We start from the raw sequence: 288,358 nt of genomic DNA on the forward strand, positions 1-288,358 counted from the left end.
ACAGGGCACAGACACAATCCACATCTCTGTGACGAGCAGTGCTGAATATTTTGAGTGTCTTCCTTGGGAGGAGAGGGTGCCATTTCAGACAGGCTTATCTGGAAGTGTTGCTCTGTGGAGATTTCAGAAGAGGCCCAAACCCATGAATTGGAATAGTAGGACCCTAATATCTTGCCAGGGAAAGTGTAAACTGTACATCTCTTTTGGAAAGTGAGAAAGTTTTAAGACATAAAAATGTTTATATAATCTGCTTGCTGAATGATACAAAAATCAGTTCTAGGGAAAAATCTTAAACATAGTAGAGCTTTTTAGATAAAGAAACGTAGTATTGTGGTAGGAAAAATTTGAAAGAAGCCTAAACAGCTAACATTGGAAAAATGATCACAAAAGCTGTGGTGTACATCTATCTGTAAGAGAAAGGCTTCTCCTCTTTGGTCCAACTGACTTCTTGTGTTGGATGATTGTTTGCAGTGGGGGCTGTCCTATGCAATATAGAATGTTTAGTGGCATTTCTGGCTTCTGCCCAGTAGATATTATACTATGAGCAACCCCTTCCTCACCCCAGTTGTGATAATAAAAAATGTCCCCTGTAGGACAATCCTCTTCCCATTGAAAACCACTATCCTAGATGGGATATTATCTAATGACAATGATAAGTTTATAAATTAAGTGTAATAAAAATGTCTATGTAACAATATAAAAAATAGAATCAAATGTACTCATTATGCAATAAAACAATGTGTGAATAAATGCCGTAAATGCAATAAAACAATAAAAAAAATTCAGGTAATGGATATAAATGAGTAAGACTGACCTGACTTATTTACCTGACTTCATTTGTTTTCACTTCTGCCATAGCTGATTATTGTCTCAAAGTTAAGGGTCAAGAGATGAGGAATGATTGCTGAATCTGAAAGGAATTGTCTTTGTTACAGGTTTCAGGGTATATTTATTATACTTATCATAAATGTTACTCACATAATCACTTTTTCTAGGAAGAGTTTCTGCAAGGCACATCGCTAATAAATAACCATGAAGGAAAAAAATTTATTCCTTCTTAAAGGTCGTTTATTCCTGGGACAAAGGCTAAGAAAAATAGGCTAATTAAGGTGGCATGTACTTTGGTTCAGATCAGCTATGATTAGACTTTGTGGGTTATGGGGAAACAAAACTGTAAAACAAAAGGAGTAGGACTAGGTTAGAAAACAATCAAGGAATCAAGATTAACCTTGTGGCCTTGGGAGGGAAAGAAACATATATATATTTTGTACCCTGAAGACCAATGCTTAATGGCATTTTGTGGTTCTGATACAGAGATCTGATTAAGATCACTGGGGAGAAGTAGGAGGGGCCGTAGGAGGAGTTTGCTGAGGCAGTGGAAAGCAGTCTAGAATGGGATTGGCTGAGAAGCTGAAAGCCTCTAGAACCAGTGGAAATAAAAAGAGGGCTGGCTCTTTGGTTCATGAGCTTTTCTGGCTCTTGAACTGGCTCTCTCTCAGGCTCTGGCTCTGGCTTTGGCTCTCTGGCTTTGGCTCTCTGGCTTCTGGACTGGTTTGCTCTCGAGGATGCCTGGATGGTGGTGCTGTAGCTGCCTGCATTTCCCAACGGATGGTATTTTGTATGGGAAGGAACTCTCGGCACAGCCTAGGATCGGGCTGGCCTGGCAGAGGGTGGCAGGTTTATTCTTTGGGTGTTCTAGAAGGAGCAAGCTCTGAGGCAGAAGCCTGCCAGTCTTCCAGAATTGTGTAACTTTTGTTTATTCTTTTTAGTTTGTAAACTAACGTCACAGAAACTAACAGGGGAAAGAACCCAGGTGTTAAGAATTTAGCCTTAATTGATAGGCTTAAGTGATTAAAGCTGTGACTTGATGCTTAAGTGACTGCTTTTGAATAAAAGACTCCTTTCCTTTGTTAACAAACCTTTGCCTCTGGAATTTTCTCTAGAGGGTGGTGGCAGGCAGTGGGACACTAATTGCTGTTCAGGAACAATCTGTGACACTTTACTATTTGTCTTTCTATTTCCTATTTCTTCATGACAATTGCTTTAAAAAGTAAGCTTCAAAAAAGGAACTACTTAATTTTGGTTTTATTTTATGGGTTTAGTGAAAATCTCCTGATATATCATTTGAGGTACCTGAAGGCTCCCTGAATTGATGCTGAAGAACAGTGGTTCTTAAACTTGAACATGCATTAGATAGTTTAGTGTCTGATATGGTAGGTCTGGAACAGAAATACAGGATTTGCATTTCTAACAAGTTCTCATATTTTTCTGATGCTATTGGTTTGGGAACCATACTCTGAGAACCACTGGTTTAAACAAATCCTCTCCTGGCCTCCCCCTGTAGCCCCTGAACTGGGCATTGTTGGGGATTACTTCCCTCCTCAGCCAGCAGTGTTATAAAACACTCCTGGCTGAGGCAGGGGAGTTTCCAGTATCAAAGTAGGCTTGTTACCTATGATTCCCTGTTGTCCTGTATGGAGGTTCCACATAGCTCATGGATCCAGACAATTTGCCTTTATACAGGACTTCTTTCTTTTTCTATTTTGGGACTTACGGCCTCCTGGTCCTTATCTATTCACCTGGATTCCATACCAGCTTAGTTCATCCCTGCCTGAAAAATCTAACTCCTAGTTTGGTTCCACCAAAATTTCCCAACACTTCCTGGTACATGGTGCTTTTAGTTTTTCAGTAACATTTTCATAGCTCCACTGAACCAAATGAAATGCATAATGGTTTCATTTATTAAGTAATTAGGTCCAAATAATTTAAAAGTAGTTGTGCAGTGTTAGTACATGTTCTAGTGTTGTCCTCAAAAAATGTAAAATTTTGTGAAATCCCTGTGTGACTCAGTGCAGTGTGGGAATCACAATTCTCTACACTTTCCCATCCTACCAACCTCTATTTCCATCATACCAGTGAGACCCATGCCCACAATTCACCATGTGGCAGCACAACACTCCACAGGCAAATGCAAGTTGATGGCAATATTTATATTTATTTCAACGTCTCGGATAAACCATTTGGACAATGTTGTATAAGGTGTTATTTTCATAAAAACTTCTTCTTTCAAAACAAATGTATTTTTATTTTCCATAAAAATTAAAAGTATATGCTAGAACAGAGTTAGTCACTGAGATAACATGAAACGATATCAGGAGACTTATAGAACAAGACCAGATAATGAACTATATCATTAAACTAAACAATTACACACAACTAGAAAATTGACTCAGTAGTAAAATATAAAAATCTAGAATTATAAATATAAATTTGGTCCATGGAGACACTAGAGCAGTATTTACAGTAAGTGCCAGATTATTTCCTATTTTAGGTGAATACTGCAGTTGTAAAATGATGAATAGCATAGGGAATGACATTTTATTTACAGTCTACTATATTAAAAGTTATATTTCCAGCAAACCTGACCATTGCTACAAATATAGCTAAAAATTTGACACTAAAAACAAACATGTTTTCTGTAGTTGGAAACTTCTAATACCTATAAATTGAAAATTTCTGTTAAAATCAATATAAAAAACCCATAATTCCAATTTTAGAAATACTGTAAAATTCAATCATTTTAGTTTAAACACAGTAAGTGAATTACAAGAAGTTTTGCACAAAGGCACACATTGTTAATGATATAAATTGGGCAGCAGAATCCTATGTCATGAAAGTTACTGCCAGATGATGGGAAAAAAACCAATAACAGAAAAACTGAACTGATTTTCCAGCCTAATTTTAGGAAGAGGAAAATAATGCTCAGGCATAGACTTTCCTCACTCCTGCCCGTGTTAAACCAAAGACTCTAAGCTCTCAGCTCTATTTCCATCAGGCAATGCTGCGCCATTACTCTCCAGAGAGGTGGACGGATTCTCTTCCTGCCTTGTGCTCACAAGGCTGAGGACCGCTTTATAGAGAAACTGATACTGCTCCTAGGAAACAGAGAATGGGAGGTCATAAACAGTAACTCAGTGAAGACATATATTTCTAAACAGGAATATTTTTAGTTACACTTTGGCACTTTGTGGACTGGTGCTGTTATGGCTTCTGTTATACTCAGCAGAGGTGCACAATCGATAATAATATCTCCTTGTGATTAAATTTAAAGTAGCTTTTTAAATTATCCAGCATTGATTGTTTTAGAAAATTGGTCCACCTATACATTTGTTTATGATAAGCTTCTATTCTTATTCATGTACTTCATGGAGTCAGAAGATGATACGACAGGGTTCTGCTACTGATTAATCAACTCGTGTGAAGACCTTTGCCACTAGGCACCTGTAACCCACTCACAAATAAATTACTCATCCGCCTTTCTCCAGTTGTTATGGAAACCATTGGGTTTGTATATTTATGGGAATGTCTCACAAAGGACTGCACATCAGCTGAGGGACCCATGAAGAATGCAGATTCTTTTTTTTAAGATCCACTGTTTATCAAATATTCCTCACACTCTACTTGCCTGTCTGCTGCTATGCGCTGCTTTAAGGAAAGGTGAGCCAGCGTGTGTCCTGCTGTGGTCTCGAGTAGAGATACACTGAGTAATAAAGTAGTTTTTCTCTTACAAATGCCAATTCGGTCAGTGGGGGATGGTGGAAGGATGCTGAGAATGTGACTAACATAGTGGCAAATCATCTGGACCACACATGAACTAGTGCCCCATTGAATGCATTCATGAAATGAGTGAAAGTTCAACCTCTTGAAAGCAATTTCATACAGGACAAGTTTGATACAACTCAGCCAACATAAATGAGATATTTAATAGAGGATCCTCTGAAGTGCAGGTATGCAAGGGTTACCTTGCCCTTTGGCCCATGGGTTTGGGCTAGAGCTTGAAGGATGGCCCTTTTATAAGTCCTTAATACATTCACAGACCAGGGAGTTGAAGGTAAGCCTATACTTCTACATCCACATAAGCTTCTTTCAATGGCCCCTTTGCACTAGGTTTCCTACTATCTTTTCAGATATATTTCTACAATAATAAAAACTTCCAGATTATTTTCAGTGTTGAGATTCATTTCTCCAGGTGTACTATGTCTCTTTTTTGATTGCACAAGTTTCCCTTTCTTTTTAAAAGTACCCTTGAATTAGCCATTTGTTAACTTCAGAAATTAAATTTCATTTAAAAAAGTAAACACTCCAAAAGTTTAAGACTTTGAGGTCTGTCTTCTGATGGTTCTCTGAGCTAAGCAGAACTTGAACTTCAGGAAAATAACTTTTGTTGAATAAGTCACAGTAGTTAGTGCTTCTACTAAGAATATTTTATGGAATTACAATAAGTCTTGTGTAAAGGCATACATGTGACAAAATTTTTATCCATCAATTTTTTTGGAAGATAAAATTAAATGTTTATTACTTATAGTTCCAGTTCCATGAATAGTGGACAGTATAAATTTTAATTCAGCTTTAAAACTACATTTCAATACTTCAGTCAGTGTCATCTTTTTTTTTTTTTTGATATGTGATAAAATGATTTTGGCAGCCTTTAGAAAGTAAGTAGTACTCTAACAGTAAAAAGTTTGGTTCACTGCTTTATTACTTACAATGTCAGCAAAGACTCCTGGCCTCATCAAATTAATCATCTTGGCTACCTGGTAGACATCCACAGAGTTTTCTTTTTCTAGTTGGTGCATAAGGGTTGTCAGAGCACAGAAAGTTCCTGCTGTCACTCCTCCATGCCTTGTAGCAAAGGGAAGGGACAAAAATTTATATATTTGGAAGTCACAGAGTATGTAGCCTTGACAAATTTGCAGTAAGAACCCTGAAATTTCTAATAAATTGCCTTTTTTATTATATATAGAACTATGATTTATGGTTTATAAAACATTCACAAATGTTCATGATATTAGTAATGGGATACATTATAGAAGATTAAGACTTGCTTTTACTTGGAGATGGCAATAAATCAGAATGATCTGACTAAGGTTATAATATATATTATATAACATGTATTACATATAATATGTATATAACATAATTACAGCACAGGTACTTTTTATTAGTTTATAAAAGAAATATGAAAGAACTGTTGCATAAAGATTCCTGTGTCTGGTAAATAAAAAAATATATCAATTTTACTCCTATCCCAAGAAGTCAATGGCTGAGAAATATCTCTGGTTAGCACCTGTAAAAATTCAAATGCTAAAACTGAACCATCACCAAAAGTATTATCAGCTACAATACAAAAGCACATTCTTGTGATCATGCACCCATCTCTTGCCTTATACAGGAGTGCCAAGAGAAGTGAAAAAAATTTCCACATTAGCTTTGTCCATAAGAAGCAGATAATACATGTTTACTGAATCACAATTTGTTCAAAGCATTGGGTGAGTACAAAGGCAATAGAAATATACATACACCCAGAGGATGCTAAGGCATGAAACAATATGAAGCGTGGAACTTACTCATCATGAATGATCATGGGCCCATCCCTGCTGGAAGCTTCTTCTTTGATAATACTTAGAAGTTCAAAAGTTTTACTAATGGGGCTGTCTGGGTTTGGCCATTTGGGACATTGAAAATGTCTCACTTCAAGTACATAATCATCCTATAAGAATAAAGAAAAATTCATGCTTTTAAAAGAACCATATGGCGGTGTGTGTGTGTGTGTGGGGGGGGGGGGGCTGGGCAGAGGAGGGCAAAGGGAGAAATATTGGGACAACTTAATAAAATAATAAAAATTAAAAAGTAAAAAATTATAAAAGAACCATATTAGTTACTGAACAGAATTGACGAAAATCAGGAATTAGAGGAAGGCAAGAAAAGCAAACAGCATGCAAGAGGGAGCAGTGGTAGTGTTAGCCTGCCCTCCACAGAAGGAAAATGTGTTGTGAGGCCACATCCATCATGTATAAATGTATCTCTCTTTATTCTAACAATAAACCTTATTTGTGAGATTATCATGCCAATCAAACCATGAAAGTATGTGCCAAAAGATCTTCAGTGTTAAAATCTATTTTAAAAGTAGCATAGACTTTCTCAAACATCAGCATTATCCAAGTTTGACTAAAGGAAGAAAGAATGAGACTGCAAGACACAGAGGGGAAGATGCTGGCAAGCAGGTGAAACTCTTGGTTCCCATCTGGTCCCAGCTGCAATTCTTGCTTAAGTGACCAAACAGCCTGTGTGATTTTTTAAGTCCCTTAAAAACAAGCAGCAGGACCTAGATTTTATATGGAAGTGCAAAAGTCCAAAATAGCCAAGATACTAATAAAGAAGAAAAGCAACATAGAGATTTATCTCATTAGATATCAAAGATTCTAATATCCTATTAAAATTAATAAGACTATATTTTGGGCAGAGGGGGTGAACAAAGAGACCAATGCAATAAACAGAGACCCAGAAATAAGTCCATACATATACGATAGAAATCTGATTATGACGGAGCTGGTATTGCTGAGCAATAAAGATGCTGAGACAATGGTTATCCACATGGAAAACAATGAAACTGAACCCTTGCCTCACAAGACCTAGTGCAAAATGTCAATTACAGGTGCAGTTATAAAATACCAAGAAGAGAGTAAAAAGAAAAATATTTCAAGGTAAAAAGGGATTTTTAAAAAGACACTAGGTGATTTCCTTATAAAAGTGGGAAAAGAAAAGCTTAATAAATGCACACAGATTGAACATTAGAATGCATATTCACACACACACAAAAAAATTCGCAAAGAAAAAAGTCATACCACAAACTGGAAAGAAAGTAACATTTATAGTTGACAAAGGATTAGTATCCAGACTCTAAAAGGAACTCTAATAAATCACAAAGAATATAGTAAATAACTTAATAGAACAATGGTAAAAAATCATGAACAGAAACTTCACAAAAGGTGATATAAGGATGTCCAACTTCATTTGCAACAGATAAATACAGATTACATCCACCATGAAATTCCATATCATCCCCATCACAACACTGGAGAAGAGGTGGAGATTCCAAATCATGCATGCACTCCTGTTGGGCAGGACTGGCTGAACCTCTCTGGACAATAGTTGGCATTACTTGTTACAGAAAGCTGAAGATGCTCAGCCAGTGACCCAGCATGGTAATTCCCAGGCATCCTTGAGAGAAAATTTTGAATGTGTTGAAAAATATTCATGTCCCTGGCCGGGTAGCTCAGTCAATGCATACATAAGTGGAATAGCAAATTCATGTCTCTCTTTCTCTCTGTCTGTCTCTCTCTCTGTATCACTGTCTCTATCTCTATCTCCCCTCCCTCCCTCCCTCCCCCCTTTCCTTTCCCTCTAAAAATCAATACAAAGAGAAAAAAGAAAAATACTCATAGCAGCATTGTTTGCAAAAGCAAAACAAAATAAGCAAAGACAAACAGGTAATAACCTAACTGTAGAATAAAAAAATAGATTTATAAACTGGAATGCTAAACAGCAGAATTAAGTGAATTGGAACTATACTCAATAACATGGATTATTCTCAGCATCATCATGATGAAGAAAAGTGAAAAACCTCTAAAAATAAAATACACACAATATGATTTATATAAAGTTCAAAAAGATTCAAAACCAAAGAACATGGTGTTAAGGAATACAGAGATAAAAGATAAAATTAGAAAGTAAATCAAGAGATGGATAAACAGGATTCAGGAAGTTGCTGCTTCTCAAGGAAGGAAAGAATGGAATGAGATGGGGTCTCATGAGAGACTTTAGAGGTAAAGGCTGTGTTATTTTCCTTGAACTCATTTACAGTATCATTTTTATACCTTGAACTTATTTTATAAACATTCTTTTTAATGTATTCAATATTTAACAATTTAAAATTGAATATAACTGATAAATAAATAAAAGCCCTCAGCTCTTGATTTCATTAGTTTACTCCAAACCTCTTGAACACTGAAACAAATCCTTGCCTCTATAGTACTGACCCTCAGTCCTCTGTCAACCTCAAAAGCTGTGATTTTCTGGGGGGCGGGGCATGGAGAAGTGCCCACAAATGTCTAAAGTTATGAAAGTGCTCACTTCAATCTTTCCCTCTTCTTTTACCATTATTTTAGAAATACTGCCCATCCCTATGTCTGACTCCTGGGTGATCAAGGAGTTCACAAAAGCTAATATACGTATGAGAGACAAACTGAAGTGCGTCAATCATGAATGTATTTTCTGCATAATACCAGGAGAAAAACTGGTTGATTACCCAAAGTCAATGTAATTATTAGACATGATCAGTAATCAGGATATGACATGATGATGGCTGTCATGACTATTGATCTTTTAATAAACTTGTTTTGTGCATATGATTTTATTTTTTTAATTTTATTTTTATCGTTGACATAATAAACTTTTATGGGAGAAGGACATGAGAGACTACAGATCTGAATGGGTGATTCTGAGGTGTTTAGAGAACAGTTACAGGTGGAAACTAGTGTGGAACGTTAAGAGCTCTCAGAAGTCTTAGGATTCTTCTGGTTTCTGCCCCTCATTGTACAAATAAGGAATGGAAGTCACTCTCACAAGACCACATTGTCCATCAGTGGGACCATAATTAATATGTTCTTTTGTGTGTGTGTGTGTGGGGGTTAATCAAGTAGGATACTCTTCCATTGCAATGTTTACATTATTAATTTACTTGCATTATCAAATTATCAAATTTGCATTATCAAATTTACACATTTCAGTTATTCAGTTATGCTGAAAAATAGTGGATCTTATCATATACCACATATGGTTTATCAGTTTCAGAATTAGGGTATTGTAAAGTAAAGTGATTAAACCATTGAAAATACGATTTCTGATTGAGAAGGTACTCTGAGAAGCTCATGTGCTTTGCTCATCATTCCTAGTATCTTTTAATATTTCAGTATAGCTATGCCATAAATAATGTACTATACTCCAATTATATAAATATTAACCGATAATTTAGATTAAGGTCTACAGACAATTGAAGAGTTTAGTTAAAATAATTCTAGTCCATTGTACTGCGTATTTTCAAAGTACTTCTTGTCAGCTAGTACATTGCTGGAGATCAATGAGTTAGTTCAGTAGGTATTATCTTTTCCATTTTATTTAGGAGAATTCAAGGTAAGCATTTGTCTTAACACATGAGAATTAGGATTGATTAATTTTTTTACTGTGTTTACTTTGAACAAAAATTCTATCAGGAACTATTTGAAGTAAAAGAGAAATCTTTGATATCCAGTGCATCTAGAAGTCAAGAACCCTGTCACTTTGTGATTACTAATTATTTAAAAATTCTATAAGATTTTGAAAATGAAAGTGACAAGTAAATCTATTATTAATCTGTCTTAATTTGTAAGAAATCAGATTCCTTCTTCTTATTGCTGAAAAAGATCCTTAAATGAGCATATATATATAACACGCTTAATATGAAAAATTTGTCATTTAAATTATATCCATACCTGTGTAGCTTCTAAGATAAAATCTTGAATTAAAAGTTTTTCTTCGTTAGACAGACATTTGTGTTCTTCAGCCATAAGAGTGACCTTAAAGCTCTCACAATTTATAGGCTCATCTTTATTTGGCCAATAAACAAATTCATCTTCTGCCTGGAGGATTAAAAACCAAAGAAAATCCTAGATTTTAATAAAATGTCTTATTAAGCAGGCTGTGACATGAAGTCAAGTGGTGCCATAAAAATCTAACTCAAATTTTTCTTTCAATCATAAAATTAGTCTTCAAATGTTGTGTCTTAAACCAGAGTGATCTACAGAATAAAACATAAGAACCCAAACCATTGCTGTGTTTCTTTTGCTTTTTTAGTTTATCAATAACAAAGATTAACTATAATGATAACAGGGTAGAGAAAAGTCAAGTGATTTTAAGAGCTCAGCAATTTGCAGCATCATTTGGAATGGTCAGCATAAGTTTATGGATGAGAAATGAATCTTAAGGTATATTTGCAAAGCCTAAATGAAATATAATTTTGGTTTCATTTTTTGAGTTCTACGAATATACATGAAAAGAAGAATGGGATATTCATGACTTTCTGACACTAAAAACGTCTTTACGATACTAGCTCAGTTTATTCCAGATCAGTCTTTTATTGATATCCTTAAACTGAGGAATCTCCAAATATCTTACTAAGTTTCATTAAAAAAAAATTAGAAGCATATGGACTAATTTCATTCACAATTGTGATCCTATTTTCTTAGGCAGTGCTATAAAATACTTAAATTTAAATTAATTTTAACCTATCCTTATTTAAAACTGCTGTTCAACATATTCAGACCTGGTTGTGTAACCAAACCAGGCCCAATAGTAGTCGAGGTGCAACTCCAATGAGATTAGTTTATTAACTGTAAAACATTATTTGTTTGTTTACTGGACTTCTGCCTGTTGTCACCTGTTATTGCCCCTGAGAGGAAAGTACTAAAAGTGACCTGACTTACCATGTTTTGACTATCAGGAAGCATAACCACCAGCTGGGCATTATGGTCCCAGATCATCCTCCAGAAGTCCTTGATGGTGTGGAGAAGGGGATGCTGGGTGATGATAAACTCATTGCTCTGATAGTAACCCTACAAAATCAAAGAGAAGATAGCTAGAACCCTAACATGAGTTTAAATATTCAGAAAACTTAAGTTTATGGTAATCTTTTTATTTCACACTGTGTTGTAAATAATAAAATGTGATTATTCTAGTAAATGCTTAGGGGCATTTCCTATTTGTCAGTTATAGCACTAAGCATTGTCTTCAACTTACATCAGTTATTGTTCCCAGCAGCACCATGGGATAGGAAATGTGATATCCATTTTATAGGTGATTAAACGGAGGTTTAAGAAGTTAAGTGTTGTGGCCAAGTTTACATGGCTTTCAGCTGTAGGAGCAGACTTATCAAAATGACTTGGGGACCTTGTCTCCTACACTAGATAGGGTGGTAATCTAGAGGAGAGTCCTAGTTCTCACTTTCCATGAGTCCCAATGGCAGAGCACCAAATTTCACACCTCTGGGAACATGGCAATGTTGGTGTTCAGACACCCTCTCTTTGATGGGTGAGTGTCTGTTCAACATTACTGAATGGTGTCTGGTCCTTGCATGTACTTATTTGCAAGTTTCTCCAGTCCCAGCACGCAGAAAAGCAGAGGTGGGCCTGGTGTCATCAGATCGGACTTCTGTTCTCCAGCGCTGCTACCCATGTCCAAAGCAACTGTGTTAGGCAGCTCACCTGGTTTTGGTTCTGGTAATGCAAGCGGGAAGGCCGTCTCCCCAGTCACTTCTCTGACTTACCATAATATAGGAGGCATTGATGTAGTCTGTGCCTTCCCCACTCAGGGACGAAATGCCAACCCTTGACCTTTCCACTGCAACATATAACATAGATGGTAAAGAACCACATTCACAGTGCTATACTTCCTCCCTCCACAGCCAAATTGCAAAACCCAGCTGAGTTTCTCAGGCTGAGTGTCTGTGATCTTTAGGCTAATTTTATTATGTGTTTTGGAGTTTTAGATGGGACTTCAGAGTTTGAGAGTCCTTTTTGAAAGTCACATTACCCAGCATAATTAGAAAAATATGAATATATTGCTGTTTTCCTAAAATGTACAAATATTGTCAAATTACTTACAAGACTTTCATTGTAAAAGAAAGAAAAGTCTTTTTATTTTTTTTCAAGATTCAACATAACCTACCAGGAATGATGGAAGAAGTTCTGTTCTTTTCCCTGTTGCATTGCTTTAAGGCTGTAGAATAGTCACTCTGCTGTATATTTGATTGACTCAGGAGCTGAGGAAGGGAATCAAAGAAAAACACAAATTATTTCATTTAAGTCACTGAAACACATGCACACATATACTCATACTCATATACACACACCACCCAACCAAGGTAAGAGACTGAATATAAATATATCTGGCTTTTTTCCAAGAATTCCTTGAACTAAACCTTGTTTTAGGGAACTCCCTGGCATACCCATCTTTTACACCAGGAAAACTGAAAGAAGCAGAGAACACTAGCTCTCTAGTCTGACTGCCAGCTTTGGGAAGATCTTCCTCAGGACTCCCTCTATGAGTGTGCACTGTCCATTTCTGCTACTTAGATCTCCCACAGGTGGGAGAAAATTGCATGCTGTGTGTAAGTGTACTTACTGGATTTTATTCGTTCTTTCAGTACTCCAGTACATGAGTAATCTACTTTTTATTTACCTATTCCCCAATTACTGAATGTTGAGGTTATTTCCAATGTTTTCCATGTCAATCTTTGTAGCAATGAATATTCCATCTCTATTTCTAAATGTGTACACATGTGATGGTTTCTATAGAGAACTTGGAGTCATCCATGTTTAAGTTTTGACAGTCTGATAGATGGAAAATGCTATATCATGGTTTCGATTTGCACTTCTTTCATTGGCATGAGATGGGGAATTTGAGTGTCATCAGCCATTTACATTTCTTCTTTGAAGACAGCCTTTTCATATTTCTACTGCACTGTCATTTTTTGATTTGTAGGGGGTTTTAGATGTTGAATGTAAACTTACAGTCTTAAAAAGTTGCAATTACTTTGTTCTCTTTAATCACACATTTATATCCAATTTATTAACTTTTACCTTAACATTTTTGTAAATTTTATTTCTATTTAAAAAGTCCTTCTCTGTCGTGAAGACCTTTGGAGGTATTTTCCTACAGTAGTTATAAAACTTTGCTTTCAATTTGAGGTACATAAAATCCATACTGAATAATTTTAGTGTTTGAGGTGTGGTAGGGACCTAATTTTATTCTTTCCACTTGAAATTGCCCCAATATCATTTATTGATCAGTTCATCCTTTTCTTACTAATCTGTAATGTCATATATATCACATAATAATTTCACATTAACATGGTTTCTCTTGATTATTTGTGTGTTTTAAAATATTTATTATTATATCTGCATAATACCTTTCATATGCAGTACAATGAATCTCTGTTCCTTATTTTTCTGTATTGCTTTGGATATTTTGGCTCTTTTTTCTATATTAATTTAAAAATCACTAACAAACACAAAATCCTGGCATTAAATATGTGTCTAATAAGTATTTATTGAATAAATAGACATGTGTTTTATTTCAATGTTTTATGAATAAATTTGATTAAATACCTAATATTTAAGAAAAGGTTCACACACACACACACACACACACTGCACACACATATACACACCGACATTTTCCTAGTTATGATGTTAACAGAAAACAGTTAAACATATTTTACTTGGATTCTGACATCATAATTGATATTGCATTTTGATTCTGAGTTCCCCAATGTAAGCCATATCAATTCTCTGATGTAATTGTTTAGGGGGTAAATCATATTAAATGGGAATTCTGTTGAAGATGGGCAATACACATATCTTTTTTAATTTAGGGTAAAGCATTCCTAAGAACCTAATGTTAATGTTTTATATTTCCTTATTATCTGTTTCTGGAAGCCACATTGTGCTCATTTTCTTTCCTTAAAGTGTTCCTTTCTGACTCACGTAAGCTTGGCTGAGTAAAACATTTATGTTTTCCTAACAGCAGGTTCTAAGTTCAGCATTCTCCTCTGATCTTGCTCTTACTTTTCCAAAAGGCAAAGGATGCTGGCTAGGATGGCAAAATGTCAGAGGAGATTCATAGTGCTAACTAACATCTTCTATGTTGTAGTCTGGGGAAAGAGAGAGAAAAAACTGAAATCTCAAGGTTTGTTAATTAACTCTCCTGGGCTTTTCCAAGTTCTTCCTAATTCTTCCTAGATATTCTCTCTTCAGACATTGGCCCTGTTTCTCTAGGAATCCTGGAAAGTAAGAGGCTAGTACAGGTATAAAATGGAGCAAAATATCAGCCTCTGGAAGCCTTGACTCTGTAAGCGATGCTCCCCAGCTGGCAGGCCTGGTCACATTTGCTCTGAATTCTTTGCTGACTGATTTCTAGAAGTCAGAGAGTTGCATTGCAGAAGGAGTGCTATGGAACAAAACATACTTTCCTCTCTAGTTTACTGCCTCATGCTGGGGTGAGTGAGAGAAACGGGGTTGAAGAAGCTATTGTTGTGATGTGGCCTATTCTAGTTTAGGGGCTTCAAGTGAGGTAGATTTTTTCTAAAGAGCAGTATGAACAGCCTTAGCCACAGCACTCCTGCTTGAGTGGTCTGGGTTTTTCAAAGTTAAAAGAGCACTTGTAGGGTCGGTATTATAAGTTCTGTCTGTTCATTCTGTTAGGCTCTGTGCCCTCCTATCCCAGACCAAGTCTGAATTTACAACGGTTAGTCTAGGGTTTCTGAGAACTTTTCTTCTGGCCTCTCAAAACTAAGGTTGTCCTTGAAATTTTCCATGTGGCTTGGCCCCATTGCCTGTTATAAAGAACAATTCTAGCCACTGTGCCAACAACGCTCTCAACCCATCCACACGGCCTTGTCGACTCAAATGTGAAGATGCAGGCACATTCAATTCTCCAGTGACACCCAAGAGGCTTCCAAGAGGACTCACCTTGAATTGTTTCTCAAGCTTTGTTTTGCCTGTGGGTCCAGGAATGAGGAGCCCATTCACATAGGCATGAATGTGACTGTCTGGCACCTCAGTTTCCTTACTAAGTATGGCCTCAACCAATGCATCATGAATGAAGACATACTGTTCCTGGCAAAACAACCACGGTAAGGATTATTGCTTCAGGTTTTCCTTCTGTGTATCTAGGCATATAATCATTATCTTCCACTGACAGACAAAAAATGTTTTACGAAGAGTAAAGAGAAACCCACAAAAGATTGCTTATCAGGTGGGGGAAAGGAGGAAGTGCAGACAGAACACAGCTCTTCTCTTCCCTCACTTCTTTATTTCTGGTGGATTGACTTTTGTGGGAAGGAGGCAGGAAGATTTTGGGAGGCAAGGCAATGCCTTTCTGCCTGTCCTTCAACCTGAGGCACACTTCCACATTGTACACGAGGATTTCTATCCATCTACACCTCTGAGAGGTCTCTCCCTCTGCCCATTCTAGTTCTCCTTTTAGCCAGTCAGGTAAAAGTTAGCGCAATTATCTATATAGATTTTAATAGTTATTGTCTCTTTTACCTACAGAACTCTTCTCTGGCCTTATGTGACTAGAATGTCATTTCCTATATGGAATGACATTTGGTTTGGTTTCAGTCAGTCATATGTTTCTGACTGCTTTCAAGCTGCATTCATAATTTTCAATTTACATTCATTTTTATTTAGATGTAGGAAAACAATACAGACATGTAGACTTTGTCCTGTGTCATTGATGGGTAAAAGATGTGGGCCAAAAAAGGGGTAGAATTTGAGAATAACTCATACATTTTTAAATATGAAAAGGAATCCATTCATTCACTATGTACAGGAAAATCTTCAGGATTTTGCTGGCAGAAAAAGGTGTTGATTGATTCACTTACCCATTTTCTGAATCTTCTCTGTCACTTGTGTTATATTAAAGATATTCCCCATTTGGTAAAAAATAAAATTTAGCTGGCCCATCCATGATTTATATGTGATTAACTGTTATGGGTTGAATTGTGTCCCCTAGAAGATCTATTGAAGCCCTAACCCCCATTACCTCAGAATGTGACCTTACTAGTAAATAGAGTCATTGCATATATAATTAGTTAGAATGAGGTAGTGACACAGACACAGAGGGAAGACAGCTGTTTGAAGACAGAGGCGGAGACTAAAATTATGCTGCTCCATCCCAGCAATGCAAGGGCACCAGAAGCTTGATAGATAATAAGGGATCTTTCTGTAGAAGTTTCAGAGGCAGGAGAACCCTGCCAAGACCTTGCTTTAGGACTTCTATCCCCCAGAACTATGAGACAATACATACTTGTTTTAAAACACCCAGTTTGTAGTGCTTTATTGTGGTAGCCCTATGAGACTAATTCATCTGGTAATGCAAACTCTTGTTTATCCAGCTTTATTATTTTAATGACTTTTCCAACCCTTAGATAAGTAAAATAATCCCTTTTATCATACCTCCGTTTGCACCAAATAATTTCTTTGTGAACGAATGTGTTTTAAGAAGCCAAATATGTTGACTGTGCTTTCGTGCTGAATTTGCTGCAACATACTGTCTAGAACAATATATGTGCCTGTTCTTCCAACTCCAGCACTAAAGAAAACACAAAGGAAAGACTATTTCATTTTCAAACATAGAATACATTTGAAAATAGGTCACTACTAGCTGTCTCGTAAATTAAAGTGACTTTTTCCTTGAGCAAATGAGCCCCATAACAAATAATTAGTGATTCCAAACTGTAAGTACTTTAGTTGTTAAGCACAATGCTTCAAATAACAAAACCTTTCTTTTTTAAATTTCTTTTTGCTACCTTTCAAACTGCAAAACAATCTGATTATTTCTGTTGGCACTTTTTATTTTCAATAATTATGTTTATTATTCATTTTATAATATACAATAAAATTATGTATCGGAGCATAGCAAATAGACAATAATCTGAGAAAAATCAAAGCACCAGTTGCACAAATTCTGAAAAGAAAAGGTCCTAGGTCTGTATTGCCAGGTAGCTGTGTTTGTAAAGCTTTCTGCATTCACGAGAAAAATAATTTGATAAGGCTTGAAGCGGAAAACATCATTTCAGCGAGATCATGAGGTATAAAGCATAACTTCAGTCACTTCTAAAGGGCCATTATCTACTGACTTCTTCAGAGACTTTACAGAAGGGACAGAATTCATAGACAGGGACTCTTTTCAGAGGCTCTGACAAGTAGAAAGTGCTAGAGTGGAAAATAAGCACCCGTTCTGCACAATACCCTGCTCCTTCTCGATTTGCTCAGAAACAATTCCTGACCTTCAGGACTAGTTTTCTTGCATCTTCCCACTTCCCTCAGCTTATCTTCAGGTTAACAAATAAAAAAAAACTCAAGAGGTCTCTCAAACTTTGTCTGATGATAACTCCTGAGACAGGTAATTAGAATACATCATATAAGCTGTATATCAAAGAAAAATACCTGCTTCAACAAAAACACAGACAATGCTTTACAAAAACACTGCACACAAAAATGAATTTGACTTTTATGGTCATAAATCTTGGCATAGATTCAACACCTAGTAAATGTTTATTGCTACTTTTATTTTAACTGAAAAATATGACCTGAAATCTCTAACATTATTTCTTCTTTCTCTGATCTATCATTATTTCTTATCATCAACCCAGCCTTGGGAATTAAATACTTGGGCAAGAATGAATTGATAACACATTCCATAACTAGAAAGAACTCAGGAAAATAAGATATGGTTTTAGATTCCAAGTTGTTTTTAAACAGTTAAAGGTATTTTGTCAAATTCCTCTCATCTATGTGCTTTGTTTTCTTGAATTTAAATTGGCATAATAACTCTATAATAGACTATTAATCCCAGGAACAGGGGTTGCTTATGAACCATTTTTATTTCATGCCAATATACAGGATGGGAAAAAGTAGGTTCACAGTTGTTCACATGGAAAATAATACAAGAATTAGTAAGTAATATAAGAATAAGCTCTGTGTCTCATGTAATCACAACTGTAAACCTACTTGCTGACCCCTATATTGTAATAAATGTTTAATTACAAAACATTATTCTGCCTGCTTTACATAGGTAATAAGCTGAAACCCAATTTAACAATCAAATAAGATAATAAATATTGTAATTTACCTAATGCTTTGAAATATTCAGCAAATTCTGAGTCTGTCATACTCATTTCCTAGTGATCAGTACTCATTAAAATAGGCATGTAATTTCATTCTCCTCATGAAACCATTTCATGAAATCATTCCCATTTTGGCAAAATCATTCCCTTGTTTTTAGCATAAGTAATTCCATGGGTTAGAAACCTGTCTCTGAGACTCACCTGCAGTGTACAACAACAGGCCCCACTGCATAGCGCTTGGCATGGGCTGCCTTTCTCACGAAGGTCAGCACAGGCAGCGAGTACTCCGGCACACCCATGTCAGGCCACTGCGTATAGTGGTACTGTGTGACCACACGCCCACTGGGTCTTCCTTTTTGGGAGCCCTGAAACAGACCAGATAGCTAGTAATGGAAATATATACACAAACACACGGAGCTCTTAAACAGCAAGTTAGGTTTCAGAGCTTGATGTTCGCAGTCCACAATGAAGCAAAAATGCATAGTCATTTTAACAATAAATTATGTGTCAACTTGGTCAGCCTGTAGTGGCCTGTGATTTGGTCAAACACCAGTCAGACCAAATGTTGCTGTCAAGATATATTTAGATGTGATCGACATAACTCAGTGCACTTTGAGTAAAGCATATTATGCTCCAAAATATGAGTGGGTCTCATCTAATTCGTTTCTGAAGGCCTTAAGAGCAGTGAGGTTTCCCGAAAAGGAAGGAATTCTCAAGTCTTTAACACACAAACTCTGTAGTTATCAAAGGGGCAGGAATTTTTGTTTCAAGGTCACATCCACTTCAACCATGGAACTATGACCAGCCTAGCTCCAAAGTCACAGTAGCATTTAGAGACTTGGAAGAAACCTTTGGAATTGAAATGTGGCTGTGGTATGGATTCTTAATGCCTTTACTTATACATTTTAGCCTATCTTGGTTATATTATCCACTCACTTGAAAAGAAAAACAGATATGTTACTCAAATGACAATGTCCGTTATTTGTGGACTCACCTTTTTTACCTTTGTGTTTCTTAGAGTAAAGTTCCTCACTGTGTAATAGGCAAGGATTTGAACACTCTTCTGAGTGACTAGAAAGTTCCCATACTCCTCACTACCATCAGCAGGCCAGTACTGGTCACATTTTCTCTGCAAAAGGGAAAGTTAAGGTGCTAGTGCCACGTTCAAATGTGTTATATAAGAGTAGTCCCTGAAATTTGTGAAGGTCTGAGACTGCAACAGGAATGGACTCTCTCACTCTTCTAAATACTTCTTTCCTTTCTAAATAATTGCAGATTGGCTGTAGATGACACCAGGAACAGAATCACAGAAGTGAAAGGGACTTGAAATGGTCTGTTCCAAACTTCCCCCTTTCAGCTGAGGAAAGTGTGGTCAGATGTATTGAGTCACTATAGAACCAGCACTGGAAGACAGCTCTTCTGAATTAAAAACGATCTCACTCTACACTGCTTTGCGATGAGCCCTGTTTACTTTTCTCACAGTATGAAGAATGCATTTCAATGGCAGATAACTTGATTTATAGTGAAACTTTTGACCTATAAAGTTAACGCTTTTTCGTTAGCTGCCATACTTACTAGAAAGCAATCATGATGAGCTCTCATAATTTTTGCTGCTTCCTAATGCTGACTCTATTAAAGGCAATCAAAAGCAGTTCTAATCATTACTTTGGGGATTTCATAACAGATTACCCACACACCCTTCCTTTCTCCACGAGGTTTGTTATCATGACGATGACTTCTACATTATGCTCCCATATCATTCTCCAAAAATCTTCAGCTGTGGATTTCAGTGGGCCTTGGGCAGCAATGTAAGCTTTTTGTCTGTTGTAACCCTGAAGAAACAAATGTACAAACATTTCTTACTAACTGATTTGTATGCCATTTTTAACCATCTAAGACTTAAGTTTTTAAAGTCAGCACATATTTTTCTATAAAAGAAAACCATAAAAATAAACTTGCAAAGCTGAAGAGATTTGGTAGTACTAACAAACACAACAATTCTTCTTTAACTATAGGTTTTTGTAAAAAAAAAAAAAGGTGCACAATTCTTTTTGCCTTTAGCCCAAATACATTTAATCTAAGCCTATGTACTATGCTTAATATCTGGTCCCTAACTGTGCTGCTTTGAAACATGTTTCAGGCATTGGGGCTCAATAGTCTACAACAGTTAGGAAACCTCTGGTGTTGTTGCCTTACTCTTTCCTTGCTGGAACTGAGAAGCGCTAATGATTAAGAGCTATCCTTCACTTACATCCATTGCTGGCCAAGATGCTTTATACACATTGACCCTAATCTGTAAGCTATGCAAAATGGAAGCATCATCCTGATTTGGAGATGAGGAAACCGATGCTCAGATGAGTCAGGTGGCTTTCCAAGCTCCCACAGCTGGCCAGTGGCAGAGCTGGGACTCAAAGCCAGTTCTCATTCCTCAGCCCATGTTCTATATGGCATACATATGGCCTCCTTTGGATATATAAAGTGGTTGCCTATAATGAGCCCAATATATACTTCTTTTGGTGCTCACTTCTTTGAAATCAGGATTCCACACAGAATAAAACTGAAGACAGCAAGCCTGAGAGGTCACTGTCAGGAAAATAACTGAGTTCCACTAGCATTCAATTGACCACAGTGAAAAACAAGCAAGTCAGTGGTCTGCAGCCCCTGGAGAGTTCTAAGAAGTTCTAAAAAGCTGGGTATCCCAAGGGATGCCCAAGATCAAAAAGTCTGGTAACTGTTTGAGTAGTAATCACTTTCAGCCAGTGCCACCTTGGAAATTTTTCAATCAGGATTTATTGATCATCTGTTATCTACACAGCATTGTGCCAGGGGCTCTGGGACATTAAAAATAAGCACCATTCCTGTCCCTCATATAGAAGGGGTTATGAACCTCTCTAAATATATCTATATTTATATCTATCTATATATCTATTATCTATCATCTATTTATCACCTATTTCACTTTGAATATACATTCTCTGCCTGAATCCTTCTCTCATCTAGAAGATACACCAAATACATGAGCTTGGCTGTTACTTAATATGATATCCTTTAGACATGGGGTCTCTCACCATTCATTTTAAAATCTCATTATCTACCATATAACATGCATTAAATACTAGTATATGTTTGGCATGGTGGTATAATAAATTCTTAGCCTAATACAATTTCCACAATATTTTAGTTAAATCATGCTTACATCAACATAATTGGCATTGATGTAATCAGTCAGTTTGCCATCTTTTTCAGCAAGTTGTGCAAGCTTAACCCTACTATGATCATCTGTAATAAAAAAGAAAATATTTCATTATAGCACAGATTACTTTTCAGCATAAAGGTACTTTATATATATGTAATAATTTATCAAGTATAATTAAAGTTAATACAAATATAATTTACTTTAATAGGCATTTTGGTGTACAGAGATGACAAGATGAAAATAACAAGAGCTTCTGCCTTCAAGAGGTTTTCTAACACATCAGGTGAGAAGGGACAATACACAGGTGAGAAGGGACATATACATAGAAGGAATGTTCAGGTGTCAGGAGAGAGGTGCAAAGTAGGAGGGGCATGAACGACGAACCTGTATTGGTTTGGGATGATAATAAATGTTTTTGCTGAGATTGAAAGCTGAACTTGGCATCTTAGCTGGGTGTCTACAGGTGGATGCTGGGGCTGTGAATGGGGGAGAGCACTGACAGGAGAGAAGAGCGATGGGGTCTCAGAGAGCTGAGGAGGGGTGGCAGGATACATGCTCTGAAGATGAAGCTGATGGAGCTAATGAAGCAGATGGGACCTAGGACGTTTCTGTGAGTGGCTACAGCAAACAGCTCTTCCAAGGGAAGAACCTCAGAGAGAAACCGCGTCAAGGTGGACATGAGAAAGGTTGCTGAACAACAGACATGGGTCCTGCCCTGTCAATACAGGGGATGAAAACTATGGTGACTTGCACACTGTGTATTGTGCTAAGTAAATATGTTTAAATGAAGAGTTGGGGATTAACTTTAGTTCTACAGAAAAACTATATTTATTTGGATGATCTACAGAACAAAAAGGAAAGTGTTACTAGGAGGACACAGTAGTTTCAAAGGGAAGACTCTCTGTTCTCTTCAAGGATGGAGAAGTGAGTACAGACTTAACAATGAGAAGTTTAAGAGATATGCAGGGATATTAATGCTTCTGTGGCAATAGCAGCTCACAAACATTCAGGGATATATGCAGAAACCATGTACAGCAATGGAACAAGGGGTGTGAGACCAGGTTCACATACTTTTCTATTTTGGTCCTAATATTTTTGATGGCTGTTATCAGGTAAGTTTTCTGAGTTTTTTTCTTCATTTCTAAAATTGGACTATTACTATCTATCTTGCCAGTTTGTTTCATGGATTAAAAAAATAATATCTTTATAGCACCAGGCACATATGATGTGTTTAACAAATGCGCATCTTCATGCTCTTCTTAATTACCTGTGGATATTTTCTATTCAGTTTGTAGAGGGAATAGTTTAATAACAACTTCACCCTCTCCAAGAAGCAGCTGAGTTTTTATGTGCAGCCAGGGCAGTTGCTTCAGTTGAGGAAGACAAACATGAAGCAGACCCTTCTACTAAAAATATAAAAATTGGTGTAAGGCCTGTGGAAAGAAAGGCAGCACCTAAGCAAATATTTAGAAAAATGTGATAATAAAAGGGAGGAGAGTGCAGCTTCATTGGCTTGTAGAAATTAGAATGGAGCCAGAATTTAAATAACCAAGCTCGCAATAATCCCATGATAATATGAATCTAGGGAAGAACACAGAATATAGAAAAAGCAATGCAAATAGAAGTTTCAGGAAGGGGGAACGAAGATAGACTGTAAGAGATGAAGGGGAGGAAATATATACAAAAATGAGAGGGAAGAGATGTAAGTAAGAGGTGTTGCATGTCAATTTGAGTTGTTATGTTGTACACATGCTGCTCGTATAATGTTGTAATGTCAATTATACTTCAATTAAGAAAGATGACAGAAAGATGGTAATTTCATAGGAAAAACAGGTAAACTTGCATTAAGGAAAACAGGCTGATAGCTGCTCATTGAAAATAAAAAGAGAGACACAGCTAAGAAAATTAAGAGAAAGAAGGAATCCAACGAATCCTTTTTAAGACCCCAGGAAGAAAGGCAAGAGAGGGAGAAAATGGTGGACAGAAAAAATAAAGTCTGAAGTAAATATAACTTGGCTAATAAATTCACATAATGGTGAGAAGATCTCAAGTGAAAATAGGACCATGGAATATAAATAATGACAGAAACCATAAGAACAAATCTACAGTCCATGGGACTTGAAGAAAGGAATGGATTAAAATTTAGTTTATTTAAAAGAAACAGGTGACATTAATTGCAGAATGTATTTAAATTGGAGTGATATAGGTGATGTATTATCTAACCCAAATCTTATTCCCTGAAACAAAGGTCCTGAGACAGCTACTGTGAGCCTGCTCTCAGAAGGTTTCAGGACATTGTTTAAAGGCACAGCGATGACAGTGATAACAAAGTCAGGGCTGACTTAAGGACACACTTACAGGCAACGATATTTATGTATCGGTTCTTGTGCTTGTTGTCTGGGTGATTGGAGCTGTCTGCTGTAATACTTAAGTCAACAGTACAGCTCTGCACTTCCTGCAAAGAAATTGTTTGTACAACATTTAACACGTATCCTTTCAAACAAAGTGCCTTAAAATATAATAAGACAAAACAAACAAAATAGTCTATCCGAAATTTTTTTTACATGTTACAACTATTTCTTGGCTAAAAGAAAATGCAGTGAAATAATGCCTTACCTGGTAAAACTCTTTCAGTGTCTAATGAGGGAATGAATGCCAAAAAAGTAAAGAAATCAAATTCCACAGCACACGACAAATGAGAAAAAAAAGCGTTCATATTAGGATTACAATGGAAAACTATGATCATGCAATAAATACATTTGTCAAATACTAACAAAACAGAATGTTTCAAACAGATGCATGCAAATCAAAATTTCAAACAATTTGGAACTTTAAAATTATGTACGAGGAAAATTATCATTTTTTAAAAGGACAGTGAGATAATAATATAAATTTTTAAAAATACAGATGAGAAAAACCATATTTTGATGACATATTTTATCATATTAGTCAAATTTGCTAATATCCAAATGTAATTTGATCACTGTAGCACTATTTGAAACTCTGAATTAGTGATACATATTTTTGTTTATTTGAGTGATTTTAAAGAATAAACCGCTTCCTATTAGGTGGTTTGTAAGAAATTTAAGGCTATCAAAATATTAAAAATTTCCAAAAACTTTTAAATCATAGATTCTAGTTTATTTTGAAATAAAACTTTAGATAGCATTACCTTCTATATATTTAATCAGTAGACCTCTTTTTAATTTTGACTTTAATGGGTATAGAAAAATTACTTTTGGCAATTATCTTTTAATGTGAACTAAAATCCCCTTTAGAGATGTTTTGAGGAATTCACAGTTATTTAACATTAAAATAATAACATGAGAGCCTTATAATTTTTGAGAACATGTATAATCCAAGTATAAATCTGATTCATCAGCAAGTTGCTCAGCCTCTCTCCAAATAAGCTTTTGAGGCTTTTTTTTTTTTTTTTTTTTGCATAAGTCACTCTGATTCTAGATTTAAAAACTATTTAATATATGAACCACTTAAGAGGTGTAGCATTATTAGTTATTAAGATAATTATTAAGTTAATGAAGCAGTTCTTGACTCAGACTGTGAGTTAAAAGCAACAGAATTAAGAAAATACATTTTGAGTTTTATTAATTTCATCATTACAAATAGCTTGATAATATTCAAAATGATTTTATAGTTGTAAAAGCTATAAATCTGCTTTTGCGCAAAGGCTATCAGCAACTTTATTACAAATTGTTTCTTTTTCCTTATGGTTTTTAACATTTGGGAAATTAGACCTGTTCTGGACACATTCTCCCTCTTTCAATTATGATTTTGTTTGATGTGAGCCTGATAGCCTTTATGAGTTAACATCATAACACCCAGTAACCTCTCCTAAGGTAAGAAAAATTAATTTGATGTTTTAAATACATAATTCTTGCTATTATTCTACTCTACTTAGTCATTATCTCACACTGTTTCTTATTCAATGTAGCTATGACTTAGGTTTCTTTTAAGATTAAATGAATTGACTATGCTTAATTTAGTAAAACCATATTACATTTCACTTCTTTTTCTTGTGATTTTTTAAAGCTTTCTAATCTATGGCACCTTCCTTCCCTAAATATATCTTGGTTGATGTGACTCCTGGGGAGAAGTTGCTGGTGCATTGGAAAGGTAGAACCCTCTCTGATCAGGATCAGAGCTCAAAGTGCTTCACAGAAGAGGTCCAAGAGTACTTGGGGGCTTAGGGGGAAGACAGAAAAGCAATGAGATACTTCCTAGAGGGGCGGGGTCAAGGGAGGGGGGCTGAAGAAGCCTAGCTTGCTGGAATGGAAAGAATATGAACTTTAAAATCACAGATCTAGGTTTGAATTCCAGCCCTGCTATTTATTAGTTGTTAATTTACTCTGTGGAAGTTGATTTCATCAGTAATATGAATGAAATAAAAACAAATAACTTCCAGAGTTGGTTGAATGTAGAATCATCTAGTACAATAAATTTCCTTATTTTGAAAAATCTGCTAAACTGATAGCTCAGTGGGCATATTTCTCTGACCTATCTAAAGTATTTTAAGGGATATTACTAGAACAAATTTCACTAATTATAAAGTTTAAATGATTTTTTAGAAATGTATATTTTCTTGAGAAGAAGATGAAATTTTACTTTGTATAATATTTATGACAGCTGTATAATAAACATTTCTGTATTATATGGGTACAATATTTATAATTGAGTTTGTATGTACTTTGACTGAAAAGCATGCAATTTTGTAGTTTAGTGTAAATTATATAATTTAGAAAAATAAAAGGAATCTGTTACTAATGCAGATTATTTTTAAAATGAATGCTGAAGTTCTGTATTTTATGTACCAGTATTAACGATGTTTTAAAATTTTTCCACTAGTACATGACTTTTTAAAATGGAAAACAAATTTTCTAAATAATGTGATAACAATGACACATCTTCTAAATACATAGTGATTATGGAACTAATAATCTCATGAGAAATGAAAATGGTTTTAATGTCATTATGTCAAGAAATAGTCTATTGCTAGATCTTTTAAATTTGCTATTTTCCATATTACTTAAAATAGATATAGTAAAATCATACCTCAAATTCTTCAGTAAACCCACTACTTGCATGTAAGTCTGCAACATGCTTTGGAAAATGCTTTATTGGAATTGCTCCAACATCATCTAAGTGAATAAAAAAATGAGGTTGGAAAGGATAATTCAACTTAAATGAATGTGCCTCTCATTTATAAAGATTTTTAAGATTCCTTCTTCTAAAACATCCTCAAACTTTAAGTATTCTTATAATCCAAATTTCCAATTTTCTCTGTGGTTACTATCAATCAAAATCTGCATTTTTAAATTCTGATTTGATCAGGAATCTCTTTGCTGTTCCTACTTTAAAGAGGAAAGAGTTAATTCTCAATGTTAAATTATAAATACCACCAAAGCTTCACTTCTATCAGGGTAACTTTCTCTAACATGAGTAGAAGTTGCATGAAAATTCTATGGAAAAATAAGGATATAATATGCTATCAATTTTACCATAGACTAAACATGATATGTAGTGCCATTTCAGTTTTATAAAATTGTATAGTTAATGTCTTACAGTTAAATAATCTGGCTTTTCCAGTTTAAAACATTTTCTCCTCACTTTATAAGTAATAGAGAACATTTATATATAGACTATTCATTGAAAATGATGTAAAAAATCTGTGGGACTTTGAATCTTGACTATTTCAAAAATTTTAATTTGAAGATATGCTACATAAACAAAGTCAATGCATCTGTAAATTAATTGTGAAGAGGACAAATTATTTCAACTGGCTCTGTTTTTATTCCTGTAAAAATTTTCTCAGATTAAACATATTACTAGTTCACAGTATGCAATTTCACAAGTGATTTCTCTGACAAGGAAACATCAAACATATTTCACTAGAAACAGTTTTTACATTAACAGATGTTCAGCATCTAGGCCATTTAATATTTTCAAGCTTCAGTTATTAAGAATTTCTTGATTTAAAAAAAATTAGAATCCATCTGTTCTCCCTCTTAGATGTCTGTACCTGAATATTAAAATCGAAGTAGCCAGTTAAGCTTAAGAAACACTGGACAAAGATGTAATTCAATCTTCACATCTACAGAATGATCTTGCCTGAATGTAACTTTCATAAACAGAAAAGAAACCAAAAATAATTTGTCATGTCAAAATCACTGGTTCTTCTAATAGAGGTCCTTCTACCCGAGGTCCTTCTACCCATTGATATTATACTGTATAGGTAACTGCTTTGCACAAGCAAAATAATTACTTTTTATTTACAGTTAGGTTATTTTGGTAATTTCTTTAATAAATCAGTCTGCAAGTGAGTGAGACCAGCATATCTTTTTATTTTCTGATTTGATGTGAAAATGTACATATTTGGGTGATCAGGAGTGCATTTTTAAGAGCTGAAGGCTAAACGAGTACATGCCTTTGATCACTATTCTGAAAAGTAGAACAGGGATTTCGGATTTCCTCAAGAAGGTCCTGATTTTGGATTACTTTATATATTGTTAGTAATAACCTGTGCTGGATAATATTATGGTTAATTTGCACACCAATGCTGATAAGGTATGTATGACAGGTATGTTTGAAAGTGAAGGGAATCAAAATGCAATAGATAACAGAGCTGTCAGTCTCAAAATTCTTAATATGTTAATGAGAAACTGTGCTGTACTAAACTAAATACACAGAAGTTTAATAAAAACTAGAAAAAGAGAAATGACAGTAGCAATTAAAGACATAGGGTTGATGAAAGATAGGAAAGAGCCAAACATTTCTGATTCCTATGCCTATTGAAAATTACAAAGAAAATGTTTCTCTCTTTTTTTCTTCTATTTTTTAAATCATGAAATTTCAGAAGATAATATCAGGTAGAAATTGGGTCTTTAGCAATAACACATATAGCACCAAAAAATTTAAAAAGAGGCTTCTGCAAAATGGTCATGTGGATGAATTTTTCTTTTGTTTTCCCCAATTTGGTGACTCTCCATATCCTTATCTCGTCCTGTATCCATGCTTCTTCCATAGGCCACCCATTTCTAGACAATTCCTTTTTGGTTATCATTTTTATTCTGAGGTGTTACACAATGTTAATTAAATAAGTATCTGTGAATTTAGTGATAGTGTGAACTCTAGGGTCAGTGGGTATCTTAATGAAAATGACACTGGCTAATTCTTGGATATTGTTAACCAGATTAGTTCTGATAAAAAGTAGTTAATGTTTTTTTCTAATATAGTTAAGAAACTTTTTCTCACATAAACTCAAATGATCTGATAAAAACAAAATTTTATCCTGATTTTTGTTGTCTTATCCACCCTACTGCATTGATTTAGTCTGCTTTTGTTTAGCTTTCATTAAAGTAGTTGAAATGACCAAAGCTCAGCATTATTCTTAACTAAGATGTTACTGCTATAAATGTTTATGTTCTTTATCATATGACACCTGAACAGTTATAAATTACTTTTCCACATCACGGGTATGGTTAAGAATGTTCAAAATTTCTGAGATCAAGTTATACACCTGGGTGCCTGATACATGCCGTAATACATATTCTGAGCAACACAAATATTTACTAAAGTATATTATAGCCATTTTCAAAGTACTCCAATAAGGACAAACCTTCCAACATTTTGCTTCTCATTCAACATCTATCAGCTACTCATGGTCACACATTAAGCTATTACCTGAAGTTGGAAAGATAGGGGTTGGAGGTGTGGATATTACTCGAGGGGAAGTACTATCCTCCAAATAAAAGTGTGCTGTCTGGAAGCATTTCCTGGAAAGGCAAGAAAGCAATTTATATTTTCAGCCATCACAGATAATAAGACAAATTGATTTGCTTGAAAATCATAATGGAAATTTTCAGAAACAAACATAAGTTGAAATCTGTATCTATTTTATAAAACGCAAGGTATTAAAGCAATGTATGGTCTCCAAATTTATCTCAGCTTTACCTGTACCAGATGCAGAAGAGCGAGCAGATATCAGATACGCTGAAAGCAGAGATGGCATTTGACGTTGTAGTTGGTGCCAAGCAGTGCTTTGCTGAGACAGAACAACTCAGTGCCCTAGTCACTCTTCCACTGTTGCTGTATACCAGCATCCTGCCCCCTTGGACAGGACCACAGTGGGAAAGAAAGCATGTCCAAAGCTATTTTCATTAAATATTTCCCAGACCAGGTCCCTCTGAGCATATTCAGCTGCTAGGAAAGGCAGCAAGCTATGACCATGTAGCAGTGAAATTTTCGCAGTGGTAACATTTTAGTGAAAATGCAGGCAGCTTTATACTGTATGATAATATATTAATGACAGAACAAAGTGAGGAAATAATGAGCATATAACCAAAACCAGGGGTGATTTTCTTTTCCACCAGATGCAAGCCTTGTTGATGAGGGTTTTGAGAAGTACATTTGGAATCAATGACAAGTATGACCTACAATGTCACCTGAATCTATTTTCATTTCTGATAGTAAGAGTAACATCTGGTAAGAGCACAGTGCTGACTACTGAGAAGAGCAAAGACCCAACTGCAGCTGTACACTAATGCAAACCATACTTAAATAATTTAGATAATTAAAATTTATAATGACACTCTTATGAGTCATTTAATTACTTTGAAGTATTATTCATGAGTAGTTAAGTTTAAATAGAAATATCTGTTTGAGTAAAAACGCCAATCTCATTTCTCATTTAAAAGCTTCAAGGTACAAGATATTTATTCTAATGAACTTTAACATAACATTTCTTTTTATATGACATACCTAAATTGTGATGTTTTTTCAGTTATTAGTTCTCTGCATAAATTCCTCAATGGCTCCCCATTGGAATGAGACTGAGATTTCATTAAAGACTCTAAGACTTTCCATGACCTGGCCCCTGCCTGCTTCAGCAGTCTCATCTCCCACAACTCCTTCCCTCACCTGCTGGGCTCTGGTCCTCATGGCTCCTCTCTTTTTCATTTGAGGAGGGCTGTCAGTACCATCTCAAGGCCTTGGCTCTTGCTGTTCCCTCTGGCCACCTTCCTCCTTCCCATCAGTTTTGCACTGGCTCAAATGCCACTTCCTCTGAGAGTCCTTCTCTGACAGTGCTAGCTAAAAACACCAGCCCAGCCCACCAAGCCACTATTCTTTGCCTTTTTGTTTGCTTTGGGGCATTTATCACTGTATGAAACACCACGCCTTATTTTTGTATTTGTTCATTTGTCATATATGTTTTTAGTTGGTACTTCCTCATCAGAATGTCCCTTGTCTTAATCACTGCAGTGTTAGTCTTCAGTGCTAAGAACAGTGACTGGCATGCTGTAGGTGCCCGCAAATATTGTTCAATGAATTCACTGCTATCAGTAGGAATTATGTAACATTATATAGTTTATTTGTAACCTTCACGTCACTAGAAAAAATTCCAAAAGTAACAATGTTCATAGCAAACCTAGCCTCTGCTGGATGTGATAAGCCTTTGATAATCTAACCTGAGAAGACAAATAATGGAGAGAACACAAGAATGTCTTTAAAAGAGAACAGGTGGTGCAGGAGGAAGGTAAGTGGATGTAGAATCAAGTGTCAAAGGGACAATGAGCTAGGTTTACATCCTGCAAAGTGGAGAGATAACAGAATAATGAGGAATGGAGGGATAAGGGCCACAGGTTTCAAGACAAAGAAACCATCCTATTGAAATTCCACCTTTGAGTGCAACTGAAAGCAGATTGGAGCGGAAACTATAGGGAAAGTTGGGCTTATCTGTGCAATTACAGATGTAGCATATTCTGACACATTGATATGGAAACACTGGGTTTGATACTTGCTTTTTAAGATCACTGAATAAAATCCCAATCCTCTAAAATATGGTTATAGAAGCCAGTAAAAGGGCTTCTATCCATTTTTAATGAATCCTAAATTTATAAAATGCATGGAGAGTTATTGTGATATCACAGCTATACAGATCTCTTCGACATCTTTGACATATAAAGAAGGTACAGCTTCAATATCTTCAGTAACAAGGAGCTCACTTCTTTATGAGTCATTTTTAGTTGCTAGATATTTTTTTCTTATACTAATTCAAAACTCATTCCCTTCTAAGGAACTCCAAAGGGTACCAAAGGGGAGGTCTTCTTGTTCCACTGTTAATACTTCTTATTGTTGAAATCTTTCTTATATATCAAGTCAAAAATCTGTCTCCCTATTACTTTGACACACTGGCTCTGAATATGTACATACAGATTTTTAGCTTATGGTACCCAAGATCTTCCAGTATGTATGCCCTGCCTATCTATGGTCCACACCCTTTTTGACATTTGTACTTCAATAATACTAACAAGTTGTAGAACACTGAACATGCCTTGTTCTGCCCTAACTCAGTATTTCCTCTCCCTGCTTTAAACATTGTTTTCCTTGTGACCAAATGCCTCACTCACCAAAATGCCAGGCAAACACTGTCCTCCCTGAAGACAGCTCGGTGGCATCTTCCCTGTGAATCAGCCTCTCACCTCCTAAGAGACTCTAGCACTTCAGTTTCTGTTTTCACTGCACCCAACACAAACTTACACTCACAATTGCCTTTAGAAAGACTGTTTTGAAAAATATGCTTAACCAATTCAAGTTGACCTTCACTTCACTGGACGTTATTCTCCACTGTTTTATTTTAAATACTCATTAATTAGAGGTTAGGGTAATTATTTTGCAATATATTTGTTTTATTTCTATTACATTTTTTGAAGGAGATGGGACAAGTATTTTGACTTATAAAGAGCCAACAGGGGTATAATAAGCGTTAAATGTCGAATGGTGAGATGGCTTTTCAGGAGCAAGTAAACCCACCAACCGTAAGTTTTTCACAGCTGCATTCTAGACTCTCTTGTCTACCTGAGTTTCAAATGAAATAACTTAAAATCTCAAAATATTTGGGAGGGAGAGGTGGAATATAGACCTAGAGAAAGATGACTGAATGGATGAATGAGTAGATGAGTAAACTGATAGAGGGTGTGTCTAGGAGAATAGGAAGAAGGCAGCATCTGAAAATAGAAAAGGTAAATTAAAGTACATTGATATGTCTAACATGTTTACTACAGTATCTGGGTAAATACCAACTCCACTTATTTCAGCTATGTAATCAGATATTCTTTGGCTTTAAAAAATAAGTCGTCCAATAATGTTACTGGCATTTACTAGTGACAAAAGAACTTAATAAATCATGCCAAAAATCTTGAGAGTGGGAAAGATTGAAACAGTGCAGGACAAATTCTGGATGAAGAGCATCCCTATATTGCTTAGGTATGCTATAGAGGACAGCCTCACCTGGGAAGTGACTTTCTACTTAAAAGGCAGCATGATATTTGCTGGAAGGCTGTTTTTCTGTGCTGGTAACTTCACTCAATAGCCCACAAATTTAAATTTAAGATCAAAAGAGAGTGTTGGAAATGCTTTTTTTTCCTGTCTCCCCACCCTCAGCCAAAACAATGTGTCTACTGACAGTTCTTTTGTATCTGGCTTTTGAGGGAATGTTGTTTTGTCAAAATACCTTTGGTATTTTTTTCAGATTCTAACAACTAAAAATGTTCTAAAAACTTTACCCTTTGCCTTCTTTAAAAATAACTTTTTGAAAATTTTCCTCACTGAAGTAAGTTTATACTTTAGAAACTTACAACTTGGCTCATGTAAATATACCTTAAAACATCTGGAAAATAATTTCAAGGCATATTTCTTAATGGATCAGAAGATTCAATATCTATAGTCCATCTGTTCTGTATAAGCAGTAAATGTCTTCATATCTATGTGCTAAGTGTTGATAACTATGTCTCCTGCTAATTATCACTCAGCCATGAAGAAAAAAGTGATGACTGTTTTAAACTTGTAGACATAGGCCCTATCAATCAATGTTAATCTGATTATTTAATTTACACCTTTTCATCACAGTAAGCATTTAGAATTGAAAGCTAGGAATGTATAATTATTATTCAATTTTTTTAGATATATATACACATATGAAACAATACTCATCATGATGTATTCATGACAAAATCCCTAAAGATGGTCTGACTGAAATCTTTATGATTATCTAGTAATCCTCCTCCAAATGGCCAAAAGAGAAAATTAATTCTTAGATGGATCAGTGACATGCCAAGACCATATAACAAGTGCCAGGCTGAACTGAGAAAGGGACCTAGATTTTATCACCTCTAGTTTGTTCTGTGTTCCTGCTACAATGTACTTCCTCTCAAAGTTTACACAAAACAGTTAGGTAAATCAGACAAAAGAGATAATTTTTCATAACACTCTGAGGTTATAGTTTCTCCAAAAACTAGGTTATAAAAATATTTAAATATATAAACTTGAAAAAACTTATAAGCACCATGTTACCATTAGAACTCTTGTTGGTATGACCTTTAAACCTTTCCACAGGCTGCAGTATCCAGGAAGGCCTAAAATGTTTCTAACTTACTCAGTGAAAGCATTTTGTTTACAATACATTTGCACTGGTATTTGGATAATGTGCACAAACCTTGAAGAATGCACTAACAATTGCATTTGGTGATTTAGCAAATGATATCCCTACTGTATTACTGATATAAAAAGTCACATCTCAATGTTATTTAACTCCAAGTGAATGTGAGTTAGGACAGATATATTAAATTCTGAAATGGCTAAGTAAGAGTGACAGATCTTATCAGAACATTTGATAGTTATATATAAAATATACATGAAAATATCAGAGTGCTAATGTACTCTGTATTCAAGGTACATAAAGTGTTATCTGAGAGGAAAAGATAAACATGTTATTGGTGAAGGTCAAATTATATTGTCAAAACTTGCAATTTTATCTTTTTTCTCTGCATATTACAGATAGAATGACTCATTAATAGAAGATAAAAGAACTCCAAAATTTAATTTTCCATGAAATATCAAATAATATTGAATGAGTCATTTTCAAATTCATATAAAATTAACAAAATATTAAGTAACAGATTAGAAGACTCATTATAATCATTTCAACATTATAACTATAAACCATCTGACATTTTTATTGCAAGCTTATTCTAACACTATTTACTATGAAGTAGAATTTGGTCCTGTTTTCCATCTTATTTTGAGTTTGTTTAACCCCAATTCTCACTAACTTCAAAAATTGATTTGGCAGAGAAAATTAGATTAGATATAAACCAGTCATCTAAATAAACATGGTATCAATGTTAGTAAGAAGGTAGGCTAACAAGTGTAGTGGAAAGAAAAGTAAAATGAAGAGCAAACATGTATGAATTCTGTACAGTGTTACTGGGACTTTGTTGAACACAGAATCTTTTGTGAAAAGAGTCATTGGCAACTATAAAAATTACTGAAGAAAGCATCTTGGTTTGTATCATGTTATGGACAAAATAGACACCTAACTCATGTAGGATAAAAAAAGTATGATCTGCTCTCCATAGTTTGCAGTCTACTCTGTTCTTTAAAGGAAGTCACGTAGGAAATACAGTTGGCCATGGAAGTATTCTACCTTAGCCAACCAATGTACAACCACATGCACTGACACGCTCTAGGCCTCACTACTCAGAAACAGTCAGCTCATCCTGCTTCCTAGTCTTCCCTCCTGTCTGGAATGCACTTCTCCTTTATCTGCACTTTCTGAATTCTACCCAACTCCAGCACTACATTTTACATTTATCTTGCCCGTTCTGGCCTATCAAGATTAGTTGGTCTTTTTTACCTTTATCTCATTATATCTTTTAGAACAAATTTAGCTTTAGAGATTTGACTGCCATGCATATACTTTTGTAATATTTTAGATATTTTCCACTAAAAAATTATTTCTCTTCAATAAGCATAAATTTCTTGACAGAAGTGACTGTCATTCTTTCAATCACTTTTAAATATTTTCCTATAGTAATTAACATAGTCCTTGGTAAATGGAAAGTCAATTTACACAGTAATTGTTTTTGAATAAAATGTGAGAATATATTTTGGGATAACACAGAAAGTGGTGATACATCCTTACAGAAAGATGTTAAGTAAAAAGTAGTTAATTATAGATATTTTGAACAAAATTCTCTTTTAAAACAGAAGTATAAAGTACTAAGCTATGTGCTTTCTTAGTTTATAGATATGATTCCTTATATTACCATAAAGTCCTTGTTTTCCAACAGACCCAGTCTTAACAGTTATACTACTTATGTTGTATCCCTATTAAACTTACTAATTTGCTGTACGTTCATCTTGCTATGGGATGGGAAGCTTGTGAGGGGTACAATTTTCCTTGATTTTTTATTAAAGATTTATGTAGGTAACTGATGAGACTGAAGCTAAATTTCATCCTCAAAGAAAATTAGAATAAATTTTAAAATCCCATGTATCTTAATATAGTCATTAACTTTATTTTCTAATTATATTTATATTTGAATTGCTTGATATTTACTTGTGTTTTTGGGGTACTATTATTATTATTATTATTTTTTTAGTATGCAGGTTATATGCCTTTTGCACAAAATTCTATTATTAAAAAACTATTTTTACTATATCAGTAATTATGTTTTCCTGCCCTGGCCAGCTGGTTCAGTTGTTGGAATGTCATCCTACACACCACATAATGTTGCAGGTTTGATTCTCAGTCAGAGCACAAACCTAGGTTGTGGGTTCAATCCCCAGTAGGGAGCTGTACAGGAGGCAACTGATCAGTTTCTATTTCCCTCCCTTTCTCTCTAAAAATCAATAAACATATCCTCAGATCAGGATTAAAAAAATTGTTTTCCTAAATGGTAACTTTTGAAATTATAACAGTTGGAACGTTGAAGTTGAGAGGCTTAGATTCATATTAAACATGACAAGGTTTGAATGTCAGATTATTCTGAAAGTGGAACTATCAAACCAAAGGTTTTCCATTCTACCTTTAATTGTTTGACTGACATATGAAGAACAATCAAATATTTTATTGTTATGTTTCTGGATTTAAAAATTCACCTATTCATAGTTACCTGGATAAATTAATGGTAGCTCTCAAGTAAAAGAAATTTTGAATATGCTTTGAAGAACTTTCAGGTAAAAACAGGCACAAGTCTGAGCTTTCTGAAATACATTTCCAAAAGAAACACTTGACTTACCTCCAGTAGATGAGAATACCCACAAGAACCACTAGACAGATAAAAGTCAGGGCTGACACAATCACAAGGGGTATAACTGCCTTCTTCTCGGATTCCAGCCCCTCAGCTAGACCAATACGAGACTCATGGCTACTATTACTGGCCTCTGTGTTGGAGAAAATGGAGAGAGTTGCTATTTAAATACAAGTTACAACATTATTCAACCAAATAATTTCAGTCTTCATCTGTGTTCTTACCTTTAAAAGTTTGACTCTATGATGCAAATAAAGTCTATGATTATAAGCCAATTTAAGTAAAACAAAATTTAAAAATCAGAGCTGAGGACCTGTAATATCCTAACAGAGATTGGCACCCAGGTAAAATAAGAAAACTACCCACTGTTTAAATAAAACAATCAGGAAAACAGTTCAACTTATTGAATCACCGTATAAAATCCTGATTTTCCAAACTTAACTTTAAAGGAATTGTTTTTAATCCTGCAATTAGGTAAATAATTAGGAGCAGTTAATAATTTCATTGAAAGAGAATCTTAGAGTAACTCTTCTTACACTAAGATAATCAGCACACTATTTAAAATTTAAATGTAGGAAACATTATGTTAAATGATGTAAGCTAGTCAGAGAAATACAAATACCATATGCTTTCACTCATATGTGGAATCTAATGAACATACTGAATAACAAGCAAAGTAGAGACAGACTCATAGGAGAGCAGGCTGACACCTCTGGGGAGTAGGGGGAGGGGCACTGGTGGGTGGAGAGATTGAACAAAAAAGAAAAAGAACTCATGGACATGGACCACCGTGTGGTGATTGTGGAGGGGAGAGGGTGGGTGTAGGTGGAAGACGGTATAAGGGGGATAAATGGTAATAGATAAAAATGCAATAACAATAAACTATTAAAAATAAAAATAAATGCAGGATGCTTCTAAAATGTTATTTTGAATGTCCTTATCAACTGTTTTTCTCTATCAAAAATATAAATACTATGGCACATGAATTGAAGGACTAGATAGATCTAAGAAATTCTTTTCAAATATGCAAATGTAAATTATGAAAAAGGCAAAATTCTCTCTTTGAGTTCATTTAAAAAGATGACAAATGATTACTTTTTGTGACCAAGCAGGTGTGTTATTGTTCTAGGAACTTTTTTTCCAGGTTGTTAAAGGAGCTTCACAACCACAGGCTGTCAGTGGCTAGACACCACCTGCCCTCATACTCTGAGGTGTGTGCAGTGGGAAATGAAGGGGCCTGAATATTAGAGCTGCTCTGCCACGATGACACTGACACCACTACCTGTCTACCTGGAGACATTTGGAAAAACTACATTTAAATTCTCCATTAGAGTCTACACTGCTTCCTACACAAATGGCACAATTGGTGCTGTTATACACTAAGAACCTTACTATTAGTGATATGACACAAAGGGACTCAATGGAATTTTAAATATTTTGAGAATAATATTAGTTCATAAACAGAGCATTAAAATATGTCTAATGCACAGAACTCAAGAGTTAAAACACTAGCTTCCTTCTGTAACTGGATGATGCAAAAAGGGCCAATAATTTAATCTACTCATACAGATCAAATGCATGTAAATGACACCCAAATGTCTCAAAATGTTTGTTTTTATAATGGGGGCATTAGCTAGAAAGATGTAGAATTCAAAAATGTGTCTAAAAATCATAAAACTGAAAAGTGGAAATAGTCTAAGTCAACTGACACCTGAGCTGTAATTAATATTCTTGTGAGAGAAGCCTAAGTTTACTTTCTATTTTGTTAATCATGTGCTCTGGTAATTACATATTATAAGGAGGCTCATCTAGAAAACTAATTAACCTGATGGTGAATGCATTGAAAATTTCTTTATGAAATTTACAAAAGCACCTTGTTTTATACATAATTGTCTTCACATTTTTTTCTACTGTAACCATTGTTATCTAAATAGAAAGTATGTGGGTAATAAATGAAATCATCCATTTAGCAAAGTTTCCGGTACCTAGTAACTAATATTATTCTCCGTATCAGTCATTCTTGAAGTGCCATCCCCAGAATAGCGGCATTGGCTTCACCTGGAGCTTGTTAAAAATGCAAATTCTGGACCTGTCCCAAGCACCCCAAATATACTGAATCAGAAACTCTGTGAGGCCTTGGCCAGGTAGCTCAGTTGGTTGGAGCACACCCCCATACACCAAAGTTGTGGCCTTGATCCCTGGTCAGGGCACATAAAGATTCAATTAATGAATGCGTAAGTAAAACAACGAGTTGATGTTTCTCTCTCTTCCTTCAATTTTCTCTAAAAATCAATAAAAAGAAAAAGAAACTCTGTGGGTAAGGCTCAGAAATCTGTTTTAGCAAGTCCTCCAGGTGATTCTGGTTCATATTAAAATTTGAGAACAAATGAAGCATATTAATTTATATACCAAGTGAGCTTGTATAATTACACAGGTCTTCAATATTTATAACAATATGTATATAAGTATATATAGATATATTCATAACAGTATGTATAGAAGTAAATACATACATATCTCATTTTTAGATGTGCATACTTATACATGAGATATGTCTGATCATAAGATATAACACAAAATATGTAACAAATTTACAGTAGATAACATACACACTATACATACACATGTACACATATATAGTCTTGTATATAGACTTCCTCTTAACTTTTCTGGCATGTTTAGTTTTAAAATAAACCCTTTAATTGAGGAGACAGAATAAAAAATTTATGGTAATTACATATTATTATGAAGCCTAGGTATTTTATTCAAGGTGGATACTATATGAAAATGCACATAATAAACTGATTGCTTTGTATATTATAATGAAAGTTAGTTGTATTGATTTTTATATCCATTAATTGAGACTAAAATATTTATTTTTATATGTCTCAGTAGTATATGTGAGTTACCTAAATGATAAGACAATAGCTAAGATTAATATTTTAAAGTATGTTTTCAGAATAAAACAGTATAATTCTGATTTTACAAATTGACCATTATATACATATATTAATGTCTACAGTCTTAAATACCTAGTCCTAAGACACAGACACCAATAACACAGGTTTCCAGTCTCAGTTTTGTGTTAACTCCCTAATTGACCTGGATCAAGTAATCTTTGGGTCCTGATTTATGCAGTCATATACTGCATATACTAATAACTGGCTTACCTATATTATTTGGTGAACATGTATGTTTTTCTACATTTTAAAAATAATCATATTATAAGTTTCAAAATAGTCTATATACACTTAATAAAGTGGCATATTCAGTTATTTGATAAGACATACTGTGTATGATATTTTTACAGATTTAAAAACAGGCCATAACTTCCCTAATCTTGTTTTACCATATTTAATTCATAAATTAAATTACTTGATGATGTTGGATGTAATATTCATATTGTTTTCTCTTCATAACTGGGAGAACATACTCTTAATAATTAAATCAAATAAAATTTATTGAAGAGAAATTGCTAAGTTTTAGTCAATAATTCTAGGTTTGGTATTTTCCTATATATATTGTCTCCCCATAAAAGCATAATCTAGCAAGAACATCTCACTAATGTCACTACCCAGTGAGACAGAAAAATAGATGGATTTCTAATCTTTTCCTTTAAAAGACATCTAATAAAACATTTTTTAAAAAGTACTATAATTTACTAATACTGAATATGTTGACCTATGAGTTTATTATTTATTCTCACATAAAGTTACAATTATTAAAATGGAATGCAATGTCAAATATAGTATTGCCCTGGCTGGTGTGGCTCAGTGGGTTGAGTGCTGGCTTGCAAACCAAAGGGTTACTGGTTCTATTCCCAGTCAGGGCACATGCCTGGGTTGCCGGCAAGGTCCCCAGCTGGGGGCATGTGAGAGGCAACCACACATTGATGGCTCTCTCTTTCTCTTTTTCCCTCCCTTCCCCTCTCTCTAAAAATAAATAAATAAAATCTTTTTAAAATATAGTACTAAGTCAGAATACTTAGGAAAATTACTCTATCAAAACTTTTAATTGCTGCTGTACTTAAAGAAAAATCTACAATTAATTAAGGGGAAGGAAATAACAAAAGAGAGAAAATATACTGAGATTAGTGTTTATGTTCTGTATTACAAATGTTCACTTTTATGCAATAAAATAGTGCAAGATGTTACTTTAGCCTATCTTTTAACTTACTGTTATGATTTAAATATTTTCATTTTAATCTTAAAACGCCTTAAAGTTTAATTTTAAAAATTTATAAAATTTTATGATCAATTTGATAAAATTATATAGTATTTAATTTGCTTAATGGTATTGAATTTCCCTTTTTCTCTTTGGTATTTAAAGCAAACATCTGTATTATATATAGTGTCAGTAATGTGCTCTAAGAAACATCTGTCCAATAAACCAATTTGCATAAGATATGTTAATAAATGAAATGCATTTCTACAATGTTCTAGTGTTTTACATCTTGTCATGTAATACCTATACACAAACTGCATATTAATAATGCCCATTATTTAACAGAAAAGTGTGTAACAAGTACAAAGTAGGCTGTGTTTTGTTAGTTTACACTGCCCTCTTTAGGCGGCATCAAGGTAATCAAACAATTTTTAAAAATTAAAACCTGTTAAAAAAAAAATCTTGCCATTAACTCTCAAAACTTAGTAATAGAATTTTCTTTTTAAAGTTTCCTAAGCTAACAGTACCAATTATGTAATTCTTTTTCATGGAGTGGAGTAAAAAGAGAGGTGCTTATATCATATTACTCTCAGAACTTATAATTCATTTGTAATTAAAAAATATTTTTGTTATTTATATTTAGAGAGAGGGGAAGGGAGAGAAGAGGAGAGAAACATCAATGTGTGGTTGCCTCTCATGCTCCCTCAACTGGGGACCTGGCCCGCAACCCAGGGATGTGCCCTGACTGGGAATCAAACTGGTAACCCTTTGGTTCACAGGCTGGCGCTCAATTGACTGAGCCACACCAGCCAGGGCCATTTTATAACTTAATAGAATTAATTTACAATTTATTTTAAAATAAGTAAATACAAAAATTAAAATAATCTAATAAAAGCACACTCCAATATATCATTTAAAAAGCAGTATACTAAAAATGTATTAACCACACATAATCGCTCCCACATTTAACAGGCATCTTGTAGAATATGAAAAATTGACAATAAATAAACATTATCTCTTTTGCAGAGAATTAAAGACCAAAACAAACATAACAGAAAAGACTCATAGATTCAGAGAACAAACTGATGGTTGCCAGAAGGGAAGGAGATGGGAAGATGGGTGAAAAAGGTGAAGGGGAGTAAGAGTAACAACCTTCCAGTTATCAAATCAATAGAGCACAGGGATGTGGTGTACAACACAGGAAATAGTCAAAAATATTATAATAACTTTGCACAGTGATAGACAGTAAATAGACTTGTTATGGTGATGCATTGTAAGGTGTATAAATGTTGAATCACTGTGTTGTACAACTGAAACATAAAATATAGCATGCCAACAATACTCTAATAAGAAACAACAAAAAACACATATTGAGCATTCATTTGAAGTAATGAGTAAAATCATACTTTAAAACTGTAAATTGATATGATGTTTTGATTAAAAAATTCATATGCCATTTTTACCAAATTCCTATCTTTCCATGATTTTTCTGTTTGTTTTTTGTTTGTTTGTTTGTTTGTTTGTTTGAGAAAGAAGACCAGCACACCTCAGCCTACCCCTCTGGTCCATAACTAACCTGCCTCTGAAATGTTGAACACTTCTGAGTGCCTGCTAGTGACAGTTGGTGTTGAGGACTGTGGGGATCCAGGAGTTATTTCTGAGTCACCTGCTTCCAGGACCCCATCAACATCTCTTTCATTAACATCTGGAAAACTGAAATCTGTGGAAGTCTCATTATCATTAAGGCTATCTGAGGTACTTTGCCCTGATCCACTCTCTTCATCACTTGTAAGAACTACCCATGCTTTAGATTCTGGGGTGAAAGCAAGCAGGACATCACCAGTCTGAATGTCATTGTCCTGGTTTCCATCATTGTACTTTGGGGGGAGCACACTGGTTAATGGCGATTTATTAGGACTTCTGTCCATAACAGTCTGACTTTCTGAGGTCACACCTATGACTTTATTTTCTTCTTCAGATTTCTCAGATAGTGAATATGAGATTGGGTTATTCTGATCCAAAAGTCTATTTTCCCAGGGTTCTCTATAGGAGGAGCATGACATACACTTATTTATGGATAAGCCATCTATATCTCTGTCACCTTCATCAGTATAATCATCAGTATCACCATCATTACTACCATCCACTAACTTAGCATCAGATCTGACACCGTGAGTCAGCTCAGAAGTTGTTTTAGGAGGAAACAGCAACGTGGTTGTGGTAACAGAGCCATCTTTGTTGGGAGGAACAGCTGTAATGGAATCATACACATTTCCTGAAGGAATAGAATGATCAGCAGTTACAAGTGTGTCAGAAACAACTGTTGGAACACCAGCCAGTACCTCCTCAGTAATAAAACCCTGGGTGGAAGTGAAAATTTCATCAGAATACACAAGCTCATTTATAGGTGTATTTGGAGGTCCATCCACAGATAAAACAGGAGTAGCAAATACCTGACTTCCTTTTGGGGGAAAGGCATGGTTAACCTCCAAACTGGCAGTTTGGATCAACTTATCATTACTGCGCAGTGAAGGCACCACTTGCTGGGAACTTTTACTTTTAAGCAAAATGGGTTCAAAATATTTTGTACTTGCATAAGAACTGGTTAAACCTTGAAGTGAAGCAGCAGGTATATTAGAAGCAGGTGACACATTAAAAACTGGCACAGATGTAGAGTGCAGCATGATTTCACTTGAAGCAGAATCTGCTGCCATAGGGTGCAATACTGTAGGACTGATTTGATCGACCTTGGGGGTTCCAACCAATATTGGATCACTAGGTACAACCAGAAGAGTAGTTTTAAGCAGTGTGTCAACATCAGAGGTCAGAAAGAAAGGTTGCAGCAATAATAGTTCAGTGTTAAAAGAAGCTGAGGTCTTGTAAAATAAGAGTTGAGTTGAAGGAGACAACATTTCACTAGAAGCACGGTCAGAGGATGCTGGCTCTGAGTTTGCATTAAGCACAGGTGGAAGAGAAATATCACCAGATGATTGAGGTAGAGCATGTGTAAATTGAACTGAAAAGTTATTTTCTAGAACTTCACTAATCTCATGATCAAAAACCTTAGTGGCAATATAAGCAATAGAGCTTGGAGGAATATCCTTTGCCTTAGAAATGGAAACAGGGGATTCTTGTAAAGATGGATTCAACCCATTTACATTATTGTACAGGTCGGACATGGATGTGCTTTCAGAATGGTAACCCATCTCACTGAAAGAAGAAATGTGCAGTTCAGTCTGATTTCCATTTGTTATGTCACTTTGGGAAAGCGGCTTATTATCATCATCCAACACAGATGTGGGACTTGTAAATTCAGTTACAGAAACAGGTGAAGAAATATTAAGGGCTGTCAGACCACCTCTGTCAGGTAAAAGAAAGTCACTATTGGAGGAGGTTTCAGACCACTCCCCATCACCTGAGGGGCCAAGGGCAGGCTGCGGCAATAAGGTAGTTGGGGTTATTAAGGAAGACCGAGGCATCGGTGTGTGGCCAGTGCTGCTAAATAAGGAACCCTGATGAGATACATGGACAGAATCATGCACACGTATTGCAGAACTGTACGAAAGAGTGAAGAGTTGTTGGGAGCCCGCATTATTAGATAATGCATAAGAAGGCTCAGGCCCTGAAGAATGAGCATGCACCATGACATCACTGCTGGATGGCTCAACTTGAGAAAACATAAGCGCTTTATGAAGGACACCAGCTTCGCTACCACCAAATTCCAATGTCTCTGAAGCAGCATGAGTCATGGTCTGATATGACACCATATCAGGATATTGAACAAGGCTGGGCTCTAATTGTAAATCACCCCCAGCCTCTGGCAGAGAAGCATGCAGGAACACCTTATCACTCTCCACAGCAGAAGTAACTTGTGGAAGGATTTGAGAAACTGTATACAGATGGCGAAACAATTCACTACTGAAGGAAGCAGAGGAAAATGGAAGCAGAGGTGCACCATCATAGGAAGACAGGATGGATTCAAATGGCACATCGACACTGGGAAATACAGGCGTAGCATGCAAGGCCGAATCACTACTTGAAGCAGCAGCGGGAGTGTTGAGGACCTGACTGTGAAGCAACAAAGGGGTGACTAGAGGAAAGACTTCACTACTGGAGGAAGCTTGAAGATGTGGCTCACCATTGTATACTGGCTGAGTTGTCTGCGAGTGTACCAAGTTGACAGTGGGGACTGAACTGTGCTGTCCAGAGGATGGAGTAAAAGCATGAGGTGTTACCTCAGTCGGGAAGTAGGCAAAGGAAGAATAAGGTGGCATTTCCATATCTGTGACTGAAGGACCCTGTGACACCTGTGGGCTTGGAGAAGAGGACTCAGTTGTCTTCTCAGATCCATCACTGTGTATCTCAATGAGAGTAGTCTGGAGGAAGTCCTCTCGACCTGATCCAACATCGGGCTGTGTCCTCACATCTGTAGTACTAGGAAACCACACACTTCCACCAATGGACAGATCCTGTAGAGATTCTTCTGAACCTGATGAGGCTGAATCTTCTGAAATATTTCTTGTAGGTTCTCGTTTAAGGACATCATATGAAATTGCCTCTGGGTTTTCTGAAGAAAATACATACCCGTGGGATATGGTCTCAGAGATGAAGGGCACAGTGGTAGTTGTGGGACTGGAGCCTGAAGAATCATCAGATCCCATATTGAGCTTAAAATTGGTCAATAAACTCTCTTCCTCACTGATATCAATAGATACCTCTTGAGATTCTCTCACAGAAACTGTGCTCGAAGATACCATAGTCCCAGACAAATTCATCTGTGGAAATCTGAAAACAGTTTTAGAGGCTGAAGTGCCTTCCAGAGGTGGCAGTTTGGTCACAGTCTGTGAAGTCAAAGAAACATCTGGGGCTAATTCATTGACTCGTTGGGAAGTGGCATCTAAAGATGTGTTGGGAATATCACCCTTTCCAGACAATTCACTTCCTCTTGCTGGGGATCGGTTAGTCTTGGCCTCATTGTATTGGGTCTCTACGTGATTGTAGTTTGTTGTGGTGAAACTCTGGGGTTCCTTTTTCCTTATTTGGTTTGTGGCACTGTCTCTACCAGGATTCACAATAGTGCCTTCTTCAGTATCTTTTCCCTCTTCTTCCTCCTTTGAAAAACAAACAAGATTTAATGGAATGTAAGGAAATAAGAGAAAAACTAAATTTTGATAATATCTTATACTGCATTATACGGTTAATCTTCACTCGTTGGGTCTTGGGAACTTCTTATAAAGCATCACTTCATAGAAGCTATGGCTCTATCCTACAACCTTTATCATCTACCCTCTAAAGAAAGTAATTAGACTTAATAAAAACACCTTATTTATGGCTGTCTTTATTTTAATGCAATGAAATGAAATAATTATATTAATAGATACCACAGCTTTAAAAGAAGACACACTGTAGCTGTATTTATTTTCTAGGAGTGTTATTTAACATAGTATTTATTTTCATGTTTTTATGTTTCTCTCTTTAGTTCATCTGACAACAAGCTAAAAGCTAAATAGCAATTAGCTTATTATAATATGAAATGTCAATGAAACAACTCATTTCAAAGACTGAAGTACTGCATATTCAGGATATTTCATTGTATATATTTAGAATATATACATAATTTTTAAGCCATCTCAAGAGGTTTTTATTTTTTGTTTTTCATTTTGTTTTTAATACTTTCCACTTAAGGCTTAGGCAGTCATTTTAAAGATAACTTGTCAAAATATATTCCAAGTACTATTTATTTTTGTGTTTCCTTTAGAAATACAATTCAGGTGACCCAGGGTTTCATGAACACTTAGTCAATATAATGGCTCAGGAATGATCTGGCGAGAGGTCAACCATGACCCATACTTTTTGGTATTGATTTGCCTTTTTAAAAAAACTGTTCATTTTATAATATATCTAATCATATATTTAGAAAACTAAATTGCCAAAGGTGTCAAGGTATGATATTTTTAATCTATAAGGGACAAAAATTTTACAAAAATTTTATTTATGTATTTATTTTTAGAGAGATGGGAAGGAAGGGAGAGAGGGAGCAAAACATTGATCAGTTGCCTCTTGTGCATGCCCCAATCAGACCAAATCCACAACTCAGGAATGTGCCCAGACCAGGAAAACCAGTGACTTTTCACTTTGTGGAATGATGCCCAACCAACTGAACCTCACTGGTCAGGGCTACATTGGACATAATTTTTTCAGTTTGCCAGCACTGTCATCTATTAGATGTTTTAGGGCCATGTCCCTTAAAATAAGAAAAAAAGTGACTGAATACAAATTAACCAGTAGAACTTTACCAATTATCAATAGATATAATCTAAATCTTAAACCATGTGTGCTCACAGTCATGTGTCTCTTACACATGAAAAGCTGCATTGTATGAAACAATTTTTCAAGCTTAATTATCTAGAGCTTAATTATTTCATTGATTTTGAGTATGTTCTAAGGCATATATGACATCTTTGAGAAGGTATTAGCTTTAATGATCTAGATTGTATTGAAGCTAAAAACAAATATTCTCTTAGCTCCCCTAGACAAATTTCCTCACTAGTGGTCAGTATTTCTTCATGAAAGTTTGCATTCTGTTTGATACCTTGTTCATAAGAACAACACAAGTGATTTCGCCAGTTTTATGAATAAAATACTGAATCTACAAGCCCCAAAACTTCATAAAATAGTAAATAAGAATAGATTGCCTTGACTTGCTTTCAAAAAAAATTTGTTGGTGTCAGATATTTCTTCTTTCCCCAGAATTTCTCAAAAATTTGTCTTATAATCTTATAGAAAATTTTGCGGAGGATCAATGTTAATCTTAGCATTATGGACTTCTGAATTCTTCCTCATTTTTGCAAATTGGGATGTGTGCCTAGTTTTCTGGTATCACTCCATACTTTCACCCTCTATGAAGATGCTTTCAAACTTTTTTCTGTTCTATTCAAACCTCCATTTTTCTCTCCTCTCCCCTCATTCTAAGCAGATGACCTTACTGTTTACAGAGAAAATGGAAGTCACAGACAAAAACACACCTCCTCTTAATATTAAAACATCAAAAACAGGGCACAACCAACTCCATCCTCTCATCTGGTTATGACTGAAGAGTTGTTGTTTACTTCCTTTTTACTTCTTAAATCTGTGCTTTAAACTCAATCTTTATCATGTTCTCAGGAACTGAACACAACTGAGTATTTCCCTCTATTTTGTGTTTTCAATTTTGTTTCTAAAATGGATCATTCTTAGCTTAAATGAAATAAATCTCTGCTATTTAAAAGGAACATAAAGTCTCTAATTCAGCTTCTAGTTATTATTCCTCCACTTTGCAACTGAAGTTCCCAATAGATATCATCTATATTCTCTACATAATCTAGCAATTAGTATCAAATCCCACAACAATATTGCTTCTCTTTCTCTTTGCTTATATTCCCACACAAATAGAGTTTATTATCCTCCTAACATTTATATAAGCTTTTTCTAAAAACATAACACCACACACCTTTTCTTCTGTTAAATGGGAAGAAATTTTATACATACATGAACAAAACAAACCCTCTATTTCTTTCTTTCCTAGCAGAATTTAGACTTTATGAAGTTTAAATACCTCTCAGAATCTGATGAAGGTAATGTATCATTTCTTAATCCTATCCATCAAATCTCTATAAGGTTATATTAACTCTTATCAACATTTCAAGAAGAATATATCACTCATGCTTTATGATTATTCTATAAATATCTGAAACCACAAATAGTTTAATAAATATTTCTTCCTATAATTTCTTATTGAGTTGTGTGAATCTCTCTTCCACTATGGTTTTGATCTTTGTCACACCTATTATTATTATTCACAACTTCCTTTATAAAAAATTATTGTGAAGCCTAAATTATGCTAGATACTTTGTCTTTCAAAGTCATGCAATTCAATTTGAAGAAGATCTAAGGAACATCCCCAAACTATTTACTTCCACATCATGTTTAAACTCATTACAAATACATTCCAGATATTTGCCAACCACTATCATTCATTCCTCCATGAATCAATGAAAGTAAATAGCACTATGAACTGAATGTTGTATACTCCCAAATTCATCTGTTGAAATTCTACCTCCCAGTGTGATGGTATTAGGAGGTGGGGCTCTTTGGGAGGTAACTAAGATTAGATGAGGTCATAAGGGTGGAGTCCTCATGAATGGGATTAGTGCCTTTATAGGAGTCATGAGAGAGCTTGCTGCTTCTACTCTGCTCCCTGCCATGTAAAGACACAAGGAGAAGTCGGCAGTCTGCAACCCAGAAGATGGCCCTCACCAGAACCTGTCTGTGCTGGCACCTTAATCTCAGACTCCCAGACCCAGACCCTAGAACTGTGAGAAATAAATTTGTTGTTTATAAGCTATCCTCTTTAGAGTACTTTGCTATAGCTGTCAGGACTGACTAAGACACAAACTAAAGATTTGAATTTACAGTGTAAAAATAATATTTTTCCTTCCTTTGACTTGATTTTGATGATAACTTATAGGTACATACATATCCATGAGCATGTGCACACAAGCACACAAGAAGAATTCTGTGAACTCTTTTTGAGAGGTGAACTGGTTATCTTGGTAAACTAATCTTTTGTAAGAAAGAGTTGTTATAAGTTATATAAATTATTGAAGTAGTTATATATGTGAAAACAAAACCTAAATGCTATTTATTGCTAGATATTAGCATCAGTTATCACACTTTATGACTTCATATACATATATGTACATAATCACATATTCGAACTACATTAACAATAGTGCTTGGATTTAATCATATAATCTCAGTTTACATGAATAATACATTTGGGTTTAGGATTGAATATAAGATACATCAGTCAATTTGTCTCTATTTTAAAAATTAGGACAATGTTAAAATTCATAAATATTCTTAATTACTCCGGAACATTATGCTAGCAGCAGACACATCATCTGAATAATTCAAAAACAAATATTCAAATTAAATGGGCAAAAATATATTAAATTTTTACTTGGCTCATATTTACCACCAATATATCAATCATTGGTTAAGTTAGTTACAAGTAAACTGTAGCAATACTAAGAACTGGTTAAACATTATTTTAATCTTTTAGAAAAATTTGACTGAAAAATTCCTGATTTATAGCTACAGTTCAAATCTCTAATTATTTTTAAATTCATTTTTTCATTATCGCCAGAACTTTTGTATCTCTCTGTTATTTTTATTATACTAATTAAAGTGTCTTCTAATTTATTCAGATAAGAATTATGTATATTAATTACATGATTAGCTATAAAGCTCAGCAGCTAACCCTACAATGAATAATGCAATCCAAAGTTTTATTAACATAATATCTGAAACTTAACTAATAATTCAAAATAAACTTTAAAATCTTATAATGTTTGAATATAAAATATAGCTATAATACCTTGATTATTTCTCCAGTTTCAACTAATTCAGGAAAAAGGTCAAATTCTACAAAATCAAAAACAAAATTATTAAAATTTATATTCAATTATTTCAGTCTTGTGGGTTTACCTTTGGCTGGAAAGAGGAAAAAGAAAAAAAAAATGACTGTTAGCTTTGAAAACACAAAATCTCTCAAAATAAAAATATTAATAACAGTTTTGAACACTACTGAACACTATATAACACACCACTACATAAACCTGTATAAAACTGCATTCAAGTTTTCATCTCTATCCTCCACTCCAGCTCTGTTCCCAATTCCCACCGCAGTGTGACTGAAGCTGAGAAGGAAAAGGGGGGGCAGTGAGGCTAATATTTTTGAAGTATAAAAAAAATAAAATAATTTTTCATTAGTGCAGATTTGCTTTTAACCTTAGCAGAGCTGATGAAAGTGTAGTTGGGGAAATGTCAGGGGTTTTGAGAAGTGATAGAATTTGCTTATTCAGCTGTTATTCCTTAAGTTTCTCTTCTGACCTGGGGTCAAATAATTCTTTTAATTCTGCAGATTTGGGCTCATAACTATTTGCACACAGGATGCTGCCCCAGGTAAAATGGAGAGTGTTTTCTAGCAGGTCCAGGCTGGGCTGGTGTTCCCTTCTTCGCCCCAGAAAAGCTCAGCTAATGTTGTCTATGCAAAGAATGTTAATGACCAGGACCATTCAAGTATGTGCTCACAACTGACTAGAATCAGTATATTTCTAGTACACGGATATGTAAATCCTAAAATAAGACCTGTCAGTAAATATTAGAAGAGGTTAGCAGCTGGTTCTCCCTCTCCAACAAGGCATATAGCTCCACTGCCAATTTACTGAGGGGGTAGAGGAGGATTTCTGCTCACTGGTCACCTGAGCTGCCTAGGTCATCAGGAAGATGGGAGACAGGCCAACTGTGAGGGCACGAACATTATTACAATGATGTTCTTCTTACTGCTATTATTTTATAGAATCTCACTTCTATCCCAATGCTGTTTATGTTCTCTGTTTTGTGCTTCTGTATATCTTCAAAGGAAATGCATGTTCTATAGAATTTTCAAAAACATAACTGATCTAACAATAAAAATCAAACCCATAAACATCTTGAGTTTATTTTTAGCAGAAAAGTTCTAGGTGTTCAGAAATGTATAACAATAAAATACAGTGATATGTACAAATTCCAAAAGAATTTAGATAAAATTAATACTCTTCACTATTTAGCTATTCAAAGTCACTTACCCTGAACAATCTTCGGTGCTGTAAAAATGAAAATAGTCATTGGAAACAATCATTGTCTTAAATTTTAACTCTCAATTATTATTATTTTCTTGTTTAAAGTGACATGAAGGTTTAGAAACTTTTATTTGGATTATTACTTTTCTTATTTTTCAATTTTTATCTCTATAAAACCTTTTTTACCACCATGTTTTTCATGCTCTTTATTCCTCTGGTTACCAAATTAAAGTGATTTCAACCATCTGAACCAATTGTCTCTATAACCTCCAAGGAAGCTGGAAATACTACATGTAAATTTAAAAATGGGATGCGACTAAAACCGAGAGGAAAATAGTAATCTTCAATGTGACTTTCTAAAAACTACTGTTTGAAAAGGTCATGCATGTAAACATTTTCAAATTCATCACATGAGACAATACATAATTTTACTGACAATGTTTTCAAATGTAATCACTCCTTTTCATGTACTTTCAAAATACTCTAATGTTAATAAGTGCAAATCAATTAAATACTTGTTGGTGATACATAACTATACTGCAGATTTTTCTCTAAGCAGCTAGGGAAAAAGGTCTTAAAGACAATCTATTCTTTTCAACATGCATAAACTTTTATAAATTAGAACAAAAAGGGTCTAATTTCACATAATTCTATACTTGCAATAGGTAAAGGTAATTTTCTTATTGTCGGTTGGGGGAGGGTATAGATAAAAATCAACTTGAGGGCTGATTTCCTTCTCTTTTAGTATTCTCTGTGTTACTTGCGTTTATTTTTATCTTTTTACCAGAGCATAAATTAACTATATGGATGATGGTTCCTAATAAGTTAAAATACATGATTTTACCCAAACATATGTCCTACAGAGTATCAATGAGTTCCACTATAACTGCCTTTGCTGCTTACTGCATTAAGAAGTAAGAAGTTCTCTTTGGGCCCCTTTAGTCCCTAGGGACAGCATGTGTGGACTCAAGCAGATCTTTCATCCTTCTCCAGGGGACTCTCCCAAGTCTGGGCCTTCATACTGGTAAGTATATATCACTTTGAAGGATCTTAATTCTGGTTTCCTTTTAGACTCAGGTCATTTGACATCACTTCAACACACTTTCCCCACCAAATAATCCAGAAAACTTTTGCTGAGTATCCTCAGAATAATTTTGAAGTACAATAATTTTGGAAGATAATTTTTATCATCCTAGAAATTTGGAAGTTACTTCTAGGTCTCAGAACTCATAGCAACCAAAGTCAAATTCTGGTGATTGACACAAGGTCTCATATCCTTTGGCCAGTTGTTTCCTCAAAAATAATAATTAATGTTTCAGTAGCCACTGGTCTGAATCAGGCACTACAATTATATATCACAGTGCCAAACTTATAGCATTTTACAAAATCTTCTAACTTCATGGAAATAGACTCATGAAGGCTATAAAAGTCCAGCTGCCAAGATTGTCAATATTCTTTTTTGAGTGAATTCTTGAAATTCATATTCGTGTGATTACTAAACAAAAGGTCTTGGCTCATTCTGGTTTTGTTTTTGGGCACTTCTAATGCTAGGTTTTCTAAAAGACTATGTTGGTAACACATTAATATTCCATAACACAAAAAAAGCCACACTAATATAGGTTGGCTAACAAGACTTATTTAATTGTTGAAGGTAAGCCAAGTTTCACAGAGAAAAAGGTAAAAGCAATGTGGACTGCAATCTTTTCAAACTGTGATTATGTATATTATATAATAAAACCCATGGCATAGGATGGTACCGGCAGGATAAGGACAGATGTAGAGTGATTTAACAAAGACAATTGTTATACAACTGAAAAGCACACAATAACAGAAAACTGTGCTGATTTAATTCACCATGCATTTAAATTGAACATATAATTATCAAGGCCCTAAAACAAGTACCTAAATAATGTCTCTATAACTGTATAATAATGAGACTTACATTAGAGACAAGAAATGAACACAATGATATCATTTACAATGAAATATATTTATGAATTATGTATTCATAAATATAATTTTCTACAAAGTATTTGAAAAGAATGTACTTTCTGTTCAATGTTAAAAAGGTTTCCTTGACAAATTTTAATTGTTTAGGAATATAAATTTATGCATTCATTTAAAAAGTTTATAATATAATGATATTATATTATATGTATGGTGACATTGTTTTACACAAAAAATATAATTTAAGGCACAAGCAATAACTTAGGCAGATTAGCTGAAGTTAAATGCACAATTTGGAAGATTGAGGTGTCCTTCACAGATATTGATTAGAATATTTGAAATCTATGAATGAAAGAATAAGGGCAATTATAAATGACCTCCTTCAGTTCTTTTTCTAAAAAGCAATAAACAGTACAGTATTTAAAAAACAGTTTATCCAAAATAATAATAGAGTAATTCAATAAGACATATAATAATGTTACTAAGGTAATGAAACAACATGAGAAACAGAATGAAATGGTACCAATAAAAACCATGAAAAAAGCAACAAACTCAAATCTACTTACATCTATAATAGCTTCAGAAATCACAAAATTCACAAACTTATATGTACCATCAAACTAAATCACTAGAAAATACTGCTGTCAAGACTTGTACTGTGTTATGTTTACCATTGAAACGATATTTGACATGATGTAAGTTCAATCATAAATTGAAAATATATGGATTAAAATGCCATTGTAGCCTTTAAGATCAGAAGGAATGTTTTAACAGAACTAATATTTTCTCTATAAAAAAACAGGAAGACCTAACCTTTGGGTAAATCGGTTTTTGATGAAGTAGTTTTTGAAAGAATAATTAAGGAATAATTTACCTAAGTTTTTAACCCTTGGCTTTTCAGAGGACTATCATAGTGAAACATCAAATCAAATACCATCTTTTGCTAAAACATCATTACAGTATAAAATGTTTTAAAGAACTGAGACATTCATGGAGATTTATTTGTGTCCACATTAGGATCTCATTAGTTCAACAGTGTCCCGATCCTTTAAATAAATAAAAAAATATGTTATTATATTTATTATTTTATACAAATTTGAAAGTGCTACAAATGATATAAGAATGTTGTACTTTGTGCCAATACAGATTCAATCTAAAATGATCACTCCAAAATCATTTCTGTAGAAAATAGACATTTGACCTATTTTTTCATATGCAATAAGCTTCTCAAAAAAAAAAAAAAAAGGAAAAAATTTAGAATGTTTAAAATTTTGCTATAGTGGATAGAGTAAGAAAGAGAATAATATAAATAGCTAACAGTAATTACTTTATGTTTTATGTATAGAAATTAGAGTGGTATAATGAAACCTAGATAGTAAAATCAACTGAATGTATTCAATTTAATTGATATCCTAAAATACACAACAGGATTAGAGGAGATTTTTATATGCCATATTTCATCAATTTACATATGATGCTGACCAACATGGTCAGTGTTGTACTGCTAAAGATGTCGTTTTCTGGGTGGATCAATGTGGGGAACTTTGGCGAGTGATCATATTCAGTGGAGGAGCAGAAGATGGTACAGTGGTACCATGGTCAGTTAATTTGATATTCACCTTTTAATACTACTTAGAGCTCAAATTTTATTTAAAAATAACCTGATATTGAAAAACAATGCTAAGTAAAAGCAATAGGAAAGATGGCTATACCCAGACCATGAGGCAGATCATAAGAAATATTAAATAATGATATTGTTATCATGATAGTAGTAATATTATTAGTCATCGTTTTTAACCTGAGAAATATCTTGACAAATTCTGTAGCCTGTGGTTCTAAAAATACATAATGTAACATCTAATGCTGTAACATATATTCTTTAAATGAAAATTTCAACTAGTAAGAACACTATGATGAAGTAACTAACAAACAAGCTCTTAATGGATCAAAGTCTGTGCTGTAGCATATGAACCACAAAGGCAAGCCAATACACATCAGTTGTCCATCCACACATAAAACTGAAACATGCTACTTAATATAATTTTCAGTCATTCATTTCCATTAAAAACTTGTAAAAATTCAACGAGTAGCCTCATGATAGGGATAACCAAAGAAATTTATATCCATGTATGTATAATGTATGTTTAATATATTTATGAATATGCACACGCATGACATTCATGTGTGTGCACACACACATACATATATAATTCCATTCCATTGCTTTAAAACTGTTTTTACTAACAATGAAAGACTTTAACTGTTTAAATGTATAATAGTCAAATTATGACAGCAATTTATTTAATTATTGCATATGCTTTGAGATCAAAAGATTTTCCCAAAATGCTCAGAGAAGATGCATGCAAATAAATACAATTAGAATCAACTTTTTGTTTTGCTTTTATGAAGTAGTACTGGGAAATCAACTAAGAAGAGAGCACTCCTACCCTCCAAATTACAAAATGTGAATAAAAATATTTAAGATAAATTTTTGAGATACTTTGTATAAATATTTCAAAGTACCTCACATGATCCTAGCATCATGTATATACTTACTAAAAAATGCTTTGGGTGCTGAAAAAGGAAATAAACACAAATGAAACTAAATCTTTATTATACAAAGTAAAAGTTTTAATGTTTACATAGCTATTTTCATTAGATGACCATCAAAGGCATTATAAAAGATTTTGCTGTTCTTATTTTACAAATAGAAAATTTCAATATTAGAATAAATGCACTGATTGTCCTGTCTCTGACCTGCTGAATGAAAAAATAATTTCCATGTTCCACAAAATTACCTGTTGCCCAGACTAAAAAGAAAATCATTTTGCCATCTGGTCAAAAGGATATAAACTCATGGAGAAAGCACCAGGGCATCCAGTAACTGAACTAGCGTCATTGATTGAGATAATACAAAGGCATATTAGGTGGGCACTTACCAAGGTCATTGGAAGGCATGTCGACAATCAACTGGTCACTGTATTTTCCATATAAGCCATTAGTGCATATGGCTACAATTTGAAGAACATAACTCATATTGGGTAGTAAGTTACTGAGAATAGCACCCTAAAAGAAAGTTGTTAATTTTACAACTGTGTTATTTTAAGTAGTACTATCATAGCAGACATTTGTCCTTAGAAAAGATTTTCTCATTTGTCAATATGTCAATATTTATATTTTATTAACCAAAGAAAAAGTTTATGTGATATTAAGTTGAAAACCTTCTTAAAAAGTAGGGAGTTTTAGCTTTAAAAAATCTGATTTAATTTTAACATGTTTCATTTTTAACTAGAAGCCTTAAATTTTTTAAATGAGTGTCAAAATGCAAATTAATATTTTAGATAAATGAACATGTAGTATTTACAAGAAGCAAAATATAAAAACACAATGAAAAATCAACTTATTTCTTTATCTTAACACTATATAAGCCAGGTTGTAATAGAATTATTATCTGCATATCATTATGAAAGGAAAAATAGTATATGCCCATTAATTCCACAATGCTCCCAATTCAGTGTCTCGGTTCTAGTTAACAAAATTAAAATTTTTTCTATTTTGTTTATATAATATTCAACACTATAATAAAAGGGATGGGTTTTATTTAAAAGCAGGTTCCTAGGGCATGTGAAACTCTAGCTGCTGTGTGCAGAATTCAGTGTCTGAGTTGCAGTGGGGTCTTCTGGGAGCCACACCCAGATGGGCTTTTCTCAGCTAAACCCCAATTTATGGCCAACACTTCCCTACCAAGGCAAAGTTTACTACTGAGATGCTCAGGTCACAGAAGGAATCTGTACGTTATTTCCTTTAGTTCATGTGCAGGAGCTGGGAGGAAGAGCAGGTGGTACTTTACTGAGATTACCTGCCTCATCTCCTGAAAGTTCTGTCTCAACTGACTTCACATGTCCTAATTGCAAATTTGATGCAAAAAAAAAAAAAAAAAAAAAAAAAAAAAAAGGACTATCAAGACCCCTATTGTATTTGTCTTGTGCTGGTGTAGTATGATGGGGGAAATAATACATGATCATATCAGAGCACTGAGATGTCAGGCCCAATTCTCTCCACAACTGTGAGATCACAGTCCAGGACTGCTCTTTGAGTCCCTTTATTTGTCAAGAGAAGCCACACTGGTGATCTCTAGTTGCTAAGTCCTCCATATGTGTCTACTCTACAATGTTGTTGGCAAAGTCCTTGTCTCCTGTTATTCAAAACATAACTAAGAACCTAGTGTAATTCACCCTAAGTTTTGGCATAGTTTTTTTTTTCTTTTATTTTTTGTTTTTTCAATTACAGTTGTCCCATTTTTCCCCCATTGCTCCCCCCACCCAGCCCACCCCTTCTCCCTCAATCATATCCCTCCCCATTGTCCATGTCCATGAGTCATTTATACACGTTCCTTGACTAGACCCTTCCCTTACTTATCCCCCTTCTCTCCCTCCCGCCTCCCCCCTACTGACTGCTATTCTACTTTGTGTTGCTCTTTAGTTTCCTGTATTAGGTGATATCATATGGTATAGGATAGCCTCTGCTTCACCTCCTCCACACTGGAGAGCCTCATGCAAAGTCTAAAGTAACCATGGGCAACAATATACAATCACGTGTAAGATCTTTCCTTGAAAATTAAACTATGTGGTTCAGGGAACTAGTATAAATGACCCATGGACATGGACAACAGGGAGGGAATTGACTGTGGAAGAGGAGAGAGCAATGGGGGAAAAATGGGACAACTGTAATAGAACAATAAAAAAATAAATTAAAAAAATAAAATTAAACTATGACGTTATCAATACAAGAGACAATTTATCTTATAGTTACCAGGTCTTGATAGCCATCTGTTAAAAACTCATGCTTGGTTTGGTCTTCTCCCTCTAACTGCTGATAAAGAACTGCAAACTTCTCGATCATAGTATCATAAACAACTCGTGGTCTCTCCCATGTAACAAGAAGGCTGGTGTAATTCTCTGGGTCAGCTTGAACATTTTCTGGTTCTGAACTACAAACTGCAGAGAGAAAAAATACAGTTATTGATACAACTGTCCTCCTCTAGGATTTAACTAGCAAAACACATTCTATGAAAACTTCTGCTGTATTTTATTTCAGTAGAATGTAAAAAGTTACACTTGCCAACTGTGGAGCTTTTGTTAATGCCATTTCCTGTACGTGAACTACTTCTTCCTCCCCGCCTATCTATCAGTTCAAGTCCCACCTTTCCATTCAGGAAAGGGCTCTGTCAAATGCTCTCACCTCTGCTGAAGTGATCTGTGTCATCTTCAATGGTCTGTTTTGTTTTACTACTGCTATTGGATTAATTGTATGTTCTCTTATATTATTGTTTTTCAGAATAGATCTTAACAGATTATAAGCATAAGCACCATAGCTTTTTATTTCTAGATTGACAAGAACGCTGTCTTGAATATTTGGCATTAATTTATTTTTAGAAATAAATGAACAAAGGACATCTACAAGTTTCTAGTGCCTTTATTTCTCTTATTAGGTACCTGAAAAATCTGTTTAGCTCAGGATGAGGAGAACTTTAATTCTAAAAGATGGTCTACTGCTGGACCATCTGTTCACAAGAAATCCTTGAAATAATTTAAAATTTCCAACCAGAGAAAACCATAGGGGAACAAGTAAAACTATCATCTCAGTAGTTTTCAGATCTGCTAACCAAAAATCCCACTTTGGCATAACAAATTGATTAAGCAGTCAGGGAATTAGAAAATTTGTTTTGTTTCATATGAAAAAATTTTTAAAAAAATCTTTCAGGGACTTAAAATAGAATTCAAGCCTGTGTTGAGAATGGTGCCAATAACTTAGTCCCAACTGAAAGAGTACTGTGATACTTTCTGAAATATATTCAGAATGTGATAATTTGAACTAACTGTGAAGATAAAATTATAAAATTTTATAATATTGTTCAAATGAAGCAAACTAATAAATATATCTCTTATAATCTGGATAGATTTGAAAAAGAGAGGCAGAGAAAGGTCACTAAGACCAAAGATTAATTAATATGCTCACAGAATCTGCATTTTGTTTAAAGGGGATACCAAAGTTACAAAGCCAGTGAATGAGATCATGCATAGGTCGCCCAACTGTCCCTGCTACAAAAACGATTTCAAGGTCTAATAAAACATGCCTCAACAGCATCAGAATGTCAGCAAAGAGCCTTTATACTAGCCTGTAGTTTATCTCCTGAGCACAGGAGGGCACCCAAAACTAACAATTGGCCTATGAATTGAAACAAGTTTTACATACAGTATTTAGTATTAGTGATTTTAGCAAATGTATGCTATGCTATAAATGGTATATGAATAACAGAGGAATATATATCTATATATAATTAATAAATGCATGTATAACTTTATGAGTTAGGAGACAGGATTGATCACTATAATCTATGATACCTTTTTTTTGTTTGTTTACCAAAGAATTAGGGTGAGACGATCCTTTGAAACTCATAGGACAATTCTTCCATTATAAAAAACATGAATTCAGAATAAGAAAATGTATCTAATTATATCCAGACTACATCATCTTTACTCTATCTAGTGACTCTTCTGTTAGTGTCCACTAGATGGCACAAGACCACCAATTAATCTCAAAGACATGTGAGCTACTCACAGAAACTGTTACTGTGGGAACATGATTCCTCGGTTTTGCTTGTAATTATTCCCAAGTCCATTTTGAAAGGTTAAAAGTGATTCTGGACAATACCACTTATAGATTTTTATCCTCAAAAAATCAATCCCAGGTTTCAGAGTGTGGAAATGATTTAAAGTGAACTATTGCCCCCTGCCAAATGAAACTATCTTAAAATGCATTAAAGTTTTATGCATGCATACAAAACAAACAAAATATTGCTGGAGAAAAACATAAAATTATTAGCTGAAAAATACCCAAAAGTCTACTGCCTAAACAGCACAAACTTCTTTGGTTAGATGTGAATGTTTATCTTGACTTAACAGTAGAAATCATGGATGCTTCATTTTTTAAGAATCAGTGTTAATATAAAGTTGGATTCTAAAAATGAATCTATATTTGTAATCAGGTTTTTACTTCTTTGTTTTCTTACTTCTAAGTCTCTAAGAGCTTATTGGCAATTTTTAAAATAATTTTCACTTTAAATTATAAATATGTTTAAAAAACACTCCCTTTTGTTTATTGATAATCAATAACTTAGAACATGTTATAAAGCTGCAGCTAAATCTTGTATTTTAGATACTGAAATACAGGATTTTGTGTGGAAAATATATACTTTAGAATGCATAAAAAGATAATCTTGCACTTCTGTTTGTGGTTTGTGATCTTGCCAAAGGGTTGCCCTTCTATCAGGTAAGACTGGATCTTTTAAATAACCATCTAGTTAATTCCATATGCACACACTACATGGTATTTAAGTATAAAGCTAGGCAATAATCATTAAATAAGTTATTAATTTGCATTAAATTTTCCAGGTTTTCCTTATTTTCTAATTGAAATTAGTTTATCTTATTAAAAGGACATATACTCTACAAAGCATGTCATCTGGATTTAAAATCAAGAAGGGTTTTCCAGATCAACATATACTCAGGCATCAAACACAAGCTATACAATTCATATAATAAAACAGTAATAAAAGTCTAACTTGCTTGATTATGAAAAGTTCAGATATATGTTGAGATCCCGTTTCCTCTACAGGACCAAACCCACTCTTTGATTCTTTTCCCCCACAAGCTACATATGATCTAGGTCATAGCTAATGATTCTTCAAGGAATTCTGGGCAAGAATGAGAATCTGGGTTCTTCAAATACTTGATTGTGAGCCAGGCTATGACAAACCTGTGGTCCATGTCAAGTCACATAGAGTTCAGGTGAATGCTTTGGTACAGAGGCAAAGAATCCTCACATAGAAAGAATGAACATGTAGTCTCCTTTCTTAGGGTGCAATAAATGTTCTCACTTAAAAACTTGTTTTTAACATTCAATTTTCAACCACTTGGTTGCCAGCATTCTTGACATACAAATTTTTGCCTCTAAGAAGCTTGTTACTATGATAGCCTGTAACCATTATATCTAGTAAGTTGTGGATGTTTTAGTTTCTAAGTCCTGGACTCCATTTATAGAGAAATAAAAATAAACTTGTAAATTGTATACCACTTAGATCAAATTAGGTTGTGCTTTTCAAAACTATATATTTCTCATTAAAAGTTGTAAAAGCCTCACATAAAGTCATTTATCATTTATCTAAATTTATATAAAGGGTTAATACCTCATACATAGGGATGTGCATGATTTGGAAAACTAGTAGGAAAGATTAATAAGTAAAGTGCTGGGTGTCACAAGAAAACAGGAAAAGTAGTGGAAAAAGAAAAGCAAGAGGTAAAGTATAAATGAGGAGAACATGACAACTCTTTGGCTGTGACAAATCTCTCAGCTAATTATGAAAGTTGATGCAGAGGGTGAAGAGGACGTAGGGGTCTCCTGCTTTGCTCTTCCATGTGCCCGCATTGAAGAAGGGCAGTGTGCTCTGAATAAGAAGGTCGAATTTCAGCTCCATGGATTAGGAGTAAAAATGAAAACACAGAATGGTGATTCTTGGGGAATGGCAGAGAAAATGTCACAATTGCCTAAGATGTCACTAGGTTTTACCCATTTGTTTTCTATTGACTTGAAGTTTGGTGCAGTTTAATATAACCCACTACAAAGTACTTTGGGAATGCACACTGATAAATCCCTCACGTCTTGTTTGAGGTTTATGAGCATCATGTAAAAAAATACTGAGACAGGCACTTTGACAACTAATGTTAGAAGAGCTTAAAGATTTACAGACTCAGAAGACAATCAATATTAAGATTGTGATTTCCTCTCTGGGAATAGCAGATCTTAATAAAACTAATGTAAACATTGCCACGACTGTTAAAAATAATAACTGAAAATTATCTGTCACTATTTTACACCTCTAAATGGTTACATCATTCACTTAAGATAAATAGTCAAAAGGAATCTTGCAAAAGAAATCTTTCAAGTTGTATCGAATTCAGCCAATCTGCTCTAGGGGTACGAAGTAACTTTGCGAACAGTTTGATTTTTAATATATAATCTTCTAAGAAGTAAATAATCTTCATGTAACTTTTCTGTATATAGTTAGAGCATAGTGTTAATGTACATGTGATATTAATGAATGCTATTTACAACTACTGACCTTCAGGAAGGTGAGTCTGCTGACATTTTTTGGGAATTTATTTAAAATATTTCATAGCTCAAATACAACATTAAGGGATAAAGACACTCCTTTAATGCTATTCTGCCTTGAAAAGCATTTTATATTTTATTGTTTTTTAAAGTTTGCATTAAATATATTACAATGCTATTAAATGAGAGTTGAAGTGCATTTACAATTCTATTCAACAAACAAAAGCCTTAGATACAGAAACTTGAATAGCACCCCATACTTGCTATGATAGCTTGTCCCTCATAGATAGACATATATATGCATACATACACATATATATGAGTGTGTATATACACACACCTATTACAATAATAGTAGCTATAATTCTGGAGCACATTATGTTCAACAGATTGCTTTGCTTTACAAACTTTGGTTCATTTAAACCCCACAACAATCTACAAGATGGCATTTAACTCTTATTTTATGGAAAGTGAGGCTTTGATAAGTTAAGTAAGTTGACAATCTTTATATAACTAATAAGTATTGGAGTTTCAAACCAAAGCCTAGTGGACTTTAAAGTCTATGCCTTTTTCCACTGTGCTTCATGATGTTCCTGCTTCTCAGTGGGGGTCTTGCTAGTGGACTAGGAGAGCAGTGGGAAAGCATCTGGTGCCTGGAAGACATGGGACAAAGTTGACCTTCACCTACTTTATACTCACTTTCTGTCTGCATGGTTATTCACACTCATGTTTGTCACTATTTAGAAAAGACAGATTTTACTAACTCCTGCAAGCTCCAATGGTTCTACTAAATTCTGTGATTCTCAGAGAAGCCAGTGTTCATTCCATGATGCTGAAAAGGCATGCCTTTCTAATAAATGGCAGCTCTACACAAAAATGCAGAAATTGAGGACTGAAGCTCTGGTAAAAAATTTATGCACAAACACTTACTGAGTTCCTGCTATGACTGCAAAAATGAATAAAGCTTGATTTCTACTCTCAAGGAGTTCACACGCATATATCAACCTCACATGGTTTTTGCAATTACTTGCAATGTAGTTTTGCAAATATATTTTTCTACAATGCATTTACTGAGAGAAGACGATTTTCATGTCAACTCTTACTTCTCTATTGGTCAAAATGAGTATGTTATATATTTATGATGCTAAAATACATAAATGTAGCCTGAATGTTCAAACTGAGAAGCTGGTTAAATAAGTCGTTATGACTATACAATGGAATACTATATAAAGAATTGTGTATTAACAATATATTTATATCACTGAATAAAACAAAATCAACAAACAGATGTATGTAGTGCCATTTAATTTCTCTAAAAGATAATATTTTTAATTTAAAAAAAAGTGATGGAAGGATATTCACCAAAATCTTCCTAGCAGTTATATCTTTGGTTGGTGACATTATAGAAAATTTTTATTTTCTTCTGTGTTTATCTATCTATATTCTGTACTTTTAAAAAATGTTCATGTAATAAAACTTAATTTAAGATTAAATGTAGTAAAAAATAAATATTAAACACAAATGCAAACCTTAATTTTTATTCTCAAATTCAGTTGAAGAAAGTAAGAAAGGAGATAGTGTGTCTATTTAAAAACACCATCAAAGGAATATGCACAGGGCAATAGATAATAAGTGCTTGTTGAATGCCAATAGTCATGATGGAGCAAGCAAAACTTCAGTTGTTACATTTTTTTAAAAAGTTTCATATCTGTAAGGTCATCAGTTTTTATTATAAAATTATATAAGCAGAAATAACATTCCCTTATAAATATAAAGTGTAGGGGAGAGAGCTTTGGAAGTCTTTAAAATTAAGATGACCTGGGTTCAAATACCAACTCAGTACTTTATCGTTTGGTGAACTTGGACATATTTAATATCATACTTTAAACTGTAAAGTGAAGAAAATAAGACCAATACATGGTTGAACTCACTAGTTCACACAATACATGGTAGCTATTACCGTTTTTGTTAAGATTACTTGTGGACTTCGTCACTTAACTGTGAAAGCAACAATGTTCCACATTAAATCAAAACAACATATCGGTAGACACACTGAATGGTGCAATAGAGAGCCATTAGGTATAACTGCCATATTTGTGTTACATGGAAATGGATCCTTTTCATCATTTGGTAAATAAATGTCTAGTGAATGAGAACTGCACTTTAGCTCAGCAATAGAGGTAAAGAGGTGAAAAACTTAGTTACTTCCTTCATGGGTCTCAGAGTCAGGTGGGGAGAGAAATGAGTGAATGGATAATTATCATTCTATGCCAACTGCTCTGGGGTTTGGATGCACATCACACAACTGAGATGTGTATAATTTATCTTGTACTCTATGAGCACAGCACCTCTGTGAGGGCACAATCCTGTGCCCTGGTCAGAACCAGGCTTGATGGGGATGGAGAGAGAGTTCAGAGTGGCTCTCTGGTGCATGCAATGGTCTACTGAGTCTTGAAGAATGAAGAGAATAATAAGTCAAGACAGCAGAGAAGAACATACTGTACACAAAAAAGAGCATGTGGAAGTGCAACCTGGAATATGTGGGCTGCACTCTTCATGGGACCTCACAAAGTTCAGTATGAGAGAAGGAAGCTAGCTGGGGAGGAGAATGCACTGAGACTAGTTGGCACTACGCAGAAAATGTTTTAATAAATATAACAGATAAAAGTACATGACCAGGCCCTGGTCAGATACTTCGGTTGGTTAGAGTCGTCCTGATACACCAAGGCTGTGGGTTCGATCCCCAGTCAGGTCACATATAAAAATCAACCAATGAATGCATAAATAAATGAAACAACAAATTGATGTCTCTCTTTCTCTCTCTCTCTGTCCCCCCTCCCCCTCCTTAATCTCTCTCTCTCTCTCAAATAAAAAAATAATAAATTGTTTTTGGAAAAAGGACATTACAAGAAAGCATACTTATTTAATTTGGTATTTGGTCATATGAATTTTAGAAAAGGATCTGACTAAATCCAGTTTCTTTATTCTAATCAATTGTCTATTATTTACCAGACATGATGTTATAGTATTTAGTGTTGCTAGTAGAAATATAATTAAATTTCCTCACTTTGGGGCAATTTCATTTGAAACTTAACATAACATTAAGTGCAGCTATTCATCACTCCTGTCTTGTGCTCTATTTTATTTTCTTGTGGTTCAAGGGTAAACAATGCTCACAAATATCACATTAAAACATGCCATTTTAATGCCTAATCTTCAAAAGCAAATTATTATTAAATTAATATTATGCATAGCTGAAAATTCATTGCAGGACTGAGATCAAAGAAGACCATGTACTTGGAAAGGTTTTAAATCCCCAAAGCAAAGGCCACTTCAACTATTTTTTTCATGAATCAGTCCATTCAAAGGGTAAAATGAAAAGGACAAATGGGCAGATGAAACTGATTGTGTCCTCAGGCATATTCAAAGGCTTCTTACTGCTGTGTCAGCTTCAAAAGACACAGAAACTGCTGCAGAGATGCTTCCCCTGTGTCCTCTCCATTGCCTGACAAGGACAAAGTCATTTCTCCCTCAAAGAAAGCAATTGGGGAAAAGACTCACTTTGTATTCATTAATAATTAAGTGCATTTGTTTTCCATTCCTACTCGGTGCTAGCTCTTCTCTGAGAGCTGCCAACACAAAGATGAACACTTTAAAACCCAATTTATGGTGACAGAAGATGATCTGACTTTCAGTGGTGGGTACACAATGCAATACACAGATAATATATCACAGAAATGTACACTAAAAACCTGTATAATCTTATTAACCAATGTCACCCCCAATAAATTTAATTATAAAAACTTGTTGAAATAAATACTCCTCTGCCTCAAAAACAAAGAACAAAAACCCAAATCATAACTCAAGGCTCAGCTCAAATGTGGTTCTCTCATTGAGGTGCCTGATTACCCTAACCAGACGTGATCTCCCCAAGGTCTGAACAACTCAGTCCCTTATTCATCTCTCTTTCATAGCTCTTAGCACAGGCAAATGCCAAAAAGTGAATTTGGGGCTGTGTACATGACTTTGCCATTTATTACTCTGTGTTTCAGAAAAATAACTTTTTTACTGAATTTCAGTGTTTCTTGTCTACAAAATGGGATTAGTCATATGGTCAAAAACAGATATTTTAAATTGCCATTTTATGATTGTGGTGACTGAGATTCAGAGATGCTAAACAGTTTGTCTAAAGATACAAAGCTAATAATCAACCTATTTCTAAAAATGTATGTTTTGTATGTTTTCCATTGTACCACAATCATCTCCTACAACACAGACTCTGTGAGTTGTAGAAAAATTATATTTCAATACATACCTGTTTCGTGAATCTCTTCCTTTCCGGTATAAGAGGAAAACACCTGCCTAGAAAACTTGTACTGTTGTTCTCGAAAATTATTTTGTAAGTAGTCCATCAGCATGACGTAACCAGACTGTTGCATTGTAAGAACTTCACAAAAAACAGCCAACTGAAAGAAGATAATTTGATATATAATTTAACATACCTGTTTCAAGGGCATCAGTAAATGCGTTTAAACATATGTTGTAGAAAAGCTTAGGAAATCATTCTTTTTACATTCCTTCAAATTACTTCATTTGTTTGAATTTCCAAGATTACCTGGCTTTCAGAGATGCTAACTGTATCTTTAAAAATAATCCAGTCAACAGTGTCTGTGCAGGGAGGAGAGGTCAATGAGCCATTGTAAGTGTAATACTTCTCAGTTGAGTTTGGCAGAAGGTTCAGCAATATGAATGGCTCTAATGCAGCCTGTTTCCCTACAAAGTAATAACATACATCTCAGCTGGAATCCCAACTCTGGAACTTAACATTCAAAACTTCTATGAAACAGAGACATATGCTTTTCATTATGTATTTAATCAGAAATCAAATTTTACTATGTATTTTGTCAGAAATGAAATTATATGTTATGTATTTAATCTAATGAAAATTTGAGGAGGTTTTAGATATATTTTTTAAAAGGCAATAAAACTGGCATGCTCCTAATTTTCTTAATATATTACTACATAGTGATAGATGCTTCATCTTTACAGCAGCATGATGCCAGAAATATTGTTTTACATATAAAAGATATTCTAAAATTATATGACCATTTCAATAAATATAGAAAAATCATTTCATAAGATTTAGTACACTTTCTGGAAAACAAAAACAAAATCTTATTCTGATGCTTATCTTCAAAAGCCCATAATAAACATTATATTTAATTATAATTTATTGAAAGCTTTTCCCCTAGAAATAAAAAATGAGACAAAGATATCCTGTTATCACCATTTCTTTCTAACATTGAGCTGGAAGACTGGGCCAATGCAATCATGGAAGAACAAAAATTCATATAGACTGGATAGGAATAAACAATAACAATGGACAAAAAACATGATTGTGTGCGTAAAATATTGAAATAAGTACAAACTATTAGAATTAATAAGTGTATTTAGTAAAGTCACTGCATACAAGACCAATTATAAATAAAATTTAAAACAATATAATTAATAACATCAAAATATCAAATACAAGTAAATCTAATGAATGATGTGCATGATATCTATATTTAAAATTATAAAACTTTCTTGAGGGAATTAGATAAAATATATAAAAAATGATAAGTACCATATTTATGGGTAAGATTATAAAGGTGTTGATTTTCTCCAAATTAATTTATGGAATCTTAATTGAAGTCTCAGAACAGTTTGTCTGCTTATGTGTCTGTGTTTGTATGGTGTGAACCTACATGCTGATCTTAAAATTTAATTGGAAGTATGAAGTTAAGTGAAGAGATTAAGAAGTGAACATTGGTATTTATAAGATAGTCATGCAGCTGTAAAGTACAGAATAGGGAATATAGTCAATAATATTGTAATAACTATGTGTGGTGCCAGGTGGGTACTATACTTACCGAGAGGAACACTTCATAAGTTATATGCATGTCTAACCACTTTGATATACATCTGACACTAATATGATATTGAATGTCAACTGTAATTGAAAAATTTAAAATACTCTTGAACCATAACAAAGCCGGTGAACTTTTACTACTAGATAGTAAGACCTACTATATAAAGCTGTAGAAATCATGATAGTAAGATCTTTATGAAAAAAAAGACACAGGGCACATGAAAGATAATGGGGAGTTCAGAGCCCCACATATATTGTCACTTAATTCATGACAAAAAAATTACTCTGTAGTTGGAATGGACTTCATTTTCAGTAAACACTGCTGTATCAATTGAATATCTTTATGGAAAAAAGCAAATATCGATTCCCTACTTCACACCAAATATACTGCACAAATCCATTCTAAATAGATTATAGAAATAAATGTGAAAAGAATAATAAATGTTTTAGATAAAAACAGAGAAAAATATCTCTATAACCTTATGGTAGATTAAGATCTCTGAAATGGCACACAGAAAGCATTATTCATATAGGATAAATGATCAATTTTAATAGGTGATAATCAAGATCTATTTATCAATAGTTATTAAAAAAATAAAAAGGCAAGACAATGAGTGGAAAATATATTGTGGATTATATATATAAATATACACATATAATACAATAATAAATACTGATTTAATCTTGCTAGATATACAAGTCCATATAACTCATATTAAAAACAGAGAATTCCTACAAAAAAACTGGTAGAGCTTTCCTGCGTGTTTCATCTGGCCTTAGAATCTTAAAACAATCTGACTTACCTGACTCCTTAAATAGTCTCATTTTTGTTTTTGTATCTTGCCAACAGAATATTCCAATAGCACTGCTTTGTTCATTTAGTTAACTGTGTGCCAGTCCTCACTCATATAGGCAGCAATCTGGCTTCCCAGTAAGACATGTCCTGTCCCAGCCCTGGCCATGTCCTCTGCTCCAGCTAGTGATTTAGGTCATTAAGAAACAGTCCCCAAAGCCAATTTAATCTAGTCTAAGTGAGGTAGCACAATGTAGAGCATATGAGTCACATTTTATTCATATCATCTAGGAAGCCTTAAAAAATATACCAATTTCCAAGGCCCCACTCTAGACCATTTAAATTCAAATACCTGTGGTGCAGACTGAGCATCTGTATTTTTTTAAAAAATGAGCCAGGTGATTCCAAAATGCAGCCAGAGTTGAAACCCCAAATGGAGTGAAACCTTTGCAAGACTTCAGTCTTTTTAAACCCCACTTTATTCATTATAAAATAAAATGATTGGATTAATGATATTAATAGTCTGTCATAGCTCTAAACTCTATGAAAACTAAGCATATACAGAAAAGAGTAAAACAATATTTTCACTTAAATTACTGAATATTAATTTTTCTGGAATATAGAAATATTTGAAGGAAAGGATGATGTTAATAAAGTTATCATAACTGCTTCAAGTCTGAATTTAAGAGTGAATGTCAGAAATAAAAATCTATTTGACAGAATTGATAGCATTGGCCATGTACAGTCTAAATCTACTTTTAATCCAATAGAAAGTTCTATCTCTGCTTGGTTTATGGATTAATTAGTAATTCCCAGAAGAATGTATTGCTCTTTGCTAATGTCAGGATAATGTTATCAATATTCAGACTTAGATTTAAGTTCTTTGAAACAGAGAAAAATATTTACTCTTAATAAGTGAATATTTTCCATTTTCAGATTTTTATTTTTCAAATGAGAAATTTTTTGTTATTAAATCATTTCCCTTTTAATCATCATTGGACTATATAATTTTTTTCTTTTTCTCTGAAAACAAACTTTATCTTCTTCAAATGTTCTGTGGAAATGTGGATGTGAAGCATACTAAGAAAGGAAGGATCCAGAAATGGACTCACTGCTAAATTAAGTGAGAAATGAAATAACACCAAAGGTAATAGAGGCCGGGGCGGGGGGGGGGGGACAGTAGTTAAGATATGAATCGTCGTCGGCAGCCGTCCGTCTCGAGAGACGATGGTGTAGCTTCTTAAGAGTCCATCTGCACCGCCGAGAATGGCTGTGCAGTCCGACTCGGGAGTGACATGGTATCTGTCTCCTCCCGTGTTGAATCGACATCTTACGATGACGCTGAAGCTACAGAGCCTGGGCAGGGTAATATGGAGGGTCTGCTGTTGCCCATGCAGCAGACCCCCCCTCTCTTCGCAGCTGAAGGGTCCAAGGGAAAGTAGGGATGATATAATAGAGAATTTTCTTAAAAAAGGAAAAGAAATTTGAGAAGAACTATAAGAGAATCAGAAGATAGTTTTGATTTCTCCTACCCACCCTTGCAACATGGAATCTATTCTTCCTCCCTCTGAACTTCAACAGCACTCATTTAGTCTCACTTATGAATGTGTTTACTATTTTGTACCTTTTAAAAACTTTACGTGCATGTCCTAAGTTTCTGTCTTGATTATCACAAGACTTTTCCATTGTGATAGTGCTTTTCAGCAACACCACCATTTTATGGGACAATTAAACTAAGGCGGGGGTTTTTGTGTCTTGTAAAAATATGTGTTTCATCTGAATTACCTCACTATTGTTAACACAAAAGAGAATCACACCTGAGCCAAAGTTGATCTATTTAAGACCAATCATTCATTCACTCAATCAGTACTCCCTTAAATATACATACCGGTGATTAACCAGTCAATCAGACCCCTTTTCCATAGGAAGGAGAGAGATTAGGAGGTTGTGAGGTAGGGAGATAAAAATCACAGCATGGCCAAACACTAGGGAAGAAGGGAAGAACCACTAAATACTTAAAACCAACTCTTATTACTTAGGACAATGAGACTTGAGATGGAGCTACATTAATTAACACTGCCTGTGAGGATTTTTCAGTATAGGCATCCCTAGGCTGAATTTGTGGTTAAGACAGCACCACAAGTCATGCTAATGAGTATTCCCACCTGAGAATTACTAATGATGCTATCTGAAGTGTGTCCCTTCCTTGCAATTTGAAAGAGTTCATTTAACAGTTCTCTTTTGTGGTGGGCTCTGCTTGGAAAATAGTCATGTGCTATCTTAGACAGCAGCCCCATCACCCTCTCTCTCACCACACCAGGGACATGACAATGCCTAACACAGAGTAGGGGTGGTGGAAGGAAGAGAAAGAAAGATGGGTTGAGGTAAGTAAAGAGAAATGGGTTTGTCCCTTGGAGAAAAAAAAAAAAAAAAAAAAAAAAAAAACAGAAAATGAGCAACCAGCCACAGTATAATAGGACAGATTTTATAATCTTCATGATGATTGAAAAATGCTGTGTTTTGGATAACTCACATTATAGGGAGAATATGGAGCAGGATTTGGGAGTTTAGCTGCAGTTCCAGAGTCACCGATGAAAGAGAAGCATTGCCCCTTTAACCCTCCAGGTTCCCAGCAGCAATCACCAGGGGCAAACATAGGGAAGCCTTCAGTTTATTGGGCACTAGGGGATATTCTAGTCTATAAAATGGATTTAACCCAAGAACTCTCAAAATGAAAGCACTTAACTTTAGGAATGCTTAACTTATTCAGTTCAAACAGGTCATATTTAACAACACGTGTTTCCTATGTGTTCTGAAACATATAACTAATAGAAATCTCCACGGTATAGTGGAACAAATTTTGTGGATATCTAGGATCTGAATTCTGGTTTTATCACTTAACAACTGTAAAAATTAGGTGTCCTTGCAGAGTGTATTGAAACAGTAAGTAACTAGTGGGTGAGTTGCTAGGAATGGAGAATTTTATTTTTTGGTAAAAAGGAGGGAGGAAGTTGGTGCTCAAATAGCAGGGTAAAAAGACAGAAGGTAGATGGGGAATGGAGGGCAGTCAGAAAAAAAAAAAATCCATATATATAGGTTCTGCTTCTGAGGTAAGAGCCAGGACACAGAACAATGCTCTTAGGAAATCCCTGTCCTCAGGGAGGGTACTAAGTGGCACCAGCGAATCTGATGGAGCACCTCTCTCAATGGTTTGCAAACAGTAGGTTTTAGAAAGTATATTTTAATCAAGGAACAGGAGCAAATTGGTTGCTACGCTCGTATGATCACACTCTCAGAGTTCCTCTGGAATAACTGAAGAGTCCTCAAAAGAAAGTGGCCTTGGTGGCTGTGAAGGTCAGCCTTTCACCAAATGGCTGTTATCTATTACTTTCCTGTTATCTATCTCAGTGTGCCCCATGTTCGGGCACCACTTGAGGGGTTCCTTTACCAGCAGGACCCATGGTGCAGATGAAAATGACCCAGAAACTGTCAGCCTTTTCTGGAGAGCGAAGGGTGAGCCTCTCTTTGAGGAGAGAAAAGCTCCAGACCCTTTCCTAGAGTCCAGATTTATTTAGTAGCATACATGCAAGGAATCCTGCCAAAATGGGATGCAGCCATTCTGCCAAACGGGATGCTGATAACTTATCTACAAAGCTTTGAACATACTATGTGAAGGTCAGCCTGGCACCAAATGGTCGTTATCTTTCTATTACTTCCCTGTTATCTATCAGAAGAGTGTGACCCTCCGAGACTGTTTTCAGCTGGTTCTGCCTGTTTTCAGGGCATTGTGCGGGGGGATGACAATTTTCTGAACCAATGCCACCCATCCCCCACAAGTGGCCCAGGTACATAGTCAGCACTAAAAACCCAGTGTCAGCATTGCTCTTGTCCCTATAGGCTGGTGCAAAACCTGGGAACATTCAGAATTCATTTTATATACAATTTAAGGAGTAGAAATTCATGCTAGCTGATTTCTTTCAGTCTTGACAGTATCCACTTTATTACTAAGAAAAAAATTAAGTGTGGTTTATGGCACTCAGTTTTGAAGTTTGCAATCTGGATAGAAGGAGTTAACAGCTTCACCTTGTGTTTGATTTCACCTTTCAAAAAATTTTTAAAAAATGAAAGCCATACTGTAGGGGTTCATATATTCCTGACTTCTCAAATATTTGGTCAGTTCAGGTCCTCACATGTAATTGACAAAGATAAATCAATCATAGGCCAGCTCTATTCTCAAGAAACAGGTTTAAATAGATTTTGTGTCTGCTTTCAAATTTTTAGCTTCCCAAAGAGGAACAATAATTTGTTTTATGGATAATTCAGGACAGCATTAATAACCCATGTGTGGGTGCTTAATAAAAATAAAATAAATAATATGTTTGTTCTCTCTTGCCAATGTCAAAAGCATTTGTTGTGACAAATTACAATACTCATATGAGAAAGCAGGGAGAATACGATCAAAGCATATGGCATCTTGCATGTAAGCAATTACCTTCTTCTAAAAATCTTATCATACTGGTAAAGCAACGAACTTATCAAGGAAACCACCATGACCTTAAATCATGATTTTTATAAACTTAACTGATTTTAAATTATGAATTAGAGTCTTTTACAAATGTACAATGAAGCGACATTTTGATTGCATCATGGAATTATTTTCAAAAATAAAATTAGAAAACTTCAACTTCCTACTTTCATCAATGTTTTATGATCTTTATGTGACAAAAATTTAGGGATAAATCGATCTTTAGTGTGGAATGTATAAAGCATCAAGTGTGAAAATTGAGACTTTGCTTCCTTCTTTTGGAACAACTGATTTTTGTAATATTGTAAACATTCATATCCACCCAAATCTAGAAAGAGATTTCACCAAATAGCTTACCAAAACGACTAACATTTTCAACTCCATCAATAATTGCTTTGTAATCCACATTTTCTTCTATTCCAACCTGTTAAAAATGACATTTTAAAAATGGGATAAAATATTTGATTAACTGTTCAGTTAAATGTAAAGATTAGTGATTTCCATTTTAACTATTCAAAAGGAATATCCTCTAAATGCTCACTTTTTTTCCACAGCAAGGTAAAAACAAAACGAAACCTTTTAAATTTTTAATTTTTCTGCCAAGAAAAGTACACTTTAAAATGTCATGATTCATTATGATGCTTTGTGTATACAGATACGCAAATCGGTGTACTCAGAACAATTTGTTCCAACCGGAAGTGAGGTATCCAGTAAATGAATACAAGAGTCCCCTTTCAAATTCCCAACCAAGAGGCTGTTCATTTTGAAAACAGCCAGCAGTTATCACTGACTTGTGAGCTCTTCTATTTGTTCCAAAGTATGTTTTGATATTTCATATCAATACTTCATGTGACTAAAAAGAAATTAAGTTAATGTTAAGTCAATGTATAATCATTACCTCAAATAAAATGGATAAAGCTCTTATCTTTCCTTTTCCTTTAACTGCTTCTTCAAAACTTGAAAACTGGTCTGCATCAAAACAGTAGATTTGCATCTATAAATGTAACAATGATGGTTTAATTATATAACAAAGCTTCACAAGAGTCAGCAAAGAGACAATAAAATAATTTACCAATGTAATTAAATTTTGTGAAAAATTCTATAAACTGTAAAATTCTATATTCTGCATACTTTGAAAATATTTTACTAACTATATGTATACACAACTGCATTAACTATCATTTATCATCCTGAAATGAGGAAGGAAACACAAGTTAGACACACCTAGAACTGAAATGATCACTTTGAGAATGCCCACAGGCCATGTTGAAGTAATAATTTGTTAGAGCTATTATCAAATGTAACAGATGATCAAATATTATTTCAGCTATTTTGCTGGTATTCTTTCAAATATAGTTTTATTGTTTCTTGAATGGACATGCCTTTTTTGATGGTCAGAGTAACTGTTTTTGGACATTGCACTCTACTAATAGTAAAACTCTTAAGGACTTCTACCTAAAAACTACCAAGAGTTTTAAGTTCCTTATTTTAAGTCTCCTCTCTACCTGTGAGGCTACACTTTGTTAATTTCTACTTTAGTCTATATATCTGTTGATAACAGCCTCTAGTCTCACTTATAATTTGGTGCTCCTCATGTTGTGGGCTTGGAAATGAGTAACTCAGCTAGTTTAGAAGTATAATTAAGGAAAGAGCAGAGCACCTCTGAGAAGATTAATGTGCAGTGAGTGCTGTGATCAGGGAAAGAGCAGGTGTGAAGCAGAAAAGAGCAGTGGCTCCTGCCTCGGGTGATCACCAAAGCCTTTCAAAGAGAAAATTTCTAAGCTAAGACCCCAAAATGAGCAATTTAAAAGCTCACAGGTGAAAAGGCAGAAGATGTGAGTGTGTGTTCAAGTCAGAAGTCTGGCTTGTGAAAGGCCAGGAGGCAAGCAAATATGATCAATGTAGAAAATGGGAAGTAATTTGTGTTGTGATTTCAGCTGAGCTTATGTGACAGAGAGGACAGATGAAGCTGGAGAAGTAGGCAGAGGCGACACCAGGAAGGTCTGCGAGGCAGTCCCTGCCTGTGGTTTGGTCTTGAGGGCAAGTCCTGATACACTGCAGGTACGGCAGTGGGAAGAGGACAGGGCTGGGAGAAACAAGGTAACATGAAAGAGATAAAGACTACAGAGAACAAGACCAGGTCAGAAACATTCAATTAGCCAAGTAAGAGACAAAGGTGGTTGGGATTTTTCTCTGACCTCCCACATCATTTAGGGATAGGATGGAGAAGACTTGATTATAGATTGAGGAAGACCAGAAAAAAAGAGTAAGTCAAGGATGCCCCTCAGTTTTCTGCTTGCACAGTGACATGGAGAGAGTTTAAACAAACAAACAACAAATAAACAATGCCACTGAGAGAAGACTTGAGGGCCTTTTTAAATTAAAACAATATATATATATATATGTGTGTGTGTGTGTGTGTGGTATAGTGCACAGATTCTGTACCATTTATTTTGCTACTTCAGGGCTTATGTTGTTGTCAGGGTTTTTCTTCATTTAAAAATATTTATTGAATTTACTGGGGTGACATGGTTAATATTATATAGGCTTCATTTGTACAATTCTATAATACATCATCTGTATACTGATTTTCATCTTTGTTCTAAATAAGTAATATTGTGAGAGACCTAAACTCTCAGAAATAAAAATGTTATCTGCTAAATAAATTTTATTTATTTTACAAACCAAATTTGATAATGTGTTCTCTTTAAAGACATTTAATACATTTAAAAATGGATTATAAGCTCTAAATCTGAATGCATTTACTCACATTAAAATAATTTTTAGTCCTTTAAGACATAATTCACTTTATTCTTGTTTTTATTATCAGTATCAATTTTGGATTATAAACTAATATAATTTCATTATAGGTAATTTAAAATATATAAGGATTTTCAATTAGAAAGGCATGTATGTGCCATTACAAAAAGAAAAACTGTTAATATTTTCTTGATTTCCCTCAATTATTTTATACTAGTAATAATTCATTCTCTCATTCAATCCTCACAATGACTTCATAAGGTAGGAGCAACTACTATTATGTCAATTTTACAAGAAGAACTGGAAGCTTAGGTAAAGTAAATAATTTGTACAATGTCATGTCTTTAACTAATAACAAAATGAAGTCCATATTAAAAGTTAGTCTGTTTATCAACTCTGTATTCTCAGTCACTGGTTTTCATGTTTTATAAAGTTAAAAATAATAATACCATGTTCAATATTTTATAATCTGTTTTAAAAAGCATTAATACTTTTCAAAATAAAAAGCATTAAAATTTTATAATAAGCCATTTTTGTGTATATCATTTAAAAATTAGAAGATAAATAATATTCCATCATAACGTATTTGATCATTCCCTTTTGTTTCAACTTTTTATTACTATTAATGAATCTTTGAACATATTTGAGTATGTCTAATTACTTTTTAGGCTACATTGTTACAAATTGAAATAACGTGTATTGAGGCTGAAATATCTCAAGTTCTTGATAAAAAAAAAAGCAAACCATATCCCAGAAATTCTACCAATTTATATTTTCTCCAAACATGTATGAAAATGTTTATTTCACTCTATACTTATTATTTATTATAATTATATTTCTTTGGAACATTTTAAAGCTGAAAATTTTTTTCACATTTTATATTTCTTTGATTCTTCAGTATATTGTATAAAATCACCCCCTTTTGTTCCTAGGGGTTTATGAAAAAAATTGATTTTATTTACTCATCAACATTTATGATTATCTATCCTGTGGCACTCTGGGTTACTAGGAAGTGAAAAACCAAATTTTGGTATTATTGTGCTTATGCTAGTGAGGAAAACAGATATTAACAAAGTAAATAAAACATAACTATAAATTACAAAATTTGATAACAAAATAATAAAATTATATACTAAATAAAATCTCAATGATTTATAAAATGAAGTCGTAGCCAGCAGAATTAGTGACTTGCCTCAAGTGGAAATTTTTGTCCTTCTAAACTATGTTCTGATCCATCAGATGACATGTTACATTTCCCCCAGTGAAACGTTATCTTGCTGGCTTTGAACATCATTTCCGAAACTCCTCCACTATGATGATAGTCATTGGTGAGATTAATTTCCACTAAAAAAAACACACACATACATACACACAATAAAACTGCATCTAAATTTCTAAAAATCAAAATCACAAGTTTCAACTAAATTTTCTTTTATTATAGAGACATTGAAAATCATTTATTTGATAAATGAAAAAAATTAAGTTGCCATTTTGGAAGCTGAGCTTGTAATTCTGCACAATATATCTAATGTATTTTATTGCCTAAAATATAAACTAAACTGAAGACCTTAAATGCTGTGGAACCCTTACCGCAAAAGTCAGCCAGCCAGTCTACCTGCCGTGTTTGTTCTGTGTCCTGAGCTGGCTGCTTCCCCATAGCTATGCTTCCCTGAGTTATTTGATAGTAGTGAGGGAACAGAATAAAGGGAGAAGGAACAGAAGAGAAGAAGGAAGAAACGTCTTCCTGTGGGAGTGTGCCTAGCCTTCAGCTCATCTGCTCCTAGCAGATGCTGCTTCTGTCCTACCTCGTTATTCCTTCACACATCACCCTAGGCCTCATCAAGCTCCAGAACCTCTGTTTCAGGCTGTGGCAAGAAAGGTGGAAAACCATTTTCAACGAAGGGGTTTTAGCCATCTCTTGTTTGAACCCTGAGTGGCAACTTTCAGAATCTTGAATTCTCCTAATATGAGTTCCAAGGCATATTATCTGAACGTTTAAAGGGTGCCTGGGGATTAGTGATTCTCTTGAAAACCTAATGCAAGATTTTAATGCCTCTCAATCAGACAAATAATTTTTGTCCCATGAGAAAGAAACCACTTTTGGTATTACAGACTGAATCCAACATACTGGCCAGACAACTAGAGATATCAACTTCCATTAATAATATAAATAACAACAGCAACAACATAACAATAATTGTGAACATTTATCACCTACAATGTACCAGGTATTACACTAAGTAATTTACATGTATTAAACGTTTGATACTCACATAACCTAGGAAGGAGACAGCATTATAATCTGTATTTTACAGATAATGAAATTGAGTCACAGAGAGTACTCTGCTCAAAGTTTCACACTATACTTTAAAAGTCAGCATTGAACTCCAAGGAGTGGCTCTAAAGATCAAGGGCTGACTTCACTTAAAAAACACAGTGAAGATGACATGCCTCAATGCTTTATAACAGCCTTCAAAGCCGGTACTAGAAATGTCAAGTTTGGGACAGATGCTATTATGATTCTAATTAATAATATAATATGTAACATTTTAAAAAATTTTTCATTAAATACATACTTATTGAGTACTTATTATAAATTAGGCAAAGACGGAGGACAATTCCTACCCTTATGAGATTTAAACTTTAATTGCTACATTCAAATAATTATATTACCGAACTATGGAAAATATTGAAAAAATTCACTATGATAAACCACATCAACATAGCTATGATTACAACATTGAATATTTTTCTAATATTTTCCTTATGAGCATATTAATTACCTAACTTCCTGATAAATATACAATTTCATTTAAAATATATTGGAAAAGAAAAAGTGTTTATTTTTGAAAAGTATTTTGTTTACTATATTTATTGGAATTTTTATGGTATTATATTTTGCAAGTTAAGAAAAAATATAGTCTCAAGAAAAAAGCACTTATTATTTCCTAAAGATAATACATAATTCTAAACTTTTATAATAAAAGGTCTAGCAATTTCTTCCCTTAAAATTAAATTATAGTCAATTGCTTTTTTCTTATACAATTATTGAATATAGTATGAGGCTGAGCAGATATAACAAACTGTAATGCCTAAGAAAAGAACATGCTGATTAAGTGATAAATAGTAACTAATTATTAAATTACATTAATTATATATTACATTATATTTATCACATCTTCTAGTGGAGGAATCATATTTGTTAGATTATTGGAGAACATGATGGAATAACTGGCCATTTTTTTTATTTCTACACATTTTCAAAATGTTGCCTAAACTTCCAATTTTCTATAATCTATTAGGTTTCTTCTACATATAGTTTCTCTCCAGTTCATAGTATACTATTGAAAGAAAAATCAAGTGATACTAATCTAAATATACTCTAGGTAAAATAAATATGTTAAAGTCACAATCAAAAGATAAGCATTTATAAATACTTGTCAATTATAACTTTAAATGTAAATGGATTAAATGTCCCAAACAAAAGACATAGGGCAGATGAGTGGATATGAAAACACGACCCACATATATGCTGTCTACAAGAGACACACCTCAAAACAAAAGATTTACACAGACTGAAAGTGAAGGAATGGGAAAAAGTATTCCAAGCAAATGGACATGAAAAGAAAGCTGGAGTAGCAATACTTATATCAGACAAAACAGATTTCACAGCAAACACCATACAAAGAGACAAAAAAGGGCATTTTATAATACTTAAGGGAACAATCCATAAAGAAAATATAATCCTGGTAAACATATATGCACCCAACACAGAAGCACCCAAATATATAAGGAAAATATTGGAAGACTACAAGAAGGATATCAACAGCAACACACTCATAGTAGGGAACTTTAACACCCCATTATCAACAATGGACAGATCTTAAAAGCAAAGAAACACCAAGGATATTCAGGCATTGAACCATACTCTAGATCAAATGGAATTAATTGTTATATATAGAACTTTTCACCCCAAAGAAGCAACATATACATTCTTTTCAAGTGCACATAGAACATTTTCAAAGATAAACCACATGGTAGGACACAAAACAAACCTCACTAAATTCAAGAAAATTGAAATTGTATCAAGCATCTTCTCAGATCACAATGCCTTGAAATAAGAAATCAACCTCAAGGAAAAAAACTCAAAGACATTCAAACTCATGGAGAATGAATAACATGATATTAAATAATGAATGGGTTAACGATGACATTGAGGAAGATATCAAGAAGCTTCTGGAAACTAATGATAATAAACACAAAACAGCCCAAAACCTATGAGACACAGCGAAAGCAGTCTTGAGAGGGAAGTTCATAGCAATACAGGTCTACCTGAAAAGGACAGAAGAATCTCAAAAAAAAAGCTAACCCTACAGCTACAAGAACTAGAACAACAACAACAAACAAAGCCCAGAGCGGGTAGAAGGAAGGAAATCATAAAGATCAGAGTAGAATTAAAAGACACAGAGACTAAACAAACAATTCAAAAGATCAACAAAAGTAGGAGCTGGTTCTTTGAAAAGATAAACAAAATCGACAAGCTTTCAGTCAGACTCATCAAGAAAAAAACAGAGGACCCAAATAAACAAAATTAGAAATGAAAGAGGAGAAATCATGACCGATATCACAGAAATACAAAGGATTGTAAGAAATTACTACAAACAACTGTATGACAAGAAACTTGATAACCTAGATGAAATAGCCAAATTTCTAGAAACATATAATCTTCCAAAACTGAATCAAGAAGAAGTGGAGAGTCTGAACAGACTGATAACAAAGAGTGAAATTGAAACAGTAATTAAAAAATTTCTGGCATACAAGAGCCCTGGTCAGGATGGCTTCACAGGTGAATTTCACAAAACATTTAGGGAAGAACTAACACCTACCCTTCTCAAACTATTCTATAAAATCCAAGAAGGGGGAAGACTCCCAAACTCTATGAATCCAGTATTACCCTAATTCCAAAACACAACAAAGAAAGAAAACTACAGGCCAATATTGCTGATGAACATAGATCCTAAAATCCTCAATAAAATATTGGCAAACAGGATCCAGCAATATATCAATAAGATCATACACCATGATCAAGTGAGATTCATCCCAGGGATGCAAGGATAATTTAATATCCGCAAATCAATAAATATAATACATCACTTAAACAAAATGAAAGACAAATACCACATGATCATATCAATCGATGCAGAAAAAACATTTGATAAAGTACAACACCCATTTATGACAAAAATACCCAGCAAAATGGGAATAGAGGGAGTATACCTCAACATAATAAAGGCATATATGAGAAACCTGAAGCCAACATCATACTCAATGGGCAAAAACTGATAGCATTTCTCCTGAGGTCAGGAACAAGACAAGGATATCAACTCTCTCCACGCTTATCCAACATAGTCTTGGAAGCTCTAGCCATAGCAATCAGACAAGAAAAAGAAATAAAAGGAATCCAAATTGGAAAAGAGGAAGTAAAACTGTCATTATTTGCAGATGACATGATAGTGTACATAGAAAACCTTATAAACTCCACGAAAAAACTACTCAACCTAATAAGTGAATTTGGCAAAATAGCAAGGTACAAACTCACTATTCAGAAATCGAAGGCATTTCTGTACACCAACAATAAAGTGGCAGAGATAGAAACTAAAAAAAATAATCCCATTTACTAAATCAACAAGAATAATAAAGTACCCAGTAATAAACTTAACCAAGGAGGTAAAAGACCTATACTCAGAAAACTAAATAACGCTGAAGAAAGAAATTAAGGAAGATACAAATAAATGGAAGGAAATACCATGTTCATGGATGGGAAGAATCAACATTATTAAAATATCCTATTACCCAAAGCAATTTATAGATTCAACGCAATCCCTATTAAAATACCAGTGACATAGTTCACAGACATAGAATGAATACTTCAAAAATTTATATGAAACTAAAAAAGAGTCCGAATAGCCACAGCAATCTTGAGAAAGAAGTACACAGTAGGAGGAATCACAATACCTGACATCAAACTATACTACAAATCCATGGTAATCAAAATAGCATGGTACTGGCATAAGAACAGACATGTAGATCAATGGAACAGAATAGAGAGCCCAGAAATAAACCCTGATCTATATGGCCAACTAATATTCAACCAAGGGGGAAGGAACATATAATAGAGTAAGAAGAGCCTCTTCAACAAATGATGCTGGGAGAATTGGACAGGGACATGCAAAAAAATGAAATTAGACCACCAACTTACACCACACACCAGAATAAACTGAAAGACTTGAATGTAAGACATGACACCATAAAAGTCCTAGAGGAAGACAGAGGCAAGAAAATTTCAAATATCCCACATAACAATATTTTCATCAATATATCTCCTAAGGCAAGGGAAATAAAGGAGAGGATAAACAAATGGAACTACATCAAACTAAAGAGTTTCTGCTCAGCAAAAGAAAATACCAGCAAGATGAAAAGGGAATCAACCATATGGAAAAACATATTTGCCAATGATACCTCAGACAAGGATTGAGCTCCAAAATATATAAAGAACTTACACATCTCAACACCAAGAAGGCAGACAGCCCAATTTAAAAATGGGCCTGAATCAACACTTCTCCAGGGAGGATATACAGAGGGTTCATAGGCATATGAAAGAATACTCAACATCACTAGCCATCAGAGAGGTGCAGATAATAACCACAATGAGAGGACATCTGGCTAAGATGGAGGCCTAGACTGACAAGCTCCATCTTTCTCCACAACTAAGGAGGAATACATCTACTGCAAAACCAGAAATAACCAGAAGTTCCAGAAAATAAAGCTACATGGAAATCCAACATATGAAGTTATAAAGAAGTGGTGCTCATCCAGACGGGTAGGAGGGGCGAAGCTGGGGCAGAGAGGTCAAGCTGTGCTGGCGGCAGCAGCTGTGGCAACGGTGGCAGGATGGCAGTAAGCACAGACACCCCTGCATTTAAAAAGAGGCGAGAAACACCTGGGGAGTACCCCTGGCTGCAGACCAAACCCATCAGCTTGTAATTCCAATGAGAGGGAAGGCAGACCCCCACTGCCTTGGACTGTGAAGGCCAAGTGGAGGGTGGGTCGGAGGAAGAAGCTCCCAGTCTCTGAGCTCAGAGTAAATGGCAAGAATCCATTTTTGACCCCCATCCCCACACAAAACGCCACAGTGTGGTGAGAAGGGTCGCCCGCTGGTGACGAGTGCATGGGGCTCTGCCCCCTATAGTGTAGGAGGTATGACAGCCTCACCTAGGAAGCAAACATAAACACAAAACTGTCAGCATGGCAGAGATCATGATAGAGATCCCAGTAACGCAGCTGACCAGCCAGCAAATATCTGATCTAATGGATCAGCAGATAGGAAATCTTTCTGAGGCACAGTTCAGAACTTTGGTTATAAGAATGCTTACAGATCTGACAGCAGATCTTAAACAAGACAGAGAAGGAATGGAGGCTAGTGCTGCTGAAATGAAGGAAAACACATATGAAACTAGTGGTGAGGGAAAGAAAACCAGGGATCAAATCAACAAATTGGAACATAGGGAAGGAACAAACAGTCAACCGCTGCAGAAAAAGGAAACAAAAAGTGAGGAAAATTAGGAGAGGCTCAGAAAACTATGGGACAGCTATAAGTGGGCCAACATCCAAATCATAGGGTTGCCAGAAGTTGAAGAAGAAGAACTAGAAATTGAAAAATTATGTGAAAAAATAATGAAGCAGAACTTCCCTAACTTGGGGAAAGAAATAGACTTATAGGTCCAGGAAGCACAGAGAGTTCCAAAAAAACTGGACCCAGGAGAACCACACCAAGACACATTATAATCAAAATTTCAAAAATTAAGGATAAAGAGAGAATCTTAAAAGCAGCAAGAGAGAAGAGAGTTATATACAAAGGGGTCCCAATAAGACTCTCAGATTACTTCTCAAAAGAAACTGCAGGCAAGAAGGGACTGGCAAGAAATATTCAAAGTAATGAAAAGCAAAAACATACAACCATGATTACTCTATCCAGCAAACCTGTCATTCAGAATAAAAGGGCAGAGAAAGTGCTTCCAGGACAAAGTAAAAGTGAAGGAGTTCATCAGATCCAAACCACTGTTATGTGAAATTTTAAAGGGACTTGTTTAGGAGAAAGAATATCAAAACTATGAACATTAAAATGAAAACTATATCACAACAGCCAACAACAGAAGCTAGGGAACCGAAACAAAGGCAAACTAAGTAGGCAACGAGAGTGGGAAAAGAATTATAGGTATGGGGAACAACATTATGCGGGGAGGTCAGCAGGGAGGCTGTAGGCAGGAAAGGGAGGGAGATGGTATTGGAATTAAGAAGTATAGTAGGAGGGAGTGGAGTACACAGGAAGATGTTGAGAAGAACTGTATGCACAACCAATGGGCATGGACAAAGGAGGGAGCAACTGGAGGGAGTGGTGTCACTGGGTGGAGGAGAACAAAGGGAAGAGAAATTGGGACAATGGTAACAGCATAATCGATAAAGCATATGTAAAATAAATAAATAAAAATTTAAAAACCCACAATGAGATAACGTTTTACACCAATCAGAATGGTCATCATCAACAAATCAACAAACAACAAATGCTGGGGAGGATGTGGAGAAATGGGAACCCTAGAGCACTGTTGGTGGGAATGCAGACTGGTGCAGCCACTATGGAAAACAGTATGGAATTACCTCAAAAAAGTAAAAATGGAACTGCCTTTTGAACCAGCGATTCCACTGCTAGGATTATACCTGAAGAATCCTGAAACTCCAATTCAAAAGAACCTATGCACCCCTATGTTCATAGTAGTGCTATTTACAACAACCAAGTGCTGGAAACAGCCTGAGTGCCCATCTGTAGATGAGTGGATCAAAAAACTGTGGTACATTTACACAATGGAATACTATGCAGCAGAAAGAAAGAAGAATCTCCTACCATTTGCGACAATTGGATGGAACTAGAGAGAATTATGCTTAGCGAAATAAACCAGATAATGAAAGAAAAATACCATATGATATCACCTGATACAGGAGACTAATGAACAACATAAATGAACAAAATTGAGCAAGGAACATAACAACAATTATTAGGGGGGGAGGGGGGATGGAGGGAGGGGGTAAGTAGGGGAAGGGTTTAGTAAAGGAACTAGTATAAATAATTCATGGACATGGACAACGGTGTGGGGATTGACTGTGGGAGAAGGGGTGGGCTGGGTGGGGAGAGGAGCAATGGGGAAAAAATGGGACAAATGTAATAGAAAAAGAATAAAATTAAAAAAATTTAAAAAGTAAGCATTTTACCTGTTTTCCCATTGTTATGAATGAATGTGTTTTTCAAAGATGATTTATCCCAACCCTGAAATTTCAGTTTCTTCAGATTCACGTTTACTTGTGTAAGATCTTCATCAATGTTGATAGGAGATTGTTTGGGGCTATTACATGTTGAATATTTCTTTCCCCAATTTTTTTGATTCAGTGCTCCTAGGAAAAGGGAAGGGTAAGAAGTCAGTTTCATAAATTAACATGTAAAAGCTAAATTTTATGCTATGAAGTAGCTAATCCATTACATTAAAAAATATACAATAGTAGGAAAAATTGAGACATCTTTGAGTCAATTCACAGAACAACTATGCCTAGATTTAGATAATGGGTTTTAATTTGAGACACTATAAAAAGAGGCCTATAGACCAACCACAACTAGTGCAGGGACCAACATGAATTTCTTTAGCCATCACACTCTTAAATCAACAGAAAGCCTAACTGTTACATAAGGTAGTCAATCCTAGCCCAGGCTTCCACACTGAAAGGTGTTCAGATGATAGTGCTGACTTCCTTAGCACCCTCCATGAGGGTAGCCCCCTTCAGACCCTCTCTCATCCCTCTTAAATGACATGATTTAATTTCCATCTGCTGGGAGCCTTATTTACAAAAACATAATTACCAGCATATCCTTGAAATATCTCCTTCTCTACCCAGTATGCTGCAAGATTTTTAAAACATGCAATACCTGACTAATCAGTCAGGGGCACTGACCTCTTTCCCTAGATTGTCAAATAAAAATATGACAAAGCTAACATAACAATAATTGTCCTGTGTGAATGCCATGTCCTGAACTATAAATGTATATGACATATAATAGAGTTGCATCTTATTGGTCATGCTGCATAATAAGGATGCCTGTGACTGCTTAATTCTTGGTACCAAATATACTTATATATAGGCAGAGGCATCCGATTTTTTAAAGAAGTCCTACAGCTAAAAGGGTAGGTAATTATTACTTTTTGGTTTATAAATTGATCAAAATTATACCTAGTTTTTTGGTCAGATCAGCAAAAAATAGTCTTTTTGGTGTGCCACAAAATTTTAGTAATTAGTTTATGTTTCATCAGATGAAAAGGGTTGAAAGTCACTGTGATAAAACAATCAGTGAGGAAGGACTTCCATGCAAACTCATAATGTGACAAAACTAAATTTGCATAATTTAGCCTAGGAAAGAAATAATAATCAGTTATATCATAAAACTGTCTACATAGCCAGGGAAAATTAGGTAACTCATCTCTCAGTGAGGCATCTACCAAAACTGACAACTGCTAAATATTTTATTTTTAAAAATTGAACTTTATTCCTAGAGAGAGCTGGAGCATCATATGCTTTAAGTATGCACAGTGATACACATGTTTGCTTCTAGGAACAGCTCTAATGATTTGAGTAATGCTATGTTAATTTAACTGTAAAGAATATTGGCATGAGGATAGGAAAGAACTGCTTGTTTTACTAATGACAATACAGAGAAGCAGAGACAGAAACTGCAGCACCAATCAAAAAGACCCTTTATATTACTTAAAATTTTAATACAGTGAAATAAATTCCAAGACACTTAGGAAGAGTCTCATAGCTGTAGTTCACAGAAACATAACAATGTTAAGTGCCTAGTAACAGTGCATATAATTTATAAACCTGATATTTCCCATAGAATTTAGTGATCATCTCTTTTTGGATAATCCAAACTGAACATCTGATATATACCCTGAAATCAGCCTCTCCTACAATCTTTGTCATCTCTTTAACTTAGAAGTTATCCTGATGCCTCTCTTTCCTCCTCACAAGACCTTTGAGTACTTTCAAATCATACACCTAAACAGACCATTTCTCATCTCCACCATTACCACCCTAGCCGAGCCCACTCTCATCATTAGCCTGTGTGTTGCTACTCAGCATTGTCATCACCTAGGTGATTGTTAGGAGAGTCAGGTTGTAGCCTTACTAAGTCAGAATCTAATTTTAACACAATCCCCAGGAGATTCATATACACATTAAATTTTGAGAAGCAATGGCTTAGACATCTGGGATGCCTTCCATCTGGTCTTCAGCTTTATCTTCTGCGCCTTCCACAATTCTGTTCTCTATATAGCAGGCAGGATTCTGAAATGACCCTCAAAACTTCCATACCCTACATGGCTAGGAAACAAGAGTGGCTTCAGGCTGACAATCAGCAAAAACAAATAAACAGTAAGCCTACAACACCCATTTATGATGAAAACTCTCAGCAAAATGCGAATAGAGGGAGCATGCCTCAACATAATAAAGGCCATATATGAGAAACCTGAAGCCAATATCATACTCAAAGAGCAAAAACTGAAAGCATTCTCCCTGAAGTCAGGAACAAGACAAGGATATCCACTATCTCCACTCCTATTCAACATAGTGTTGGAAGTCCTAGCCACAGCAATCAGACAAGAAAGAGAAATAAAAGGTATCCAAATTGGAAAAGAGGAAGTAAAACTGTCATTATTTGCAGATGACATGATAGTGTACACAGAAAATCCTATGGACTCCATGAAAAAACTACTCAACCTAAAAAGTGAATTCGGAAAAATAGCAGGGTACCAAGTCAATATTCAGAAATCAAAGGCATTTCTCTACACCAACAATAAAATTTCAGAGATAGAAACTAAAAGAAAAATCCCATTTATCATAGCAACAAGAAAAATAAAGTACTTAGGAATAACCTTAACCAAGGAGGTAAAAGACCTATACTCAGAAAACTAAATAACGCTGAAGAAAGAAATTAAGGAAGATACAAATAAATGGAAGGAAATACCATGTTCATGGATGGGAAGAATCAACATCATTAAAATGCCCATACTACCCAAAGCAATTTACAGATTCAATGCAATCCCTATTAAAATACCGATGACATATTTCACAGACCTATAACAAATACTTAAAAAAATTATATGGAACCAAAAAAGAGTCCGAATAGCCACAGCAATCTTGAAGAAGAATAACACAGTAGGAGGAATCACAATACCTGATATCAAACTATAATATAAGGCCACGGTAATCAAAACAGCCTGGTACTGGCATAAGAACAGACATATAGATCAGTGGAACAGAACAGAGAACCCAGAAATAAACCCAGGTCAAAAAACAAACAAACAAGAAACAGTAAGCCAATCACAAAAAGGCAAATACTGTATGATTCCACTCATATGTGGTATATAAAATCATCAATCTCAAAGAGACAGAAAGCAGAATGATGGTTATCAGGAGATGGGAGGAGAGAGAAAAGGGAAATAATTTAATGGGTACAGAGTTCGAGATCTGCAAGATGAGAATGTTTAAGATGTTTCACAATGAGTGAGTATTCTTAACACACTGACCTGTACTTAACAAATGGTTAAGATGGTAACATTTATGTTACATTATTTTTTACCAACATAGAAAAAATGATTAGGATGGCTAAAAAAGACAACAAACAAACAAAAAATAAGGACCTGGATCTCAGTGTTGCAACTATAAAGAAGTGAATTCCGCCAACAACCTGCATAAGCTTGAAACAGGACCCTGCACTTCAAATGGCATCTTGATTTGAGACTCACGAGATGCTGAGCAGAGAATCCAGCTAAATGGTCCCTCCCTGACTCTGGACCCATGGAAACTGTGAGGTAATAAATACATGTGTTTTATGCCACAAATCTGCAATTATTTGACGTGAAACATAAAAATATAATAAAATCAGTAGGTAACGTAACTTAAAAAATACGTAACATATCGTGTCACTCCTGGCTCAGTTTCCTCCAATGACTTCTCATTTTTCTCACAGTAAAATGTAAATAAATGCCTTACCATGGCCGATAGTTATCATATGATATCACCACACACATCCTCTCTGATCTCATTTCCTACCGCTCTGCAGTGATCATTCTGCTCTAGTCCCGCTGCCATTTTTTTCTGTTCTTCAAGGACAGGAAGAAGCGTCCGGGCTGGGCTCTTGCTGCCACCTCTTCCTGGAAAACTTCCTGAAACGCACCCCCAGAGATATCTCCTCTCTCTTCTACTCTGGCTTCAATGAGGTCCCTGCTCAAATGCATCTCATTAGAGAAACTCCCCGGACATCCTGTGCAAATGTACTTTCATCCATTGATCATCCTCAATTCCCTCTGCTTACCTTTTGTTCTCCTAAGACGTTAATTCCGTTTGTTTATTTGTTTCCACACCCTAAACATGGAAAAAAGTTCTGGTACATAGCAGATGTTCAGTAAACAGTTGATAACTGACTAAATCAGACAAAAAAGATGATGATGTCTTTTGTTTAATGAGTTTGAGCTCACAGAGACTAACATAAAATGGCAACAACAACAAATAAAAACATTCCTAAGCTTAATTGTAGATCACATTCTACTCTTTGTTATATGACAATTTTGTTGAGTAGTCGCTACTAAACTTTTGAAGGATATCAAGAAAGACATAATGTCTAACCTAAATGTTATCTGACATTTCATAGCACAATGATCCCCCCGCCAAAAAAGAGATAATGTTTGAAGTGAATCAAGTGATTATATTGATTGTGGACCTAGTTTAAAACACCTTCTAGATCATGATGGCAATTACAATACAGGAAGACTCCTTAATCTTTATGATTAAAAGACATAATAAAAGAGACAGAATAGAGAAAATAACTTTTTATGAAAAGGTTATAAAATAGAAACAGTCCCGAAAAATTATTTTTGTAAAAAAAGTATAAAACAACAGAAGTCCACTGAGGGTTTTTTTGCACAGAACTCTAGAAGTGAGGTTGTTTCAAACCATCATTAAGTAGAAAACCAGAGAAAGTAAACTAACAAACTGTTAAAATTGTGCACAAGAATTAAACATAGATCAAAGAAGCATTACGAGGCAGGATCAAGAAAAAACCAGAATTATCTCTTGGAGGGTGGACCCCTTGTGGTCCAGGCTTCCCCCCCACTAAGTGGGTGTTCTGTAAACCCATCTGTACCAGTGTACCAGCTGGTGTGGTTGTCAGAGGCTGCATTCAGCTTCAGTAAATTCTTTTTGAAGACTCTTTCAACGTGTTTACCCATTTCATGATGGGTGATTTAGGAGAGCATCTGCTCATACCACTGAATGTTCAGCAGTTTTTAACCAAAACACATAATGACCCCTATTCCCCACGCTCCCTATTCACCCGATCTTGCCTTGAGTGACTTTTTTTTTTTTTTTTCTTCACTGTATGAAAAAGTCTTCAAAGGGAAACATTTTTCTGATGTGGAAGAAGTGAAACAAAAGATGGCAGAATCACTTAACAGGCACCAAAATCAATGAGTTCAAAAATTGTTTTGAGCAGTGGAAAAAAGTCTTGCTAGCTGCATTGCATCAAATGGAGAGTACTTTGAAGGTGACTGAAGTTTAAACATGTAGGAATAAATACACAATTTTTAATAAATAAATTCTACTTTTCGAGTCCCTTCTCATGAATATATTTTATCTCTCTTTAACAATGAGATATTAATCTTATGCTTAAACATTATTTTTAATATTCTCAAATTAATATTTTTAATGTCACAATTTGAGACCTCAGTCTATGTAGTGGTTAAAGCCAGATGATGTACCTGAGAAATCAGGTGTACTAAACTCACTAGAAATATATTTTATCCACCAGAATATTATTAGTGAATGTAGTGAAGGAAGAAATGAGGACACTTACTTTAGTTGCAACTCAAAATTATGAGGCTGATTTTACCCATGAGAAAGACTGCAGAGTACTAAATGTCAGCTCTAGAAAATTAGAATAAATTATTCACTCACCTAGTCATCCATTCTTTCATCCATTATTGACTCACCTGAATTAGTATCACTCCTTTAAGTTTCCTGTGGTTACTTCTATTGGAGCATGCAATATACTGTTTTTTGTTTGTTAACATATCTATTTCATCTGTATCTTACTGCCAAACTCCAAGTTGGGCACATAGTAGATACAAGTTAAGTTTTTGTGAAACAATAGTTCTTGTACACTGAATAAATGTATTTAATATTTAAATACTGTGCAATTTATATTCCAGGTGGAATTGAAAGCAATTGTAGACTTCATAGGAGATAGACACGAGTTAATGTTTGCTGGCTTGCTTGTTTACTCTTGCATTTTAGGTTTAGGGGCATGTTCAATAAAAAGCAGACAAATGCCTAAAGAAGTAGAGGAGCTGAAGGCAGGTCAACACAGATACCAAAAGCACCCACGAGACCCCTGAGAAATGGATAGAATCTTCAAAGGCAGACAGGGAATCAAGAACATGTCTGGTTGAGTTATGACCCTGAGTAAACTCCCTGTGGCAGAAAAGTGTGGGCAATGCTCAGAGAGAAGTGAGTAGTCTAGCTTGTTCTACTGAGCAATGAGTGGATGCCAAGGAATTCTACAGCTGGAGATGGAAAAGCAAACTGTGATCAAATGTACCTGGATAAGTCAGTGGGAACTGCAAAACTCTGGAAGAGTAAAAGAGCCCGCAGCAGTTTTATCAGAGATTTAGCTGGCAGAAATGCGGGATAGGCAGGAAAATAAGGCAATATAATTAGTGGACATTTTCACAGGCATCATCTATTTGTTTTCATTTAATTTTTACTGAATCCCTGTGCAAAGGACCAAATGTTTGTCTCCTCAAAATTCATATGTTAAAACCTTAATCCCCAATGTGATCGTATTTGAAGGAGGTGTCTTTGAGAGATGATTAGGTCAGGAGTACTGAGCCCTTGTTAATGGTATTAGTGCCCTATGAAAGAGACTGCAGAGAGGTCCCTCACCCCTTCCACCAAGAAAGGATCCCTTGCCCCCTTCACCATGAGTGGTTACAGTGAATAGGTAGCAGCCTAGGAAATGACCTTCTTTAGACATTGAATTTTCCAGCACCTTCCTCTTGGACTTTCAAGCATCCAGAACTGTGAGAAGTAAACTTCTGTTGTTTATAAGCTATCAGCCTATGAAATTTTGTTATAGCAGCCTGAATGGACTAAGACATGTATACATGTTTGAACTACAATATGTCTCTGTTTTATTCATGTTATAATTTCAGCACCTTTCTTAGGACCTTTCACTTAAGAATTAAATAAACATCTTGCAAATCAGTAAATGCTTCAACAAGATATTTACAGTCACCCACCCTTCTTTGTCTTTGTAGTACACATGTTGTCCAATTAGTGTCCTAAAAAAACAACAACATTATAAAAAGCATTCCATGCAGGGAAATATAACTTTACTGGTCTCTAACAAAAAAGTATTACCTGAAGAAAACTAAAGTTTAAAATAAAGAGGAAGTGAGCAAAAAAAAAATTAAAAATGATGAAAGAGAAGGTAAAAATACAGTTCTTTATTCCTATTTTTTGCATGATTCCTATTGAGTCTTCACTTTCAATATAAGAAAAATGGATAAAAAATTATAATATTGTGTAAGAGATTCAGCAGAGAGCCACTGAAGATTCATGAAAATCTGATAAAATTTTCAATATGATTTCTTTTTTAAGTTGCCATAAATTGTTATTAATGAGATTTAATTAACAGCTGACTTAGAACTGATTCTTCAAATACCAAGATATTATTAAGAAAAACACACACAGCTTTTAATCTTAAGAAATTTCTGTTCTAGTACAGAGGTAAGAAAATGTTTGCATTTCTATATGTAAAAGGCAAATATAAATGTAATATTGAGGTAAGGCTGTAGCACTGATTTTAGCATTGATGACTTATTGCCTTGAAATAGTCTTAGGTTCCAAACACTATAAATCACAGCTTTATAAATTACTGTAGACTTGTTTGACATATGTTAACAAAGATACCAAAAGCAAAAATGAATCTCACTTAAGGGATTCCAAGATGACTAAAGAGTAAGTAGAAGGTACACTCATCTGCTGCCAGCCCCAAACAAGAATTCACCTAAATTATAGAGTAATCAATCTAAATAACCAACTGAAGAATAGCTGAACTCAAATATTGTAACCAAAAATTGATAGAAATCACATACAAACTGGTAAGAAGTGATGAAACAGAGAAAGAACTAGCCTTCCCCCTCAGGTGCTGCAGCTGAGAAACAAGAGGAATACTGTGGCTGCAAAACTCCCTCCCCCTAGAAGCTCTCAATGCCATGCAGAGATTCCCAAACCAGAGCAACAGAGACAGGAAGAGGAGTTTGTATAGCATCTGGTAATGAAAATCAGTGGGGATTAAGTCTGTGAAGAGCTCACATAGCATCTGGTGGGCAATCAGTCCACCTCAGAGACCCAGATGCCACCTTACAAAAGATGGGCAGTTGTTATAGCACCAGCCTGAGGAGTACACTCCTTGGTGTCAAACTGCTGGCAAGACCACTTTGCTGTACTCAGGTCCTACAGAGGGGTCTGCTGTTTGCATCCAGCAGTAAATCCGGGGGTCGCTTTTTCTAGGGAGGCTCTTGGGGGAGACTTAGACAGAGACTAAACTGTGTGGCTTTAAAAGGAGGGGCAGTCTCTCCCACCTAGAGCACACAGCTGGCGTCCCTCCATTCCACCTGTTCAATCATTTGGCTAACCAGTACTACTGAGTTTAGCCATGAATGGGGATCACAGTCCCACACAAATCTGGGACTTTTGGACCATGTATCCTGGGGAAGCTTTGGAAGCCAAAAAGGAGGATGGTGGCATGTGTGGCTACATAGTGGAAATGGGCACTCAGTCTGCCTAATGAGCTCAGCAAATACTACCCTAGAAAGGAGAAGAGTGCCTGCCCTACTTTCTATGGATTGCGAGCACCACCTGCAACAGGAGACTGTTTGTCATGGCATTGCCAAGTCCCAATTATGCTGCCTTGCTGGGCACAGTTCCATGGGGTGAGGATGGTGGGGGAGAAGGAAGAGCAGCTCAAGGCTGAAATATTCAAAGTGTGAGTCCGTCAAAGGCTACTGTGTGAAACTGGGATGAAGTGCTGGGCAGTTATCACCCTCCAATGGGAGACTCTTGGTCCGTTCTCCTGAGCTTGGAGCAGCTGACCTTGCTCCTACAGAGGGGATGGCTGGCAGCCCCCAAACTGAACCTGAAATGAGCCCCTCCAGGAATAACTAGAGCTGCAGACTCTGGTAGAGACTGAGTGGTTTGGCTTTGGAGTAGGGGTCACTTTCCCCTCAAGAGCACCTGTGGTCCCCAATTAGGGGATTCACTAGCCCTGTCCTCCCAAAGCTGGTTGCCCTGCCCAACTGAGCTTAAAACCTGTGGAAGGGACTGTTGTTTGTGCCCAGGTAGGGCCCACTCTACAGTCTTTCTAAGGAAAGCTCTGGAGGAAGACCAGGCAGGGGGAGGCAGAGTAGCAGACAGGTAGAGGTAGAACTCAGGGAGCCTCAATCCTTTTACTGATATTCCCAGCTCTAGGCAGGAGTAAGCTGACCTGACCCTTAAACACAGATTAACTCCTCATACACAGACCCAGGTCCAGTAGATGCAGCCACAAACAAAGAACAGTGTGGCAGCACTGGACAAGTAGCCCAAGGCCAATTACATACAACTTCTGACACCAACCTATACCTGAACCCTGCCCACGTAGACCTAGAACAGACATAACCAATGGTAAACTTCAGATCACACAAGAGCTTGACCAAACTAGCCAAAAAAGAGGCATACCCAAAGGGGGGATTCCAGCAAATACTAGATTCTGCTGGCTAAAGCACTGATTTAGGTAGCAACCCCTGCACAGCATCTCATACATGGTGATCAGTTTACCATCACAGTCAGTCAGCCTGAAGAGTGAACTCCACCTAGGAAAGAGCCAACAGCATTCAAGGCTCTACTACAACAGGAGGGTGCACATAACCCACAAGAAACAGTCCTGCAGCATAGAGCTCAGGTGATCAGGAAGACTATGCCACTGAACCCCACAAGACACATTTGTCATAAAGTCATCCTAACAAGTTTTGGAGTCATAGTAGATCTACCTAATACATTAAGATGAAATGGGGAGAAAAAGAAATATACCCCAAATAAAAGAATAAGAGAAATCTCACCCCCAAAAGAATGAAATGAAATGAAATCAATCAAAATACCAAGTGCAAAGTTTAAAACAATGGTTATAAAAGTACAAAATGACCTTAGAAACAGAATGAATTTTCTCAGTGAGAACTTAAACAAAGAAATTGTAAAACAGTAAAACAAAGCAGTAAAAAAGACATAGAAACCATAAAAAAGAACCAGTCAAAAGTGAAGATTACAATATCTGAAATGAAGAATATACTAAAAGGAATCAAGAGCAGGTAAGACAAATCAGAGGATCTAATTAGTAATTTAGAGGACAAGATAACAGTAAGCACCCAAAAAGAGCATCAAAGAAAAATAATAATTTTTAAAAATGGGGAAAATCTAAGAGACCTCTGAGACAAAATCAAGCATAACAACATCTGCACCAAATGGGTACAGGAGAAAAGAGTGAACAAAAGATAGAAAACCTAGCTGAAAAAATAATGGCTGACAACTTCCCTAACCTGGTGAAGAAAAAAGTCACATAAGTTCAGGAAGCACAGAGAGACCCAATCAAGATGAACCCAAAGAGACCCACACCAAGACACATCATAATTAAAATGACAAAAATTAAAGACAAAGAGAAAAATTTAAAAGAAGCAAGAAAGATACAGTTAGTTACCAGTAAGAGAGTTCCCATAAGGATGTCTGCTGATTTCTCAACAGAAACACCTCATGCCAGAAAAGACTGGCATGAAGTATTCAAAGTGATGAAAAGCAAGGACCTATAACCAAGACTACTCTATCCAGTAAGACTATCATTTAAAATTGAAGGCAAAATAAAAAGCTTCCAAAAAAAAAAAAGTCCAGTACTGCAAAAATGTTAAAGGGACTACTTTAAGAAGAAAATGAAACACTGGTTTTCACAGCCACAAGCTATGAGGCTTTATTTTCCCAGCACTGGAACCCTGGGCTGCATGGTCTGGCCTGGGGCTGGGATTGCTCCCCAGGTGTCCCTCCCAGCTTTTATTTGCCACACATGAATGTGAGACCACCTGTTCCGCTGGCTGCTGCAGCTGCCTTACCTCGGCCACACCCATCCTTTCCACCCCAGCTCCCTGTCTCCACCTCTCCTATGGGTCTGAATGAATATTTCTTCTTTAAATCCTTGGTTGTTGGACTTCTATACAGTTCAATTTCCTGGCATTTCTGGTTGTTTTTTGTTTTGAAGTTAGTTTGATCCTTCTTATGGTTGTGCAAAGAGGCAAAGCATGTCTACCTACACCTCCATCTTGGCTGGAAGTCTGAGAATTCTTTTTTAAATCAGATCCCCTTCATGCATGCTACTACTCATATGCAAGGACTAAGAAAGAGGCTGTGGATAAATGCCATAAATCCATTACTTCAGCTTGGAATTTTATATTTTCTTTTATCTCTGGATCCCATCAAAACTTAATCCCAATGAATGCAGCTGTCATTCATTCATTTGTTCACACATTCATCAAATATTTAATGAAGTGCCTAGTGTAAGATAAAATATAAATATGGAGCAAATGATTAAAAGATGATTAAAACAGAATCCATAATCAAAGAACTCATGTTCAATGAGGACCCAAGACAAATCAGCTGTGAATTATAATACAGTCTAATAAGTATAATAGCAGAGTAAAGCACAAAGTATTCCAGGGACATAAATGAGTCATACCTAATCCAGGTGGGATGAGAGATGAAGACTTTTGAAAGATAATATATCTGAGAAAAGTCTTAAATGATGGGCAAGGATTATAAAATTGAAGGTGGGGAAGGAAGTCAGGGCTGAAGGTATCTAGAAGGAGAGAACAGCATGAGAACAGAATGGTTATTTGGGAAAAACAGCAGGAAGTTATTGGGTGGGCCAAAAAGTCCATATAGTTTTTTTCCATAAAGTAAAAGACACATTTTTATTTTCACCAATAACTTTATTGATCTAGATATTTTGAGTATGTTGGCTATCTCCTGCTATTGGCTTATAGTGGGTGCTGCTAAACATCTTCTAATGCATAAGACAGCCCCACAGCAAATGATTATTTAGTCAAAATGTCAACAGTACCAAGAAACTTCGCAAACCACTTTTGATATGTTCCGTGAGTCACAGCACCTTCTCCATACACTACACTTCATTTTATTTGCATTTTTACCTTTCTTGAAATAATAAAGCATAATATGCCAAAAATTTTAAAAATTCATTCTGATATGACAGCTGTCACAATACAATCTAACAAAATTGTTTTGAATCGAGTTAAAGACAGTTAAGCACTGCTAGAGCCACTCTATGGAAAAAACTAACCAAACTTTTGGTTCAACCCAATATATGTGCTGATACACAAAATACAGAGCAGAGAGAGGAGAGAAATGGATAGAGATGAGCAGATTCTGAGGTTTTAAATGCCATTACAGGGGCTTGAACTTCTTCTGGTAGGCTAGTGAATGGATTTAAGTTGCTGATGGATGGTCATATTTAAGTTTTATAGAGGTAACAGTGGTTACAGAGTTGAGGAAAACAAAACTGATGGCCAGTAGATCAGAAGTGTTTAGCAAGTTTATGTTAAGAATAGTAAGTAGGGGTCTAAACTGGAAGGACATGTAAGGTGAGAGAGAGTTTTGAGAAAGAGGAAGAAATTCAGGACTGGGAGTTAATTAGTTGTGAGGATTATGAAGGAGGGTAGTGAACGATCACTTTAAGGACTCTGGTTTGGGTGACTGAAGATGGCAGAGCCACCAGTCAAGAAGCCACAATTCTATTCCTCCAGGGAATTGGTTACAAAGTTATTCTGTCCCATGTCATCCTCCACAGTCACTCTGCAACCATACATTTGTTTTTGGGGGAGGGAGGGACAGATATCATTTTCTATGGTCTACACAAAGCTCTCCTCAGAGAGCCCTGGTAATCCAGAGGAGCAGCATTAAAGTGGCCTAACTGAACTCTTCTTTTGGTCAATTCTCTACCATGGGCATATCCAGAATGTCACCGATGGTTCTCAGGCCCTTTGGGAGCATATTGGCTGGTTTTGGCAGACTAAAATGATATAAGAAATTTAGCCTGATGATTGTGTACATGAGAAAATTGGAAACAAAGAGATAATAAAACACTGCTCTCACTAGTAGCAACACAAAGGATAATTTAATGGCAGCAGATTCCTTAACATGTATATTGCCGAATAACAATAAACATTATGTGACACCATCAATCATTTTTAGTGCTCCTTATAACAGAATAAAACCATAAATGTTTCTTAAAATAACAATAGAAAGGGCTAGAATTAAAAGAAATAAGTCCCCCTAAGAATTAAAGGCCTGCTTGCATTTTGCATAAATCTACATTTTTCTGTGCTTTCTGTTGTTACCATAGTCCTTCCAAACCAAGTGAAAGTTCTATGGACAGACACACATACAGATATTATTTGAACGAAATAATAACATCTTAAAAATTTTTTTTCTTCATGAACAATTTGTTATAAACAGTGCAATGAGAGCTAGCAGAATTTGTGAAATATAAAATAAATGTTGAGAAATTATTACCCAAATTAAAAGTTGAAATGAGCCCTGGCCAGTGAGGCTCAGTTGGTTGAAGCTTCCTTCCATAAACCAAAAGGTAAAGGGTTCAATTTCCAGTCAGGGCACATATGTAGGTTGCGGGGTTTTGGGTTGGGTCCCCAGTCAAGGTGCCTACAAGAGGCAACCAATTACTGTTTCTCTCTCCAATGTTCCCTTCTCCCTGCTCTCCTCCTCCCTGCCCCTCTCTCTAAAATCAATAAGCATATCCTCAGGTGAGGGTAAAATTTTTTTTTTCAGTTGAAATGGGAACTTACAAGTGTTCAAGTACTGTTCAAGTGACAATTAAACCAAACTTTTTGTTGGCCAGGGTAAAACACAGGTATGTATTTTATTTTATGAGTTTTTTTAGATAAACCAACCACAATCATTTTACCAAACATATATCAACACCGGGAGTGTTCCCATCTGTAAAAAGGAGGAAATACCAAGCTTCCCCATTTTTGTAATAAAAGTAACTGCTTCCTGTAACATACATATAAAATGCTTACAACTAAGCCTGGCACATGGTAAGCATTTTAAGTATCACACAAAACTTGAAAAATGAAACCTGTCACAGGAGCTATCATGATGCTTTTCTACAAGAAAACCCTTTGAGACATAATGCCTTCAAGTCCTGGCAGCATGTGTCCTTCTGGATTCCCTTCTCCAGTTGCTTTTAGTAGGGACAGCAGGGAGTGGGAGCACAGGTAACATTTCTGAAATGCCCTTTGGCCTGCACCCTGGCGCCAGGCTGGCAGGGTGCAGGAGCCCATTGGTCATTCACTCTCAATGAAGCTGGCCAGTTCCTGTGTTTGTGGGCTATACCACCACACCCCGTGCAGGAGAATCTTGTGTTTGTGCTAAGATCCCCAGATCCTTCATTTTCATGGGTTCGTGGTCTAGAGAAACTTACCTCCAATAGCTTCTCCACCTCTTTGAAAAAATGTGCAGCTTTCAGCATTGTGAGACTAGAGAATGATCAACAACCACAGAAAATCAACTAAATTAAATCTCTTCTCCTGGCCACTGCTGGCTGTTCCAGCTGTGTTACTATAAAGTTCAGATTCCTTTTTTTGCTATAATTTTATAGTAACCTTTTTTAAAGGATAATAAAACTTTCTCAGCTTTGTTTTTGTGAGTGAAAATTGAATGTGAGTCTGTTGGAAATAGAAGCAGGTGGACTTCAGTCTGTTGTAGGCCACTGTTCCGTGGTTAGAGCAAACAGAGAGTGTACTAGCTAATGTTGACAGCCACACAGTGGAAGCCCAAACTTCTCTTTAAAGATAGCAAACTTATTGCTTGGTTTCTAAAATCTGAAAGTTAACTAAACAATTACAGTTAATTTTTAAAAATGTGGCATTAAACAGCTTCTAAGAACCATGAAGTCAATTGCTGTGTTTCTAGCCTTTCTATTTAACCTCCACCTGTTTTTTAGTCTCAGTCAGAAACCTTCTCAAAACAGAGCAAAAAAAGCCTGAACACTGACCCTTTCATTTTTTCTATCTAAATTATTTGTTAGTGATGATGTTTAAATATGTTTTAATTTAAGTAATTCCAGTACATGACAATTTATAAATCTGATAAAACAAGCCCCCTGGCAATCAATTTACATTGCAAAGAGATTTATTGCAACAGTCCATTAAACTAGCAAGTGCCCTTACTCTTAAATATATACATAAAAAGGCTAAAGGAGCAAGTGGCTTTAAAACTAAAATTGAGTCACTGCCAAGGAACTATCAATCTAAAAACACAGATAAAATATTAAAATTGTTATTCAGGACAACTATATTTGATTTTTAATAAATTGATTCTTTAGGGTTTTATCTATTATGCAAAATAAAAGTACACTTGCATGGATTCAAATATATCTTAACTGTGTCTACCTTGTGCCTAGCCCAGTGGAAGATTTCATAACAGTTTTTTCAGTAACAAGAGATCTAAATAGATTTTCTTTCTGGATGAGCAGGTTCCCTGCCCTGAATGACTGCACAGAGCAGGGACAATGAAAGTGAAGGAGGTACAGACAAGGGGAGCCTTTTGACAAGTTACAGAAATCCTAAAGACCACTTAGGATTTCCACAGGAGGAATTACTTGAGGGTATGAAGAGGCTGGCAGGCTATTGAACCAACATCACCTAGACCTTTGAAAGGTTAGGAGGCTCCAGCTGACTTATTTTAGACATTTTAAACTAACTAATACTGAGGAATGGTCAAAATTAAGAACAAGGTAAAAGTCAACAAGTTCACTTGCAGAAGAGCACATTCTTCTGTCAGCTCTGGTTTAATTACGCAATACCCATTCTTTCATAAATGCCACTATCAAAGAGTAAACACCACATTCTTAAAAGTGTTCAAGACAGTCGCATCAGGAGGATTCTTCAAATAAGTCAGTAATTTTCACTTTCCCCAAATAAAACTTATAAGGGCTATATTAGCAACACCAAAAAGTATTGCAAAAAAAAGTATTTTTTTCCTTTAGTGGTAAGAAGCTACGCTATTTTTTGTTTAATAAGTCTTTCTAAAACTCTGGGAGTTTCAAAGAGGTTGACGCTAAACCATATCTCTATAAAAATTGACAAACTGGCTTAGCAAAAACCATGTATTTTCAACTAATTTACTACGATTTGCTGTGGTAGAACTTTAGCACACCAAATGAAGGAAATCTTCTGAATCTAAAATCTTATCCCATTATAACTCATCATACCTTCTACTAAATAGCTTGGATTTTAAAAATTCTCTAAGTTAAAATGATCTTATATGCATTAGTCTTCTGATACCATGTTCAAAGAGCACTTGTCTAGGACCTTGGTGGGAACTGGAAAGTAAATGCGACCACAAATGTGTTATGTTTCTAAATCCAACTTTGACTTTTTCTGGACCTGTAGGAGACTGCTACTTATTGTCTTAGTTACATTTTTGTTGTTGTTAACATTTTGAGATCTGAAAACACAAATATGAGTTCTCCTTCAGTGAATCTAGGCTCTGAAAGGAGAAGAAATATGAATAAAAAACTAATGTAATGCAGGTTACAGGTATTCTAATAAAGCTACATATATATGTTCAACTCCCTGAAGTGTCAGGATTGGTTCTGAAAAGGAGATGATGTTGAGCACAGATTCACTAAAACAAGGTTACTCCTGCTTTCTAGACTGAGTCAGATCACAGTCCCTCTTGACAACTAAAGAAGGCAATGGGGTTTCAATATTTAATTGCAATCCTCTAGTCTGGGATCATACTTTCCTTCTTCACCTGCATCTGACATTGGGGTTCTGTGCCATTTTGCCAAGTCTAACTCTCCTGGTTTCTGATTGTAGCTTGTCAATTATAGAACCTCAGTGTTGGGAAAAACCACCCTAGTTCACTTATCTAATAAGTGCTTGAATCCTGTACACAGGACTCTTAATTAACAGGGTTTTCTTTTGTTTTGTTTTGCTTTGCTTCAGCTTAAATACCACTGATGTTAGGGTCTCTTTATCTCCCCCAGCATAGTTTATTCCAATTTTAGATTTTTTTGATAAGTTGTTTTAATTGCAACTGACATGACAGCTGTCACAATACAATCTAACAAAATTGTTCCCAATGAAGTAAAGGTAACTGAGCTCTACTAGAGCAATCATACAGAAAAAAGTGAATGAAATTTTTGGCCAACCCAATATATATGTGTTCATATAGGTACATACATACATACATATACAGATATAAAACAATAAACAGTATACCCTACATCTGGATATGGTTTTAACAGTTCATACTTTTTAAGTATATTTTATTGATTATGTTGTTATAGTAGTTCCAATTTTTTCCCCTTTGCTCCCCTCTGCCCAGTAACCCTCTTCCCTCCAGCAATCCCACCCCTCTTAGTTCATGTCCATGGGTCGTACATATAAGTTCTTTGGCTTCACCCTTTCCTACATTATTCTTAACATCCCCCTGTCTATTTTGTACCAGCCAATTATGCTTCTTAATCCCTGCACCGTTTCCCCATTTTCCCCCTTCCCCCTTCCAGCTGATAACCCTCCAAATGATCCCGATATCTATGATTCTGTTCCTATTCTGGTTTGCTTAGTTGGATTTTGTTTTTATTTTTCATATTCAGTTGTTGATACTTGTGAGTTTGTTGTCATTTTAGTGTTCATAGTTTTGATCTTCTTTTTCTTAAGTAAGTCCCTTTGACATTTCATATAATAATGGCTTGGTGATGATGAACTCCTTTAGCTTTACCTTGTCTGGGAAGCACTTCATCTGCCCTTCCATTCTAAATGATAGCTTTGCCGGATAGAGTAATCCTGGTTGCAGGTTGCCTTTCATCACATTGAATACTGCTTGCCAGGGCCTTCCTGCCTGCAAAGTGTCCTCTGAGAAATCAGCTGATAGTCCTACAGGCACCCCCCTGTAGGCAACACTCTGCTGCTCTCTTGCTGCCCCCAGGACTCTCTCTTTACCTTCCACCTTTGGCATTTCAATCATGATGTGTCCTGGTGTAGTCCCCTCTGGGTCCAGCTCACCTGGGAGGGACCCTCTGTGCTTCCCAGACCTGTGTGTCCATCTCCTTCACAAAATTTGTGAAGTTTTCCTCATTTTTTTCAATTCTTGCTTCCTCATTCTGCATTGGTTGAATGTTTTCTTCTTCCTTATGTTCCAAATCATTGATTTGGACCCCGGTTTCCTTCCCTTCACCATTGGTTTTGTGTGGATTTTTCTTTGTTTCACTTAGCACAGCCTTCACTTCTTCCCTTATGCATCTGCCATACTCAAGCATATCTGTCAAGCCTGTGAGTATCTTTATCACCAGTGTTTTAAATTCTGGGTCTGTTAGGTTGGCTATCACCTTGTTGCTTAGTTCTCCCACTGGAACCTTGATCTGCTCCCCCCTTTAAGCCATACCTCTCTGTCTCCTCATTCTGACAGGCTCCTGTGTTTGTTTGCCTCCGTGTCCCAGGTAGAGATGTTGCTCCTGTTATGTTATAAAGGGTCCGCCTTAGGGACTCATCAGTACTGGGTGGCCTGTTTCACCATATCGTGGCACTATATGTGGGGGAGGGGTCTGAGAGGGAACGATGCCACCTGCCCAGCACTCGCCCCTTTACCAGACACTTCTCCCACTTTTGTATGGGACTGGTGCCTCTCTAGCTGTTGCCCTGGCCATCGTTCCCAGAGTGGGTGGGTCTGTGGATGTTCTAGGACTGTGGGGGCCCTTTACATAAGCAGAATCTGCTGAGAGACAGGCAGTTTCTTCCTCCACCCTAAACCCCCACTTGTCGGCAGAGTCAGAAGCAATGAGACTTGATTTTCCCCAGTGCTGGGACTATAAGCTTCAAGGTCCGGTGAGGAGCTGGGAACACTCCCCAGGTGTCCCTTCTGACTTTTTAAAACGTGTGACTGCGCTGCCAGCCTGCCACTGCCTTGGCTCCTGCTGCCACCACACCGCGTCCTCTCTGCCCCGGCTCCACCCCTCCTACCTGTCTGGGTATTTCTTCTTTACATCTTTGTTTGCTGGACTTCCATGCAGTTTGATTTTTTGGAACTTCAGGTTGTTTATAGTTTTGAGGTACACGTATTCCTTCTTAGGCGCACCTGAAGCCAAGCTGTATTGACTCCGTCTTTCCCTTGGATCCTTCAGCTGCGAAGAGAGGGGGGGTCTGCTGCATGGGCAACAGCAGACCCTCCATATCACCCTGCCCAGGCTCTGTAGCTTCAGCTTCACTGGAGAGGACACTCCAGCGTCATCGCAAGATGTCGATTCAACACGGGAGGAGACAGATACCGTGTCACTCCCAAGTCGGACTGCACAGCGATTCTCGGCGGTGCAGATAGACTCTTAAGAAGCTACACCATCGTCTCTCGGGGCTCTGTAGCTTCAGCTTCACTGGAGAGGACACTCCAGCATCATCGCAAGATGTCGATTCAACACGGGAGGAGACAGATACTGTGTCACTCCCGAGTCGGACTGCACAACCATTCTTGGCGGTGCAGATAGACTCTTAAGAAGCTACACCATCGTCTCTCAAGACGGACGGCTGCCGACGATTCCTTCTTAGTTGTGGAGTGAGAAGCAGCATGTCTGTCTACACTTACATCTTGGCTGGAAATCCGCAATTAAACTTCTTAATCCCTGCACCATTTCCCCATTCCTCCCCCTTCCCCCTCCCAGCTGATAACCCTCCGAATGATTCCTATATCTATGATTGTGTTCCTATTGGTTTGCTTAGTTGGATTTTGTTTTTATTTTTTAGATTCAGTTGTTGATAGTTGTGTTTGTCATTTTAGTGTTTATAGTTTTGATCTTCTTTTCCTTAAGTCCCTTTAACATTTCATATAATAATGACTTGGTGATAATGAACTCTTTTAGCTTTACCTTGTCTGGGAAGCACTTGATCTGCCCTTCCATTCCAAATGATAGCTTTTCTGGATAGGGTAATCTTGGTTGTAGGCCCTTGCTTTTCATCACATTGAATACTTCTTGCTACTCTCTTCTTGCCTGCAAAGATTCTTTTGAGAAACCATCTGATAGTCTTATAGGCACCTCTTTGTAGGTAACTCTCTTTTCTCTTGCTGCTTTTAGGATTCTCTTTATCTTTCACCTTTGGCATTTTAATTATGATGTGTCTTGTGTGGTCCTCTTTGGGTCTAGCTTGTTTGGGACTCTCTGTGCTTCCTGGGCTTGTATGTCTATTTCTTTTGCCAAATTTGGGAAGTTTTCCTTCATTCTTTTTTCACATAAGCTTTCAATTTCTTGCTCTTCCTCTTTTCCTTCTGGCACCCCTATGTTGGCATGTTTAAAGTTGTCCCAGAGGTTCCTCGGCCTCTCCTCATTTTTTTTTTCAATTCTTATTTCCTCATTCTATTCTGGTGGACTAATTTTTTCCTTCCTTATATTCCAAATCATTGATTTGAATCCCAGTTTCCTTCCCTTCACCTTTGGTTTTGTGTGGCTTTTCCTTCATTTCACCTGGCACAGTCTTCACTTCTTCCCTTATGTGTTTGCCATACTCAAACATATCGGTCAAGCCCGTGAGCATCTTTATCACCAATTTTTTGAACTCTGGGTCTGTGAGGTTGGCTATCTCCCAGTCTGTTAGATCCTCATCTCTTAATTCTGCCACAGGATCCTTGATCTGATCCCCCTTTTGGGCCATATTTCTCTGTCTCCTCATCTTGACAGGCTCTTGTGTTTGTTCGCCTCTGTGTCTTAGGCAGAGCTGTCACTCCTGTTACATTGTAAGGGGTGGAGCCTTAGGTATTCATCAGTACAAGGCAACCTGTTTCACCATGTTGTGGCGCTGTGTGTGGGGGAGGTGACTGAGAGGGAACAATGCCCCTTGCTCAGCACTCACCCCTTTTCCAGGCACTTCTCCCACTTTTGTATGGGATCGGCACCTCTCTAGCTATTGCCCTGGCAATCATTCCCAGAGTGGATGGGTCTGTGGACATTCTAGGACCATGGGGGCCCTTTAAATAAGTGGACTCTGCTGAGATCCCAGCAGTTTCTTCCTCTGCCTCAACCTCCATGGGTTTGCACAGTCAAAAGCAATAAGGCTTGATTTTACCTGGCACTGGGACCATGAGCTATTCGGTCTGGTTGTGAGCTGGGAAGACTCCCAGATGTCCCTCCTGACTTTTTAAAACGTGTGACTGCGCTTTCCACTGGCCTGCTGCTTCCAGCTCCACACTGTGTCTTCTCCGTCCAGGCTCCGCCCCTCCTACCTTTTTGGATGAATATTTCTTCTTTAAATCTTTGTTTCTCGGACTTCCATGAAGCTTGATTTTCTGAAACTTCTGGTTGTCTCTAGTTTTGAGGTAGTTGTATTCCTTCTTAGTTGTGGAGGGAGACCCAGCATGTCTGTCTAAGCCTCCATCTTGGCAGGAAATCCCCCAATTTAATTTGTTGATGTTAGAAAGTCACTTCTATCAAAGTAAGTTCTTCTACAAAAGCAATTTCTCTCCTAATAGTATCTACTTGGGGCCATTCAGAATGTTTAGTTATTTTTCTACACGATAGCTCTATAAATACATAAATATTGACACTGTAGCCTCCTGAATTTTATCTTTTTCATGATATAATCATGTGTTTTGCATATGTCAAGACTTCACCAACAGGAGGGTTGGGAGGACTTCATCAAATACTCTCCAATTTGTCTAAATTTTTTGAAAGTTTCACATCTGGAGGAGGACACTTTTTTAAATTATGAAATATGAAAATACAGATAAAAGAAATTTTAGCATAATGATAACAACAGCACTTTATATTTGTATGGCACTTTCTTTGGTAAATAGCATGGAATAATATTGAAAGTTCTAAAATCAGATAACTTGGTTGAAAATCCTGTCCCCATCACTTATCAGCTGACTAATCATGGCTAAGTATCTTTATGTACCTGTTCCCCAGTATCTACCGCCTACAAATGGATTATATGAGGACGAACCTTGCAAAATTTCTGTGAGGATTAAATGAGCTGAAACAGGGAAAACTGCCAGTGCTTGACACAAAATAAGGGGATTATGTACTCTCCATTTTACCTCACTCCACCCTTGCTCACTTTCAGTCCCCAACACTCACTATCTCAGTACCCCGCAACCACCATGCCCTGGCCTGAACCATTCAGCTCCTATGCCTCACCTGCTGGCTCCTTCTCTTCCTCATATCTCACTGAAAATATTCCCCTCTTGGAGAGGCCCTCACCACTTCTGCTAAACAATCATATATTACATCATTGTGCTTATTCTTTTCTTATTGAATTTATTGGGGGATAACATTGGTTCACAAAAGCACTCAGGTTCCAAGTGTACAACCCAATAAAACATCATCTTCAGAGGACTTCCCGCCAAGATGGAGGTGTATACAGACATGCTGCATCTCCCTCCACAACTAAGAAGGAGTATAACTACCTCAAAACTAGAAACAACCAGAAGTTCCAGAAAATCAAACTGCATGGAAGTCCAGCAAACAAAGAGATAAAGAGGAAATACTCATCCAGACAGGTAGAAGGGGCAGAGAGGACATGGTGTGGTGGTGGCAGCAGCGGCAGCAGCAGTGGGCCGGCAGAAAGCTGTTACACATTTTAAAAAGTCAGGAGAGACACATGGGGAGTGTTCCCAGCTCCTCACCAGATCACAAAGCTCACGGTCAAGAACCGGGGAAAATCAAGCCTCATTGCTTCTGACTGTGCAGACCAGTGGGGGTTGGGGTGGAGGCAGAAACTGCTGGTATCTCAGCAGGGTCTGCTTGTTTAAAGGGCCCCCACAGTCATAGAATGTCCACAGACCTAGCCACTCTTGGAATGAAGGCCAGGGCAGCAGCTAGAGGGGCGCCAGTCCGGTGTGGAAGTGGGAGAGGTGCTTGGAAAAGGGGCGAGTGTTGGACAGGCGGCATTGTTCCCTCTCGGATCCTTCCCCCACATACAGTGCCACAATGTGGTGAAACAGGTCACCCTGTACTGACGAATCCCTAAGACTCTGCCCCTTACAACATAACAGGAGCAGCAGCTCTACTTGGGACACAGAAGCAAACAAACACAGGAGCCTGTCAGAATTGAGGAGACAGAGAAGTATGGCCAAAAGGGGAAACAGATCAAGGTTCCAGTGGGAGAAATAAGTGACGAGGAGCTAGCCAACCTAACAGATGGGGACATAGCAAACCTAATGGATGCAGAATTCAAAACACTGGTGATAAAGATGCTCACAGGCTTGACAGATATGCTTGAGTATGGCAGATGCATAAGGGAAGAAGTGAGGGCTATGCTAAGTGAAACAAAGGAGAATCCACACAAAACCAATGATGAAGGGAAGGAAACCGGGGTTAAAATCAGTCATTTGGAACATAAGGAAGAAGAAAAAAACAGTCAACCACTGCAGAATGAGGAACCAAGAATTGAAAAAAAATGAGAAAAACTTCACAAATTTTGTGAAGGAGATGGACATATAGGTCTGGGATGCACGGAGGGTCCCAGGTGAGCTGGACCCAGAGGGGACCACACCAGGACACATCATGATTGAAATGCCAAAGGTGAAAGATAAAGAGAGAGTCCTAGGGGCAGCAAGAGAGAGGCAGAGAGTTGCCTACAGGGGGGTGCCTGTAGGACTATCAGCTGATTTCTCAGAGGACACTTTGCAGGCAGGAAGGCACTGGCAAGCAGTATTCAGTATGATGAAAGACAACCTGCAATCAGGACTACTCTATTCAGCAAGGCTATCATTTGGAATGGAAGGGCAGATGAAGTGCTTTCCAAATAAGGTAAAGCTAAAGGAGTTATCATCATCAAGCCATTATTATATGAAACGCCAAAGAGACTTACTTAAGAAAAAGAAGATCAAAACTATGAACACTAAAATGACAACAAACTCACAAGTATCAACAACTGAATATGAAAAATAAAAACAAAATCTAACTAAGCAAACCAGAATAGGAACAGAATCATAGGTACGGGGATCTTTTGGGGGGTTATCAGCGGGGAGGAGGAAAAATGGAGCAATGGTGCAGGGACTAAGAAGCATAATTGGCTGGTACAAAATAGACAGGGGGATGTTAAGAATAATATAGGAGGATGAAGCCAAAGGATTTATATGCAGGACCCACGGACATGAACTAAGAGGGGTGGGATTGCTGGAGGGAAGAGGGTTACTGGGCAGAGGGGAGAAAAGGGGAAAAAAACTGGAACTACTGTAACAACATAATCAATAAAATATACTTAAAAACCCATCATCTTCAAACTTCATCATGTGCCCATCCCCCAAGCAAAGTCTCTTTCTGTCCCCATTCCCCCTCGTTGCCCACCTCCACCTACCCACCAAACTCCTTTCCCTCTATCACCATACTGTTGTCTGTGTCTATGTATTACATATTCTTTTCACAATACTTCTCATGGTCCACGATTTCCTTGTTTATTTATTTGTTCTGTATTTCTCTCACTGATAGAATGTAAGCTTAATCAGAGCAGTTGACTTATCTGTTCTGTGGATTGTTGTATCTGCAGAGATTACTACTGAATGAATAAATTGATGAGTACTACCTATAATTTTAATTGTTATCATATTTACTAGTATTTATCATCTTTTCATTCACACAAGTACTCTAACGAGTATGAAATGCATTTTATACTGTAAAGGGGAACATGCTCTGTAAACTGAAAAATCTATTAAAACTCTTCAAGCATCTCTAAGCAGGTACAGATAATTCAGTTCAGTGGAGCATAAAACTCCATTTCATGTGCCCCAGTCTCATATTAGGATACTTAAGTATGTATATTAAAAGGAAACACTTATTTAGAGCCCCAAAGGATAATGTTACCATGATTAATCTATTTAATTTCGTCTGGATTTGGCCTCACAAACAAAATTCTTCTAATACAGGCTGAATAACAAAATCTTATGAAGAGTTACAAAACCAATTCTCACTGCAACATCCTGCTTTCATTTATCTTAGAATTCCTGGAAGACTTGAATAAAAAGAAGTCCATATTAAATGGTGGATTTCTGAGGTCTCTGTATTGTTTTCTAATCTAAATTATTTCTATAAAGAAAGCATTAAACTCAGCAAAGAATTACTGATTGAAATATCTTTGTTTTTTCAATTAAAACCAGAGGATAATTCAATAACTGAATATAGTGTAATTGAATTTCTGCTTTGTTAGGCACTGTTTGGCTCTGTGATATAATCTTTCCCATTTTTTCCTTCTAAACAATTAAAATTTGCATGTATTCTCAATGTGAAGGAGCAACACATACGAGTGTAGAGTGAAATAATAAAGGCCCCACTATAACTCCTTCACCTAACTTAAAAAGGAAGCCATAATAACTGGTTGTTGTACAACCTTTCTTGTGGAAACAATTTAAACTTACAAAAAAGGTTCAAGTACCAAATAAAGATATTTTTGTTTTCTTGAACCAGTTGGGAGGATGGTGCCTCTGTGGAAATGCCCTCATCTCCATTCTTAGATCTGACACTCATGCAGGGCACCCAGCCTGCCTAATGCTCTCTTCTCACCATGACCTTGCTCTGACAAGCTGCTTTCAGTGTGGACATCCTTTTTACCTCCTGTGGACAAGGAGCCTATAATGAACAGCCACCACCCCAGATGACATCCTCCTCACCCATGTGGCTTCCAATACACCACATCAGGCATCTCTCTGCCGTGGACCTTCTCCTGGCATCACCAGAGCTCTAATTTCCTGTGCCAAGCCATCATGATGAATGGATGCCCTCCTCATCTCACTTAATACCTGACACTGCCCTGGTCAGTCCTCCTCTGTGGGTGCCCTGCTCACCATGCCTGGACTGCAGTGCGTGGCTCTGGGCTACGATTGTTCCATTCCTCTGGCACACACGTTTATTTTGCTTGGCCTCTCTTAATGGCTTTAAGACTAAAATGGCCAGGAAGACAGGAATGAAAGGGAAATGAAGAAAAGAGGAAGAGAGAAAATGCTCCAATCATTTGTCTGTGCATTTACATTTGTACATATTTACGTATACTCAGAATCTTTTTTCCTTATTTTTTTACACAGATGGGATCATGCTACATATGTTGATATGACTTGCCTCTTTTCTATAAACAATGTCTTCAGGACTATTCAATGTTAGCATATGTAATTCTGCCATATTTTTTAAAAATGGCTGCATGGTATTACACAGCATGGATAGACTATAACTTATTACAACTTATGTTATACACTCACACACAGAGTATAGTTAGCCACTCACACTTTCTTGGACATTAAAGCTGATTCCAATTTTTTTTATTATAACCAAAGCTTCAGTTAACATCTTTGTACACCTATATTTTTAATCTCAGTATAGAAATTTCATCATGTTAAAACAGTGACAAATTCTAGAGAAACTTAATCCAATAATAATGTTGACTTATGACTTCTAGAAAGCTGCTAAAGTATGAGATAGCAAGCAGAATGTCCAACCTTGTCTGATGAAAATGAAAGTATTTCTTTATCTAGTATGATTGGAAGAGCACAAAAAGGCTTGCTCACCAAAATTATCTCCCTCACAAACTGACAAAGTTCATGAAATTCTTATAAAGTTATTCTTTTAAGGATTTTACCTATATAGTCTGAACAGTAAACATGCTCACTGAGAGGGCTCTCATTAACTCATTACTTCCTATTACTGTACAGAGTGGAGTACATCAAGTAAATAAAACAATACTTAGAACAAATACTGAGAGAGGAAGTTGTCAAGGACAGAGTTAGCTACACATTAGACTTTAGATAAAAGTTTGATAAATGGAAGAGCAGACATTTGGCAAATTCCTGAGAACAGGGTAAGAAGGCAGTCAGGGGAGTGGCTGGAGTTGTGTCGCCATGACTGAAGGTTGGGGGAGGTTGCTAGGGAAGAATGCTGCCCAAGGAGCAGATTCAGAGGTTCACTTTAAATCACTGTGCACATGTTTCATGATCTCTTAGGGAACAAAGGAAGATGACAAGTTTAAAAACTAAGATGGCACCAAAAGTTTAACTTTGCTTTCATTGGTTAACCACAAATAGTTTATTTTTTAAATAATCTCTTTTATTTGAACAATTTTATTATATAAACATAAGAAATTATGATAGCAAATAAAACAAATACAGTTAATGAACCATGGATAAAATATAATTACATCCAGTACTCTTCAGCAATTTTACTTGAGTGAAAACCTTACAGTATCAGTTTTGCTGGTGCAGTCATTAGTCATTAGTTTTTTAGAAATATTAGGGCTGTGCCAATGTCAATACAACATTTAAGAAATTACGTTGTCATATTTAATGAGTGTTGTGATGTAATTCTGTTGATGTTTGAAGGTAATATAGGATTTTTAATTAAATGAAATTATGCCTTGGCAAGGTAATTTTGGTAATTATAAATATGTTTATAGAAGAAACATCTCCATTGTTTAAAAATAATTTTCCTTAGATTTTATCTCTTCTTTTTGTAAGAAAAATTGTATAGAAAAATATCAAACATTAATTATGTTATTTTGTAAAATCTAACAACACCCTTTGAGAATAAGTTAACCAAGGCAACCAGACTACGACATTTGCAGGAAAAAAATAAAAGGATTGTTTTATTCTGTGTTCCATTAGTTGATTGGTGGGTCTGGTATCAGTAAATAACAAAGTTACCAAGACACAAGCAAGTGAGAGACTAGGAAGAAACTGGCACGTGTGTCAGATTACAGGGACTGAGACAGACACACAAGGAGACTGGGGTGAGCAATGACAGATAACTATAGTATTGAATGAGGTTAAAGCAGGTTAGTCTGGACTCTTCATAAAGCAATATATAGGAATCATGTGTTTGTGGAGACTGGTAACAGACACTTAAAGGACTAAAACTCCTTACCACCCCTTTTCAGTTACCCCAACTTCCCCTCCAACACCACGCTGACTGTCCCAGGAGGGATAAAAACAAGATATATTCAGAGAGCTGGTAAGCGATGAGTCAGGTGTGCACGATGGGCCGGCCTATACTGAGGTTGAAGGTTGAGAATGGAGGCTGATAGTATCCGAACCTTTCCAGAATAATGTTCTCTGTCCCACTAGGCTATCCTAGTCTTTTAAAGGTCTTTTATTTCCCAAAATTAATTTGGGATGAAAGACAGACCTGGTTCTTCTGTTTCTCAGAGGTCTTACATGGGAATTCTAGGGGTTATATATTGGAAGCACTGAGCTATTTATTAAAATTTGGGGACTCTTTCATCTCAAAAAAACCTGAGTTCTACAGACCACTAACTACTCTTCATTAGTCCCCATTTTATTCTGCCGATTGAAAGTCCAAGAGGTCTTTCAGAATGTAGCCACCTGACCAATATCCCTACTTTACCAAAAGGGTACCCTTAAATCTTGGCGACAGCATCATTTCTAAAAGAGGCTCCCTGGAACCTTTTCTCTACCGTGTTATGAGTAGTTTCTTTTCTTAGAAATGAATTAAGAGCCATGGTAACTGATTTTAGGATTAGGGTGGGAGATAAACAGCTCCTACATTCTATAGGTTCCATGAGAGAGGCTTTGAATTCTCTCTCAGACTTATAATTTCCCTAATCATGTCCTTTGGGGTATAGAACTTGAGTTAGAAGAGATTCCCATTAGAACTACTATGTCTGGACCACTACTATGTACAGGAATATCTGGGGGAAGGAAGTAGAGATGAAACCATCCACATTGATGTACACTGACTCTGTATAGTGGGAAGTTCCTTAGGTATTTGTAGGTCCTTTCCTTTCTTTGGTAAGAAGTAACATTCTTGTTTAAAATCCAGGACACTCAATAATGATTTCCCCATTCAAAATCAGATCAGAATATTATCCTCAGGCTCCTCTGTCACTAGCAAGCTCAAGTCCCAACAAGCATACAGATGACGGGTGGGGTGCCGAACTTTTCATGTGTGAAGATGTCACAGTCATGACATGGTGGCTACTGAATTCTACCCTGAAGGCACCACACTATGCTTAATGATAATAATTTGACCAAAATGACAAGCTTCTTTTTTACAAACTTTTGAGAAAAATAATACTGTCACTAAACCTAAGAATCTTCCCAGGGTTCTGAAAAGAAACGGTTTTTAACCTACAAAGACATCTCATGGCTAACAAGAGAGAGAATTTCTTCTCCCTTCACTGGACATGGATTGAGATGTTAGGCTTGGCACACTGCCTGCAGAGGGTAGGTGAAGGAAGATTTAGAAAGCAAAGGGGCAGTGGATATGCTGATTGTAGATATTAGTGAGAACTAGGATGTGTTTGGTAATTTTTCAGGAGTTTCCACACTGACCGAGTCATTATTAGGCATGCCTTCATTGGGACTTTTCATATAACCGGAAAGTATATTATGAATCCTCCAAAGCCAAGGAGCAGAACTGAATCAAAGGAAAATAACTGCAAAACTTTCAATTTTGAAATTCATTAAAAAAAAACTTACTTAAAATACAACAATGGCTTCCTTGCCCTTATAAATTTTGTAACTGTTTAATTACTTGCAGTAATGGCTTCAGTCCCTGTAATTTTTGGAATAGCTCCAGATGAAAACAGGCTAAATTGACTGTATTCAAAATTCATGAATGGGATGGTATCCTCATGCAGTACAGTTCAATAAGTCACCATGAGTCATTTCCTTTACCTATAGATGTATTTTCTGTGCTATTTTAGGATACAGGTTTCATGAGGTGCACTTAGTCTCTTTTTGTTTTCTGCTTCCAGATAGGTAGTATTCAATTAAAATTTGTTGAATAAATAAAGTTATTATCCAACAAATTCAGGTTCTACTAAAAGACTTTCAAACAAGTTCTCTACTAGAATAATGAAATATGACAGATGTTTTTATTCTCAATTTCCATAAAAACTAAAATTTTCAAACATATTCCCCAGGGTTAGAGTCTAAATTTCAATGTAATTTGCATGTGTAGTAGTAATCTGTCCTTTGAAATTGACATTACTGATTTAGAAAGTTACAATTATACAAGTTACTTAATTCTAAACATCTACTGAAGAAAAAGAAGTATAACAACTTTTACTAAACATAAATCAAGAAATATTTCTATTCTATTTTAAAACTTTTGAAGGTAGTAAGCACTAAATTACATTATCAACAGCCAAAATAATTAGGAGGAAATCATTAACAACATCGTTTAGGATGACTAAAACTCTGGAATTTGAAAAAAAAAGTAAAAATGAACCCCACAAAATGAAAATACAACCTAAATACCATCAGGACCCAGGCTGTTTTGGAGCCAGGTCAATAAAAAATGATTTTAAAAAGGTTATGAAAAAGAATACTCATAGGAAATTGCTAAAGATAAATGTGTCTAAGTAATTTAAGGTAAAAACAGTTTGCAGCCAGACTCCCTAGTGAGGGATTCCCACTGGACCCCCACAGGCCAGAGACTTCCCAATACAGGTAACTAAACTTCAGTCTACATGAGCAAATTCCTGTATGAGCTATTGTTGAAAACTTTCATCACTTTATAGATAGAGGCAGAAAGTTTTGGAAATTACATTTAAGATATTATTGTATATTAAATAGAAGCAATGATAATATTCTTTCATATCAATTTAACAATATAGAGAGCTAAAGAACTTTCATATGTATAAATGAATTCAAGCATATTTTTTCTCTTAATTTTTACTTTCATTCATTCATTCCAGAAATTAAGACAATATAAGCAGAGACTGATGTAGATTCTGGATAATGCAATATGAGGTTCCCCAGACTAGCAGCAGGATCACCTGAGTATTTGTTCTTAATTTTGCAGCCTCCATCTAGGATTTACTGAATCAGAAATTCTGGATATCAGCTCTAGCAGTCTCATTTCAGTAATTTCCCAGGTAATTCTGATGCACATTAAAATGTAGGAACAACTGGTCTAAATTGTAAACTATCCATATTTAGTGTCTCCTTTATTCTCTGCCATTGTAATTACTCCTTTGGCACTTCAATTTTCCAAAAAGGACAAAATTTAAAGTTTAAGAACATTCCAATCAAGACAACGGAATTCCTTACTAATCCAGTACTCTATTACTTTTAATGTTAAATATGAATCACTTTAATATAGTCACAAAAAGTTATTTTAGTTGATGTATCTTCACATACTGTGAACAAACACGTACTAAACTATCTGTGATAATTTAGTCTAAGTCCTAACACTATCAAACAGATAAATAAATTTTTTCAGTGATAACCTGTAATACACACTTTTTTTAAGGTATGTGAATTTCAACATTTCTAGGAATCTATTCTAATATAGTTCAAATATGGTGAACAACTTGATATATCTACTTGGAAAAGTTTAATATTTATCTGGCCAACAGCTACTTGTTTAATTGCTTAACATTAGGAAATTGGGAAGTGATGTGATTATATATTTAAAGCCTAATAATAATTAGGTTCAAATAAATATAGTTCCTTAGATCTCCATGGTATCTAATCTATACAAGATTTGCAGTGATAACTCCTTAATGATTCAACAAAGGCCAGATACACTAGAGGAATTTGCATCATATGCTAGAACTTAATTTTCTACTTCAATTTACTTTTTAAAATGTTGATGGTATAAAAACAAGTCAATAAGACTTGGATTTTAAATCAAGCCTTTCTTGTGTTAAACATAAACGAGAAATCATCACAAATGAAAATAGAAGTTATTATAATCCACCAAAACATGTACATTTTGAGGATAAAGAATCATTATTAAAACTCATAGAACCTTCTCTCCAATCTACTCTGAAGCCACATAGACATATTTGAACTGGCTTTCTTCGTTATCTCTGTAGAAATTAAAGATGTAATTATTCTGCTAAAAGGAAACAATAGAGGCTGCTTTCTAAATAGGAACTGTCCTCCTTTCAAAAGAGAATGAACTCTTCCATGTCAACAGAGACTCTCTTGGAAAATGGTGAATTGCAATAAGGAATCCTTTATCTAGAGGTCAGCAACATTGTCGATCAATCTTCAGAAGAATTTGAGCTCCAGGGATGGGTGACTGCTCTGAAGCACATTTTGGGGGCATTTCAAGGCTCTAGGTGACTTGCACAACTGTTTTGATTTCTTAAAAAACTATACTTCCTGGTAAATAATGTAGAAAATGTGACTGAGCTGGTAGTAATTCAATCGACTATGAGAAATAGTTCTCACTGGGCTGGGATAATGATCCAGATGATGAAATGAATGGAGAGTGAGCATCCTGGGCCAAAGCAGAGAAGAAAGTCAGGTTGTGTGATACTTCCAGTGCCCCTGATGAAATGCTGTCTAATGAGTCTGGGTTCAGTGCCAATGTATAATGACATGACCATTTTTGTGAGAGAATACTATTTATTTCTACACTAATTATACATTATCACCAACTCTTTAAGGATATAAATGATTAATATAGTATTTCTGACTTTACTGATTAATAAAAAAGTTCACCTGCTATGGTCAAATAGCAATTTGCCCCAATAGATAAACCATTACTAAGTGAAGAAGTACAAAGAGGCAGAAGACGTTCTGTGATGCAAAACAACTTTTTAACCATCCATAGAATAAAATTAATTTATGTTAATGAGATGTGTAAGACCCCTTTTCCCCAACTTGATTATAAAACAAATACATGTGTAGTGTAGACAAGCTAGAAGGTATGGACAAGCTTTTCAGAAGTGACTGCTCTTAATGCATTCCCTTCAAAAGACATGTGTAAAGCAATAAATAAAAAAATAATAAAATAAAATAAAACACAGTGGCTTTGCAACCAATAGTTTTTACATCTACAAAACAATTCAAAAATATAACAGCTTAATGCCTTATATTATTACCCACATGAATGAAATAAAAAAATCAGAGGTGGCCTTCAGCATTCTCGGAAAACAGTGCTGGGAATGGAAAACATTTAATTGGTCTCTAGAAGCTTCATAAAGAGGATTTAAGTAAATCAGTTAACCTATGATGTTGTTTAGGTGTCAACACAATTCTTTAAGGTATTAAAAATGGCTGTCCTTATTTTAAAAAAAGGAAGGTCAAAACAAAATTTGTATCCAAGTGCTCTCCATTTGTGTCTGTCTGGGTGTGTCTATATATGTATATTATAAATATGAGATAATTTTCTACCTCCAGATGGCATTGTTAAAATTAATTTAATGGCAGTTACTTGCAAGGATTGACTATTTTAAAATTCTCAGAAATATATAAAGTTAAATACTTTTCATGTTCATGTGATCTAAGATTAATATTTACTAAATAAAAGCTAGCTTAACTCATTGTTTTTGTTGAGAGAGAGAGAGAGAGAGAGAGAGAGAGAGAGAGCTTACGCAAAAGCAAAGAACTATGTTTTATTTACACATAGGCCCATCCACAAAAGCCTGGTCATTCTACAGATGCCCTGTCTACACACAATTAACCCATTAAAAGGAAGAGCTCTGTGGCTTCCTCTTAAGAAAATAGGATATACACAGTGGTATCTGTATTGGTAAATAATGAACCTGGTGCTAAAAGTGTTGTCTTCTCTTGACCTCATGAGGCACACCCAGCTGCTTAAAAACCCTGGTCTGGTGGCAAACATACAACACCACACTCCATCAGTCAACGCACATTGGCCCTTGCTGGTCAGAACTGTAAACCTCTTTCTCCCTAGGTCGTCCACATTCTGATTCAAGGTTTAGGGAGAACAGAGGATGCATTTTTCATTTTACTCATACTTGGTGAATATCTAAGTTCTCTTTAAAGATTTATTGTCTGAAGGAAAGCAACCTCTAGGAAGTTAGTTGAAGTTAGCTGTTAAGAAACCAAGCCAGGATGATTTCCATCCTATGATCCTGTCCCTATGTATCAAGTTTTCTACAACAGCTATACACATATTACTTTTTATCCATAGCAAACACTATCTGAACAACAGCATGGTGAATTTTTAAAAGATAGCTTGTGATATTCTTAGCATTTAAAAACAAAAAAGTATAAATATAACCAGCCAAACATGTAGAAATTAAATCATCATGTAAAAATTCTTGGAGAAAAGTTTATCCTGGAAGCTACATTTCCAAACCACTACTAGTGATACCTAAATAAATCTTCTGACACTGGCCCAGGTGTGCAACCAGGTCACTGGCCGAGCGTCTGGGTGCCCCTCGGACACACCACAACAGACATAAGATCAGTGCCCCCACGGGCACAGGGAGGGCCCGCTGGGCATGCAGAAGACCGTGCGTAGACACCCCTGGCCAGCCCCAGTGGCCACCAGGACGGAGCGCAGACCACTCGCGCGGGCTCTGCTCATGCCCACCCAGGCGGGTGTGGGAATGGTGGGCGGCTGCAGCACGGGAACCGTGGGCAGTGGCGACTCACAGACGCTCACTTCCACTGTGCACAGGTGTCTGGGGCCCCGCCCCAAAGGGTGAGAGACAGACTCCCAGGGCTCGGCTTGGCAGGCCTGAGGCTAGTGAGGAGGCCGCCTTGCACAGGTATGTACACGCATGCACAAGTACCCCTGCCGGCTCCAAACAGGTGCCAAACCTGCAAAGATCAGGAACCTCTGGCACACCTCATTAGACCAGCTGTGGATCCAGAAAAAGAAGACGACACACAAAGGCTGAACTGAGTAAAAACTTTCTTTTTGTATATATACACATATATTTTTAAATTTCTATTTTAGTTTTTTTATTTGTATTTTATTTTAATTTTTTTAAATTTCCTATTTTTTATTTTAATTTTAATTTTTACTTTTATTAAAACTTAAAAAAAAACTATTTAATTTGTTTTATACCATCTCTCCTTCTCATCCTTCCTCTTTAATTTTTGTTTGTTTGCTTTGTTTAGTTTCCCTTTCACACTAAATAAATAGAATATAACTACTATATAAATCTAATACTATACAATTCCACTTTCTGACTATATTCTGCATTCTTCCCTCTTTTTATTATTATTAACATACAATGTAAATATTACCTACTGTCTTGCATAGTCTTGACACTATACTAATCTATCATCCCCTCTCTCAAAAATCATATTTTTCCTCTTTAAAAACAACTCTTATCTAGTCATCCTATAGTATAAAAGCCCTAACCTCTCTACATTTATAATAATACTATCTCATTTGATGATTTTTTTTTTAATTTTATTTTTTGGTTTTTCAATTACAGTTCTCCCATTTTTCCCCCATTGCTCCCCTCTCCCAGCCCACCCCTTCTCCCCCAATCATATCCCTCCCCGTTGTCCATGTCCATGAGTCATTCATACACGTTCCTTGACTAGACCCTTCCCTTACTTATCCCCCTTCTCTCCCTCCCCCCTCCCCCCTACTGAGTACTGTTCTAGTCTTTGCCTATTTAGTTCGTTTGTTTGTGTTGCTCTTTAGTTTCCTGTATTAGGTGATATCATATGGTATTTTGCTTTCTTTGCCTGGCTTATTTCACTAAGCATAATTCTGTCTAGTTCCATCCATGTTGTCGCAAATGGCAGGAGTTCCTTCTTTCTTTCTGCTACATAGTATTCCATTGTGTAAACGTACCACAGTTTTTTGATCCACTCATCTACAGATGGGCACTTAGGTTGTTTCCAGCACTTAGCTATTATAAACAGACCTGCTATGAACATAGGGGTGCATAGGTTTTTTTGAATTAGGGTTTTAGGATTTTTCAAGTATAATCCTAGCAGTGGAATCACTGGTTCAAAAGGCAGTTCAATTTTTAGTTTTTTGAGGTAATTCCATACTGTTTTCCATAGTGGCTGCACTAGTCTGCATTCCCACCAACAGTGCAGTAGGGTTCCTATTTCTCCACATCCTCGCCAGCGTTTGTTGTTTGTTGATTTGTTGATAATGGCCATTCTGACTGGTGTAAAGTGGTATCTCATTGTGCTTTTTACTTGCATCTCTCTGATGGCCAATGATGTTGAGCATTTTTTCATATGCCTATGGACCTTCTGTATGTCCTCTTCGGAGAAGTGTTTGTTCAGGTCCTTTGCCCATTTTTTAATTGGGTTGTTTGTTTTCTTGATGTTGAGTCATATAAGCTCTTTATATATTTTGGAGATCAGTCCCCTGTCTGTGATATCATTGGCAAATATGTTTTCCCATATGGTTGGTTTCCTTTTCATCTTTCTGATGTTTTCTTTTGCTTAGCAGAAACTTTTTAGTTTGATGTAGTCCCATTTGTTTATTTTTTCCTTTATTTCTCTTGACTTAGGAGATGTATCCATAAAGATATTGTTATGTGGGATATCTGAAATTTTCCTACCTATGTTTTCCTCTAGGACTTTTATGGTGTCACGGCTTACATTTAAGTCTTTAATTCATCTTGAGTTTATTCTCGTGTGTGGTGTAAGTTGGTGGTCTAGTTTCATTTTTTTGCACGTCCCTGTCCAGTTCTCCCAGCACCATTTATTAAAGAGGCTCTTCTCACTCCATTTTATGTTCCTTCCTCCTTTATCAAATATTAGTTGACCATAGAGGCCTGGGTTTATTTCTGGACTCTCTATTCTGTTCCACTGATCTATATGTCTGTTCTTATGCCAGTACCATACTGTTTTGATTACAGTGGCTTTGTAGTATTGTTTGATGTCTGGTATCGTGATTCCTCCTGCTGTGTTCTTCTGTTTCAAGATTGCTTTTGTTATTTGGGGTCTTTTTTGGTTCCATATGAATTTTTGGAGGATTTGTTCTAGGTCAGTGAAATATGTCATTGGTATTTTAATAGGGATTGCATTGAATCTGTAAATTGCTTTGGGTAGTATGGTCATTTTGATGTTGTTGATTCTTCCCATCCAAGAACATGGTATTTGCTTCCATTTATTTGTATCTTCCTTAAGTTCTTTCTTCAATGTTGCATAATTTTCAGTGTACAAGTCTTTTATCTCTTTGGTTAAGTTTATTCCTAGGTACTTTATTTTTTTTGTTGCTATAGTAAATGGTATTTTCTTTTTTGCCTCTGTCTCTGATATTTTATTGTTGGTGTACAGAAATGCCTTAGATTTCTGTATATTTATTTTGTACCCTGCTATTTTGCCAAATTCACTTATTATATCAAGTAGTATTTTAGTGGAGTTTATAGGGTTTCTTTTATGTATACTATCATGTCATCTGCAACTAGTGATAGTTTTACTTCTTCTTTCCCAATTTGGATACCTTTTATTTCTTTGTCTTGTCTGATTGCTGTGGCTAGAACTTCCAACACTATGTTGAATAGAAGTGGAGAGAGTGGACAGCCTTGTTTAGTTCCTGATTTCAGGGGGAATGCTTTCAGTTTTTGTCCATTGAGGATGATGTTGGCTTCAGGCTTCTCATATATAGCCTTAATTATGTTAAGGTATGCTCCCTCTATTCCCAATTTGTTGAGTGTTTTCATCATAAATGGGTGTTGTATTTTATCAAATGCTTTTTCTGCATCTATAGATATAATCATGTGATTTTTGTCTTTCATTTTGTTTAGGTGATGTATTATATTTATTGATTTGCGAATATTAAACCATTCTCGCATCCCTGGGATGAATCCCACTTGATCATGGTGTATGATCTTTTTGATGTATTGCTGGATCCTGTTTGCCAATATTTTATTGAGGATTTTAGCATCGATGTTCATCAGTGATATTGGCCTGTAATTTTCTTTCTTTGCTGGGTCTTGACCTGGTTTTGGGTTTAGGGTAATACTGGCTTCATAGAAAGAGTTTGGGATTTTTCCCTCTTCTTGGATTTCTTTTTTTTTAAATTTTTTTATTTTGGTTTTTCAATTACAGTTGTCCCCTTTTCCCCCAATTTCTCTCCCCCACCCAACCCACCCCCTCTCCCACAATCATATCCCTCCCCGTTGTCCATGTCCATGAGTCTTTCATACAGGCTCTTTAATTAAACCCTTCCCTTATTTATCCCCCTTCTCTCCCTCTCCCCTCCCCCCTATTGACTGCTATTCTGCTCTTTGTACTATTTAGTTCCTTTGTTTGTGTTGTTCTTTAGTTTCCTGTATTAGGTGATATCATATGGTATTTTTCTTTCTTTGCCTGGCTTATTTCACTAAGCATAATTCTCTCTAGTTCCATCCATGTTGTTGCAAATGGCAGGAGTTCCTTCTTTCTTTCTGCTACATAGTATTCCATTGGGATTTTTTGTAATAGTTTGAGGAGGGTAGGAGTTAGTTCTTCCCTAAATGTTTTGTAAAATTTGCCTGTGAAGCCATCCAGTCCAGAGCTTTTGTGTTCAGGGAGATTTTTGATTACTGTTTCAATTTCCTTCTTTGTTATTGGTCTGTTGAGACTTTGTACTTCTTCTTGATCCAGTTTTGGAAGGTTATATGTTTCTAGAAATCTGTCCATTTGTACTAGGTTGTCAAATTTCTTACCATAGAGTTGTTTGTAGTAATTTCTTATAATTGTTTGTATTTCTGAGGTATCAGTCGTGATTTCTCCTCTTTCATTTCCTGATTTTGTTTATTTGGGTCTTCTCTCTTTTTTTCTTGAGGAGCCTGACTGGAAGCTTGTCGATTTTGTTTATTTTTTCAAAGAACCAGCTCCTAGTTTTGTTGATTTTTTGGATTGTTCATTTAGTTTCTATGTTGTTTAATTCTGCTTTGATCTTGATGATTTCCTTTCTTCTTTTTGCCCTAGGCTTTGTTTGTTGTTGTTGTTCTAGTTCTTGTAGCTTTAGGGTTAAATTTTTCATTAGAGATTCTTCTAGTCTTTTCAGATATGCCTTTATTGCTATGAACTTCCCTCTTAGGACTGCTTTTGCTGTGTCCCATAGGTTTTGGGCTGTTGTGTGTTCATTGTCATTAGTTTCTAGAAATTTCTTGATTTCTTCTTTGATGTCATCGTTAACCCATTCGTTATTTAATAGCGTGTTATTCATTCTCCATGAGTTTGGGTGTCTTTGATTTTTTTCTCTGAGGTTGATTTTTAGTTTCAAGGCATTGTGGTATGAAAAGATGCTTGATATGATTTCAATTTTCTTGAATTTGTTGAGGCTTGTTTTGTGTCCTATTATGTGGTCTATCTTTGAAAATGTCCAATGTGCCTTTGAAAAGAATGTATATTTTGCTTCTTTGGGGTGAAAAGTTCTATATATATATATCAGTTAAGTCCATGTGGTTTAGTGTGTTGTTCAATGCCTGTATATCTTTGGTGTTTCTTTGCTTAGATGATCTGTCTATTGTTGATAATGGAGTGTTAAAGTCCCCTACTATGAGTGTGTTGTTGTTAATATCCTCCTTGTGGTCTTCTAGTATTTGCTTTATTATTTGGGGGTTCCTATGTTGGGTGCATATATGTTTATCAGTATTATATCTTCTTGATGGATTGTTCCTTTAAGTATTATGAAATGTCCTTCTTTGTCTCTTTTTATTGCCCTTGCTTTGAAATCCATTTTGTCTGATATGAGGACTGCTACCCCAGCTTTTTTTTCAGGTCCATTTGCTTGGAATATTTTTTTATATACCTTTACTTTCAGTCTATGTAAATCTTTTGTTTTGAAGTGTGTTTCTTGTAGACAGCAAATATGTGGGTCCTGTTTTCTTATCCATTCCGTTACCCTATGTCTTTTAATTGGAGCATTTAATCCATTTACATTTAAGGTTATTATTGACATGTATTTATTCATTTCTGTTTGTATCTCTGTTCCTCTACTCTTTTTTTGTTTTTTCTCTTCCTTTTTCTTACAATATTCCCTTTAGCATCTCTTGTAATGCTGGTTTGGTGGAAATGTATTCTTTTAGCCTTCCTTTGTCTGAGAAACTCCTTATTTCACCTTCTATTTTGAATGAGAGCCTTGCTGGGTAGAGTATTCTTGGTTGTAGGCCTTTGTTTTTCATTGCTTGAAATATTTTTCACCATTCTCTTCTGGCTTGTAATGTTTCTGTTGAGAAATCGGTCGATAGCCTTATTGGAGCTCCCTTGTAAGTTATTTGCTGTTTTTCTATTGCTGCTTTTAGGATTCTCTCTTTGTCTTGGAATATTGCCATTTTAACTATGATGTGTCTTGGAGTTGGTTTTGGGGGGTTCCTCTTTATTGGAACTCTCAGTGCTTCTTGGACTTGCATAACTTTTTCTTTCATCAGGTTTGGAAAATTTTCTGTTATTATTTCTCCTATCAGTTTTTCAGTTCCATGCTCATTTTCTTCTCCCTCTCTGATTCCGATGATACTGATATTATTTTTTCTAATGATATCCTGTAATTCCCTTACCTCTTGTTCATATTTTTTCAATCTTTTTTTCATTTTGCTGTATTGTTTGAGAATTATTTCCTACATTATCCTCTAACTCACTAATATGATCCTCTGCTTCATTTAGTCTGCTTTTGACTGATTCTACTGTGTTTTTCAGTTCAGAGATTGCATTCTTCATTTCTTCCTGGTTCTTGTTGATAGTTTCTATGTCTTTTTTTATGCTGGTGTAGTTCTCTGCAAGTTCCCTGTAATTTTCTTGGAGCTGCTGGTAACTTCCTTGGAGGTTGTCATAGTTGTTTTTGAGGTTTTTGAGCATATTGAGCTTCTTCACCACTATTGTTTTGAATTCCATGTCTGACATTTGGGCTATGTCTATTCCATCTACCTCTCTTTCTGGGGATTCCTCCTTTCATTGAGATGTTGTTTCTGCGTCTTACCATGTTGGATTCTTCTTGTTTGTTTTTGTTATTTGGATTTGTCTGCTTTGCCTTCCCACCTTTGTGGTATCGGATTCTTTATGGTAGATCTGGGGGTTTCAGTGGTGCAGTCTCTTTGATCTCCTGAGCCTGGTGTTCTTGGGGTACCTTTTATATCATTTGTTTATGCTGTCTGGTTATATTTCAGATGCTTTTTGTTAGGATCTTTGTTCTGTCTAGTTGATTGAGAGCCACTCTATCCACTTTATCTTGAGTTCTTTTGTGGAGATGTCAGCTCAGCCTTTGTGTGTTGTGTTGTTTTTCTGTATCCACAGCTGGTCTAATGAGGTGGGTCAGCGGTTCCTGTTCCTTGCAGCAGTGGGCTCCCCCACTGAGCGTTCCTTCGGTGTCTGTTGGAGCTAGCCAAGGTGTCTTTGCAGGCATGCCTGAGAGTGGGTAAGGCGGCCCGAGAGCCCGCCTCAGACTTGTCGAAAAGCTTTCCCAAGGTGGCCAGGGAGCTAGCCTCAGGTCTGCCGCACTGTGCTCCGGGAGATGGTTTCTCGCCTGCCAGTGCTGGGCCCCATACCCTTGTGTATAGTGGAAGTGAGCAGTTGGTGCCTATTGATGTTGGCAAGGTATTTTGGCACTTGTGCAGCCCTGCTCGCCCAAGGCAGCCGGGAATCTAGCCTCAGCGCAGTGCTCCGAGTGAGTGTCTGTGAGTCGCTGCTGCCTGCTGTTCCTCGCGCGCCCCTGTTCGCCCAGGGCAGCTGGGCAGCTAGCTTCAGTGCAGCACCCCGGGTAAGTGTCTGTGAGTCGCTGCTGCCTGCTGTTCCTTGCGTGCCCCTATTCGCCCATGGCAGCTGGGGATCTAGCCTCAGCGCAGCACTCTGGGTAAGTGTCTGTGAGTCGCTGCAGCCTGCTGTTCCAGCACCACAGCCACCCACCGCTCCCGCACCCGCCTGGGCAAGTATGCCCAGAGCCCGAGAGAATGCTCTGCGTTCTGGCCTGGCACTCGGGCCTGGCTCCCGCTGCAGCTGGCCAGGGGCAACTGCGCACAGTCTTCTGTGTATCCAGAGGTCCCTCCCTGCGCCCGTTTGGGCACTGATCTTATGTCTGTTGGGGTGTGTCCAAGCGGCCCCTGGACTCTCGGCCCTGCGCACCTGGGCCAGTGAATGATGGCACCTCCCTATGCGCGCCCGCGACCCAAGGGGAGGGTTGGGGAGTGAGCGCGTGCACCTCTGTGCCTGCGCTCCTCAAGAATGTACTTTCACCCCCAAACTTCCCCCCCTCTCCGTAGTTCACAAGTGAAAAATATAAAGAAAAAAATTATGATTTCACTTGCTCAGCAGCACGCTGTCTCCTGTCTTTCAGTGCCTATGCCACCTGGTTGAGTCTTGTCTCTGTCAGTCAGCAGAGATCTGCTTTCCTCCAGATTTCCCTCTGGGGAGGCCTGTGGTCGCCAAAAACCCTTTGTGTCCTTTCAGCCGCGGCTCGGGCAGCCACCCCAGTCAGGAATCCCGTTTTGTCCCTTTTTCTTCTTTCACTATCTTCACTAAACAGGTTGTTCCCAGATGGTTTTTCTCTAATATAGCAGTGCCAAGGCTCGACTCCTGCTCAGTGACCAGCTGCTCACTGAGATGTTCTGTCTGAAATTAGTCCAAACTACAGACGGGTCTCGGGAGCCTGAGAGTGCAGCCTCCCCTCACTCCTCCGCCATCTTCCCCCTCTTTCTCATTTGATGATGATAGCGGGATGGAGGGTGGGGGATATTTTTGAGGGTGTGGGTCTCCTGCCTGGGTTGTGTGTTTATGTTTTTAACAGCATCTCCACAAAATAACTCAAGACAAAGTGGACAGAGTGACTCTCAATCAACCAGACAGAGGGAAGGTTCCACCAAAGAGCATCTGAAATATAACCAGCCAACATAAACAAACAACATAAAGGGTAACCCAAGAACATCAGGCTCAGAAGATCAAAGAGACTGCACCACTGAAACCTCCAAATCTCCTATAAAGAATCTCATACCACAAAGGCGGGAAGTCAAAGCAGACAAACCCAAAAAACAAAAACAAACAGGAGGAATCCAACATGGTAAGACACAGAAACAACCTCTCAATGAAAAAAAAAGAGGACATCCCCAGAAAGAGAGGTAGATGGAATAGACATAGCCAAAATGTCAGACATGGAATTCAAAACAATAGTGGTGAAGAAGCTCAATATGCTCAAAAACCTCAAAAACAACTATGACAGCCTCCAAGGAAGTTACCAGCAGCTCCAAGAAAATTACAGGGAACTTACGGAGAACTACACCAGCATAAAAAAGGACAGAAACGATTAACAAGAACCAGGAAGAAATGAAGAATACAATCTCTGAACTGAAAAACACAGTAGAATCAATCAAAAGCAGGCTAAATGAAGCAGAGGATCAGATCAGTGAGTTAGAGGACAATGTAAAAAAAAATTTCCAGACAATACAACAAAATGAAAAAAGACTGAAAAAATATGAAAAAGATGTAAGGGAATTACAGGATAGCATGAGCAAAAATAACATCCGAGTCATCGGAATTAAAGGGGAAGAAGAAGAAGAATGAGGAATAGAATAGCTGATAGGAGAAATAATGACGGAAAATTTTCCCAACCTGATGAGAGAAAAAGTTACGCAAGTTCAGGAAGCACAGAGAATCCCAATGAAGAGGAACCCAAAAAAACCCACTCCAAGGCACATCGTAATTAAAATGGCAACATTCAAAGATAAAGAGAGAATCCTAAAAGCAGCAAGAGAAAAACAGCAAGTAACTTACAAGGGAGCTCGAATAAGGCTATCGACCGATTTCTCAACAGAAACACTACAAGCCAGAAAGGAATGATCAAAAATATTTCAAGCAATGAAAAACAAAGGCCTGCAACCAAGAATATCTACCCAGAAAGGATCTCATTCAAAAAGGAAGGTGAAATAAGGAGTTTCACAGACAAAGGAAGACTAAAAGAATACATCTCCACCAAACCAGCATTACAAGAGATGCTAAAGGGAAATGTTTTAAGAAAAAGAAGAAAAAAAGAGGAGGGAAACACAGATACAAAGGGAAATAAATAAATACATGTCAATAATAACCTTAAATGTAAATGGATTAAATGCTCCAATTAAAAGACAAAGGGTAATGGAATGGATAAGAAAACAGGATCCACATATTTGCTGTCTACAAGAAACACACCTCAAAAAAAAACAAAAACAGATTTACACAGACTGAAAGTAAAAGAATACAGAAAAGTATTAGACATGAAAGGAAAAGCTGGGGTAGCAGTACTTATATCAGACAAAATGGATTTCAAAGCAAGGGCAATAAAAAGAGACAAAGAAGGACATTTCATAATACTTAAGGGAACAATCCATTAAGAATATATAACACTGATAAACATATATGCACCCAACATAGGAGCACCCAAATACCTAAATAAAATACTAGAAGACCACAAGAAGGAAATTAACAGCAACACACTGATAGTAGGGGACTTTAATACTCCATTATCAACAATAGACAGATCTTCGAAGCTAAGAAACACAAAGGATATACAGGCATTGAACAACACACTAAACCACATGGACTTAACTGATATATATGGAACTTTTCATCCCCAAAAAGCAAAATATACATTCTTTTCAAATGCACATTGGACATTTTCAAAGATAGACCACATGATAGGACACAAAACAAGCCTCAACAAATTCAAGAAAATTAAAATCATATCAAGCATCTTTTCATACCACAATGCCTTGAAACTAAAAATCAACCTCAGAGAAAAAAATCAAAGACATCCAAACTCATGGAGAATAAATAACATCCTATTAAATAATAAATGAGTTAACAATGACATCAAGAAGAAATCAATAAATTTCTGGAAACTAATGATAATGAACACACAACAGCCCAAAACCTATGGGACACAGCAAAAGCAGTCCTGAGAGGGAAGTTCATAGCAATAAAGGCATATCTGAAAAGGATAGGAGAATCTCAAATAAAAAATATAACCCTAAAGCTACAAGAACTAGAACAACAACAACAAACAAAGTGGAGGGCAAGAAGAAGGAAGGAAATAATCAAGATCAGAGCAGAATTAAATGACATAGAAACCAAACAAAAAATTCAAAAGATCAATGAAACTAGGAGATGTTCTTCAAAAAAATAAACAAAATCAACAAGCCTTTAGCTAGGCTCATCAAGAAAAAAAAGAGAGAAGACCCAAATAAACAAAATCAGAAATGAAAGACGGGAAATCACGACTGATACTACAGAAATACAAACGATTGTAAGAAATTACTACAAACAAGTGTATGGCAAGAAATTTGACAACCTAGAAGAAATGGACAAATTTCTAGAGACATATAACCTTCCAAAACTGAATCAAGAAGAAGTAGAAAGTCTCAAAAGACCAATAACAAAGAAAGAAATTGAAACAGTATTAAAAAATCTCCCAGCCCACAAAAGGCCTGGACCAGATGGCTTCACAGGTGAATTTCACAGAACATTTAGGGAAGAACTAACTCCTACCCTCCTCAAACTATTACAAAAAATCCAAGAAGAGGGAAAAATCCCAAACTCTTTCTATGAAGCAAGTATTACCGTAATTCCAAAAGGAGGTCAAGACACAACAAAGAAAGAAAACTACAGGCCAATATCACTGATGAACATAGATGCTAAAATCCTCAATAAAATTTTGGCAAACAGGATCCAGCAATACATCAAAAAGATCACACATCACGATCAAGTGGGATTCATCCCAGGGATGCAAGGATGGTTTAATATTTGCAAATCAATAAATATAATACACCACCTAAACAGAATGAAAGACAAAAGTCACATTATCATATCAATAGATGCATAAAAACCACTTGATAAAGTACAACACCTATTTATGATTAAAACTCTCAGGAAAATGGGAATAGAGGGAGCACACCTTAACATAATTAAGGCTATATATGAGAAGCCTGAAGCCAACATCATCCTCAATGGACAAAAGCTGAAAGCATTCCCCTTGAAATCAGGAACAAGACAAGGCTGTCCACTCTCTCCACTCCTATTCAACATAGTGTTGGAAGTCCTAGCCACAGCAATCAGACAAGACAAAGAAATAAAAGGTATCCAAATTGGGAAAGATGAAGTAAAACTATCATTATATGCAGACGACATGATAGTATACTTAGAAAACCCTATAAACTGCACTAAAATACTACTTGATATAAGTGAATTTGGCAAAATAGCAGGGTACAAAATAAATATACAGAAATCTAAGGCATTTCTGTACACCAACAATAAAATATCAGAGACAGAAACAAAAAAGCAAATGCCATTTATTATAGCAACAAGAAAAATAAAGTACGTAGGAATAAATTTAACCAAAGAGATAAAAGACATGTACTCTGAAAATTACATAACATTGAAGAAAGAACTTAAGGAAGATACAAATAAATGGAAGCAAATACCATGTTCCTGGATGGGAAAATCAACATCCTCAGAATGGCCATACTACCCAAAGCAATTTACAGATTCAATGCAATCCCTATTAAAATACCAATGACATATTTCACAAATCTAGAATACTCCAAAAATTCATATGGAACCAAAAAAGACCCCAAATAGCAAAAGCAATCTGAGACAGAAGAACACAGCAGGAGGAATCACAATACCAGACATCAGACAATACTATAAAGCCACTGTGATCAAAACAGTCTGGTACTGGCATACGAGCAGACATATAGATCAGTGGAACAGAATAGAGAGCCCAGAAATAAACCCAGGCCTCTATGGTCAACTAATATTTGATAAAGGAGGAGGGAACATAAAATGGAGTGAGAAGAGCCTCTTCAACAAATGGTGCTGGGACGAGCAAAAAAATAAAACTAGACCACCAACTTACACCACACACGAGAATAAACTCAAGATGGAACAAAGACTTAAATGTAAGCCTTGACATCATAAATGTCTTAGAGGAAAACATAGGCAGGAAAATTTCAGATATCCCACATAACAATATTTTCACGAATACATCTCCTAAGGCCAGAGAAATAAAGAAAAAAATAAACAGATGGGACTACATCAAACTAAAGAGTTTCTGCTCAGCAAAAGAAAACATCAGCAAGATGAAAAGGAAACCTACCATATGTGAAAACATATTTGCCAATGATATCTCAGACAGGGGACTGATCTCCAAAATATATAAAGAGCTTATATGACTCAACATCAAGGAAACAAACCACCCAATTAAAAAGTGGGCAAAGGAACTGAACAAACACTTCTCTGAAGAGGATATACGGAAGGTCCATAGACATAAGAAAAAATCCTCAACGTCACTAGCCATCAGAGAGATGCAAATGAAAACCACAATGAGATACCACTTTACACCAATCAGAATGGCCATCATCAACAAATCAACCAACAACAAGTGCTGGCGAGGATGTGGAGAAAAGGGAACCCTACTGCACTGTTGGTGGTATGCAGACTGGTTCAGCCACTGTGGAAAACAGTATGGAATTACCTCAAAAACCTAAAAATGGAACTGCCTTTTGAACCAGCGATTCCACTGCTAGGATTATACCTGAAAAATCCTAAAACCCTAATTCAAAAGAACTTATCATCCCTATGTTCATAGCAGCACTGTTTACAATAGCTCAGTGCTAGAAACAGCCTAAGTGCCCATCTGTAGATGAGTGGATCAAAAAACTGTGGTACATTTACACAATGGAATACTATGTAGCAGAGATAAAGAAGAAACTCCTACCATTTGCGACAACATGGATGCAGCTAGAGAGAATTATGCTTAGTGAAATAAGCCAGACAAAGAAAGCAAAATACCATATGATATCACCTAATACAGGAAACTAAAGAACAACATAAACAAATGAACTAAATAGGACAAGGAACAGAATAAAAATCAAAAGGGAGGGAAGGGAGAGAATTGGGATAAATAAGGGAAGGGTTTAGCCAAGGAACATGTATAAATGACTCATAGACTTGGACAACAGGGAGGGATATCATTGTGGGAGAAAGGGTGGGCTGGGTGGGGGGAGTAATGGGGGAAAATGGGACAACTGTAATTGAAAAATTAAAAAATAAAATTAAACAAACAAACAAATAAATAAATAAATCTTCTAAAAAGGTGTCCTGTATTAAATAATACCCAAATGGTGACTTCAGTAAATATTTGCCAGGAGAACCAGAGGCTGTTAATTGTGATATCATCTTCTGTGGTTATAAATGCACTCCAAGCATTCAAAGTCTTCCCTAACGTGTTTTCTATAATTACTAGGGGGATAAAAATGAGCTGTAACTTTTATAAAGGACTAGGATTTTTATTTTGAAGGAAAATAAAGATAAAAATGGGTTATTGTTGTAGATATAAAGTTACAAAGCATAAAAAGTTTTAAAAATATAATAATATAATACTTTATTACATTGGTTAATAAATGTACAACCCGGAGCTGTTGTTTACAAATTTCTGCTTTCATTCAGCTCGTTGCCTTTTTCTGTTTTTGGTGGCTTCTTTTGCTGTGCAGAGGCTTTTAATTTGATATAGTCCCATTCATTTCTTTTTGCCTTTGGGGTCGAATTCATAAGATCTTCTCTAGGACCAAGACCCATAAGTTTACTGCCTATGTTTTCTTCTATGTAATTTATTTTTTCAGGTTCTATATTTAGGTCTTCGATCTATTTTGAGTTAATTTTTGTATATAGAGACAATTAGTAATGTAATTTCATTCTTTTGCGTGTGGCTTTCTGATTTTCCCAGAACCATTTATTGAAGAAGTTTTCTTTTCTCTATTGTATGTTTTGGTTCCTTTGTTGAAAATTATTTGCCAATATACATGTGGGTTTATTTCTGAGATCTCTGCTCCAAAAAACGGTTAATATCCAAAATATGTAAAGAACTCATACAACTTAAAAACAGTCCAATCAAAAAGTTAGCAGAGGACCTAAACAGACCCTTGTCTTAAGAAGACATAGAAATTGTCAACAGGTATATGAGAAGATGTTCAACTCACTAGTTATTAGGGAAATGCAAATCAAAACTATCAACATGGCGAGATACCACTTCACACCTGTTAGATGGCTATTATCAACTAGACATGTAGTAACAAGTGCTGGAGAGGTGGTGGAGAAAAAGGAATCCTTAATCACTGCTGGTTGGAATGTAAACTGGTACAGTCACTATGGAAAACAGTATGGAGTTTTCTCAAAAAATTAATAATAGAGTTACCATATGACCCAGCCAACCCTCTTCATATCTACCCCCAAAATTTCAAAACATTTATTCACAAAGATATGTGCATCCCTATGTGTACTGCATTATACATAGTGGACAAGACATGGAAACAACCAAAGTGCCTTTTGACAGATGATTGGATAAAGAAGATATGGTACACAGGTACAATGGAATACTATTCAGCCATAGGGAAAGATGAAATAATGCTATTTGAAACAGCATGAACAGACCCTGAGTATATCATGCTAAGTAAAATAAGATGGAAAAAGTAAAAAAACATATGATTTCACTCATGTGTGGGATATAAAACTGAAAGGAACAAATGAACAAACAAAAACTCACAGACACAGAAAACAGTATCATGGTTACCAGAAAGAAGGTATGTAGGCCGGAGTAAAGGGTAAAGGGGGTCAAATATGTGGTGACAGATAATCTGACTTTGGGTGGTGGGCACACAATGCAACAGTTTACAGATCATGGATCATAGACATGTATACTTAAAACCTATGTAAACTTATTAACCAATCTCATCCAATAAATTTAATTAAAAAAGGAAAAAATAAACTTACAACCCAACTCATAGTATATATAAAAACAGACATGAAAATTTATCTTTTATATCAGTACATATAATACTTTCTATCTAAAACCAGCTTTCTCTATGTAAAAATAAATGTAAGTAACATGTATCTTTAAAAAATATAACGATGCCAAAAAAGTTTTAAGAGAAGCATTTTGGCTTTTCTTTATTATAATCAAATTAATTTTAGAGAAATTTTCTAAATAATTAATTAAAAGTAACAATATTCTTATCATATAATAAGAAATATATTTGAATATGCAAGACTCCCAAATGTTTCAAAAGTGAAAAAACATGTTAGCAGTTATTTCCTACAAAATATTTACCTCTTCTTTTGGATGTATCTTAGTATTTGTTCCTGCATGATAATTATTTTATTGTTAATAATTTTTAGCCTTAACCTTAGCATTATTTTAATAAAGTCAGACTAAGGGAAAATATTTTCTTTTTATGCTTAAATACTTACTTAAAAATCTAATTTTAAATACAATTTAGAGGTACTTAAAAGTCACCTGTATCTATAACTCAAAATAACCTACCTTACAATTTTTGTTTTATGAGTTATATATATAATAGAGAAAAATTGGTCCAGAGCCTAGAATCAAATCCAAAGACACAAATCTATTCAAATAAAATACAGCATGTTCAATTTTAATAAAGTAAAATTGTTTAGGATAAACAAGTAAATCATCAATTTTTTAAATGACATTCATGTCTATCATTTTATTTTCTTTTATTTTTAATATGCTTTATTAATTATGCTGTTACAGTTGTCCCAATTTATTTTCCCTTTGTTCTCCTCCACCCAGTGACACCACTCCCTCCGGTTGTCCCCTGCTTAGTCCATGCCCACTGGTTGTGCATATAGTTCTTCTCAACATATTCCTATCTACTCCACTCCCTCCTACTATGCTTCTTAATTCCAGTACCATCTCCCTTCCTGTCCCCCCTTCCCCTTCCCTGCTGACCTCCCCCCATAATGTTCCCCATACCTATAATTCTTTTCCGACTCTTGTTGCCTACTTAGTTTGCCTTTCTTTTGGTTCCCTAGCTTCTGTTGTCAGTTGTTGTGATACAATTTTCATTTTAATGTTCATAGTTTTGATATTCTTTCTCCTAAACAAGTCCCTTTAAAATTTCACATAACAGTGGTTTGGATCTGATGAACTCCTTCACTTTTACTTTGTCCTGGAAGCACTTTCTCTGCCCTTTTATTCTGAATGACAGGTTCGCTGGATAGAGTAATCATGGTTGTATGTTTTTGCTTTTCATTACTTTGAATATTTCTTGCCAGTCCCTTCTTGCCTGCAGTTTCTTTTGAGAAGTAATCTGAGAGTCTTATTCGGACCCCTTTGTATATAACTCTCTTCTCTCTTGCTGCTTTTAAGATTCTCTCTTTATCCTTAATTTTTGAAATTTTGATTATAATGTGTCTTGGTGTGGTTCTCCCTGGGTCCAATTATTTGGAACTCCTTGTGCTTCCTGGACCTGTAAGTCTATTTCCTTCCCCAAGTTAGGGAAGTTCTGCTTCATTATTTTTTCACATAATTTTTCAATTTCTAGTTCTTCTTCTTCACCTTCTGGCAACCCTATGATTTAGATGTTGGCCCGCTTATAGCTGTCCCATAGTTTTCTGAGCCTCTCCTAATTTTCCTCACTTTTTGTTTCCTTTTTCTGCAGTGGTTGACTGTTTGTTCCTTCCCTATGTTCCGATTTATTGATTTCATTCCTGGTTTTCTTTACTTCACCACTAGTTTCATATGTGTTTTTGTTCATTTCAGCAGGACTAACCTTCATTCCTTCCCCGTCTTGTTTAAGATCTGCTGTTAGGTCTGTAAGCATTTTTATAACCAAAACTCTGAACTGTGCCTCAGAAAGATTTCCTATCTGCTGCTTCGTTAGATTAGACATTTGCTGTCTAATCAGCTGCGTCACCAGGATCTCTATCATGATCTGTGCCATCCTTACAGTTTTGTATTTCCCTTTGCTTCTGGGTGGGGCTGTCATACTTCCTATGCTATAGGGGGTGGACCCCTGTGCACTCATCACAACCGGGTGACCCTTCTCACCATGCTGTGGTATTTTGTGTGGGGGTGGGGGTCCAAGATGGTTTCCTGTCATTCGCTGAGAGACTGAGAACCTCCTTCTCTGTCCCCACACTCTCCAGGCCCCACAAAGGCAGTGAGGATCCGCCCTCCCCAGCATTGGAATCATGAGCCAACAGGTCTGGTCTGCAGCCAGGTGCGCCCTCCAGGTGCCCTATGCCACCCCCAAAAATGGGCATCTGTGCCCACCGCTGTCCTGCTGCCATCGCTGCCACCGCCTCCAGCACAGCTTGACCTCTCCGCCCTGACCTCGCCCCCGCCCCACCCATCCGGATGAGCGCCACTTCTTTACAACCTCATATGTTGGACTTCCATGCAGCTCCATTCTCTGGAACCTGTGGCTATCTCTGGCTTTGCGGTAGTTGTACTCTTTCTAGCCATGGAAGGAGATGGAGCGTTCCAGTCCAGGCCCATCTTGGCCAGAAGTCCTCATGTCTATCATTTTAATTTGCCTCAAGTAGTATTTACTTATATATCTTTTCAAAGCCATAAGACCCTGTTGTTTGGGGTAGTTTAAGAAATTAAGTAATCAGAAAACTATAAATTAAAAATGTGTGTCATTCAAGTTGACCAAATTAAAAAAAAACAGTGTTAGTAAAAATGTGAGAAAATGCAAAATAACAAAATTTTCTGAAATTAATTTGAACACATATATTAATATTATATCATTTAGGCACCTTAATATAATAATCATTTTTGTTAAAGTATTTCTTTTTCTTTTTTTTTTTTTTTAAAGTATATTTTATTGATTATGTTGTTACAGTAGTTCCAATTTTTTCCCCTTTACTCCCCTCCACCCAGTATCTCCCTCCCCCAGCATCCCCCCCCAAGTCCATACCCATGGTTCGTAAAAAATAACTATCCCTCCCTCTCAGATATTAAGACCCTTTGTAATCTTGTAAAGGACAATGGGCGAAGGTCTCAAGCTCCTCTAGCTGCTTCAAGCTGGACATGGTCGTCGTCCTACCTACCCTTGGGTCCAGAAATCCCTAATAACAGTGGGGGTGTGGAGGGGAGGGTGGCCTTCCCACATGGGGAAGGATTGTGCAGACTCCAGGTCAGTTGGCTGTCTCCGGACAATGGCGTGCTTGGTTTAGCGGGCTGGCATCCTTGTTGTGTTCTGGGGGCAACAGATTTGGCAAAAAGGGTTAAAAAAAAAGCATCATTCAATCCATAACTACTAGGTGGCAAAAGGCAGGGATTAATTTTTCAATGTTCCACATTAGGAGAAAAAAAAAAAAAAAAAGGGCTTCTTTGGAGGAAGGTGTGCTAGGCACATCTCTCCTGTCCAAAACCCTTTTGCCCATTTTATTTAGTTTGGGCTGAGGGAAATAGTTTATGTTTCCCCCCTCTCAGACCTCTGGGCCCTTTCTGTCCAAGCCATTAGGATAGAAAAGAGAATTCAGTTTTAAAGTGAAGCCCACAGACCACCCCATTCTTCACCAACTCAGCCATTTAGTTCAGCCAAACTGTTGAGTCTCCGGAGGCAGCGCTGCAGAGAGGATTAAGTGAGGCTTATGCGTACAGACAATCACTCAGGTAATGCGGTCATAGGCTTATGCCCTCTGGTTCAATTTTGCTCATTTGTTTGTGTTGTTCATTAGTTTCCTGTAATAGGTGACAGCATAACGTATTTTTCTTTCGTTGCCTGGCTTATTTCGCTAAGCATAATTCTCTCTAGTTCCATCCATGTTGTTGCAAATGGTAGAAGTTCCTTCTTTCTTTCTGCTACATAGAACTCCATTGTGTAAATGTACCACAGTTTTTTGATCCACTCATCTACAGATGGGCATTTAGGTTGTTTCCAGCACTTGGCTATTGTAAATAGTGCTGCTATGAACATTGGAGTGCATAGGTTCTTTTGAATTTGTGTTTCAGGATTTTTCGGTTATAATCCCAGTAATGGAATTGCTGGTTCAAAAGGCAGTTCCATTTTTAGTTTTTTGAGGAAATTCCAAACTGTTTTCCATAGTGGCTGCACCAGTCTGCATTCCCACCAGCAATGCACCAGGGTTCCCGTTTCTCCGCATCCTCTCCAGCACAAGTTGTTTGTTGATTTGTTGATTATGGCCATTCTGACTGGTGTGAGGTGGTATCTCATTGTGGTTTTTATTTGCATCTCTCTGATGGCTAGTGATGTTGAGCATATTTTCATATGTCTATGGGCCCTCTGTATGTCTTCTTTGGAGAAGTGTTTGTTCAGGTCCTTTGCCCATTTTTTAATTGGGTTGTCTGTCTTCTTGGTGTTGAGTCGTATGAGTTCTTTATATATTTTGGAGATCAATCCCTTGTCTGAGATGTCATTGGCGAATATATTTTCCCATATGGTTGGTTTCCTTTTCATCTTGCTGATGTTTTCTTTAGCTGAGCAGAAACTTTTTAGTTTGATGTAGTCCCATTTGTTTATTCTTTCCTTTATTTCCCTTGCCTTAGGAGATATATCAGTGAAAATGTTGCTACGTGGGATATCTGAAATTTTCCTGCCTATTTTTTCCTCTAGGACTTTTATGGTATCACGGCTTACATTTAAGTCTTTGATCCATTTTGAGTTTATTCTGGTGTATGGTGTAAGTTGGTGGTCTAGTTTCATTTTTTTGCATGTCCCTGTCCAGTTCTCCCAACACCATTTGTTGAAGAGGCTCTTTTCACTCCATTTGATGTTCTTTCCCCCTTTGTCAAATATTAGTTGACCATATGAACCTGGGTTTATTTCTGGGCTCTCTATTCTGTTCCATTGATCTATATGTCTGTTTTTATGCCAGTACCAGACTGTTTTGATTACCGTGGCCTTGTAGTATAGTTTGATATCAGGTATTGTGATTCCTCCTACTGTGTTCTTCTTCCTCAAAATTGCTGTGGCTATTCGGGCTCTTTTTTGGTTCCATATAAATTTTTGAAGTATTTGTTCTAGGTCTGTGAAATATGTTGCTGGTATTTTAATAGGGATTGCATTGAATCTATAAATTGCTTTGGGTAGTATGGACATTTTAATGATGTTGATTCTTCCCATCCATGAGCATGGTATATGCTTCCATTTATTTGTATCTTCTTTAATTTCTTTCTTCAATGTTATGTAGTTTTCTGAGTACAGGTCTTTTACCTCCTTGGTTAAGTTTATTCCTAGGTATTTTATTTTTCTTGTTGCTATGGTAAATTGAATTTTTCTTTCAGTTTCTATCTCTGAGTTTTTATTGTTGGTGTATAAAAATGCCTTTGATTTCTTAATATTGACTTTGTATCCTGCTATTTTGCCGAATTCACTTATTAGGTCGAGTAGTTTTTTTGTGGAGTCTATAGGGTTTTCTATGTACACTATCATGTCATCTGCAAATAATGACAGTTTTACTTCCTCTTTTCCAATTTGGATGCCTTTTATTTCTCTTTCTTGTCTGATTGCGGTGGCTAGAACTTCCAAGACTATGTTGAATAGGAGTGGGGAGAGCGGACATCCTTGTCTTGTTCCTGATCTCAGGGGGAATGCTCTCAGTTTTTGCCCATTGAGTATGATGTTGGCTTCAGGTTTCTCGTATATGGCCTTTATTATGTTGAGGTATGCTCCCTCTATTCCCATTTTGCTGAGAGTTTTTATCATAAATGGGTGTTGTACTTTATCAAATGCTTTTTCTGCATCTATTGATATTATCATGTGGTTTTTGTCTTTCATTTTGTTTATGTGGTGTATTACGTTTATTGATTTACGAATGTTAAACCATCCTTGCATCCCTGGAATGAATCCTACTTGATCGTGGTGTATGATCTTTCTAATGTTTTGCTGGATCCGGTTTGCCAATATTTTGTTGAGGATTTTAGCATCTATGTTCATCAGCGATATTGGCCTGTAGTTTTCTTTCTTTGTTGTGTCTTGACCTGGTTTTGGAATTAGGGTTATACTGGCTTCATAGAATGAGTTTGGCAGTCTTCCCTCTTCTTGTATCTTTTGGAATAGTCTGAGAAGGATAGGAGTTAGTTCTTTCCTAAAGTATTTCTTTTTCTGAAAAAAAATTGCTCATGTCACCACATTTTGAGGTTTATTATACTGGGTATATAATAGCAAAACATTAAAACAATAAACTGCAATTAAGTGATTAAATGTGGTATAGAATTATAGATAATTTTTGCTTTTATATATTAAAAGTAAAAATAAAAAATTTTGATTTCTGGCCAAGATGGAGGCCTAGATAGACATGCTGCATCTCCCTCCACATATATCATGTTTCCCTGAAAATAAGACACTGTCTTACATTGATATTTTTCTCCTAATGATGCGTTAGGGCATATTTTCAGGATATGTCTTATTTTTCCATGAACAAGAATTCACATTTATTGTTGAAGAAAAAAAATCAACATTTATTAATATACTGTAGTCATGTCATCACAAACACAGCATAACCAGCCAAACTCTGAATTCCATCAAGAATTTGGGGGGAGCTGTAGCAATGACTGCTGCTAGGTCTTATTTTCAGAGGAGGCCTCATATTTCTAAGCTTGAAAAAAATTGCACTAGGTCTTATTTTCAGAGAAACAGGGTAAGAAGGAATACAACTACCTCAAAACTGGAAACATTCAGGGGTTCCAGAAAATCAAGCTACATAGAAGTCCAACAAACAAAGATATAAAAAAGAAATACTCATCCACACAGGTAGGAGCGGTGGGACTGGGGCGGAGAGGACACTGTGGTGGCAGCAGGAGCGGTGGAAGCAGCAGGCTGGTGGAAAGTGCAATCACACATTTTTAAAAGTAGGGAGGGACACCAGGGAAGCGCCAGCCCAGCACCAGACCAGACCGAGCAGGTCATGGTCCCAGTGCTGGGGAAAATGAAGCCTCATAGCTTCTGACTGTGCAAACCAGTGTGGGTTGGGGTGGAGGAAGAAACTGCTGTTCTCTGAGCAGAGTCAGCTTGTTTAAAGGGTTTCCATAGTCTTAGAATGTCCTCAGATGCACCCACTCTGGGAATGAAAGCCAGGGCAACAGTTAGAGAAGTGCCAGTCCCATACGAAAGTGGGAGAAGTGCTGGAAAAGGGCGAGTGCTGAGCAAGCGGCATTGTTCCCTCTCAGAGCCCTCCCCCACACATAGCGCCACAACATAGAGAAAAGGGTTGCCCCGTACTGACAAATACCTAAGGCTCCGCCCCTTATAAACATAACAGGAGCGACAACTCTGCCTAAGACACAGAGGCAAACAAACACAGGAGCCTGTCAAGATGAGGAGACAGAGAAGTATGGCCCAAAAGAGGAAATAGATCAAGGTTCCAGTGGGAGAACTAAGCAACGAGGAGATAGGCAACTTAACAGGTGAGGAGATAGCCAATCTAACAAATGAAGAGTTCCAAACACCGGTGATAAAGATGCTGACAGGCTTGACAGATATGCTTAAGTATGGCAAATGCATAAGGGAAGAAGTGAAGGCTATGCTAAATGAAATGAAGGAAAATCCACATAAAACCAGTGGTGAAGGGAAGGAAAGCGGGGTTCAAATCAATGATTTGAAATGTAAGGAAGAAAAAAAGTCAGCCAGTACAGAATGAGGAAACAAGAATTGAAAAAATGAGGAGAGGCTTAGGAACCTCTGGGATAACTTTAAACATGCCATCATCCAAACCACAGGAGTGTGAGAAGGAGAAGAGGAAGAGCAAGAAATTGAAAACTTAAGTGAGAAAATAATGAAAGAAAACTCCCCCAATTTGGCGAAGGAAATAGACATACAAGTCCAGGAAGCACAGAGAATCCCAAGCGAGCTAGACCCAAAAAGGACCACACCAAGGTACATCATAATTAAAATGCCAAAGGTGAAAGATAAAGAGCAAATCTTAAAAGCAGCAAGAGAAAAGGAGAGAGATACCTACAAAGGGGTGCCTATAAGACTGTCAGCTGATTTCTCAAAAAAAACTTTGCAGGCAAGAAGGGACTGGCAAGAAGTATTCAAAGTGATGAAAAGCAAGAACCTACAACCAAGATTACTCTATCCAGCAAAGCTATCATTTAGAATGGAAGGGCAGATAAAGTGCTTTCCAGACAAGGTAAAACTAAAGGAGCTCATCATCACCAAGCTATTATTATATGAAATGTCAAAGGGACTTACTTAAGAAAAAGATCAAGATTATGAACATTAAAATGACAACAAACTCACAACTATCAACAACTGAATCTAAAAAATAAAAATAAAATCCAACTAAGCAAACCAGAATAGGAACAGAATCATAGTATGGGGATCATTTGGAGGGTTATCAGCTAGGATAGGGAAGGGGGAGAAATGGGGAAATAGTGCAGGGATTAAGAAGCATAATTTGTGGGTACAAATAGACAGGGGGAAGTTAAGAGTAATATAGGAAAGGGTGAAGCCAAAGAACTTATATGCACAACCATGGACATGAACTAAGGGGGTGGGATTGCTGGAGGGAAGGGGGGCACTGGGCAGAGGGGAACAAAGAGAAAAAATTGGGGACTACTTGTAATAACATAATCAATAAAATATACTTAAAAAACAGTATTTTTTACCTATACAGTCATAACTGTAAATGGATGAATTAAGAATATTTCCTTCCATATAATACCATACATACCTATCTCGTACCCATCTGCCAGTCATTCACAGTATAGATATGCCTTAATTTTTCATTTTTCTTGCTCTGATTTAATTTATTTCACAGAAGAGGTAATACAAATGGCTAATAGAAATTAAAATCTTGACTTCAGTGGTAATTAAACAAAACAAAGTAAAACAATGTGTCCATTTTAAAGCTTTGAAATTAGTAAGGATTTTTTAAATGACAATTATCAATCCTGGCCTAGCATTTAGTGGGTTAGTCCCTTACTTACACTATATATTAGTATAAACTCTCTGAAAACAATTAGACTGTGTGTATCAAGAAATTTGAAAGCATTTAATTTTTTTTCTATTCAGTAATTGCATATCACTTATTCGCTGAAAAGAAATTAGATTACAAATAAAGGCTTATATCAATTTGTCTATTCATCTATTGTTATTTTTATAGTAGTTTAAATATCCATAAATAATGAATGGTTAAAAATAAGACATAATAATCAACAAGAATCATCACTGAAACGAGGAAATGCTCAAAGTTTATTTCTATAGTAAACTGGATGCATAAGTCTGTATAAAATACACAAATATAATAAAAACTGGCTGGAAAGGAATACATCCATTCTTTTTAGTGAATTTCCCTGGAGGTAGTTAGGAGCAATTTTTATATTCTTTGTGTTTGAACTTATTTTCTAAATTTTCTAAAACAATATTTACTCTTTTAAAGGAAGAATAAAAAACAAAATGTACGCCAATATACAAAACCAATGGCGCTGCCCTTCATCTATAAAATAAAGTTCAAATTGGCTTGACTTATGTTAAAGTCCTTCTAATCTGATTCCATCTTATCAACCTAATCTTATTTCTTTTTAATTTTTCCCTTCTTATTGAATTTATTTGTGTGACATTGGTTAATAAAATAATATAGGTTTCAGGTGTACAATTCTATAATACATCACTTATATATTTGTGTTCACCACCCCAAGTCAAGTCTCCTTCCATCACCATTTATCCCCACTTTACTCTCTCCTACCTCCCCCTACACCCCTTTCCCTCCAGTAATCATCATACTGTTGCCTGTGTCTATGAGATGTTTTTTTCTTTTTTAATCCCTTCACCTTTTTCACCCAGTCCTCCAACTCCCCTCCGCTCCTCTACTGCTCAGCACTGTCTCAGATGGTCGCCAGGCATGTCATGGACCACCTAGATGCTGCCCACGTTCTTCTGATCAAGCCTGGAGCTTCTCCTCTCCTCTAGGGTTTCTGATCATGACTTCTGGTTCTAACCATTTCAAGCCAACTTCAGATATTCATGATGCTCTAAGTCAAGCCTGGCAATTCTACAGAATTATTTTAGACCCTGATTCCAATTAATGCAGCACAGTAATTCAAAAGGAAGACCCCTCTGAGGGCACAAATCCCATCAACATTTGTTAAATGAGTAAAAAAATCACGACTGTGATCATAACAGCAGCCAACATTTCTTGAGAGCTTTGTTTATACGAAGGCACTATGACAATTTCATTTATCTAACTTAATGCTTAGAATAAGCCTCCATTTAAAAGATGAAAAAAATGATCCTCAGATAAGCTTATGCACATTTCCCAGGGAGATAAGAGCCACTGTGGACCTGCGATTCAAATCCAGCTGATACCAGAATCTCTACACTAAAAAATTTGCTTAGGGAAAGTCCACTAGAAATCATTTTGCATATAGCACTTTCATTAATTAATCTAAATGAATATCTATGTAGCTAAATTTAAAAGATGTGTTGAGCTACAAAGTTTCCTCTTACATATAAAAATAGATAAAAACTTGATAAAATTTTCTTCCAAAACTCATTATACAATAGTATGTTTACCTGTATAGGACCAGCCAATCTCTTCAACAAGTTTTCTCTGTTGTCTGTAGTATCCATAAGCCCAATCTATAACCAAGAAAAACAATTGATCAATGTGTAGAAAAACATGCATGTCTAACTTTTTTAAAATGTAAGATTCCCAAATCATCCATACATGAATGGTTCCTGATTACTCCTTTCCACATCACCTTCCCAATGTCTCCCCCCCAACCCCGACCACCACCACTATAGACTCCATTGTGCCTCTTTTCGTAGAGAGTGTACATTTTAGGGGGCACACTTAAAGAAAGCTGAAGTTCAGGCAGGGACAAAGCACATATTCTGGGTAAAGCAGGAGCAACTTAGAGAGACCTTGGGGTCAGAAAGGTCAACTTGCCCTATCTTCACATTTTTCTTATCATTCCCTAAGTCTAATGTTTAAAATCCTATGAATTAGCAATACTTTGGAGTTCATAAAAACCAAAGTTTTATCTGTAAATGCTTCTTGGAGACCAGAGGTTATCATGTTTTTAAAATTTGCTTCTTTTACAATACAAATTAAATTAGATGCCTTGAGGATGTGGGAATATAAATGAGTGTATGTTGGCTGGAGAAAGGTTATGTTAGTAGGTAAATCTGTGCCTTAAATGACTGAGTCCAGTAATACAATGAGAAGCTTAGGGCATTATAAAAGCTTTGCCATGCCTCATGACCAGAGAGAGAGGCTTTAGATTTAGAACACTGGAAGGAGTTAAAGAAAGGAAAGTGGGTGGGAGCCTGTGATATTGTGATTTATATTAAGAAAGACACATTTCATCTTTGTCCCTGTTTCAGTCACAGAGCTCCTAAAACCTTGGAATTTCTTAATCGTAGAAAGCCATAAACATGCATCTTTTGTTATGTTAGTGAGGTGACTTTTGGGGGTCATCATGGTCACCACCTGGTAATTAGAGGGTTCGAAGTTTCAGGTCCCTCTTCCCTCATCCTCTGGTGAGTGAAAAGGACCTGGAGGCTGACCTAACTGCCAATGGTCAGTGATTTAATCAACCATGTCTATATAATGAAATGAAACCTCCATAAAAACTCACAAGAAGGTTTGGAGAACTTCCAGGTTGAGAAATTCCCCACTGGTGAACACATGGAGATTTTGGGCATGTGGCACATCTAGAGAGGTCACAGAAGCTTTGAATCCTTTCCCCATACCTGTCCTCTGCATATCATCCATCTGGCCATCCCTGGGTTATATGCTTTCATAATAAACTGGTGATCTAGTAAGTAAAATGTTTCTCCAAGTTCTGTGAGCCACTCTAGCAAATGAAGTATTTAGTCAGTTGATCAGAAGCATAGGTGAAAACATGGATTTGGCAACTGGTGTGTGAAGGAGTAGGAACAATCTTACAGGACTAAGCTTGTAGGATCTGATGCTGTCCCATGTGGATAGGGTCAGAATTGAGTTAGATAGTGTCAGAATTGAGTGAAATTGTAGGACACCCAGTTGGTATCCAGGATTGGTGGTGTGGGAACCTCTCTGCCCCACAAGTAGAAATTGGTTCCAGAGTGTTTTAAAACCAAAGCCTCACTCTGCATAATTCAAAATTTTGCCTGGAGTTAGGCCCCCACCCAGGGTATAGGAATGTTATGATTTATCATCCTCCTTCTTGTGTCATTGTCCCTTATACCCAGAGAGTCAGTACTAACATTAGTACTCCAGTCAACTACATGGTGGGTGAAATAAATATTTTGGAGCTAGGTTTGGAACCTGATCACTGTTGACAAAACTGTTTCTGTAGAAATGGCTACACATTAACGTATGGACTGTTACTCATAAACTGAGGTTCTGTCAATATAGCCTTCATTGGAATGCAAGGATTGATTTATACTATGCTGTACTACACCACACCACACCATACCATTGTTACAGAAACAGAGGTGTTCCAAAAAACCCCAGAGTTTGCAGCTGGGGGATGGGGAGAAGGAAGCAGCTTTTCAGAATGCCTCCACATGCCTGAGGCCGGTGGCTAGTGCCTTTTTTATGCAAAATGGCTTTAATGCATCCAAAGCCTCAGGTAAATGGGAGGAGTCTTGAACCAGGGGATGGTATGGAGAAAGCACACAGAACCTGCATAAGGTTCTGTGAATGGTCAGAACTGGTTACCGCACCCACTACATCAGAGGATGTAGTCAGGGATTTAAAAAATAAGCGGCAGACATTTTAGGCAGCCTGACTGTGCGGATTTAACTAAGGTTAAGGCGGTCTGTGCGAATTGGACTAAGGCTGAGGCTGACTGTGCGGATTTAACTAAGGTTAAGGCGGACTGTGTGAATTGGACTAAGGCTGAGGCTGACTGTGTGGATTACAAAAGGACTAACTATACAGTTTACAAGGAGGCTGAGAATCCATGAGGTTCTGGATTAAAAGCTGGTGGACCCCATAACACAGACGAGGTCTCCCCAATCAGGATTGAATGATTGGCAGCTACTGGTAAAGCTGAACTGTGTTTGGAAAGTAGGGAAAGGGTTTCTCTGACTTTTCTAAAACTAGCCTGGTTTGGTAGGGGGGAGGCAAGGATATGTGTTTATGGATGTTTTAAAGAACATAAGACTTAACAACAGAAATCTGCAAATAACTAAATCTATATAACTGTTAAATAAACTATTCTTTTCTTTTCACTAAACTCTGGTATTGAGAGTTATAATTTTGGCGGCGGGCAATCGGGCCCCTAACTAAAGAGCCCACGGGTTTGTTTTCAACTGGAGCAGCCCAGGGGTTCTGTAACACCATATCTATATCTATATTGATGTTTCTCATCAGTTAAGTACAGAAACTATTCTTCTAATTCTCAATAAACAGTTGTTTCTCTTTATTGACAGTTCTCATTTTCAGGGAAGCAAATATCTTCTGGACATTTCAAAAATTATTTTCCTTTTTTCCATGTCATATACTCTTTGATTAGTACAACAAAGTAACAAATAACTGCTATAAAAACTGAAAATCAGGCCAGCTACCAGAAATACACATTTTACATCCACAGATTAATCAAAATTATACCTTGGAGAAATAAGGGTTTTGGTTTTGCTTTACAATTTTTATAACCAGAAATATTGGAAAATATTCCATTGGCCATGTAGCACATTTCAACAATATGTTTTGATAACAGCTTTATTAAAATATAATTTACATATCATACAATTCACCAATTAAAATGTACAATTTAATGGCTTTTATTATATTTACAGAGTTGTGCATTCATCACTATAATTTTAAAATATCTTCATTACCCCCCTCTCCCCCCAAAAACCCATATTCTAGTTGCCACTCCAACCCTACCTCCAAAACCCCCAGGTATAGGTAATTACTCATTTACTTTGTCTATATAGATTTGATATTCTAGACATTTCATATAGACAGAATCACAAATAGATGGCCTTCTGTGGCTGGCTTCTTTCATTTAGCATAATTCATGTTTTCAGGGTTCATCCATGTTGTAGCATTTATCAATGCTTCATTCCTTTTCATTGACTAAAAACACTCGTTGCATGGTAACCAAAATGGCCTTCAGGTTCCCCTCAAGCTTGAATAAACTTTGAACTGGCTTCTTTTTGACTCTAGGCCCCTGTCCTACCTTTTCTTAGAGGTTAGAATACTTGTAATTGTAAATTATCTGTGTCCCTTTGATATGTAAATCATTTTCATAGCCACATGGCAGTTTTACAACCAGAAATGTACTCTTGAGGGCATGAGAATAATCTCTTTGAAATGTAATCACAGGAAAGAGCATTCTTACCCTTATCTCCCTGTTTCTGTGATAGTGTAGGAGCTGCAAAAACTACTTCTCGTAAGTTATTCATTTATTTTTTCTTTAGACAATGCCAATTAGAAAACACAAATGGTCTATGATTTTCTCCTTAATGTCCTGCAGTACCTTTCCACTCCAACCTTTAAAAAATCTTATCCCCTCTACTCTAATGGAGTTTAGTTCAGACTTAGTTCTGGCTTCTCTCCCAATTGCAATAACCTTGAGTAAAGTCTTCCTTGCTGTTTAACCTTGTCTGGTACAATTTTGTTTTCATAATGGATATACCACACTTTATTTACCCATTCATCAATTGATGGATACTTAGGTTGGGTTTGTTTTTTTTGGCTATTATATATAACATTATATTAATATTCATGACTATGTATTTTTTTACTTAAAATGAAATATTAGATTACCGTTTTATTTTTAAAATGCAGTTGTCCCATGGTATGGTGGTCATTTATGATTCAATTCTGGGGACAAGTATTTCTTTATGATCAAGGAACATATCCACTTAAGTGTGAGAAAAGACCTTAAAGGTCATCTGACTCAGACCTTAACGGTCTACAAAATAATAATTCCTATTTTAGAGATAAGGCAATTTATTATGCCAAAGAAATACAAGTGGTTTGTATAGTTAGTGACAAAAATGAAACAATAATGTACAGCTCCTTGCCTCTTACTCCACTGAGCCTTCCCAGATATCAAGGATTCCTAACAATCCTGAGCTATTCGTTACTTGAGGTGTGTTGCTCGAGCAGGAATCCCTATAGTATGTATACCTTCAAGAAAAACAAAATAAAACCAAATGATACACCTAGACATTCACCAGAAGGAATTATTTAGATATATAAATTATAAAGAACTGACTGTATATCTCATTTAACCTGGCCATCAGTTGGAATTTTCCTCTAAAATTTTTTGCACTGACCACAGGGAAAAGGTTTTCCATAATCTATTATATGTTCTAAATATAAACACTTTTTTTTTTCTTTTTTGGAAAGGTTTATTTTATTTTACTTGCAAGTGAAATGAGTAGCAGATCTTTACTACACATGTCATTAACTGCCACTAAATTGACACAAATGTTGACAGTTATTACGAGAACTGTTTCAGAGCTAATTATGTTAATTAGAATGTAACATACCAGTAATTACAAGTATTCAAACATCATACCATCACTTTTTGCTAAATAATTTTTAAATGTAAGACTTTTTGTCCTATAAATGCATTTTGATGGTTTCAGATCAAATACAATACAAAACCTACATTTAGCAAGTATTACATTGAAATAAATAAAACAGTAAGTTCTTGTTCTAATGATTCAGCCTAAAAGATGATAGCAAATACCAAAAAAATTTTAGTTTCCCCTGTAGGGCTCTAACATTGAACAATGAGTATTTGTCCTTCATTTTTAATTACTTATATTAAGAAAGCTTTCTTCAATACAAGATTCCCAGGTGTTGGTAGTTTTCTTCAGTTCCTTTCTGTATTGTTCCCTTAATTGTTACTTCAAACAATCTGTTACACATTCATATGCTAATTACATAGTCTGTGGTCATGAAAGAGTACCCCACTTTTAAAATTCTACTTAGACGTCTGATAGATGAGATATGATAGCTCCAATGAAGAAGAAAAGAGAAGCTAGGTTCACTGTTTTCATTGATTATATACTTTTAAAATCAGTAAATGCTATATAAAACAGAATATATCAAAGTACTTAAACATTTTAAAATCAATTATAATAAATTAGCTTTTTTCTCTATGAATTTTGTTTCTTTAATTATTATATTATTTCTTCCCATTTAAAAGTATTTATCAGGTCTCTTTTGGTGTGTTTTGCAGTGCTAAAACAAGAAATAAATTTCAGAAATAACTGTACGACATATGACACACAAGAAAATATACATTAGAAAATATTTTTTAAGGCTACTCTGAAATTTACCCAAAAGTATTCTTCATGAAGTGGTTTTATAACCTGCTACAAAAATTTATAGAGAAATTTGCTTTATTTTATTTTAGGTAACCTTAAAAAGTTTTTTGTTTCAACACATTCCATCCTCTACCTTAAGCACCTAGATATATGCAAATATATATATATGTGTGTATATATATATACACACACATATATACTACCTCATCTTTTCTTTATATTAAAAGTTTTGATAACTACCATATGCATATGAAAGATATAGATAAACAGCATTTTTTTGCTCAACTTTTTCAAACAACAACAAAAATCAGGGTGCTCATTTTCTACTAAAAATATCATTATAAAATTTCAAATTATAAACATGCCTCTGACTTTGCCTTTATCCTAAAGATAGTCTGTTTCATGTTGACTAATATATATTTTACTTATCATCTGTATCCTAGTATATAATCTAGCAGCAGTGCTCTGACAAAATATGTACACACACACACACACACACACACACACAATCACAATGCTATGAAGTGGCCAAATATATGACAAGGAGAAGAAATAGATTGGTCCTCAAAAAAAAGAAATTTTGGTAGGAAATAACCACAGATATAAGTTTGAAGCATAGGATTCCAAAACTAAATTTCTCTAGTGGACTTTGCTAAAGTATTGTACCAAATTTCATAGTTTTTAAAAGAAAATCATTAAGAAACTTCAGAGGAGGGGAAAAGAAAAGTCAGCTGATGCAAGAAATCTAGAAAGGCAGAGAAGAAATAAAATTAGAGACTGAGTGTGGGAGCAGGGGGTGGGCATGGCAGCGGAGAGCAATGGGGGAAAAATTGGGACAACTGTAATTGAACAACAATAAAATAAAATAAATGAAAAAAAAAAAGAGATGGAATATTTACAGCCCTTGAGTGAGACTGATGAGGAGAGACTGGGAGACAGGGGCTGACAAAGGAAGGGCATGAGCACCAAGCAGTAGCAAATGCTGAAACCAAATATTTAAGAGGCCAGTTGGGCCCTCTCATATAGGATCTGCATAGATCACTAGGGACTTTTCTTGGTGACAGCTCACCACAATACAAAAGTCACATCAGTTTTCATACTTTTTGTTTTCATTTTACTCTCACTTCTTATCTGTACTTCTTTTAAAAATGGGAAGGAGACTTCTGAATTTATTGGAAAGTGTAAATATATTTCCTATATTGAGTATATTTTAAAGGGAAATATCAAAGAAAAGTATGTATCAAATATTTCTAATGGAAGTGTAGGAGGTTGGGGGTGGATGGGTGAAGAAATGTAGGTGGCTGGTATTCTCTTGAAGAAGTACTTGGAAGCCTCTGAAAACAGTCTAATGTCATCAGAGCAATTATCATCCAGTAGAAAATTTGGCAGTCAGACATGTCTAAGACTCAAGTGGCAGTGTTAAAAACAGGTTGATCATTACATCAGTCATAAGCAACTATTACTAGGAACAAAATAATAGAATCCTCCTCTCAGAAAAGAAAAAAATTCAGAAATATGAGTTCCTTTAAGAAGAGAATTAGCTTTTGATTAAAGAACACCTGTGAACACATCACCTGACTATGATTGTCCTGTATTTCATCAGTATTCTATTGTAATATCTTTGCTTGATAAGAAAGCTGAGTATATGATCCAAGTGATGTAAATCAAAACCTTGATTAGATAACCAAGGCAAACTTTCCAAGTAAAATTTAATCTGCCTATGAGTACAGTGTAGTGTCTATAATATCATACATGACCGAGTTTCTCTGGATCTTCCTGTCATTCAATGTTGCTGTTAAATCATGTTATCATATAGTCTTTACCAATCTGAATTATATGAACTTTTATCTAGTATATATGCAAAGATATTGCTAATTATGGTAATTCAGATAAAGGATATTGTTACAGTTCAAACATAACTTACTATTCAATATTCAGGTGTAAGGAAACTCCCTTAAAAATACTGCTTTTAAAGATTTTATATGTATATATAATTTCGCCCGTATCATTTGTTTTCTAATTTCAGCTACTTTTCAGCATAAGAAAAATCCCATTGGTTTTCTCTTCTCTGTACATATTTAAAAATAAAGTTATCATTTATTGTCTCAAAACCTAAATTGCAACTTAACGCCAAAGAGGGTACATTAATTCATATTGTTTACAATAGGGGGTTGTAAAAGTAAATCCCTGAAACACGATACTAAAAAATGGTAAAATTATCCAGGGAGATGGAAATATTAAACATAATGGAAAATGTAAAAGCACATCAGGAGCCACTTCTTGTTTTGATAGTCAGCTAATTTTTTTTTCATCTTTCAAATTGAATTTTATTTTTTTCCTAGCCTTCATTTTTTTAATATGATTTCAATTTTTATTTTATTTTTTCCATTACTATTTAGTCCCCTTATACTCCTCTCCATCCCCCATCCCCAAAATCGCCACACTGCAGAGAGCTAATTAAATAGGTATTTCTCATAGGACTAAGGCCAACTTTGGAGGTGAGCACTTAGATTTTATTGTTCCTTAGATGCTGGGTACTGTGCATGCTTCCCAGAAAAGATTTATATGTTGGCAATTTGTCTACCAAACCTATTGAAAACTTTTCAATGAAAACTCAAAATATTCACAGTCTTCTCTTGGAAAAGTAGCCAGTGTGTTCTCTTATACTTAGAAATACGGGTTTAACCTAAAGTTGAGATATTTTTTTGATCTGTACCATAAGTACATAAGGAATAATACATGGCTGCTCCAGAGAAGTTAGAAAAATATGCTGTGAAGGCTTATGCTATGTGTTTTCAATGAAATAAGGAATAGAGCAAGAATGCCTGGGTTGTTCCATTACTAGGGTCACTCAAGGGAGTTCTGGACAACTGGCATACCAAAACATCCGATTAGAGGAAACAATGGGATTCCACTTGAATATACTATGACAAGCATAGAGTATGAAGAAGGTACATAAATAAAGAAAGATGTGACCTATTATTAACATAAAAATGTAAATAGAGAAAACTATGACATCCTTCAGTGGAAACATTGGATTTGGGGAAGATAGCAGTTCTTTCCATATCAAAAAATAGGTCAGATCTCAATGGGGTGTTTCTAATTGGCGAAATTATTCTAAAGTTCAGTAGAAATACAAGTGGAAAATAATACTTAAGAAAGTTTTAAAAAGAGTGAAATAATAAGGACTTGGTTAAGTAACCACTAAAAGATAAATTAACAGACGGATCAATAGAACAAAGCGTATAGAACTAAAATTGGACCTAGGCTAGATGCAAGTTTAATCCCTGATAAAAGAAATATCACAGATAAGGGAAGTTTGAAAGTTCAACCAATTCTGGGAATACTGGCTATCTGGAAAAAGAAGTTCAGCCATACTTCACATATACAAAATAAAGTCCAAATGGATTAAGGACATTAAAAAAGGATTCATAAAGATAATAAGAAAAATATAAGTAACTATTTAATCTATTATAAAACAGGGAAGGTATTTGTATAAACAAACAAAAGAAACTGTAACAAATATTCATAGCTTAGACTCCATAATATTCAAAACTTATAACAGAAGTGTTTAGTGAAATGCAAATTGCAAATGTTAAGCTTTTGATAACTGATATAAATGCACTCAGCAATTGTAGCATACATGTATACTCCAAACTTATACACTTCTTACAAATCAATAAAGGCAAGTATATGAACAAACAAATAACAAACTGTTAGACCTACTAGGTATTAAAGAAACAAAAAAATAATACTGAGATAGCATTTTTCCAGCTATTAAATTGTCAAAGACTTATTATTTGTTTTTTAAAATATTCAGTGATACCCATAATATCTTGAGAAAATATGAACTAGTATAAATTTTCTGGAAAGTAAGCTGGTAAGAGTCATCAAGATTCTTAAGAATCTTTACATTCTTTGAGATAGTAATTCCATTTTAAGAAATATATTTTAAAAGGTTAACAGAGATAAGAACAAAGTATCATTTGCCAGGATGTTTACAACACTGAAAGTAACAGTGACCAATTGTACAGAAATTGAGGGAAGTTTAAATAAATTATGCAATGTGCACAATATGAAATAATGTGAATTTTTAAAATTATGCTTAAATATATTTACTGATGTGGAAAAATACACATTATATAAAAGCTTATCAACAGTTATGATAAAAATTTTATAATATTCAGAAATGTAAGTTTCTGTGTGTGGCCACATTGGGAGTAATTTTTACTTTTTAATATGTTCTTAAGCTTTTCATGCATTTTATATTTGTATTAAATATTTTAAAATGTAAAGTATATATGAATTTCTGAAAAGTATCTCTGATTCTAAAGCCAACTAGATTACAGGCAAATTTATGTTCTGAAGACTGGGTAAAGAAAACCTTGAAATTCATTTTTCATTTCTTATTTTAGATCTTACAATAAAAGTGACTGCACGCAGTAGCTAGCCTTCACAGCATTTTTAAGTTAAGTGTAGAATATCAGCCAACCCTACACATGGTAGGCAATCTGAGCATTTCAGCTACCAAGAAAATTCAAAACAAGAGCCATAGCAAAATAGGCAATGTAGCAGCTCTCATATCATCTTATTGGCTGCGATGATCAGACTGACTGAATGGTCTATTTTGGGGTAAACTTTGAAACAGCCTTATTTCAGTTTGTGCCTTACTTCTAAAACAATACTTTTTGCTTAGACAAAATTAAGCCCAAATGTACATATCTATCCATTAAGCAGGAAAATCTGACAACTTTATGCATTGGCAAGCTGTTATGAAATAGGTGTAAATGATGTTAAAAAAGCTGTCACGTGTTTTGACTCATTCGTTATGCAGTTATGTGTAGACAAGGCAGAAAGATTTTCTTGACTTCTTTCCAAGGTAGTGACTGAAATTTCATTTTGTCATATGTTTCATTTAGCCTTTATATTTTTACTGGCCTAGAAAAAAGTTTTTATTCATAGGAAGCATATTTATTATAATAAAGAGGCTGATAATTTTTGATAGATTTTTAGTGATTTTAAGTACTTTTGGTTTTCTGATATATTTTATAAGCTTTAATAAGCCAGATGTTACTGCTCATTAAACCTACATAGGCTTAGGCAATATAGCAAAAAGAAATCAGGGTGAGCATGGTATATCTGCCTATTTTAAATTATAAACATATCATATTTTGTGCTTATTTCATGAATTTTTAGGGTCAGAAATCTAGACCTCCCTTTGAGTGGTCACCATGGAGAAGTCCCCCATCTTTACTGGTATCTTGATAATTACAAAATGGGGACAGGTATCTCCTGTTTACTTACAAGGCTATTGCAACAAAAACAGGGTATATGTTAAACCATTTTGAGCTCAGTAAAAAATGATATAGCAACTTATGCTATTTCCTGAATTTATTTTTCAAGTATTTAGTTTTTTCTTTCAAGAGTGAATCAAAAGCCCCCCCAAATAATGACATTTATATCACATACAGAGCATATCCTTGTTCAGTCACAATATTACTCATTTGTTTATTATTGTTGTCTGATTTTTAGACTAAAGCGTTTTTTAGCCTTAAAGATAAGTATGGACATTCAATGTACCTAGGAAATATAAATCCCTATGGCCAGATAGTCAAATGAGCCCCACAAGAACAATGTGAACAATGAAAAATATAATTTTTAATTTTAATTAAAGGAACTATCCTCATGTAATTTCCTAGCTACATCCCAAAATGAATACAGTTTTAAAAGTAAGATTTTTCAGAACATTTATACTTCTTTTTTTTCAGAAGACAAGGCAATTTAAGATCATTATTTAAAAGTTCATATTATTTATACTTTAAAGAAGTTCATTTTTGAACCAATTTCCCCACTAGCAATTTCAAAAAACTAAATGGTTTGATGACATCGTTAATCAATTCACTTTCAGTTGCTAAGAAGTACTTGCCTATATTAGTCACTGATTTTGTTCATAACTATATAAAATGATTATATTTATTGCTTTACTGGTATAGATGTTTCATTGACATTAGACTAGCAAGTGATAAAATATTATTCATCAACTTATTTTACTCTGTTACAAAATTTATTTGAAGTGAATGGAAACTTCTCAAAACCTATTGGCTCAATTGATTGGGATGGTGTAGGGAAGTAATGTCCAGGTAGAAGAATTATTTTATATGTTTCACTTTCTTGTGCTTGATACTTCCCTCCAACCGTGCAGCTACTCTTTGCAAAGAATCCCACTGTACTCTTTTTTCTTTCTCATGGAGAAATGTGCATTCTGCAAGGATCCTGGTGTTTCCACGATGTTCATCCTGTGAACCGACAAAGCCCACTCTAAGAAAAGGAGTCAGTTCAATCATCAATCACAACACACTTAACTTCTATTCTTGCACTGGTGACCTATCTTGACCAATGACAGCTCTGGGTCTCATTGGCTCAATGTTGCAATAGTTTTTCCCAACTCTTGCCTGAAACTTGAAAGCTTTCTGCAGTGGCAGGTGTTCAGAGATGCATATTAGGTTGCCTATATAACCTTGTTTATTGTAATCAGAGGAACAATATCTGTTCCTGCTCTGTGGATAATTAATAACGTTGGAGAATATAGCCAATTACTTTTTACACACAATCACAAATGGCTGGACAGGCATTGGGTATTATTTATTGGGTTGGCTAAAAACTCTGTTTAGTTTTTTTCATAAAATAAAAGACAAATTTTTCATTTTCACCGATAACTTAATTGATTTGGATATTTTGAGTATGTCGGCTATTTCCTGTGTGGTCATCGTCATCGGCAGCCGTCCGTCTCGAGAGACGATGGCGTAGCTTCTTGAGAGTCTATCTGCACCGCCGAGAATGGCTGTGCTGTCCGACTCGGGAGTGACAATCCCTGCCACACTTGTTACAGGTGAAGGCAGATGGCTGTTGTTGCTGCTGTTGACGCTGCTTCCGCCTCGATCTTTTCTGGACCGCCTCCTCGTTGCGCGCAGCCTCTGCGCGTGACGTACCTTGTCTGACCGCGAGCCTCCAGGCTAGGCGGTCATCTGCTTGAACTTCCCATGTGTTGAGATTGATGGAGCATTGTGTCATGTCCTTTTTGCAGATGTCTTTGAACCGCAGTTTTGGGCGCCCTGTCATCCTCTGGCCTTCTGCTAGCTCGCCGTAGAGGAGGTCTTTGGGAATACGGCCTGCATCCATTCTTTTGACATGGCCGAGCCACCTGAGGCGTCTCTCACTAAGAACTGCATGCAAACTGCTCATGTTGGCTCACTTCAGCACCTCGGTGTTGGGAACCTTATCCTGCCAGGCGACATGCAGGATGCGTCGCAGGCACCTCATGTGGAAGCTGTTGAGTTTCCTTTCGTGCCTTGCGTAGGTGGTCCACGTCTCGCTGCCATAGAGGAGAGTGCTGAGTACGCAGGCTTGGTAGATGCGCAGTCTGGTTTTCTCAGTGAGGCTGGAATTGTTCCACGCTCGCCGGTTCAGTCTGGCCATAACTGTGGCTGCCCTGGCGATTCTCCGGTTGACCTCCAAGTCGACTGACAGAGAGCTCGAGATGGTGGACCCGAGGTAAGTGAAGTCGTTGACAACCTCCAGGGTGTATCCGTCGATGGTGATGCATGGGGGAGTCCCCGTGCCTTGAGCCATAACGTTCGTCTTCGTCAGGCTGATGGCTAGTCCGAACTCCTTGCATGCGTGGGAAAGGCAAGTGACTAGCTGCTGGAGTCCCTCTTCGGAGTGTGATGTCAAGGCTGCGTCGTCGGCGAAGAGCATCTCATGGATGAGCACCTCTTTGACTTTGTTCTTGGCTCGTAGACGGGCCAGGTTGTAGAGCTTGCCATCGGATCTGGTGTGAATGAAGACACCCTCGCTGCAGTCCTTAAAGGCGTATTGGAGGAGCATGGAGAAGAAGATTCCGAACAGCGTAGGCGCAAGGACGCAGCCCTGCTTTACTCCGCTGCTGACTGGGAAGGCCTCAGAGGTTGCGCCATTGTAGGACACCGTGCTGTGCATGTTGTCGTGAAAGGACATGACCACAGCAAGCAGATGTGGTGGACAGCCAATCTTCCGTAGCAAGCTGAAGAGTCCGCTTCGACTGACCAGATCAAACTCCTTCGTGAGGTCGATAAAGGCGAGGTAGAGTGGTTTATGCTGCTCGTGACACTTCTCCTGCAGCTGGCGTAGGGGAAAAGATCATGTCCACTGTTGATCGGCCAGCTCTGAAGCCACACTGGGACTCTGGGTAGACGTGGGAAGCAAGGGTCTGCAGGCGGGCAAGAGCGACCCGGGCGAATACTTTGCCGACGACGCTGAGGAGAGAGATGCCCCGGTAGTTGTTGCAGTCGCTGCGGTCTCCTTTGTTCTTGTACATGGTGATAATGTTGGCGTCTCTCATATCCTGGGGGATGTAACCCTCCTTCCAGCAGAGACAGAGTAGATGGTGGAGCGGCTGTAGCAGGACTGGTTTCCCGCTCTTTAGGATTTCTGGAGGGATTCCGTCGCTTCCTGGTGCTTTCCCGCAAGCGAGGCGGTCGATGGCTTTGCCGAGCTCTGCCGCAGTAGGTGGGGTGTCTAGCTCCTCCATGACTGGTAGGTCTGGGATGGCGTTAAGAGCAGTGTCTGTTACGGTGTTCCTCGTTGTGTACAGCTCGAGGTAGTGCTCGGTCCACCGCCGCATTTGCTGTTCCTGGTCAGTGATGACCTCACCTGTCTTGGACTTAAGGGGGGCGATCTTGGAGGGGATTGGGCCTGTTGCCTTCTTGATACCCTCATACATTCCTCGTGCATTGCCTATATCGGCGGCTTCCTGGATGCTTCTGCACAGGTTTAGCCAATAGGTGTTGGCACAGTGGCGGGCGGTCTTCTGGACTTTGTTCCTGGCAGCCCGTAGAGCTTGAAGTGTACTGGGAGTGGGCGTGGCCTTGTAAGCCAGTAGGGCCTTCCTCTTAGCCTCGATCACGGGTTCCATTTCTTCCCAGTGAGCCTCGTACCAGTCAACGTTCTTCCGCTCTTTCTTCCTGTAAGCAATAATGGCGGAGTTGTATATGGCCTCGCGGAGACGTGGCCAATTGGATTCGATAATGTCATCTGCCGCCATTCCCTCGCCGAGTGCATCTTCCATCCTGTTGATGAATTGCTGGGTCTTAACTGGGTTGCTTGCACAACTGGTGTTGATGCGTGGGCGACCCTTCATCTTGGAGTGGTGCAACCTCTTCGGCATTATGCGCACCTTGCTTACCACGAGGGCATGGTCCGTGTCGCTGTCTGCACTGTGGTAGCTGCGGGTGAGGAGGGTGCTGCCAATATTCATTCTTCTGGTGATGACGAGGTCAAGCTGGTGCCAGTGGCGGGAGCAGGGGTGCCTCCATGACACCTGGTGGATCTCTTTGCACTTGAAGAATGTGTTTGTCACACACAGGCCGTGGTGACACGAAAGCTCAAGCAGTCGCTGACCATTCTCATTGATCTTTCCTCTCCCAAAGTTTCCGAGGCAGGTGGGCCAGGCCATGTGGTCGGCTCCTACTCTTGCGTTGAAGTCTCCAAGGAGATAAAGAGCGTTACTTCTGGGGATCTTGGATAACGCTTCGTCCAGTGCATGGTAGAACTGTTCTTTCTCTTCGGTGGTGGCGCAGAGGGTTGGGGCGTACGTGCTAAGAATGCTGACTGGGCCGAAAGTTGTTGACAATCGGAGGGTAAGTAACCTCTCTGTGCCTCCTGTGGGTGGCTCTATGGAGTTAACAAGCGTGTTCTTCACAGCGAACCCAACACCGTGCTGTCTTGGTTGGTCAGGAGACTTCCCTTGCCAGTAGAAGGTGTAGTTGGTTTCTCTGATAGTTCCGTTGTCGGCCAACCGGGTCTCCTGTAGAGCCGCAATGTCGATGTTTAGTCGTGCCAGTTCCCTGTCGATGACGGCGGTTTTCCTGGCACCATTGATCCACGGAAGGTCTGCAGTAAGTCCGGGACACATGGTCCTGATGTTCCAGCTAGCGAGGCGAAGAGCTGGAGGCTTCTTTCTTGTTGTTTGCTTGTAATTGCCTGGTGCGAGTGTTTTGTGGCCCACTTTTCAAGAGACGCCTCTCTGATCCCCACGCACCCAGTGGGGCAGGTGAGCCATGGTGAGACGGCACCTGATTGGCTGGGGGCTGCCCAGCTTGAGGCGGGCGGTAGCTGTCCAGTGAGGTGCGATGACCTCTCCCACCGTCAGAGGAGACCCCTGGCACTCGTTTCCTTCGCCAATCGGATGAGCTTATAACCGGTAACTGTCTCCTCCCGTGTTAAGTCGACATCTTGCGATGACGCTGGAGTGTCCTCTCCAGTGAAGCTGAAGCTACAGAGCCTGGGCAGGGTGATATGGAGGGCCAGCTGTTGCCCATGCAGCAGACCCCCCCTCTCTTCGCAGCTGAAGGATCCTAGGGGAAAGACAGTCAATACAGCTTGGCTTCAGGTGCGCCGCAGGAGTTGCCGGTGTTGACTACAACGTCAAACCGCCTTAGGGACTCCGGCTCCGGATTTTCTGTCGGGGTTTACTCCCTTAGCCTTTCCCCTGAGGAGGTATGCCGCAAGGCAGCGGAGGTTTGGAGTCAGAGTTTCCCTTCTCCTTAGCCTTTCCCCTGAAGAGGTATGCCGCAAGGCAGCGGAGGTTTTTTGGAGTCAGAGTTTTCCTTCTCTGATGTGCCCTGACTGGAAGATCGAACCAGCGACACTTAGCTCGCAGGCCGACGCTCAATCCACTGAGCCAAACCAGCCAGGGGGACCTGTGTGGTAGAATGATGATTTTCCCAGTTAATGTCTCAATTTGATAGTTATCAACTTCAACTGGTCTACCTGACCATGGAGCATCATCATCCAGAGAGAAATCTCCAGCACAAAACTTCACAAACCATTTTTGACAGATTTGATAAGTCACAGCACCTTCTCCATACAATGCACAAATCTTTTATTGTGTTTCAGTTGCATTTTTACTTTTCTTGAAATAATAAAGCATAACATGCTGAAAATGTTTCATATTTTCTTCCATCTTCAATATAAAAATGACTACACAAAAATTCACCAATTTTGGAATTTTTAAAATGCATGCTGATATGACAGCTGTCACAATACAATCTAACAAAATAATTTTGAATGAAGTGAAAGATAACTAAGTGCTACTAGAGCCATCTTACCAAACAAATTTTTTGGTCAACACAATATTTGGAATACTTAACTCAGCTTAAACAAATATATTTTCTCTCCAAATTTACTGTTTGTGAGGATATCAAGAGACTGAACAACTTAATACAGTGTTTTTAACCTAGATTGCAACCAAGACTCTGCTGGAATTTTGCCCTGGATTTACTGGGCCACTGGGACACCTCAAGACAATTAACACACTCCTGCAATGTCTAATGTGATGATGATTAAATGAAAAAGAGCAGCTTACAATAGACCAAGAGGTAGTGTTGCTGCACCTCAAAGAAAAGTTATTTTTTAATGATGGGATTTAGTTCTTGAAATTTATGTATATCACAAAGATTTGAGATATTGAAGTAGAATTTATGTTTTTATTAATATATTTTTAAATATTTAAGTGACTTTAGACTTTTCTGAAGTTTATGCCTTTATCATTAATTTCATTTTTTGGTCACAAATGTTTAATTGATGATCTATCATACATCTAGTCAAAGATACATTGAATTAACCTGGGAAATAAAATCAAATATATATTTTATACTAAAGTGAATGCTATTTTATTGATATATTGAGTTTTATCATGAAAAGCATTGGGGTGACAGATCTGTAATTAAGAAGAAATACTACAATTATCACTCCAAGTTTACCTTTATATATAAAAATGGTAAACTTGATTAAAAATAATGCTTTTCTCCCATATTACTCTTTAAATGGTTACACTGACTGAATACAAATAACAAGAAGAAAAGGCAAGGGCTAAATATTAAGTGATCTTATGTATTTATATTTAGCACTAACACCTCATTAAATATTTTAAATTGATGTTACCTAATTTACAGCTACTTGTCTCATACAATGGCTCAACTTCTCTAGTTAAAAGTGCCACTCACAAAAGTAAAAACCTACTTTTCATTTGTGGTATTCTGAAAGGCTATGAATCATAATGGAAAGAGACTAGAACTTTTAAATTCCCCAGCTGTGGACTTTTGGACCTTTGGAAGAGTCATTGGCACACACATAGTCTCAGTTCCTCTGTCTAAAACATAAGGACCTCCTACCCTGGAGAGGTAGTGTGGGATCCAATGAATTAATTCCTTTGAATGTATTTATAAAGGATAAGACAAGACAACATTAGCATAGGCAATATCGTTTACTTCCGGAAAGTAAATTGAACACTAATTACACATTATCTTATAGAACAAAAGTTGTTTCATATATTTCTATGGAAGGAGTTTTCTCTATTATTCCTTTTATGTTCCATGCCAGATATTACCACAAAATATTGTTTAAAATGGTTCTTATATTGCTTACTATCTCTGTGGGCAAGTCAATTGTCTGTCTTTAAGTCTCAATTCCCACATCTACAGAATGGGCATAATAATTACATCAAGGTATGCTTGGGATAAAGCACGCATGGCTATTAGTCCTGATACATATAAATATATTTATTTATTATTTTATTATTTTTTAATCCTCACCTGAGAATCTGCTTATTGATTTTAGAGAGAGGGAAGGGAGGGAGAAAGAGTGAGAGAGAAATAATGATCAGTTGGCTCTCATACATGCTCTGATCGGAGTTTGAACCCACAACCTAGGTATATGCCCTGACTGGGAACCGAACCCACAAACTTTTGGTGTATGGGTCAACACTCCAACTGGCCCACCAAGCCAGGGCTGACATATCTAATTTACCTTTAGAATCCACACTGTTATTGCTTTTTATGAACTTCAGCAATTTCACTGATTCATTAACTTCTTTGCAAAACAAAAAACTTCATTTGCAAATAGGGTGTGGCAAGCCATTTTACAGAAAGATATTATCAGGAATATGTTCACTAAATTCCCATTCAAGGAGAAGTACACATTTTTTTCTTTTTAAATTATTATTTATTTTTTAATTGTTGACACTATTACAGGTGTCCCCCATTTCCCTCTACCTCCCTCCACCAAGCTCTGGCTACCCAATTTCACCGCATTGTTGTCCATGTCCATGGGCTTCGCATAATGCATATATGTTCTTCGGCTAATCTCTTCCAGTACCTCCACCCCCTTCCCCTCTGAGCTCTGTCAGTCTGTTTCATGCATCCATGCTTCTGTGTCATTTTGTTCATCACTGTATTTTGTTCATTAGATTCAACATGAGTGACATCATATGGCATTTGTGTTTCTCTGACTTTTTTTCACTTTGCATAATATTTTCCACATCCATCCATGCTCTCGCAAACTGTAAGAATTTCTTTTTTTTTTACAGCCACGTAGAATTACATTGTGTAATTGTGCCACAGCTTTTTTATCCACTCATCTACTGATGGGCACTTGGGCTATTTCCAGATGTTGGCTATTAAAAATAACACTGCTAAAAACATAGGGGTGCATATATTCTTTCTTATTCATGTTTCAGGATTGTTAGGATATATTCCCAGAAGTGGAATTATGGGCCAGAAAGCAGTTCCATTTTTAATTATCTGAGGAAACTCCACACTCTTTTCCACAATGGCTGCACCAGTCTGCATTCCCACCAACAGTGCACTGGGCTCCCTTTTTTCCACATCCTCACCAGCACTTGTTGTTAGTTGACTTTTTGATGACAGCCATTCTAGTAGGTGTAAGGGATATCTCATTGTGGTTTTAATTTGCATCTCTCTGATTATTAGTAATGTTGAGCTCTTTTTTCATATGTCTATTGACCATCTGTATGTTCTCTTTGGAGAAGTGTCTATTCAGGCCCTTTGCCCATTTTTTAATTGGATTGTTTGTCTTCCTGGTGTTAAGTTGTATAAGTTCTTCATATATTTTAGAAATTAAGCCCTTATCACATGTATCATTGGCAAATATGTTCTCCCACACAGTGGATTCCCTTTTCATTTTGTTGATGGTTCCTTTTGCTGTACAGAAGCTTTTCAGTTTGATGCAGTCCCATTTGTTTATTTTTTCCTTTATTTCCTTTGCCATGGGAGATACATTGGCAAAGAAATTACTGAGAGATAGCTGAGATTTTACTGCCTATGTTTTCTTCTAGGATTTTAAGTCTGCTATGCACTTTGAGTTTTTCCTTCTGTATGGTGTAAGTTGGTAGTCTTATTGCACGAGCATGTCCAATATCCCCAACACCATTTATTGAAGATACTGTCTTTACTCCATTGTATTCTCTTGTCTCTGTTGTCAAATATTAATGGACCATAAAGATGTGAGTTTATTTCTGGGCTCTTTGTTCTGTTCCATTGATTTATATACCTGTTCTTATACCAGTACCAGACTGTTATGATTACAATGGCCTTGGAGTGTACTTGATATCAGATATTGTGTGACCTAAAACTTTGTTTTTTTTCCTCAAGATTGCTGAGGCTATTTTGGGTCTTTTTTGGTTCTACAGAAAGTTTTGGATTATTTGTTCTAGATCTATGAAATATGCCATTGGTATTTTAATAGGAATTGTGTTGAATCTATAAATTGCTTTGGGTAGTTAGGACATTTTAATAATGTTAATTCTTCCAATTCATGAACACCATATATGCTTCCACTTATTTGTATCTTTCTCAGTTTATTTAACGCTGCAGTTGTTGTGGTTTATCTGAGTGATACAAACAAACTCTTTACTTAAATATTGTTACATATATCAGGTGCATAGGTTCAAGGTCATGACTAGCTGCGAGTTTGTACATGACTGATGTTAAGCTATAATGTATAAGCCATCAGTTTGGTTATAACACGTGTTTCATAAGGGTGTGTAATATTCGATAGTAAATTGTATCTGAGAGATACTGTGAACTCCAAATTCAGTGTTGGTGTAGTTTTTATTATTCACCAACTATGAAGTCAGTGTTGTTATTGTTTTTTTCATTAACCATTGAAAATGGCTGGAAAAAATATACCCATTTGATAATATATGAGATGCTAAAGAACTTAAGCAAGAGCATTCAAGTTCCTTATCAAAATATTTTTGCAAATGCTGTAAAAAGTATCCATGCCTTGAGCATTGCAATATTGTTTGCGATGACTGTTGCAAATGTTTTGCAAAGCCAACTACTTAAGATATTGATTAATTAATGTTAGATTCGTTTTGGTTGTATTTTTTTTAGCAATATCCATGTTTCTGTTATGTGAAAATAAAATTTTTATTCTTTGTTTTTATACTTACTTAATAATTTCTAGATTGTAACAAAATAATCATGTATTTTATTATATAAATATAATAACTGCACATCTGCAGCATTAAAAATTTTTTTTTCATTTCAGCACATACTTGTAAATGACTGTATCTCTCAGTTACATGTGACCTACACTGTAATTTTCTCCGCTGACACCTCCACAGGGTTAATGTCCTATAATTTTCTGAGTATGGGTCTTTTACCTCCTTGGTTAAATTTATTCCTAGGTACCTTATTTATTTGTTGTAATAGCAAATAGTATTGTTTTCTTAGTTTCCCTTCCTGATAGGTCATTATAAGTATATAAAAATGCCACCAATTACCAAATGTTAACTTTGTATCCTGCCACTTTGCTGAATCCATTTATTAGATTTAGTTGTTTTGTTTTGTTTTTTCCCATGGACATGGACAACGGGGAGGGATATGATTGTGGGAGAAGGGGTGGGATGGGGGGGAGCAAAGGGGAAAAAATGGGAGAACTGTAATTGAAAAACTAAAATAAATAAATTAATTAATTTTAAAAAGATTTAATAGTATTTTTGGTGGAGTCTTTAGGGTTTTCTATATATACTAACATGTCATCTGTGAATAATGACAGTTTTATTTCTTCCTTTCCAATTTGGATGCATTTTATTTCTTCTTCTTTTCTGATGACTCTGGCTATAGGACTTCAGTACTATATTGAGTAAGGGTAGTGAAAGTGAACATCCCTGTCTTGTTTCTAATCTTAAGAAAATACTTTTAGTTTTTGCCCATTAAGAATGATGTTGGCTGTAGGTTTTTCATATATGGCCTTTATGAGGTTGAGGTATGATCCCTCTATTCCTACTCTGTTAAAGAGTTTTTATCATAAATGGGTGCTTGATTTTATCAAATGCTTTTTCTGCATTTTTTGATGTGATCATGTGATTTTTATCTTTCATTTTATGTGATGTATCACATTTATTGATTTGTGAATATTGTACCAACCTCGCATCCTCAGAATAAATCCCATCTGATCATGGTATATATTTTTAATGTATTTCTGGATATGATTTTTGAGGATTTTAGCATCTATGTTCATCAGGGATTGCCTATAACTTTCTTTGTAGTATCTTGATCTGGTTTTTTGAATTAGGATAACCTTGGCCTTGTAAAAAGAGATTGGAAGTGTTCTCTTCTTGAAGATTTTGGAAGGACAGGTGTTAGTTATTCTTTGAGAGTTTGGTAAAATTAACCTTTGAAGTCATCTGGTCAAAAACTTTTGTTTTCTGGGAGTGTTTTGATTACTGCTTCAATTTCATTAGTTATAATTTATCTATTCAGGTTTTCTGCTTTGTCCTGATTCAGTTTTGGAAGATTGTATATGTTTCTAGGAATTCTTCCATTTCACCTAGGCTGTCTAATTTTTTGGCATATAATTGTTTGCAGTATTCTCTTATAATTACTCATATTTCTGTGATATGAGTTATGTCTTCTCTTTCATTTCTGATTTTATTTGTATCTTTTCTTTTTTTATTGATGAGTTTTGTTAAAGTTTCATCAATCTTGTTTATCTTTTCAAAGAAACAGCTATTGGTTTCATTGATCTTTTTTGTATTTTTTTTTCTTTTAATTCTGTCATCTATTTGTACTCTGATCTTATTTATTTCCTTCTATTCACTCTGAGCTTTGTTTGTTATTGTGATTCTAGTTCTTTCAGGTATAGAGTTAGATTTTTTACTTGAGGTTTTCTTGCTTCCTGAGGTAGGCCTGTAAAGCTATAAACTTCTGTCTCAGGACTGCTTTTGCTATGTCCCATAGATGTTGGTTTGTTGTATGTTCATTTTCATTTGTTTCCTGGTAATTTTTAATTTTTTCTTTGATCTCATTGGTAACACATTTCTTGTTTAGTAACATGTTATTTAGCCTCCATGTTGTGGAAGTTTTTGAGTTTTATAGTTTTTTTTCCCTATTTCATGTCATTGTATTCCAATAAGGTGTTTTGATAAGATTTCAATGTCCTTAAATTTGTTAACTTATTTTGTGTCCTAACATGTGGTCTATATTTGAGAATGTTTGATGTGCATTTAAAAAGAATGTATATTCTGCTGCTCTAGGATGAGAATGTTCTGTAAATATCAATTAAATCCACCCATCTAGTGTGTCATTTAAGGTCATTGTTTTCTTGTTGATTCCTTTGTCTGGATAATATCCACTGATGATAGTGAGGTTTTAAAAACTCCTACTATGATTATATTGCTGTCGATCTCTCCATTAAAGTCCATCATGATTTTCTTTATTTATTTAGGTGCTCCTATATTGGCTGCATATATATTTATAAGGGTTATATCCTCTTGTTGGACTGATCCTTTTAGTATTATGTAGTGACCTTTGTCTCTTATTTTGGTCTTTGTTTTGAAGTCTATTTTGTCAGATACAAATACTGCTACCCATCTCTTTTTTTGTTTCCATTTGCATTAAATATTTTTTTCCATCCCTTTAGCCTGTGCGAATCTTTTGTTTTGAGCTGGGTCTCTTGCAGACAGCATATATACAGGTCATTTTTTCTTACCCATTCAGCTACCCTATGTCTCTCTTTTTTTAAAAATATGCTTTATTGATTATGCTGTTACAGTTGTCCCAATTTCTTTTCCCTTTGTTCCTCTCCACCCAGTGACATCCCTCCCTCCAGTTGTCCCCCTCCCCCTTAGTCCATGCCCATTGGTTGTGCATATAGTTCTTCTCGACATCTCCCTATCTACCCCATATCCTATGTTTCTTTTTTTGGAGCATTTAATCCCTTTACATTTAAGATTATTAATAGTTGCTTATTTATTGCCATTTTTCCTTTATGCCTATGTTCCTCTCTTTCTGTTTTCTTCTTCTTCTTCTTCTCCTTCTCCTTCTCCTTCTCCTTCTTCTTCAAACAGACTCTTTAACATTTCTTGTAATGCTGGTTTGGGGTAATGAACTCCTTTAGCCTGTTTCTGTCTAGAAAGCTCTTTGTTTCACCTTTAATTTTAAATGATAGCTTTGCTGATATAGTACTCTTGGTTGCAGGTCCTTGTTTTTCATTACTTTGAATACATCTTGCCATTCCCTTCTGGCCTGTAGTGCTTCTGTTGAGAAATCAGGTGATGGTTATATGGGAAGTCCCTTGTAGGTAACTGTCTCTCTCTTCTTGCTTTTAAGATCATCTCTTTGTCTTTATCCTTTGACATTTAAATTATGATGTGTTTTGCTGTGGGTATCTTTGGGTTCATCTTGATTGGGACTTTGTGCTTCCTAAACATCTGACTTTTTCTTTCACTGGGTTAAGGAAGTTGTCTGCCATTATTTCATCAGACAGGTTTTCTACCCCTTGCTCACTATCTACTGCTTCTGGTACCTCTATGATGTGGATGTTGTTACATTTCATGTTGTCCCAAATTTCCTTAAACTATCCTCATTCTTTTTAAGTATTTTTCCTTTCTGCTGTTCTGATCGGGTGTTTTTTTCCTACCTTGTCTTCCAAATTGCTGATACAATCTTCTGCTTCATCCAGCTTACTGTGTATTCCTTCCAGTGTATTCTTGATGTTAGATATGATATGCTATTCTTCATATTCACCTGTCTTTTCGTGCTGTTATAGTCTAAGTTCCTTGAGCATCCTTATAACCATTACTTTGAACTCTAATAAATCTCTTGCCTCCATTTCATTTATCTCTTTCTCTGGAGATTCCTCAGATTCTTTCATTTTTGGCTGTCTCTTTGTATCCCCATTTTGAGTGTCTCTTTGTCCTTGTTTCTATATATTAGATCTGCTATGACTTCCAGGCTTTGTCTGTTGGCTCTGTGTAGTAGGTATCCTGTGGGACCCAGTGGTGCAGTTTCCTTGAACTCCTGAGCTGAGTGCTCTATGCATATTCCTTGTTTGGATTTTGTGGGCCTTCCTATAGTAATTGAGTCTTGATTGCTGTTGGTCTGTTCATGCATGGGATTAATCCTCAGGCTAGCTAACTCTGAGATCACCACATGCAGTTGCTATGTGGGTGCTCTGGCACCTCAGCCCAAGGGAGTAGGTACAGTCCCTTTTGGCTCTCAACCTTTCCTACCAGTATTGTTGTGGCTTCCTATAAAGCCCCTTAGTTCTAAATTTCCTTTTCAGCCAGTCTTCAGATGGTCATTCAGGGTAATTTTTCCCCAATTTAGCTGAATTTCTAGTTTGGCTCTGGGTGGAGGTGATCACAAGATCCACCTATTCTACCACGATCTTGAAAATACATCTAGAAGTACACATTTTTTAAGCTATTTTTATAGTCAGATTTATTCAATAACTTACTTAATCTAACTGAAGAGATCCAAAGAAGCAATCGATAATAAATTTTAATTTAATTAAACTGAAATAAATTCATTTTAAACGCTGGATAGTTACAGAAATAGCATCAGAGAAAATTAGTATATAAAATTATTTTTATGTCACTCCAAGTTTAGATTTTTACATCCTCAACATACATATAACTATCATAAATTCAGGGACAGTTATGAGTCACAAACACTATCCCACAGTAATGGATCTAAGGTAGGCAATTATGCCTAATGGGAAGGATAAAATCTGAAGCAAGAAATTCCAATATTATTAAAAAGTGACAATTGATAGTGGAAGATGTTGACTAATAACCATTAAAAATCAGAAAAGAGTGAACCTCTAAAATAGTAATGAGCTATTTAATGACATGAAAAATGGCCCTCAATTCTTCAATATGATTTTAAGGAATTATTATACACAAGACTACTGATATGTCTTTTAAAAAGTTAAATTATATTAAAATGTATTTAATTAAGTAGAAAACCATATTTATATTTTAGATAGATGTTTTATCATAAACAGATTTTTAAATAAATATTTTGGGTTTTAACAGATATATTTTAGTTACTTAAAATTCAGTTTTGTGGACTGCCCAGTTCCATCACAATGGTGCCAAATGGAATGTTTGTGTAGAATCCATTTAACAGTAGTGGCTTTATATTAAACTGTATGCACTAGGGACATACTACTTAAATAAAATCGTTCTCTTCAAGGAATTCGCAAACTAATAGCATAATGTCTAATGTTCTTTAACATGTTTTTCAAGTACATTGGCAAGCTAAGAAAACAGTGACTACTAAAATACAAATTAAAATTTTTTAAACCTCAGAAAAAAAGGCTTACAGAAACTGTCAGCTCCTTCCATTTTGAATGACATTTATGTACCTCCAACTAACTAAAATATTTTGCTTCATATAATATTTAAGTGAAAGAAATGTTTCCTGTGAGGAAGGATTCCCAGAAACCTCTTGGGTATCAGAGTGAAGGGCATTAGTAGGCCAAGGAGTCTGGCATTTCCCAAGGAGATCTCTTGCCAGACCCCTTGAAGTTATACACTCACTTTCTTGTTATTGTAGTGGGCAGAGACTCACTGTTCCTTCCCATTAAAGCAGTGTCTGGTAATTTGGGGTGGTGTTCTACACCAGGAGAACTGATCATAATATTATCACCATGACACAGCTTTCCCATCTACCAAAGAGACCCTGTCAATCAACCAGTGTGTGTGTGCAGTACACTGTGACACCCAAATGGCCTTGTTTATTCATCTCACCTCAGAGGGAAAAAGACTACTACATTTTCCTGGCACACACAACAAGAATTAATGTAATTTTATCAGCCCCTCATAAATGTTGTCTTTAATACCCAGTCAACCAAATTAGTTTTCAGGAACCTAGCAATGTTATTGGATATAACAAGAAAACCCTGGGATGTTTTCATCTGTAAAACCTGCAAAGTGCCTGGTACATGAGTGACTAAATGAACAAAAGCAATAAACCACACATTATTTTCAATTTTATAGCCAGGAGAGGTATAGCAAATATCCAGTAAAAAGTCTTTAAGAAGAAAAGGTATTGGGTATTTTATTTCATGGTCTTAAACAATGTTTGTTTTTTGTTTTTTTTTTTCATTTTGGTCTCTTTAAAATACAACTGACCACCAAGGACATCTCAGGAAAAAAAAGATTAATAGATGATTTATGATTTTAATAGACTTGTTTCTTTGAATTCAAGGCATGTCTTGAGGATTTTTCCCCAAAACAATTGATCCTTTTCATGGCTAAATGCTGCTTAACTTCCTGCATGCAGCAGCAGATTACCATGGACACACTCCCATGCCTTTCACATTCTGGAACTCTACAACTTTATATTTGAGTACAAGAGAGAGCAGTGGAATCTTCCCTATGCATGAAGCTTACTTAGGACCTTAATATGCACTTTTGTAAGTGATAAATCACTACCAGTAATTACTATCATGCTAAATTTTTTCTACATAAAAACAAAGTAATGCTTCAAAAACTCAGTTTATACCAAGCAATCAGAAACCAACGATTTAAGATGGTGCTAAAAACATGATTTCAGAGTTGTAACAACCTACAGCTAAGAAAAGCAATGCCAGGTTTTTGCTTCTCTTAAATAGGTGCTGTATATAGAAATAAAGAGGATAAGTATGTAATTTAAAAAATAAATATAGTCCATGTAGCTGGGTAACTCCAGGCAACAGTTCTACTTTTTTCTAGCAACTAACTTGGATTACTTTTGCCTGAATTTTATGAATGATGTCCTGAATTATTTAATTTGCTTCTGTAAATAATTTGAGAATTCTTTTGGTTAAATATTACATAATTTGAAAATCCACTCAATTTCATTGTATTGTACTGACAATATTCAATATAAAAGTAATGAAAGAAAAGTGTCCCTCATACCTACTGTCTAAGGTAAGAGCACTTTCCCACCTTCTGTAATGCCAAGGTAAACCTTCATTTTATACATGAGCTCCATGTCAATTTACAATGTTTATAAAATAAGGACACATTAAGTGTAGCATCATTTTATCAAAAACATACTTACTAAATAAAGAAATTAATTCAATGACTGTAAACTAAGAGCTGTAAAAACATCTTGGGATGTGCTGAACTTGGTACATGAGAAGTGCCATATTAAGGTATCATCCAGATATCAGCTACTCCAGGCATCTTGCTATTGATTCAGATGCATTCTTTTTAAAGTCAGTTCCCCTAATGCAGGGCTTCTCAAACTTTTTCATATCATGACTCAGAAAATGATAATTTATGCAATGCCCTGAGCTGACATATGGCAGCTGAATAGGTGAATATTAGACACACCTGTCATGCAGCAGAGATACCTCGGCACCATGAGGGGGAAGTTCCGCCCTCAAGCAACTTCCTCCCTGAGAGCCCTTGCTCAGCCATCCTCTGCCTGGATATCATTACTCTCTCCCTTTTCTGCCTCCTTACCCATGCCCAATCCTTCTCATCCTTCATATGGTATCTTAATACCACTTTTTCAAACAAGTCCTTTCTATTATGTCTTTACAGTCTTTCTCACAATTAGATTTTGATATTTGTTTACTATGCGAGGCTGTGAACTCCATGAGAACAGGAAATGTGTCTATTTGGATACTCATTATTTGACCTCAACACACAATAGGTATTAAATAAATATTCAATGATTGAATAAACCACAAATTTAGGATTTATAATCTCAGAGGAAAGTTCCCTGTGACCTACAATTCATTTACCTCTCTCTGTGGTCATCAACTTTTTCCAGACCAGTGACTGTGCTAGATCTCTCCCTTTACTATTAGGGGCTGACCCAACATTCTGTTATCACCAAGAAAACAAAAGTCATTGCACCTTCTGATTACTTTTTATCTTCACTCATAGACCCTGGATCTCATAAAGAAAAGAGTCCCACACTTTCCCGTTGTCCTACCTACTCCAGGATTTATTGGGTTCCAATCTCTTTCTCCTCACTGAACTGTTAACACATTCAACACTGGTACCCTAAAAATTACTCTTCCCTTGACCCTTCTTTACCAAATCCACTAAGCATCTTTGCTCTCATACATGCTTCTAATGACAGCTGTTATCCTTCAGTAAATGTGCACCTGTCTCCCTTCTGTCTCAGGTTGACTTTAAGGGCACAGAATAAGTGCTCAATACATATGTAACACAAAAAGAACCAATGAATATATAATGATGCATAGCAGTGCTAGACACATAATCAACTTTATAAAATATATCTCTTATGTTTCCCATATGTGACAGGTCTCAAAGAACAGTGGATAGGGAAACAATATTAATAATGAAATGCTGAATTAGGTCATCTAGCATTTCTTTTTCTTTTTTTGTCTTCTGAATTCTTCTGTTCCAGCTGGTGGCACCACAGCCTGCTGCCAAGTTGGTATTCTCAAGTTTTCCCACATTCTGTTTGCTGTTTGAGTGGTCACAACATGAATGTCACAAATCCCTCTATGGGTTTAAATCCTTGTTTTTGGTGGAGGACTGAAGCACATCCTCCAGCAGCTTCTGAGAAAAAAGTGCATGAGATGAAAATTCTGAGAATGTCTACGTCTGAAGTTATCTTGTTCTATCTTCACAATTCTAGGCAGAAAATAACTTTGCCCCTAATTTATCAAGGTATATATCACTCTTTTATCCTAATTTCCAGTGTGGATGCTGAGGAATTTGATGTCTTTTTTATTCTCAGTCCTTTGTTTAATGAATCTTTTTTTTTTTTTTGCCATTTTAAACATTCAGAATATTTATCTCCAGTGTTTTGAATTTTTCATAATAATCTTCTGGTTTGGATCTTTTTTTATCATTCACTATATTGGGTCTATTTTGGCTCTTCTAATTAAAAGAGCCCTGCTCTTCAATAGGGTATATTTTCTTGATACTTCTCATAAATTTATCTTCTTTGTTTCCCTTATTCATTTTTATGAAACTCTTGTTACTTAGATATTGGATTTTCTGGATTGATAATTTACTTCTAATTATCTTCTCCCTCTTATTGTCTACAATCTTTGGACTTCTGTTCTACTTTTAAGAAAATCTCTTACCTAGTATTTGAGTGTTAATTTCAACCATTATTTCATTATTAAAAACATTTCTAACAGCTCTTTCTTGTTCTCTTATTATGCCCTTTAAAAAATATCTGCTTTATCTCAGTTTCTTCTGAGTTCATTTCTTTTGATCACTTTCGTGCTGGAGGCTTTGCTTAAATATATGGTCATCCTGGACTGATCCTTTTTATGCAAAACACACTGAAATACAGAACAGATGTATTTAGTAAGTGAAGTTTGCCAAATGATGTTTCACTATAGGGTGATCGCAACATAAGACAGATTTTTTATTGTGGAGTTCCAAATATCCATATCTTCTATCCATACCCTTTTGGCATTCTGAACCAGGATGCAGGAATGCATCCCATCTGATGCTCAGACTTTAAGCTAATCCCTCTATTCTCACCCCCACAGCTCATCTCTGTTCTCTGCTATGCATTGGTATTCAAGGCATGATGTAAAGGGCAAGATGAAAGTTTAATATGAAAATACAAAAGTTTAATCCAAAATAACTTTAGCACACACACTTAATACAAAGAAAAATGAGAAGTGTCACAATAAGACTAAAGTCTAAACATGCCTATTTATATCCGCACAATCCTTAAAAATTGCCATGAAATCCTCAGGCACCAATGACTTGTTCCATGAAAAATTCAACAGTAGAGATTTTTCCACTACAAAATAATTTGCTCTATATTTGCACTTTGATAATCCGTATCCAAGTCTATCTGACATTTATGTCAAAAAGATGAGTAGCACTATCACTACATGGTCATATATGATCCTATTCCAGCCTGAAATACTGCTTATTAAGAAATTTTTAAATTCTAAGTGGCTACTTAGTGATCTATTTTAAAGTCTCCATTTTTTCAAGTTTCTAATTTTTAAGAGGAGCTTACCTAATGTTTTGTCACTTGTAATTAAAGGGTAGTAGAAAAACAGAGGAACCATAAAAGAGGTATACGATTCATTTTAGAGCAGATGAGCTGTAAGACTAAAGAGAACTGACATCTGAAGCCCTACAAGATAGGCTGGATGAAAAGTAAATCTGGCAGAAACTAAAATATCATACAGACAGAAAGGAGTACTAAGGATAACTTAGTATTTTTAAAAAAGAACAAACAGAATGAAACCAAGAAGTATTCAGTTTATAGTTAATATTCTTTTCCAATACAATAAAACCACACATTTGATAAAAGCTGATATTTATGATGCACAAATTCAGCTACTTCAGAAATGGTTGAATTAGATAGATATGTAGCTGAACGCAAACATACAGAAAAGGTTTTAAGATCTCATTGTCCTGTTTCCCCAACTACTAATCATTATCACAAAATACATCTTCTTTTGCAATACTGTTTACTTAAAAATAGCTTGCTTAACTTTATATTACAATGCCCCATCCCCATTTTTAGTTTTCCTTTCTCACCTTTGAGTAAATTGTGAATATGAAAATAAGATTTCTGGCATACATAATGTCTTTGCCTGTATGGAGAGGAATTCTTAGTGCTCTTTTTACTGCTTTCATTCTCAAGAAAGATATACTATTACTCAGAATCTAAGGGCATTTATGGTGGTTAAGTATCAGAAATAGAAAATGGGGTATATAGGAGGTTTGTCCAGAAGATATCCATACATATAGTATGAAAAATAGACATTCATTGAAGAAGATAAAAGAAACATTGTACACAGGAGAATGATACCTCAGTCCCCTTCAAAGCAGATACCTTGGGACCTCACACAATTCTCCCAATCACCATCAGCTGCCCCATCATATTTTTCTGAATCTCATTAATGATCTGAAATCTCTTCCCTTTCAAAGGTGATTTTATTTGTGGAAAAACACAGAAGTTGCAGGACCCCAAATCGGGGCTGTACAGGGCCTGAGTCACCTGGGCAATTTGATGTTTCACCAAAAAAACTGCATGAAACCTGATGCATGCATGGGTGAGTTGTGATAAAGCTGCCAATCGCCAGTTATCCACAGATGTGGCCTTCTAAATCATCCAAAAAGTTTCCACAGAAGAATGTTGAAGCTTAATGTAAAATTTGATGCAGATTTGTTGCTGTACTCACTTGGTCATTTTGAATGCAACAGCCACACAGTAGACATGCTCACTAACTGGTGACTACTGGTTCTACTGACTAGTACAGCGAAGTCATCATTGTTCATGCATGTGCATTCCAGTCCACTTTCCTTGGCTGCCAGGTTACATCAATGTCATGCAAACCATTCTCATTATATTAACAATGGTTGGACTTTTCCCGGACAGACCTCATACATAGGGACAAATACTACCAAGATCCTCCCCTTTCTTTGGGCCTACACACTTTAATCCAAGCTCTTCTACTTGGTAGCTGCATAATATTAGGGAAGTTATTTGACTTCTCTATACTTCATATTTGTAAAATGGATAAAACAAATCTTACAGAGTTATTACAATTAAATTACATGAAAAATGGAAAACGATTAGCAATGATTGTCACAAAGGTCATGTGTAAGAAACAGTGGTCATGACACTTAGCATTAGACCTTACAGGGAGGGCTTTCTTCATTTTCATTGTGTATCCCAAACCCTGATCAGAGAACTTATCAAAAAATACAGATGCACTGACTGGTGTGGCATCGTCTATGGAGCAAGAAACTGCCAGCTGATTTTGTTTCTTTATTTCTTTTGACCCTTTTCATGCTGGAGGTTTTGCTTAAATATATGGTCATCCTAGACTGATCCTTCTTATTTATGGAAAACACACTGAAATACAGAATAGATGTATTTGGTAAGTCAAGTTTGTCAAATGATATTTCACTATAGGGTGATCCCAACATAAGACAGATTCCCAGTCAGAGCATATCCCTGAGTTGTGAGTTCAGTCCCCAGCTGGGCACACACAAAAGGCAACCAATCAGTGTTTGTCTCTCATATTAATGTTTCTCTTCCTCTGTTTCTTCCCTACTTCTCCTCTCTCTAAAAAAATAAATAAAATATTTAAAAAATAGGTACAACTTGTGGCTCCAGGTATGTCCATATCGGCGTCGTCGGCAGCCGTCCGTCTCGAGAGACGATGGTGTAGCTTCTTAAGAGTCTATCTGCACCGCCGAGAATGGCTGTGCAGTCCGACTCGGGAGTGACATGGTAAGGGAGTAAACCCCGACAGAAAATCCGGAGCCGGAGTCCCTAAGGCGGTTTGACGTTGTAGTCAACACCGGCAACTCCTGCGGCGCACCTGAACCCAAGCTGTATCGACTCCGTCTTTCCCTTGGACCCTTCAGCTGCGAAGAGAGGGGGGGTCTGCTGCATGGGCAACAGCAGACCCTCCATATTACCCTGCCCAGGCTCTGTAGCTTCAGCGTCATCGCATGATGTCGATTCTGTATGTCCATATATACCTATACTTTTCAACCAATGCAAAGATTTAGAGCAAGCAGGGAGAGGCACTAAACTGACTGGGGAAATATAACTTATCCTTAAGTATATCCCAGGATGAGCCAATAGATCAAGACTATGCATTGGTTCTCTCTACAGATAGATACAGAGACTCTGAAGATCTTGTCAATTCAACATCATTCACATGCCATTTGGTGAGCTAGTTTCTGGCACCAAGTTCACAAACTAGAATTGAAAAAGAAATGTATAAACAACTACCATATCATGGGATCTTAGCAATGAGAGACACATCTAAGTAATGTGATTTCACAGAAGAGGGAATGACCCTCTCAGGAGAGTGAGAAAAGCATGAGAGATAAAGCGATGTTTGTATTCTGTCCTAAAGGTTGAGAGGCCTCTTCTGGGTTGTACTGGTTTCCTGAATTGTCAGGGCTTTGACCCAGTTTCACATTTATGACTGTCTTTGGCATCTAGTTTCAGTTCACCCTTTCTGTTTACTTTCTCCTTGATTATGTTTCTTATTTCCTCCCTGCTCTCAAACTTGACCTCTTAACTCTGAAAACCAAATAAAATTCTTGACATCTGTATCTCAGGTTTCAATGATTGTTCTTGTGTCCTGTTGTGTTGGGTAGGCCAAAACATTCATCTAGTTTTTTCTGTATGATGGCTCTAGTAGCACTTAGTTGTCTTTAACTTCATTCAAAACAATTTTGTTAGATTGTATTATGACAGCTGTCATATCACCATGTATTTAAAAAATCTTATGAAAACTGGTAAATTTTTGTGGAGCCATTTTAACACTGAAGATGAAAAAAGATATACAACATTTTTGGTGTATTATGCTTTATTATTTCAAGAAAGGAAAAAACAACATAAATACAAAAAAAAAAAAATTGTGCAGTGTATGGAGAAGGTACTGTGACTATCAAACATGTTAAAAGTGCTTTACGAAGTTTCTTGGTACTATGTGGCCAAATAGTTCTTTGCTGTAGGGCTGTCTTATGCATTGGAAGATGTTTAGCAGCCAATAGTGGGAGATAACCGAGATAATCAAAATAGCCAAATCAATAAAATTGGTGAAAATGAAAAATGTGTCTTTAATTTTACAGAAACACCTAAACAGACTTTTTGGCCAACCCCATACCTCAGTGAATGCGTGTCTCAACTCTGCTCAGACTTTCGCCATGAGTGCATCTATGGATTGAGCCAAATTTTTTAATTTCTTCAGAAAATTTGGATGTGGGTCTGTTTGGAGAGCAATGCTGGCCCCAATGTTTACCTACAGCGAGTACAGTTGTTACTGCTATTACAGAACTAAGTTACTTGAGTCACAAATAATAGTTTCAGAATTTGCCTGTAATAAAACCTCTATCGTCCCAAATTCAAAGCTTTGTCTCCCCAATAATCCATAGAAGTCTCCCTCAATCCAATTATACTGTAACACTGGCTTAGGAAATGTGTCAAACTCCCATTGAATGTTGCTCCTCCACACCAGCCTGGCCTGCACAGAGCTGTGTAGAGCCTTCCAATCAGATGTGGCCCTTGCCTGGGCCTGAAGCACAGGACTCCCTTTTTCCCAGTCCACAGTCACCCACTGTCTCCTAGCCTCAGCTCTAACTCCCAAGGGCTCCAGAATCTAAGCTTCCTCAGGATGGGGAACAATCTGAAAGAAATTAGATACGGTTCCTACATGACCACTCTGTTCAAATTAAATCTGAGCTTTCAGTAACTTTCAAGATAAAACAAAACTTCTGATAATGTAAAAATACAAGATAGGAACTTGTACAGATAGCAGAATTAATCTATATATTCACAGTGTTACATGTGAAATATTAAGAATATAATGATGCAAAAAAATGCGGTAAATGTATTTGAGATCTGAAATCATATAAATATATCTGAGGCATTAGAAGTTAGAGACACTTTGAGTCATGACTGGAAAGAAATGCAATCGATTTGAATTGGGACATGAGTTGCAATGCCTAATAGGATTTGTAAAGAAGAACAGAGATGCTCTCATCGCTACTCTTTTAGCCTAATATCCTAAGACTTGAATGTTTAGAGAAATTAAGAGAGTGAGAGAGAAAACAGTGATGGCAGTTTTTTATCTAGGAAAATTTAAAATATAGCAATAATTTGAGGCTACATGATAATGAATAAACAGCAGCATTGGACTGATCTGCTTTCCTTCTGTAGTGTTACTTCACTTGAACTCCTCATGCACCCCCAACAATAACCGTTCTGTTCCACGCCTCCTTTTATTTCTCACATACACACTCTTCATTAGTTTTCCCCTGAGGTTAATCAACCCAAACTACTTAAGAAGAGCTCTCCTGTACTCTTTGGTAGACCATAAGTAATTATATGAAATACTTCTCTTTGGATCAAGATGTACTTATGTTTAGAGTAGTAGCATCCACCTCGTTTTGACCCATGAAGCCGCGAACAAAGCTGTCAGCAGCTCTTCTTGGCTAGATGTGTCAGTTTAATTAAAAGAAATACATTCAAGATTACTCTATCTACTCAGCAGAAGTATATAATATAAATGAATCTGCCACTATTCTTGTAGGGAAGAAAATAATTATTAAAAAACAAAAAAGGATTGAGAGCAAACTTCAGCTTCTCATGTTCCAGAAACTGCTGTGAATTTAACAGAGATGATACCTATTACATCTATATTATAGTTACCCAAAACAGCAGCTGTAAGACTTTAAAGGAATCCCTTTAATAGCACGGGCATCTTCTGAACTTTATGTAACAATATCCCCCCCCCCTTTTTTTTTTTTTGGATTGGGGAAAGATCTATGTCCTATTTCTTTCAAATTCTTTTCATACTGACACAATGCATAGAACATAAGAAAACCCACCAAATACTTCCACGGTTAAGAAGGATCTTCTCTGAAGGAAGTTCACTGACTACGGTGAAATCTATGAGGGCTGCATGTATCCTAGGATGCTTCCAAACATGGTTTATTGTGTCAGCACAAGAAACTTTCCATAGCTTTAGGATCCATAGTTCCATAGTTTTAGGGAAAATAACAAGTGCTCAAGGACTCTAGCTGAATGATTAAATGAGGAATGGATGCATGAAATGGATAACTTTGCCTTATATACCATCATGCTACTTTGTATTTCTTGCCTCTACAATCACTTTGTACTTCTGGCAGTAAATGTAGTCAATGAATGTTGCTTGGGGAAGAGGAAAAGAAAGCTGACATGCACAACTTTTAGGTGGAGGAATGCTGAGAGAGAGGCAGTGGACTGTGGCTCAGGCTTCCATCTCAGTGGGAAAAATGAAAAAGACCTTATTGATGGCTAAGGGGAGGCATCTTGTTGAAATATGGCCATTAAGATAAGTAGTGATGGAGCAGTCAGACTAACCAACAAGACAGCTCTGGAAAGCAAGGAATGTACAAAGTGGAGAGAAGAATAAGAGTGACAAATGTCCATACTCCTTAGAGCACCATGGCAGCAGGAAGCCTGAGACCAAAAGTAGCAATAAAAAAACTTGAAACTCTGGTTTTTGAAAAAACCATATTCCATCTTCCCCCCAGAGATTAGTGCTTTGAAATGTGTATGCTAACTTATGTTAAACCTTAACTCCTACCACTGTTATGAGAAAAGCCATTTTTACAGAACAGTATAGGGGTTAAAAGTAGAGGCTTTGAAATGAGGAGACTTGGGTTTGAATCTTAGCTCTGCCACCTTCTAGTTGTGACTTTAAGCAAGGTAAAAGGTGAATGAAAAAAACAACAATGATAATGCCTATTATAGCATAATAAAGATTATAGGAGAATATAAAGTGTTTGGCACCATGAATGACTCAACAAATGGTTATTATTAATAATGAAGAAAGTACAACCTAGTGTCTCTTCACACAAGCAACGCTGATAAACCCACTGCCAATCTAGAGATTAAGGTAAAATATCAATGGGGGGAAAAACAAAATGAAGTTATATGTATGAAGAAGTGGCAAACATTCTACCCCAGAGAGTGTGTTGTCCCATTCCCTCAAAAATACCTATTCTCTACTTATACCAGTTACAGAATCATCGGGGTTAAAGTGCTTGTCTTTTAAAATGTACATTTGTCCTTATTAATTTTCATCATTTACAGATCAGCATGAATTCTATGGATGAATCAGTGAAAAAATATGCAACTGAGTAGTCAAGTAGGAGATTTGATTGTAAAAAAAGAGGCAGAACTGCTAATTTGGGAACCTAGAACGTGACAAAAAGGAGGACCCAGAAGAGGTGGAGAAAGGGTGATGCTAGCCTTCCAAGTGGAACCTGAAGTATTCTGTATCTGGGGAGGGTGGAAGAAGAAAAAATTCAAGAAGGGGGTTGGGTAACATTCCATTGTATATAAGCACCACTGCTTTTTTGTCCACTCATCTATCAAAGGGCACTAAGGTTGCATATATATCTTGGCTATTATAAATAATGTTGCAATGAACACAGGGGTGCATATATTCTTTCAAATTGGTGTTTTTGGTTTATTTGGATAAATACACAGAAGTGGAATCACTGGGTCAATAAAAAGTTCCATTTTTAATGTTTTGAGGAACCTCCATATTTTTTCCACAGTGGCTACACCAGTCTGCATTCCCATCAACAGTGTACCAGGATTCCTTACTCCACATCCTCACCAACACTTGCCATTTGTAGATTTATTGATGATGGCCATTCTGACGGGTGCATGGTGATATCTCATTGTAGTTTTAATTTTTGCATTTCTCTGACAATGTGTGACATCAAGCATCTTTTTATATGTCAATGGGCCATTTGTATTCCCTCTTTGAAGAGGTGTCTATTCATTTCCTCTGCCCACTTTTTAATTGGATTGGGGAGGGGGGTTGAGGGACTGGATGAAAAAGAAATAATAAAGTACAAATTGGCAGTTACAAAATAGTCATGAGGATGTAAAGTACAGCACAGAAAATACAGTCAATAATATTGCAATAACTATGTATGGTGCCACATGGATGCTGGAAATATTGGGGGGAATACTCTGTAGTATGTGATTATCTAACCACTATGCCATACACTTGAAACTAATACAAAATAATATTGAAAGTAAGCAGTAATTTAACATTTTTTAAATAAAATAAATAAAAGAAGGAGGAAAGATGTTATGCTAAACTTTTTTTTCCTTGAGACCTGCCTGAGTGCTTGAAAGACTGGGTCCTTATTTTTTATTATATTTTATTGATTATGCTGTTACAGTTGTCCCAATTTTCTCTCTTTGTCCCCCTTCACCCCATATTACCCTCTCTCCAGCAATCCTTCCCGTTAGTTCATGTCCATGAGTCGTGTGTTTAAGTTCTTTGGCTTCTCCCTTTCCTGTACTATTCTTAACACCCCCTTGTCTCTTTTGTTCCTACAAATTATGCTTCTTAACCCCTGCACTTTTTCCCCATTTCTCCCCCTTCTTCCTCCCAGCTGATAACCAAGTGATCTCAATACCTATGATTCTGTTCCTGTTCTGGTTGTTCACTTAGTTGTTTTTTTTTTTTGCTTTTTTTTTTGTTTTTTTTTTTTTAGGTTCTGTTGTTGATAGTTGGGAGTCTGCTGTCATTTTAATGTTCATGGTTTTAATGTTCTTTTTCTTAAATAAGTCCCTTTAACATTTCATGTAATAATGACTTAGTGATGATGAATCCCTTTAGCTTTACCTTGTCTGGAAAGCACTTCATCTGCCCTTCCATTCTAAATGATAGCTTTGCTGGACAGAGTAATCTATGTTGTAGGTCCTTGCTTTTCATCACTCTGATCACTTCTTGCCAGACACTTCTTGCTTGCAAATTTCTATTGAGAAATCAGCTGATAGCCTTATGGGAACTCACTTGTAGGTAACTCTCTGCTTTTTTCTTGCTGCTTCTAAGATCCTCTCTTTATATTTAACCTTTGGCATTTTAATTATGATATATCTTGGTGTGGTACTCTTTGGGTCTAGCTTCTTTGGGACTCTGGGCTTCCTGGACTTGTATGTCTATTCCCTCCACCAAATTATGGAAGTTTTCCTTCATTATTTTTTCAAACACATTTTTAATTTCTTGCTCTTCTTCTCCTTCTGGCACCACTATGATTTGGATGTTCATACATTGAAAGTTGTCCCAGAGGTTCCTAATCCTCTCCTGGCTTCGTTTTTTTCTATTTTTTAATTCTTGTTTTTTAAAATTTATTTTCTGGTTGAATGTTTATTTTTTCCTTTTGTTCCAAATCAGTGATTTGAACCCTTGCTTCCTTCCCCTCACTGTTAGTGCCCTCTATATATTCCTTTATTTCACTTTACATAGCCTTCATTTCTGCCTTTATTTATTTATTTATTTATTTATTTTGTTGTACTCTGAGTTTTCTGAGCATCCAAATCACCACTGTTTTCGACTCTGCAGCTGGTAGGTTGGCTATCTCTCTTTCATTTAATTCTTTTTCTGGGGTTTTATTCTAGTCTTTCATTTCGGCCATATTTCTTTGTCTCTGCATTTTGGTAGCCTTCCTGTGTTTGTTTCTGTGTATTAGACAGAGATGCTTTGACTCCCTGTCTTAGTGGTCTATGTAGCCAAGGCACCTGTAAATTGTGTGGGGTGGAGATTAGGTAATTGACAGGGTGGGGCCAACTGCTTCACTGCTTTGTGGCTCTGTTTGGAGCAGAGGGGCAGGGGGCTCAGAGAGGAGACAATGCTACTGCCTGGTTTCTGGCAGTTTGCCTGACAGTGGCCCCATTTCCAGTCACTTCATCCACTTCCCATATATTATTTGTACTCTTCCAGTTGCTGCCTGGGGGTTTGCATACATTCTACACTATGTGGGCCTTTTAAGTGGGAGAATCCAGCAGTTTCTTCTGCTGCCTCTACCCCACTGGTTTTACAGCCAGACCTAATAGGGGTTTATCTTCATGGTGCTGGAACCTGGGGCTGTGCAGTCTGGACTGAGCAGGGATTGCTTCCTCCCGGGGTATCCCTTCCAATTTTTATCCACCACACATGAACATGGAACTGTCAGTTCCACCACTGCTGCTTGTCAGAGTCACACTGCCTCTCTATCATGTCTCCTTAATGTCACATCTCCACCCTTCTTGATGACTGTGGCTTTTTAAATCTTTGGTTGTTGGATTTCTATATAACTCTATTTTCTGATGGTTATGGGTGTTATTTGTTTTTTGAGATCTGGTTGTAATTCTTTCTATGGTTCTTCAAGGGAGCAAAGTGTGTCTACCTACAACTCCATCTTGACTGGATGTAAAAGTCTGGGTCCTGTTTATTGCTTGAAAAATTATTTTCTTAAACTGTTTGGAATACAGAGGACCGCCAGTCAAGAATGGCAGTGTAGGCAGGCATGAATTGTTTCTTCACACAACCACATCAAAATTACAACTAAAATATAAACAACCATCACTCAGAACCATCAGAAATTGAGTTGAATGGAAGTCTGACAATGATGGAATTAAAGAAATCATATTGATTCAGACTGAGCCAGGAGACTGATGCAGTGTCTGAAACTCCAGCAACTGGGCTAATGATATTTGACCTACCTTGGAGATCCCTAGAGACTCTGCCCCACCTAACTTATGAGCCCACCCAAGCTACTTTTCCATATGAATGGCTGGTTTTGGCACATGCTTCACAACTTCCTAATTGCACTCCAATAAGCACCAGTTGGCCTCAGTGAGCCCCAGGCCAGGCACTAGCAGCAGCCAGCCTAGATTTACAGCTTGGTTAAGCCCAAGAATCTCCACAACCAGCACAAGTAGCAGCCATCTCATATTGCTTTATAGCTCTGGAAGGGTGGCCCTGGGCAAAACACAGTTGGGGGCTGACCTTGGCCTGCACCACCAGGGAAACTCCAGGGCCAGTGCACCCAGTGGACAACTACAGACCGCGTCAAAGCACCCCCCCCCCACTCCTACAAAGTTGATCCTCTGTGAAAAATGGAGGTTGGTGGTAAGTCATCACAGTCAAACCTTGCAGTTGACAAACCATGGTAAATCCCTCCCATTAACCTATAAACAGCAACCAAGAATCAAATACAAGAAGAGGGTGTCCTCAGCCCACACGAAGGGTGCACCTCCAGTACCCAGCTTAGATGATAGGGGAGGCTGTGCCACTGGACCCTACAGGACACCTACTACATTAGACCATACTACTAAGACATGGAGTCAAAGTAGATCTTCTTAATAAATAGAAACAAACACAGGGAGGCTTCCAAAATGAGGAGACAAAGAAACATGGCCCAAATGAAAAAACAGATCAAAACACCAGAAAAAGAGCTAAATAAAATGGAGATAAGCAATCTATCAGATGCAGAGTTCAAAACACTGGTTATAAGGATGCTCAAGGAACTTAATAAGGACCTCAATAGCATAAAAAAGATCCAGTCAGAAAGGAAGGATACACTAAGTGAAATAAAGAACAACCTATATGGAAACAATGTAGAGTTGATGAAGCCAAAAATCAAATCAATGATTTGGAACATAAGAAAGCAAAAACAACCAATCAGAACAATAATAAGAAAAGAGAATCCCCAAAATGAGGATAGTAAAAACAACCTCTAGGACAACTTCAAGAGGTTCAACATTCACATAATAGGGGTGCCAGAAGGAGAAGATAAAAAACAAAAAATTGGAAATTTATTTGAAAAAATAATAAAAGAAAACATTCCTAATTTGGTGAAAGAAATAGACATTCAGGTCCAAAACAAGATGGATGCAAAGAGGCCCACTTTAAGACACATCATAACTAAAATGCCAACGGTAAAGATAAAGAGAGAATCTTAAAAGCAACCAGAGAAAAGCAGTCAGTTACCTACAGGGGAGCTACCATAAACCCGTCAGCTGATTTCTCAAAAGAAACTTTGTAGGCTAGAAGGGATTGGCAAGAAATATCCGAAGTCATAAAAAGCAGCGACCTACAGCTAGGATTGCTCTACCCAGAAAAGCTATTGTTTAGAATCAAAGGGCAGATAAAGAGCTTCCCAGACAAGGAAAAACTAAAGGAGTTCATCATCACCAAACCTTTATTATATGAAATGTTAAAGGGTCTTATTTAAGAAAAGAAGATAAAAAATATGAACAATAAAATGGCATTGAATATATATCTATCAACATTTGAATCTAAAAAACAAACTAAGCAAAAAAGAAGAACAGAGAGAAAATCATGGATATGGTGAGCATTTTAATGGTTGCCTGATAGGAGGGGAATGTGTGGGTGAATTCATAAAGAGGTGAGGGGGTTCGGAAGTACAAATAGGTAGTTAGAGAATAGCCATTGGAATGTAAAGTACAGTATAGGAAATGGAGTAGCCAAATAACTTATTATACACATGGGCATGAACAATGATGGGGGAATTGCCTCCGGGAGTTGCGGGTGCTGGGTGGAGGAGTCAAAGGGGAAAAAATCAGGGCAACTGTAATACCATAATCAATAAAATATAATTTAAGAAACCTGTTTGGGGTACAGACTGTAGGTTGCCAATTCTTTATATCCTCATAAGCCAAATCTGAATCATCACAAAGACTCTCAAATAATTATTTAAATACCAGAAGATTCATCAAAGTGTAACAATGGTTATAATAAAACAACTTTCTAAACTGAACCTTCACCACAACCTGGGGTGTATAAAAATCTCTACTTTCTCCTTTGCTCACATTTCTTTTAAAATACCATTGTTTTGTATCTCTCTTTATAAATATGCTTTTATAAAAAAGAAACATTGCTATTTTTGGTTCAAATGGCCTGCAAGAATTCTGAGCAGCTTATGGGATTAATCCCATCCAACACTTTTAACCTCCTAGGTGTCCGCATTTTCTTAAATGACTAAAATTCAATATCTGTCTCCAAAAATATATAACTATATTTATACTACACCTGTAGGACCTGACTGGGGCAAAACATGACCAGAACAGAACAGAGGAGAGACAGGTCTTATTTATTTTTCCCATTAGGGTCACAGCCAGACTTGTTTGAGGTAAATGCCTAGCTTTATGTACCATAAACCACGGTTGCATCCTCTATTTTAGAAGAGAATTAACATATCTTTCTAAGCATTTGGATCTCAAAATAGCTAAAGATACTTAAATAAAAGAGATAATCAATTCATAAAAATAAAAGCCATCAGAGAACATATTTTACTACAGTTCTCTAAACTTTAGGAAAGGGGTTATTTTTCTTAAATTAGGGTGATCCTTCCATGCAAGGGTTAACCAGCATGACATGTAGGCTATCTTTCACTTTTAATATCGACTGAATTTCAGAATGATAAATTTAAAAGTATCATATTAAAAAAAAACAATGAACATAAATAATTCATTCTCCCACAAATCCAATAAACTATATCAAAGTCCAAGGACATGGGAGAAAGTCTGAAATGTGTATATACACACACATGCACACACATATGTGTATACATGTTTATATATGTGTTTAAAAAGAGAGTTCTAGGACTTCCAGCCAAGATGGAGTAGACAGACAGGTTACATCTCCCTCCACAACTAAAAAGGAATACAACTACCTCAAAACTAGAAACAACCAGAAGTTCCAGAAAATCAAACTGCATGGAAGTCCAGCAAACAAAGATGTAAAGAAGAAACACTCATCTGGACAGGTAGGAGGGGTGGAGCCAGGGAGGAGAGGACGTGGTGTGGTGGCAGCAGTAGCAGTGGCAGTGGCAGGCTAGCAGAAAGCAGAGTTACACATTTTAAAAAGTCAAGAGGGACACCTGGGGAACTTTCCCAGCTCCTCACCGAACCTCGAAGCTCATAGTCCCAGCACCAGGGAAAATCAAGCCTCATTGCTTCTGACTGTGCAGACCAGTGGGGGTTGGGGTGAAGGCAGAAACTGCTGGTCCCTCAGCAAAGTATACTTGTTTAAAGGGCCTCCATGGTCCTAGAATGTCCGCAGACACACCCACTCTGGGAACAATGGCCAGGGCAGTAGCTAGAGGGGCGCCAGCCCAGTGCAGAAGTGGGAGAGGTGCCCGGAAAAGGGGCGAGTGCTGGGCAGGTGACATTGTTCCCTCTTGGACCCCTCCCCCACAACGTGATGAAACAGGTCACCCTGTACTGATGAATAACTAAGGCTCTGCCCCTTACAATGTAACAGGAGCGACAGCTCTACCTGGGATGTGGAGGCAAACAAACACAGGATCCTATCAGAATGGGGAGACAGAAAAGTACGGTCCAAAAGGGGGAACAGATCAAGGTTCCAGCGGGAGAACTAAGCGACAAGGAGATAGACAACCTAACAGATGCAATATTCAAAACACTGGTGATAAAGATGCTCACAGGCTTGATAGATATGCTTGAGTATGGCAAATGCATAAGAGAAGAAGTGAAGGCTATGCTAAGTGAAACGAAAGAAAATCCACACAAAACCAATGGTGAAGGGAAGGAAACTGGGGTTCAAGTCAATGATTTGGAATGTAAGGAAGAAAAAAAAAGTCAACCAGTGCAGAATGAGGAAGCAATAATTGAAAAAAATGAGGAAAACTTCACAAATTTTGTGAAGGAGATGGACATACAGGTCTGGGATGCACGGAGGGTCCCAGGTGAGCTGGACCCAGAGGAGACCACACCAGGATGCATCATGATTGAGATGCCAAAGATGAAAGATAAAGAGAGAGTCCTGGGGGCAGCAAGAGAGAAGCAGAGAGTTGCCTACAGGGGGGTACCTATAGGATTATCAGCTGATTTCTCAGAGGACACTTTGCAGGCAGGAAGGCACTGGCAAGCAGTATTCAATGTGATGAAAGAAAACCTGCAACCAGGATTACTCTATCCGGCAAAGCTATCATTTAGAATGGAAGGGCAGATGAAGTGCTTCCCAGACAAGGTGAAGCTAAAGGAGTTTATCATCACCAAGCCATTATTATATGAAACGTCAAAGGGACTTACTTAAGAAAAAGAAGATCAAAACTATGAACACTAAAATGACAACAAATTCACAACTATCAACAATTGAGTCTAAAAAATAAAAACAAAATCCAACTAAGCAAACCACAATAGGAACAGAATCATAGGTATGGGGATCATTTGGAGGGTTATCAGCTGGGAGGGGGGAGGGGAGAAATGGGGATATGGTGCAGGGATTAAGAAGCATAATTAATTGGTACCAAATAGACAGGGGGGAATTAGGAATAATATAGGAAAGGGTGAAGCCAAAGAACTTATATGCATAACCCATGGACAAGAACTAAGGGGGTGGGATTGTTGGAAGGAAGGGGGATACTGGGCGGAGGGGAGCAAAGGGGAAAAAAGTGGAAAAACTGGAACAACATAATCAATAAAATATTATTAAAAATAAATTTAAAAAGAAAAAAAAGAAAAGAGTTCTAATGATCTCTAAATAAAAGAGAAACATCTCAGTGCCAGTGATTCATGGAAAAGGCTATTCACAACAAAAGAAATACAAATAATAAATACAGATGTAAATGTTTAACCAATTATTTATTAATAAATGTAAACACAATCTTAAACAAGAGTGGGTTTTTATTACTTTAATTTTTTTTGCCTTTGACATATCTAATGGCAAAGGACCTTCCCATATACTATTGACAGCAGTACCCACTGGGATCTGCTTTCCAGAGGGTAGTTTGACAAAATGAATCACATAGCCAAATGCAGAACTTTGTGGGAGAAACTTTTCTTCTGATAATTTACCCTCAAATAATAATTAGAAAGAAGTAGGACTTGGAACTCAGATAGTTCTGTGTCTGAATCTCATGTTAACCAACCATTTATTAGGCCTACGAATGTGACAAAGCTATTTAACACCTTCTTATTTAACATTCTAAGTCTTCCAAAGAAGTCTTGATTTTCTTAGTCATATCTCTGAATGAGGATCAAGAAGAGTAACTATTTATTAAGATTATTATATTTAGTGGAAAAAAATGCACGAAATATTAGATACTATCTAGCACCTGATATATATTCAGAAAATCTTGGCCATCCTTAAAAAGCTAATATTTATAAGAGAACAGATATGGAGGCATGAGGATATTCATTAATACATTGTGAATAACAGCAAAAACCTTGCCAGAACATAGTTTAATGAAATATTATTTGACAGTGAATGTTAATTTCCCAATTCTCCCTTTCTTCTACAGTAACAAAATGTTTAGGTGGGCATCCGGCTATCCAGAATGTTCTTCAAACTTTCTAGTTTTTCTTGTAGACATGTGGATAAGTTCTGGCAAAGCGCTAAGTACAACTTCAGCATTGTAACTTCAAAGGAACATACAAATGTAAGCCATGCCATTTCCCTCTTTACCCTTCCCACTGACATAGTTGTGAGTCATAAGGGACACACAAGAAAGAATAATACCCCAGAGATGATGGAACAATAAAAGAACTATGGGTTCTGACAGTTTTGAGTGCATACTATTGCCATTGACTTTGTAGGAGAGTGCTCTATCAGTCTGGACAGAAAAGCAACAGAGAAATAAACTTGATTCTTACTTGAGACATACAGTCATTTGGGGTTTCAACATGCAGTCAAGCCACATTCTAACTAATTCAGCAATTTAAAATTTAAAATCACAATGTTTCATGACATAGCAAATTATTCACTGTATTTTAAATTCAAAAGTGAAATCACTAAGCCATGTACAGGGCAATCTTTGTTTAAAATACTTACCTCTCCTTTCTCTCCCTCCCTCCTCTCTTTCCCTGTGTGTGTGTGTGTGTGTGTGTGTGTGTGTGTACATGCTTAGAGAAATGTCAGGGAAGAGGTAAACTAAAATGCTAAAAATATTTGTCTCTGATGGAATTTTGAGTTGAATTCCTGAATATCTGCAATGATAATCTTATAATCGTGAAAAATATTTTTCCAAAAATCAAGGAAACATACTATCATGCAGGAAATGCTATATATGCACATTTTAAAGGCATTAAGTTATTATTGTTTTATTTGTTTTATTAACAATTTTTATCTATTTTTAGAGAGAGGGGAAGGGAGGGAGAGAAAGAAGGAGAGAACATTGATGTGCTAGAGAATCATCGAATGCTTGCCTCTCACATGCCCCCATTTGAGTACCTGGCCCACAACCCAGACATATGCCCTGACCAGGAATTGAACCTGTGACCTCTCAGTTTGTGGGATGATGCCCAACCCACTGAGTCATGCCAGTCAGGGCTATTTGCTCTATTTGTAAAATCTCCAAAGCTTTATCAGAAAGATTAGACTGCTTTCAAGAGTCACCATATGAAATACACACACACACACAATGCATAAAAATGTGAATATGTATGATACAGAAAACAAGTCACTTAAGTTTCCTTTAAACAATTACTTCAAGAAGAAATCCAAGAATGACAAAATTATGATATGTAAAAACCAACTGTAAGCTCTAAGCATGAAAAGTAATCCAGATATATCTTGTAGAGCTGGTTGCTGAACTAATTATGAATGTCCAAAAAATGTAAAAATAGTTATTTAATAATAGTATCCTATATTTAAAATAAGAAATCTGTATTTATAATACCTAGTAACTCGGTAAAATGGAAAAAGACTGCTGGTGGTGGGTAATGTATTTCATGTGTACTATTGCAAAAGACTCAAAGGAACTTCTTTCTTGACAATGAGAGAAAAAAGTTTTTAAGCATTCTACTAGTTAAAATCAAGTAAGAATTAAAATTATGACCCATGAAAAAATAAATGCAAAGACTAATAGTGCATAAGGAAAACAAAGGAGAATATAAAGAACAATTAGGATGCATAAATATGAAATTAAATTAACAACACAAGATGAAATAAAGATGTTGAAAAACCACACTAAGATTTCAGATAAAGCCAAAAATTGACTATTTGTTTGTAAGGGCAATTTAATGAAAAGTTACATGAAATGTCAAAAATATAATATGGATAGCTTAAGACAACTATGACAATGCAAACTAAAGAAAGACACAGTGATATCACCCAAAATATGATTCAATGAAAATCAAAAAGAAGGGGAGGTATTTTTAGTTTTTTATTTATTCAATAAATATTTACTGCACACTATTTTGTGACAAGCACTACACTGGCAACTGTAACTAAATAAATCCACAAACGTCAATGAAACTTAGGTGCTAATGAGGAGAGATAGAGAACAACATAATTTAAAAACTAAAGAAGTAGGCCAAGATGGAGGCTTAGACGGACACGCTCGGTCTCCTTCTACAACTAGAGAGGAATACAAGTACTTCAAAATAAAAGATAACTAGAAATTCCAGAAAATAAAGCTACACAGAAGCCCAACATATAAAGTTATAAACCAGCGGCGCCCTTCGGGCAGGTAAGAAGAGCGAAAGGGGGCGGAGCTGTTTGCGGTAGCACCAGGGACAGCGGCAGGGAGAGCAATCTCAGCTGCAGTCTAACCCTGGCAGCTTACGACCCCAATGCTGGGAAAAGCAGCCACCGCATCACCTCAAGCAGTGAGACCCAGAGGGCGGGAGGACGGATCCCAGTCTCCTAGCGGAATAACTGCAGGAATCCATCTTGGACCCCCGCCCCCACACAAAGCGCCACAGTGCTTCAAAATAGGTTGCAGATCGCCACTGGTCGCTGGGCAGTGTCGACAAAGTGCCACAGCGCGGCGAGAAAGGTTGCTGGACCACTGCCGGTCGCTGGGTTGTGACGAGTACACAGGCACTGCCCCCCCTATAGCCGGCCCAAGAAAAAAAAACGCATCTGTCAAAATGAGGCAGACAACTATAGAAATCCTGGTGGCGCAGCTCACCAGGCAACAGATGAAGAACCTGACAGATGAACAAATAAGAAACCTGTCAGAGGCTCAGTTCAGGGCCATTGTTATCAGGTGGCTTACAGAATTAACAAAAGATCTGGAAAAAGATGAGAAAGAATTGAAAAACACTCATACTGAAAGGAACAAAACCACATACGAGACAGATGGTGAGGAAATAAAATCCAGAGTTCAAATCAACAAACCAGAACATAGAGAAGGAACAAACAGTCAACCAGTGCAGAGAGAGGAAACAGGAAACAAGGAAAATGATGAGAGGATCAGAAACCTCTGGGACAGCTATAAGAGATCCAACATACGGGTTATTGGATTGCCAGAGGGCAAAGAAGAAGAACTAGAAATTGAAAAATTAAGTGAAAATATAATAAAGCAGAACTTCCCTAACTTGGGGAAGGAAATAGTCTTACAGGTCCAGGAAGCACAGAGAGTTCCAAAACAACTGGACCCAGGGAGAACCACTCCAAGACACATTATAATCAAAATGTCAAAAGTTAAAGATAAAGAGAGAATCTTAAAAGCAGCAAGAGAGAAGAAAAGAATCATGTACAAAGGGGTCCCAATTAGACTATCAGCTGACTTCTCAAGGGAGACCCTGCAGGCAAGAAGGGACTGGCGAGAAATATTCAAAGTAATGAAAATCCAAAACCTACAACCACGAATACTTTATCCAGCGAAGCTGTCATTCAGAATAGAAGGGCAGAGAAAGTGTTTCCAGGACAAAATAAAACTGAAAGAGTTCATTAGATCCAAACCACTGTTATATGAGATGTTAAAGGGACTGGTTTAGAAAAAGGAGGATCAAAACTATGAACATTAAAATGAAAACTGCATCACAAGAAACAACAACAGAAGCCAGGGAATTGAAACAAAGGCAAACTAAATAGGCAATGAGAGTGGAAAAAGAACTATAGGTATGGGGAGCATATTGGGGGGAAGTCAGCAGGGAAGGGGAAGGAGGAGAGGGAGATGGTATAGGAATTAAGAAACATCGTGGGAGGGAATGGAATAGACAGAAAGGTTGAGAAGAACTATATGCACAACCAATGGACAAGGACTAAAAGGGAGGGACAAGGGGAGGGAGGGGGGCCACCGGGTGGAGGGGAGCAGAGGGAAGGGAAATTGGAACAAATGTAACACTGTAATCAATAAAACACATTAAAAAATAAAATAAAAAAATAAAAACTAAAGAAGTGATAAGTTCTAATGAGGAAAATAAATAGGAGGGGATGAAAGGAATTTGGGGGAGAAAGATGGTCACAATTTTACAACAGGGTACCCAGGAAGGTCTGCAAGAAAAAAGTAACATTGAGCAAAAATGTATGGGGGTGAAGGGTGGGTTATAAAGAGTTATAGAAGAAGGACATTTTAAATGGAGGAAATAGCAAAAACACAGCCTGGTGGAGAACATGCCTGAGTGACTCAGGAGCAGCAAGGAGGCCAGCGAGGCTAGAATAGAAGTGAGGGCAGGGGCAGTGATTAGACCAGTGCACTTGACTCTTGAACAATGTAGGTATTAGGGGTGATGACAGCCACGCAATTGAAAATTCTCATGTAACTTTTGACTCAGGGCTGGATAAAAACTGTATAAATTTTGCTTTTATTCTGAGTGAGACAGGAAATTGGGAGGATGACATGATCTAACTTACAGCTGAACAAAAATCACCCAGCTGACCCTCTGAGGCAAAGCAGGGAGACCGGAGGGAAACTAGTGCAATAATCCAAGGAAGAGGCAATGGAGGCTCAGACAGATGGTAGCAATGGTTGCAGATCATAAGAAAATGCAATCCAGGAGAAGCTTGCTGACAGAGTAAATGTAAGTTCTGACAGAAAAGGAAGAATCAAAGATGACCTCAAAAACTCTGGCCTGAGCAACAGAAAGAGTGAATAACAACTCTTTACCGAGAAAAGAGTAAATAACTATTTACTGAGATAAAGCAGACAGTGGAATTTAGGAATGGGATGGAAGAAGAGCCAGAGTTCAATTTTGGACACCTTAAGTCTGAGGTATATTAAATACCTAAGTATGCAGTTGCACATAAAGTCCTGAATTTCAGGTAAGAGTCTAGTATGGAGATAAAAATTTAGGAGTTACCCATGTAGAGAATATAGGGATGAGAGAAGCATGCAAACAGTATATAGACAGAAAAGAGAGGTGGCCCAAGGAATGAGTCTTGGGGACTCCAATGTTTACAAGTTGGGAGATGAGAAGGAACCAGCAAAAGTGACTGAGGTAGACCGTAAGGGAGGTGGTCGGTTAGACAGTCAGGAAAGCCAGGCAGCTGTGATGTTCTGAAAGTCACATGAACAAAGCCTCGCCAAGAAGACAAAGTTGTAATTGTCAAAAGCTGTGTGTAGGCCAACAAAATGAGGAACAAAGACGCTGCCTATTGGATTTAGCAATCTTGAGGGCACTGGTGAAATCGATGAGGATGGTGTTTTGGAGTGGTGGGAACAGAATCCTGGTTAGAGTGGGTTCAGAAGCAAACGGGAGGAGAGCAAGAGGAGATGATGAGTATAGGACACTTTCCAAAAGTTTACCTGAAAATGAAAGGAGAGAAATGGGGCAGAAGTCAAGAGGATTTTTTAATGGTAGAAATAACAGTATCTTAACCACATTTACTGATTAATTTGTATTATCATATGTTAAGCTAATAACTTAAAGAAAACACCAACACTTTAGTTATAAATGCATATAATGCAAAAATAAAATTCTGTTGTTAAAGATGTAACCTTTAGCTGTAAGCCTTCACACAGAGCCTGCTTCAGGATGGGAGGGAGTCCTTCCAAAATCAATCACAGAACTCTTACCTGCATTTTCCAATATTATATTGCTCCTTATGTTTTAAAAATATTTTCTCATCAAAAGCTTCTGAAGTCATAGTAAACTTTTCTAAAAACACAGGCTACACATAACCTTACGATTAATATTACCTCCAAAAGACCATAACCATAATGGCTGAATTTCATATGAGGCTTCTTATACTGAATATTTAACTCAGGCCTCATTTAAAATAACTAAAATAACCAAAGCCTCTTTAAACAGCAAGATAAAAATACTGCATCTCTTAAAAATTAGTGTTCAATTCATCCAATTCTTCTCTGTGCTCATAGTTTTAAAACTTTGATAATCTAATTCATTCCCTATATAATTGTTTTAAAACCTGATTTTCCCAAAGTAAGTTCCATATGAATCTTTATCACTGCTTACTGTTATTTGCCAATTCTTGATCAGATCAAATACTACTGCTTCTAGCTATTATATAACAAAATAGCTTTTTAAACTTTTAATAATTTAGTTTATCAAACATCACTGTTCATTTTAATAAGTACTCTCTTTTCAGTGTCTTTTAATTAAATATCTGAGTATTGTTCTTATTTTCCTCAGATGTTTTGTTTTCTCTTAACTTTGTATTCCTTAAATTATAATGCTTATATTTTATTCTGAACATACTAAAACATTTCAAAATAATTTCTTAGATCACCTATTATTAAATATCAGTATAGTTGACATTACTTAAAAATAATGACCTTTTTTTTCAGTGTGAATAATTGTATATTTTAGTGGGTCCTTTATCCTATTCTAAACAGGAAAAGTTTTCCTGAATTCAATTTTCTTACTGTTGTTTGCAGAACTGGGAAGTTACAGAGGTCTGAAAATAATTTCTACTTGCCTATTAGTCTCATTAATATTTAAACTATTTTTATTGAACAGAACACTGACTTCTATATTTTACTAAACATTTGCTTCATCTTGATAGACTTACTTTTAGCAATCCATTTTTTCATCTCTTTATATTTTACATTTTTTTAAATTACATTTTATAGGTAATATTGTCACAACAGTTCCATTTTTTCTCCTTTGCTCCCCCCCGCCCAGCACCCCCCTCCCCCAGCAACCCCTCCCTTCCCCAGTCCATGTCCATGGGTCATGCATGCAATCTCTCCGGTTTCTCCCTTTTCTATGTTATTATTATTTTAGAATTAATTCATTGATTTCTTTTTATAACAATAAAAAAAGTAACATCCCCTCCCCTCAGACTTTAGACCCTTTATAATCTTATAGAGGACAGTGGGCAATGGTCTCCTACTCTTCTAGCTGCTTCAAGCTGGGCGTGGTCATCGTCCTACCTACCCTTGGGTCCAGAAATCCCTAATAAGAGTGGGGGTGTGGAGGGGAGGGTGGCCTTCCTACATGGGGAAGAATCTTTACTCTGGTTTCTCTTCAGATCGTATAAATCTTTCGCCTTTTACTTATATTTTACATATCCTATTGTGAGTCTTCCAGCTACCCTATAAACCAGGTCAGCAGCCCGAAGAGAAGACATTCAGGTTCTTTGCCACAAAAGTTGGTTTTAAAATGTCACTCATAGTCCCCCAAGCAGGGCACAGCATAAACCTGCTATTCTCACATTTTTTGAGACTTTAAAGTATCAAGAATAAAGGTTCTCTTTTCCAAGGAAAATAGCTTTCACTCTACAAACCTAAAACTTACTCTGCTTAAAAAATTTAAAGCCCTGGATACATGATAAAATACAGACAATACAGCTATTGACAGCAACAGGTAATCAGTGGCTATAAAATCTACAGTGCTTTCTCCAGACTTGAATCGAACAGGATCTTACGTATCTCAGATCTTGTTCTTGGTAAAAAAAAAAAAAAAAGAATAAAAGAACTGAGAGAACTGCTTTTGGCTGGCACTGGAGGGATGAGGAGGTGCTACAGACAAGGATCCGGTATCTTTTTGTTTCATTAAAACCCTGATTTGACAGGAAACATAGGACAAACTTAGCCACAGAAACGGTGCATCCGCTGTGTAGGACAACAAGTAGATTCTCCCACTGCTACTTAGAATAAAGGAACTTATAGTCCTCTTTCTTTCATGTTTCTGGCCACAGTCATCTCTTCCTTTCTTCTGTATTCACTATTCCAATCACTTAATTTTCTTTCTTAAAACTCTGAAAGCCAAGAGGAAAGACCCTTAGAAAGTGGTCCATGATAGCATGCCAATTAAGTTCAAAATCTATATAGAGTCTTGGGCCTATTAAAATGAGAATGTGATTTGATTGACCTACTTTTAGATTCCTTTTTTAAAATAAGAGGAATTGAGTGACTTTGAGGGTGAACTGAATTTTAATTCTGAATGCTGGGAATGTGACCCCAAGTTTCTTCCTCTGCTAAAAAGTGTGCTGAATGAGATGAGGTGTTGGCAATATTTAAAATTTGAATAGATAGATCCTATTGTATTTTCTGTTTTTAAAGTGACTGCTTTGAAAGGAATTTAATTCCTTGATTTATGTCACAAGTATTTACTGAGTACCTACTATATGGGCCAAGGGTCTTTAGAGACCAGTGCTTGTATCTATTGAGACAAGACTCCTTCCAGGGAGGCAGTTATGGACACAACTGAAATACAATGTGAGTGATGTTTCCCTCTCTGGGTCGGGGAAAAGCGATGTGTGAGAGAAGGTTTTACAGTGGACGTGAAAGATAACTAGGAATACAAGGAGTCCTAAGCCACCTAAGAAAAAGGAAAAGCTCGAGCCAAAGTAAAGGGACACAGGTGTGAAGGGTCAGGTCAAGTTGGACAGGTAGCCTGAGTTCAGGTTTGAAGCACCTTGAATGTCTTGGGAAGAGCATCATATAATATGAGAAGTTATATGAACATAGAAACAACACAAAATCCCATCTAATATTTTCTCAATAGTTTCCAAGGGTGGAGACCTTATTACTCCATTGTGTTTCATTATTGAAGTCAGTTGCTGAAGAATTTCTTTCTGAAAATTACAGAAACACACTATGTAAAAGGAAAGTCCTTCACATAAGATGCAACTTCTTGACAGCATACCAATATTTGTTTCTACAAACTTACAAAAAGCTTTTAAATACTGGCCTCAGACAAACAATAATTTATATTATCTGTCATGATGATAGCATGTTTATTGAGCTTTTTACATTATGGCAAGAAAACAGGTTGGTTTCCTATGTTAATAGGATTTCCTATGTTAATAGAGGATGCATGTGTTCTTTTCATGGTTCTGTGGGGGGGAGCGTGTGTCTATATGTATGCAAGTGACATTTAATGCAGTGGAACTTTCCAGCTCCTCATCAACTAACTATATATGTGTATCTGGGATTTATAGATGACTGAGTAATAAGATATGTAATATGCAAAAACTTCATTATTTTTTAATTACTACCATATACAGATCTTAACTGAACCTGCATAGTCTGGCATATTGAACAAGAACAGAATGCAACAAACAAGCATAATTACTTCCACATAAAAGTCTGCATCAATCTTTTCTTGATGACCTATTTTCAATGAGTTTTTTCCAGTAACATAATCACCCAAACAAATCTCCAGAAGACTGTGGACTACAGTCTCAAAGCCTTACATTTAAAAAGCCAGCACTTCCCATGTATTCATAAGGGAAAACTCACTGCATGGAGGTACACTTTCTCTGCCAGCAGTTAGAGAAGGCCCAGCCTGTCTCAGTGTAAAAGGCTTTATGCACCCCTATCATTCCTAGAGATATTATTTGGTTAAATGTTACCTTCATTTGTCTCACCATATATGCAAAAACAAACAGTTTTATTTTTTTCAAAATGACAGATGCTGTAGAATTCTAATTCAAAAACGTGGAGGAAGAAGAGGAGCCACCGTGAAAAGCTTCCACCCAACAAGGAACTGGAATATTCTCTAGTTGTTTGTTTGTTTGTTTGTTATTGGAAGTGTTTTATCATTGGGAGGGGATGGAACGGTTAGTATAAACTCCTGAATAAATTACTAAGGAACAAAGAAGCATCTTGTGTTTTCTTGATTTCTTCTGCCAGGAATACTAAATAGCTAAAATGTAATGAAAGATAAGGAAGAAAATGAGTTGGAATGACAGACAAGAGAGAAGTATTATGTGATACTCTCTTGTGGGATGGATGATGTCCAGATTGTGCTATATATGAAAAGATTTAAAGGCAACATGTACTAGCCATTCTTGGCTAATTAAAAGTGATTTCATTCTCTGTGCTTCTTTCTGGGAATCAATTTTGCAGACAGCACTGACATCTATGTTCAAAATTCTGCTCCATTTTGATAAACTTTTATCTAAGAATTATATGCATATCAACTCATTCTGTAAAATCTTAGCACCAAGAGTTTAATTTTTTCACAAAATAGGATTTACCACCATCAAAAAATAAGCTTTGAATTGGGACAGGCATAACTATGGAAATTATGTGACATTTTCTTAGGAGCAGGTGTTGAACAGAACATACAAGATGAGTGTTTTAACAGACATTTTCCTTATATATTTTGCTACTTACACTATTATTTTGACTAGAGATGCAAAACCCAACCAATTTCTGTATTCAAGCTTCCCTTTGAGTGAGTAATCTGAAATGAGTAATATACACTTATCTTTTTGTTTCTGTATAAAGCAAAAATAAAGAGGCACAAAAGAGGCTTAAGTAATTAAATGGAACAGTAAATGTTCCATGTTCAAAAGGAGAAAGTGCTACTCAGATGCTCACAGAAATATTTTTGAAATGAATTCACATATTTATTGTGTCTCTCCTTTTTATGACTTTCTGTACACTTAAAATCTGATTCATGTAATTTTACTTTTATTTTATTATTTTCTATTCTGGTATGCTCCCACCAGGGTACATTTATATCTGTAACAAAATTAACTCCTCAAAGACAAAAACTATTAAAGTCCAGCACAGTGTTAAGCAAATAGTAGTTGTTCAATGAGTTCCATTGATCTCAACTGGACTCAGCCCCTTTAAAGAGGTACAGAACTGTATTCAGGTCACAGAAATAAGCAGACCATCTTCCTTTCCCTTTTTTATGTTGGAGACCAAAGTAAGACAGGCTCAAAATATCTAGAATAATTTCTACCATTAATCTTAATAATTTTTCCTCAAGGATATAATCTCATAATGCTTGAAATAAGGCAATATCAATTTTGAGAAGCAGAAAATAGATGTCCTCATTTATTTGTGTATATATCATATATGTGTATCTATATAGCTACATATAAAATACTCATGTAAATATGAAATATATGTGTGTATTACATGTCATTTCCCCATTCTGAAAGATATCAAGGGAAACTTTATCATAACCAAATATTACTCATGAAGAATCTATTCAGTAATACATCTTAAATAGAAAATTCTTGTATCCAACTCTTATATAGCCCAATATAGCTACATTTCTTCATTGCACAAGGAAAAGTACACTTGCATTTCTATTCTTGGCAACTGCTACTTTATCCCTTTTCTCAACTTAATAATTCATTAATTTATCACTTCATGTATCCTTAATGTATATAGTGACATACAGTAGATAAAATTCTATCATATTGTTCATGAATTAGAAGGAAAAATTGCTAAAATGAATTTAAAACAAATTCTGGGAAGCCTATTCTATGGCTTATTTTCCTTTGCACTGTTTTTATGCAAAATACAAGTTGCAAGCAATTACAAAAATATTAGTTTATGCCATATAAACATGACAGCCTTTAAGCAATGTGAAATCGTGGGTAGTAAGGAAGTCTGTTTATTGGCAGACAGCTGACTGAAGTGTCACATTAATATCTGCACTCATTTTTAAAGGGACAAATGAAGTAATTTAAAGGTGATAAAAAAAATAGTTTTGATAAAACTTGATAAAATTAGCCTGACATTATGACTGAATTCAATCCTTCCCATTCTTGTGGGGGGGGGTCTATTTTTAATGTTAAGTTGTGACTATGATCTCTACTAAAACAAACAGAAACAGACCATTTAAAGCAGCAGCATTTCCTCTTATTACTTCTCAAGGGACCATGTTAATCAGTTCAGAGGAAATATTTAGCTTCAATTCCATTATCTTGTGATATCAAATTTGGAATTCTACCCTTCAGTAAGTAAGCAGTCTTCAAGTTACTATTCTTTATTTCTCTCTATTATTTTCTTCCCTTCCAATTATCATCTTCTGCAGAATTGTATGTATTTGCTGTCTCCATTTTTTGTTCCTCGATATTTCTGACATTGTGTGGTCCTTGCCATCTTCACTTCCATAGGGAAGACATTCCCTGAGGACCACCAATGACTCACTCTTCAGATGGCTCCAAGCCTTAACAATTGTAAAAATTACACTTATATCAAACCAGGTAATGTATTTAAGTACTTGTTAAACATTATAATATGTTATATAAAAACGATGGCATTATTATACCTCCAAATGATCTATCAAATTTCCACTGACTGCCACAGTGTAATAGACTTTTAACTGATGTTCCTGATTCCCAGTATCACTCTGCTCCAATCTACCCTATACTCTGATACTTGAGTTAATTGTCCTAAAATACAGCGATCTACTCAAGTCATTCCACTGTTCAAAATCCTTCAATAGTTCCCCATTATATATTGGACAAATTCTAAACTGCAAGCTCTTCAATTGGCCACTGGAAATCCTACCTATTATTGTATTTGACATTTTTCCACTAAGATGCGCCCCTCCCAGTTTTTCCCTTCCTCCAACGCCACACTGTCTTTCCCATTTAATGCTTCTCTGTGTCGTTCTTTTTGCAACTAATGCCCTTTCCCCCAGCAGTGTGCCCCAAAGCACTATGTACCCACACTGCAGGGTCTACATCCAAACCTGTCTCCTCCTGAAAGCCTTCCCAGAGGTGAATTCAGCTTACACTCCCACACAACTCACATTTTCATATTCTGTAAACTCTGCTATGTATGAGAGTTATTTATACATGGATCTTTCTCTCTTGCAAAGGCTTAGCAAACCACTAGAGAGATATTTTCTGTAGGAGAATATTTATTATAAGGATGATGCTCAATAAAGACTAACTGAATTGATTTGTGCCTGTGTCCTCATCATTAACTATTTAGAATATTAAAATAGTGATTTGGACCATATGAAAAAGTTCTGCACTAACTCTTAAATGGAGCTATTAGTGATTTTCAGATATAATAAAAACAAACAGCCTGGACCTGATGAATGTTAAAATGTTATTTTAAGAAACAAACACAAATCAATTGCTCAAATAAAAATTAGCTATATCTTATATGTATTACATAACAGAAAAGAATAACTCTGATTCTAACAACTTATGTTTACAGAAAGAAAACAAAGGAATAGCAAGAATGTGTGTCACTGACAAAACTAAAGATACTATGTACCTGTGCCCTGGAAAATGCACTTGGGACTCCCATCTCAGATGCTGGTGCAATTATCCACTCATGTGCAAATAGTCTTGAATCTCTGGACCAACTCCAAGACTGTCCGGCCTCCTGAAGTTCCTCTGGCTTGCAAAGACTATGAGGTCAGCCACTATAGTCCATACTCCTCCTTCTAGGGTTACTCTGACACTGAAACTGCCTTAAGAAGAGGAGAGAGGGATGGGAAATTTTCCAGAACCTTTGTTCTGTGGCACTAGCTCTGTTTTAGGATAGCATGAAACTTGCCAATATCTTTGCTTAAGAAAAATAAACTAAGATTAGGAGTATCACAAAGTTAACCTAGATTCATGGTTTTAAACCCTGGCTGTATTCTGTAGTCACCTGGGGAATTTAAAGAAAATCTTCATGTCCGGGCCCTGTATCCACACATGAATTTGATCCAGGGTGGGACCCAGACATCAGTATGTTTTAAAGGTTCCAAAGGTGTTATCAGCCAACTCAGGCTACTATAACAAAATACCATAGACTATGTGGCTTAAACAACAGGCATTTATTTGTCACCAGTTTGGAGAATGAGAAATCCAAGATCAAGGGGCTGTCATATTTGGCTCTGGATGGGGCTGGAGAGGCCTCTTTTCCTGGTTTAGAGACAGCTGCCTTCTCACTCTATCCTCACATGGCAGGGAGAAAAAGCTCTGATCTCTCTTTCTCTTCTTATAGGGACACTGACTCCATCATGAGGATCAGTGGAGCCACCCTCAAGATCTCTTCTAAACCTAATTACCTCCCAAGTGTAACACCAGACAATTACGAAGTGCACCGAGGATTGAGGACCATTGACATAGATAAATGGTTGTCAACCTTTTTTGCAATGAAACAAACATGACAATGATACCACATGTGTAACAGGCTCCTGTAGACAGACCAAGATTCTGTACAATTCTGTGTGCCAGGTAAGACACTACCCTTAGGTATCTCATTCAAGAAAATGTGTCAGAATGCATGAGGGTAAAAATGTCGTTACAGAACTCATTTTTAATCTGATGGTGACATAATTGAAAACCATTGAGAAAATCTAGAATGTTCCTTATATCTGTCCAGCATTTTGTTATTCTAAGCATACAATCAGGTCTCTGATGGTGACCATGATCTCTGCTAAAAGAGGTCATTTTAAACAACAACAGTTTCTTTTTTCCTACTCAAAGTTCTGAATTAATCAGTTCAGAGAAAAGTTCTAGAATCCATCCCCATCTTTATATAAATATGTTAGAGCTTAGGATTCAAGAAATAAGCAGTGAAAGAACAGAAAAATTATGAGTAAATTCTGTCAGGGAAAGCAGAGAAAGTATGATAGAATGATTCCACAAGAGTGGAGGATAAACTGTACTCATTGTTATGAATATTTTAACAGAAAATCCTTTTTTCCTACTAATTAATAAAATATTCTTTCCAAATATATAAAGAGTATATTTCCAAGGAAATGTCTAAAAAACTTATCTCCTGTCAATGCTTGTACATAAATTGATTCATGTTTATTTACTGAAATCAGGAAGTTCACATTAAACAGGATCTTAAATAATTTCATTTACTTTAATATCTGTGTACAAATATGAAAAGCAAAACAAAACACAACACAACTTGCCCATTTATTTTAACATACTAGAATATGTAGGCAAAAAAGAAATGTTAATCCATTTTTTTAAAATCATGTCAACCACAAAGCTCCCCAAATTATATCACAGTAAAATATTTTTAAATAATGGTATCAAATAGCATCAATATCCTTCCTATCAAACTCTTTATCAAGGTGCTAAGCTATATTGAGGGCTTTTTTAAAATCTTAAATTCATGCTTAAAGGAAGTAATGGTGAAGAGAAATAGCCACAAAAAACAAACAAACAAACAAACAAAAGAAAACAGGAAAGAGGAGGAGAAAAATAAAACGAAGATCCTATTAGAAGAACTTATTTTGTTTTTAATGCCTGTGAGGATTTCTAACTCATCTCATGCCCTGTTCCATCTGAATTCAACTCAATTCAAATATTTGCTGAACACCTGCTATGTGCAGGACTAAACTAGGTATAGCACATCATCTCTGGGATTAATGCTAAAACTAGAGCCAAACTCCAAAAGCATGCATATCATGTAATGTAACTGCACTTCCTGCTATTCATTTGGTTTCCAGAACCACCTTAGGCCACTACCTTGACTGGAGGAGACTTAACCCTATATGACAGGTTTTGACTTACTAAAAACAGTCTTCATGGACTTAACACACTACATTTTTCATTACTGACCACCCCTCACCTTTGCTGCCCTCTCCCCTCTAACTTATAAATAGGTGTACACACACACATGCACCCACATATACCGTGACTTGATGCCCTGCCACCTGGTGCATATCCAAGCCTCAGTGGTGGCAACTCATTGAGCATTTAATCTTCACTCAAAATTGCTGCAGCAACTACACATGTAGTGTCTGTCATGAGGGCTCTATGTTTAAAACACAAGTAGTATCTGCATCTAGGTGATGCTTATACATCTTTCTGGGAGAATAAAATAAAGTGAAGGTTTGGTGCCAGAAATGTCATTAAAGATTGTGGCTCAAGGTGAGTGGTTTGGGGATCAGGATCAGAAGGAAAGGTCAGATGAAACTGGCCCATCTCGACAGCAAAAATCTACTACTGCCTAAGAACCTTCACAGTTTTTTCTCTATGATCAGTACATTAAATATTTACTAAGCACCTACTGTAGATGCTAAAACGAAGACTACTAAGTCCAAGGAGGAATGCAGTACAGTCTTTGCCCTCAAGAAGATAGTCTGGTGTGGGATACAGAGAGACATGCTGCAAAACAATACAGTGAATGCTAAAACAAACCACGGATAATGTGCTATGGGAACAAAGCACTCACTCCTGAACTAATAGCTAACTCTCCCCTTCACTGCCAGTCTACAAAGGCCACAAAGTGGCCACTGAACTGTCTTCATCCCTTAATGCTCTACCTAAGGAGGCTAGAATGTCTCTGTGACTTTCGTATGGTTGACACACACACACCAAAAATAACCCCCACACATCAACACTTCAAATAATTTTAATGACTTTAGAAGTTTTTCTAGTTAAGTTGACAACTTCTTATCCATTCTATCAATCAGTACTATCAAAAAAAACTAGTGCTCTGGCCGGATGGCTCTGTTAGTTGGAGTGTCATCCCATACAGCAAAAATAAGTTGAAGGTTCAATTCTCAGTCAGGGCATACCTAGGTTGTAGGTTTGATCTCAGTCAGGGGGCATTAGGGAGGCAATTGATAGATGTTTCTCTCTCACATCAATGTCTTTTTCTCTCTAAAATGAATAAACATACTTTGGTGAGGATTTTTTTTTTAAGTACTAGCAATACTTTATTACCTTTTTACTCTAAAACAGTGCTGGCCAACACACTTTGTGCAGTGATGGAAACTTTCCCCATGCAGTAGCTATGAGCCATATGTGGCTACTGAATACTTAAAATGTGATTGAGGAAGTGAATTAATTTTTTAAATAAATTTTAACTTAAATGGCTCCATAGTCTTAGTGGCTATGGTATTGGACAGCACAATTCTAAAATATAAGAGTTTTAGGATTGTGCAATATGATAAAATAATTTTTCCCTCAATGACTATACAGGATATTATATATGTCTCTGAACAATTACAAACACAGATAACAACTGGTTTCCTTTTGTAATCTGAAGTTACTACTAGGGATTACTTCCAGTAAGACAATAAAAGTTAAAGACAATTGAAAGTTAAGGTTTTTAACAAACTAAGAGAATTTGGGAAAGATTTATTCTCAACTAGTTCTAAACAAAGTATCCTAAAAGTGAGATTTAAAGGTTTTCAATGTGGGGATTGAATCAGATCAGCTGCATTGCAGGCATCACGAGTATTAGGACACACTATGTTTATGCACTGCTCAATTATAAGTGGCTACCAGATTCCCAGCACTTAGTAAGCATGTAATGAAAAAAAGTTAAAATAGTACGGTTGGAAGTGCTCTACATGTGGATCACAGTGGCTGTTACATGCCTTACATTACAAATAAAAAGGGGGGGGGGGGATAGAAAAGCAATATGGGAAAAGTCAGGAATGGAGATCTACATAAAGCAGCACATCTCATATGTAGCCAGCTAGCAAATTCTAATAGCAAAGTGACTTCATGGGAATGAAAGGAGAAAGGGCTTATGCTTGGGAGTCACAAGGGACATACAGGCTGAGACAGGCTGTGTGATGTTAGCTAAGTCAGTTGATTTCTCTATACCTCAGTGTCCTGTACCTCAGTTTCCTCTGCTATAAAATGTGTAAAATGAAAACACCTACCTCAAAGGCTTTGGGAAGAATGAAATGAGAAAAAAAAAAATATATATATATATATATACACACACACACATATTTCAGCACTGGGTCTGCACTACATGGATGGTATATGGAAATAAAACATAAGCTCATCTTCTTAATCAAGCCCTTCCCTTGAAGTTCTCTGGTTCTGAATGAGAGATTCCATTTCCATTCTACAGTCTCAAAAGATGGCAAATGGGTGATCAAGCAGTTACCAGGTTGGACATAACTCCACTCTCTTTAGAGTAAAGGGAATAGGGAAACACAGCTCAGGCTTCCAGAGAAAACTGATTTTTTGCCAGAAGCAAAATTCCCACAACATAAAATTTTAAGCAAATTCCCAAATTTCTAGTGCAGACATGAGAGCATAAATGAATTCATCAATGAAATGGTTTATCCTGACAAATTTCCCTGAATGGAGGAAGCACAGTCTACATAAAATTGAGAGATGAAATAAAAATTGCTACTTTACAACTCAAAAATAATTAATTTTATAACTGGAAAGTAGTTGTTATCTGAGGGAAAAGGCATAAATGTTTTCTATTCCTGGTTAAAATTTGTTTCGGACTTTAAACAGACCAAGCTCAAAGTCACAATATACTTGGTTCCACTGATTTCATGTTCGGAATAAACTAAGCAATTAATTCTTGCAGAGGAATTGCATATAATTTGTAGTTAATATGGTCCTTAAAGCAGTAAGACATGACAGAAGTTCAAAATCTGATTCATTGCATATTTAACAAGAATATTTAAACAGTCGAATTTTGTGTACCTTGGAGGGCAATAACTCAATTCAAAGATCCTGAATTCTCATTAGTTAAAAGAAACTGTTCCTTAAAAGCTCTTGAAACAGCTACCTCCCCTCTATGACTCACAATTAAGCCTTTTTACAGGAAAGCCACTGCAGTTTTTTCCCACTACCTGTTCAGTGGGTCAAGATTAAATAATAATTAGAGTCGTACAGTCATTACATTAGTTCTCCACCTAGTAGAAAACCTCTCAATTATTTTAGAGAAGGTCCAAATTCACTTAGGGAATTGTCTTGGAGTCATCTTTAATTTCCGCCTCTCTTATTAAGAATGTCCTTCAGCTAAATAACATTAAATGTGTTACTCATGTGATTTTTAAAGTAATATTAAGTCAGGACACTTTGGAGCCTCTCGTTGGCTCCAAGGACACTGAAGATGAGTAATGAACACATCCACGAATACCAGAGTAGATGTTGAGGGAAAGATAATTGAAGTGGAGGCTAAATTTTTCATTTGTAGATAATGTGCTTCAGTTTTTCAAAATGTGCTACAGAAGATCAAGATACTCATCCTGAGGTTGCCAAGGCCCTTAGGTCAGCCTGTAGTTAACATTGTAAAAGGACAACTTTGTAAAATTGGGGAAAGGATAAAAAAGTAGTCATCTGCCAGTCACACAAAAAAGAACAAAACCCCACCCCACAGAATTTGAGTTCTAGTACATTCAGTATCACCACATAAACTTGTGATATGCTTAAACAAGTAATTTAAACCCTTTACAGTTAAATTTTACATCAACAAAGTATTAAAGTCCAATAAGCTAAAATCTAAATTACCAAAAACAACAAGCTATAGATAATGCTTTATTGAGAATTTGCAAAATGTGGCATATTGGAATGAAATATCATTCAGCCACAAAAAGGAATGAAGTACTGATACAGGCTACAACATGGGTTAATTTTGAAAACATTATGCTGAGTGAACAAAGCCAGACACCAAAGGCCACACATTGTATGACTCCATTTATATGAAATGCTCAGGATAGACAAATCTATAAAAAAGAAAAAGTAAATTAGAAGTTGCCTGGGCTGGGGTCAAGAGGATGATGAATGATTGTTAATGGAGTTTATTTTGGGGGTGATTAAAATGTTCTGTTATTAGTGGTGATGGCTGCACAATTTTGTGAAAACACCAAAAACTACTGAATTGTACACTTTAAAATGATAAATTATACCTCTATTAAAAAAATTCACAATATATTCAGGGCATATGGTTTGGAAGGCATACAAAGAAGTATTCTCTGATTTATTTCTATACTATATGAGATAATCTAAATACCAAAGCGATCTGGCTTTGTTGTTAAAACATATCAACAATGGAAATGTAAATTCAACAGGTGTGTATCTAATGACCACAACTCTTTTAAAAAATGTCTTCCCCTCTCCAGAATCAACTATATTATTTTAAAGAAAACTAGAACTAGAACCCCCTCCAAGTCTTAAATGTCACTGTGTGTATCACATCACCCTTGAGAACTTCCATAAAGTTTTAGGAATTTAAATTATGTCCATGTATCTGGGGGGGGGGGGGCTGTTGGCAATTATCATCCTGTTTGCAATACAATTCTAATTAGTTAAAATACAAAATGATTTTTGTAAAGGTTACTGCGCCAAGACCAGCTCCATCTATCATATAAAAATATAGGTTTGTATCTACTTTATAATTAACAATCTAAAATTTTTTAAAAACTGTCATCCTCTAACTGAAAAGAATATGCATACTCAGAAATGGAGGTACATTTTTTAACTTTCAGGTGTATGCCTCCAAACCTATTATATTCCACCATAATAGCAAATCTTCCTAAAAACATGAAGACACTTCTTTGATAAAACGCAAAAGTCAATCTTACAATTGTTCTGGAAAATGACCAGAACACTCGAACCTATATCGCAGGTAAATTTCTAACTGGCTATTTCTGAGTGCAATTTCAATATTAAATATGTAACCTGAAAGATGAATCCATTAATATAAATACATCAGCCTGTAGCTCTCCTCTGACTTTGGCACCAGTAGCAGAACGTTGACAGAAATTTTGATTAAACCTGTTTTTTTTTTTTAAAGTAACTGCCCAGACTTGAATGTGACTAAATTAAAAGTACTAAAAAACACTGAAAAGTCAGGTTAGTGCTTGTTCCCGTTACCTCCTTTCAGTCCGTGTGTGTCTGTGTAATTAGCATCAGGCACGTGTATTTTTCATTCAAGCCTATAATATCGGTAACATGAACTTAACAGTAAAAACGCGATGTAGTATGTAGCCCCGCACCATGGTTCCATGATTGTATTTCTGGTTGCATTTATCTTCTTATGGGTACTAAACAGGCTCTTTCCACTCTTTGTAAAAAAGAGGAGAGAGAGGGGCTGTGGGGACAGGGACGGTGATTAACCAGCCTCTCCCTTGTGCGGGTGGGTGCACGAATTCCCGCGGCAGACAGAAGGCGGCGGAGGTGAGAAGTGGGGAGGAGGCGCATTCTCCCACGCGGCTCGCACCCATGTGCCGCTGTGGACCCCGTGGGATCCCAGTTCACTTTCCCTTTTTCCTCCTTGCTAGATGGCGGCGGCGGCTCTTAAGTCCCTACACCCGTATCCCAAACGGTCCCGAGAGGAAAGCCCACCGAGGTTTCATGACTCACCCAGCCGGCAAACACAGAGGAGCTGAATGCAAGCGAGGAAGCGCGTCAGGATGAACATTTCCAGACGGTCCAGGGGTCCCCCACCACCGCTCAGTTCTCGGGGTTCAGAGGGAAAGAGCGCGAAGGAAACGTTTTCTCCTCCGGTATATAGATTGATGTGAGATTTTGTATGTGTGTGAGAAAGAGCAAGAGAGAGAATGAGAGAGAGAGGATATTAATGAGGGAAGGACGCGTAGTGGTGCTCGTGGGAAAAGGAGCCCCTAGACGAGGCTCATGTCAGCGGGCTGGCGGGAGTCGTCGGTGTCCTTCGCTGGCTGCGGCGACAGTGGTCTGAGCGCTCGGAGCGCAGCGGCGCCTGAGTGGCGGGTGCGCGCTCCGCCGGCCTGTGCGCGCCTCTGGGCAGGACGGGGGCGGGGACTGAGGCGGGGCGGGGGCGGGGCGGGGGCGGGGGCGGGGCGGGGGCGGGGGCGGGGCGCTGTGCTTCGCCGGTCTGCCGCGCCGCGAGGAACTTGTAGCTCACCGGGGTCGCCCGCGAGGGGTCGGAGGGGCGCGGCTCGCACTCCCTGTAAGAGCGATTCACATAGTGACACCCCTCTCCTCGGCCCTTGCCAGTGGCTTCCTTGTCCTGGAGTTAGTGGAACCTGCTGGGGTTTAGAATGTTCGTAGAAAAAAGTCTCTTCGTTAAGGCTCCTTTATCCTTTTGAAAGAGAAGAGGCCCGACCCTCATTGTCCCGCACAGCCAGAGACTGACCTTTGGGGTTCACTATTGGAAATGTTTTTCATTTTATTGTTGTCCTTCCTGCAGATGCTGAGCTAAGTGGATCCAATTAGAAAGTGATGGGGAAACCTGGGTAAAGTAGGGGTCCCTCTCCCTTTTCTTTCCGTTTTCCAAATCACCAAAGGCGTTGCAGACCCCGTGAATCGCTAATAATCTACGTCCCGATTGTTTGGTCAGTCAGACCCTGGTCCTTCCCCAAAGTCCAATCAAATCGTCCTGCTCTGCACAGCAGCTTGGAAGAACTTTCAGCTCTGCAGTGGGTCGCACGGGAAGATTTTTTAATTGCTTGATTGAAGGATAAATAAAAGAAATATAGCGCATGCCTTCTGCTTCCTTAGAGCTGGGAATGTCACGCTGTATGCGCTTGTTTCTGTCCCTGTCGGCACTGTGAGCGCCTTTGTGGCAGGGAGTTTGCTTTATTTATTATTATAACCCAGATCCTCACACAGAGGCAGAAGTCAGTGGATGTTCCCTAAATATTTCTTGAATTAACCTGAAGCCTAAATGAAAAGATAATGTAACACCCCGAAAAGCCATGCAGTTTTAAGATTTTGGTTTATATATCCTTTAAATATAAGAACTTTTTTTCCCTATTTATATGAAACTGAATTTGGAGCCGTTTAAAAGTCCAAGACATAGAAAATCAAGTTCTGGGTTTATTATTTGTATTCTTATCAACCATTTGATGTAGGTTATATGTACAGTGTATGCTCCTGTGTCCTGTTCTTGTCTCAAAAATAGTAGTTTAGTTTTACATTTTTAAAGAAAGCTATTGCATAGAATATTGGGTTCTGAATGTATTTCAAGTGTTACCACCTGTTCTCATTAATATCCACAGCCTCTGAACCACAGATTAAAAGTGGAGAGCCAGTGATGCAATTTTCTATTGCTACAGAAATTGAGTGTAATCATGTAATAAATTTCAAATCAATTTAGAATGTTTATTCAGGAATATGAACACATTTTAAGAAATTGACTCTCAATCTTATTCTTCTCATGAATAAAATAGAAATGCTGCAACTTTGAGAATTATAATGGGGGTTGATTGCTCACTGAGGAAAAATTTTTTTCTAACAGCAAGAAATGTGTATATAAACTAGAAATGCACTGAGAGATTAGGGAAAGTGTACAATATGGACTGGAGTAGGCAAAGGATGTTTTCTAAAGATGTGTAATTAATTGCATTGGCAGGAAAAAGAATTGATGTCAAAAGGTGTGGGGACAAGAATATGAGAAGCAATCATGCACTATAAAAACAGTGTGAATTAAATTTGAGGAAATTAAGTGGGGTCAAACTATGGGAAACGTTGGTGTCCTAGCAGAGGAGCTTATATGTGAAATACTAAGCAAGTGGGAACCACAAAAGAAACTTCCAAGAACTTCAACTATTTAGAAGCTAGTTTTGCTCAGGGTCAATTATGGTGTTCTGTAAGGTCTCAATTATCAAATCTACCTGACTAGCCTGCCAGAATAATGCAACAATAACAAAAATCACCCTAAATCCCCTCCTACTTGGCCAAAAAGTCACATCACTAGCCACTCTTTCAGTTAGATCTCAAAACAATGGCACTCTTGAAATCAAAGTTACCTTGGTAAAAAGGACAGTTAAATTCTGTAGTCTCTGCTGATTCAGTTCTCAGTTAAAATTATTGTCATTCTTCTAGGGAGGCATAAAAGCCACTTTGAGGGAGCTGTCAAACTGCTATTGAGATTTGTGTGGAAAACAGAATGGCAACCGATTCTATGTGACCGAGTGGTTGCAATGGAAAGCTGACTTGGAGAACCAGCCAATGTGGATCTGATGGTCCCGGGGAGAGTGAGGGAGTAAGAGGCTCATATGGTTCAGGTCCTTGATAAGTCAGTCATTGAAACAGCCCAGGTGTTGAAGAGAAGGCACCAGAAAGGCTGGAACATCAAAAGCATATTGTATCTCACATTTCACAATTTTATGTGGGTCTTGGTCATTTCTGAGATGTGTTGCCTGATTATTTTCGTTAGTTATTATCATTTCAAGTTATAAACCTGTTAAACCACATCAGAATCTGAATCTATCATCTGTCTATCTATATACAGGTATTCCCCGGATAACATGGTACTTCTGTAACATGGTTTAGCTGTAATGCGATATGACTGTAGAAGATATTCAAGAATTGCTCGTAGAAGAAGAAACCGATGAAGCAATTTTGGTGGAAATGACATCTGGAATGTGCCAAGATAACTTAGGGGACGATAGCACTGATGAAAATGAAGAAGTTAAAGAGTTTACTCTAAAAAGTGTAAAGAAAGGCCTAGACTTAGCTGAACAGTTAGTCGTATTTCTGAAATAAAGATCTTTTCACTGAAAGGAGCACAAAGTTTAAGAGAGAACTTCAAAAGTGCTTAGCACCGTATAGCAAAATTTATCAAGATCTCTCAGCTAAAAACAAGCAATCTAAAATAACAGATTTTTTTGTGAAAAGTAGAGCATAGAAATCAAGATAATGCTGAAGAAAGTTCAGAGGATGAGGATATCTTGTCAAAAAGAAAACACATTCAGTTAATGGAGCTTAGTAGTGATGATGAAAAAACATTACTTAATTAATATTACTATGTAATACTTTTGATAAAAGTTGCTTTAATAATAAAATATAAAAATATTTATATTAAAAAATATAATAGTATGTTTTTTTAATTTTTTGAACCTAACCCCTCTTTTGTACTAGTTTTTTTTTTTTTTTTTTTTTTTTTTGCATATAACATGGATTCACATAACATGGCATTTGTTAGGAACCTAACAACCATGTTATGCGGGGGTTACCTGTACCTGTCTATTTATCCATATATAGATAAATTGATAGTTATCTAGAGAGATAGATATAGAGCTATGTATTTTAATATATTTATAAATACATATTTATGTATCATATATATTCTAGGCACATATTTTATAATCTATAATATATATATACACATATATGAAGTGTGTGCTGGTAAAGTTTACTTACATTACACTCTATCATGTCAATCACATTTAAGTCCTGGAAGTTTGTATTTACAGGCAGAATTCAGTATATTCCTGGGAGAATACTTTTCTTTTTTTCAAAAAATAAACAGGATACAATTAATATAATAGCTGGGTAGCTTAATGAACAACTTGCTTGTTTGGGGGTTATCATCTTGAATTTTAGAATGAAATGTATCCAGAGGCTGTCAATGGCAACTTATGAAAGAGACATAGAGATCCTAAATCTTTCTAGCGGGTCTTCATCTTGGTTTTCAGCCAGAGCTGTGGTTAACTCAAGTATAATCAAAGTTTCAGTGGGCATTCAGAGGTCTCACATGCAGAAAGAAGGTTATGTCCATTTCCATCTGCTACACAGCCACAGCTGTAGCCAAAAGAGAATAACTGCTGTGCTGTTGCTCACACCAGTTGCCAAAGAGGTAACCCTGGTGGGGCTGGAACTCTGGCTTCACTCTTTGCCAGTGCCAGTAATAATTATTTTATTGAGATATGTTAACAAAATATGCCATAGGGTGAATATCTATATCCATTCATCTGTCTATCCATCTATACATCCATTCATCATCCATCTATCTATATCAGTTCTTTAAAATTTAGCCTTTACATTCTTTTTCTTTTATTTAACACATTTCTATTGTGTGTCCATTATATAACACGCGTTTCTTTAGGGGATGACCATTCAAGTATGCGTTGCTCCTTCACTACCATAAAGGAACTCACAGTCTAAAAGGAGATAAAAGAATTGCTATTACAAAATGTCTTTTTTTGATGAGGATTGACATAAAATAGAGGATACTTAGCTAAAACTGAATTTTAGATAAACAATGAATAATTTTTAGTGCAATATAATGTCAGTGCATTACAATGTGCTACATTTAATGAATAAACTTAAGGAATAAAATTTTAGTGTAATGAATAATTTTTTTAATTAATTAATTTGTTTGTTTGTTTACTTATTTATTTTTAGAGAGAGGGGAAAGGAGAAAGAGAGGGAGAGAAACATCACTGTGTGGTTGCCTCTCACTCACACCCCCAACGGGGGACCTGACATGCAACCTAGTCATGTGCCCTGACTGGGAATAGAACCAGCGACACTTGGTTTGCAGGCCGACACTCAATCCACTGAGCCACAGCAGCCAGGATTGTAATGAATAATTTTTATTTACAAATTAATTTTTAGTGCACTCCCAGACAATACTTGACACATGTTTATATATATATTTAAAAGTTAATTGTTTATCTGAAGTTTAAATTTAACTGGGTGTCTTATATTTTTATTTGCTAAGCCTGGCCATCATGCTTTGGCCGGTCTGGGAATTGTCTGATGTCATGGTTAGTCATTTGTGCTTTCCCATAAGTTTTCTTACTCTGCAAGTTCTTTCCAAAGTGTCCCTAATATGAATAAAGATAGAAGCAGAAAGAGGAAGGAAGGTGCTTTCTCTGCAGAATCTGTGTGGCTCAGAACTACAGAACATTATATATAGTCACTGAAGAAAACATGGAATTAAGAGACATGTAAAATGTCTACTTATACTATGACATTAATAAGTTGTTTCTGTTTTGTTCACATATACTATTAGTCATTTTTATTCATTGTCATTGACAAATATACTTGAACACAAATCATTAAGTTGGATAAATTTACTATTTACACTTCAAGAATATAATCATTTCTTTAGAAGTAAAATCTGTTTTTGTGATTATAAGAGGTTTGAAAAAGCAGATCTCAGTTTACTGGAAATCAAGTATTTTAGATTTAGCTTGTGTTTTGCACCCTACAAATTTTGTTCACATACTATTGACACAGTGGGGTATATTCAGTATTCTTTTTTAAAAAATATTTTTCTTTCTTTTTTTTAAATCATCACCAGAGGACATTTTTTCATTACTTTGAGAAAGAGTGACAGAGGGGGGGAGGGGGGGTGAGAGAGGAAGGAGAGAGAGAAAGAGAGAGGGAGAGAGAGAGAGAGAGAGAGAGAGAGAGAGAGAGAGAGAGAGAGAGAGAGAGAGAGAGAGAGAAACATTTATTGGTTGCCTTCTCCTATGCGCCCTGACAGACCACGATCAAACATACAACCTGGGTATGTGCCCTGACCAGAAACCAAATCCATGACCTTTTGGTCTACGAACAACACTTCAACCAACTGAACCATATTCTTGTAGTGAAATTTCAGAAAAGACTTCAGTAATTTTACTTTCTGCAACATAGTCAAACCTTTTATTTGGATTTGTCCTCCTTATAACTTTCTACCTAAAAAGCAGGTAAGAACCTGCTTGAGTTTTGCATCTTTGTTCCTAAAGACCCTTAGGAGTTTAGCTAGATGGCCTATTACTGCCTTTACACAATATCAGACATAAAATAGGTGGGAGGATCCTCACTGATAAGTCCAGAATTAAGTGTGATGTGGCACTCTGAGTCCATCTGAAGAAGGGATAATTAAGAAAAAAAACACAAGTTACATACTCAACCTTGTAAGTATATTATCATGATTCACTATAAAATAATATGTGATGTATATAATTTAGTGATTAAAACTATATTAAAGAACACAGAAAGGTAGGAGCCATTTTTTCCATGTCAGGAACATTTAGTATAATATGATAGAATAATTCTTCCTCTGTATATTAGTAGAATAACCTGTTTATACACTTTTGTGTACTTACAATTTAAAACAATGGTTAGAAAAAATCAGCATAAACTTTGAAAATTATTTGTGGATGAATATTGTTTGAAACATGTCATTGTAACAAGGATCTTAAGAGTCTTCTTAAGTATTTGATTTGTTATAATGCTACCTTGCTTTGGAAATGTTCCTTTGTCTTGTGAATAAGCCCATTTTTGTATATATTTAAATTAAGGGTATTAAAGTTCCTCTTGAACCTCTCTTTATCCTGAACTAAACTTTTAATTTGATTAACTCATTTAAAAATTATTTTTATTTTTTTAATAGACTTTATTTTTTAGAGCTGTTTTAGGTTCATAGCAAAATGGAGCAGCAGGTAGAGAGAGTTTCCATGTATTTCCTATCCCCCTAGACATGCACAACCCCCTCCACTGTCAACATCCCACACCAAAGAGGTACATTTGTTACACCTGATGAACCTATACTGAACTGCACTTCTCCAATTATTAATATTTTACCTTTACTGTTCTCTCTTTTACTTACTTCTTCTCTTTCTATATGTATATATTTATGTCTATTCACACATTTATATCTATAAACTAAAACAACCTTCTAGGCAAAATAGTTGGATTGATTTAAACTACTTCAACCATCTTTCAGGCCATTTTCCTTTGATGGCTTCTTGAACTTACCAAGGAAGCTTTGTTGATTCCAGAATTTTTATTAACAGTATGACTTACGATCATTTAGAAAAGGAATTAGTGATCATGAATAACCACTTAATATTATTATATTTAAGAATAATCCTTGCTGGATCCAGGTTGTTTCCTTGGAAAAGTTGCCCTTGATTTTGAAAACGTTTATTCTCAGATACAACTTCCTTCCCTCCATCCATTCCCATCCACCTTGTTAATGGCTATGCCCCTCTTGGATAGAATATTGTACCTGCTTTCTTACAGAGTATCTTTCTATTTTTTAGTCTATACTCAATACCAGAATAACTTTTCTAAATAATACAGAGTACACACTAGCAAATAGGAACTAGCAATAATGATTACTTCTAAAAATTTAAAAGTGTTATCCAAAAAGAATTATTAGTTTCTATAGTGGGAATTTTTATTTGAGGATCTTATGTAAATCAGTAGTGTGCTATATTGTTCATTGTTGGTTGTATTAAGATAAGTGTATTCTTTAGAGTGGAAGAGGTGGTTTCTATTTTACATTGTGCTGGTCATAAGCTAATGACTGATATTTTAACATCTATACATTTTGCCCCCTTTTCCTCATTCCACCACCATCTCTATTACAAATTGTTCTATTTTTCTTTCCTCCTAACAACCATGATCTGAACTCCACTATTCAGATAAGCTCCAAGGGAATGTATCTCAAATTTGCATTGCATTCCAAATTTAGGGCTATTGCTACTTCCATTTCCTTGCCATTTAAAGGTGAAAACATTATTCACCCTCTCTTATCAGAGGCAAGCACAGGATTTAAAGTCTTCTTACAAACTTAATTAAAAATTATTATTGACCTGCTCTCTAGACCTTTGAAAAATATCCAGGACAGTGTTAAAAGTGGAAAGTAAATGTGTAAAACAAGTTCTGAAAATCAGAGAATCAGCATAGAACTGAGTCATTGAAATGAGCCACTGTATTTCACATGCATAAACATTTCTAATGAATAATCGTTTAGTTGTTTCCTGCCTGCCTCCATTAAAAAATAATATACAATCACTCTAGATGATGCATTATACTTTGATAGCATTAAAAACTATGTTCACCTTTATTTTTAGCCTAAATATTATCTCTCTATAATGCCATCCATTTGATCTTAGCAACTTAGAGGGAAAAAAACCTCTCCCTTTTACTCGTAGAAAGAATTTATGCTTCCCTCCAATCCTAGATAATGTTATTTTTGTTGTTGTTTTTTTGTTTGTTTTTCGCTAAATGCTCCTTCTTCCAAGCTGGAGCTGAAACCACTGACTTTTCCAGAGTCAATGATCCATCATTTCTTTGAATCTCTCTCTCTCCCAATTTATTCTTATCACCAAGCCATTAAATGTTTTTCCATTATAAAACATTTTTGACTGCATATCTCATTATAATTATAGTACCAGATGTATTTTCAGAATGTTTTTGTAAGAAGAGATTATAATAATCTTTACTCTCTCACCTTCCAATTTCTTTTAAAGAGCTAACAGTAGGTTTCTGCCTTCCTTTTTCCATTAATAATGGTCTTTAAAATTTTTTTTTAAATCTCATCTAATGGTCTTGCAAGCACAGTGCACCTAAAACTAAAATCTCACTTTTCCTCCCAAATTAATGTCTTCTATGGTCTACAAAACCTGAGAAGTCTCCTTGTCCATTGTTCCTCACCAGCCCCATCTAATTAGTAAACAAATCCTATAGTTTACTCTTAAATTCTACCCTGTATCTATCATAATTTCTTTAGATAATCAATGGGCCTAGCATATAGTCAAAGCTTAATAAATATTTAAATATATGAACTAACATTGAAAAAGAGCAGCTGTTGAAACAATACAACTAGCTCCCTCTCTTGCCTGCATATAATAAGTTTCCTGAGAGCTATGCAATCTATCAGGCCTTGATGGTTCCCTATCAGTTCCTGGTCACTAACTTACACCCTCTGACTATAGAGGAACCCCCCTTCTATTCCCATACTGACTGGTTTTTATAATAATAGACTTAACTTGCTCATAACACATTTGCCTTGACTTAGAACTTGGGTATTTCTTTTGTTATTAAACTGGCAATGTAGCTAGTAGGCTTAGGGTACCGCCAGCACATTCCCACCTATCATAATATTATTCTCTCCTCTTTTTGTAAAGTATATTTTATTAATTATGTTTCTACATTGTCCCAATTTCTTTTCTCTTTGCTCCCCTCTGCCCAGTACCACCCTCCCCTCTAGCTATCCCACCCCCCTTTGTTCATGTCTATGGGACATGCATGTAAGTTCTTTGGCTTCACTCTTTCTTATACTATTCTTAACTTCCCCCTATTTTGTACCAACCAATTATGCTTCTTAATTCCTGCACCATTTCCTTATTTCTCCCCTTTCCCCCACCCCCAGCTGATAACCCTCCAAATGATCCCCATACCCATGATTCTGTTTCTGTTCTAGTTTGCTTCATTGATTTGGTGTTTCTTTTTTAGATTCAGTTGTTGATAGTTGTGAGTGTGTTGTCATTTTAATATTCATAGATTTGATATTCTTTTTCTTAAGTGAGTCCCTTTGACATTTCATATAATAATAGCTTGGTGATGATGAGCTCTTTTAGCTTTACTTTGTCTGAGATGCACTTCATCTGCTCTTCCATTCCAAATGATAGCTTTGCTGGATAGAGTAATCCTGGTTGTAGTTCTTGTTTTTCATCACACTGAATACTTTTTGCCAGTCCCTTCTTGCCTGCAAAGTTTCTTTTGAGAAATCATCTGATAGTCTTATAGGTATGTACCCCTTTGTAGGTAACGCATCTTTTCTTTTGCTGCTTTTAAGATTCTCTGTTTATCTTGAAACTTTGGTATTTTAATTACAATGTGTCTTGGTGTGGTACTCTTTGGGTCTAGGTTGTTTGGGACTCTCTGTGCTTCCTGGACTTGTATATCTATTTCCTTTGCCAAATTTGGGAAGTTTTCCTTCATTATTTTTTCACATGAGCTTTCAATTTCTCGCTCTTCCTCTTCTCCTTCTGGCAACCCTATGATTCGGATGTTGGCACCTTTAAAGTTGTCCCAGAGGTTCCTAAGCCTCTGCTCAATTTTTTCAATTCTTGTTTCCTCATTCTGTACTGGTTGACTGTGTTTTTTTTTTTCTTCCTTATGTTGCAAATCATTGATTTGAACTCTGGTCTCCTTCCCTTCACCATTGGTTTTTTTGTGGAATTTTCTTCATTTCATTTAGCATAGCCTTCACTTATTTCCCTATGTGTTTGCCATACATAAGCATATCTGTCAAGCTGTGAGCATCTTTATCACCAGTGTTTTGAACTCTATGTCTATTAGGTTGGCTATCTCCTTGTCTGTTAGGTTGGATATCTCTTCATTGTTTAGTTCTCCCACTGGGACCTTGATCTGTTCCTTCTTTTTGGTAATACTTCTCTGTCTTCTTATCTTGACAGGCTCCTGTGTTTATTTGCTTCTCTGTCTTAGGTAGAGCTGTCTCACTTGTTACATTGTAAGGGGTGGAGCCTTAGGTATTTGTCAGTACAGGGCTACTCATTTTATTATGTTATGGTGCTGTATGTGGGGGAGGGGTCTGAGAAGGAACAATGCCACTTACTCAGCACTAGCCCCTTTTCCAGGCACTTCTCTGGGTTCCCATATGGGACTGGCACTTCTCTAGCTGTTGTCCTGGTCATTGTTCCAAGAGTGGGTGGATCTGCAGATGTTCTAGGACTTTGAGGACCCTTTAAACATGCAGACTCTACTGAAAGACTGGAAGTTTCTTCCTCCACTTCAACCCCTGCTGGTCTGCATAATCAGAAGCAATGGTGCTGAACTGTGAGCTTCGTGGTCTGGTCTGGGGCTGGGAGCACTCCCCAGGTGTCTCTCACTACTTTCTAAAACATGTGACTGCATTTTCCTGTGGCCTGCCACTGCTGCTGCTGCCACCACACCGAGTCCTCTCTGCCCAGGCTCCGCCCCTCCTATCTGTCTGGATGAGTGTTCCTTCTTTATACCTTTGTTTGTTGGACTTCCATGTAGCTCAGTTTTCTGGAACTTCTGATTGTCTCTAGTTTTGAGATAATTGTAGTCCTTAGTTGTGGAGGGAGATGCAGCATGCCTATTTAGGCCTCCATCTCAGCTGGAAGTTGATGATCAACCTCTTTCCTCTTTCTTCACAGTTAATCTTCCACTGATTCTATTTAGGCAGAGAACCAGTCAGGCCTGGGGAATTCACCCTTTCCCTGATGTTCCCAGCAGTAGTTTTTGACCTTTAATTATTTAAAATTCTAAGGCTTTAGAAGCTTCTATATTTTGGGGCTGTTACAAAACCATGAAATTTTCCACTGGTCAAAACCTAAGCATCCACTTTTACTTATATTATTTCTAGACAGCTTCCCCTGTTCCTTAAAATAAGAATGGAAGCTAAGGAGGTTCCATAGCCTTAGAGGATTCTCTTATTATTCTCATAAGAACGATTATAACTACATTGAGAAGCTTGTATAAACCAGATAACTAGTTATTGACTCCCTACTATATCTCCTTCTATTCATAATAGTGATTATAGCCACACTTGCATAGTACATATTAGTTGCCAAATACTGTTCTAAACATGTTGTATATAATTGTTTAATTCTCCAACAAAACTATGATCTAGGTAACATTGCCATCTTCCCAATATCATAAGAAAACTGGGGCAAAGTGATTGAATCAGTCACCCAAATCCTAAGAGACGGCCCCAGGGTATGATCCATATACTTAATTATTAAATTATATTGCATCTTCCTGAAGACACTTAAAAGATTCTACCCCTACTAATCCCCTAGCAAACTCAGACCAGGTGCCTTATGTAGTAGGAGACCTGTTCCTCTGTTGCTTTCCCAATACACAGTACATTTTACAAAGTTTGTTGCATGCCAAATGGCAGTAACATGAACGATATGTGATTAGAGGAATAAATATCATTCTGGAAGTCCAAGCGTGACTTTTGACCAAATAAGATTATTGGTAGCCTGAGGAAAATACTGACTTGTGTTTCTCTTCAGTTACCTAAGCAGATATTCTGGAATAATCCCTCAAAGATTTGGGAAATCAATATAGGATTGTTGAGCAGAAAGAGATGTGGAGGCTGGAGAGAAAAGAAGCATTATTAGGACACTTGTTTTCTTCCCTGAAGCCTCCAGCACCTGATAACCTTCAAAATCTTATCAGGAAAACAGAACATAATAACAGCCCTTATCATTTATTGACTATCAACTCTGTGCCAAATGTTTTTACATTATTATCTTTCATCACACCCAAACCCAAATTAGATATATCATTTCCCCATTTTGCAGATGTTTCCCAAGACAGAAAGAGTTCAGCATTACTCAGAGTCCATGAACTTGGGGTGGTAGAATTTGAATTAAAAACTGAGTTTCTCTGATCCCAGTGTGTATGCCCTTTTCATAAACATGCTGTGACTTTAGTTAGCCATAGAAAGGGCTCTTCCTCGGGTTTCAGTGGCCCAATACTTACACAATGCCCTAGTGAGCACCTGTGCTTCAAACTGAATTGAGAAAATTCCTTCAGGTTTTATATTTCAACAAAACTGGTTCTTGATAGCATTAATGCCTATATATCTTTATCAATGTATACTTGGCAAGTTAAAAGTTGAAGATTAATCAAGCATGCTTAATAATACCAATAAATACCTAAGGATAAAAACACATTAAAATAACAAAAACCAAAATTGGAAAAAAGGTAATGCAAAGTTAGTCTAACCATCAGGATGGGCTAGATCATACTGTAGGAACCAAGCAAATTAAAATATGTGACCTGACCAGACAACAATGTGTTTCTTCTTCACTTGGAGCCTGCTTAGAGTTCAAGTGACTTACCAGCATAGCTGCCTTGAATCCAGGCTGTTTTATGCCTTTGGCATCTCTTTCCCAACATGCATTTTTCACAGCTTTCAGGGGAAGAGAGTACTGGTGCTTCCTGTGCTGTCAACTTAAATAGCTCTGCGCAGATAAGACATATATATTACTTTCTTTCCAACACACTGGCTTTTCAATGGGCCTGGAAAGAAAGCAAAAACAAATATGAGTAATAGAGATTTCACCTGTACTTTCTTTCAGTAAAAACTGAAAGAAAGATGAGGGGGAGGGAGAAAGAATAAAACTATAAAATAAGATATAAAGAAACTCAAAATCATAAAAGAGTATACTCTTTTATGATTGTATACTGGATTGATAATAATTTTGCTATCTTTTCTTAGGTTCTGAATGTTAAAAATTATTCTGAAGTATTTCAGGAAAAAAACATATAAATATCCACTGCCAGAGTTGAGTCAGATCACAAAATGTGAATGCATACCCTCCATCAATCTTTGAGATGTTAAAGAGGGTAGATGAATAAGACTGAAAGAACTGCATATGAGAGCAAGTCAATAGTTTGTATTATAAAAGCAAATCATTTCTCTGATTCTTTCCTGCTTTCTTTTACCTAGGAAAATGTTGATTACATTTATAAACTTTGAGGTCTTGAAGGCATGAACTCATTGCTTATACTTATAACAACACCAGTTATTCCATCACTGCTTAGAAAATGAAAAATAATTTTACCACTTTTACCTTGAGCCACAATTCCTTCATTTTACAATAAGAATATAGTTTTAGAAAGCTCTATTGCTGAAAATAAGTAAAGAGCTTGAGGAAAGAGCATGGTTCTTTAGCTCAGCTAAGGGACATCACATTCTCTCAGTTGTACTCCCAGAGCTAATGTAATCTAGGTTACCTACAAATTGAACTGGCTTTTCAAATTTTCATCTACTTGTAGCAGGTGTTTGAAGAGGTAGACTCATAGAAGTAACAATATGAGAAAGTTGGACTTTTCACAGACTTTCATCAACAGTTAGTATGTTGTAAACTACTCTTCTCATTTCTTATTGCATCTTGATCAGAGTCTACAAATTTTCCAGATACTTTTGTTTACTAAAACTGCAATCAAAATGCAATATCCATATTGTATGAATTCAAAGCACTTCTTTCATCTCCAGGGACCAATAGACCCAAGAAGCTTGGTGTTGGTGTATTCTAAAAGCTCTGACTCCTCTAGGCTTGGGGTAGAGATATCATTGAGTAGACTCAAATATCTCCTCACTTATCTGTGTGATGACACAATCCCATTCTGATTGTTTCTTGCCACTTTTCTATCACTGATTGGCTGTCTCTGCCTCTTGGAGGGTATTCAAAGTATAACTCTGGATGGTTTGGTGAATATATGGATTCTTTGAGCTTCTTCACTACAAAGTTCCCTGATGTGCACAAATCCAGAGTTGCCTGCAGCTTTCTCCCATTAAAGCCTACAACCACTGGTCTACCTCCCATACCCTTTCTGCTTGTTATCCTCTAGTTCATCAGTGAGAATTCCACCCAAGTGAAGAATTGGCAAGTAAATTGAAGCCTGGCTACCTTTGGATTTGTCCTTTGCATCCCTAGATGTGTTGAGCAGAATAATGGTCCCTTCAAAAATCTCCACATCCTAATCCTTGGAATCTATAAATGTGTCATGTTACATGGCAAAAGGGAATTAAGTTTGCAGACACAATTAAGGTTGCTAATCAGCTGACTTTAAATAAGAGAGTAATCTGGATTATTCAGGTGGATCCAACGTAATTACAGGGGCCCTTGAAAGTAAAAGAGGGAAGCAGAAGATTAGGTCAGAGTGATGTGATGTGAAAAGGACTCAACCAACCATTGCTGGCTTTGAGGACGGAAAAAGAGGGCTATGAGCTAAGGAACGTGGGTGACTTCTGGAAGCTGGACTTTTTCCTAGAGCCTCCAGAGGGAAGGTAGCCTTAGTGATACCTTGATTTCAGCCCAGTGAGACCTGTGTCAGACTGCTGACCTACAGAACTGTAAATTTGTTTTAAGCCACTGAATTTGTGGTGATTCTTTATGACAGCTATAAAACTACTACACCAGACAGTCCTTGTATCCTGGCCATGTCAACGCTGCTGGCTGCTCCACTTGACTGCCTCCTCTCCTTTCAGCCCTGAATTTACTTTCCCTAACTTAGGCAGGCAAAGGTACAGAAAAGTGATTCTACAGCCTCGGTAGATGCCTAACGAAGGAACAAAATGTCACTTTCCCTTTATACAAAGCAGTGTCCACCTTTTAATTTTTAAGTTTGTATTTGAAGGAGGAGCATTTGGAAGGTTATTAAGTCATGAGGGTGGAGTCCTCAAGGATAAAAACGATGCCCTTATAAGAGAAGAAGAGACAAAGTGTTTCCCTTCTCCCATGGGAGGTTATAGTGAGAAGAAGGTGGTCTATGAATTAGGAAGCCTGTCCTGAGCAGACAGCAAATCTGTTGGCGCTTTGGTCTTAGAATTTATAAACCTCCAGAATGGTGGGAAGTAAATTTGTTATTTGTAAGCTATCCAGAAATCTACGGTATTTCTGTTGTAAATGAAACAGACAAGGACTTATTTTTTATTTTCTCTCCTATCTTTTTTATTTAGTTAATTATTGCTTCCTGGGAGAGTTTTCTCAACTCTCCTATTGTGTTTGTTGAGTTTATTCTTTCTTTTATCATATTTTTTTATTTCAAGAGCTCTTTTTGGTTTTTAAATGTACTTTAAAAATAGTTTCCTGTTCTTGTTCTATGAATGCTGCATTTTGCCATTTATTTTACCTTCTCTGGGGATGAAAATCTCCAGTCTCTATCAGGTTGGGGAAGGTAGGGTAATTGGAATGTGTGAAGTACCTGAGAGGATCTAGGATTCTAGCTTCTTCTGAAACAGACTGTCAGTCAATCCACCGTTTTTAAAACCATCTTCCCTTACTTAGAAAAGCACCTGAAGCTTCCACATGGTGCGTTTTCAGGGATAAGCAGTGCACATTGGGTTGCTTATTGCTTTTCACACTTTCAGTTCATGACCCAGCACTCTCAGGGCCTGGAGATCTATTAACATTAATTCAATGGTCAAATTCTGATTTTTCTCTTCTTGCATTCATTTGCAATTAATTTTTCTCTGTTTTCTTTGTCCTTGTGTTACCATTATTTAAAAAATATTCCTAACTGTTGTTTAAGTAGGGCTTCTAAAAGGAGTAGGAATAAATGTATGTGTATATTCATTCCACCAGAATTAATAGCTTTATTTGGGATGGTGCCATAGCATCTTTTTTGAATGATACACTTGGAATCATCTTCTCCATCCCAATCACTTGGCTTTGGGACAAAAGAGGCATGGTACAGTGTAAGAAAACCCTCTCAACACAAACACGGCACTTCTTGGAGAACAGAGCACTCTCCACCTTTCCCCAGTTGGTGCTTTCAGAACTGTTTTCTTTTTTAGAAAATGTTGCATTAAGGGTCTCTTCCCAATTTTTGTTTTACAGTGACTTTCTTTAGAATGTGGCATTTAATTTTTGGCTTTATGACTTAGCTAAAATTTTACTCAACAGCCTATTATAATTGAACTGGCTATTATTTATTTCCTAAGAAGTCTCTTTTTCCCCCAAGTTAAATTATAGAATTGTTTCGAGTGATCAATTATTTTGTAAATCTATTTTACCTGTGCCTTTTGATTATCTATATTATTGTCCTTAAATATAACAGTATAAACAGATTTTTGTTTATGTGCTCCCACAAACTTATGCAAGACTTCAAATGCTAATTATTCAGTGCCAAGAATGCATATATTTTCTTAAATGAATACATGATTAGGTGTATTTCATAACATATGGTTCTATGTAATGATGAGTGGGGATATTGAATTAGAACCTGTAGAAAAAATGTTTATATAGGACTACCAAGCAAATAAAATAGGTCACACTTACTATATTTTGAAATATTTTTTCTACGTACTTTTAAAAAATGTTTAATGGCTTAAAACAACTTTAATAATAGTTCCTTGAAAACACACACATGCTCACACATCATAAATTTTCAGGAGTCAAGGCTGAATGGTATCATAATAAATGATTTACAACTCAGTAACACCACTTTTCTTTTTATTTTTTTTTGTAATTCTCACCTGACTGAAGATATGTTTATTGATTTTTTTTAAAAAAGAGGGGAAGGGAGAGAAAGAGAGAAACATCGATGTGAGAAACATTGGTTGATTGCCTTCCCTAAGTGCCCTGACTGGGAATAGAACCCATAACCTAAGTATGTGCCCTGACTGAGAATCAAACCCACAGCCCTGTACTATACAAGATGATACTCCAACCAAGTGAACCATACAGCCAGGACCCGTTTTTCATTTTAACGCTTCCTGATTCCATTTAAGGAACTTACTCTGGAACAGCATCTATGTCTAGAAATAATCATTTATATTTCTTCTCATTGTTTTTTTCTCTTATATTCTATTATGAAGTAAATTCAAATATGAGTCTACTTTTCATATGGTGGGAAGAAAAGACTTATTACTCTATTAACTTTTGCACACCAAAGTCTCATATTTTTTCAATTCTCCCACTTTTTTTCCTGGCGGTATGGCACTGCTAGATTTTCCTCAGTGACAAAATTATCCAAGACAACGCCATAGCTTCTGTTCCTAGTGCCTAGATCTCAGTTTCATCATCACTTTTGGTCTTAGATGCTTATTGCAAGTGTGATGTTGAAAGAAGAGAATTTACCTCATCCTACAAACCTTCCATATGCCTTTCAATGATATTTTGCAATATAATTTTCAACAAAAATTTAAATAAGTTAGGGATAATTTCTGATAGGTAATTCAATTGCAGTGAAAGAAAATAATGTAAAATTGTGCAGCACTGCCATAAATTGAAGCTTCAATCTGTTTGAGGTGATGATTACATTTTGCAGGTGGTCAAACAGGAAAGTAACATAATGGGAGCAAGTGGGAGCTTTGCCTGGAACTAAGCCATCTTGCCCAAAGCAATAAGAAAGAATGCATTTTAGCAGAGTGGTGTCAATTAATGAAAGTTTTTCTTCATGCATATGAGCCAAGATTTTTATAGTTAAAACCTGATGTGTGTTTTGAGGCATAGAGACCCATCTGGACTCTGGTTTGTCATTTGCTTGCTGTGTGAACTTGGGCAAATTATTTATCGAAACCTCATTTTCCTCCTTTGTAAATGCAGAGAGTATTATTTCTCTTACAGGATTCTTAGGAGTATTAAATGAGATAAAGTTTGTGAGTGTTCTTTGTAAATTTTAAACTGCTGTAGAAATCAGCTACTATGATAGTTTAATGTTTTCTATGGCCAAATTGTGGTTTACATTGCATTGTAAGACTATTGAACATGGTACCTAATGCAGCATATGCTCAATAAATAGTAGCTCCTATCTTTACCAGAGGAAGAAAGAAAAATGTTTCATTGGTAATGAGAAATTATAAGACACCATAGAAAATGCAGCACAATGTAAATATATTGGGGTGGGTGGGTGACAATTACATAAAATATTCCGTAGTTTATAAAAATGACATATACATTCTATCAATTTCCAAATATCATTATTATAAAAAAGTAACAACTATGCTTATATGGAATATATAACACAAGTAATTTTTCCTTTTTCTAAAAGTAAGACTAAATAAGCTAAAATTTACATAACGATTCAGTAGCTTAGTGATCATAGTAATAATAATAATGGTGAAGTTTAACAGTTCTTTGGAATAGGAAAGAAATTTATAAATGTTCTCTTTAATATTTCAGTAAAACTAATATTACTCAGAGATCTCATTTATAATAAGTAACTAGTTATCAACTTAAATGACAACATTACTAAGTAATATATCAAGTTGGTAAAAAAAACCAGACCCAAAACCCAATCTACTGATCCCTAAATTAGTCTTCTTTCTACAACACCAGGCTGTCATTGTTGTCATTTATGATTTCATTAATTTGATGGGCCTTAATATATTGCTAATATATTCTAATATATTATTAGATGGTCATTCTATTAAATATACTCTGAATGAAATAATAATAAATGTTTTCTCCTGAACATGCTATTTCTAGAAATAAAGCTTTCTAAAAACGCCCACTGATTCTATACCTTCTCCCCCATTGGTTCCTCCCCACCTACCTAATTGTTGAAACCACACTGGATAAAATCAACTATTGATTTCCTAGCAGCAGTAACAGATGCTGTGGATTGCCTCCCTCAACACGTATTCAATCCCCTTTTTGGCTGCAGAGGATAGGGAACTAAAAACGACATTTTTCAGATTCACTTGAAGCTAGAATTCCACTCCTCAGATAAACTGAGGGAGACCTACATGGAAGTGAGTGTGGTCAGATATGGGCCCCCCAACCCCCAAATTTACGATGGTACAAATAGCATAATTATGTCAGAGGTAGTATAATTATGCCAGAGGTGGCATAATTCTGGTAACTGTTTTAGAAGTTCCTCATTCTACAGATTCCTTATTGAGTCAGAGGCAGAAGATTTTTTATACTTCACAATCGAATCTTTGTAACTATAGTGTAATGTTTGTATGATATTCCATTGAATGACTAATTCAAAATATTTAAAACATTTTTCTATTGTGGATTTTCATTGATCCCGTCCAATTTTTGCTATTATAAATAATGTTGCAATAGAAGTCCAAATGCATAAAGTTATCTCCTTTAAAATTTTTCTCCTCAAGACAAATTAATAGAAATGAGATTATGAGCTAAAGGGCATGCTCACTGTTATAGGATTTTATTATGAACACATGCCTAAAAATGGGCCTTTTCTGGGCGGAGAACAGAGAGGTAAATATTATGTACAAACCGGAGAAAATATAAGTGATCTCCTAAAACAGACTCACTGTTTTGTCATAATTCTTCCCTAGACCTACAGTCTGAAAAGTATCCTTTTTATAGAATAATGCCAATAACGAGTTGGGGCAGGAAGGGTAGTGGAAGTTTGGGGAAACCTCTCTCTGAATGGAGTAAAAGTAAAGAAGAGAACTTCAATTTGGCTTCTCTGCAGCCCCAGAGAAGGGAAGTTAGGATCTACAGACGTGTTTACTGGGTAGCGGTCATAGAATTAGAAACAGTTGCTGTATGATTATTTACAAAATGTATAATTTTTATAGATATATTAAAAATTAAAATTTATCCTTATTTTAAATCATTAAACTTTATCAATTTTCCTTAGTAATGTTCAGTAAAGTAAAGTTCATAAGGCTGTGTTTATGACCGGGAGCACCAAGAAAAGGATGAGGCAGGGGACAGTGCTACTCTTTAGAGCTGTACTGGGGGACCATGGCTGCATGTGGCTTCTTGGTGAGGTGAGCTGGCTGGTCCCTTCTCATGAGTGAGCTTGGTTTTTGGTGTCTGAGATTGAGTGCTCTCTTGTGTAAACAACCAAACACTGCAATGGTGTCTACCTAAGTTGTTTATCAAATGAGACTACAATCTATTAACAATATTTTTATTTGTTCACAGTAGTGTTCTTAATGTAATGGTTGAGTTACTTTGTGCCTATCTTCATTAAATCTTTTTTTGAGGAATAAAAATGTCTAAATAATATGTAGCATTAGGAACATGAGTACAATCCCAATATATTTCTATACCAGTGCTATGAGGTTGAGAAAGAAATGTTTGCATTTTCAACTGAACTAAAAATATTTATTAATCACCTGCTTTGTACATTGTACTAGACACCATGAGTTATGGAGGGAGAAGGTAGTTACCAAGAAGCAGGAGAGATGTCTGTTCCTGCCTTTAAGGAAATTTCAGGCTCTAATGTAATGAATACTGGTTGATATTAGCCAATTGGACATTAGGTAATTGGCCAGCAGGGAAAAAAATACGTTTATATGTGGTATATTTTATGTGAAATGAATCAGTGTGTCATAGCAATGCTTTAGAGCCAGGATGTGTGTGTGTGTACCTGTGTGAATAATCTGGCATTGACCTAAGAGTCTGTAGACTTAAAAATTCACAGGCATTGGTTTTCCTGGACTCTTAGCCCCTTGCAGAATGTGCCCAAGGCCATAGATGGGCAGACGGGTGTAGGGTGTGGGGGATGTAGGATGTAAGGGACCACACCCTGTCATCCCTGTCCACTGCTCCTCTCAACCTCTCCTCTGTAGGGAAGCAGACCTGATCCAGCCTTGAGAGGCCTCCCTGGTATTGCAGCTCCTGTCTCAGCCCCTCAGTGATTTTGAGCGTCTTATTTCCAAAATCCACAATCCAGGAAGTGACAGTTAAAAGACTCAGTGCTCTAGGGAGCCCCACCCAGCCCTGACCTGACCCCAACTCTTTCTTGAGGTCTACGCAGGCTGGAGTCATGGCTCATAACCCCAGTATGTTCCCTCAGGAGACAGAGCAGTGTGCCAGAGGGGTCAGAGTCCACAACCATGCTTCCTGAGCTTCTTTCCCTTCTCCTGTCTTTCTCTTTCTTCCTCCCAGATCCCGAAGCCTTCTTCCTTCCCAAGTTTGATCCCTCAGTTCTTTTGCCTCCCCATCTCTTTCATTCCAAATGTGTTTATTTCAGACACCAAAAAAGTCAACAAGGAATCAAGCCACTTTATGTGCCCAGACCCCAAAGGGCTTTCCAAATATGGGGGTGGACCATGAGGCTGGCTTCTGGAAGTGGCAATTCAGAAAGACAAAAATGTGTGATTAGGGTGATTGCATTTCAATACCAATTTGGCCACAAATAACTTTATGATCTTGGGAAGTCACTTAACTTCTAGTTTCCTGACCTGCAAAAACAAGGACTCTTAGGTCTTAAGTTTCCCTATTTCCTTCAACACACTCGTCTCACCTAGGCAGTCCCCCTCAACTTTCACCTGCAGAAACCCTGGAGCTCAGAAGCACCTCATATCAGAAAGGGCTCCTCTCTCAGAAAAACTTTCTTCTTTGTCTCTAAATCACAAGGGCAGGTCTCTAGTGAGGCTTATGCTGTCCACCCTTTAAACTGAAAACCCTGTTTCCTCCCCTCCAATCTCGGTCCTCCACATAGTGTGTTATTCTCCATAGCCATTGATATGGGCTAACCTAGCAGATAACTTACGTGTGTTTGTTGTTTCTTTTCTCCCTTCCAACTAGAATGCAAGCTCTATAAAGTAAGGAATTTTGCCTTTAAGTCTACTGGAGACCCTGCAGAACTGTAGGGGCAACCAGAACTGGGCACAATTTTAACTTGTATGATTTAGTATTTTAGCAGTTTAGGTTAGAGCCAGGCTGGTTATTAAAGAGGATCTATTCACCCTGGCTGGGTGGCTCAATTGGTTGGAGTGCTGCCCTGTGCACCAAAAGGTTGTGGGTTTGATTCTCGATCACGTCACATAACTAGGTTGCAGGTTCAATCCCTGGTCGGAATGCTTATGGGAGGGAACTGTTTGGTGTTTCTCCTTCTTGTGGATGTCTCTCTCTCTCTCTCTCTCTCTCTCTCTCTCTCTCTCTCTCTCTCTCTCTCTCTCTCTCTTTCAAATTAATAATTAAAAAAAATTCCTCTGGTGAGGTTTAAAAAAATAAATATGAGGATCTTTTCTGATATTTTTAAGCAGCATGATAAATTCTAAGTAAATATACATTTTCAATAATTACAGAGCAGGCAGGAGCTCTTTCTCACTTTGTTCATTCAGACTTGGAAACCTAGTTTATGCTAGTTTAAACCAAATTTATCTTTTCTGGGTTAAGTAAGAATGTATGAGAAATACTGGCCTAAGTCTAACTTAAATAAGACATACATACAAAAAATACTTAAGCATTTTAAAAAACTAAAACCATAAAGTATATTTTTCTATGGCACATCAGAGATTAGCCTCCACTGAGGTCAGAGAGGTGGGAGAAAAGAGGGAAGCGGAGAGTAGGCAAAAGTGGGTCACCCCATCTCTCCCTCTTCTGGACCTTACTTCCTCCAGGATTACCATCCCTTACACTCAAACAAGATTCCAGGGGTCAGCATGTGCAGTCATAACGTGTGGCTACTTCCAAATCCCAGTCACTGAGACAAAGAAAACCTTTGCATAGTTCCATCTGGGTCAACACCTCACCATTCATATATCAGTTCTTTTACAGCTGAATTAAAAGGTAAAGACACAGGAACAGAAGAACATTAACAAGAAAGAGATTTTAGTTATGTACCTACATATAAATAATATGGGGCCATTGAAACAAATGAGTATCCTGACAGTTTCAAGACCAGAGAAAACTGGCCCAGAGCTTGGTCTGGTCAAGTTAACCATCTGGCCAGGAATGACACAGTTGATATATGTGGCAGTCTTCTATTCTCCACACTAGAATGTCTCAAGTCCAGGGTCTTTTTCAACCGAGCTCATTTCCTCCTGAACCTCAAACATCCCTCCCCCCACACACATACACACAAACCTCTGAGATGTGGGCCTCTGACTTGGGGTAGGACCATCAGCAGGTTAAGTTTCACTTAGAGAAACTAAGCCCCTTTCCAATGGAGCAGAGCTCATTTATAGTTACACACAGTTTTCAGAGGATCTTCTCCTAATTTGTTGAGATTTGTGTTGGAAATGGTTGGTGGCTCTTATGAATCCCTGAGCCAGTGCCCCAAATGCAAGGCTAGCGTTCACCATGCCCAGAGCACAGGCACAGTTGCTCTGAGCAGGAGCCTCCAAACATAGTCCTGGTTCCTTCAAAAGTGAGAGGAGTACCATAGCTTGGGGATGGGGCCAAAATGGGATATAGAAGCAGTGCTGTATGCTTTCCTCGGTCCATCTCTAATGTTGATGCTCTGGTTGCCTGTGACTGAGTGGGGCCTGAGGTGGACATACTGATCCCATAGCTCCCACAATTCACTGGAGCTTGCAGGACCCATAATCATAAATGGGTCTGCAGATGTACTGGCAGGGAGCTACTGTCTCTGGTGTTAAACATCTTCTTGGCAACCCCAACACCAGCAGTAGTGGCTGTGTCCATGGCGAGAATATGTGGGTTGTCATCAATGGCCAGCTGGGTGTTGCCAGTGGTGTCAAATGTGGAATTTGGCAATGGCACACCTGCACTACCTGAGTGCATTATGCTGCCCATGACTGGCTGGAATGCAGGAGAATTTAGGCCCTCACCTCGTGCTGGGGCGATCACTTTTCCCAACATTATAAGGTTTTTAGGCTGCTGCCCATCACTGGTCTCAGTGTGAGCTAAAAAGTGCTTCCTGGGTCCAAGGGAGGGTTGGGAGCTTGGGTCCCTCTGCTCACTAATTTTTAGGTAAGTAGGTGGAGACATCAGCTGAGAGAATGCTGCCACTGGGTGGTATGGTGCCAGGATTAGGAGGTGACATGGACAATGGGGGAGTGGTTCTCCCTGGAGACAGGAACAGGATGGAAAAGGACAGCCTGGGAAGGAGGAGAGGTATCCATGGCCTCAGTGTCAATGGCAGGGTGAAGTTTTCAGAGGCAATCTTTACTGGAGCACAGGTGATTGCAGAACCCATAAAGGGTCATCTGTGGCTAACAGGAGCACTGGGGAGAGAGGTTTTGTTCTGCTGATTATTGGGGTCCCTAAAGAGTACTGATGTGTGATGTGAGTGCCAATGGGATGATGTGAGGTAGGGCAGTTTTTCAATGCTGGTGGGCCAGTGGGGGAAACTGCAGGGTGTCTTTGCTGCACACTTTATTCGATTTGGTAAATGGCAGGAAATTCATATGGGAGTCTGGAGATGATTATGGTAGCACAGGAAGGGGGAGTAGTGTCCATTTCAATGACATCGGGATCTAAAATAGGCTAGGAGGTCAAATCTTCAGATATCTTGGCTGTGTTATTGGAAAAGATGGCCACAGCGTTGATGAGCTGGGCTGTGGAAACAAGGGTACTAGTAGAAGGGCCTGAAAGATGGGTGAGTAAGACAAAAGAAGAGAATCTATATTCGTAGGTGTTGGGGGTTTATTTTGGCAGGAGGGCAGCTGGAAAGAAAAAGCTAAGGTCCTAGAGGTGTGAGAAGGTCAGAAATAGGGCATACTGTAGTTAAAATGGAATAAGAAAGGCCTGCATTCTCATAAACTGGAATCCTCAAAATGTGATTAGAATTAAGAGAATCGGTATGAACAATAAGAGCAAAGTGAGAGACTATGTCTTTTTTATCAGCAATATATGGTGTTAGAGAAGGTGGAGGGACAAACAGGTTCTGGTGCAAGGCAACCAGGTCAGCCAAGTTGGTAGTGGAAGCAGGGACCAGCCCAGTTTGAGTGGCCAGGGGCAGGGTGTCTGCCATTGTCGAGCCAGGTGGAGAGAAAGAAGGGACAGACTGGGTGGCACTGCAGTCAGCCATGACTTCGGTTTTATCCTCCCGGGTCTTCTGCTCTTCTCCTCAGTGTTCTCCACGGTACCTGGGATTTTGTAACCAGCAAGACAAAGCAGTTTAGGAAGTGGGCGCAGGTCACCTCAATCCCACAGCAGTGGTGGCAGCAGTAACACATGCGGTGTGGGCACTTTTTGTCTTCAGGGATTCCTACCGGTGGAGGCCAGTGGAGAATTGCTCCTTGGTGGGAGGTCTAAGGCTTTTCACTGTGCATCTCCTTACCCAAAGTTAGGGAACTGGAAAAGCTGGGTGGATGGTCTTGACCCAGCACTTCCTCTGTGGACCTCTCCAGCAGTGGCGAGCAGCATGGGGTTGGGTCAGAGAGCACTGCTGCTTCTGAGTCAGGCTTCAGAGGAGGCAGGACATCTCCTGCAGGGCTGTGTGAGCTTGTGACCTCCCGACCTTTGGAGGAGGAGCCCATGGGAGACATCTGGGTGTTCCCACTCAAGCTGTCTTGAGGGTACTTGGGATTGAGGTTCAGAGGCTTAGGACTGCACTTGTGGGAAGTGAGGTCTCCTTTGGTCTTCAGGGGCCTAGATGTTAGTGGTTGATCCCCACTGCTACGGGGGCTGTTCTGATCATCCTGTCCACTGGTCTCTATGTGATACTCTGTTATTATTTGCCATCCCTTTTGGGGACTCTTCTTGGACCTTCACCTTCATTTTGGTGGGGCAAGGAAGTGGATGGTACTGGATGGTCCCAGCTTCAAAGCCTTGATTACCTGCTCAGGTGGTGAATGAGGGAGAGAAAAATCTGTGGCATGTAGGAGGGATATTGATGGCTCTTGACTGATCTAACATCATGGAGGGTCGGTCCCCTCAGTTCTCCATGTGGAGGATTCCCAGAGGGGAGCATGTAGTATGTTGGAAAAGATACCACCTCTTCTGTTGGATGTAAAGACCAGATGGTAAAGGTGCAAGATCCTATAGAAATAGTCTGTGACCAGGGCCCACAGCAGGTGTAGAAGCAGCAGGATGGTCTCGGCTAGGCAGGACATTATCACAATGGACAGGAAAACCACTTGGTGACAGCCACCAACCAAGAGAGAGCAGCAGAGGGTGGCAGGGGAATGCAAAATGAAACTTACAAAGCAAATTGTCCATCTAGAGCCAGTGGTGGGTCAAACAAACCTGAGAATAGAGTAGAATCTGGGAGAGCTTCTCCTTTGCTTCCCACTTTTCTGGGGCTCTCATATGCACTGAAGTAACTTCAGCCAGGAGCTTCTGATGTCTTTGTGGACATGTCACAAAGGAAGGTTTATGTGCAAGTCCAGTGTATGGAAAAAGGGAGATCAAAGGACAAGGGGTGGGGTCTCAATGACTAGCCAACCCTTTCATGACTTCCAAGCACCTGGGACCTCCAGCTGTGAGTAGCAAGTGTTTGGCAATGTATCAAAATCTTTCTGCAGTTGATGAGTTCCACAGTTTCTTGGCTTTTATTTATTTATTAATTTCGGCACTTCTACACTTTTATTTAAATATGGTTTCAGAAGAAACAGAAAGTAAATGTTTCCCTCATTTGTCATCTAGAACTGAAAATACCTGTTGATGTTAGCATACAACATTGCCATGGCAGGGGTGGGGGGTGTGGAAACAACCTTGGCATTAACAGATGTCACTCTCAAGATTTCAACATTTTTGAACAATCACTAAATATTTAGGATTTGGTAATTTCTAATAGAAAAATACTATTTATCTCATAGAGTTAAGTTGAGGGTTAAATTAGACAATGAACATGAAAACTGTAAAATAGGCAGGTCAATAAGATGTTTTGTTATTATTTTATTTGTTGCTGTTTCAATTTTAACAGTTATTTTTGACACTGCCATGTAAGAAAATGCCTTCTGGTTTATGGTTTTCAAAACGAGACCATAAATACATATAATTTTATTCATTTATTTTTAGAGAGAGGGGAAGGGAGGGGGGAAGGGAAAGAAGAAGAGAGGGAGAGAAACACTGATGTAAGAGAGATCTATCCATCAATTGTCTCATGTACAAGCCCTGACTGGGACTGAACCTGCATCCCAGGCATGTACCCTGACTGGGAATCAAACTGGTGGCCTTTTGCTTTGTGGGGCGATGCCTAACCAACTGAGCCACACTGTAAGGGCCAGACTATATTTTTAATAGCTCAATGGAAATGGCATTGCTTGTCAAGATTAGGTTGACACCATAAATGTTTTTTGACAAATATCACTTTATAATATTTTCAGCAACTAGTTTAATTATATATTTCTCCTTCCAGTTTTGTGGAGGACTTACTACCAGCCAGATATTTGAAATAAGGTGTTGGAAAACATTTTCCAAATTTTAAATATTTTAGGCCCTGTGGGGCATATACAGTTTTGGTAGTTTGGGTAGCTTCTTCTTCTCCTTCTCTTCTTTCAACAACCTTTCAAACTATAGGACCCATTATAAACTCAAGATATGCTAAAGCAAGCTGAAAGCCTGCTTTGATCTGTGGGCCATTGTTTGTCAATTCTTGTGCTATATCTTTAGTGAGTAGAAGGCACATCTTTGAGTAAACCACTAATTTGAATTAATGACTGGTCTTTCTGACCTTGTCTTTACTCTTCTATAGTCTCTAATCAACGTGGCACCAAGAGAGATATTGTTAATATATGTCAGATCATTATCACTCAAATCTTATCAATGGCCTACTCAAAGCAAGAACCAAAGTCCTCAAAATGCCTCCACAGCCCTAGAAATCTGGGCCTCCATTTCCTTTCTGATTTCATTTCTTTCTCCTCTCCACTTTGCTTGCTCTGTCCTTCACACACTGACATCCTTTCTGTTCCTTGAATACTCCGGGCACACTCCTGCCTTACTGCCTTTCCATCTGACTGATCCCTCTGCTTGTAACATTCATTCCCCAGAGGCACACATTGCTCTCTCCCACACTCACCTTATGTTTTCTTAAAATTTGTATCCCCTATTAAACCTCCATTGATTACTTAATTTCAAATTTCAGCTTCCTCCCACCAAGTAACAATTTCTATCTTCCTTTCCTGCTTTTTTCATCTAACATTAATTATTTATTTATTTATTAATTTTTATATGTTTATATGTTTATACTCGTATATTTTTGCCTCTCCATCTACAACTAGAGAGAGAAGAAATAGTCATCTGTTTTGTTCACTGCTTTATCTCTGGAACATGCCTGTAAAACATACTGAAGAACAGTGCCTGATATCTGTTAAGGGATCAATAATTTTCCTGACTGAATGAATAAATATGGGCATGAATTAATGAACAACTCTCTAGAGTTTCTGAACTGAAGGCTGATGAGATGAGAAAGGCAAGTAGTTGGAATAGTACTGCCTGAAGCAGTATTTAGAATTCTCTGAAATCTAATCTGCTATATGGGCTTTTGTTAATTAAAGTCATTATAATGGGAGAACTGTGAACTCACTCTTTAAGGGACACACATCATTAAGATTTTTATAGTATATTCTGCAGTGTTCTTTTTAAGTGTGTACAAATATCATTGAAAATATACCACACACATGCGCCTCTTTTAATTTATTTAATGCTTTACAAGAGTCCCTCAAGGTAAGGATAGCAAGTGTCAATTTCCTCCCTTTATGATGAGCTTCATTTGTTCAGGGTTACATTATCTCAGAGTTTTACAGTTAGATCCTCCCTAGAAACCCATGACATTAATAGGATCCGCAAAAATTTATTCAGTTTCCAATCATACAAACATTACAGACTCAATTATCGTCCATCCATTTTAATGAAGGGAAGATGCAAGTTAGCTAATACAAAGCAAAGAGAATATTAAGTTTTCTCTATTAATGTTAGTAATGAAAAAATGGGCTCCCAAAACCTTCAAGATAGCTTGAAAACATAATAAGTACATTGCAGGGATGGGAATGTTCAGCCAGAATGTCTTTCTCTTTCACTCAGAAAAATTCTCATTTATATAATGATACTTATTGAAACAGGTAAGAGACAGGGTAATTAGGAGTTCTTCAACATGATTTTTCCAGAAGCCTTACTTACAAAATGAAGATAGTTGGTTTGGACACTTTCACCTATGAAGAATTTGTTTGAATCTTAATTTGTATGGTGAGTAAAATGAGTTTATTTTATCTTTGCAACCTCCCATATACCTTTGTCAAACCACATTTTTGTGTTTGAAAAGACAGAAATTTAAAATTAAGATAAAAATAAATGGCAACTTAAACAATATATGGAACATCTTTTTGACTCACCTGAACATACAGAATTAAATATGATATAGTTTAAATGTTTATTTTATTTTTTTATGTTATATATTGGTGTGGAACTTTCAGGATACCTGAAAACAAGAATGCACTCATCCTGTTTGAACTGTAGCCCCCACACACCTTCAATTGCCATTTCTGCTCATTCCACAGAATTCTCTTTAAGTACTGCTGTTTTATCTGTACCTGATATATATCTCGCATAGTTTTCAGAATTTCTGGATACTACTTAATTTTTAGTGCTACATTTGTAATCTTGCCAAGTCCTGAACCAGTTACATAGAAGAGAAGCCTTTTATTTCTAATTCTGTGCATTGTTCAGAACCCATTGAAAGAACAAGGGAGTGGGATCAAGGATATCTGGGTTCTTGTGTACCTTTGGGGAAATCATAGTTATTTTGGGCCCCTTTTCTTTTCTTGATTTTGACAGAGCGGTACTAGGTGACCCAAAATAAAGTCTGCTCTTTGCAATAATAGCTGAGTTGTTACTGGTATTCTAAAGCAAATGGAAACAATGATACATGCAACTCTGAAACATCTCTGTAACGATGCCTCCATGTTACAGATGATGACAGAGCACAGCAGAAATAGGTGATTTGACCAGAGGCTCCAAAGTAGACGGAACTAAAACATATCTCCTTTTCTTCTGAGGTTCACTTAGCCAAAACACTGGCTGCTAAATGTTAAGCTTTGATGAGTATTATTAGGGGTTTTAAAATCTTATAAGATTTATACCTGATAGCAGGAGGTTTTGAAATTCTTAAAAGATCCTCTAATCTTTGAGATTTACAGCTCTATTTTCATGTCAAGAAGGTTGTATTAGTACCAGATAATCAACTTAACTAAAATTCTGAGTTTCTTGAGGTTTTCTACTTGCTATCTTAAGTTTATGCCAGATAAGCCTTTTTCTAGGGAGTATGGTTTGGGTTTTATTTTCTTATATAAGAAAGAAATTCAATAAGTTTGGTGGGTTTCTAGAGCTCCTGATAAAATATAATTATTATAAGAAAAAGTTTCTCAAAATAGAAAAGTGGTTACTTTCGGTTTTTAATAACAAATAAGTATTTACCTATTCTACATGTACTTGTTGTATCTATTGAGAAATACAGAGATATTTGAGACATAGTTTGTTCATTTGTATTTTATTTATTTTCCCACAAAGATTATGAACTTCTGAACAGGAGCTATATTTTACTAATATCTAGAACCAGCACATAATACAGTGTCTAGGACATAATCAATAAATATGAAATAGATGAGTGAATACATTCTTAAGTAAGAGCCAAGACATGAGCAAATAGAAAATTTTTATTTACAGTCACAATCTGGCAATTGACACATAAATGATGCAGCCAACAAATGCTACAGCAATTCAAAGAAGGTATAGAAGTTCTTATGGAATTTCCATTATAGAAGCCATTTGAACTAAAGAGACATGGCTTGTCAATTATTTAGAGGAGTCACAGAGAAACTACTCATTGGTCTAAACTTGAATTTAAATCATAATTGCAATACAGTAATATTAAGATGAAGGTAATGACATAAACTCACTAAACTGAGACTTGCGGAGGTTATGAGTGTTTTTTCAATATCCAAAAGCAGGGACAAGAGAAGGCATGTAACAACAACAAAGGCAAAGATAATAAACAATTTATTAATCACTGAATGACTGTTAACACTAATATATAAATATAAGAATATTGTGAATAACATATGATATCCAGGTCCCCAAATCATTTAATCCTTGAGAAGAGACCATGGAAAAACAAGAGCCATCTTCAAATAAACTCCAATGGACCTGATCACTGAAACTTTTAAAGATGATCTGTATTTTTGTTATATGGATAAGAGCATTTTAAGGTACTTCATCATTTGATCCTTAAAACAAGCAAAAATCTTGACATTACCATTGTTTGTTCTTTCCTATTGACTTTTCACCACCAAAGTTGAATTTATCATCAGCACATTGGGTGCTGCTTCTTGACTATATATTTAAAATAATTTTTTTATTTTTAATTACAGTTGATATACAATATTATATTAGTCAACTATAAACATAATGCTTAGACATTTATATAATTTATGAAGTGATCAAGCCAATAAACCTAGTACCCATCTGACACCATATATAGTTATTACAATATCATTAACTGTATTTTCTTTGCTATACTTTATATCCCCATGACTATTCTGTAACTACCTATTCATACTTTCTAATCTCTTCACCTGTTTAACTCATCCCTGTACTGCCCTCCCATTTAGCAGCTGTCAAAATGTTCTCAATATCTATGAGTTTGTTTTTGTTCTGTTTGTTTGTTTATTTTGTGTTTTTAGACTCCACATATAAGTGAAATCATATGGCATTTATCTTTTCCTGTCTGAAAGATTTATATCCTCTAGGTCCATCTGTGTTGCTGCAGATAGCAAGATTTCATTCTTTCTCATGGCTGAGTTATACTCCATTGTATATACATACCACTTTTTTATTCATTCATCTACTGATTGACACTTAGGTTGCTTTCGTATCTTTGTTATTATAAACAATGCTGCAATTAACATATAGATTCATAAGTATTTCAAATAAATGTTTTGGATTTCTTCAGATAAATACCCAGAGGTAAAATGGCTGGGTCCTTTTTTGTCTCTTGTTATATATAACCTTCGTTGTAAAATCTATTTTGTCTGGTGTAAGTATTAATTCCCTAGCTTTTTGTGTGTGTGTTTGTTAGTATGTTTTCATTTTCATAAAAATTTTAAATTTTTTACTTTTAATATGTGTATCTTTTGATCTGAAGTGAGTCTCTCATAGGCAGCATATGTAAAGGTCTTGTTTTCATATCTATTCAGCCACCCTATGTCTTTTGATTGGAGCATTTAATCCATTTACATTTTATTATTCATATATTTGTTCTTTTTCATCTTAAGAAAGTCTCTTTAACATTTCTTATAATATTGTTTTCTAATGATGAACGCTTTTAGCTTTCTCTTGTCTGGGAAGCTCTTTATCCTTCAATTCTAAGTAATAGCTTTGCTGGATAGAGTAATCTTGGTTGTAGGTCCTTGCTTTTCATCACTTTCAATCTTTTGTGCCAATCTCATCTGGTCTGAAAGTTTTCTGTTGACAAATTAACTGATAGTCTTATGGGAGCTCCCTGTAGGTGGTTAACTGCTTTTCTCTTGCTACATTTAAGATTCTCTCTTTGTCTTCAACCTTTGGTATTTTAATTATGATGTGTCTTGGTTGGGCTTCTTTGAGTTCATGTTGTTTGAAACTCTCTGTACTTCCTGGACCTGTACATCTATTTTATTCACCAGATTAGAAAAGTTTTTCATCATATTTTTTTCAAAAAATTTGTTGCTCTCTCTCTTCTTTTTCTGATATGTCTATGATTTAAATGTTGGTATGCTTGATGTTATCCCAGAAGCCCCTTAAACTAACCTCACTTTTTTGGATTCCATTTTCTTTTTGCTGTTCTGATTGCATTATCTCTGATATCTTATCTTCCAAATCACTGATGTGATTCTCATTTTCATCTAATCTACTATTGATTCCCTCTAATGCATTCTTCATTTCAGTTGTTGAATTCATCACTTCTTACCGGGTCTTTTTATGTTTTGTCTCTATTTTTACATTTCTTATCTTAGTTGAGATAATAGAAAATCCTCATACCAGTATTTTGAAGTCTACATCTTGTAAATTGCTTGTCTCCATTTTGTTTAGTTCTTTTTCTGGAATTTTGCGATGCTCTTTAATTTGGGACATATGTCTTTGCTTTCTTGTGCTTATTTCTATGTATTAGGTAGAGCTGCTACATATGCTGGTCTTGGTAGAGTGGCCTAATACTGTAGGTGTCTGGCAACGCACTGTCTCCCTGGTCACCTGAGCTGGATGCATCATGCATGTCCCTTGTGTGGGTTGTGTGTGCCCTCCTTGACTGAGGTTGACATGTCAATGGGAGTGATTGACCCTTAGGCTGATTGGCTTTGAGGACTGGCCATGACTACAGTAGAGGAACTGTTTACAGGGTACTGACCTTATGAAGCAAGATTCACTTTAGTGGAGCTCTGGTGTCTGCAGTGTCTATGTGCTGTTGGTGAAAGTGAGTGGGTGGTGCTGTGGTGTGGTCTGAAGCTGGCCACTAGTTGTGTTGGTTCTGGGGCTTCTTGAAATGTATAGGCCAATGTTAGCTGCTGCATGTGCCTTGGCTGGGCCACCTGGTATAAGCTACAGTGATCTTCAGATTGTTACCATTTTTGCTGGGCTTATAGGTCCCTGGGAGAGGCTAAACTGCAAACTGAGGCTGCCTGCTGCTAGTGTCAGATTTAGGTCTACTTAGTAAGACATATAAGGCATGCTGAGGCCAGGTTCTGCTTATTTGGTGTTTGTGAACCTTTGAGAGATTTTTGGAAAATCTATATCATAAGCCAAGAAAGGCCATGTGTATGTAAAGGCCACCAGAAGTGGTATGGGGAGTCCATAAGGTGGGTGGTGTGGGGTCTCAGGCAATCAGCAGGGCTGGGTGAAAAGTGTTAAGTTGATGGAGTCTCCGATATGGCACCTGCCTGTGCTTTCAGGGTGAAAGCTCCACAAAGGAACAATGGCCTCTGCCAGCACTTCTCTCTGCAAGAAAGCTGACCTTCTAGCCCTCTCTCTGAAGCCAGACAAATTAGTTCCTCCATGTATGTTTCTGGTGCCTTTTGAGCTGCCATTCTAGTGCTGGAGCTCAGAGAGAGTGAGATCGTCAGTGAATAAGTCCATGCATGTGCCTGTAAGAAGGAGCTCCTGGGAGTCCATTAGCCTTTCATATCACTCAACCACAATCCCCACTGGTTTTCACAGCTAGGAGTTATGGGGTCTTCTCTTCCTGGTGCTAGAACCCCGAGTTGGGGAGCCTAGTGTGAGGTTGGGAACCCTCACTCTTTGTGGAGGATCTCCACAGCCAAGATATCCATCTCGATTTTCAACTAGCACATGCGGGTATGGGCACAGCCCTTTCCCTGTCTCTAACTCTCCAACCATTCTCCACTTGACTTCTCCTGTATATTCTTAGTTATAGAACTTGTATTACACTAGATTTCAGGTGGTTCTTGATGATGATGGTTCTGTAGTTTAGCTGTAATTTTGAATTGATCATGGGAGGAGGCAAGTCCAGTGTTTATCTATTGTTCCATTTTGACTGTAAACTCTATAAGCTGATTTTTAAAGCAATACTAATAAAGCCAACATAAAGTTAATGATACCAGAGGAAGAAAAATTAGTATTTGGTGATTTTATGATAAATATTTGCCATTGCATTTATTAGTGAACTAATCTTTTCTAATTAAAAATATGATTGAGATATTTAACATTAGTTTTAAATATTTGAAATATGGTGACTGAATTTTTTGTTCAAGAAAAATGGTGGGCATTCTATTGTAGCTTTAATTTTTATTTTTACTGTTCCATGTTTGGTCCCATTTAACATTTATTTTTATTGAGATATGAACTTGATGATATCAATTTTATTGAAAATATCAACCTTTTGATATTTGTCTGATATTCGGTTTCATTACAAATGTAAAATTTCTTAAAATCTCTATGTTACAGGAAGGATATAAGGATTTTCTTTAAAAATCATAATGACATGAATAAAATAAGCATTAAAAATTCATTGTGATTTTATGAATCTCATTCTAATAGTTAATCCATTAACTACTTTTCTTTCTTAAAATTTAAGTATAGTTGGTATATAGTACTTTTCTTTTTTTCATTTTAGTATAGTTCATATACAGTATTATTTTAGTTTCAAGTGTACAATATAGTGATTTGACATTTTTATATCTTACAATATGATCACCCACTTAATTCTAATAATCATCCATCCCCATGCAAATGTATCACAATATTATTGACTTTATTCCCTTTCGTCCTTTCCACCCATTCCCCATCCCTTGACCCTATTGACAACCATTCCCTTTGTTCTTTGTTTCTATAAGTCTTGTTTTGTTTTGTTTTATTTGTTCATTTGTTTTATATTTTTAGGTTCCACATATAAGTAAAGCCATATGGTACTTGTCTTTCTGTCAGAATTATTTCACTTAGCATAATATCTTCTATATTCATGTTGTTGCAAATTGCAAGATTTTATTCTTGCTTATTGCTGCGTAATAGTCCATTATATATATACACACACACATATAAATATATAATGTATATATATATATACACACACATATATATAATGTATATTATATATATACACATATATATACATCTTCTTATCATCAGAGAAGGAAAACTCTGGCTCCAAAAAACCTCCGCTGCCTTGCAGCATACCTCTTCAGGGGAAAGGCTAAGGGAGTAAACCCCAACAGAAAATCCGGAGCCGGAGTCCCTAAGGCGGTTTGACGTTGTAGTCAACACCGGCAACTCCTGCGGCGCACCTGAAGCCAAGCTGTATTGACTCCGTCTTTCCCTTGGACCCTTCAGCTGCGAAGAGAGGGGGGGTCTGCTGCATGGGCAACAGCAGACCCTCCATATCACCCTGCCCAGGCTCTGTAGCTTCAGCTTTACTGGAGAGGACACTCCAGCGTCATCGCAAGATGTCGATTTAACACGGGAGGAGACAGATACCGTGTCACTCCCGAGTCGGACTGCACAGCCATTCTCGGCGGTGCAGATAGACTCTTAAGAAGCTACACCATTGTCTCTCGAGACGGACGGCTGCCGACGATACATCTTCTTATCTATTTATTTCTCAATGGACACCTAGGTTGCTTGGCCATAGGGGTGCATGTGTCCTTTCAAATTGTAGTTTTTTTTTTTTTTCCTTCAGATAAATACCTAGAAGTGGAATTACTGAGTTGTTTGGTAGATCTATTTTTAGTTTTTTGATAAATTTCCATACTGTGGAGATCACTAATTTGCACTCCCACCAACAGTGTACAAGGGTTCCCTTTTCTCCACATCCTTCCTAAAGCAAGTTATTTGTTAACTTTTTGATAATAGCCATTCTGGCTGATACAAAGCAAAAAGACAACATGCTGAATAGGAGAATATATTCACAAATGATATATTTGATAAGGGGTTGATATCCAAATATATAAAGAACTCACAGAACTCAATAACAAAAAATAAACAATATGATACAAAAATTGACCATTCTTATTCTAAATGAACTTACATATAAATCGCAAAAGTGAAAGGTTATAGTCTTCACATTAATCTATCTTTAAAATAAGGTTTTTTTAAGATATAATACACAAACCATAAACTAATCCCTTTAAAATTTGTATAACTCAGTAGTTAGTATATTTACATAGTTGTGCAACCATCACCCCTATTTGGAATATTTTATCATCCCCAAAAGAAACTCATTTGTAGTCACTCTCCACTCAACCTCATCAACCCCTGGGAAACACAAATATACCTTTTATCTCTATATATTTTCCTCTTTAGGTGATTTTATATAAATAGAGCTATTCAGTATGTGGCCTTTTAAATGTGTCTGGCTTCCTTTACTTAACATATGTTTTCAATGTTTATCTTCTTTATTGCTAAATTATATTCCATTGTATGACTATATTACAGTTTATTCATTAGTCATTAATTGACATTTGGGTTATTTCTAATTTTTTATTAATATGAATAATGTTGCTCAGAAAACTTCTGTTCAAGTTTTAATGTGTACATATATTTTTAATTTTCTTGAGTATATACATACCTATATATAACATTTTCAGGCACTATCAAACTTTTTTCTACACTGTCCACACCATTTTGCAATCTCACTACCATTGTAGGAGAGTTCTTATTTATACAAATTCTTGCTGACACTTGTATTTGTGTGTTTTTAAATTTAATTTTAGCCATTCTAGTGAATATGATATGGTATCTCATTGTGGTTTTGATTTGAGTTTCCCTAATAACAAATAGTATTGAGCATCTTTTCATGTGATTATTGAATGTTGTATATTTTCTGTAAAGAAATGTCTATAATATTATTTGTGCATTTTAAATTGGGTTATTCATTTTCTTATTTATTATTCTTTATATGATATGGATACAAATTCATTATCAGATATATGATTTTAAAATTTGACTGTAATGAGATGTGTTAAGCTTTTCTCTTTTAGTGATATCCTTGGAGGTACAAAAGTTTTAAATTTTATGAAGTCAAATCAGTATAAATTTTCTGTTTTTGTTTGTGATTTTGATATCATATCTAAGAAACCATTACAAAATATCTTCTATATTTTATTAGAAGATTTTTATTATTTTAGTTCTGACATTTATGTCAGTGATCATTTTAAATTTATTTTTGCATATAGGTATAATATAGGGCTCAACTATCATTACTTTGCACGTGGAGATCCAGTTGTCTCAGCACCAGTTGTTGTAAATATCACTTTTTTTGCTGTTGAAGTATCTTGGCAAACTTGTCTAAAATCAGTTGACCATAATTATGAGCTTATTCTGATTCTCTCAGGTATATCCTAGTTATCTACATGTTGATGTTTATGCATTACCATACTGTCTGCAGTACTGTAGCTTCACAGGAAATATTGAAATTTGGAAGGGTGAGCCCTCCAACTTTATTCTTTTTAAGATTGTGTTGGCTAATCTGAGTCCTTTTCATTTCAAGTTGGTTTAAGGATCAGCTTGTTAATTCATACACAAAAATAACATCTGGGATTTTTAGTAAAAACAAGATGGCAGAGGAGTAAGTGGAAGCTACACTAACCTCCTCCCAGAACTAGTCTGGATTTACAACGTAATTTTGGAGAAATCATCTGGAATAACCAACTGAACACTAGCTGGAAAGAAGTCTTATAACCACGGAGAGACAGAAAAGGCCGCTACATCACAACGTGACCGGTAGGGAGTGTGGAGACGCGGAAGGGCTGGCTGGGCCGACATGCATGGCAGTTGAAGGGACTGAGAAACAGCTCAGCAGCCAAGGATTCCCCTGAAAAGGGCGGGGTCTAAACCCCCAGCTGAGCTTCCCAGCCTACAGCAACAGAGTGGAAAATAAAATAGTATCCAACTGAGAAAAGCAAAAAGATACAGGGTTTCTTGCTAGCCAGAGAGAAACAGCTGGAGAAAAAGAGCTCTTAAGCAGATCACATATGAAAATATTTTGCCCCCACTTACCCTGGGTTCAAGCAGAGGGAAGGCAGAGAGGACTGGAGATGCTTGGGGAGAGTTTGATGTGGTGGCTTTGAGGGGAGAGCTGGGGAGATGGCCAGCCAGGTCCCAGTGCTGACTCATCTCCACATGGCAGGCTGACCATTCCTGGCCAAGTGACATCAGCCTGAGGGGAAGCAAAAGCCCTGCCTACAGGAATTAAGCTGCCACACCACAGTCCTTAAGCCTGATGGCTAATCACAGATTGAATAGATTAACAACTAAAGAAGACAGATAAAGGCAGTAGATCCCTGGAAGTCTCCAACAGGCTGCCTAGGCCCAGACTGGTACAGGATCTGACGCCACCAGGGGCAGATCCAGGAAGTGCAGATCATTCTAAGAAGCACCAACAAACAATAGGAGTCACAAAAATGGGGAGACAGAGAAACAATCACCCATCGAAAGGAAAGGTAGAATCCCCAGAAAGAGTGCTAAATGAAATAGAGGGGAGCAAACTATCAGATATGGAAGTCAAAACATGGATTATGGAGAAGCTGAATGAGCTCAGCGGAAACTACAGGGAACTCCAGAAAAACTACAAGGAATTTACTGAGAATTACACCAGCATGAAAAAGGACATGGAAGCTATCAATAAGAGCCAGGAGGAAATGAAGAATACAATCTCTGAATTGAAGAACACAGTAGAAGGAATTAAAAGAAGGCTAGAGGAAGCAGAAGATCAGATCAGCGAGCTGGAGGACAACTTAGACAAAAACTCCCAGACAGTGCAACAAAATGAAAAAAGACTGAACAAGACCAAAGAGGTTCTAAGACAGCTGCAGGATAACATGAAACGTAATAATATTCATATCATAGGAATTTCAGAAAGAGAAGAAGAAGAGCAAGGAATAGAAAACCTCTTTGAAAAACTAATGACAGAAAACTTCCCTAATATGAAGAGAGAAAGAATCATGCAAGTCCAGGAAGCACAGAGGGTCCCGATGAAGATGAACCCCAACAGGCCCACTTCAAGACACACCATAAATAAAATGGCAACATTCAAAGACAAAGAGAGAATCCTAAAAGCAGCAAGAGAGAAACAACTAATAACATACAAGTGCAGAAACACTACAAGCCAGAAGGGAATGGCAAAAAATATTCCAACCAATGAAAAACAAAGGCCTACAACCAAGAATACTCTACCCAGCAAGGCTCTCATTCAAAATGGAAGGTGAAATAAGGAGTTTCCAAGACAAAAGAAGGCTAAAAAATACATCTCCACCAAACCAGCATTGCAAGAGATGCTATAGGGTCTGATTTAAGAAGATGAAGAAACAGAGACAGACAGAGAGGAACACAAGTACAAAGGGGGAAAATGACAATGAATAAGTACTGAAAGAAAGAAGGAACTTCTACCATTTGCAACAGCGTGGATGGAACTAGAGAGAATTATGCTTAGCGAAATAAGCCAGGCAATGAAAAGAAAAATACCTTATGCTATCACCTGTTACAGGAAACTAATGAACAACACAAACAAATGAGCAAAATTGAACCAGATGTATGTAAACAAGGAATAAACTAACAGTAACAAAGGGGGAGATGGGAGGGAGAGAAGAAGGTAAGAAGGGGAAGGGTCTAGTCAAAGAACATGTATAAATGACCCATGGACATGGACAACTGGGTGAGGACTGAATGTGGGAGAAGGGGCGGCAGGGTGCAGGGAAGCAAGAGGGGGAAAAAGTGGGACAACTGTAATGAAAAAACAAACAAAAAAAATTTTAGTGGGGGAAAAATGAAAATATAAATAATAGAAATGCAAGTTCAGTGAATATTAGAAGGACAAGAATTTTCCTCCGCGCTGTATATTTTTCTCCCTATCTGATCCCTCCAGAGTTTGGCATTCTAAACAAGTAAGTAATGACATAAGTTTCTTTGCATAAAACTAATAAGACCAGTTGTTAATAGAGGTTTTTTTTGTTTGTTTTTTTTTTAACTAAGACTTTGAATGGAATGTCATGCCTAAAGGAGACATGCTTGGGCTTTGGTTGTTACCAAAAAGCCCTGAAGAACTGGGATTGACTTTCAAAGGTAATAAAAGTCCACAAGATAAAAGGTCTGATACCTTGGATGGATGCACGGTCCATGGCAATCTTTCCAGGGAAGGAATGAAGGTTGTTTTCCTGAAAGATGGCTAGATGGGACCTTAAGGCACAATGAAAAACCAGAAGGACTTGGAAAAGACAGGTGTTTACAGGCAAGGCTGAATGGCAGGTATGTGGCTCAGCTTCTGTACCCTGAAGGGCAGACTGAAGGTCACCCTAAATGTTCCTTGCATAAGTTCCAGCAAAGCAGAACTAAAGATCATAAGTGATCATTTGCTGCTCTTGTTGTGTTTATGCAAATGAACAGGATAAATTAAAAATGGACTTAATGCAGTCCCTTTAATGACAAGGAGGGTAATCTTAGGGAGAAAAATCGTGATTCAAGGAAAATCACAATACTCAGTGGTAGACCAGAAAGTAGTGCAGCTAACAGTCTTTAAAGTTTCTTTTCATTTAAAATTTGTTTTCATTTGAAAGTTAAACTATGTCTGTGGTATTATCAAAGATGTTTAATTTACAGGCAAGAAGAATGTCAAATGCCTTGCAACTGGATGTCTTTCTGATAAGACAGTCCTACAGATTTAGAGACTTGTATGTGGGTTATGTTACATAAATTAACATGTGTTTTCTGTTTTCAAAGGACATAAGCCTACGATCTCATTACCTGAGTGATTGTCTGTATATATAGGCCTCACTTAATCCTGTCTGCATTGCTGCCTCCTGAGACTCAATGGTTTGGCTGAACTAAGTGGCTGGGTTGGTGAAGAATGGGGTGGTCTGTGGGCTTCACTTTAAAACTGGTTTCTCTTTTCTATCCTAAAGTTTGGACAGAAAGAGCCCAGAGGCCTGAGAGGGGGGAAACCTAAAATATTTCCCTCAGTCCAAACTAAGTATAATGGGCAAAAGGGTTTTGGACAGGTGAGATGGACCTGGCATACCTTCCTCCAAAGAAGCCCTTCTTTTCCCTAATGTGGGACATTGAAAAATTAATACCTGTCTTTTGTCATCTAGTGGTTATGGATTGAATGATGTCCTTTAACCCTGTTGCCAAATCTGTTGCCTCCAGAATACAACAAGGATGCCAGCCTGTTAAATCAAGCATGCCATTGTCCGGGGACAGCGAACCAACCTGGAGTCTGCACGATCCTTCCCCATGTGGGAAGGCCACCCTCCCCTCCACACCCCCACTCTTATTAGGGATTTCTTGACCCATGGGTAGGTAGGATGACGACCATGTCCAGCTTGAAGCAGCTAGAGGAGCTCGAGACCTTCGTCCATTGTCCTTTATAAGATTGTAAAGGGTCTTAAGTCTGAGAGGGAGGGATTGTTATTTTTTATTGTTAAAATAATTAATTAATTATTAAAAAGAAGAAGAATATATGAAAGGGTGAGGCAAGTGAGCTTGTATGTACAACCCATGGGCATGGACTTGGGGGAGGGATTGTTAGGGGATGGGGGTGCTGGGCGGAGGGGAGCAAAGGGGAGAAAATTGGAACTATTGTAACAATATAATCAATAAAATACACTTAAAAAATAACATCTGGAATTTTTTTAGGGATTGCATTGAATCAATAGACCAATTTAAGGATTATTTTCATTTTAAAAGGAATGTCTGATATTTCATAACCTCTGGATATCTGTGCATTTATTTAGGCCTTTTTAAATGTCTTTCAGAAATTTTAGTAATTGTCAGTATACAAGTCTTGAGCTTATTGTGTTAAATTTACCCCTAAGTATATTTTGTGCTATTGTAAATGAAATTGTTTTTCTAAATTTTTAAGTTGTCTATTGCTTTTGTGTAGAAATGTAACACACTTTATATTGATCTTGTATTCTTCAAAGTTTCTAAACATGCTTATAAGTTCAAATAGATTATTTTTTTGTAAATTCCACCTGTAATTATTTTATTTGTGAATAAAAATAGCTTTTCTTCTCTTCCGATCTGGATGGGTTTATTTCTTTGTATTTATTTTTTCATAATCCCCCTGGTTCATATAGATTAGAAATAATGAGAAAAGATATTCTTTTATTGTTCCTTTCATTAGGAAAAAGCATTGTCTTTCAACAGTAAATATAATGGGAAAAGTAGAAATTTTTCATATAATGCTTTATCAGGTTGTGATTGTTCCTTGTAATCCTAGTTTTTGTGTAATATGTATGTGTGTGGTTTTATCACGAATGGGTGTTGCATTTTATCTAGTGAGATGATAATGTCATTTCTGTCTTTTTTTTTAATGTAATATAATTGATTCCACTTAATACGTTACTGGTTCAGTTTTCTATTGTTTTGTTGAGGATGATTGTGACAATATTTACAAGAGATATTGATCCATAATTCTCTTTCTGTTTGATGTCTTTGTCTAATAATATTCTTTCTATGTGATGTCTTTGTCTAGTTGTGGTTTCATGGTATTTCTAGCCTGATAGAAATGAGTTGAGAAATGAACTTCTAATTTTTAGAGTTTTGAAGGATTAGTGTTAATTCTGCTTTAATCATTTCATAGAATTTATCATCTTCATTGGTGCCCAGGCTTTCATTCTGAGGAAGTTTTTTCATTATTAATTTAATATATCATATAGGAATGCTTTATGAAGTAGAATATTGAGTCATCCACATTAACAGTCTGTGTTAGGCAGAATACACCCTCAAAGTAGTCAGGTCCCATCAGTAAAACCTGTGATCATTACCTCATATGACAATGTCTTTGCAGATGTGATTAAATTAATAATCTTGCAATAAGTATTCATTCTGAATTATCTAGTTTGGCCCAAAATGCACTAAGTTGTAAGAATCTTTATAAGAGGGAGAGACAAAGGCATCTTTGACACAGATGAAATAAAATAAGGTCTACACACTAAAGAGGAGGTATTTTGAAGATAGAACAGGGAGAGATATGATTATGTTGGCCTTGGAAATCAGAATAATGAAGCCACAAGCCAAGGAATACTTAAATTAACCAGAACCTCAAGAGGTAAAGAGCAGATTCTTCTCTAGAGTCTGGAATAAATGCAGTTTTGCTGACTTTTATTTTGTCCCAGTGATGTTAACTTTGCACTTTTGCTTTGAGAACTGCACGAGAATAAATTTCTATTGTTTTAATATGAAATTTGTGGTATTATTTTATAGTAGTCACAAGAAACTACTTAAAGGTCTGTTCAAATATTATATCTTACTTGCATCAATTTCTATAGTTTGTAACTTTCTAGAGATTCATCTATTTACCTAGTTTAAATAATTAGTTACAATACATTTTTGTGGTACCCTTTTATAATCATTTATTTCTATATGATTGGTATTAATTTCCCCTATTTCATACACATTTCTCAAGGGACATGGAGAGAATGTTCATAGAACACTAGTTGTAATGGCCATGTAATGGTTAATGTGTCAACTTCACTATTTAATTAAACATAAATTATCTTTGCTGTGAAGGTATTTTATAGATGCAATTAATATCTACAACTAATTAATTTTAAGTAAAAGGTATTACTTTTAATAATGAGGATGAAACATATCCAACAAGTTGCATATCTTAAAAGTAAAAACTGAGGTTTCACAGAAAAGAATTAGGCCTCAAGACAGCAGCATCAAATCCTGCCTGTGGTTCAAGCCTACCAGTTTCCCTTACATATTTTGGACTTGCCAAATGTCTCATATTTATGAAAGCTATGATAAATATAAAAATTATTATTGATGCAACATGGTCTAACATATCTCATTTTATGTAGTATTACCTATGTCATAATAATATATTGTGATCTAGTTTACATTTGTTTTATATAATAACTGGATGACATTTAATTCTTTGATAAGATTTGACTCATAAGAGGGACTACTTTGAAGAACAATTAGCATTGTGAAATTTGTTCTAAAATAATTTCAACACACATTTAAACTTGTCCTACAGTATTCACTCAATCTCATAAATGAAGATAGGTCCATGTGCTTTAATATATATTAACCTTAAGTAAGATATAAGGTAAATATTGTGCACTTTTATTATATATGTAGAGAAACAATATATTATCTAAAAATTTAGCTGTTATATGTCACCATTTTTATACAGATCAGGTGAGAAACCTCTTATAGTAAGATTATATTTTTATAAAGCAATTATATTAAAAGTTTTATTTGTGAAATTATTAGGTAACTGTGTTAATATGATATTCATTAAAGTTTTTATTCTAGAATTATTGTTTAAATTATCCATGGAAAATAGATGTGCTCACCTGCAAAATAACATGCAGTATTCCTTTCAATTCATTATACTCCTCTTTCTGGAAAATGTAATAAACTTTTAAACTATCTTTAATATAATAGGATTTATCATGTAATGCCTCAATTTTTAAGTAATGAGATAAATTAAAAGCAATATTTGACTTGAGCAGGAATTATATTATAGTCAATATTAATTATCCCTAAAATGAACTTTCCAATTTACTTTTTATATTTATAATTACTGAGGTTTTAATTACACATAATGAGAAATGGGATGAACAAAACTAAGCTTCTGTGGAGTCATCTTATGCTGAAAGAGCATTTTGTAGCTTGTGTCAATTATGACTTACTGCACTGACTCAATTTTACTTGTGAGAAGAACATACCAAATATGGCAATAAATCAATGTGGGTTGGGAAATCATTGCAATTTCAAATCTTTATGCTTTTTGTATCAGCCTACACAATATCTCACAAAATAAAAAATAAGTCAATTTACCATAATTTAGTCGTATTTTATGCCTTTAGATACAAAATTTGTACTCGTATAATACTTTTATTACTGTTGTAGAAATACCAGACTCTTAAAATTATTATGCTCTAAAGAGAAAAGACATTGTTCATGATTGTATGAAAAGATGAAGAAAAATGTAAATGATCCCCTGAGACTAGGGAGCAATTGTTTAGACCTGATTACTCGCCAGATTTACAGACTGAAAGTATGCCTCTTCATGGAATAGCAATCAAAAGTAGGGGCATAAAGTATGGCATAAGTTTGGGTAACCTTCCTTCTTGATGGAGTAACATTGGAGAGTAAGTTCTGAAATTTTCTGTAAAAATAGCTTACCATCTATACTAGCTATTTTTTGCTGCATAACAAATAACAAATTACCTTAAAATTTAACAGCTTAAAACAACTAACATAATTATCTCACATAGTTTCTGGTGATTAAGAATCCAGGAGTGGCTTTTCTGAGTAGTTCTGGCTCGCAGTTTCTCATAAGTCAAGCTCTTGGCTGAAGACTTAAGCGGAGCTGGAGGATTTACTTCCAAGTTCATTTGCATCTTTCTTGGCAGGCAACTTCAATTCCTCATCACGTGCTGCTCAGAATATGACTTCTATGAATGCAAGTGATCAAAGGTGGAGGCTGCAGGTTTTACAGACCACACCTTCACTTCTATTGTAGTCTACTGATTATCCAGACTAACTCTGGTACAGTATAGGACTTGACTACACAAGAATGTGAACACTAGGAACCAAAGCTCATTGAAAGTCATCTTGGGAGGTAGCTACCACACCACCTTTTATTTAGTTATTTATTTACACATTTATTCATATGTAAACATTTATCAAGCCCCTTATATGTGGCAAGAACTGTGTTAGATCCTGGAGATGGAACAATAACCCAAATAGATGTTATTGCTACACTCATGGAGACAAAAAAGCACCAGACATTTATGGTGAGTAAAGCTGTGTTTAGGAAACTCACCGACTATCTCCTAGGCTCCCACAGTATTTTGTATTTCCTCAACATAGCCCTGGTGTTTGTGTGACTCCATGAGTGTAGGGAACATTCCTACCAAAACTAATATACTCCTCTTCTCTGATGATTTTCACTTCTATTACAGTTACTACAAACTCCACATAGACCATGAAATTTTTCTATCTCTGTAAAGCCTCTTAACTTCCAAAAACATTCATTAAGTAATCTACTCTTTAATCACAATATTTTTTATGTTTTATTATGCTGTTACAGTTGTCCCAAGTTCTTTCCCCTCTGCTCCCATCCACCCAGTGAACCCCCCCTCCAGTTGTCCCACACCCTTAGTCCATGCCCATTGATTGTGCATATAGTTCTTCTCACCATCTTCCTGTCTATTCCACTTCCTCCTACTATTCTTCTTAACTCCTACACCATCTCCCTTCCATTCCCCTCTCCCCCCTCCCTGTTGACCTCCCCCCAAAATATTCCCCATACCTATAATTCTTTTTCCACTCTCCTTGCCTATGTAGTTTGCCTTTGTTTCAATTCCCTAGCTTCTGTTATTGGTTATGGTGATACAATTTTTATTTTAATGTTCATAGTTTTGATCCTCCTCCTAAACAAGTCCCTTTAACATCTCATATAACAGTGGTTTGTATCTGATGAACTCCTTCAGTTTTACTTTGTCCTGGAAGCACTTTCTCTGCCCTTCTGTTCTGAATTACAGCTTCGCTGTACAGAGTAATTGTGGCTGTAGGTTTTTGCTTTTCATTACTTTGAATATTTCTTGCCAGTCCCTTCTTGCTTGCAGAGTCTCCTTTGAGAAATCAGCTGATAGTCTAATTGGGACCCCTTTGTATGTAATTTTCTTCTCTTTTACTGCTTTTAAGATTCTCTCTTTATCCTTAATTTTTGACATTTTGATTATAATATGTCTTGGTGTGGTTCTCCCTGGGCTCAGTTTATTTTGAGCTCTCTGTGCTTCCTGAACCTGTAAGTCTATTTCCTTCCCCAAGTTAGGGAAATTCTGCTTCACTATCTTTTCACATAATTTTTCAATTTCTACTTCTTCACCTTCTGGCAACCCTATAATTCAGATGTTGGCTCGCTTATAGCTGTCCCAGAGGTTTCTGAGCCTCTCCACATTTTCCTCACTTTTTGTTTCCTCTTTCTGCACTGGTTGACTGTTTGTTCCTTCCCTATGTTTCATTTATTGATTTGATCCCTGGTTTTCCTTCCCTCACCACTTGTTTCATATGTGTTTTCATTCATTTCAGCAGGACTAGTCTTCATTCCTTCCCTGTCTTGATTAATATCCATTGTTAGTTCTGTAAGTTGTCTTATAATTATAGCTCTGAACTGAGGCTCAGAAAGATTATCTATCTGCTGGTCCGATAAATCATTTATTTGCTGTCTGGTCAGCTGCGTGATTGGGATCTCTATCATGATCCCTGCCATCCTGTCAGGCTTGTTTACTTTTCCTTCCTGGGTGGGGCTGTCACACCTCCTATGCTATAGATGGCAGAGGTCCGTGTACTCATCACTACTGGGTGACCCTTCTCACCACACTGTGGCACTTTGTGTGAGGGCGGGGGTCGAAGATGGATTTCTGCCATTGACTCTCTGCTGAGAGACCGGGAGCCTCCTTCTCCATCCCCACACCCTCTGGGCCTCACAGTCTGAGGCAATGGGGGTCTTCCTTCCCTGGTGTTAGAATCATGAGCTGACAGGTTTGGTCTGCAGCCAGGGGTGGCACCAGGTGCTTCTCGCCTCCCCTTAAATATGGGTGTCTGTGTTTACTGCAGTCCCACTGCCTGTTGCTGCCACTGCTACTGCCAACACAGCTTGACCTCTCTGCACCAGCTTCTCCCCTTCTACCCATATGGACAAGCACGACTTGTTTATAACTTCATACATTGGACTTCCATGTAGCTTTATTTTCTGGCACTTCTGGTTATTTCTGGTTTTGTGGTAGTTGCAGTCCTTCTTAGTTGTGAAGGTAGATGGAGCATGTCAGTCTAGGCCTCCATCTTGGCTGGAAGTCTCATAATCAATATTTTTAACCTCCTTATTTAACTAGTTGTATCAGGATTTTGCTTCAACACTGTTGTGATTTCCAGTCTATTTGTTTCCATCCCTTTTTTCCCATCTGTCAGACAACTCCTGTCTCCACTTTCCACCCTATACTCTTAGTCTCTACAGTTCATCATTTTAAGTTTCCCGTTGCCGGTATCCCACATTCACTTCACTTGTTTGGCAAAATTCCAAACTAGGATGAATCCAACTATGTAATTTCTTTATGCCTTTAAGTGACAATTAGAGCATTGCCAGAGAACTCCATAACAGGGTAAATGGGCTTCACTATAAATTATAATCATTAAACTCCAATGTATTCCTGGTATGCCAGAAACGTCATCATTTTCCAAGTCAGTTTGTTCTTCAACTATACTAATCCATTCTTTTTCCACTATCCTTAAAAATCTGAACTTTCCCCACCTGTATACACCCAACCCTCAGTGGAAAACTTTCGAAGAGGAAACAGAAGAAACATTCTGGAGCTGCCTCAGCTTCCCTTCTTATATTTCCAAACATAAATCTAGTTGCACCTAATCTGTCTTCCATATCCTTTTAGTGAAGGAAGTGTGTTGCTGTGTTCCTGTCAAAGACTAATACCTCTATATACACATGCATCGCATCCTCAGTCTAGGCCCTCATCTTACCAATGATCATCTAGCTTTTCTCTTTCTTCCACCTTGCCCTCATTATTATAATTTTCCTTCATCATTAAGATTTTATTTTAGTTGGGGACAATATTTTCCCCAAGTTTAAAATAAATTAAGCCCTTCTTGAACCATGAATCATTTTCTAACCCTTGTTTTTCTCCTCTACATTTTTGCACACATTTATACCCAGTTCACTTTCCACAAAATTGGTTCTTGCTAAAATTCATGTTTTCTTTCATGTTGTTAACTCCTATGGATAGTATTTTAGTTTTTCTTGAGCTCTATCAACTTTTGACCCAACTGACTATTCCTTCTCTCTTGAGATTCTCTTTTTTCTTGATTGCAATAATATTGCACATTTTCAGTTTTATCTATATGTCAACTATTAATCCATATATTTGGGCTATTTCTCTTCTACGACTTGACTATAAAATAATAGAGGTCTTGGCTTACTTCTCTATATATCTTTATTCTCTCCTGATAGGTTAAAATAATGATAGCTGTTATAGCACATAAAACTCTGATTTCAATGGCTTAATTCAATGAAAGTTAATATCTTTCCCACATAACAGTCTAGTGTGGACACATTACCCATCAAGAGGTCTTTATATATTTATTCAGAGATTGTGGCTCCTTCTGTCTCATGGATCTTCTCTCTTACAGATAAGAGATTTTTCCATTCAGTTGACAGATGAAAAAAGAGACCACGAAGACTCAACAGTTTGTTAATCATTTTTGTTTCAGAAGTCACACATCATTTTTATGTATATTCCTTTAGGAGATCTAGTCACTTCCTATCTCAATACTAAAAGGGCTTAAAAATGTAGATTCTGGCTTGACTGCTCTTCCCAATAAACAGTCTATGCTATGACTGAGACCTGCAAGTCTTTGATGTCCTGGTGTTCATTCTGACACATCTTCCATAGCAGATTATAAATTTGTGTCTCTATCCTGACATTTTCTCTGCCTTATAAAAGCCTAGCTACCTGTCTACCTGGGTATTTTATAGGTATCTTGCACTGAGCTTCTGATCCTATTCTTTTTAACTTTCTCTATTCTCTTATTCCTCATATAAGTATATGGATCTAACTTCTACCTACCTACTTACTCCAAAAGACCGAGTCTTCTTTGAAACTATCTCCTCCTTAGCTCCTAATTTCCATTAATCTACCCTCAAGTATATCTTCATCTACTTCTAACCATGTCTATGAATACTATTCAAGGTCATTTCTCACTGATTGTTACAATAGCCTTATACTTGCTTTCTATATTCATTTTCCCTCCCTAAACTATTCTACTTAAACTAATATTTAAATAAAATTATGGAGACTTTTGCTTTCAACTACAAAAGAGAAACTGGAACCAGACTTGCTGTCTTGCCATAAATAAATACTTGTCAAAATGTAGAAAATAATTGTTTTAATTATGCTCTTAATATGGTCCTATTTTTTTCTCTTTGCCCCCCTCCACCTGGTACCCCCATTCCCTCATGCAATCCCTGCCTTAGTTCATGTCTATGGGCCATAAGTATAAGTTCTTTGGCTTCCCCATTTCCTCATATACTACTTTTAACACCCTCCCTTTTTATTTTTTATCTACCAATTATGCTTCTTAATCCCTGTACCTTTTCCCCCATTCTCCCCTTCCACCCTCTCAGTTAATAATCCTCCAAATGATCTCCATACCTATGATTCTGTTTCTGTTATTGTCATTTGTTTTTTTGTTTTTTTTTTTAAGATTCCATTGCAGATAGTTGTGAATTTGTTGCCATTTTAATGTTCATAGTTCTGATCTTCTTTTTTAAAAATAAGTCCCTTTAACATTTCATGTAATAATGTTTTATGAACTCCTCTAGCTTTACCTTGTCTGGGAAGCACTTTATCTGCCCTTCCATTCTAAATGATAGCTTTTCTGGATAGAGTAATCTAGGTTGTTGGTCCTTGCTTCTCATCACTTTGAATACTTCTTGCCCATCCTTTTTTGCCTGCAAATATTCTTTTGAAAAAAACACTGATTTTCTTATGGGAACTCCTTTGTAGGTAACTCTCTTCTTTTCTCTTGATGCTTCTTCAATTCTCTCTTTATCTTTAACTTTTGGCATTTTAATTATGATGTGCTTGGAGTGGTCTTCTTTGGGTCCAACTTGTTTGAGACTCTCTGTGCTTCCTGGACTTGTATGTCTATTTCATTCACCAAATTATAGAAGTTTTCTTTCATTATTTTTTCAAATAAACTTTCAATATTTTGCTCTTCTTCTTCTCCTTCTGGTACCCTTATGATTCAGATATTGGTATGTTTAAAGGTGTCCCAGAAGTTCCTAAGCCTATTCTCATTTTTTTTTTAATTCTTTTTTCTTCCTGCTATTTTGACTGAATGCTTCTTTTCCTTCCTTGTGTTCCAAATCATTCTTGGCTTCCTTCTCTCCACTGTTGGTTTCCTATAGATTTAAAAAAAATTTTTACTTAGTGTAACCTTCATTTCTTCCCTTATGTTTTTGCCATACTCAATGTATTTTTTGAGTGTCCTGATAACAGTGTTTGGAACTCTGCATCTGATAGGTTAGTTATCACCATTTCGTTTAGCTCTTTTTCTGGAGTTTTGTTCTGTTCTTGCATTTGGGCCACATTTCTTTATCTCCTCAACTCCTCAACAGGAATCTCCCAGTATTTGTTTCTGTGTATTTAGTAGAGCTGCTTTGACTCCCTGTAAAAGGCACCCACCTGGATGAATGTGGCTTCTTTAAATCCTTGGTTGTTGGACTTCCATACAGGTTGATTTTCCGATGGTTCTGGTTGTTATTTGTCTTGAGAAATAGTTGTAATTTTCTCTGTTGTGTGAGGAGGTGAAGCGTGTCTACCTACACCTCCATCTTGACTGGAAGTCCAAGATTTTTTCTCTAACAGAAAAAATTAGTTTGCCAATGTCAGTGAATGAAAATAACTGGAACTTATGCTTTTCCATGCACAGAGCCAATTTTATGTACACTACTTGTAGCATATTTCTTGCCATTATATTTTCTCCAAATGGAAAATTGAGTAGTGTAGGTGGTGGTTGTAAGGAAATAATCATTTCCACTTTGGAGTTTTGAGTTTGATGTGTTTGAAAAGGACTTGAACAAACAGAAGGGCAAATGATGTTTTTGGATAGATAAAAACAGTAGTATAAATATATCTTATTTTCCCCAGATTAACATAAATTATTATAAGATAAAAAATATATACAGCTATTTTTGAAACTAGACAAGGTGAATTCTAACATTGACATAAAGAAAAGAGTTGTTCAGAAATAATAAAAAGAAAAAGTCTGAAAAGGAAGAATAATTAAAGGAATTAGCTCTAAAGTTATTAAATGTATTTTAAAGCTACAGTAATAAATTGTAAAAAAATTAAAAATTTTGGTATTTACATAAGATTAGAAAGGTCAATGGAACAGAATTAAAAGTTCAGAAATAGGGTAAATACACATGACAATTTAACACATAATGAAGATGACATTTCTAATCAATAGTTAGTTACCTGGTTTAAGAAACTTAATTCTCAGTGACTGATATTTAAAGGCAACTACTGATATCATAAAAGTATTAAATATATAATGATGTAATTATTTTCACCTTGCAAATCAAGATCCAGAAGCCTAAATTCTATCTAACAAAGCTAAGTACATTAAATATTAATGTTGCTAATTATTTTTATAATAATGTATTAGAACAAACAAAATGGGAGAAATATAATTAGTAAGACTCTAAGAGCTGTTTAAAAAATATATACAGAACTCATTTATTTTTTTATTTTTAATTGTTTTCTATTACAGTTGTCCCATTTCCCCCATTGCTCTCCCTTGCCTAACACAGCTCCCTCCTCTCTCACAGTCAATCCTCAACCTGCTGTCCATGTGTCGTTTATATTAGTTCCTTTCTTTCCTCCCACCCCCCCTCTGGTCACTGTCAGTCTGTTTTTTGTTTACTGAATGGATTGTTCCCTTAAGTATTATGAAATGTCTTTCTTTGTTTCTTGTTCTGGCCTTTGTTGTGAGATTTGTTTTGTCTAACGTAAGTATTGCTACCCCAGCTATTTTTTTCATGTCCATTTGCTTGAAATATTTTTTCTATCTCTTCACTTTCACCCTTTGTAGATCTTTTGTTCTGAGGTGGGTCTCTTGCAGACAGCATATATGTGGGTCATGTTTTCTCATCCATTCCACTACTATATGTCTTTTGACTGGTGCATTTAATCCATTTACATTTAAGGTTATTATTGATAGGTATTTATTCATTGTAATTTTTCCCCTTTGAACATATGTTCCTCTCTTTCTCTCTCTGTTTCTTCATCTTCTTAAAGCAGTCCCTTTCGCATCTCTTGCAATTCCGGTTTGGTGGAGGTGTATTCTTTTAGCCTTCTTTTGTCTGGGAAACTCCTTATTTCACCTTTCATTTTGAATGACAGCCTTGCTGGGTAGAGTAGTCTTGGTTTGTAGGCCTTTATTTTTCATTGCTTGTAATATTTTTTGCCATTCCCTTCTGGCTTGTAGTGTTTCTGTTGAGAAATCTGATTATAGCCTTATCAGAGCTCCTTTGTATGTTAGTAGCTGTTTCTCTCTTGTTGCTTTTAGGATTCTCTCTTTGTTTTTGAGTTTTTCCATTTTAATTTTGATGTGTCTTGGAGTGAGCCTGTTTGGGTTCATCTTCTTTGGGATCCTCTGTACTTATTGGACTTGCGTTACTTTTTCTCTCATCAAGTTAGGGAACTTTTCTGTCATTACATTTTCAAACAGGTTTTCTATCCCTTGCTCCTCCTCTTTTCCTTCTGGTAATCCTATGATACGGATATTATTATGTTTCATATTGTCCTGCAGCTCTCTTAAAATCTTTTCATTCTTTTTCAGTCTTTTTTTTGTTTTGTTGTATGGCCTGGGATTTTTTTCTACATCATCCTCCAGCTCACTGATTGATCTTCTGCTTCATCTAGCCTGCTTTTGATTCCTTCTACTGTGTTCTTCAATTGAGAAATTTTGTATTCTTCATTTCTTTCTGACTCATTGATAGTTTCTCTGTCCTTTTTAATGCCGGTGAAGTTCTCAATAAGTACTTTGTAGCTTCCCTGAAGTTCTTTGTAGTTTCCCTGAAGTTCTTTGTAGTTTTCTTTGAGCTCGCTGAGCTCATTGAGCTTTTCTATAATCATTATTTTGAATTCCATGCCTGATAAATTGCATGCCTCCATTTTGCACTCTTTCTGGGGATTTCTCCTTTTCTTCAACGGGGGGGGTTCTTTCTTTGTCTCCCCATTTTTTGTGACTCTTCTTGTTTTTCTCTGCCTCTTAGGTTGAGCCGCTTTGATTTCTTGTTGTTTGTCTTCATGTTGTGCCCTTCTGTGGTAGGAGAACTGTGGTATTCAGTGGTGCAGTCTCCTTGATCTCCTGAACTTGATGTTTTGGGGATGCCCTTTATGCCTTTTTTGGGGGCTGTCTGGTTGTACTTGTGTTTTGGTGATTGTTGTGTTGCTCTTTGGTGGGTCCTTCCCTCCAGTTAGCTGACTAAGAGTCACTCCTCCCACCATGTCTTGTGTACTGTTGTAGATGTGCATTTTCTTTACTTCCTGGATCTGAACCTGGTGATGTCAGATCATGTGCCAGTATGGGCATAGGCAGCCTATTTGAGACTACCAGAGATCTACTGTCTTTGTCTCCTTTAGTTATTAATTTATTCAATCTGTGATTAGTCATCAGTCAGGCTTAAGCAGGGCAGGGCAGATTAATTCCTGCAGGTGGGGCTACTGCTTCCTCTCAGGTTGATGCCACTTAGAGGGGAGTGGTCTGCCTTCAGTATGGGGAATGAGTCAGCACTGGGACCCAGTCAGCTTCTCCCTCTCTTCTCTCCTCAAAGCCACAACCCCAAACTCTCCTTAAGTGTCCCTAGTCCACTCTGCCCTCCCTTTGCTGGAGCCCAGGGTAAGTAGGTGCCAATGTATTTTCATATGTGGTCCCTTTAAGAACTCTGTTTCCAATGGTCTCTCTCAGGCCAGCAAAAACCCCATGGCTTCTTGCTTTTCACAGCTGGATGCTATTTTACTCTTGGCACTGTTGCTGTAGGCTAGGAAGCCCAGCTGGAGATTTAGACCCCACCCTCCTCAGGGGGAACACTTAGCTGCTGAGATGTTTTTCTGTCCCTTCATCTGCCATCATGGGAGTCCAGCCAACCTTCTTGCATTTCTGCACTTCATATCAATCATGTTGTGATGAAGGGGCCTTTTCTGTCTGTCCATGGTTATAAGGCTTTCTCTAGCTAGTGTTCAGTTGGTTATTCTGGATGATTTCTTCACAATTAAGTTGTAATTTCAGATTGGTCCTGGGAGGAGATTAATGTATGTTCCACTACTCTACCATCTTGGATTACCCTCCAGAACTAATTTAAATCAATTTTAAAAAATGAGCCTAAGAGACTAGTGGACAAAGGCAATAAATTGGTTTATTCCAGGCTCTAAAACCCACATAGCCAAGTAGAACAGGGTTGTGGGACAGAACCCAAGGGAAAAAGTTTTAACAGAATAAAATCCTTCCTAAGATCAAGCAGATGATGGGTAAGGAGATGCTACTTGACATTCATTTAGTATATTATTGTTGACCTTTTGACGAAGAAGTTTAGGTAGAACAATGGTGAGTGAAGGCCAGATTCCAATGTGTTGGTCAGTGTAGGTGAGTTAGGGAAATGAAGACAGGAATGTAGACCACTTTCAAGAATTTTAGAAATTTAGAAGGAGGGAAGGAAAGCATGGGAAAACAAGAGGGAGAAATTGTTAATAGATGTTTTTTGGTTTTGTATATTAAGATAAGAACAATTAAGCATTTTTGCAGACTGAGTCATAAGAAAAAAAGCTAAACATTTCAAAAAAATAGATAATAAATGAAGCAAGAAACTAGAGGAAAGGAATAGGAAAACTTCTTAATTTTTGGTAAAAATGAAGAAGGCATAATTTTAAAGTTCTAACTTAAAATTAGATATAGCACATTCATACTTTAACCTAAAGAGATACAGCTAAATAGGTACTCCTGCTATGTTCCCATAGCACCCTCCACCATATCTATTCCTCTCTTTTTTTTTTTATTACTGTGACTATTTACAAGCTTATCTCCTTAGCCTCCTGCATCCCCCTGTTGAAGGGAGATCTTCACTACATAAGAAATAAATGAAGCCCTTACCAAGTACATATCCAACTTATGAAGCCAGGTTTTATGAGTGATGTAAAGCTATAAAGGCTCTGGGAAGAATCAACCAAAATGATGTAGTTTGAGAAAATAGAACTTATGTAAGATAAAAAGAAATTTTAAAAACAACACCCACCTCCCCCCCTAAAACAAAATTTAAATAATAAAACATGGAGGAAACAAGGTGAGAAAACAAGAAACTAAGTTGCATTATGTTAACAATTGTTAAAGATGAAGTCTTCAACTGCAGAAAGTTAGTGGATTAAAATGGTTGATCTTTCAGGAAATATTTTCCAAATTATTAAAAACATTACCCTTCAGATTCTAAGAAGCACCAACAAACAATAGGAGTCACAAAAATGGGGAGACAGAGAAACAACCCCCCATCGAAAGGAAAGGCAGAGTCCCCAGAAAGAGTGCTAAATGAAATAGAGGGGAGCCAACTATCAGATATGGAATTGAAAGCATGGATTATGGAGAAGCTCAATCAGCTCAGCGGAAACTACAAAGAACTCCAGAAAAACTACAGTGAACTCCAGAAGAACTATAAGGAACTTACTGAGAATTATACCAGCATCACAAAGGACATGGAAACTATCAATAAGAGCCAGGAGGAAATGAAGAATACGATCTCTGAATTGAAGAACACAGTAGAAGGAATTAAAAACAGGCTAGAGGAAGCAGAAAAAATCGGATGAGTGAGCTGGAGGACAATGTAGACAAAAACTCACAGACAGTGCAACAAAATGAAAAAAAGGCTGAACAAGACTGAAGAGGCTCTAAGACAGCTGCAGGACAACATGAAACGTAATAATATCCGTATCATAGGAATTCCAGAAGGAGAAGAAGAAGAGCAAGGAATAGAAAACCTCTTTGAAAAACTAATGACAGAAAACTTCCTTAACATGAAGAGAGAAAGAATCATGCAAGTCCAGGAAGCACAGAGGGTCCCAATGAAGATGAACCCCAACAGGCCCACTTCAAGACACATCATAATTAAAATGCCAACATTCAAAGAAAAAGAGAGAATCCTAAAAGCAGCAAGAGAGAAACAACTAATAACATACAAGGGAGCTCCAATAAGGCTATCATCAGATTTCTCAGCAGAAACACTACAAGCCAGAAGGGAATGGCAAAATATATTCCAAGTAATGAAAAACAAAGGCCTACAACCAAGAATACTCTACCCAGCAAGGCTCTCATTCAAAATGGAAGGTGAAATAAGGAGTTTCCAAGACAGAAGAAGGTTAAAAGAATACATCTCCACCAAACCAGCATTGCAAGAGATGCTAAAGGGTCTGCTTTAAGAAGATGAAGAAACAGAGACAGAGAGGAACACGAGTACAAAGGGGGAAAATGACAATGAATAAGTACTGAAAGAAAGAAGGAACTTCTACCATTTGCAACAACATGATTGGAACTAGAGAGAATTATGCTTAGCGAAATAAGCCAGGCAACAAAAGAAAATTACCTTATGCTATCACCTGTTACAGGAAACTAATGAACAACACAAACAAATGAGCAAAATTGAACCAGAGGTATGTAAACAAGGAATAAACTAACAGTAACAAAGGGGGAGATGGGAGGGAGAGAAGTGGTAAGAAGGGGAAGGGTCTAGTCAAAGAACATGTATAAATGACCCATGGACATGGGCAACTGGGTGGAGACTGAATGTGGAAGAAGGGGAGGCAGGGTGCAGGGAAGCAAGAGGGGGAAAAAAGTGGGACAACTGTAATGAAAAAACAAAAAAACAGAAAAATTTTTAGTGGAGGGAAAAATAAAAATATAAATAATAGAAATGCAAGTTCAGTGAATATTAGAAGGACAAGGATTTTCCTTCACACTGTATATATTTTCTCCCTATCTGATCCCTCCAGAATTTGGCATTCTAAAGAAGTAAGTAATGACCTAAGTTTCTTTGCATAAAACTAATAAGACCAGTTGTTAATAACGATTTTTTTGACTAAGACTTTGACTGGAATGTCATGCCTAAAGGAGACATGCTTGGGCTTTGGTTGTTACCAAAAAGCCCTGAGCAACTGGGACTGACTTTCAAGGGTAATAAAAATTCACGAGATAAAAGGCCTGGTACCTTGGATGGATGAGCGGTCCATAGCAATCTTTCCAGGGAAGGAATGAAGGTTGTTTTCCTGAAAGATGGCTAGAAGGGACCTTAAGGCACAATGGAAAACCAGGAGGACCTAGAAAAGACAGGTGTTTATAGGCAAGGCTGAATGCCAGGTATGTGGATCTGCTTCTATGCCCTGAAGGGGAGATTGAAGGTCACCCTAAATGTTCCTTGCATAAGTTCCAGCAAAGCAGAACTAAAGATCATAAGTGATCATTTGCTGCTCTTGTTGTGTTTATGCAAATGAACAGGATAAATTAAAAATGGACTTAATGCAGTCCCTTTAATGACAAGGAGGGTAATCTTAGGGAGAAAAATCACGATTCAAAGAAGATCACAATGCCCAGTGGTAGACTATAAAGTAGTGTAACTAACCATCTTTAAAGTTTCTTTTCATTTAAAATTTGTTTTCATTTGAAAGTTAAACTATGTCTGTGGCATTATCAAAGAGGTTTAATTTACAGGCAAGAAGAATGTCAAATGCCTTGCAACTGGATGTCTTTCCGATAAGACAGTCCTATAGATTTAGAGACTTGTATGTGGGTTATGTTACATAAATTAACATGTGTTTTCTGTTTTCAAAGGACATAAGCCTACGATCTCATTACCTGAGTGATTGTCTGTACGTATAGGCCTCACTTAGTCCTGTCTGCATTGCTGCCTCCTGAGACTCAATGGTTTGGCTGAACTAAGTGGCTGGGTTGGTGAAGAACGGGGTGGTCTGTGGGCTTCACTTTAAAACTGGTTTCTCTTTTCTATCCTAATGGCTTGGACAGAAAGAGCCCAGAGGTCTGAGAGGGGGAAAACCTAAAATATTTCCCTCAGTCCAAACTAAGTATAATGGGCAAAAGGGTTTTGGACAGGTGAGATGGACCTGGCATACCTTCCTCCAAAGAAGCCCTTCTTTTCCCTAATGTGGGACATTGAAAAATTAATACCTGTCTTTTGTCATCTAGTGGTTACGGATTGAATGATGTCCTTTAACCCTGTTGCCCCCAGAATACAACAAGGATGCCAGCCTGTTAAGCCAAGCATGCCGTTGTCCAGAGACAGCCAACCAACCTGGAGTCTGCACGATCCTTCCCCATGTGGGAAGGCCACCCTTCCCTCCACACCCCCACTCTTATTAGGGATTTCTTGACCCACGGGTAGGTAGGACGATGACCATGTCCAGCTTGAAGCAACTAGAGGAGCTCGAGACCTTCGTCCATTGTCCTTTATAAGATTGTAAAGGGTCTTAAGTCTGAGAGGGAGGGATTGTTATTTTTTATTGTTAAAATATTTAACTAATTAATTAATTATTTTTAGAAAAGAAGAAGAAGAATATATGAAAGGGTGAGCCATGGGCATGGACTTGGGGAGGGGATTGTCAGGGAAGGTGCGCGCTGGGCGGAGGGGAGCAAAGGGGAAAAATATGGAACTATTGTAACAATATAATCAATAAAATATACTTAAAAATAAATAAATAAAAGTAAAACAAACAAACAAACAAACAAAAAAAAACATTACCCTTCACCCACTGAAGGGATTCCTCCCCTTCTTTTGTGGAAGACATATAAAGATAATTGCTACAACTCTACACACATGATTTAATAACATTGGAATCAGTTTAAATAAATATCCTGGGTCCTGTTTATTCTTTAGGTCTATTAACTGATTTCATAGACAGGGAAATAGACCCAGAACACACATGAGATGTGGCTATTTGATGACTTATGATTGTCTGTGGTAATAAATATGTTTAAATTTTTTATTGTTTTTATTAATTTTTTTCTTGTCTTTGAGTTAAATGGATGGGAAACCTGAAGTTGAACTGAGCAGGCCCATTTATGCTTTGCTTTTGTGAATGGGTACATGTATGTGCAATGTAGGTATGTGCATGTGTTGAAGAAACAGGTTTGATTACCTCTTGCTGCCAATATTCTCCCACCTCCCCTCATTTTCTGGATTTCTGACATAAGACAGTTGGTCAAAGACAAGCATAGTGTTAAAAAAAGGCATGATTTTAAGAACTATTAGGTCCACTTAACAATGAATTATACCCACAAAAGGGTGACGAGATTCATAATTGCAAAATATAATATGATAAGAAACATGAGAAATCATGGGAAAAAGCAAAAAACCTGGAAAAGAACTTTAGGACAAAATGGCAGCCTAATTGATTATTTTAAAATAATAAAAATCCAGATCAGTTCTCATGGAAGCTCAAAGCATTAAATTCTAAAGTGATTAATATGATGCCTGTTTTTATCATTCATTAAAGAAAAATGCTCTATTACAAACAAATAGATGTAATTGAACTGTAAATTATGATGCTTTGCAATGCTTGATTTTATTTTTTAAACAGATTTCACCTTTTTTCCTTAATTTCAATGGATTCTGAAAACCTTGTGCTATATAAATAAAAATATAATAAATGCTATTTTTTTCATTAAAAAATCATATATTAAGTAATGAATCATTTTAGAAAAAAATATTAGTATAATTTAAAAACTAAAAAAATATAGAGAGAGTTGACCTCCAGAGAGATAGGTGGGAAAGCGAGAGAGGAAAGGGAGAGACAGAGACAGAGATAGAGACAGAGAAGCAAAGCAATAAATAGGTACTGATACCAATGTGACTTGTAGAAATTAGGAAGCAAGGAGCTAGAGTTTTAATTCTCACATGGGGAAGAGATAGGTCCTGAGATGAAGGTGAGCTGTGGAGTGAAAACTAACTTATTCTTTATAGCACACAATCTCTAAAAACAGTGTTTATTATCTCTACCTGTATCCAGGAGAAATCTAGTACCTATTAGAATGATTATTCGTTATTAGGTAAGAAAAATCAGTGCCTATTATTAAATAGGTCCTTAATTAATTTCCAGGGGAGACAACACTACGTTGATTATGTAGTCTTCACAGTAAGGGTACCTCTCAACATAAGCCCATATTTGTATTATGAAGAAATTGATCAAGTCTTTTCTTTCCTCCCTACATCCCTGCTTTCCTCCCTCCCTTCCATTCTTTCTTTTTAATTCTTTATATGTTACAAGCTTGATCATGATTTGTGATTAAAGTTAAATGTGGAGATAGTGATGGTTTCATACTCAGCAACTTAAGAAACAGTAGAAGTTGTTCCAGTAGAAGTTTAGAAACCATAAGGAAATTAATATTAAAAATGGGTATAAGATTTATTAAAACCCTGGTATATGAACATATTCATAATTCAAGTTTCTCTCTCAGTCTCTCTCTGTCTCTCTTTCCACCCCTCTGTTTCTGTCTCTTTCTCTTTTTCATGTGCACACACACACACACACACACACACACTAGAAATAAACATTATGAGAGAGTGTTATCAAAATATAGGAGAGTTTTTACCACAAAAGCTAGAATTATCAGAACATTTCAAAATACCTTAAACATTATATTTAAGTATAACTAGGGACATTCCTGTGACTCTGCCTACTGGGGGCCAATCCTCTGCCTGCTAGAGTGACATCCTGTATATCCACTTATGGAGGTACTAGTGCAGCAGAAAGTGGGGGCAAGGCCTAGAAATGTGGCTGTAAAATTGGGCCAGAAGAAACCAGGAATATTCTCTGGAAAACTGGCTAGATTTGTTGAAATCTTTTTGTAGTACTGTCAGATGACACTATAGTGATGGACACAGTGATCAGTTCAACAATATCTTTATGCTCGCTGCTCATGCCTTTGGTGGTTGACAATAGACAGAAAGCTGACAGCAGGTGGAATTCCCACAAACTCTCTCAAGTGAGTTTGGTTTCTCTGATAAAAACAAAAGGTTACCAATGAATAATAGATGGCTCAATTAAACATTTCTTTCCAGCTGACTAGTTTAACCATGCACAGTACCTTTGGAATTTTTTGAAGTAAAGGTGTTAGTGAACCTGGTGTCCTAGCAAACAATGGAGCCTTTGTAGCCCTCTTGTTATGAAATATTTTTTGAAATGAGTATTGTTGGGGTGTTACAATTAGAAATGACTGATGGAGAATGTGTTAAGATAATACAAACATGCAAAAAATATTTTCTCACACTTTTAATTTGATGGAAGCAAAAGCATCAAATTATTATGTTGGAGGTTTCTGCAAAAAATGTGGTTTATCAGGATTCCTGTCACAACATTGATGTGGCAATGACATCTACCTAAGAAATAATTTAGGCCATACAGCAATGAGTGTAAGAAACTGTTGTTATCAAGCAGCTAAGTCAGATGGTAATGCTTTGTGAGAGATTGTGAAATACTATCAAATACTCACCTTGGAAAGATTATTTTGTTTTAATTTTGGACATTTTAAAATTCCCAGAGATAAAGTTATCAATAAAGTAATATTGGATACTGAGGAAACTAGAGGTCATTCCATATAAATAGAATCCCTTGATATCATTTTCAGGAGTTTTTTGAAGTATTATTTTGAATGACTATAAAAGGTGTGATTGAGATATGGCTGCATTTAGGCATATAAATTGGATCAGCATTATTTTAAGGAGGACAATTGCCAGCACTTTGGTCACATTTGATTCACTAAAATTTACTGTGAAGTCCAATTTTATTACAATAGTTATAAATGGGATAAAAGGTACAAATTTTATGTTGCAGTATGAGATTTCTACTTATGTAACTGATGAAATTGACAAAGTCATTTGTATAAACAGAAGAGAACATGAACACAGTGCTCTAAATATACTGCAGTATATGCTGTTACTCAGAAAAAAATTGCTTTCACTGTGAGTCACAGCTGAGGTTCTTGAATCCAATGAGTCTTCCTTTACAGCAGTGCTCTCCAGCAGAGCTCTCTGTGATGACTAAAACATCCTAAATCCATCCACATTGTCCAATATGCCCGCCTCCAGCCACATGTATCTCCTGGGCTCTTAAAATGTAGCTAGCATATCTGAAGAACTAAATTTTTAATTTAATTTATTTATGTTTGAATTTGAATTTAAATATCCATATGCAACTAATAATTATATTATTGGATAGTGCATGTCTGAGGCATTGACCTATATAGTGGGAATTTAGAATTCATAAAATGTAGGTAGGGGTTCAAACTTCATCTGCTATTGCGGGCATTGCTGTGTGAATACCAAAACACTCCTGAGAAGGATAAAATAGGATATTATCATTTGTTGACAGAATAACGGGAACTGAAGATTAAAATGGTGATATGGATTTTAAAATAGCTGACATCAAAAAGGGAATAGCTGTAATGCAGCTCAATATTAAATTTCCAGGGACACCTATAAAAATGTAATGGAGGCCATTCAACAAGCCTCAGTAGTAAAGGAATAGATATAGCAGGTAATGAACACACAATTTAAAGTTTTGAGCACCTAGAGAATAAAATAAGCCTATTGTAGAAAATTTCCAGATTCCATTATCAAAATTGAGCCAAGTTTCTTGGAACAGGGAGATATAATTTTTAAGCTTCAGGTAAAAAGGGTAGTAATTATTCATCAGTCAGATGAAGAAATATTTTCTATATTTGCATCAATGTATGGTGTCATGCATGAAATAAGAGACTTAACTCCTAATATATACAAAAATAATTAGGGCTTTCATTAGAATCTGAAGCAATTTACACTGCACACTAACTGACATTATAGCAATGACAAAGCTTCATCCATGCATGGTGGTAGAACTTCAAATACCCAGCTTAGTCAATAATCCCACTGTCCCATATTTAGAAATTGGCCAAGCAATGCAGGAGAAAGATTTTGGATGTTTTCTGGCTGATGAGAAAATGAGGCATAATTATAAAGTAATTTAGTTTTCTGTTATATCATTTGTCAAAACTCTAAATGATAAAAGCAGTATTCTAATAGAAGAGGTAATTCCTCAGATATCATTTAAATTTTCTTTCCCATAATTTCATAAATATATCTATGAATCAATAAATGTGATATACCTGATACACCACATAAACGAAATGAAGAATAAAAATCTCATGACCTTATCAATAGATGCATAAAAAGCATTCAATAAAATTCAGCACCAATTTAGTATAAAAAAGAAAACTGAGAATAGAAGGAACACTCCTTAATGTAATAAAGGCCATATATTACAAACTCACAGCCAGCATCATACTAATAGGCAAAAACTACAAGGTTTCCATTAAGATTGAGAATAAGACAGGTACATCTGTTTTCACCACTCTTATTCAACATAGTACTGGAAGTCCTAGCCAGAGCAATCGAACAAAAAGGAAAAATAAAAGGCACCCACATGGAAAGGAAGAAGTAAACATGCAATTCTTTGCAGATGACATGATACTGTATATAGAGATCCCTAAAGTTTCCATAAAAAAACTACTAGAACTGATAAATGAATTCAGTAAAGTAGCAAGGCACAAAACAAACATCCAGAAATTAGTTGCATTTTTATATACCAATAGTAAAATATAAGAAAGGGAAACTAGGAAAATAATCCCATCTTCCATGCTCCAAAAATAAAGTAAAATACCTAGGAATAAATTTAACTAGAGATGTAAAAGATCTGTACTCTGAAAATTATAAGACATTGAAGAAAGAAAATGAATAAAATTCAAATAAGTAAAAGTATATACCATGTTCATGAATAGGAAGAATTAAAATCATTAAAATGTTTATGCTACCCAAAGCAATCTATAGATTCAATACATCTTCTCTCAAGTTAGCAATGGTACACCTGAAATCTATTTAATTCTATTAACCAATGTCACCCTAATTAATTCAATAAAAGGGACAAAAATTGAGAATGGTTTTGTAAAAACAAACATATAAAAATGTTTAGGATAATTTAAAATTCTCTTCCATATTTGGGGTTTATACTTTTTCCCTTATTGTTTGTGTTTTGCTTCAGTCATTTATTCATATATACATTCATTAAACATGAGCAAGGAGTCTTTTGTTCTTGTAGAGATAATAAAAGAAAAAGAAAAAACTGTTTCTCTTGTTGCATCACTTTTGACCCTAACTACCCAGAGTTAGTACAGACCCCACAGGCTAAGTGTTTAATTCCACAAGATTGTATCTCGCTTCAGACATCAATTGAAAGTCCAGGCCTCTAGTACTTCTGACCAACTGGCTTTAACCCAGGGGTTTCCAAAATCCCCTCCTGGCATTTGATGGTTTGCTAGAACAGTTTACAGAACTAAACAAAAGTGCTTTAATTACTACTAACTTTTTTTTAAGGCTACAACTCAGGCACAAACAAAGGAAGAGATGCATAGAGCAAGGTATGGTGAAGGGGCGTGGAGCTTCCGTGCCCTCTCCAGGTGTGCCACCTCCTCAGAACACCTTCATGTGTTCACTAACCCAGAAGCTCTCTAAAAACCCCTCCACATAGCATTTTATGGAGCTTGTATTACAGAGGCATGACTGATTAAATCTCTGGCCATTAATGATGAAGTCCATCTTCACCCCTTCTCCTCTCCCTGGAGGTAAGGAGGAGGACTGAAATTTCTACTCTCCAATCCCTTGCTTGGTTTCTCTGGCAGCCAGTGTATACAGTGTTCTCCAAAAGTCACCTCATTAGCATAAACTTAGGTATGATTAAAGGATGGCTTTTTTAAAGGTATATTTTATTGATTATGTTGTTACAGTAGTCCCAATTTTTTTCCTTTTCTTCCCTCCACCAAGTACCCCCCTTCCCTCCAGCAATCCCACTCCCCTTAGTTCATGTCCATGGGTCATGCATATAAGTCCTTTGGCTTCACCCTTTCTTACATTATTCTTAACTTCCGCCTGTTTATTTTGTACCAACCAATTATGCTTCTTAATCTCTGCACCATTTCCCCATTTCTCCTCCTTCCCCCCGCAGCTGACAACCCTCCAAATAATCTCCAATCTATGATTCTGATCCTATTCTGGTTTGCTTAGTTGGATTTTGTTTTTATATTTTATATTCAGTTGTTGATAGTTATGAGTTTGTTGTCATTTTAGTGTTCATAATTTTGATCTTCTTTTTCTTAATTAATTCCGTTTGACATTTCATGTAATAATGGCTTGGTGATGAGGAACTCCTTTAGCTTTACCTTGTCTGGGAAGCACTTTATCTGCCCTTCCACTTGCTTTTCATCACCTTGGATACTTTTTGCTAGCCCCTTCTTGCCTGCAAATAAATCAGCTGATAGCCTTATAGGCACTCTTTTGTAGGTAACTCTCTGCTTTTTCCTTGATGCTTTTAAGATTCCCTCTTTATCTTTCACCTTTGGCATTTTAATTATGATGTGTCTTGGTGTGGTCCTTTTTGGGTCTAGCTTGTTTGGGACTCTCTGTTTTTTTAATACTTGTATGTCTATTTCCTTCACCAAATTTTGAAAGTTTTCCTTCATTATTTTCTCAGATAAGTTTCCAATTTTTTGTTCTTCCTCTTCTTGTGGCATCCCTATGGTTTGTATGTTGGCACATTTAAAGTTGGTCTCAGAGGTTCCTAAGCCTCTCCTCATTTTTTTTCAATTCGTGTTTCCTCATTCTGTACTGGTTGACTGTTTTTTTCTTCATTATGTTCCAAATCATTGATCTGAACCCGGGTTTCCTTCCCTTCACCATTGGTTTTATGTGGAATTTCCTTTGTTTTATTTAGCATAGTATTTACTTCTTCCCTTATGCATTTGCCCTACTTAAGCATATCTTTCAAGCCTGTGAACATCTTTATCACCAGTGTTTTGAACTCTATGTCTGTTAGGTTGGCTATCTCCTCATCACTTTATTCTCCCACTAGAACCTTGATCCGCTCCCTCTTTTGGGCCATACTTCTCTGTCTGCTCATCTTGACAGGCTCCTGTGTTTGTTTGCCTCTGCATCTTAGGTAGAGCTGTCACTCCTGTTATGTTGTAAGGGGCGGAGCCTTAGGTATTAGTCAGTACAGGTGACCTGTTTCACAACATTGTGATGCTGTGTGGAGGGGAGAGATCTGAGAGGGAATAGTGCTGCTTGCTGAGCACTCGCCCCTTTTCCAGGTACTTTACCCACTTCCATATGGGACTGGTGCCTCTAGCTGTTGCCCTGGCCATTGTTCCAAGAGTGGGTGGCTCTGCAGATGTTCTAGGACTGTGGGGGCCCTTTAAACAAGTGGACTCTGCTGAGAGATCAACAGTTTCTTCCTCCATCCCAATCCCCACTGATTTGCACAGTCAGAAGCAATGAGGCTTTATTTTCCATGACACTGAGACTATGAGCTGTGTGGTCTAGTCTGGTGCTGGGAGCACTCCTCAGGTTTCCCTACCTAGTTTTTAAAACGTGAAACTGTGCTTTCTGCTGGCTTGCCACTGCCACCACTGCTGCCGCCACCACACCGCATTCTCTCTGCCCCTCCTAACTATCTGGATGAGTATTTCTTTTTTTTTTATGTTTGTTAGACTTCCATACAGCTCAGTTTTCTGGAACTTCTGGTTGTCTTTAGTTTTGAGGTACTTGTGTTCCTTCTTAGCTGTGGAGGGAGACGTAGTGTGTCTGTCTAGGCCTCCATCTTGGCCGGAAGTCCCAAAGGGGGGCTTTTATAAAATACAAAGGACGTCTAGCTCACCTTTATCACTCAGGGCATGTCTAGATTTTAGGAGTTCTGTGCCAGGAACACAGGGCATAGACCAAATATGTAAATTTCTTATGTCAGAGATGGTTAAAATATAAATAAAGACATGGATTGTATATTAAAGGACATATAATTTAATGGTAGAAGATGGTATAGATGAAGAATGGAGGTAACAAACATGAAAATACTGAAAACAATTTAGAATCCAGAAGGAAGTTACTCTTTAATTTAGATTAATATGTACATACATTAGAATATATATGTCAAATTTAATTTCAATTACTTTAAAACACATTTAATAAGATCTTGGAAAAAGTTGCTAAAGTTTTTTTCCTGACATTAAAATATTAAATAGTAAATTTGACTGCCTTTTTTCAGTACCTAAAATGCAATCTGTCAGTCTGTAGGTGGAACTTGTTATTATTTTACTGTGTCATGCACTGACCAGCTGTTAATTTATACCCCCCCAGGGTTATTTGTTTAAAAAGAGCAAGTTATGCAAAATGATCAGAAATGTTCCCTACCCAGTCCAATGCAATTTCATCCTAGTGTTTTCTGCTAATTGCCCCTGGCTTTGTACAAGACAACAGAGGGACTTCAGAGCTGAAAAGAAAAATGTATGCATTCTGAAGGCAATTTTAGTAAAAATTCTCAAAGAAAAAAGGGCATGAAAGGAGTATTTGAAGACAAAAATTATATGAAATTTATGTATTATTTGTATGTCAGACATATTTTAAACATTTATAGATAAATATACTTTCCAAATCACTTGATAGTTGTAGGAAAAGACAAATTTTTAAGTTGATAACTTACCTATAGTTCCATGCTTTTTAACTGCATTATATCTTCTTGTTCTTAGATTCATCATTCTGTTAAAAAGCCACATTTGTTTGAACTACATATTTTTGTAAAGTTTCTTGTTTTGCTTGAGTAAATGGCATCCCTAGTGCAATCCAACATGTTTATATTAAGGGATGACTAAGCATGTCCTTCTCTTGTTCACACTTTTCACTAGGCAGATGAAATGTTTTGCAAATTTTGAACATATGCACCATCTGGCTTTGGTGTACACAATTCATACCACTGAAATGCAGCATAGTTATATGACTAAAAGAAACCAGTCTGGAGTCAGATAAACCTTTCCTTCTCACACAGGCTGTGTAAACATGGACAATTTATTTGCTGTCTCTGGTCTTCGGTTTTCTTATTTGTAAAATGAGGACAATATTTATCTACAAAGTTCTGATATGGGTTAAATAAGCTTAGAAAGCAATCAGCCTAAATGTATCACACTACATCTTTTAGATTGAACATAAACTAGTAACTGGCTAGTTTTTTACTTATTTATAAAGAAAATGTAATTAGTAATCAAAGTCCATTCTTACAAAAAGAGAAGAATTTTTTCCTAGTCTAATAACTTTTATGAATTGATACCAATTCACACTATGACCATTAGAGAAACGAGTGCTGTAAGACATAAATCAGGAGAATGTCAGTTTTATTTTGAAGACAGTAAAAGGCCTAAGGAAATAAAGAGGAGTTTCAACTAAAAAAGACAAATTATTTTTTAAACTTACTTACGTTGCCAAATATTTAATGATGTGGTCACCAAACCAAGGGGAAGTCTTGCACTACTCCATTTTAAACTATAGAATACAGAAGTGACAAAACTTTCTAATAGAAAAAATAATTAGTTCAATATTTTGTAGTTTTGTGTATTAAATTTTAAAGAAATGTTTTCATACAATGAATTAAATTTTGTTTTGTGATGTACATACTGTGGCCCCAGGCCCCTTATCCATTTTGGGATTTTAGGTAAATAAATTATTATATCCATCACCTCTTGTATTAAGGACCCTTGTACCCTGATGGTCATAATAGTACTGCTGGTTTTGAGGGCCATCTTTTGGATGTCAAATAGGATGTCTGCCTAACATGATCCTCATATGTTCTACCAGAATAAATATCTCTTTAGGCATAAAACATACAAAATAAACTTGGCAAAAATAATTGAGGTGATTTTTTTTCAGGATTTGTTTCTACATTGACTATATTAACTATAACTACATATACCAGCACTATCTAATAGATATATAATATTAACCACATATGTGATTTCAAATGTCTCACTAGCCACATTTTTAAAGGTAAAAATAATGACGATAAATTCTAATAATAATATTTTAATACCATATATCTATAATGTAATTTCAACATATAATTAAGATAAAATTCTTATTGAGTTATTTTTATTCTTTTCTTATGTATCTCCAAAATCTGGTATTTATATTCATATCACAACTCAATTCAGACTAGCCACAGTTTAAGTACTCAATAAACTGATGGCTAGTGGTTTTCATACTGGATAATAGGTACATACAACTAATCTGATCTAAGGAAAAATATTGTTATGCAGGGAAAGATATTCTCATTCTATAAGTCATATTGGTGATGACTTTTATTTTATAGATACTTTCCACAATATATAAATTGGGCAAGGGTTGCTTAACCTAGCACATAATATTTCACTCCTTTAAAATTCACAATGTAACCACCTAGAGATTCATAACGGAATCAAATATCAGTATAATTTCCAATTGAAATTGCTGTAAAAGGGAAATTCATATCCTAGACCTGAGAAACCTCAAGAAGGAAGCATAATTGTCTTTACATGTCTAAAGTTATCTCAGAAGAAGACCAACATGAATATTCTTTGTTCAAAGGAAACTAATATTTTAAGTGTATATTGAGAACTCCTTTGTTTCACTTAAATCTAATGGCAGAATGTCATGTCCGCTGAGAACTGACTTATATTTTCAACCCGAGGAGAAGTCTCAAAGTACCCAATTCCCTCATTCTGTACTTGTAATTCTTGTGTCTTAATCTCCTTCTGGAATGGGCCCCCCACCTAAATGGCAAAAAGTAATTAAAAATTTATCTCTATTCAATTTTCCAAATCTCTGCCAAGATTGTTACCAGAGTTTCAAATAGCTCTTAGTTGTTTGTCGATCAGGGCTGACCTGAACAGGCAGGATACACTGAGTCTTTTTTTCGTGTTACAGATTCTGAGTAATCTGACTTCCTATTAGATTTCATTTTGATGACTTCTATTGGTTTCATTAGTGAAAACAATGGGAAAATAAATAACAACTTCTGAAATATGTCTATAGTGGAATCCCATTAGTAATGTGCATATTTTGTGTCTCATTAGTTGTCTTGATCACAATTTGCAACATAATGTCAACTGGGTATTGAATTTTTCAACAAATATGTTTCTCTCATACAAAATTAGCTTATTCTGATTCTTTTAAAAATTGTCATAAATATGGAAGCATATAACATTAAACAGATCAATATTTGGTAATTTTAGTTATTCATCATTGAGATGTGTGATTTCAGAGAGAGAAATATTGCACATAGTTTTGTGTTAGCACAATATAATTAATTAATCGATATTAAGATATACTAAAGGATGGTTTTTATATATAAGCAATCTCTGTATTTTTAATGGTTTTGAAGAATTGTAGCTATGACTATGTATTATGCAAAATATAGTCTGAAATCCTTTCCTCTGTCCTATAAAACAAATCATACCTAACCTTCTAGCAGTGTTTGCCCTGTGAACTTAATCAAACTACAACACATCTTAATGACAGATTAAGTGACAGTTCATCTTAAGGAGCATTTAGAGTAAAAAAGATACAGCTTATTACAAGCAATTACCTATTCCTTTTTTAAACTCCTGTAATCTCTCCACATAAAAATAACTTCAATAAAGGCCAAAAGGGTCATAGTTAGAAATTACATATGCTAAAAATTTTTACTTCTGAGGACTGTATAAATAATGCAATATTCAAATGACAATGGAAACATCTTGTATATTGAGAACACATTTTGCTTTTAATTGCTCTTTTTATCTTATATGTTAAGAGAAGTAAACTATAACTCTCCATGGTATCAGATCCTAAAAACTGTATATTAAGTGGTCTGAATATATTAGAGAAAATATGAAAAAATGATCACAGCTAGTTGGAACTTTTCTCATGCAGCTTCATAAAAGAAAATTATTAACCATTGGATAAAAAAGACCAAGCCCAAAAGATATATATATATATATATATATATATATATATATATTATATAAGATATCAAGGGAAATATATCTGTGTATATATATAATATATACTATATTATATATGTATATTTATACACATATATATTCCCCCCCTCCTTTAAAATAATACAAATGATGCATCGTGGACCAAGTAGAGCACTTTGTGCCTTTTAATGTCACTTTTATGTAGATTACTTGCAAAATTACTGTTTGCCTCTTTTGTGTGACTTTCATGAAATCAGCATTCAGCAAGCCTGACTTCCTGGCAAACAACAGAACATTCAGCTCACATGTGAAGGAAGAGATCTCTCCAATGTGAGGGTGGCAGAGAGTGGGAAAAGTGGCAACTCTGGTACAAAGGAGCAAAGAATTGTGATTCATGAGGATGGTGGGAGAGCGAAGCCTGGTTCCATGCCTGCCACAGTACAGATCCCACAACTGGCACTTACTTGGCAGATAACCCACCAGGGCACTGACCTTGGCAACTTCACAGAGCTAACCTTTATGTGAAGAGGAACTGTTCTTCAACAGTGTCTGCAATATGTTTGCCACAAAATTTCTTTTCTTCCCTCCAGGAAAAGGGGGAAATGCCTGGAAAAGCATATTTTATTTCTTCATTTCCCCTTCTATCCCTCGTTGCAAGGGCAACATTCATGGCTCATTGTGGAAAATTTCCTATATGAACAATGTGTTCTTCATAGTCCTTAAGGATATGTAAATGACATTTAATTTTAAGACACAATTACAATGGCTTTTATTAGTTCACTGCTTTTTCCTTTCAACTGAGGGCCATTGGATAACTGGTTCTTCCTAGTAACCTGTGCATGGTACATTCTGTTAGGTGGTCTCATTCCCAATGGGGCTGTCTCTAATTGAAATGTTGCTTTCTACTTAAGTGGCCCGTCTTTCACTCACACACCACATCATAAGAGTGGCCATGATGCTGGCCTTCTTTCTTCCATTTATTACTATCACTCCCTGTAATTTGTTATTCTCAGTACTCATGTACTGGCAGTCAGAGGTGCCAACATATACATGGTGCCTTGTGTTTAAGAAAGAGAAAGCCCTTGTTTAAGAGAGTCACAGGGAGTTTTAAACTGTCATGGTGAGAAGTATGATTTCAGTGGGAGGAAACAAAAAGTGAAAATCTAACCTCATTTTTTGATGATTACAGAAATATCAAGAACTATTCCAGTACAGGGGAAAAAAGCATATTTGAAAATTATACATACCTGTGCATGCATAATAGGCTACTGGCTGAGAATAGTGGTCAGCCCATTCAGAAATTTCAAGTTCTATAGGATCCTTTGGGAATAATGTACTATTGTGTCTGCCAGTTTCAAGGCAGAAATGGCTTTTTCCCTTGTAGCTGGCATCAGGCTTAATGATAAATCACTTGCCTCTTTATATTTTTGCTCTTCTTATTTTATTGGAGATTACTGACCATGATTGATGGCTGCATGCAACTGGTAAAAGCAGAAAATAGCTGCTCTAGAGTAAAATAACAGGAATAGTTATGCTTGCACAGGAGAGGGAATTCAGTTTCTTATATTGTCCCTCAGATATTACTGTCTTTACTCAGAACAGTCAGATCATGCTGTAAATCAAGGAAAATTATTTCTGTAGAACTGGTAAATACTTAAGCTGGACTGAATACGGTTCCATTTGAAAAGGGTGTATTGAATTATAAAATATTATAGTATTATATCTCATATGTCCAATTTAAATATATATTTGTAACGCAAAGTATACTTTTTTTGGATTTACCATAATTTTAATTAATCAGCTACTTACTAACCATTTACCAATAGTTTTCCATGCTAAATTAAGCTGTGAGACAATAGTGACAAGTCCATCTTGTTCACTAACCCCCATTGCTTACCACATATGAGGTGCCCAGTAAATATTTCAATTCTTTAGGTAAACAATTAATACACTTCTGGCCAAGATGGAGGTGTAAACAGACATGCTGCATCTCCCTCCACAACTGAGAAGGAATACAACTACCTCAAAATTAGAAACAACACAAAGAAACAAGATGGCAGAGGAGTAAGTGGAAGCTAAACTAACTTCCTCCTAGAACTAGTCTGGATTTACAATGTAATTTTGGAGAAATCATCTGGAATAACCAACCAAACACTAGCTGGAGAGCAGTCTTATAACCACGGAGAGACAGAAAAGGCCGCTACATCACAACGTGACCGGTAGGGAGTGCGGAGACATGGAAGGGGTTGGCTGGGCTCACATGGGTGGCAGCTGAGGGACTGAGAAATAGCTCAGCAGCCGGGGGTTCCCCCTGAGAAGGGCAGGGTCTAAACCCCCAGCTGAGCTTCCCAGCCTACAGCAACAGAGTGGAAAGTAAAATAGTATCCAGCTGAGAAAAGCGAAAAGCCACAGGCTTTCTTGCTAGCCAGAGAGAAACAGCTGGAGAAAAAGAGCACTTAAGCAGATCACATATGAAAATATTCTGCCCCCACTTACCCTGAGCACAAGCAGAGGGAAGAGAGAGAGGACTGGAGATGCTTGGGGAGAGTTTGGTGTGGTGGCTTTGAGGGGACAGCTGGGGAAGCGGCCAGCCGGGTCCCAGTGCTGACTCATCCCCACACTGCAGGCAGACCATTCCCAGCCAAGTGGCGTCAGCCTGAGGGGAAGCAAAGGCCCTGCCTACAGGAATTAAGCTGTCACACCCACGGTCCTTAAGCCTGACAGCTAATCACAGATTGAATAGATTAACAACTAAAGAAGCCAGACAAAGGCAGTAGATCCCTGGAAGTCTCCAACAGGCTGCCTAGGCCCAGACTGGTACAGGATCTGATGCCACCAGGGGCAGATCCAGGAAGTGCAGATCATTCTAAGAAGCACCAACAAACAATAGGAGTCACAAAAATGGGGAGACAGAGAAACAACCACCCATTGAAAGGAAAGGTAGAGTTCCCAGAAAGAGTGCTAAATGAAATAGAGGGGAGCCAACTATCAGATATGGAATTGAAAGCATGGATTATGGAGAAGCTCAATGAGCTCAGCGGAAACTACAAAGAACTCCAGAAAAACTACAGTGAACTCCAGAAGAACTATAAGGAACTTACTGAGAATTATACCAGCATCAAAAAGGACATGGAAGCTATCAATAAGAGTCAGGAGGAAATGAAGAATATGATCTCTGAATTGAAGAACACAGTAGAAGGAATTAAAAACAGGCTAGAGGAAGGAGAAGAT

General features: G+C 36.6%; 1 protein-coding gene and 1 pseudogene across 4 annotated transcripts; both read right to left on the reverse strand.

Moving 5' to 3' along the window:
* Nucleotides 1–2,961: 2,961 nt before the first annotated feature.
* LOC150001962 (receptor-type tyrosine-protein phosphatase zeta-like) lies at nt 2,962–213,356 on the reverse strand. Of its 4 annotated transcripts, none has more exons than XM_090287427.1 (30): nt 213,006–213,356; nt 145,989–146,054; nt 86,131–86,310; nt 77,999–78,150; nt 74,945–75,040; nt 74,404–74,470; nt 67,433–67,590; nt 67,133–67,283; nt 58,459–58,643; nt 56,586–56,712; nt 50,454–50,500; nt 42,612–46,146; nt 36,860–37,004; nt 29,463–29,554; nt 26,835–26,920; nt 24,381–24,401; nt 24,123–24,219; nt 21,765–21,847; nt 20,266–20,400; nt 19,563–19,697; nt 18,770–18,933; nt 16,896–17,031; nt 15,405–15,551; nt 12,601–12,694; nt 12,200–12,273; nt 11,361–11,489; nt 10,371–10,517; nt 6,408–6,550; nt 5,547–5,682; nt 2,962–3,935 (listed from the first exon to the last, which is right to left on the reverse strand). In XM_090287427.1, the coding sequence occupies exons 1-30, from the start codon at nt 213,061–213,063 to the stop codon at nt 3,795–3,797; spliced, it is 6,927 nt and encodes a 2,308-aa protein (XP_090143553.1). In that variant the 5' UTR covers nt 213,064–213,356; the 3' UTR covers nt 2,962–3,794. The 4 variants fall into 4 exon arrangements, with proteins under 4 accessions (XP_090143553.1, XP_090143554.1, XP_090143555.1 ...); XM_090287429.1 differs by having other exon boundaries at nt 2,965–3,935; nt 45,174–46,146; XM_090287428.1 differs by lacking the exon at nt 24,381–24,401.
* Nucleotides 213,357–216,861: 3,505 nt separating this feature from the next.
* Nucleotides 216,862–217,293, reverse strand: LOC150001963 (putative uncharacterized protein C6orf52 pseudogene; annotated as a pseudogene).
* Between the last annotated feature and the right edge of the window lie 71,065 nt (nt 217,294–288,358).

The sequence above is a fragment of the Furipterus horrens genome, unplaced genomic scaffold, assembly GCF_987537825.1.
Source record: "Furipterus horrens unplaced genomic scaffold, mFurHor1.1.pri manual_scaffold_9, whole genome shotgun sequence".
Lineage (NCBI taxonomy): Eukaryota > Metazoa > Chordata > Mammalia > Chiroptera > Furipteridae > Furipterus > Furipterus horrens.

Excerpts from the sequence above, each read along its gene's own strand:
- LOC150001962 (XM_090287427.1), bottom strand. The coding sequence starts at position 213,063 with ATGTTCATCCTGACGCGCTTCCTCGCTTGCATTCAGCTCCTCTGTGTT. Across the intron at positions 58,644-67,132 it reads GGAAGAGATTCACGAAACAG|TTTGTAGTTCAGAACCAGAA; the intron begins GTATGTATTGAA and ends TTCTCTCTGCAG. Across the intron at positions 21,848-24,122 it reads ATACATAAATATCGTTGCCT|ATGATCATAGTAGGGTTAAG; the intron begins GTAAGTGTGTCC and ends TTTTTATTACAG.